General features: G+C 35.3%; 2 protein-coding genes and 1 pseudogene across 12 annotated transcripts in view; 2 read left to right on the top strand and 1 right to left on the bottom strand.

The window, feature by feature from the left end:
• PRKACB (protein kinase cAMP-activated catalytic subunit beta) overlaps positions 1-86690 on the bottom strand; it is a 104984-nt gene extending 18294 nt beyond the window's left edge. Inside the window, exons 1-9 of one of the 10 annotated variants that reach the window (XM_019715232.2) lie at positions 86357-86690; positions 19555-19578; positions 17969-17992; positions 13622-13683; positions 11351-11479; positions 6632-6730; positions 5519-5601; positions 2520-2646; positions 1503-1598 (exon numbers count right to left, since the gene is read on the bottom strand). In XM_019715232.2, the coding sequence (XP_019570791.1) occupies positions 1503-1598; positions 2520-2646; positions 5519-5601; positions 6632-6730; positions 11351-11479; positions 13622-13683; positions 17969-17992; positions 19555-19578; positions 86357-86402 (690 nt within the window). In that variant the 5' untranslated portion in view covers positions 86403-86690. Of the gene's footprint in view, positions 1-1502; positions 1599-2519; positions 2647-5518; positions 5602-6631; positions 6731-11350; positions 11480-13621; positions 13684-17968; positions 17993-19554; positions 19579-27263; positions 27597-27850; positions 28086-38504; positions 38779-86356 lie in introns of those variants that run through there. The other 9 variants (XM_019715234.2, XM_019715235.2, XM_019715233.2 and 6 more) reach the window with 9 other exon arrangements.
• A 29029-nt stretch (positions 86691-115719) lies between these two features.
• On the top strand, positions 115720-116315 carry LOC109436566 (nuclear factor erythroid 2-related factor 2; annotated as a pseudogene).
• Positions 116316-129926: 13611 nt separating this feature from the next.
• Positions 129927-250299, top strand: TTLL7 (tubulin tyrosine ligase like 7). 2 transcript variants are annotated; one of them, XM_074335041.1, is made up of 21 exons: positions 129927-130186; positions 173498-173706; positions 173920-174051; positions 176681-176802; positions 177782-177849; positions 182018-182176; positions 186397-186613; positions 191223-191387; positions 196355-196513; positions 201256-201350; positions 206655-206802; positions 206888-206961; positions 208128-208263; positions 213049-213135; positions 217283-217475; positions 221119-221324; positions 222354-222488; positions 224374-224454; positions 229417-229577; positions 236424-236597; positions 248110-250299. In XM_074335041.1, exons 2-21 carry the CDS (start codon positions 173682-173684, stop codon positions 248228-248230), a joined length of 2658 nt encoding a protein of 885 aa, XP_074191142.1. In that variant the 5' UTR covers positions 129927-130186; positions 173498-173681; the 3' UTR covers positions 248231-250299. The 2 variants fall into 2 exon arrangements, with proteins under 2 accessions (XP_074191142.1, XP_074191143.1); XM_074335042.1 differs by lacking the exon at positions 129927-130186 and having other exon boundaries at positions 173571-173706; positions 173928-174051; positions 248110-248376.
• Positions 250300-288358: the final 38059 nt, after the last annotated feature.

The following is a 288358-nucleotide window of genomic DNA, read 5'->3' as shown; positions in this document are numbered from 1 at the left end:
CTTTATGCACAAAGACATTTATCACAGTTATTTATAATAGGAAAAAAAGGGAAACAACCTGAATATTCAGCAATAGAAGAATGGCAAAGTATTTTGTGGTTACATTTGCAAGTAAGCCATTAGAGTGATGTTTGCATGCTTGTTACCATTGACGTGAAAACAGCTGACTATAAAACTGCACATTCATTATATCTCAACTATGATAACATGCGTAGAAAAAATATATTAAAGTGTTTTTTAAAAAAGGCTGGCTCTGGGTGGTGAGATGATAGTTGTTTTTGTTTTACTGTTTCTTTATATTTTTCTGTATTTTCCAAATTTTGTATAATGAACATTTATTATTTTTAAAATACATATACATTTTTTAAAGTTTTAGCACTTACTCTGTCATATTATTTAAGTGTAGTTAAAGAAGAAATGTGTTAACAGCAACGATATTTAGATTACAAAAGACTGAAAAGTTAAAGATTTAAATTATGAAAGATAATGAGAGAAAAACGGAAAGAAATCTTTCATTTTATTCTAACACTTCTATAGGTTAGCCAAATTTCCATTATTCAGAAGGTAGGTATTCAGTTTGTAAATATCGTGGCACATGTCTTATCCCTTCTCTTTCCTTGCTCCTGTTTGTGGCCACTTATTATTAATTTCTCCTTTCTAGCTTTCTCCAGTAAGGAATGGAGATGGAAAAGAAAACAGAAGTTAAACCATCCTTTTAGATACAATTACAAGTTTCTCTCACCACATTTTCACTGTTTAGAGAAGTAGAACTGTCTTCAATTAAGACTATAACTACCATGTTTCCCGAAAATAAGACCTAACCGGAAAATAAGCCCTAGCATGACTTTTCAGGATGCTCGTAATATAAAATAAGCCCTACTGTATTTCCCCGGAAATAAGACCGGGTCTTATATTAGTTTTTGCTCCAAAAGACACACTAGGGCTTATTTTATATTACGAGCATCCTGAAAAATCATGCTACAGCTTATTTTCCGGTTAGGTCTTATTTTCAGATAAACACGGTATTCAATTGCTGTAATATTCCTAATATTACACCAAAATTAAAAACAAAAACAACAAAAACAACTACATCACATACATTTCTTTCATGTAACTGGTAAAGTTGAAACAAAGGAGGAATGGACAACTAGTGCATATCATCTTTAGCTTTGCCTCTTGGTGTAACCCAGAGCAAGGCTTCTTAGGCGACCTGTTATTGGGAATAATTGTGAAAAGGTTATGCTTTGGGCTGGCTTCAAAACATGGATGTAGGTCAGATTTATTCACACTATTTCTCTTAGATTCAGAATTAAAACTGACAGGGTTTACTGAATTAGTAGTAGACTCTAAATAACTATTCTTTAGTAATTATACACAGATTTAAATTCATAATTTAGATTCAATAAAAATGTAACATTAGATTAATAAACTGTTTTCATAAAAGTCCACACCAATGCATGCCTTCTACTTCTACTTCTTCCGTAGTGACATTATAAATATACCTTGCTGAGGATTATTTCTGGAGCCAAATATTCCGGAGTGCCACATAAGGTCCAAGTTCTGCCTTTAACTCTTTTGGCAAACCCAAAGTCTGTGACCTATGAAAGACAAAAAATAGCTGTGAACATTTATTCTTTCACAGTAAATGTACTTCTTGTACTTAAGTTGAAAGTTTAAAAAAGGGTTAAAATTAAAACCAGAGAAAACAGTAAGTCAATATAATTGAGACTAATCCATGAGCGCCACTGTTCAGTGAACGCAGGTTAAAACAACACCTGCTTATATAACCTTTCTCTGACTCAAGCAAAGAAGCAAATGAACCCCAAAATAGTTTTAATAAAAATGAAGTAGTGCGAGAAGTATTTCTTTAGTCCAACAAGTCCTCTGCTGTTAATTACATCATCAGAAGTGCAAAAGCATCATGGAGAAAATCTCCTGATAATGTGTAAAAAGGGATGCTCCCACTCAGTTAGTAGCAGAAATGGAAAGAAAACACTGCCACCAGTCAGTCCAGTATTGGTACCCAGAGTTCCTTTGGCAACTGCATTGTAGTGATAAAGGCATGGACTCTGGGAACAGACTACCTGGGTTCCACTCCGGCTCTACCTGTGTGACCTTGCTGTGCCTTAGTTTCATCGGCCTTAAAATGAGGATATCCATTAGTACTTAAAACTTCATAGCGTTATCAGGATTAGAAGAGATGACACATATAAAACACTTGAAATAATGCCTGGCACTAAATGAGTACTCACAAATTTAGCTATTACTATTTCTTTATGCAGGGGGCTATGCTCAGTACACAGCTACAAATTGCAGAAGATATAAACAGGGTCTATCCTTGATGGGACTTTTTGTTCTCCGTAATAACAGCAGAACTACAAGCTCAGTTTAAACTATTAGGAAGAAGTAATTGTCTCCATCAAAGAAAAAAAAATCCAATATTAGTAGTTGTGAAATACATACAACTTCTTACCTAGTATTTTCTCAAATACATTATATATAAAGAGTTCAGGTCATACCTGGATATAACCTTGGTGGTCAATTAAGAGATTTTCAGGTTTAAGATCTCTGTAGATGAGGTCTAGTGAATGAAGGTACTCGAATGTCAGCACTATCTGAGCTGCATAGAACCGTGCATGGGGTTCACTACAAAGGAACAAAACATTGATTTCTGTAAAATGGGTTAACACATAGTAATTAGTAAATTATATAAAAAATTAACATGGGGTTAAGGTAGTTTGGGAGTAAAAAGTATTTTTTCTTTGAAACATATGTAATGAATCTTGTTAGTTTCCACATATTTATTTAATCTCTAAATTGTTTTCAAATCTTTGATATGCTTAGTGGGCAGCATATATTGAAGAAAAATATAACTCTCAAATTGTCAATATATTTTAAATTATTATTGGCCATAAAATACATTGATGCATGTACGATTATGCCCGACCCTGAGGATGATTGAAAAGCAAATGTGCCAATTAGATTGTCTATCAAGGCCATCGCTACTATAATAGGTTCCAGCTACATTTCTCATAAATTTCAAGTGCTTAAAGAATTTTACTACACAGAAGCTCTTTAACTGTAATAATCTGCAGATTAATGCCATTTTACCCAGACTATTCCTATTATAAAAATGATATATGCTCGTTATAGAAAAAATATCATAAAGTAGTAATGAAGAATGACACCCATAATCCCATTCAGAAAACATAAATACAATCCTGGTGTCTACATTTCCAAATCTTTTACTATGCATGTTTACACAGACACATAAACACAGGTATAATGTGTATATTCGTAAATATATACAGTTCTTGCAGGTGTAGATTAGATCAATTGATAGGTTAGTGTAGTTTTGATGCCACATTCTGAGCATTACTCCAAAAGGATGTACTGACTTTTTAGTTTGAGTTTCTATTTCATCTTCTAGTGTATACACTGAATTCTGCTAATCTGCCTGACAAATTGCAGTGACTTTCAGATTTGTGTCCTCAATGAAAAACCTTAACTATGAATAGAATTTCCCTCAAGATGGTTGGCACAAGTTTGATCTGGTAGCACCAGAAATAGAGATTCCAAAAAAAGATAATACTGGGGGTGCCAAAAAAATGTATTCATCTTTTGTTATCAGTATGTATTGAGCATTACAATTTTAATACAGTTTTTTCTTTTCTTAAAATATGTATACATTTTTTGGCACCTTCTGTATATGCTGCTCCTTTTGTTTGTCACTATTTCCTAGCTCCTAGCCTGATACACATCAGGTGCTCAGTAAATATTTATGGAATGAATAAACATGTAAAGAAAAATACATTTGGGGGACCATATTTTATAATGCTTTTTGAATTTTGGCCCCTCCCCAACACAAACAATCTACATCCTATGTCATAGCAAGGAATGAGGAGAACACTGTAAAGGGAGGTTGGAAAAACCATCCTGGTCATTTATCCCTAACACCTTGGAAACATTTGACTTGGGAGGTCCCCTCCTATTTTCTCCAGGCATCTGTAAATATAAGATGCACTTATTATCATATAAGTGAATATAAATTTATCATCATAAATATAAGATAAACTCAGAATCTTACATTTATTTTCCACACATTGGTGTTTGTTGGAGGAACACAAACGTTACATAGATCTATAATCAAATTGTTGAAAGGTGAAAACAAAGTACACTGCAGGATGATTTAATGCTATAGCAGCTTAAAGTCTAGACAGATGCTGTTTAAGTAAAGAATCATAACGAATCCATTGTTTCTGATTACAGCCATCCATGCTGAACAATAACTCAGTAGTCTCGCTGTTTCAAAGTTTCTAAGATGTGAGTTAGCAACCTTTCAAGTGTATATGTAGTATGTGTGAGAGGTTAGAAAAGACAGTGTCTCAGTGTGAATTATATCAATCAACTTGCTTTCCTCCTAATACCGAGTCAAATATTTAAGAAATAAAAGTGCAGTGAGTTGCAAATGAAAGAAGTTGTAATTACAGAAAATAGACAAAATATTTTTTGAAGGCAGGTATAGCTAAGGTTCTTCAGTGGAAAACTTTGAATTATTATAGGGCAATATGAGGATCCTGGGCCTGCTTGGACAAGGGATGGTAGGAGAAAGTACAACAAAAGGTAAAAGCAACTATTAAAGATAAACAAAGTTCCTTTGCATTAGAACAGTGCCTGACACGTATTAGGTGCCTTATACATATTAGGTCAACAAATGAATTTTGGCTTAGGCTCTAATATATCTCTAATGTTGGCCCATAACTGAATATAATCTCATGATAACCCAAGTCTCTCATCATTGTTTTATGAACCTAATTACCATATCATTCCTGTTTGAACTCATACTTATGTGTTAATTGAGCCAACATATAATTTAGTGAATGAAGCTGGACCTGCTCTGGTTTCAGCTTCATTCTATTAGTAATTATTAATGAACAGTAGTAGCTTATAAACTATTGCACACACGTAAAGATAACAGAATCTATAACCTATCTTAATAACTGCATGACTTTATTAGTAATAACCTAATTATGTACATATAAATTATGTATGTATTTTCAAACATCACCATAGAAACAACTTTAAAGAGCATTAAATTTGTGCAAAACAACCTTTTATAATCTCATCACTATGATACCATTATTGTCTTTTCTATATATTCCTTTTTTATCTTCATCTTTACACAAACCACTTCCCTGGAGTTGCATAATTAATATTTGTTCAATAAATACTGGTATGTTTAAATTCAACTAATTTTGGCATTTTCTTGAAATTCTTCAAATAATAGAGCTTCACAATATCTACCAATGGTAGAACATTAACATTGGTATCATGATGCTTTTATTTAATTTTTAAAACTCAATATGGTGTGATCTTATTAACATTTCCACGTAATTCTTCATTTAGCTAAAATATTACTAAATTCAATGACATAAATTTTTAGCATTGACAATAAATTAAAAATTTGGTTTAAAACAAAGCAAACAGTAAGATTTAAGGAGAGTAAAGCATTAGTTACCTGAACCTTCCAATTCTTCTTAGATGTGAAAACATTTCACCCCCAGGGACATATTCCATAACCATGTATAAATTAGAATTATCCTATGAAAATATAAAAAGGATAAATAAATCAAAATTATGAAACCAAGATTATTTCTTAAGAAAATTTAAGATAACGCCTTCTTCAGTTAGAAAAAGACAAATTTAAAAATCCATCTGACAGATTACTAACACTGGGAAAGAGAGAATAAATAGAAAATGCTCTAACTTTTCTGCACTGGGGCACTCACTTTTTCCCCTTAGAATTCTTGTTACAATTTAGTCTGGAACTTTTGCTGTTCCCCATTCCTACTCTTGCAGGGAACACTTAAGTCTTGAACAATTAAACACTGCAGCAATAATTTAATGCTACTGTGTATACAAAGTAATGACAATCTGAAAAAGTTAGTAAGAATATTTACAATTTATGTGCTAAATTAGGTCAGAGAGATGAATGATTTTTAACATCATCAGGAAGTCACAGGTCTTTATTTGATTTAAAGAATAAAGGAGGAAAAAGAAAAAAGATTAAAATGTTTCATATGAATTGATATTGCAGACAGATGCCAAGTATCATTCCAAAGAACTGAACAGCTGCCAAGTTAAAGAATAAATCTTGTGTGTATGTTTATGAGACAGTTGAGCAGAGGGCCAAAGACTGTTCTATCTTACGTACATGAAAAGACTAGAGCACAAATTACTAAGAGAAAGTAAATGGTGAGATAGTGGCAGAAAATGTTCAAAACAAAAATAAAGTATGTAGGTGTATTAATTTGTATGAATGTAAGAATTGCTTAATAAGATACTGCTATGGATTTTGATAAATTAAAATAATTGATTTCATAGTACAGCTCATGAAAAATTACACATTACCTTTAACAAATTCCCCAGGGAGAACCAAAACCTTTTCACATGTTACCTAAGTTTGTAAGTACAATAAGATTTAGTTATATAAAACCAAAATATTTTACTTTTTTTGTTTATTCATATTCTCCTAGTTTATCATCTGGCTTAGAATCATATTATAACTTTATATTTAAAAAACATGTATATGAGGTTGAAAATATTTTATTTGGATATTAGTAAAATTTACCTTAAAAGAATACTCCAGTCGAACAAGAAAAGGAAAATTCACTGCTTGTAATATTCTTTTCTCATTCAAAGTATGCTCTATTTGCTTCAGTTTAACAACCTGTAATTGAGAGATAAATATGTTAAATGTATTTGAATGGAATTTAAAAGTTACTATAATTTTACAAGAAAATATTAAACAAATGTTTTCCATATAATAATGAACTTCGGTAAACAAAATTGCTAGAGTTGGACAAGGATGATAGATTTATCAGATTTAAATGAAAAATCTAACAGAAGATTTAAAATGAGGTCTTAAGATGGTCAACTACGGTTTTTAATAAAGAAGCAAGAGCTAAGAAGAATTAGACTCATAATAAATTACTTAATAAATAATATGTGAAAATACTTAGTTCCTAATGACTTCTAGTTCACTAAGGAGCTGGCACAAATCACTGCAATAAACAGGTATTGATTTACATCTTCAGAGGATCAGTAATGAAATTAAAGATTGAGGAAAAGCCAATAATTGAAAAACAGTGGGTATAAACGAAACATTTGTTCACTTTATAATACATGAATAAATACAAGACAAATCCTAAAAATTCAATTTGCACAGCCACAAAAGAGGATACACAGAATATTGGCAAAAAACAGCTATGTTTATAATAAATAGGTCATTTGGGATTAATTGGGCTTCCTCTGGATTGTCTACTCAATCAGGTACATAGCAGGGGAAAGCAATTTATCCTGACTTCATGGAGACAGTTATTCTATCCCACGTTATTCTGTTTTTAATTTAAGAAAAGGTGACCTTAGGGAGACGTAAATAATCATATGTGTGTAAATCATTAGAAGGTGACATTCTTTCTTGATAAAGGCTTACTATCAATGTGGAGTAGTCATAGAACTGAAGAAGTTGAATATGAACAAGAAAGATAATTAAAGATACCATCCAATAATTAGTGTATAAAATTATAGTATAAAAATAATGTTGAGCAAAGAATAATTGACTTAAGAGTCAGAAGATCTGTGTTGTAATCTAGGTCTCCTATTCATATTTAATTAGTTTTGTGACTTTGGAGATGTTATTTCAACTCTTAGGATCTCAGTTGCTGTTGTTGTTTTTATCTGTAACATGAAATGGTTGACTCACTACTGTCCACATTCTAACTAGTTACAGAACTAATTAGTCCATACTTACCACAATACATTATATAACATTACCTGGAGAATTACTATTGGTTTGTGTTTGGTTTTTTTAAGGGATTATTTTCTTAGCAGTTTCTGGTTCACAGTAGAATTGAACAGAAGGTACAGAGATTTCCCATATAACTGCTTCCCCCACACATGCAAAATTTCCCCCATTATCAACATTCCCCACCAGAGTGGTACATTTGTTACAATCAATGAACCTATACAGACACATCATTGCTACGTGGAGTCCATAGTTTACATCAGGGTTCACTGTTGGTGCTGTACATTCTGTGGGTTGGGACACATGTATAATGACATGTAACCACCATTATAATACATACAGAGTAGTTACACTGCCTAAAAACCCTCTGTGCTCCACTTATTCATCCTTCGCTCCCCACTAACCCGAGGCAACCATTGATCTTTTCACTATCTCTATAGGTTTTTTCTTTTCCAGAATGTCATATAGTTCATACACTATGCCGCCTTTTCAGATTGGCTTCTTTCACAGAATGTGCATTTGCCTGCATGCTGCATAAAGTCTATTAGGAAGGATGGCGCATGAATATGTGAATAGCAATATATGAGCAACTGCCAAGTGAGGGTTATGATGTCATAAGTGTTCAGAGGAGAAAATGTTTACATTAGACCTAGTACATAATCTTTCTGAGTCCTAGATTCTTCATCAATAAAATGCTGATAATAATATAACAATAACACTACTTTACAAGTGACTGTGTGACATAATGCATGTCAAGTGACAACATAGTGCCTGGCACAAAGTAAAAGGTCAAAACTTGTCAATTATTATAATCTATTTTAAAAGGTGAGGGCTTAGCTGGGTCTTAATGATGGATAGATAACAAAGATTAGGAAAAGATGGAGGAGACAGTGCAGTCACGGTTAATATCCAGAACCATTACCTGAAGGGAGAAAATATACAAATGTAAATCTGAGTGCTAGATCCAGTCAGCTATAGCTTAGGACAGTGGTTCTCAAATTTTGGTAATGACGTACCGCTAAATAGCAGAGAAAAGTATCAAGTACCCCTGGGAGTTTAGTCCATGTTTTAGTTTCAAAATTCATATAATATTTATATTTACTTCTTAGTATTTCTGGTGGTTGAAATCTATTAAAAACACTTATAAATGTTTACTTACCAACTGCTCTTTTTCAGTCAAACCCTTGAAGAGTTATTAATAAGGAAGCAGGCCATATATTATCACATATACTCCCACCCCTCCCAGCATAGCACTACCTGTGTATAGTTCTGTGGGTCAAGTTCCAGAGAAGTGGAGTATAGAGGACGTGTAGGGGAATAGCGTGAGATAAGACTACAGTGGAGTTTGGGAGAAAATAATGAAGGGTTTGAAATAGGCTGCAGAGTTCTGACTTCATTTAATAATAAACATCAGGAAGCTGTTTGAATGAGTGAGATGATATGATAAGAAAACTTTGTTGGTAGTGAGGAAGGTAAATTAGTAGATGGTGAAAACTCTGGGGTTGTGGAAATTAAGATGTTATTGTGAAAGCCCAGTTAATGTTAGTGAGGGACCAACTGGTGGGTAGTAGGGAAGATCTTAGCGATAACAAATACATTTGAAAAGAAAAATTAACGAAGGAATATAGATGCAGAAATCAGACAACCGTAGGTCAAATTCCTGATTCATCTCACTAGCTGTTTGACTTTGAAACAACTACTTAAATAGAAAGGCTATTGGCTTAAAAGGGAGTTAATGTCATACAAAGTTGTGAAGATTCACTGATACAGTAAACATAAAGTGCTTAGCCATGCTTAACACATAATATGGAATAAAGAAATGTGATTTCCTTAATTTCTGTACTGATTTTCTTCCCCTCACCCCATAAACCCTAAGACAGAAGATGCAAAAAAGAGTTTATTGAAAGATTTGTGACTTTATTGACATAAAAGAAGGTTATTATGGAGTGTTATTTGATTACTTAGCTTTAGCAAATTAACATAAATAAACTTGAAAAAAAATCAGAATATAAAGTCTTTGTCCTAATTATGAAAAGATCCAGAACACTGCCATGGAGAAATGACTAAAAATAACAGCTATTACAGAAGGTAAGGGGGTTGGGGGGTGGGAGATGAGGGTAAGGGGGATCAAATAAATATATGGTAATGGAAAGAGAACTGACTCTGGGTGGTGAACATACAACGGGATTTATAGATGATGTAATACAGAATTGTACACCTGAAATCTATGTAATTTCACTAACAATTGTCACCCCAAGAAATTAAAATTAAAAAAAATAACAGCTATTATTCTGGGGAATACTCTTCCGTCATGATTTATCCCCAGGTAGCTTTCTCAGTAACTTACTTATTAACAAGTCACTGTCTTACCAAAAAAGGAATTAAAAAGTTCTTCCCTAAATATTTTAAAGTATAAAAATAGTTTTGTCTTTTGTTTTAAAGCAGAGCTTGGACTGGAACCTCAGACCAGTCTAATGCTGTGCTGTCCAAAATGGTAGCTGCTAGCCACATGTGGTTATTTAACACTGGAAATGTGGCGAACCCAAATGGAGATATACTGTAAGGGTAATATACACACCAGATTTCAAAGGTTTGGTGAGAAAAAAAGAACGTAAAATATCTCAGTAATTTTTATATTAATTACATACTGCAGTGATAATATTTTGGATACATTGGGCTAAATAGAATCTATTAACATTAATTTCAACTGTTTCTTTTTACTTTTTCAATATGAGGCTACTAGAAAATTTTAATTTACATATGTGTCTCATATTATATTTATTAGACAGCATTAGTCTAGCCACTATCTGTAACCCTGACTGTTTCCTCTACATTTTCTTACTATCTAAACCCAGTAAGCCAAATTATCATTCCTGGGAACATAGTATCTATAAGATAATATATCAAGACTTGCCATTTTTCTTTTATTTAATTATAAGTGATTACAAAGAAAATAGAAGCTTAATATTTAAAGCATGAGTAATTGATATATCCTGATTCTTTAGATATACCACTATGTGATAAATACTTAAAATTATTTTTAAATTTTTATTGATATAATTGACATATAACATTCTATTAGTATTAAATATATAACATAATGATTTGATATTTTGTATAGTATGTAGGTTTTCAAATTTTAAATCAATCATGTTAAACAAGAGAGCTTCTACTTAATTAAAATAAGTCATAAAGTAAAATCACTAAGTTTCTGTTACCTCAATCTAAGGATCAAGTGATTTATTCTTGCATTTTTCCACAAGGCCGAATGTAGTAGAGATACGTGTTCTTTACATGATGAATTCAATATTTTTTTAGAAACATACACATACCTGTTATATGTATAAATAATTATTGAAATAATGTACTTCTATATCCTAAAACTATAAAAATGGATCATATACTCATCAGAAAGCAAATTAAGTGCAACAATAAAATTATTTGAAGGTGTCAATGGTTAAGTCATTATATTGCATCTATTAAATAATCTAGCTGATGAAAGTGACGTTTACCCCTCAAGTAAATAACAACAAAAACACTAACCTTCTGTTTATCTAAGATCTTCATGGCATAATACTGTTCAGTGGCTTTATGTTTCACCAACATGACTCTTCCAAATGAACCTGTTCCAAGGGTTTTTTTTCTTTCAAAATCCTCCAGGCCGGCATTATTCTACAGGTACATGAAAAATAAAATAAACTTTAAAATGAGAAATTCTCGTAAGAAGACTACGTTAACTATAATAGATTTAATGATAATCAGAATACATAATTTAATTTATAACCATCCATTTAAAAACAATACAAAAGACTAGTGAGATTCCAAGTTATTGGTTCTATTTTTCCCTTTGAATAAGAAAGGATTTAATATTTGAGAAGAGAATTGTATTACCAAACAAAGCATAATAGTAATGGGAGGAAATAAGAACCACAGCTGAAATACCAATGGTCATATTCAAATATAAATTCCTAGTATTGGACTTCTAATAAATTAGTTTCATATTTTAATAATTACAAACTGACCAGAGGTACACTGACAAAAACAATCATGAAGGCCATATAGTCTTAGTGCACTTGGAAATAACAGTAATGAATACATAATCTGAGGGATCAGAGTCCTTTCACTAGAGTTACCTCTGAAGAAAGCACTGTGGAACTTAATTTCTATCTTTATATGAGCATATAGATCTAGGTAATAACAGAGCGAGAGATCCTAATGGCTTTCTCTTTCTGATGTTATAATAACCCAGTATTACCTAAAACAGTAATAAGGAAAGAAGAGTTCCTCATTCTCACAAAGATAACCAAGAGTCATTGTCCCAGAACAATAATCAGTCTCTTTTTTCTCCTTGAATAGATGCTTTGTTATGAGCAAACATCTTTGTTTGGCTTTGACTATAGCCTAGAAGCAAAGAATTGGAAGCATCAATCTACTGAATTTGCTGCTGCCACAACAAAACGAAAATTACTAGGAACAAATTATATGCTAAATAGCAATAAGGAGTAATTGCTGACCCATTTCTTTAATAGGTTTTCATTACAAAGATCTCCATGAAAATCTTAGAAAAAAATATTTCCAAGGGCCAGTCTATACAGTGTTTAGCTTGCGAAAAACGTGATGCAGAATGATTCTTGTATAAGAGAGGAATCTAGAGAGCTATCAAAGTCCATTGTAGTTGGATTTTGTCTCTATTACAAATCAAATCTTGCCTTTGAGAAATAGCTTATCTTCCTGTTGAATCATTACAGAGAGAGCAAGCGACTCTAAGTTTCTACTTACAACATTTGTTTTCATTATAATTTAATTTCAAATTTCAATAACTTTAAATGGCAATGAGATTCTATGGCAATGTAGAAAGAAGAAGTCCTTCTAATTCTGATTGAATTAATTATTTAACCTTATGAATTAATATTTAATTTTTGGTTATATCAACACAGATGGATTGAAATATTTAATATAGTTCCCAAATAAATAATGGAAACAAAATTCATTAATAGACCAAAGAACATCTCTTTTTGCTAGTCATTGCTTTTCATATAAATGTGTCATCATCCTCACCGCCATTAATGCTTTATGTTAGATAATGTCTAACTTTTTGTAATCAGTAGGGTGATTATATTTTAAATTATAGGTCATGCTCTAAATCTTGGTAATGATGGTATTTTCATAAAACAACATTTACTTAAATATTTTCTAGTGAGCAAATATTTGAAGCATAATAACTGTGCTAAGAGAAGGGTTTTCAAAATTTGACCTACTATTAAAGTTTGTTAATTATTTATAACTTCAAAAGGAGATTTTTATGGCAAGTATAGAGGACTCTTTTTATATAGAGTTTATAGATCTGTTAAGATCTAAAGCACTTAAATTATATACAACTTACTCCATCAAAATGTTTATGAAAGAATCCCTAGGTTTGGTATGTTATCAACAGCCAAGTATTTGTGATTAAGAATTTGAAACTGGCCAATAGGACCCCCATTTTCATAATTAATAAAAATAATATGCTAGCAAAGGCATAAATAAAAATTACTCTAATATTAGAAAATATGAAGAGTTTGTAGCAACTTGGAATTAGTATCAAAATTTATAACCAGGTATTATATTAAAAATTAGTTTCTTCTCCAATGTAGGCATACATAAAATTATTAATAAGTCAAAACATGTTATGACAAAAATTCCCACGTTAAGCTTATATTTATTAATGTTACTTGAAAGTTAAAGTTTCTGCAAATAGTAAATTATTTAGGCAAGAATCACAATTTTACTTAACATAGGATTTTTAAATCATATAAAAATTTGAATATTTCTTACCTGAGCAGGATTTTCCCATTTTTTTAAAAAGTCTTCTTTGGCTTTGGCTAGAAATTCTTTCACTAAAAATACATAAAAAAAAGTCTTGTAAGAATATTTGTATTATATATAAATATACTTGCTTTAAAAACAGACTTATGTCAACTATGGTTGCCATGAAATGTGTATTCACAACCCTGATACACTAGAAATCTATTCAGTTTCTCTAAACAGGAAGCAAACATTTTCTCAAATTTCTAAAAATCTCTCATATCTTTCTATATGGAGATCACTTTAATAATTTCAAATCTAATGATAAAAATACTGTTCCCGAAAACATACGTGAAAGTAATGTAAAAAAGTTAGAAATTAGTCTAGGACAAAATACTGACTGCAAATAAATCAGCAGTGATAATTTAAAGGGGCAACAGAGCTTTTAAACATAAGAACTGAAAACAGCTGGAGAATGAACTTTTGATTTGTAGAGTTTCAAAAATTATTGATTTTGATAAAGGGTTATTTTCATGTGTAAGGATTTATGTTATTAGATTTGTGTTCTCTCTACTAAAGGTGAGAGAGAAAAGAAAAACACAAACCACAAACTAAAACATAAAAATTATCCACAAAGATCTGAAAATAAAACAGAACTAAACATCACAAACAAACAGAAAAAAACCCATTAAAAATCTCATTCTAAATTTGGAGCAAAACCAAATGTCTAATTTCAAATGTACCCTGAAGTAAAGCAATTCAAAACCTGATGTTTATATAATAATAATAGCCACATTATTTTATAAAGCTGAGGTTTGCAGTTTTAGATTTGTTAAATGGTGAATCATTGAAAAAGATTCTTCTTTTTCATTGTTTTTCCACAAAGTTATTATCAATGATTTCTGTTTATAAACAACTTTGTTGATTAAAAACAAATGGACAAAAATTCCAAAGCGATAAAATGGCATTAACAGTATGTATTCTTGTTCCTATAGTTAGGGATGAGAGCAAAACCTAACTATACAAGAAATAATTATTTTAGTCTTTTTGTTCAGAAAGTTCTCAATATTTCTCTGATATCTGAATCTATAAATAAAGAAAAAAATAGCAGAAAATAGGATTTAAATAAGGTTCAAATAGTGAAAGGTTAGACAAACTGAACATGGAGTGGTACACTGGTATGTATTTCAGAAATACAAATGATGATGGTGGTGGTGGTGATGATGATGATAATGAAAAGACAAAAGTAGAAGTGAGGAACTGACAAATTCTTTAATGAGATCATTTACTATTGTGGTAATATTAAAGTGAGGCATTTTAAAACACACAGTATTATTTCGCCTTATACCCAGTTAAGTACTTTGGCAAAACACTGTTATGAACCAAAAAGGTTGTTGGCACTCTAAACTTTTTGAGATTTCAAAATAGTGATGACAGGCACCAATGGCAGACATTAGTTTTTAAGTCACATAAGAGTGTGCATTTCTGAAGACATTATTTTACTATTTTAAACTGTCATCTGTATTTTGCTGTTAAAATACCTATTTTAGAAAGTTTGAGAAAAATAATTTTTAAACTTAGAATTTTCCCATTGTATGAAAATCTCATCCACCAAAACAATGAATCAAATAATTGCACCTAATTATGCAAACATGGTCTAATTCCTCCCCAGGGTGGATTTGGGCGTAGAAAACTTTTACGTTTTCTTTGAGTTTAGGATGGTTTAAGTCATCTTACTTCTACAAGTTAGTGTACTAGATACAATTAAAGAAGAGTGGTTTTATAAGTAAGATCTTTTTTTTCATGGAGCAGACATATCTGCACATGGCACTGACTTGGAAATGACAGCTAAAAACAAATTTAAAATATAATTTATTGCTAAATGCAACTGTGTCTTTTAAGAAACAACTTGTGATTCCCAAAGTATACCTCTGATTTCTTTTGAAAAAAATATTTTATCTTCTATTTATAGAACTCACACATTTAGTTGCAGTATAAACTCTCCAGATGCCTGCCTGAGTAGAGATAATTTGGAGACAAGGAAGAGAATCAGAGAAATAAAAAGAAAACCTTCCTAACATCCTGTTTCAGCTTCTCCTGTCACTTTCTGCTAAGTGGATCTGGAGTTTAAGAAAACATAACTGGTCAAAGGAAGGACTGGCAGTATCTGCCAAAGATGGTTTGATAGAAAATTTCCATTACTTACTTGGTGAATAAGCTAGAGGAAAAATTTCAGGTGCTACTTAATTTTATTCACTAGCAAGATATTTAGGAAATTCTTTGAAATATTCTCTAGTCTCATCAATACTCTGAGTTTCCTGTCAAGTAGCACTGTAGAAAGTAAACAACATTTCTCATAAATGTCTTATATAACTATCAGAAATGGGTATGAATCAAAGATCTTAAATTTTGTGAATTGTTTCAATAAATAGATTCCTTTTTGGAGTAAAGAATAAGCATTAACTATAATGTGATTTAAAAGTTCTATGAAGAAAACTCTGTTCCTGAAGCACTTTTTGTCACATAAGTATATATATACACACATAAAATATCTAGTTCATAAGTACATTATTTAGATGCAAAGATGAACATAGTTAACTCTTTGTAAAAATATCAGTTAACCAAAATATGCATCTTATAAATATAGACAACAAAAATAAAATATTTCACAATATGCTGGATTATGAATAACTCTAAAACAATAGGCAATCCAGAACCATATGTATTTGTTTTGAATTTTATTATTTTTATACAGTGGTGAATTTAACTTTCTAAATGCTTTTCTCTGGTTATGTTTCAAGTTTATATCCACTGACATAAGGTGTTAGCAGCTAATTAATAAACTAAGTGGTGGGAGAGACAGCCAAACACTGCAGCACATTTAATCGAGTTCCCTATAAAGCATATGCTTAAAGTTCTGCATTTTTTTGTTTTCTTCTTGTGTTCTAATATATAAGCCATTTCTATAGTTAACTATTTAAACCACTGTGATATCCTGAAATAGCCAAAGGTTTTGGAGTTTGGCACATGTGAGCTAGAATCTTGGCTCTAACACTTCTTAGCTACATGTGATCATGGGTACCTATCTACAAAGGACCTAACAGTGATTAGTAACTCTCCTTAGGAAAAAATATCTCAAGGAAAGATTTTTCTGCAAATATATTTTGTTCTGTAGTGATCAATAAAGGGGCAAACCAGGTACTACAAAAATGAGGACACACCAAATATCAATTGAATTTCTTCTTAGGAGTATACATTGCAATTATATTTATGTTCCAAATAAATTTATTTCCTTTTCAGTTTGTATTATTTCAAGGGCCTATCACATTGTATTCTAAATAAATGAGCCTACCAAAGTAATCTCTACGTTCCCTCAGGGTTGGTCTGTAGGAAAGTTTACCCACATTTACAAGATGAAGAAAGAAGAAACAAAGTGACAGTTTTTAGGCATTTCCAGAAGGACATTAAAATAACAATTCTTATCACCCTTAAAATATGTTTGAATATATCGTGTTTATACATAGGACATAATTTAAATATTAGATTACAAAGTTCATTTTAAGCATTAGGAAAATTTATTAAAAATTCAAGTATGACACATCCTTATTCCATGATATGCAGATAATTCTACAATGAATAAGAATGCTTCATTAATTATATTTAGTAAATTTATTTATTAGGCATTTTTGGATTCTGTGTTGGATAAACTACATTACTACTTATTATGAAAACAGCATGTTGTTATTGTATGCCATTATCCAATTTTTTTAAAGAGGTTATCATTCATATTTGGTAAGAATTTAGAAATTATTAATATACAAATTACAACTACTTCAGATGTTGGGTTCTCCAGTCTCTTTGTAATGAGGTAAATGTCACCGCCATCTTCTACATCTCTTTGCAATAAAAACAAGATATTACTTAACTTTTACAATGGATATAAAAAAAAATAGAAGAGAAACAAACAGAAAATAAAACAAAATAGCATATAAACTTCCTAGGATAAATACCTAATTAAAATATTAGCTGCTTTATACAAAATTTACATCAGTATATTTTCTTTCACAAACCATTCATTAACTTAGTTTATCGAATTTAAGTGGTGTGTGTTAATCTACTGCTACCCTTTACAACTCTCACTGCTTCTTAGAGCTATATTTGTTGTTTCTAAAATATCACCCAAGAAATTGCAATATAAACCATTTCTATAGATAAAACTCAACATAAAACTAAACAATTTCCCTCAACTAAACTGTTTTTTTAACTCCGTCTACTTCATAAAAATATAATTTTATGAGGTGCACAACAACTTGCAAACAACCAAATAAAAAGTTTCAAAGGTAACATTTTTTTTTTAATTAAAAAGCAGTTGCCTACCAGATACTTCTGAAGAGGAGCAAGCTTGTATCCAAAAAATAAATTAAACAATGATTAAGTAACACTCATATAAAGAACAGAGTAGCATGAAATCATCTATATACATTTTCCCAGAATATTATAATACAGAAATAGAACAATGATGTAGAAACTCAATTATTTGACTGAACATACTCAGAGAGGACATTTTAAAATTAAATGGTAAAGAAATAAAATCAGTTATTGCTGTTTAGTCCCAAAATCAGTATAAACACTTTAACTCCTTATAGTAATAGTGCTAATAATATGAAGTAGCATATACTGAAACACACATCCTATAACTACTGCAATACCATCTCCGGACTTTTGTTATTTATTCTTAACTCTACTGTAGGAAAAGACACTCGGAATTATAACATTTTGTTAACTCTCTTCTGAAAGACATTAGTGTCTTTCAGGCATTTTACTTCCTTGGTGCTGGTTTAACAATTTTTTCAACATTTATTGAGCACTGTTCAGGGGTACCAGAAACTGAGCTAGACTCTGGGAACACTACAAACAATAAACACATCTCCACTAATAAGGAGATGAGAAACTAATGGGGAGATAGGTGAACCATAATACTGGAATGTGGCAAGGACTACAACTAAGGAAATTATAATGTGCTACGCAAGCTTGAAAGAGGCAATTCTTGGGTTGTAAAGCAAGGCATAGTAAATAACATTGGTGCTCAATCTTGAAGGACAGATAATAGTTGAGGAAGAAGACATTCTAGGCTGGGATGATCTTATATAAAAAGCAGGGAGGAAGCTGCATGACTTATCCAGGAAATGACATCTGACTTGTAATAGCTGCAGCACAGGGTGTAAATGGACAGCAGCAGTGGGAGGTGAAGTGTATAGGCAAGAAGGTGCCCAATCATGGAAGCAATTGTTTCCATGTCACTTGCTAAGGAAGAGGGGGGCCAGGTTAAGCAAGGAGGGATAACAGTGGGGGTTAGAGGCCCGAACATTTTAAACCTTAATGGCTATTATGTAGTGACTAAGGGAGGGGGCGATTCCTCTAAATGTTTCTATTAGGGAAAGAGCAAGTATTAGGCACTAAAGCAATTATATATTTCTTTGTAGTATCTTTTATTGTAATAATACATACTTTTTTACTGAACAGATTATAATCCCTGGGCCCCCCTAATCACTTTGTGATTAAATTATTTTCATCCTTTACCTTAATAGAAACATTATTTAAGAATTATTTAGTGTATATCAGGAAACACAAAACAAGGTGGAAACTGAGAAAAGTTATGTATGAAAATACCAAGTTCTATAAACAAATTACAGAACAGGACAATCCTTTCCAAAACCTCTGGAGAGTGTATGTCTAGCAAAGTGTAATAGTTGTCTTCTGCCACCCCTACTTTAAACACCCACCTCTTTAGAGCTCTACATTTGTTATTTCTAAGAATACCGCGCCCCCCACCCCACAGGCTATACTACAAATATTTTCAATAAACTAAATATAAAACATTTTAGTTACCACAAAATACCTCATAAAACCCAATTTATAGCAATCAAAATAACAGAATTATTCTGTAAAAAGTGGTTTCCTACCAGAAGCTTCTGATGAATTGCATGCTTGATCAAAAAGAATAAACAGATAAATAACATATAAAATAACAGACCCACAAGTTATCCATCTATATATGTTCATTAGTATATTTACACAGAGAAATAGAATAAAAAAATACTTGAGCATACAAATACAAGTGTTTTATATAAGGATCACAACAAATTTTTTGGATATATATATTATTTTTAATCAACAAAACCTTATTCTAAAAATGTGTTAATGAAACATTATATTCTGTCCCTTTAATGTGAAGAGCAATTGTGTTCACTTTGCTGAAGGGACACTTGATTTGCTTTACCACATTCAAACATGTTCATTCAAAGCAAATTCACTTAACCTTAAAAATAATAGTGGCTACAAAAACCAACTTTAATTATTGCAGTTGCGTTTGTGTAGTTCAGTGGATGGGACCATGCCTACTTTCATTTTTTAAGGTATCAATTAGTCGTACACAAAGTCACACATGAATGGGTGTTTGGAAATTAAAGACAGTAAAAGCTACATTTCCTATTGTGATATTTGTTTTCCTCTTCTTTCCTCTCCTTATGCTTTTTTATTAGTTAATTCTTTATCAAGTCTCAATTACAAGTGAACACTATAATTGACTAGCTTTCACTAAACTGTAAATAACTATTAAAACTTTTGGTGAAACATATATTTAAATGATCAAATTATAAAAATGATCAAATTAACTGCACTAGTATCTGTATGGACAGAGGGATACACCATGAACCCACATAGTGTACTAGTCACAACTAATCACATTACATGCTTTCTCTCCCAACTTGCTCTCTGTCTGGGAGGCTGTGGATTTTCTAGGCCATTCAAGCCATGTTTGATTGGAGATGTTCCCTATAGGATTTTGTAATAAAAACTTACACTAAATTTATAGTCATAAAACTAATGATCCAGGCAATCTTTGAAATGTATTTTACTTCCTTAATCGTTCACTGAGGCCTTTTCTCAGAGTAATATTACATTTACCATAATCATATGCTAAAGATTTTCCATTTGGTTCTAAATTTAAATATTCTTTCTTGCAGACAGTATAGAGCTAGGAGTGGATCCCCCGATGACACAGTATTCATATTTCAACTTAACTAGATAGTAATAAGTGGATCAATAAATGGTTATGCCAATTTATATTGCCACCATATCCTTGGGGATCCATATCCTCAAAAAAAATGTGTTCTATCACTTTCTAAATTTTGCTCATCTAATGGATAGTAAATCATATCTTCTTGTTAAAGATTAGGTAAATATCTCTTAGAATTCTATAATTTTCTCTCAAAGGTCTATTACCCTTTTATTAGATTTATCTACTAGGTTCTTTAAAACTTTGGTTGCTATTGTACAAGGGAGACTAAAAAAAATTACTGTTTGTGTTTGCTGCTGATGTATAACACATAGTTGATGTTTATATATTGATCTTATTATATCTGGCAATCTTGCCAGTTTCTGTTATTAACTCTAAAATGATACTGGTAGAGTCTCTTGAATGTTCTATGTACACAACCACATATCATCTGCAAATAATGACAATTTTGTTCCCTCCCATCTTTTTCTTGTCTTACTGTGCAGGTTATGGCTAATAGTGCAATGTTGTACAGAAATAGACAATTCTTAACTTCAGAGAAAATGTTTCTAATTTTCTTTTCCCATACTTTACTTGTAAGGCTATACCAGACTCAAATAAATTTAAGAATACTTCCTCTTTTTTAATTCTTTGGGAGATTTTGTACAAGATTAAAATGTTTGTTCTTTGAATATTTCCTAGGACTTGACTGTAAAATGGTCCAGTCCTCATTTTGTTAAGTTTGAGTAAGGATTTTAACTGATTAAATCTTAAATAGGTATAGTTCTAATCAATTATTTTAAAACTAACCTTTGGCTCTGATGTATCTTTATTCTCTATTTCACTGGTTTATGCTCATGCTGTGCTTTCTAACTTTATTTGAATATTTACATCATTAATGTCTTTCTCCTTTCCTACTATAAGCATTTAAAAATTTGTCTCTAAATCCACTTAAGGTACACCCCACAAGTTTTGATATATATTGAGTTTTAAATTTGTAAGTGAATTCTTGATCTGTGAGTCATCTGAATTTTTAAATCCCCAGATATAAAATGTATGTGTTTATTTAGTCTTTTATTGTTGATTAAATTGTTTTGTGGTCAGACACCATGGCTATATCAATTCTTCAAAATATTTTGAGTATGTTTAGTATTCTGTATTTCTGTGTATTCTTTTAATTACTGGATGAAAATTTTTTATGTATATCTATAAATCTTATATAATTTTTCCTTCTAAATGGGTCAATCTTGTGTTATATATTTTGAGGTTCTGTAGAGGTGCATACAATTTTTTCTCATATTTAATATGATTATTAATTTTAAATGGTAGCCTGTATGTGACAATTCTCCTCTCTGACATTTTTATAAGGATCTAATCCTGTTGTAGCTGTTGAATAGCATTTATAGGTGTGTGTGTGTGTGTGTGTTTTGATTTTGGATTGTGAACTCAAAGTTCAGTGGGGCTTTATATGAGCAACCTGCAGAGCTTGACTAGAGAGTATGTTTTGTGTTAGCACCTGCCTGGCATCCAGTGGATGTTACTAGCCTGGGACTGTTATAATAACGTGCTTCATCTTATTCATGATTCTTAGACCACACAATTAATACAGATGAAAACCTGAACTCTACTGGAGGAGAAGCAATTGATTACAAACTCTCAGGAGAGCCATCCCACACACATGCATGCATAGCGCTGTCCTGTCCTCTGGAACCCAAGCCAAGAGATAGAAGCTGCCTTATTTTCTCTCTTTGTTAGTGAAGAGGTTTTAATTTCTAATCTACTCTCTCACTGAAGTTATGATACTTTGAGGATCCTGGCTTTATATAGGAGTCTAAAAAAATCCCACATTGCGTGGATCAAATAAATTGTCTTCTGTCTCTGTAAAGCCATTTGAAACCAAAGTCCTTTGGTAACCAAGGTATGAAAGTCTCCTTGGGATAGTCAAAGTATGCTCCCTCCTACAGCTCTAGTTTTCATTCACCATATCACTTTTTTGCACACTGAGGGTTTCTATTATATTTCTGTAAGTTCAGGTATTCATTTAAAGGCATGCTCACTATATTTTATTCAGCATTTCTAGGTGCTGTTGTATCTTCATTAATTTTTGCTCTAGAAGGATATTCAAATCTCCAATTTTTGGATTTTTTTTCTGTGTAAGACTAGCTTTATGTTAAGTTGTAAGATGCAAAAAGACCTGGATATTTGTGAGATTCATTTTTTTAATTCTTGAAGTTCAAAACTTCCATCAAGATCTATTTAACTGATGGTGTCTTTTGTTAATCTTTGTCAAAACACAATGAGCTCTTTCAATCTACAGATTCAAATTTTTCTTCAACTGAGAGGTTTTCTTGAATCATATATATTTTTTATTATTACTTCTGTTCTGTTAGTCATTATCTGTTCTTTGGGAATGCTATTCATTCAATTTGTAGAGTTTTCTACTTTAACCTAATATAGTTTTAACCTCATAATTTCAATCCTGTCCATGTCCCCTACATTCTGGAGGTTTTTATCAAGCTAGTTCTTCATATCATTACTCTCCTGCAGTGATTATTTCGATCTTTACTGCTTCTAAGGCTTTATATTCTGCAAATTCCAGGTTTATTTTCTTATAACTTTCCCTTATCATATCATTATTGCTTTGTTTCTATTCCTGCCTTTTAACCAACTGTCTTTGCATTTTAGTCTCTTGTTTTATCTTATCTTTCATGTCGTGTTTCATAAATTCCATGTTCACTTGAAAATTTTAAGAATTCAACAAAGATGCTATGTATAATTTATTTTTAAACCCTCCACCACAAATATTTTCTAAACATAAGTTCACTCTCTTCCTCCTGAAGGCTACGATTTAATCCTTTAATGATGCACCATCTCTTTTATAGGCTCCATGTTGTTGCTTTTCTTGCTTATTCATTCATGAACAATGAGAAGCCTTTCAGAACTTTACAACGCCCCCAAATACGGTGGATCCTCTCACCTCTCACCTCTTATTTGGGTGTGTTGGAATCAAATTTTCAGATATTTAGTTGATACGTATTTACATTATCAGTTAAATAATCCAGTGACTTTCAGAAATGGGAATGAAGCCAGGACTATAAGGTTCCTTGCTAGTGGTGATACGCACCATATCAGGGAAGGGCCCTGTCACAGGGAAGAAGAAAAGCCACTTTTTCAATTTGGAATACCCTATCAAATTTTGGGTTGTTCCATTATAACTGTTTTAAATGAAAGTAATCAGCAGTAATGGATCTATCACTTCCCAGCAGTCAGTCTTTTTTATAGGCTTCATCCCTCCAAGTTAGTGAGGGTGAAACTACTGTTTATTTCTTTCCCATGAAGGAAAACTACTCAAAGTAAAACTGTGAGTTAAACTTTGGTGTCTGATCGTCAGTCTGATACTGCACATTTCTGGGCAAGTACCCTTCCTTAATTGCAGAACTAATACACTGTTTTCCCAGGGTTTTTTGTTGTTGTTTTTTGTTGTTTGGTTGTTGTTGTTGTTCTTTTATCTTCAATCAAGATCTAGAATGGACAATTTAGGTGCTTGTGCTTAAATCTGAAAATGTCCTGTAATTCATAAAGGTCAATGCCTTCTTCTTTGGAGATTTGCTTTCAACGACAGGTGGACAAATCAGAGTTCTCACCTGGGGATGTTGCTATAGTGATGCTATTTATGTTCTGATAAGCATATAAAATTACAAAAAATAAATAAAATGACTGCTATTTTTCATTGATAATGTAAGAAAAGTATTCAAATATGTAAAAAAAGGGGGATAATTTTTAGTCATACATTCTACAAGAATGTATGACTTCATTACTGTATTTAGGGCACTGGGGTAACTACTGGAAACACAGAGATGACCGCGGCATTTATTGACTTAAGGAGTTCAAAGGTTGGAGAAGGAAACTGCCATGCTGATATATAATTTCAATATAATACAAATAATTGTTATAGTTTATAAGCTTGCTTTGAGAGTACAGGGTAATCACCTGACTCTATAGAGTCAATGATGGAGGCACTAAAAGTATAGGTGGTTTTCAGAATTTTTATGGTAAGGTATAAATATAGAAAGGTACCGTGTTTCCCCGAAAATAAGACTGGGTCTTATATTGTTTTACTCCAAAAGATGCATTAGGGCTTATGTACAGAGATGTCATCCTGAAAAATCATGCTAGGGCTTATTTTCCGGTTAGGTCTTATTTTTCAGGGAAACAGGAGCAAGGAATAATATGTATGGATAGATCAGAACAATATGTATGGATAGATCAGAATTTTATGAGAGATGTAAATAAAGCCAGAAAGCTAAGTCATTGATCTTACATGACCTACTAAGGGGTTTGACGTTTACCTGAGAGATCACACCTGTAACTGAAAGGTTTCACGTTGGGTTAAGAAATAGGTATATTTGCTTTCTAAAAATGGCAGCATGAAAAATGATCTGGAGGGATACAAAACTAAAAGCTGAGACAAGTTTAAGAAGATACAGAATGTTTGACCTAAAAGCATTCCCAATGTCACAGAGACTGAAGAAAGCTGAGTGATTTCTGACACATTGCTGATGTAGAATCAATACAAATTAATGACTTGAGTGCATGTTTGGGGGTTACGAAACAAGTTAGGAATGACTACAAAGTTTCTGTTTTAAGTTCCTGCATGGGCAGTGGAATCATTAACAGAAATCCGAATCAATGAAAAAGGAGTAGATTTGGGATGGAAAGAGAGAATTCACTTTTGAAAGAAACATTCAGGTAACAACTAAAGATATGGGCATGGATGAGATCATTCAGAGAGAATGTAGTATTAAAAGAGGGCCAAAGACAGGTTCCTAGAGAAAACTAACATTTAATAGGCAGGCAGGAAAAAAGGAATAGCTTTTTAACCAGAAGAGTGCCACATTTACTTAAATACTACAAGTGAAGCTATAGACTAAAACATGAAGGTCTGGCATTTGCTTATTTTTACAAATAAAACACACTTCATTTGTAATTTCCACATGTCAAATGGCTAAGGCATTTAACCATTTATAGCAAGAGTAAAACTTGAACAATTCTGAAAATGTCAGAATACCTAGTTGTGGTTACTATGATTCCTATGGTAGAAAAGGCTGTAAGGGCCTGCCGATATGATCAAGTATATCAAATATTATCTGACTAATCCATAGATTTCTTGAAAGAAAAGTAAAGCAATAGAACACCAGTAACAATTTTCTTCAGCTAAATCGAACATATCCAATTGTAAAACGTCTAGAACACCACAGTGGTTACCTAAAGATTCTGTTATATACCCAACTTTCAAAGAGAAAACACACATTGGCTAGACTCAGAGAAATCTAATATTTTAAGTATGATTACCAGGTATTTCAGCTTTGATATCCATAGAAATTCTAAGGAATGGTAACATGTTGATTTGGTGATATCAGCCCAAACTTAAAACACAAAATCAGAAATATTCATTTGCTAACAGGAAAATAACAGGATAATAATAATAATTAATTCTTAATATCTTGCATGTAAAATTTGTATTGTAATGTCTAACATTCTCTAAGCAAGTATTTAACAGTGTACAAGAGGTTGATGCTATACTGCAGTAGGATAAAAAATATTTGATAATAATTAGGTGATCTTCAGTTATAGAAGAAAAGGTTCAGCTGTTTTGAATTCTATCATTATACAGCACAAATTTAACTCTCTCAGGTTCTGAATTCCAATTCCAAATCTTTTAAGTGTAAATTATAGACTATTATGTTACAAGAAAAAACATATAGTACTTCTTTTAAAAATCTGATTCAAAGGTTAACTTATAAATATCCTCTTTTTAAGTTAAGTTAAGCAAAAAGATAGTAATGAATTATGCTGTAAGCAAATATTTCTCACTCTAACAACAGGATATCTATTTTTAGCTGCAGTTTTGGCTTAAAGTGAATAGCTTTAACCCTGTGATAGAGTGCAGTATATACTATAGTATATTTTCTAAAAAAACATTTTTAGAATTTTTAAAAAATCATGTTATAAAAACAAAAAGAAAACTAATTATCACAAAAGTACTTATTCTAACAAATTATTTTCCCCAAAATATTTCTGAAAAATGTTAATAAAGCTTCCAAAACCAAAATGTACATATTTATTTCATCATTAAACCCCTATTTCTGAATGAGTTGTACATAAAAGCAACCAATATGTCAATTAAATTTTGGCAACATCTTATTCAAGATTAGCATCTTCATATAAAAAAAATCAGCTAACAAAAATTAATATTAGAATGACAAAGCTAAAAAGAAGAAAGTTTAATCACCTTCAGGATTAGATACAAAAAATTTCTCTCCTATCATGGTGGGTCTTTCACTACTAATTTATAACACAGTAACAACAGTATCTAATAAATGCAATAAATCAAACCTAAAGAAATTTAGGAACTGATTATTAACAGTAGTATTAGTTGTTCACAGTTCTTAATGTAAAAGCAAATTAATGCCTAAATGCAAAGCATCAACAGAAGATATAATTCACTGTAGTTCTGGCTGTACAACTGCTCCTTTAAAAAATAATATTTCCTCTTATAGTTAAATATTTCTAAAAATATAAAAATAGCTTCAGAGTCTCAGAGAGCATACTTACCACTCATGATGAAAACCAACCTTTCCAAAACATATTGCTCAAAACAACAATCCAACAGCAAAGGGAGTTATGCTAATCTCTAGAGGTAGAAGCCGATGGTGTAAACACATACACTGGAACATGCAGCACACAAAAAACGAAAAGAGCTTTCTTTTGTTTTAAAAAGGAAAGCCCCTAGAAGCAAAGCGTAACTGCCCAGCGTGAGATGTCACTAGTAAACATCAAATTAATGCCAAAGATGTGTATAACTAGATTTAATTTCTTCCAATCTAGTTATCCTAACCTCTTTCATATACCACTAGAACAACTCAAAATGGCAGGGAGAAAATGTTCGAACCAGGATGTATAAGATGTTCTCAATTATATCAGCATGAGTTGTTACCACGGCAACATTAGACCAGAATTATCGGTTCACTTGTAACCAAGGAGTAGCTTTTCTAAAGCTTTAATTAACCAAGGCAAATACAATACCTTTTTTTTTTTTAAAGCCACATGCTTTTAAAATTACCATATTTCTTAAGCACTTATCTACCGTTCTTACATCTTTCAAAGATATAAAAAAAATGCTGTTTTCTTCCAATACTCACACAATCCCATGTTGAACCTGGCAAGGAACAAACAGCAGAATGATTGCACCTAAACGTCTTTCAATTACACCAGCTCTTACTGCTAGCTGTGGACCTCACTGATATTAAAATGCTGTGTGCTGTTGCTAGTGACTATTGGCGATGAATCTTATTGCCCAGATCGCTGATAGCTTTCATTTTTCATGAGCCAGAAAGCTATACTGCAGCACAAATGTTAACCATTTAAACATTCTGTATTACGGAAGAGACAAAATATAGTACTTTATATATCTTTATTTTAAAGGATATCATAAAATAACTTATTTATAAACTTCCATTAAATTCAGCATTACAAACAGTGTCAGATGCCACTTAGGTGGTTTTCAAAAGAGGAGAACACACAAAAAAAGTTTCTGGCAATCATCACTGAAGTGTAAAATTCCTTACATCAAAGAAGATTAAGATGACAGATTGTATAGCAAGGTGGGCAGATGGCATGGCATGGTGAACAGAATATTCTGACTCCCAGAGACCCAAAAATTTGTACCAAAATGGTACAATATAGAATGATGCCTTGTTAAGTGGAACTTCAGCAAGTGAATATGCCATTTTAACAGTTGCCAGGTGAGACACGACTTCCAGTGACAAGGGAATAAGTAAGTCAGCAAATCTTCTCTCCAAGAAACAACTATGAGCTGGACAAAACTATCAACAACAGTTTCATGGCTTTAGAAATTTAACAAATTGAGAAGCATTTATTCATGAAAACCTGCTGAATTTTGCGTAAGAACAGGAGAGAGTGTGATGTTATTGGTTGGTGCTGCTCCAGTTCCCCCACAGCTGTCAGTGTCGTACTTCTATCAGGGCGGGGCTGGCCATGACAACCAACAGCTTTGCTGCCAGAGAGGGCTCACTTGATTTGAAGAGAAGGCCAAAGAATCCCAAACAAGTGATGTTGTCAATAAAAAAAGTAAACAGTAGGAAATGAACAGGGAAATGTCCATCTTTGCTAGTCTGAAGTGTGTCCTTGGTAGAGGTATACAGCAAACTGGTGGTATAGCAAGAAATTCAACATAGAAAATGGAAATTAGGGAGGCAGAGAGGGCCTAGATAAACTCCCCAAATATCTTTGGCTGACTAGGAAACTATCTGATAGGGGAGACCGAAGAGCACCCAGCAGAAAGTTAAAGCTGGTATAGACTTGAAAACTGTCTGAATATTGAATGCATTCCCCAACCCACAAACCACTCCATCAGCATAGATGGGCTCAAAGTGTGTAAACACAACTTTTGATTAATCACTGAGTAACAACAACACTATGCAGACACAGGGTAATCCCAAGCAGAGAATTCAGCAGCCAGACACCATGGGAACACAGTCCATAGATTAAGGGCAAGAAAGTTATTAAAAACAAAATAAAACATAAACAAAAAACAACCTTCAGGGAAGAAAAAAAAATCAGAATCCAGAACTCCTACAAAATTATTATTTTAAAAAGTCCATTTTTTCATAAAAAACATTATGTAATCCATAATGAGGAAAAAAGGCAGTCAATAGAAAATGTCACTGTATGGGCCCAGATATAGAATTTAGCAGGTAAAAGACTTCAAAAGAACTATGACACATACATCAAAAGAATAAAAGGAAATTGTGTTTAAAGAATTAAAGGAAAACATGATGGCAATGATATAACAAAGGCAATTTCAATATAAAAAGAGACACTATTAAAACATAAAAAATATAGACTTGGAAAAATACAACAACCAAAACTTAAAAACTCACTACACAGACCCAACAGCAGATTTGAGGACAAAAGACTGAATCAGCGAACTTGAAGATAGACCAATAGAAATCATCCAGTCTGAAGAATACAGAGAACAAAAGATAGGAGAAAGATGAATGGAGCTTCAGAAATCTGTAGGATATCAAGGTTACTAACACATACAAGTATGTAATGGGAATCACAGAAGGAGAAGATAGAGACAAAGGGCAAAGAAAATATATTTAAAGAAATAATGGCTGAAAATGCCAGTTTTAATGGAAAAGATTAACCTGCAGATCCAAGATGTTTAAGTTATTCCAAGTATAGTAAACACAAAGAGATCCATACCTAAACACATCATGTTCAAGTTGTTAAAAGACAAAGACAAGGAGAAAATCTTGAAAACAGCCAAAGAATAATGACTAATCATGTACGGGGGAAAGCAATACAATTAATCATAACTTCTTAACAGGAATAAGAGAGGCTAGAAGGCAGTGGAATGATATATTCAAAGTGCTAAAAGAAAACAGAAAAAAAAATAGTTTACAACAATTCTCTGTCTGCGAATGCTATCCTCCAAAAACTAAGGTGAAATATACAAATCCCAGATAAACAACAACAAAGGGTATTTGTTGCAAGCAGAAATACTTAAGGAAGTCCTTTCAGCTAAAAATAAATGACACTGGACAGTATTCAAATTGAGAGGAGGAAATGAAGAATACTGAAAATGGTAAACATATAAGTAAAAGCTACATAAGTACATATTTTTATGTTTTCGCTTAATTTCTTTAAAGGACTTAAAACTATAAGAAGCAATAATTAGAATACTGCATTGCTGAGTTTATAAAAACATACATGTAATATTTGTGAAAATAATAACATAAAACTGGAGTCAAAGTAGCTACATTTTACTAGAATTAAGTCAGTATTATTTTGAACTAGATTGTGAGAAGATAAAATGCATATTATAACACCGTAATCAACTATTAAGAAAATATCTTAAATATTTAGTATAAAAAATCAAAGAGGAATTAAAATGGCACCCTATAAATATTTGTTTAACAAAAAAGGAGGAGAGGAGTGAAAACAAAAAGTCTATAAGAGAAAACAAACAGCACAATGGAAGATGTCAATCCAACCATATCAATAATTACATTAATTGTGAATGAAATAAATATACATCAAAAAGCAGAAATTATCAGACTAGATAAAAAGGTAGGGTCCAACCATATGCTGTGTACAAGAGCCACACTTTAGATTTAAAGACATAAATAGGTGGAAATTAAAAAGAAAGAAAAAGACATACCATGTAAATAGTAACTATAAGAGAGCTGGAGTACCTATATCAATATCAGATAAAATACACTTTAATACAAAAGATATTACTAGACAAAAAAAAGGACATTTCATAACGATAAAAGGGCCAATACATCTGAAAGATTTAACAATTAGAAATGCATTGAACAAGAGTCCCCAAAATGCTAAAACAGAAATGACAGAATTTAAAGAAACAGATAATTTGACAATTATAGTTGAAGATTTCAATATTCCTCTCTCAATAATTCATGGAAAAACTAGACAGAAAATTAGCAAGGATACAGAAAACCTGAATAACACCATCAAAAGTGGACATTATAAAACACAGCACCTAATATCAGCAGAATAGACATTCTTTTCAAGCACACATAGAAATTCTCCATATTAACCATATGCTAAGCAATATAACAAATTTGAATTAACTTGAAATGATTAAAAGATCACTCAAGATATGTTCTCTGGTCACAGCAGAATTAAATTAAGAATCAATAACAGAGAGATATTTTGGAAATCCCCATATATTTGGATTTAAGTCACAAAGAAATCACAAGGGAAATAAGAAAATATTTTGAACTGAATGGAAAAAAACCTACAAGCAATCAACATTTATGAGTTATAAATAAAGCAGAGAGGAGAGGGAAATTCATAGCTTTCAACATCTGTATTAGAAAAGAAGAAAGCTCTCAAATCAATGATTTAAGCTTCCACCTTAAGAAATGCAAGAAAGAAGAGCAAAATAAACGAAAACCAAAAAGATCAGAGCAGAATTCAATGAAATAAAAAATAGAAAAACAACAGAAAAATAAATGAGACCAAAAGTCTTACTGATAAACATTTAACTAAACTGACCAAAAATTAAAACAAAGCATGACAAAATAAGATGAAACAGAGAAGATACTAATGACCAAATATAGGAATGAAAAGACGACATCACCACTGACACCAGAGAAATTAAAAAAAATTATAAGGGAACACTATAAATAACTTTAAGTCAATTATATAAAATAACTTAGATAAAATGGAGAAATTCATAGGAAAAAAAATTACCAAAACTAACTCAAAAAGAAATAGAAAATCTAAAAAGACCTATAAACAAATAAAATAATGAATTAGTAATGAAATTTTTTTTCCACAAAGAAAACTCAGGTGCCTATGGCTTCCCTGTGGAATTCTATAATACATTCAGGGATATAATGCCAATCCAAACAAACATTTTCAGGATATCGAAGAGGATGTAATGCTTCCCGTCTTATTCTATGAGGCCTGGTATCAAAGTTAGACAACAAAGATCAAAAGAAAATTACAGACCAATACACCATAGTGCAGAAGTCTTAAAACATTAGCAAACCTAATACAGCAATATATAAAAAGAATTATACATGATGCCCATGTAGAATTTATCCCGGCATGGCAAAGTTGGTTCAATACTGAAAAGCAATTAATGGAATATACCATATTAAAGAATAAAAAACAAAACTACATAGTCATCTGAATACATGTAGAAGCATCCCACAAAATCCAATACCTGTGATAAAACCGCAAATAAACTAGGACTAGAAGGGCACTTCCTCAAGCTGATGAAGGACGTGTGTGGGGGTAGTGGAAGTGCTCTATGGCTTACATCATGTGTTGTGGTGAAAGATGGGATGCTTTCCCCCTGAGACTGGGAATAAGGCAAGGAAGTCTGCACTCACCACTCCTAAGCAGCTTTGTATTGGAGGTTCTAACCAGTGCTATGAGGTTAGAAAAATATACTAAAGGCATAAAGACTGATAAGAAATAAATAAAGCTGTCTTTATTTGCAGACAATATGAGTCTATATGTAGAAAATTCTATGGACTCTACAAAGAAACTAGTAGAACTATTAAATAAGTTTAGCAGCATCATAGGATATAAGAGCAATATACAAAAATCAAAAACATACTAATACACTAGGAACAAACAATCCAAAAAATGAAATTAAGAAACAACTTCATTCACAATAGTATTAACAGAAATAATATACTTAGAAATCAATTTAACAAGACTTGTTCACTAAAAAATAGAAAACACTGCACAGAAATTAAAGAACATATAAATAAATGGACAGATATTTCATTTTCAAGATGACAATTTTCCACAAATTAATTTACAGATTCAATACAATCTCTATTAAAAAACTAGAAAGCTTTTCTTCAGAAACTGACAAGTTGATGCTAAAATTTATATAGAAATGCAAAGGACCTAGACAGTCAAAACAATTTTGGTAAAGAACAAAGTTGGAGGACTTACACTACTTGATTTTAAATTTTATTTTAAAGTTACGGTAACCAAGACAGTGTGGTATGTCATAAAGATACATACATTATATATATATATATATATATATATATATATATATATATATATATATATATATATATACACACACACACACACACATACATATATACACACACACACACACATACACACACACACACACACACACACACACACACACATATCATTGGGATAAGACTGAGAATTCAGAGGTGAACCCTTACATTTGTGGCCAATTGATTTTTGACAAAGGTGCCAAGACAATTCAATGGAGAAAGGAGGCTTTTCAACAAATGGTGCAGTAAAAACTGGATATCCATGTGGAAGAGGGTAAAAAAAGGAACTTCACTCCATACCTCACACCCTATACACAAAATTTAACTCAAAGAAATGATTTCTAGATGAAAGCATAGAATGAAAATCTTCACTACCTTGGGTTAGGCAAAGATTTCTTAAGATTTGGCACCAAAAGTGCAATCCATAAAGGAAAAAAAATTATACACTGGGCTTCATTAAAATTACAAACTTTTGCTCTTCAAGGACATCACTCAAGAAAATAAGACAATCACAGACTGGGAGAAAATATTTGCAAATTATGTATTTGGCAAAGAATTTGTGATCGGAATATATAAAGAACTTTTAAGACTTAATAATAAGAAGACAAAACCCTGAATTTTGAAAGTGGATAAAAGATTTGAAAATACATCTCTCCAAAGCAGATGTATGAAAGGCTTATAAGAACATGAAAATATGCTCAACATCATCAATCATTAGGGAAATACAAACTGAAAACCATAATGAAATACCAATTCATATACCCCAGAATAGCTATAATCAAAGAGACTTATGATACCAAGTATTAACAAGAAAGTGAAGAAACTGTAAGCCTCGTGGTGGAAAGTAAAATGGTAAAGCCATTTAAGAAAAAAAACAAAATTGGAAGTTAAAAAGATAAACATAAACTTACAATATGACCCAAAAATTCTATTCCTACATACAAACTCAAGAGATATGGAAGCATATATCCACCCAGTCTTGTATACAAATATTTATAGTAACATTATCCAAATAATCTCAAACTGAAAACAATGTTTATTAATTGATGAATTGATAAACAAAATGTGTTATATCCAAACAACATAGTATAATTCAGCAATAAAAAGGAACCAAGTATTGATATGTTCTGTAACATGGATGAATCTTGAAAATGTTATTCTAAGTGCAAGAAGCCAGAAAAAATAGATTACATTGTTGTATGATTCCATTTATATAAAATATCCAGAAAAGGAAATCTGTAGGAACAGGAAACAGACCAGAGTCTGTCCTAGGGTGAGGTGAAAGTGAGAATTTATTACAAAATGGTACAAAAGAACTTTTTGGGGTGATGGGAAATGTTCTAAAACTGAATTGTGGTTATGACTACAAAAGTCTGTAAATTTATTGTTAAACTGATTAGAAATTATACACTTACAATGAGTGAGTTTTATGGTATGTAAATTATACTTCAATAAAAAACAAAAAACGTTGCCAAAAGCTTCTCTAAGAATAGATAGTTGGCTTGAAGCAGATCTTAGCTGTGAGAAGAATCACTTCCGTGGACAATTTAATTACGTAAATGTAACACTGATAGGCATTCTTTAGTTTGGGGGACTGATCTAACAAAACTCTTGGAAACTTGATAAAGTCTGTTCCTTCTCAATACCCTGTGGTATTGAGATCAGATAGACTGCTTTTCCAGACAATATCTTACTATCTTTTAAGTAAATCCTATTTTCATATTTTCACATATTTATGTTATTATAATAACTTCCTCCTTCTGAGTCTCAAAATTCTATTCCTTCTTCAATATGAAGGTCCCATCTTCTCTTTAGTGTTAAATCCTACTTACACTAAACTCCCACAATAAGCTATTTATAGATTTTTAAGCAACCATTCACTATGCCTTCAATATTATGCTGTTTGTAGGTTTGCTCTTCCTACTTTTATTTTTGAGGGTAAGAATGAGATCTTATTTTCCCCTGAGATTTGTCTATTGACTAGTTTAGTAAATACTAAAAAAGTTTGCCAAATGAGTAAAAATTGATTATTATCAAGAAGCTTATGGAATAGTCGCAGATGGAAAAAGTAGATAAAAATATAATGCGAAAGTTCTTCTAGCTTAGAAGTTACAATGATATAGATTCAGTGGACTAAGAAATAACCATGGAAATGAATTGTCTAAAAGACTGAGTTTTGGAGAGATAAAACTGACTAGATAAAGTGGTTTGTTATAACCATTTTAGTTACCCAATTCTATATGAAGAAATCAATACACAAAATTGCTTATTTGTTCAATATAGTATTTAAATCTAAGATTCACTAAAATGGATTTGTATCTCCCGAGAAATAGCCTAGGACAGGAAAAGAGTTTGATGGTATTCACCTATTCAGTTTTTAAAATGTTGTAATTAGATATTCAGATGTATAAAGTCCAAGATTTAAAAGATTCAAAATTTCATCAAATTCTGCATTATATTACTTAATACATCATTTACGAACAAAAGAATATTAAAAGCTAGCTATAGTAAATTTGCTAGAAAGAGAACTCAATAAATGTTAATAATCCCATTTGTTTTGAATCAGAACAAAAAGCAGAATTTCTCCATGTTTTTTTTCTTTTGAACTTCATGTACTTACCATGTTTCCGCGAAAATAAGACCTAGCCAGACAATCAGCTCTTATGCATCTTTTGGAGCAAAAATTAATATAAGACCAGTATATTATATAAGACCCGGCATTATATTATGGTATGTTATGTTATGTTATATATTATATTATACCTGGTCTTATATTATATTGAAATAAGACTGGGCCTTATATTAATTTTTGCTCCAAAAGATGCATAAGAGCTAATTGTCCAGCTAGGTCTTAATTTCGGGGAAACACGGTGTATGTACATGGAATTAGCTGTTACATATTTATATTATCAAACATTTAGTAGTAAAAGATGAAACACATTTAAGTCACCTGGAAACCACTATGTGGCCTTTATTCTGCATTCTCCCTATATTTAATATCACTGGAGAAGAAAGAAACTTGAAGTAAAACTTGTTAAACTCATTTTTGCCTAAATTGGTAGTCTTTACTCAATAGTTCATGAACATAATTTTTAAAAAAATTACGTGTAGTTTCTCTGCTTAGTTGATTCATTAAAATCGCACTTTTGGAGCAAGCATATTTGGAGTATGTATTATCAGAAGATATAACATTCCTTTTGCTTGTAAAACAAGTCATGCAAGTAAGCTGGTTTAAGTAACTTTGAAGAATGTGGTTTGTATAAAACTTCATATGGTCAAAACTCCTTCCATAACTCATTCTAGAAATGAATAAAAATTGGTGTTTTCACCACAAAAATAAACCCTGGAACGTGCAATGATAGGATTCCTCTGTTTCTGTTACACCAGTGTTTTCTCCTCTGTCAACATATTCCATAATAGGAAACAAAAGCTCCAAGCTTACCATACTCATTATTACATATATAAAATTATTGGGTATATTTGATACTTTTGGGATATGAAAGAAAGAAGAGTGATAGAACACTTGATTAGTGAACATCAGCTACTATTTATTTCTTATATCATGCCTATTATTTGCAGAGTTACAAGGTTTGCACCTAATTTTACCTGTGTACAGTGATCCTATTTATTTTGTGACATCACAGTATCAGTCAGTTTTTTCCCAAAAGCAATCATGGCTCATGATATTATCTTCCATTGCTAGATTTAAAAATGTGTTTCAGAAAACATCACAGGCCCCATACATTTTGAAAATGGTGAGAGTATAGTTCAAACATAACTTTTAATTATTAAAAACCCATCATATTCATTCAAGATACATTTATTAAACACGCACTATTTGGAGGAACAGAAATTAGTGAAATAGATATTAGTTAAGTACTGTCCTCATTCTTCATTGAACTTTTAATTAAAAGATCCTTGAAATGCATAAACAGCATTTCCAAAAGGCCTTAGCAGATGACAATTTAACAGAACGGGGCAAATAGAATGAATATCAAACTTTTGTTGCATGGTAAATTTTAATAATGTACTATTATTTTCATACTCATTAGTTCATTAACTTAAAGATATTTGAGGTTCCTCATCTATCAACTTGCTATGAGTACATAAGAATTAATTATAAATAATAAAAACCTTTAGAGTAAAAAAAGCTATACAAGTATTTGTTCTTTACTTTCTCCCTAAAATAGTTTGAGGGTAAACTAATTCTATGGAGTGAAAAAAAAAATTTTCAAATAAGCTTCTATAGAAATATGAAGGTACTGTATAAACAAAGGAGTAAATTTTGTAAACAATTCTTGTTTTCATTTTTTTTAAGCTGAATTTTCTTCCTTAATTGCTATGGAATATATAAACAGAAAGAGGCAAAACCTATTGCTATTTGATGATCAAACACACCAAAAAGGGCAAGAATACTAAGGGTAATTCTATTGTCCCTTTAATCAGAGTGACAAAAATACCTCGGGGAAGATCCAAGGTGATATGTGGAATGGATGTACTGGTATTGTTTATATGTGAAATTTATCTTTTAAAATGCATGTCACCAAAAATGGTTACATATCACCATTTTGGCAAGGAGGCAGTAAGTCCAAACCTTTTAACAATACTGGAAAGAATGTGATGCATGGATAAACTTTTCCTCTCTTTAACCATAATTATAAGTAACATAAATATAATTATAAATGCTTTTGGTTTTTAAAATGTCATAAATACAAGATTTCACATAGACTAATCATACTATGCTTTTACATTAGAAATCCTGCTTGTAAAACTGAAATAAGTTTCACACATGCATTTAAAAATAAAAGTTGGCAAACAAAATAGAAATATAATTAATAATTCAAGAGTGTTTTTGCCCCTTTCAAATTTTAAGGCTTATGCATCCAAGAAATTTTTAAAAATAAACTGATTGTTGTTTGTAAAATTTAGACATTTCACTTTTATATAAGAAAAACAATAAAAAAAACAGTAACATACACTAGAAATGCTGTAAAAAATTGGTGGAAAAGTTTCCCACTGATAATCAACATAAATAGTTGTAGATAAAACATTAAACAAAGAACTACATGATTCGGCTCAACTTATCAAGTTTTTGTGGAATTTTTTCAACTTGATCTTGCAAAAATGTCCTTGTGCAAATCATAAAAAGACAAACAAAACATAGTTCTTTGTTTTATCCTCAAACTCCAATTAGTATTTTAACTTCTAGATATAACATACCATGAAAAAAAAAACTTACTTGATCTGTCCCATAACGCAGTATGTTCAGAGAAATGAAGGCTGTCATTTTCCAGAGCTGTTTTCTGATCATGTGCATTACCTTTTGAGTGTCTATGAAATAATCGGCTAGCAAAACCTTCCAATTTCTGAAGAGCAGTTGTACCTGTATACTGGTTACAGGATAGTTCTCTATAAGCTGCCATTCATGTGCATTTATACTTTACTTAAAGTAACTGAAAATATTTCCAGGAGGAGCTCAACAACTCCTTACACAGAAGCTAAGAGCTATGCATGTGTCAAACTTCCTGTTTGCAGGGTATTCAAACCACTACTGCTGTTCTGTTTCCTGTTAATATAAAACAGCACATTACTGAGCCTTTCTTAGCCAAACTCTTCATCTCAACTAGGGTGGGGATTTTAAAGACTTGAAATTTTGGCCTAAAAGGGTCTATGCTTAGCAGTGTTTTAATATTAATACACAGGTTAATGCTTTGTATATACATAATAGGCTAAAACATTTCTTTAAAAAAGGGAAATTAGTTAAATATGTATTACAACCCTATGCAAACAACTAAAGCCAAACCACTTTCCAAATATAGTATGTTAAACATGTTGTTTTTTTCTAAGAAATCAGCTAATATACATATTTTATGAATCTTTATAAGCAGTTAACTTTCCATCAAAAATTGGCATGGAATAAGTATTACAAAACTCTTGCAAAACAAATTTATAACACATACACTTTAAGAAAAAATCTGAACTAGCATTTAAAAAAAGAACTGAATGTTGCTAACTCATTGATTTTAGTTTACTATATACAGAAACTACAAAAAATTAGTATGTCAGTATTGCTTATCAAAATTATAATACACTGACAAGTGCCTATGAACAGTACATTTTAAAACATTTAAAATTTTTTTAGAAGTACAAAATATAAGATTTAAAATTATATAAAATCAGCCACAGCAAATTTCAACTGAGAGGAAAAAATTCCTTCTAGTTGACTGACATCTTAATTTCTAAACTTAACACTGAGAACTACAGCTTACCTGACCCGATTCAGGGCTCTCACTTAGAAATAGCTCCTTTGATTAAAAGTAAATAAAATTTGCCATTGTCCACTTGCAGGGAAAAGTAATCTGTGACATATAACAATGATTTTGAGTACTTGCCTTTTTACATTAATTAAAAATTGAGAAATTTGTGTGGTTTTCTCTTTGGAAACTAAATAAGGGAAAGAAAGAAAAACAAGGAAGAAAGGAAGGAAAGAAGGAAGGAAGGAAGGAAGGAAGGGAAGAAGGAAGGAAGGAAGGGAGGAAGGAGGGAGGGAAGGAGGAAGGAAGGGTCTTTTAAAATTTATTTTAAAAAAATCTTGGTCCAAGTTTCCTGCCATCCGCTTGACAAAAAGAATAGTAACAAAAATGTAATCAAATGGGGACATCACACACACACACACACACACACACACGCACACACAAAACACTGACTAATGAATTTTGCCAAATAACAGCTCAATTGTGTACACTGTTTTGTGTAATAAAATTAGTATCAATCTACACAAATAGGCAACTATATCTATAAGACTAAACTTCTTAAATTTGTAACTTTCTGTATAAATGTATATATAATAATAGATAAATTGTTTAACAGCTGACAGTGCTTTAACACAAAACAGACACTGAACAAGTCTGCAGTCTTTAATAAGCATCTACAGACCACAGACTTCGTATGGGTAGAAGTGGATAAAATTCTGGATTCTTTGATTTGCTCTCTTGAGAGAAACTCTATTCAACCTCAAGGTTTTCCACAAATGTCATCCCCTCTCACTGAAGTTTCCCACATACTTCCTAGAAAACTAAACTGCTCTCTCCTGTTTCCATTGATTTTATAATTTCATGTTAAAATTTGCTATTTATAAATGTATGCCTCAAATTGTGAATTACTTGAACTCCTAAATGCAATAGATGTATTAAACACTCAACGAATATTTGTAGAAGTATCCATTCATTTTTAACAAATTAAAGGTCTAAGCAGAATCATCAAACACTTGAAAATATTTTAATTGTATTTATGATCGGACCATAGTTGTTCAATATAAAAACAGTAATAGAAGCAAGGTCATTAAACTCCTTTTCTCTATATTCAGTCAGTTACTAAATTTTATTCAGGCTTTGAGTTCCATTTTTATCAGTGCAAATGTGAATTTCTAAAATAACTTATTTCCCTGCTTTCAAACACTCCTTTCAATCACTCATCTCTGACATATTAACTTCCCCAAAATATTATTCATGGTATTCCCTTACCAACTAATCCTAATATTTTATCGCAACCATATTCATATTTAACACAACACATTTAGCCAGACTTATATTAAATGTTGCTTGATTTTAGTGCAGATATTTCAGATTCCTAACTGGACACTAAGATTAATTTATGTTTTTAAAAAATGCATAAAACTTACAAAATTATTATTTTAAAAAAAAGTAGGCCTCACTGGATGAATACCTAGAATACTCTACATTTGAAATCTGAACACTTTTTTCCAATAAAACTGTCCCCATTTGTTATAAAGTCCTTATAGAAAGTAGAATATTTATTCCTGAGAGCAATATTTCTATATATGGTAATGTGACCAGGAAGCTGTTGCTATGTAACCATTTAGGCGATTTGATTTTTATTAAAAAGAACTCTACTGGCATCTACTGCCAGAAAGAAACAACTACAGCTTTAACTAAAACTGAATTCCCTCGTAATTAAAATTAAATCTTAAGAAGTATGTCGCTTATTATTTTTCCTGATGGTTTTTTCAGACCTTTAATTTGTACTAAGATGTTTAGTCATGTACCCAAAATTTGCTGTAATAGCATATCTTACAGTCTATTACTAGTTTAATTAAATAATGTATGATAGAGTGTAATCAGCTTTAGTTTATAGTCCTTATTCATTCTGCATTAATTTTAGAAATTATAACAATTTTCAGAGATGAAGCTCTTTCAATTGCCATAAGATACCATAAAATACTGGTTTATTTCTTAATTTTAATAATAGTAATGATAACTTACATTTACCAAGCACTTTATAACATATAAAATTATTTCCATTGGACCATCAGATCTTTACAAATGAAGAAAGAAGTATTTTATTTTATTATTTTTATTTTTAATTACTTTTATTAGTTTCAGGTGTACAAAACATGGTGCTTGGATATTTGTATACCTCACAAATAACACCACTAGGTCTATTACCCATCTGACTCTGTAAATAGTTATTAGAATATTATTGACTATATTCCATATGCTGTACTATATATCCCCATGACTAATTTTTTAAAATTATACTTGATATTCAGTATTATTTTATATTAGTTTCAGGTGTACAGTGTAGTGGTTAGAATATTTATATAATTTATGAACTGATGCACCCGATAAGTCTAGTACCCATCTGACAACATAGTTTTTACATTATTGACTACATTCCCCATACTGTACTTTACACCCCCAAGACTCTTCTGTAACTACCAATTTGTCCTTCTTAGTCCCTTGACCTATGTCACTTAGCTCCCCAAACCCCTCCATCTGGTAACCATGAGTTTGTTCCCTGGACCTGTGGGTCTGTTTCTGTTCTGTTTGTTCGTTTATTTTGTTAGATTCCACATATAAGTGAGATTATATGGTATTTGTCTTCTCAGTCAGATGTATTTCACTTAGTATAATACCCTCTAGATCCATCCATGTTGTTGCAAAAAAGATTTCATCCTTTTTTTATGGCATAGTAATAGTCACTGTATATATGTACCACATCTTCTATATCCAATCATCTAATGATGGGTGTTTTGGTTGTTTCCATTTCTTGGCTATTGTAAATTGTGCTGCAAGAACATAGAGGTACATATATCTTTTCAAATATGTGTTTGGGATTTCTTTTATTAAGATTTTTATTAAAATATAGCTAACATACAATGTATTTGTTTTAGGTGTACACCATAATTATGCAACATTTATATACCTAAAGAAGTGATCATGATAAGTCCAGCAACCATCTGACACCGTACCATGCTATCACAGTATTATTGACTGTATTCCCCATTCTGTACATTATATCCTCATGACTTGTTTTATACCTGGAGATTTGAACCTCTTATTCCCCTTTACCTTCCTCCCCTTTTTAATCTTTCAATTGCAGTTGACATTCATTATTATTTTATATTAACTTCAGGTGTACAGTATAGTGGTTAGACATTTGTATAATTGAAGAAATTAACCCTGACTAATCTAGTACCCACCCGGCACTACGTAGCTATTACCATATTATTGACTATATACCCTATGCTTTATTTTACATCCCAATGATTATTTTGTACTTATCAGTTTGTATTTCTTACTCTCTTTACCTTTTTTCACCCTGACCTCCAACCGTCCTCCCCTCTATCACTCCTACAAATCTAGTACCCACCTGAAACAATACAGTGATTACATTATTATTAACTATATTCCTTATGAAATAGCCTACATCCCCATGATTACTGTGTAACAACCAATTTGTACTTCTTAACCCCTTCATCTTTTTTCACCATATCCAACTCCCTCCCAACTACCACCTCAACAAATTTAGTACCAATTAGACACCATACGTAGTTATTACAACATTGACCCTATTCCTTATGCTATAATCTACATCCCCATGACTACTGGGTAACAACCAATTTGTACTTCTTAATCCCTTCCCTCTTTTCACTCATCCTCAAACCCCCTCACATCTTACAATCATTAAAATGTTCTCTGTATTTGAGTTTGTTTTGTTCTTTAGATTTCACATATAAGTGAAATCTCATTGCATCTGTTTTTCTCTGACAGTCCACTCAGCACAATTCCCTTCAGGTCCATCCATGTTGCCACAGATGGAAAGAACTAATTTCCTTCCATGGCTGAGCAATATTCCATTGTATATATGTACTACCTCCTCTTTATCCATCTTTCTATCGAGAGACACCCAGGCAGCCTCCACATCTTGGCCATTGTAAACAATCCTGCAATGAACATATGGATTCACATGTCCCCTCAAAGTAGCATTTGGGTTTCTTCAGATAAATACCCTGAAATGGGATTACTGGGTCCTGTCTCTTGTAATAGCCTTTGCTTTAAGTCTGTTTTGTCTAATATAAGCATTGCTGCCCTAGCTTTTTTGTTTTGTTCATTTCCATTTTCATGAAATAATCTTTCTCTTTACTTTCAGTCTCTGTGTCTTTCAATCTGAAGCGAGTTTCTTGTTGGCAGCATATGTAAGGGTCTTGTTTTCTTATCCATTTAGCTTTACTATGTATTTTGAGTGGAGCACTTAATCCATTTACATTGGAAATAACTGTTGATAGCTATGTAGCTATTGCCATTTTCTTATTCATAATTTTATTCCCCCAATCCACCCCATCTTAAAGAAGTCCCTCTAACATTCCCGGAATACTGATTTGGTGGTGATGAACTCCTTTAGCTTTTTCTTGTCTGGGAAGCTTTTTATCTGTCCTTTGATTCTAAATGATAGCTTTACTAGGTAGAGTAATCTTAGTGTAGATCCTTGCTTTTTATCACGTTCACTATTTTGTGCCAATCTTTTACGGCCTGCAAAGTTTCTGTTGAGAAATCAACTGAGTCTGATGGGAGCTCCCTTTTAAGTTACTAGTTGCCTTTCTCTTGCTGCTTTTAGGATTCTCTCTTTGTCTTTAAACTTTGCCATTTTAATTATTATGTATCTTGGTGTGGGCCTGTTTGAGTTGATCTTGTTTGGGACTCTCTGTGCTTCCTGGGCTTGTATGTCAATTTCCTTCACTAGGTTAGGAAAGTTTTCAGTCATTATTTCTTCAAATAAATTATCAATCCCTTGCTTTCTCTCTTCTCCTTCTGGTACCACTATGATGCGAATGTTGTTCGGCTTGATGTTGTCCCACAGGTCTTTTAAAACTATCCTCATTTTTTGGATTCTTACATCTTTTTGCTGTTCCAATTGGGTGTTTTCTGTTACCTTGTCTTCCAAATCGTTGATACGATCCTCTGTTTCACCTAGTCAGCTGGTGATTCCTTCTAATGAATTTTTCATTTCAGTTATTGTATTCACTTCTGACTGGTTCTTTTATATGGTTTCTATGTCCTTTTTTATGCTTGCTATCTCTCTGTTGAAGTTCTCACTAAGTTCCTTGAGCTTCCTTACAATCATTGTTTTGAACTCTGCATCTGGTAGGTTGCTTGCCTCCATTTTGTTTAGTTCTTTTGCTGGAGTTTTCTCCTGTTCTTTCATTTGGGATGTATTTGTATCCTCATTTTGGTTGCCTATTTGTTTCTATGTATTAGGTAGATCTGCTATGTCTCCCAATCTTGGCCAGGTGGCCTCATGTAGTAGGTGCCTTATGGGGCCCAGTGGCACAATCTCCCTGGTCACCTGCACCGGATTCTCCAGGAGTATCCCTTTCATGGGTTGTGTGTGCCCTCCTGTTATGGATGAGCCTTGGTAGCTATTGGCATGTCAGTGGGTGGGACTGACCCTAAAGCTGACTGGCTGTGGAGTTTTGCCACATCAACAGCTTATGGGCTGTTGTGCAGGAGGCTTACCTCACTGAATGGGATTTGCCCCACTGTGCTCTGGTGCCTGTTGAGACTGCCCTTTGGGTGTGCAGCTTGTTTGGCTAATTGGGTGGTGCTCTGCTGTGGTCTGAAGCTAACCTCCAAGTATGTTGGGTTCTGGGGCCTCTTGCGAGGAGCTCCAGTGCAAGCCCAGGTCACCCACTGCCTGTGACCAGCCAGGGGCTGCCTGGTAGGAGCAACAACTTGATCTGCAGTTGTTTACTGCCTGTGCTAACCCTGGAGGCACGTGGGAGTAGACACACTGTAAACTGAGATGTCTGACATCAGTACCTGGCCTGGGGTAGTCCACAAATTGCGAGGACATCCTAGACCTGCTGCTACCTGCTGACTCCATTAAGGCTCAGCCATTGATAAAGCCTTGCATGATATGCAAGTTGAGTGAGGCAGCCTCAGGGTGTCACTAGAGTGGGAGGAGTTGTGGTCACCAGGTTAATGTAAATTCTGGTTTGGTGCCAGTGCTGAGACTCAAGCTACTCAGCAAAAGTCTCAAAGCACACCAAGGCCAGTTGCAGCCCACCTGCTTTCTGTCAGACTCTGATAGTTTTTAAAGAAATAGTGCAATGTGGGTGGGGCTGGCTGCTCTTGGAGAAAGTGCTTCTGACATTGGGGGAGTTGGGTGGGACGGGGTCCCAGTGAGTCAGCAGGGCAGAGCAGCAGAACTCACCACACCAAACAGACTCAGATTTGGCCATAAGCATAGGGGAAGGGCTTAACATATTAAAGATGGCAGCCACCTGCTATCTGGAGGAGAGGAGGACCCTTCACGAGGAAAATGCCAACTGTCCTCCAACCCTTGTCACAATGCCACAAAACTCAGTCTGTCCCCTGTATGTCTCCAATACCCCCTGAGTTACTGTCCGTCTGCTGAAGCCCAAGGTGAGTGCCTAGGAGTAAAAGAGTTTGTGCGGGGTCCCTTTAAGGGACGTCTGGGTTTCCCACAGCCTTCAGTCCCATCTGAGTAGTCGGAATCCACACTATTTTTCACAGCCAGATATTATGGGGGCTCCTCTCTTCCCAGCACCAGAACACTGGGCTAGGGAGTCTGGTGCGGGGCTGGGGTCCCGCACTCCTCTGGGGGGAACCTCTGAGGCTGAGATATCCCTTCTGGTTCTCAACTGCCACACAGAGGGTTGAGGTTAGCCCATTTTGTGTTTCCACCCCTCCTATCAGTCTCGATGTGGCTTCTTCTTCATATCCTTATTTATAAAACTTCTGTTCAGCCAGATTTCAGATGGTTCTCCACATTGACTGTTCTATAATTTAGTTGTAATTTTAATTTGTTCATGGAAGGAAGCAGGCACAGTGTTTAGCTCCTCTGTCATCGTGGTTTTCCCTCTATTAGCCATTTTAAAGTGAGGAAACAAACATAAACATTATGTGAATTGCCCCAAATCTCCTAGGTCTTCTAGCTCTTAGATTAGGGCTCCTTTGTACTGCACAAAAAATACTACAAGAAGTAAAGATTTTGTTTTTAAATGAAGTATTTTTCAAACAAGAGTGAGGATGTAGCAATGGAAAGAAAGTAGGAGGTGAGATTGGTTTCTGAATATACCATCCAGAGTCTGAGAATCTGCTATAACTTTTGCATTCAGATCGTCACCTAATAGCCATGCAATTTCACTGTTCACATTTATGTTTACAATCATGTTGGGGCCAAACAGAACTATGTATTTTGTAGTTTGAAAGTTAAAGAAAAACATAAAACATATTTGATACATAAATGAGGTATTTGTTTCATGTGGAGGGCAAATGATATGACTATGACCCCTGTTATTCAACTAAAGCTTTTAGGGTAATAGTGTTGCCTTTTCCAAAAATGTTAAAAATGGATTCATATCTATTATGAATGGATTTAACTTTTTAAGACTGGCTTCTTTCATTTATCACAATGTAGCAATTGAGGTTCATCCATGTTGTGTATTTCAATAGTTCAGGCATTTTTATTGATGAATAATATTCCATTGTATGGATTTATCACAATTTATATATCCACTCACAATTGAGTTGCCTTTGTACCTTTATCAAAAACCAATTAACCATACTTGTGGGGATCCATTCTGGACTCTCTATTCTGTTTCACTGATCTATCTACGTGTCAGTTCTTTCATCAGTACCATACTGTATTGGTTACTGTAGCTTTCTATTGTTTTAAATATGATACTGTAAATCTCCCAAATCTTTGTTTTTCTAAATTGTTTTTGCTATTATAGTTCCTTTACCTTTCCATACAAAATCTAAAAGTTTGTCTATGTCTATAAAAATAATCTTGCTGGAACTTTATTGAAATTGTGTTTATTGGAAGAAATGACATCTTAACTATATTGTCTTTCAATCTATGATCATAGTATGTCTTTTCATTTATTTGGGTCTTTGATTTCATTCTTTGGGTCTTTATAGTTTTTAGCATACAGATCCTGTACATATTTTGTTAACTTACACCTAAGTATTTAATTTTTTAATTGAAGCTATTGTAAATGGTACTTTAAAATGTTTATAACTGTTCATTGCTAGTATATAGAAACATGACTAATCTTTATATATTAACCTTGTACACTGTAACACTGCTAAATTCACTTAGTTTTAGTAGTCTTTTTGTAGATTTTTGGGGATTTTCTATGAAGCAATCATGTCATCTTTGAACAGATGGTTTATTTCTTCCTTTATAATCTCTGCCTTTTCTCTACGTTTTTTTTTTTTTTTTTTTCCACACTGAACTGGGTAGGACTTCCAGTAATATGCTGAACAAGAGTGGTGAGAGTACCATATTTCCAATCTTACGAAGAAAGCATTAAGTTTTTCATCACTAATTATGTCAGCTGTAGACAGTTTTTGTAGATGCCCCTATTGAGATAAGGAAGTTTCCTTTTATTCCTAGTTAGCTGAGCATTTTTATTTTAGAGGGATGTTAAATTGTATCTAATGCTTTTTCAGCATCTGTTGATACGACTATATGGCTTCTTTCATCTGATAATATGGGGGATTACAGTTACTGATTAATTTTTAATTATTAAACTAGCCTGGAATTCCCAGGATAATTACCTGTTGGTCTTGGTGTAGTATTGTTTATATATTGCTGGATTCAATTTACTAACATTTCACTGAGGATTTTTGTGTGTATGTTTACAAGAGATGTTGTTCGCGTTTTATTTGCATGTACTGTCTGCATGATTTTGATGTTAGGTTAAATATAGCCTCATAAAATAAGTTGGGAAGTATTTTGTCTTCTGTTTTCTGGAAGAGAGTCAGAACTGGTATAATTTCCTCTTTAAATGTTTGGTAGAATTTGTCAGGAAAACTACCTAGGCCTTTGGAAGGCTACCAATACTATTTCAGTTCTTCAACAGATACAGTACTATTAAGTTATCCATTTCCTCTTCAATGAATATTGATAGCTTGTGTCTTTCAAGAAATTGTCTATTTTAACTAAGTTGTCAAGTTTATGTGAATAGAGTTCTTTCTCATATCCTCTTATTACCCTTTTGATATCTGTGGGATCTGTAGTTATATCCCCCTCCTTCATTCCTGATACTGGTAATTTATCTTCTCTTTTTTCTTGGTCATTCTGGCTAGAAGATTCTAAGTTTTACTTATTTTTTCAAAGAGCCACCTTTTGTTTTTATTAATATTTCTCTACTTTTTTTTCTGTTTTCATTCTATTGATTTCTGCTATTATCTTTTTTCCTTCCCCCTATTTTCCTTGGGTTTATTTTGCTCTTTTTCTAGTTTCATAATGTGGAATCTTAGGTCATTATATTAAGACTTTTCTTCTTTTCTAACATTTGAACACAACTCTATACATTTCCCTCTGAACAATGATTTTGTCCATCTGACAAATTTTGACATATCTGTATTTTCATTTTCATTCAGTTACAATATTTTCTAATTTCCCTTAAGAATTTATCTTTGACCATGGATTATTCAGAAGTGTGTTATTTAAATTTCCAAGTATCTGAGGGTTTCCCTGGTATCTTTTTGTTACTGATTCTAAGTTAATTCCATTATGATCAAAGAACACATTTTGTTTGATTATTAATTATTTTGAACTGTTATGGTTTGTCTTATTTACATTTGAAAAGAATGTCTTCTGTTGTCATTAACTGTACTACAAATGTCCATGAGGTCAATTTAGTGATGATGATGTTCACATCTTCTATACCCTTCTGGATTTTGTTTAATCGTTTAGTAGATTACTGACAGATGGTTATAGAAGTTTTCAACTGTAGATTTTTCTGTTTCTTTTCAGCTATGTCATTTTATGCTTCAGTATTTTGAATTTCTGTTATTAGGTTCATATACCTTTAGGATTGTTCTGTCTTCTCACTGAATTGACACATTCAGAATTATAAATGACTCTCTTAATCATGGCTAATTTTCCTTGTTCTGAAGTTGACTTTGTATGATATTGAGACAGCCATTACAGCTTTCACTTGATAGTGTTTGTATGATATATCTTCCCCTCCCCCCATTCTTTTGCTTTTAAACTCTTTAACAGTATATTTGAAGTTGATTTCTTGTACATAGCAGATAGCTGGGTCTTGTTTAGACCATTTATATTTAATATTGATATAACTGGACTTAGGTCTATATTTTGTTATTTCTTCTCTGTATTCCCCTACTTAAAAAAAAATAGTTTTAATGAATATAATTGATATACAATAAACTGAAAATTTTGAAGTGTAAAATTTGATGTTTTGATATGTAAATACAACTGTGAAATCATTACCACAGTCAAGATAATGAACATAACTATCACCCCCCAAATTTTTCTCAGGCCTCTTCATAATCTCTCCTTTTACCATTCCAAATCCCCAGGCAATTGATACTTGGATAATATGGATAATTTGCACTTTTAAGACTTTATTAAGTGGAACTCTTTTTGTTAAAATAAATGTTTTGTTTTAGAACAATTAGATTTACAGAAAAATTGCAATGATAGTACAAAGAATTGCCATATTCCCCAAACCCAGTTTCCGCTATTGTTAACACCTTATGCTAGTATGGTAAATTTGCTCACGCAACGAACCAAAATTGATACATTATTAACTAAATCCATAGTTTATCCAGATTTCCTTAGTTTGCCTAATATCCTTTTTCTGTTCTTGGATCCCATCCAGGATATAACACTGCATTTAGTACTCATGTTTCCTTAGGCTCTTCATGGCTATGTTGGTTTCTCAAACTTTCCTTGTTTTGATGACCTTGACAATTTTCAGGAGTATGTTGTAGACTGTCTCTCAACTGGTATTTCTGTGGTGTTTCTTTCATAATTAGCTGAGGTTATATGTTATTAAGAAAATGACAGAAGACTGCTTCTGCTAAACCCCCAAATTGTGATAAACTGTACTTGCATTTCAGTTCAAAATTTTAAAATTCCTCGAGACTTCTTCGACCCACGTGTTATTTAGCCAATTAATTTCCAAACATTGGGGAATTTTTCCAGATTACTTTGTTATCAATTTCTAATTTAATTCCATTGTAGTCTGTGAATACACTTTGCATGAGTTTTTTATTTTAACTTGTTAAGGTGGAGTTCATGGCTCAAAGTGTGATTTATCTTAGTGAATGTTCCATGTAAACTGGAGAAGAATGTACATTTTGCTGTTGTTGAATGGAATAGTTTATGAATGTTAATTAGATCAAGTTGTTTGATAGTATTGTTCAGGCCGTCTACATACTTACTGATTTTCTGCTTGCTTGATCTGTCAATTACTGAAAGAGGGGTGTTGAAGTCTTCAACTTATATATAATAGGGCATTTGTCTATTTTTCCTTTCAGTATGTCAGCTTTTGCCTCATGTGCTTTGATACTTTAAGTGCATGCTTTGATATTTTGTTAAGTACATATGTTTAGGATTATTACGACTTCTTGCTAGAATCGACTATCAAATCATCATGTAATGTCTTTTTTATCCTTCATAATTTTCATTGTCCTGAAATCTGCTTCATGTAAAATTAATATAGCTACTCTAGCTTCCCTTTGGTTAGTTGATAGCATGGTATATCTTTCGCCATTCCTTTCCTTTTTACCTGATTCTATTTAATGTTTTTACACACAACACATAGCTGTGCGTGTGTGTGTGTGTGTGTGTGTGTGTGTGTGTATGACCATATACATAGATGGTCTTGTTTTTTTGTTTGTTTGCTTTGTTTTGTTTTTAATCCACTCTGACAATCTCTGTCTTTTAGCTGGCATATTTATATAATTTACATTTAAAGTGACTATTGACATAGATTAATATTCACAATGTTTGTAAATGTTTTCTACTTATTTTCCCTTTTCCCCTACTTTTCTGCCTCTTCTGATTTTAATTGACATTTGATATGATTCTATTTACTCTCCTCCCTTAACATATAAATTATATACTTTTTGAAGAAATATTTTAGTGGTTGTCCTAGTGTTTTCAATATATATTTTTAATTGATCTAAGTCTATATTTAATTAGCACTATAGTGCTTCACTTGTAATGCGGGTACCTTACTTATTTTTATTAGTTTTAGGTATACAAAACAATGTAATAGTTATACATTTAATGCTGGAATCTTATAACAGATTATTCCCAAATTCTTTCTATCCCTGACACTGCTGACATTCATCTCATTTACCATATTTCATTAGCACCTAGTATACATTATCACTATTATTACTTTAAATAGTTATATTTTAGATCAATGATGAATAAGGAAAAATATTCTATTGCATCTTCTTTTTTCTTATTTAATGCTTTCCTTTCTTTATGTTCATCCATATATCTAATGTGTATTTTCGTTCTCTCTGAAAAGTTTCTTTTATTATTTCTTGCAGGTCTGCTGTCAATAAATACCCTTAGTTTTTGTCTGAGAGTCTTTATTTGTTCTTCACTTTTGAAATATAATTTCACTGGATGTAGAATTATAGGTTAGTGGGTTTGTTCTTTTCAACATTTAAATATTTTACTCCACTTTCTTCCTGCTTGCACGGTGATGAGAAGTCTGCCATAATTCTTATTCTGTTCCTCTAAAGGTTTTTTCCATCCCCTGCTCCCTCTGACTTTTTTCAAGATTTTCTTAGTTTTTGATTTTCCTCAGTTTGAATATGATGTGCCTAGGTTGTTTGTGTTTTGTTTTTCTTTTTTTTTTTTTAACTCATTTTGTTTGGTACTTTCTAACCTCCCTGGGCCTGTTTCGTTGTCTGTCATTAATTTGTCATTTAACATTCTCTATTGTTATTCAAATATTTTTTCTGCTCCTTTTGGTATTCAAATTATGCATATGTTACACATTTTGAAATTGTTCCTTAGTTCTTGGATATTCTGGGTTTTTCCCCCCACAGTCTCTTTTCTCTTTGCATTTCAGTTTAGGCAGTTCCTATTGATCTGTCTTCAATCTCACTGATTTCTTTCCTCAGCTGTGTCCATTCTATTGATGAGCCCATCAAAAGTACATTCATTTCTATTACAGTGTCTTTTACTTCAACAATTCCTTTTGATTCTTTCTTAGAATTTCGCTCTGCTTACATTACTCACGTATTCTTGCACCTTGCCTACTTTTTCCATTAGAGTCCTTAACATATTAATCATAGTTACTTTAAATTCCCTGACAATTCAAACATTTATAATATCTGAGTCTGGTTCTGATGCTTGCTTTGTTTCTTCAAACTGTTATTTCTTGTCTTTAGGCATGCCTTCTAATTTTTTTTTGAAAGTTCACCATGTAACTTTGAGCAATAGGAATAGAGGTAAATAGGCATTACTGTGAATTTGTTGATTTGGCCAGGAGGTGGGCTGTGTTTAATGTTTGCAACAGATGTCAGAAGCTTCAAGTTCCTCTGGTATCCTTGTTCTGTCTCCGGGCTTCCCTCAGTACTCTTCCTTAGAGAGATCCTTGCCTTCCAGCTGTTTCAGCTATAATCTATTGTTATTACTGGAACCTATTACATAGTTGCATATTTGCAGTTTTAATTTTTGTTTTTGGTGTGGGTACGAGGGTAAGGTGTGGGAAGGTAAAAGCATTCTATAATTTTAAGATTAAATCTCAAGTTTTTACTTGGCTTATTTATCTGGGCTGTGACCTTCATGGGTATTTTCCCAGTGGCATAGCTTTTTTCCCACCTGAGATAGGAAGGCTAAAAGGGGCTGGAGTAGGAAGGATGCTCTGCCTAAACTAAGATAGGGCTCTGGAAAATCTTTTCCCCCAAAGAGTAGACAATTGTAGAATACTCTAGGTATATTTCACAATAATTACCCTTCCCTCCTCTTGTGAGAGTCACAAGGGAACCTATATTGGGATATTCATCTTGAGAGCCTGATGGGGTTCCTGAAGATAAAACCCATGAAAGTATGGGGGCCTCCCTAAAAATGTTGCTCCCAAGAGTTTCACACTTTCATGCAAGTCCATACCTAGGATCCAGAAATCTGTAAAAATTATCATTTAAATGTTCTTACCAATTTATGGCTCCAGTGGATTGTGCTCTAGGTAAGTAGATCTCTACTATGACTCTGGATTTGCCTGTCTTTCCAGATTTTAGGTTGGTAGATGCTTTTGTAAGACGAGGAGTAATGGTTTCTAGGTTTATTTTATGTCAGAATTGAAACCAGAAGTCTCTTTCCTGTTTTTTATTCCTGTTTCCCATTTCCTGCCTTTTTGTGGATTATTTGAATATCTGTATATTTGTATAGTTGGGTTTTATTTTTTGTTGGTGTTATTCTAGAGATTATAACATACATACTTCACTAACTTGCTTGATAAATATCCAGGAACAAAAGATATAGGGGAAAAAATGTTGAAAGTTGTATTATCTTGGCTAATTATCCATTTAATCACTGACTAATGATAGGAATGTTAATATTGAACAAAACTGAGAGTACTTTCTTTGTAATTTATTTTTTATTGAGGTAACTGGTTAATAAAATTATATAAATTTCAGGTGTGTGTTATAGTTCAATAACTGTATACTCTATTATATTCTTACCACCAAAAGTCTAGTTTCCATCCATTACCACATATTTGACCCCTCGACCCATTTCCCCCTCCCTCCACCTATCTTCCCCTTCGGTAACCACCATTCTGTCATCTGTATCTATGAGTTCTTGTTGTGTTGTGTTTGTTCATGTTAGTCTTTTGCTTTATATTCCATATATAAGTGAAACTATAAGGTTTTTGTCCTTTTCTTTGAATATTGATATATGAAGACTTACTACTGCTTGCCATTTTATCTTTTGTTTTTATTGCTCTGTAACTTGTTTCTTTTCCCTGTGTTTCTGTTTGCTATTTTAGTTGGTGGTTCTTTATGATATTTTTCTGTTTCCTCTTTATTTTTGTTTTGTTTCTCAGCTCTAGATGTTTGCTTTGTGGCTACCATGAGGTTTGTATAAAATGTCTCATAGATAAAATAGTCATTTTTCTTCTGATAGCATCTTATCTTTACTTGCCTATACAAGTTGTTTTTCCTTCTCTCCTTTTATGTTTTTGTTGTCACAAATTATCCCTTTTAGGTTGTGTGTTCATTATCAGATTGAAGGAGCTATAGTTTTCAACGCTTTTTCCCCCTTTAACCTTTATCTTACAATTGTTTAACACCCTATTCTGAGATCAAGTTGCATTTTCCGTTTTTGTTTGTTTCCTAAGCAAAGTTTTGTGTACTTTTATCTTTTTTATTTCAGGTAGAAAGCTCCTTTCAACATTTCTTGTAATAAAATTCTTTCGTAGTAAAGTCCATTAGCTTTTGTCTGGGAAACCCGTATTTCTCCTTCATATCTAAGTGGTAACTTTGCTAAAAAGTTCTTGGCTGGTAGTTTCTACCTTTCAATATTTTGAATATATCATTCCATTCTCTCCTGGCCTGTAGAGTTTCTGCTGAGAAATCTGATCACCTGATGGGGTTTCCTTTATAGATTACTATCTTTTTTTTCCTGGCTGCCTTGAGAATTCTTTATCATTAACTTCTGACAGTTAACATAATGTGCGTCGGAAAAGGTCTTTTTGCACTGAGATAATTAGGTGTTCTGTTAGCTTCTTCTACATGTACTCGTATGTCCATCTCCTTCCTCAGATTTAGTGAGTTCGTGTCAATTATTTCTTTGGATAGGCTCTCTGTTCCCTTCCCCTTCTGTTCTCTTTCTGGGATACCCATTATCCTTATATTGCACTTATTAATGGAGTCAGATACTTCTCATCCAGTTCACTGTTTTTGTTTGTTTGTTTGTTTGTTTTTTAAATCTTACTTCTCTCTCCTCTTCCACCTGAATGTTTTCTAATTTCCTATCTTCAAGCTCACTAATTCTCTCTTCTATATGGTCTGCTCTTGTTTCCAATGCTTTCTAATGCATCCTTCATCTCATTTACTGAGTCCTTCAGTTCCAGAATTTCTGTTTGGTTTTCTATAGTTTCAATCTCTTCAGTAAAGTACTCCTTTTGTTCATTAATTTTATTCTTGAGCTTATTGGACTGCTTTTCTGAGTTTTCTTCTATCTCACTGAGTTTCTTTATAACTGCTTTTTTGAATTCTCTATCATTTAGATCACAATCTTCCATGACTTTGAGTTTGGTTTCTGGAGAACTATTTCTTTTTCCCCCGTGTTACCTTGGTTGTTCATGCTGCTTGATGGGTTGTTTCTCTGCTGGTACATTTGCAGTAGTGAGCACTTTTCTTATTTAGGTACCATTTTGATTTTAACAGTTCAGAAGGTTGATAATTGCAGTGTTTTGTTTTCCAGTAGATGGTGCTATAGTGCAAGGTTTTGTTTTCTCTTACTCTGGGGTCATGGGGAGAGGGGGCACCACTATGGTTTGGGAGTCACTGCCTGGGTGACCAGGACAGTGGGTTCCCCTGCTATGTCTGGGTTGTCTAGTGTCAAAGTACAACCGCAGTGGTGGGAGAATGTGACAAGTGGGAGCGAAGCCGGGTTCATAAGCCAGCTATGCTGCTAGTGGTTCCCTATGGCTGCTGATGCAGCTGTGCTGTGGCTGGGGTGCCGTAGATGTTTCTCCTGTAGTCTGGCTTTCTTCCAGTGATGTGACCACTATGTCAATCAGGGGAGGGAGACAGATTCTTAGGTGCTGATGCTGCTGCTTCCCCTTCCCCTCCACTGGGCTGTGGTATGGGACTCCTCCACCACTAGCACATTCACTAGGGTTGCTGGCTTATCTGTCGCAACTAGGGAACCAAGGCAGTGTGAACCATCCCTGTCCTTCTCTCCTCCTGCTCCCCTATGAATTGCAACACTCCCTTTCCAGATGCACTGTTGTGTGGATCCCTCTGGCATCCTGGTATGTTGTAGGGTTATAGATGACCAACTAATTTGTAGATTTAAGGGGAGACACAGAGGGGTTGTTTCCTTTTGCCTAAGGCTGACATCACTCCAATATTATTTTCTTAAAACAGTTCTGAATAGATGATTTGATGAGAATATTGTAGATGGGAAGAACTGTGGAAACTGGGATTCAAACTAGTTACTTCTGTGACTTAACTAGCTCCTTGCACACTGAGTATTTTAAAGAACTTAGGATTTATTATGTTTACTAATAGATGAGTTTATGACACTTTTTAAGTAATCAGTTACCTCTATAATTCTTAGTTTCCACTTCTGCAAAACAAGGTCATTAATACCTCTCCTGACTATATTACTGATTTTAGGTGTGACTCAAATAATATGACATATGTGAAATTGCTTTATAAACTGTAAATATTATAGAAATGCAGACTGTATTACATTAATAAATCTGATTAATTACTATATGGCTATTATGTATTTAAATCAGATTAAAGAAAATCAAAGTATACTTCAGTATCATATTTTAAAAGTCTAAACAGTGGAAGCATCCAAACATCTAAATTGTTCAAATAAGATTTTTAAAATCTGCTCTGTTGCAGTATTTGAGTGTGTCTATGAGAAAGTGATGGGTATGCCATAATAGTCAATTTGCACACAAATTGCACATGCAATTTGGACATAACACTATAGATCTGAATGGACAGTTCCAGTGACATCTAGGCAAATTTCTCCTAAAATATGAAAGGTGTCAGTTCTCTGTGTCCAATACTGTATAATACAACTTGTATGCCAAAACACTTTTTAAAACTGTGCTTTTTAGCAGGAAGGTACCTATATTATAGAATAATTTTAATGAAAAATAGTTTAGATTCTGAACAGTCTTGGTAAAGTAGTTTTTGCATAATGCAAAATTTTGCAAATCAGTTGTCTAATGGGAATAAAAAATTCCCATTCAACATATATTTATCTTTAATATATAATTTTATGATATAAGAATAGAATATATTAAATTTTATTCAAAACCTAAAATGTATTCACTGAAAGTACTTTTAAAACAAACTGGCAAATCTCCAGAGAGGAAAATAGTCAATACAGACAATTAAATGTGTTATTAAAATAACTTTTCAAAAGTCAGACTCCAACAGGGAACAAAAACTAAATTTGGTGTGTATAGTTATCAAACATAAGAAAAACAAAAAGAAATAAAACCACAATACTCTCATTTATATTATAATCAGACACAGTAAACTAGTTCAGTAATATATGGGGAATAAACATTTATGGGAAATGATTGATTGTTCTGAACTCATGCAACTTACCTAATTAAATGCAACTATTAGTAATATTAGCATGTAACGTAACTTTACTCTTTTCTGGATAGGTAGTTTTTGTTTGTTTGTTTTTTAATAATGATACAGTTGAATATACCTCCTGCAGAGTTTCATAGGACAGCATTTTTGTTTTCAGTTTTTATTCTTCCTCCCAGCAAATAAAAGCTTTAGAATACTTAGTTGTATTTCTTATATGTATTTTTAAGGAATAGGAGAAAATTAGCTAAGGATATGTTTAAACCACTGATGCACCTGTTTTCAATTTTTGATAGATCACTATTTTCTAACTGTTAAACATAGCCGTTTATTCTACTCTTTGGTTTTTCTCCTTTACATATCTTCATCTCATGTACATATGTACACATTCTATATTATAGTTCAGGTAACATATACAGTGGAATTTATTCCATTTCTTTACATTCACTCAAATAGGACATACTGGTCATGTCTTGCACCAGTGAGATTTTACCAGTGAATATTTCATTCCTTGGAAGAATGGCATATATTTCCAGAAATGAATTAGCTTTATTATCTTTTCAGAAAATTTTCTGTTGTTAGTGTAATGTGCTCATTTAGAGGCTTGAGTTAAGTAAGTTCCAAAGAACTTAACATATTCCAACGTGCATTTTTACTTAATTAACAAAGAAATAGAGAACATACAACCATCCACAAATATGTACTGAGAATCTGTAATGTTCAAGCATTGATTTACAGAGAATGTAAAATAATTATGTAAACATAATTACCCAAGAAATTTATAAGTTAAGTATAAATTTAAAAATTTATAAGTAAAATCTAGTAATATTTACCGTATGTAACTCAAGATTTATATGACAAAATTAAATACATAACTGTAGAATAGAGGCAATTTTTTCTATATACGTTTGTGGCTTGAGATAACCAAATAACCCCTCTGATACACTAACCCAAACACGTTAGTGAATACTTGTCACTATACCAAAAAATTCCAAATACTTGATCTATATGGACGACATCACAGGAGGTATAAAATCAAAATTTGACCATTTCAGAATGTCAACATCCTTGACTATTAGTATTTCTTAGGGGACTTTAAGGGACTAAAGGGATTTTAAAGTACCAAAAGACCATAGAGAGAAGAAAGGGGAGTTCAGTGTATATTAGATATTGAGGAAAATGAAATTAAATATGTAAAAATTGAGGAGGGTTTTGGAGGATAGGTACAATTTAGATAGACCAGAAGATGTAACAAGGGCAATTCAAGAAGATAAAACTGTATGAATGGAGGCTTGTAGGTAAAAATAAATATGACGTGCTCTATTCTCCCCATTCACTCTTCCTTCTCAGATTAAGAAATAGGAAGAAGGAAATAAGAGAAGATATGACAGAAAGTAACTTGTAGGGAGAGGGCTACTTTATATAGGGTGGTCTACAAATATCTGAGAAATGTGACTTTTCTTTTGAGTTGCCAAGACCTGAAACATAAAAAGGAACAAGTCAGGGACTAATGGAAGAAGAATGTACCAGGCAGAAGGAATAATGAATTAAAGACTCTGAGAGAGGAAGGAGGCAGAAACAATATGACTGCTGGGCAGAGAATGGATTGGGAAATGGTCTGCATAGGTTGAGGGTAAGAGTGGAAGCAGGGAAAACAGTTGAGACTACTGCACCAGACCAGGCAAGAGATGGTGGCCACTTGAACTGAGATTGTGGTGGGAGAGAGAAAAATGGAAATCTTTCATATATATTTTGGAGAAACAGGAAGATTTGCTGATATATTTAATCTAGAGAATGAACAAAAAGAAGTTATCAAAAATAATACCTATGTTTTTGGCTTGAACATCTGGGTAAATAATGATATCAATTGAGGGAAGGGGGAAGAAAGAAGAGGTCGGAAGCATGTTGTCATAAAGGCCTATTTATCAGACGTCAAAAGGGAGATTTCTAAAAGAGCGTTGGATATGAGTCTGGAATACATCACTACATTCTAAATTTTATTTTAATCATATGCATATCTGTTATCAACTGTTTTACATTTCTTGTCCAAGAGAAGAAAGAATGGCTTAAATTTATTTTGACTATTAAATGAATCCTCCTCTCAACGGTGACTGAGTCTGATATGAAAACCACAGGTCACAGTCTGTGACTTCCTTTTCTTTCCAAACTCCCACTGTCTTAGTTCGACTCTCATCATATTTGTCATATTAGTAAAACACAATCGTATTTCTAAAACACAATCCTATGCCATTCCAAAGAATGACTTCCAAATGACTTCCCCTGGCCTACAAAGTCCAAACCCTCCGCAGTCATCATGGGCCTTTGCCAACCTTAAACAAGCCTCCATTTAGCACCATTTCACCAATTTATAACTCAATAATAATACAAACTTAACTGCCATTTTTTTAGTACAACGTGCTCGTTATTAACTCTATGCCTTTTTACATACACTTCCCGCTTTGGTTCAAAACCATACTTGAAAGTTAGACAATGTATTCGTGATCGGCAGAATGTCCCCTGCCCCCATTTGTTCCGCCTATTCCCTGGAACCTGTAAATATGCTATAATACACAGCTAAAAGGATTTTACAGATATAATTAAGGTTACTAATTAATGACCTTAAAATAGATTCTTGTGGATTATCTAGGTGTGCCCAATCTAATCACATTAGCTCTTCAAAACAGGGAACTTTCTCCAGGTTGAAGCAGAAGAGATCCAGGGCAAAAGTTCTCAGTTTCCAAGCATGAAAAAGATTCAGTACCCATGGCTGGTTCTGAGATACTACAGCCCCCGTGCAAGGACCAGTGAGAGGCCTCCAGGAGCTTAGGGCAGCCCCCAGATGACAGCCAGTAAGGAAACAGAGACCTCAGTCCTATAACCACAACAAAATGGATTCTGCCATAAATATGAATGATGTTGGAAGTAGATTCTTCCACAGAAACTACAGGTAAGAGCCGGTCAGAATTCTGACCTGCAGAATATGTGACAATAAAGGGGTGCTGTTTTAAACCACTAAATTTATGGTAGTTTGTTATGGAAGTAATAGAAAAATAATACAAGTCTTAAACATAAGATGACAGGGGTGGGAAAAGTGGCACTATTTTCAGAGTACTAAAGTTTATGAAATATGAAATTTCTAATCATGGTTGGCCAATGCACACTCTCTCTGTAGCTCTTATAGCCCTTTATGTAAATAACAACTTTCTCATTGAATTATTTATTGACTCACTAGCCAAGATTATGGCCAGGCAGCACAATGTTGAAATCTCCATGGAGGGACTTTCTAAATATCTGAAACAGATGTCAAGAAGATGGAACATATCCCTTCCACTCCCACGGCCACTACACAAATGGAGTCACTCCTTTCACTCACATAAGAATCCTCACCAGTGCAGATAAGGGCAAGCTCCAGGCCTCAGGTATCTGACTGCCAGAATGGTAGGTCTAGTTCCACAGAACAGGGAGGTGAACACAGGGGGCTATAGGCTCAGATAGCAACATTGCAAGTGCCCACCGAGAAAAGTACAGTTGACCATTATCATGACGGAAGCCTGGTCTTCCCCACTAAAATACAAATGCTTGAAAACCTCATTCTTCAAATGCTGTCTGACAAAGCATTCTGGGTATGAAAGGCAATACCCAGAAAGGTTGATATGAAAGGTTGTTTCCTCAAAACAACCTACCTTGAAGATGAGTGTTATTATCTCATTTTTCCAGAGGCCAGAGGCACAGAGAGGTAAAATATGTTGTAAAAGGTCACAAAATTGTAATATTCTATATTCTATTTTAATTCCTTCTGCCTACCTCCCCCAAGAAGTATATCATACCTGTTTGAAATGAATTACATTTTCAAGTTTTAAGCTTTTACCAAAATCTTTTTCCAATAAATGAAAATACACTGAAGAGTCACAAAACCAAGGACACAAGGTACTAAGATTTCACTAACATACATATGGTTTCTCCTTTTATTTTAGAGCTCTAAAAAGTGATTGTTGAACCCAACATTAGTTTCTCTGTAAGAACTCAGCAGTGATTTCAGTAACTTTCATTTCTATATTACTCTCCAAATAATGTACATATCGTGACTGTAATAGCTAAAAAACATGATATAGTTTTAATATCAAGTAATATCTGAAAAAACTGTAGTATTGTGGAAAAGCCAAATGTAGTGATAACTACGTAACTGTTGGACGAAACAGCCCCACACATTATCAATGTGGTATCCTATTCAATAAACACTAACACATTTTAGAACTAAGAAATAAATATGAGCCCAAGGTACTAACAATACATGATAGATTAAACTGACCCCATTTGAAATCTCCCAGGCTTAAAAATAAATGATCTGGTGTCAGCCACGACAGGGACAGTTAGATACTTAGTTCATACCAGCGTAAGATATGGAGTGAGCCAGAAGGTGGCAGAATGGGTCCATTTAGGCTTCACATACAAATCCAGAAATATCTATTATCATTACCTTAGGTTTCATAAGTACACAAAAACTCCCACAATTTTACATCCATACACAAATAAGAATTTTATGCACTAGAGATATGCAAGAGCATTATTTCATATGTACAAATGAAATTATAAATGGCTATTAGCCATTTTTAAGTTTTGTTGAGATATAATTTATATGCCATAAAATTAACCAGTTTTAAGTGTACAATTCAATGTAATTTTTTAAAGTAAATGTACAGAATTATGGGATTACCACCACTACTTAATTTTAGGACATTTCCCATCACCCCAAAAGGAACCTCATGCCCATGTGCAGTCCCTCTCGATTCCCACCACTAGCCTTGGCAAACACTGCTCTACTTTCCGTCTCTACAGATATTCTTTTTCATATAAGTGAAATGCAACATGTGGTCTTTTGTGTCTCACTTCTTCCACTTAGCATAAAGTTTTTGAGATTCATCCATGTCATAGCATGTATCAATACTTTGTTATTTTTTATTGTTGAAAGGTATTCCGTTGTATGGATATGCACATTCTGTTTAACCAGTTGAGTTGTTTCCATTTTATGGCTATTGTGAATAATGCTGCTCTGAACATACCAAGTACAAGTTGTTGTATGGACATATATTTTTATTTTTCTTGGATAAATTTCTAGGACTAGAACTGCTGAGTACAATAATTTAATGCTTCACAATTTGAGAAATTACCAAAATGTTTCCAAAGTGGCTGCACCATTTTACATTTCCACCAGCAATGTATGAGTTCAAATTTCTTCACATCCTCGCCAACACCTGTGTTTTGTTTTTTTTTTAATACGTAATTGTTTTTGTACATGTTAAATGTTTCTATTCAGAAGATACCTAAAATTTCTTGGGAAGTCTTGGGTCACAGTTTATATCCATTTTCAGTTTTAATAGATACAACCAAATCATCTCAGGGGTGACTATCCCAATTTACACTCAATATGCTTGCCATACATGATATTATGTGACGTTCATCTTTGCTAACCTGGTGAATGTAAAAAGACATTTCATATTAAATCACAGTTCATTGATTACTAATGAAATAAAATACATTTTCATATGTCAATTGATCATCTGAATTTCATCTTTAGTAATTTATCTATTCATATTTTTTTACTATATTTTTCTTTCCTTCTCATTTATCTTTGTTCACCTATAAAATATCTTTTTATTCTGGATATTAATCCCATCAATTTTATACTTCCTGTCAATCTCTTTTCTTAAGGAATTTGGAGCACTGTCTTTTCAGAGTTCTGTGTAAAAACATTTGTCCAAACTACCAATTAGAGTTTTATGAGCCTTCATTCCTATGCGTAAAAGCTTAACTATCCATCTTGAGATTACTTTTCATTGGTTTCCTAGGAGCCCTATGAAACATGCATACAAGTACGACCTCTAGCTGCCTCTCTTGGGAGGACATGTGAACTAGGCTCCCCTTTAAGGATATGTACCAGTCAGGTTCTTGGTTGTAAAGCAGTAAAACAAAAACTGATGTTAGTTAATTTAAGCGGAAAAGGAATTTATTAGATGGGTAAATTATAAAATGGTTAGGAAGACTGGAGAACCAGGTTAAGGCAGAACCAAAGGAGGCAAGCCACAGTTGAGAAGCAATCCACTTAGGACAGTGTCTGTTGTAAAATGGACACTCACTTCCAACGCTGATAACAATGTCACCAATGGATATTTATTCCTACACCAATATAGTCTCAATTCTACAAAATAATCTCCATTTGATGTTGTGTCTTTGAGCCCAGTTCACAAGACCTACTTGCAATATTAGTTTCTCATCAAGACATTGCTTCTAATAAAGCAAGTAAACCCAGTGCATAAAATTGAAGTACGTAGTTGCAGTTATCTCCAGGGACATAATTAGTCTTCTCTACTACCCAGAGAGTATTTTGATGGCTATATTCCCAATCTTATATTAGGAATAAATACAAAATCAAAATTATAAGCACCAGTTAGCACATCATTCTATAGGGTCAATAATATTTAGATATATCTAAGTTGTTATGGTTATATTTAAAAGAAGTATCTCTGAAAAGCATTTCAGATCTATCCTCTTTTGCCTATCAAGAAACTATTCATTTATTTATTATTTCCTGAAGGCCTAATATGTGCCAAGCACAGTACTATATGCTAGATTTCAATGAAGAGGAAAAACAGATATTATAATTCAGTGGGAAAGACTACTATTAAAAAAAGCAGCACGATTCTATGAAAACATGTAAGAGGAGACCTTAATCTAGTGTGGGGAGATCAGAGAGCAATTTCCTGAAGACGTAATGATTGACATGAAATGTAAAGGATATCATGAAGGGTTAATTAGACAAAGGGAGAAGAGATAAAGAGATTTCCAGACAGTAAACATTATGGATACAGGACTTATAAAAGAAAAGTATGGGGTGAATTTGAAAAATTATACCTTAAAAAGAAGCACACTTACCAAGTAAAATATGATAAAGAAATTGCTAATTATGTATGTATACTATTTATATTCCAGGTTAATTCCTTTGAGATGTTTCTATAATAATGAAATAATGGAAGAAGAGATCATGTACAGTATATCTTCTATACTAATAGAAAATATTACTATAGATAACCCCAAGCAGGAAACAGCAAAATCCTTTTTAGCTTTGAATTAACCCAATATATTTTTCCCATTGTAAACTGATTTGTTTTGCTCAAACTGAAAAAAAAAAAAAAAAAAAGTTAATTTGTGCTATCTTAGTAAACATTAGCTAGCAGTACAGAATGAACCATTTTGTATTTGGGGCACACTTCTGAATACCACAACTTTGGGTGTTCAAGTCAGCAACAATTCCAATGCAATCATAGTAATAGCAATATTTTATTGTGTCTTAGAAAGTACTATAAAGAGTAATAGGAAGGAAATCAAAGATAAAAGGGCCAAATCATGACAGGCTATATATGCCATGCTAAGAATAATTCTATTCTATATGCAATGGAGCACAATAAAAACATTTTAAGCAGGAAGTAATTAGATCAGATTTGAGAGACGGTTAAGAAAATTGAAGGTAGAGAGACTGGCTATGCAAGCTTGGAAAGAAATTATAAAGACACGAACTTGGAAAGAAATGATAAAGACACGAACTAAGCTAGAAGCACTAACATTAAAAATGAGGGCACAAATCATTGATAAGACCCAATCACCAATGAGAGGTAGGGATAAGGAAAATGAAAAAATCTAGGATGACTCCCAGATTTCTGGCTTCTATGTCTAGAAAGTTCTTCATTTTCACCAAAAAAGGGGTTGCAGATTTAGGGAAAAAACAATTTCCTCAATTTTACTTTCAAAAGAACACATCCAGTATAAGTTAGATATGGCTGAAGAACAGAAGAGAGGAATGTGTTGGTACAAAGATGAGAAACACAGGAATAGGAAGTAGTGGCAGCTGAAGTAAATGAGTGGATGCCTCACTTGGGAAGAGTCGGAAAGCTCTATTATAAATAAAAAAGCTCATAAACAAAAACAACTCTAGGATCACTGATGACACTTGCCAGAACAGGTAGGGATAAAAATCAAAGAGAATTTGACGTGTAAACAGAAAAGTAAGAAAGTGGAAGCTGTGAAATTAGCCTATTAATTGAGAAGTTTGGTTTTGAAGGGAATTTGAGAAAAAGAAAATGATAGCATAGATTACGTTTACGTTTTCATATTATTTTCCAAATGGAAAAAATTTGAATATACATATAATGTGTGTATATATGTATACACACATTATATACCTTTTCCTCAAAAATAAGACCTAACCAGACAATCAGCTCTAATGAGTCTTTTGGAGGAAAAATTAATATAAGACCCGGTATTATTATATTATATATATTATATTATATTATATTATATTATATTATATTATATTATATTATATTATATTAATTATATTATAGACCGGGTCTTATATTATAGTAAAATAAGACCGGGTTTATATTAATTTTTGCTCCAATAGACATATTAGAGCTGATTGTATGACTAGGTCTTATTTTCGGGGAAACACGGTATATATACATGAGGTCTGACAATTAAGTTCAGGAACATGTTGCAATGATGTTGCTAATCTTTCCTGATATCAAAGGGATTATTCATTATGAATTTGTACCAGCTGGACAAAGAGTTAACCAAATTTACTTCTTGGAAGTGCTGAAAAGGCTGCATGAAAAAGTCAGGCGACCTTTACTTTTAACCCAGAATTCATGGCTCTTGCATCACGACAATGCACCAGCTCACAAGGCACTGTCTGTGAGGGAGTTTTTAGCCAGTAAACAAATCACTGTATTGGAGCAGATATTTCCAATCACTCCTACTCACCTGATCTGGCCCCCAAGACTTCTTTCTTTACCCGAAGACAAAGGAAATATTGAAAGGAAGACATTTTGAAGACCTTCAGGACATCAAGGGTAATATGACAACAGCTCTGATAGCCATTCCAGAAAAGGAATTCCAAAATTTCTTTGAAGGGTGGACTAGGCGCTGGCATCAGTGCATAGCTTCCCAAGGGGAGTGCTTTGAAGGTGACCATAGTGATTCAGCAATGAGGTATGCAGCACTTTTTCTAGGATGAATTCGTGAACTTAATTGTCAGAAGACAGTAGAATGGAAGAATTGAAAATATGAATAGACCTTTAAAAGCATGATATCAAAGACAAAAACTGTAAAATAAAAATTTGATTTCATAACAACAAATTTTTGCAAAATTTAAAGATAAATAGGAAAAGTTTGTAACCTATATAGCCAGGAAAGGGTTAATAATGGTAACAAATAAAGGCATTCACAAATATTTCAACAGAAATATAAGCACAGAATGAGAACAAGTTATTTATTAAAAATACAAAATTACCAATAAACATAATGTTAACTTTGCTGGAAATAAAATTAAATTTAAAATATGATATGCTGTCTTTTGCCAATAACTAACGTTATAAAAGTTATAACTCATTCTTGTAATGTTTCAGTGAAATGGACACTTGTGTTATTTGTACAATTATGTGCATGGGAAATGTGTATGAGAAATCTTAAAAAATAAATCAACAAGAATATTAATCTCAACACAATATTTTTTCAAAAAAAGAATGAAAACAAAAATGCCCAACGATAGCAGCTGCCTTTTAAAAAAAGATAACATATATCTATACAATGGAACACTATGTAGTTATAAAAAAAATGTTGTAACATCCACGAAAATGACTAAAGCAAAAAAGGAAGGAAAAACCAAAAGTTGGTGAGAATGTGGAACATGCGAACTCTTATACAGGGCTGGTAATAATGCAAATAGGCATAACCCCTTTAGAAAAGTATTTGGCCATATTTATTAAAGTTGAATGTCCACAACTAGGTATACTCTCAGTAGGAATGCATATGTATATTCACCAAAATACATGTACCAGAATGTTTATGGCAGCACCACTGATAATACCCCCAAATGGAAAATGATCACATCCCAACAACAGAATCGATAAACTGTAATATAGTCAAACAATAGAATACTAGAGAAAATGGACAATTCCCAACTACACTCAACAATACGGATGAATTCTACAAACTATCAGGCAAAATAAAGCAGACACAAAAGAGCACATACTGTATGATTTCATTTATAAAACAGGCAAAACTAGTCAATGCTATTGGGAACAGAGAGAATGGTTACTACTGAAGTCGAGTTAAAAAATCAGTTCTTACGTATTATTTTAATAAATTTAACATACTGGATGTTAATGTAAAAAGAATGATCCCACAGAATAATATTTGACTATATGTAAAAATTCAAACATAAAAATGGAAAAAAAAATCAAAGTATAAGTCAGTGTGTTAATATGGATGGCAGGTTAGAATAACGATCAAAAGTACAGACTCTAAATTCAAGACTCCCTGGATTTGAACCCCAGTTATGTGAGCTTGGGCAAATTACTTAACTGCTTCAGTTTCTTCACCTGCAAATGGGATTCATAAAAGTACAGACCTCACTGGGTTATGAAGTAGATTAAATAAACCAGAGTAAGCATTTATAATAGTGTCTGGCACATAGTAATAAGCACTATACTATCATCATTATAATATCATTTTTGTTAAAACTCACCCACAGTATTTTTTAAAGGGCTACATCTTAGTCCCATCTTATCCACGGGGGATAAGTGCCAAGACCCCCAGTGGCTGCCTGAAACCATGGATAGTACCGAACCCTATATGTACTAAGGTTTCTCCTATACACACATACATTTTTATTTAAAGGAAGCATTTTCCGGCTTATCCAAATTGCCAGCATCACTACCCTTGTGCTTTGGAACCATTATTAAATAAAATAAGGGTTACTTGAACACAAGCACTGTGATATGGAAACAGTTTGGTAACTGAAATGGCTACTAAGTGACTAACGGGCAGGGAGCATATGCAGTGTGGACACAGAGAACAAAGGGATGATTCATGACCCTGGAGGGACGGAGCTGGACAGCGTGGAGATTTCATCACACTACTCAGAACGGTGCATGATTTAAAACTCATAAATTGTTTGTTTCTAGAATTTTCCATTTAATATTGTTGGAATGCAGTTGACCATGGGTAACTGAAACCATGGAATGCAAAACTGCAGATAAGGGGGGACTACTGTATTGAAGAAAAAATGCTACTAACAGTGGTTGTCTTTGAAGGGTGGAATTCGGCTTGAGATTTTTTTTTCTTTTTCTAATACATAAGTAATGATAAGTGGAAATTTTCTTTCACTCTTAATAGTTATAGGAAAATTCATTTGTTGCAAAAAAATGCTTTGATAAACTCACTCTAGGTTAAAAAAAAAAAGCCAAGTGTCAGTACCTCAATGTTAGATTCTGTTAGGTTCTCTGTGAAAGGGAGAAGTTTCTCTGCATATTAAGGAAATGGGAAGGAACTGGATGTTCCAGAAGAAAATATCCAGAAGGGAGAAGTGACCAGGGTAGAATTCTGTTCTAGTGAATAGTCCAGAAAGACCTCTAATCAATAGTGCAATCAAAAGGAACTTTGAGAAAAACTTTAACACCTCATGAAGACTAAGTTGTTTTACCTTTTGGTATATTACATAAATCACTCTGAATTTCTTTTAAGAAATTTTCAGTCAGTTGTACTTTGTTAATTAAATGCTTTCATGTGAGGGATTTTTCTTACAAAATGCTCAGAGAAGGTCCCACTTGAGATTTCTTTAAATAGTGCCCAGCTGTATGTCACATGCTAACCATAACTGGGCAACTATTATAGGCAAGTTGCTAGGGAATAAACCTGTATTATATGAAAAACCTACAGGTGCAGACAGGTTTGTTAATGATGGAAAAGGGGTTCCAGAGGATCCTCTGGAAATAACGGGGACGTAGGCAGGTAAAAATATGAATGAAGACAATGGTTCTTCCTATCTCTGTGAAATTGGGCAGGTGACAGAATTTTTCTGTATTTCAGCTCCTTCATTTGTGGTTCACTTGTCTATTGCTATGTAACAAATACCAAAACTTACTGTTAAAACAATAACTGTATTTTGCTCACAATTCTGTGGTTCAAGAATTTAGACAAAGTACAGTAGGAATTGCTCATCTCTGTCTGCAGGAGTGAGGGCCGAGCTGGGTGGCACAAGCAGCTGGAGGATGGCTGGAATAGCCCGACTGCAGCACATATCTGGCATCTCAGGTCCCCCTGTTGGCTGAGTCACTCACTCATCTGGCTTCAGTTGAAGGCTGGGCTGACTGACTAAAAAGGCCTAGGAAAGCTTCATTCACTTGTCTAGTGCCAAGTGCTGCTATTTCATGCAGCCAATCTCTCTCACTCTTGCTCTCTTGTCTGATTTTTTTCTTTCCAAATGGCCAGTTGGGCTTCTAACAGCATGCTAGAATAGTCAAACTTCTTACATAGCATTGGCTTCTACGAGAGCAGAGGCTCTCAGCCCTCTCAAAAGCATAAGCCTGGTATTGATCCAGAATCACATCCACTGTATTTTATTGGTTAAACAATCACGAACCCAGCCCAGATTCAAAGAGGTAAATAAATCAACTATGCCTCTGAATGAAAAGAGTAGTTAAAAACTTTGGAGCCTTCTCTGCTCTACCAGTCTACTCTCTGGCCACATATGATTTACACTCCTCTATTTTCAAAATACTTGTATACTCAATCCCTCCCAAGACTCCCAAAATTCTCATCCCATTATAATATTGGCTCAAAGTCCAAGACCGAATCTAAATCAGGTGCAGATGTAAATGGGGATCCTCAGATCCAGTTTCTTGGATGCAGCTCCTCGGCTACGATTCTTTTGATTTGAAGACCAGTGAACTAAGATTAAGTTATCTACACAACACACACCCAATATACAGTGGTGAAGCAAGAAGAGGAGAACTGCAATGGGAGAAATTCAAAACGGGAGAAAACAACAGGCACATAATAGTCATAGGTCAATAGCAATTCTGAAATCCAGTTGGGAACAAGTCACCAGTTCCTTGATTAGCCCCGGGAGTGGTTCTCCAAGTCTCTTAGCTTGACTTCCTGGCCCCTTGACTGCATCTCTGAGTCAGTCTTCATTTTCCGTAAGAAATGGCCTCTATTTAGAACTGAATAGCTTCTCAGCCTGCTTCCTTCCATAGGAGGTTGAAGGCACAGAGGGTTTGTGTTTTTTTTTCATTACAAACTCTCTGCCCCTTTCAATCTAAGTGATACAATTCCTTTTAAAGCTCTGTGGGTTTCTTATTATCAAATTATAATCAACTCCAATAGACAAAAGCCACATTCACATTTTTTTCTGAGAAACCGTTCTCTATCCTGGGCCTCATGTAAGCCTGCTATGGGACAATGTCCTTATTTCTGGAAACCCAAACTGTCTAATTGAGAGGGTCTGTGAGGCACACACTTAAGATTTTTATAAGCCTTTTAGTCTAGTTGAAGGTCTATGACATATTACTTTAAATTTTCTATGTCTTAATAATGGATTTTACAGCATTTTACATTTTATTTATCACAAGAGGATAAAAAGGTAGACACAAATAAGTATTCTATCTATCTATCTATCTATCAGAGAATTCTCTTTCATTAAACAATTATCTCATCAATTTTATAGGCTTATTTAATAAATTTCTGATAGAAACCCATGCTCAATTCCTGTTAGAATTTCAGTGAATTTGGAAAGAGATTCTGTAGTGTGTAACTCCCTTGCCACGTAAAAAGTGCTAAATTTTATGTTCACAGTAACTAGTCTCAGCATAGGTTTTCTGGTTTCATCATTTCTGTACTTTTTATGTTTTATTTTTAAAGATTTTATTGAGGAAGGGGAACAGGACTTTATTGGGGAACAGTGTACACTTCTGGGACTTTTTGCCAAGTCAAGTTTTTGTCCTTTCAATCTTAGTTATGGAGGGCGCAGCTCAGCTCCAGGTCCACTTGCCATTGTTAGTTGCAGGGGGCACAGCCCACCATCCCTTGCGGTAGTCGAACCAGCAACCTTGTGGTTGAGCGGACGCTCTCCAACGAACTGAGCCATCCGGGAGCTCAGTGGCAGCTCAGCTCAAGGTGCCGTGTTCAATCTTAGTTGTAGGGGGCGAAGCCCACCGTCCTTTGCGTGACTCAAGGAGTTGAACTGGCAACCTTGTGGTTGACAGCCCTCTGGCCCATGTGGGGGAATCGAACCGGCAGCCTTCGGAGTTAGGAGCATGGAGCTCTAACCGCCTGAGCCACCGGGGTGGCCCTGTACTTTTTATTTTGAGGCTTGTGCTTATTTTAAATTTTTTACTTTACATGCAATATGGTTTATGTATCTTCTGGGGTGGGGGAGTGGAGTTGAGGTAGTAGGAGTGATCAATAAATAAATGAAGGTTGAAAATAAAATAGAAGTTTCCATTCCTGGCTTGGGGAAAAAAACACTCCCCCACCCCCACCCCATCCCACATCTTAGGGGTTAAAAAAAAAGTTGTCTGTGATGATCAGTTTTATGTGCCAACTTGGCTAGTGTATGGTCTCCAGTTATTCAAACACTAATGTAGGTTTTGCTATGAAGGTATTTTGTAGATGTGATTAAAGTTCATAATCAGTTTACTTCAAGTAGAGAATCTGGGTGGGTCTGATGCAATCAGTTGAAAGGCCTTACAAGCATAACTGAAGCTTCCCTAAAGAAATTCAGCCTGGGAACTGTAGCTTCAGCCCGTGCCCCAGAGTTCCTGCTTGCCCTTCCTAATGGCCTGCCCTGTGAATTTTGGACGTGTCTAACCAGACCCCACAAATTGATGTCTGTTCCTTGCACTATATCTCTTAATATATATCCTACTGATGCTGTTTCTCTGGTGCAACCCTGACTGATATACTGCCTTATAGGATAATGAGTTTACCATCACTGGAAAGATTATTATGAAAGAGATGCATAAATGAAAAAAAACATTTACAAGTTTTTAGAAAAGTAGCCAATATGGCATGCGGTTAAGAACACAGACTTTAGAATCAAACCGCCTAGGTTCAAATCCCTGCTTTACTGCTTACTAACCATATGGCTTTGGACAAGTTACTTAACCTCTCTGTGCCTATTTTTCCCTTGTATAAAAAAAAAGCAATCATAGTTTCTACCGCAAAAGGTTATGAAGTTAAAAGAGGTATTATACGTGTAGTACTGACAGCAGTGCCCGGCACATAGGCTAAGTAATATTCTAAAAAGGTGACAAGTATGTAGACAAATCTTCTAAGGGCCCTTTGGCTTCTAGGCCAGCTTCAAATTCCAAATTTTTAAAAGAAAATTACCATCAGCATTTTAGGGGAGCAGTATAACATAGTGATTATGAAGGCCTAGAATCAGATCAACTAAGCTACATCACACAAAGCTCTGCCAATTAACTACCTGTGTGACCTTTTTTCACTATTCTAAGCCTTAGCTTTCTTACTAGAAAAAATGATGACAATAATAATATCTATTACATAGGGTTATTGTGAGAGAGATATACACTGTTTTATGTAATTTTTAAAAGTTTTAAAGGATAACTCTAAAATTTCTCCCTGAATTCTTCCATCTTTTTATTCTGGGTGATCCTGAGGTTATAAATATAAATCTTCTCCTTATAATCTAACATTATTCCAGTACATTAATTTACTGTTTCTAGTTGTCCATTGACTGGAACTTCACACTCAATAAAAAAATGTGCCCAATCTATATAAACAGTGGTTAAGGATTTACCTTAAAACATTATAGTTACTACATATTGATCATCTAGGTCCAAGAGAAACACATCATACACAATTTCTAAGTCTCACAACTCAGCATTCTCTCGCCATTTTGCAGATCATTGGCTACACACCATTAGATAAAAACTGATGCCATTTAAATACATTTAACATACTGTCTTTTTATCTGAAAATTACATTGTTAAAATCAAAATTTTAAGTACTTCGCTAAGATTTTTAATAAAAGTTTTAAACAGGCATTATAACATGTACATATTTCTTATATTTAACACCACGCATAAAATTGGGCCACTTGTAGTTCATTTAATATATATGTCCATTTAATATCTATATATTCTAATCTTTCTAATTTAATATCTATATTCATTTGATATGTATATCCCCACCTTACCCTACCTTAGACACTCACTTCAAAAATAGTACCCTAGACCCATTTCATTCTATCCTGTCTCTGATCACCACCTATCTTTCTTTTTAGCTCACTCCCTTTAGTACCGCTGGACCAGCTGTATCTTCAGACCTTACCAAGACCTCCAATCAGTTTTACTATACTTCATACCCTAATTCCTTTTTACTCCTTAAAAAGCATAAATTCAAAGGTCAAGCATTATAATCACCTCCTTGCATACACTTTCAGTCAGTTGCCCCTCTCATTTTAACATTTTTTTTATGTTTTTATGTTGTTACACACTGAAGTACTTATAGGCAGACCATAACTTTCAAACAAGTTGTATTCTAAAAGTTGAACTGCATTAAGTGTAGGTTATGTTCTCTGCATGATGAATGTAAGTAGCTATAACATAGGAAGGAAAAAAAAGAATACTTTCTCCTTTTTAAAGAAATCCTGGCCTCAGGCTTTACCACACATTTAAATTAATTACCTGCCTGGCAACCAAAGGCAACTGAAATGGCCACATTCACAGGCCAGTTCACTTTAGTAGGTGAGAGATGAAAAAGGGGGAAGGAAGAGACTGTAGAGTCAAAACTCAAAACTGAAAGTTCAAGATAATGGGGTTCACATTTGTATCACAAATGACAAGAAGACAGGTTAACATAAAAGAGAAGAACACACAATAGCATAAGGTTCCTAGGAAAGCAGGAGGGGATGGGGTCCAAAGTAATGGTAGACGGACTGGCCTTGCAGAGAAAGATGTAGAATGTGGTGGATTTTAAAACATGTCAAAAACTTTGAACTTCCATCAAAGGGTGGAATCTAATTCATCTTCTTTCAAATATGGACTCACCTAAATGACTCACTTCTAATGAACAGAATGCAGGAGAAGTGACACTGCTCGTCGGCTGAGACTAGGTCTTGAAAGGTGATACAACTTCCACCTGGCTCTGTCCTTTCCTCTCCCTTAGCACTCAGCCACCATGCTATAAGAAAGCACAAGCCACACATCGAGGCCATGTGCCAGTGTCCCACGTAAAGTTCCCACTATCCACACATAGCACAACAGGAGACACATGAATGATCAAGTCTCCAGGTGGTTCTAGGCCTCAGCCTTTGAGCTGAGCTAGTTGTTGTTGAACAGAACAGAGATGAGATGTCCTTGTATACAGCCTCTGCCCAAATTGCACCTTCCTAAGCAAAACAAATATTACCACTGTTTTAAGCCACTAAATGTAGGAGTGATGTGTGATGTAACAATAGATAAATGGAACAAATAATCTCTATTGTAAGAGAATAACAAGATGAGCTAAGTTAAAATACAAAATATGTGGATGTTTGACAAAGAAGTTGAAGGGTTCTTATCTGATATATTTTTGTTTTCTTTGTGAAATATGAGGCATAATCATCACTGAGAATGAGAGATAATGGGGAGTTCAGAATTATAAAGAGAAGAGAATGAAATAGAAATTGTGAAGAATGGGAGACAGACTGAATCGGATAAATGTGGTAGAATTGTCAGGTCATGTTGCCAGCCCATCTGAGGCTGACTTCATAGCGCCCTTCTATGTGGCTTTCTCCAGCAGTGCTTAGCTCTGGGCTGAAAGCACTGAGAAATCAGATAGTTGAGTTTATCAGTTATATTTTTGTCAGAAAGATGTGATAAAAAGACAAAAGTGTAAAGGATTTTGGGAACTGTGTAATCTAAACTGGTTAAGAAGGAAAATAAAGGGAGAGGGCTGATGGATGAATAGATGAGAGGATCTGACGCCGAATGATCAAAATGGGAATATTTAAAAAAGGAGAAAAGGAGAGGACATTGTAATCAGAGAATGGCATGCCTTCATTGATGATTCTTGAGCAGTTAACAAAGACGGCAAGGTTCTTCGTCAGACTGTTTATCTGCACTGACATAGAAAGAAGGGGACAGAAGATAACGTGGTTGAGGAACTGAGACGCACTGGTAATGGATGGGTCATCCACATAGAATTTGAAGCCACCTGTGATGAATACAGGGCTCACAGTGTAGAGAAAGACTGAGCCAGGTGCTCCAGTTTTTGGTGAATAAAGAGAAGTACGCAATCGATTGGTAAATGACAGCAACAGAATGGGGAACGTCCCGCTGAATGGTACAGCCTTGTCTTGGTCTGGTCAGGCTGATATAACAAAATACCACAGACTGCATGGCTTATAAACAACCGAAAGGTATTTCTCACAGTTCTGAAGAGTGGAAGTTTAAGATCACGGGATTAGCGGACATGGTGTCTGGTGAAAGCCCACCTTCTCACTGACAGTCATCTTCTCACTGTACCTCACATGGTGGGAGGGGCAGGGAACTCATTCAGGCCTCTTTTATATGGACACTAATCCCATTCCTGAGGGCTCTGCCCTAATCATGACCTAATCACCTCTCAAAGGTCTCCTTTGTAATACTATCACCTTGAGGGTTAGGGTTTCAACCTACGAATTTTGGGGAGACACAAATATTCAGACCATAGCAGGCCTCAAAAGAGCAGGAATTTTTCAAGAGGTTGGTAGCATAATAGTTTCCCTAATCCAATGTCTTCCTACCTGAAGCCTGAGATCAGTCTCTCCCTACCAATTAAAAGTGATATAATTTTGATATACAAATGTCGAATAAATGATGTGCTAAGAAGAGAGGAAAAGAGGTATCCTCTTACCAACTAAATCAACTACTGTACCCAAATAGTCAATATATTACAGAGAAATTACCTGCCAACTGAGGGGGAAGAGGAGTAAACATTTCTAAAATAGGCTTGAATTTTTTATATCATTTAACTATCCATGATTTCAGCTTCCACTATGAGCCAGGAATTATGCCAAATTCTAGAGATTAAAACACTAAACAAGATAGATATTGTCAAATATGTTAATGCATCAGTCATCATTGTGAATTCTCAATTAGTGCGTATTTCTTTTTAAAAGAGTCCCAAATTTGATTCAGAAACTCATCTGCAAAGCTATAGAGCATTCCTGAATCTAATTTACATTACAACCAAAAAGTAAAAAACCAAACTATTACTATAGGAAACATTCTATACTACACCTCTTACAAAGTTCTCATTTACTTATCTAAATCTTCCACTAGACTATGAGCTACATAATGACAACTCTTTATCTCCCACTGCCCAGAATTTTAAAAAAATAAATGAATGAATTATAACAGATTAAAATATAAAATGTTAAGCTATACCTCCACATCAGGGGCGAGAATTTATCATTTGCATTACAGTAACAAACCACAATATTATCAAGAAAAAGATTTATTGGTTAATATTGATGATTCTTTTGGTAGCTGTAAAATCTGAAGGGGTGACAAAACCTAAAAAAAGTAAAAGAGCATTAAGTTTTTCTAGCAATTGCTAAAGATACTATCTGAATTTATAAGTACAAATATTTTTACCTTTAATACAAATGATTGCAAAATCAGTTAAATACATTTATTTTCTAAGCCTAGTTTATCAAGGTTTGACTGTACTTCCTTTTATTTGCTCTACAACCAGCTTTTATAAAAGTTTTGAGATTAGCCCATGGATTCTAGTTTTTCAAATTTAAGGGAACAATGCTATATTTTCTGTCTTGATACTACTTGATGTATACACTTCAATCATGCAGCTCTAATCTTTCTAAATTGAAGAGTTTTGTTGATTTTTTTTTAGTTTATCCTCATACGATAGATCTTCCATTCTTACTTCTATTACCTGCCCTTGATCTTAACTTTCTCTGGATCTGCCATATACAAAATATCACAACTACACATAGTGTGCTAGGGGTTTCACATTAAAAGTAGACCACAGCCTCATTATCAGTCCCTTAACCACGTTGTCTCCTATCCCCTTCTTGTCATGTCATTTCAGACAGACATTCTTACCAAGAGCCTTGCCGTATTTGTTAACTGCTCAAGAATCATTTATTTCCAATACACTCTCCTGTTGACCAACATTCAGATAGTCCCTTTATCTGTAGTAGAACATGAGAACATGACAGTATCTTCAAAGATCAATACAGTGATTCATAAATTCGTTTTTCAGGTCAAAATGCAGAGACTATCATTCTTTAGGTACAGATAAAACATTTCCTTAGATAATTACCTTATATTTGCTCACATTGGGACTCATTTCTACCTACATTATTTTGTGAGAACCTTCTATAATTTATGCCCGAGTCTTGCTCCTTTTCAAATCTATATTCTTTCATTTCATAAATACTCATATATTGGAATCACTTGATTATAAAGGTGGAAGAGACCACAGACTCATTATCAAATCCATCTTTCTCAATTTCACAGCATAGCTTGGAGATATTAAAACACGTGTCCAAAGTGAAGTAACAGAATGTATTAGGAAACAGAATTTAGATTTTTCTTACTCTAAGTTCATGTTCTTTTTATTAAATTATATCTTAACTTATTAATATCTATTTTTAAACACTCCAGCGGAAGAAAACTGATATTTATTCAATACATGTTAGTATTATATTTTACATGTTCTTTCCACTATACCACATGACTATAAAGCTCAATAGGTTACAGGATGCATACTTGAATTATGATTGTAATATTTTACCTGACTTTAAATTATTTTGTGTCTTTAAAAGTTATAATGTTCTCATCAGTGCATTTAGTAGGTATAGTTCCTAATTTATAGATATTATAAATATTGTCAGATATTATAGTTCTATAGTTTCTAAACATCTGTCCTTAAAAGGAGGAACAAAATGAGGATGAAATGTGGAAAAGACCCGTTGACCATCCAAGATCATTCCTGCCCCCACCCCTCTTGGCCAGGAGAATAAAAGACCATCCACATATAAAACAACCAGATAAAATTTCTCAGAAATGTCACAGGTACCCCAAGTTTAATATGCCCCCCCAAATCTGCTCTTCCGCTTGTATTTATTTCTGACTCCATTATTGGCATCACAACCCATCCACGAAACGCAGAAGGTAAAAACTTGGGAGTCGTTCCCAATTCCTCCTTTTCCTCATTCCCCACATGCTATCAGTAAAGTACAGTCTGCTCAGTTTTCCAAATTTCTCACATTTCAGATCCTTTCCTGCATCCCTACCTCTAGCACTTTGATTCATAACCTCAAAGCCCCTCATGAGGGAGTCTTCTAATTGATCTTCCTGCCTCCACTCCACTTGTTCCATGGTGACTCACCTTCACATTACCACCAAAGTCACCTCTCTAAAACCCAAATTGTATCTCTCCCTTATTTCAAAGTCTGTAACAGCTCTCTAATGTTTATAGGGTAAAATACACTCTTTCTTTTATATTATATGGCCTCTATCCATATCTTCAGTCTCATCTTTTATTATACAGTCTTCTCTCTTCCCTATAACTAACCCCATCTTCTATCATTTAGCCATAATGGACAACTTATTTCCTTTTCCTGAATATGCCATGTTGTTTCACACCTTTGCATCTTTGCTCACTCTGTGCCACCTCTACCCAGAACCCCTTTCCCCTGTAATCCTGCTGTTGAACATTTACCATTTCCAGTGCTCACTTCAGAGCTTACCTCCTCTTTGAATCTCACCTTCCCACCCCAATGTAAATGACCATACTTTCCATTGGTTCCCCCACTGAACTTCCATGAAAATATTTGTAAGTTTTTTGTTTTCTGGTTTGTTTGTTTTTTGCCATTAATTTGTTAACATGTCTGTCTCCCTCTTCTGGAAAACAGACACTCTGGAGCAGGTACTGTGTCCTGTTTAATCTTTAGTTTCAAAGTCTTGCTTAGAGTCAGTCGTTTAGAAGCTCAAGTATGTGGAGGAATGAATGAACAAATAAAGAAAAGAACCATATAGGATACTCTTGAAGGAATATATTTTTAATTAAGATAAAATGCTCAAAATTATATGGTACTGACCTGGGTATATTTATCACCCATAAATTCCACATTTTTTTATTTAACACAATTTTTTTCATTAAAAACTTAAAATTTACTTCCCCCGAGGAAATCTGGTCACATAGATGTACTAATATTTATTATCACCTAGATATAGAGAGAATTTTTTGTAAATTATATTAGGTTCGTGCAAAAGTAATTGCAGTTTTTGCAATTATTTTTAACCTTTTAAACCGCAATTACTTTTGCACCAACCTAATAATTGTTTTATTAATTTAATGGCATATCAAAATGATTTATGGTCAACTCCTGACTATCTGACAGGATCTTAACAGCTATCCTGGCTTATGTGGGATCTTTACACGTGCTGCTTCTGCCACTCAGCCATGGCTCACTTTTCTAAGCTGCTCTCATGTCTCTAATTATCCTGCTGCTGAAAATGAAAAGCAACAATCTGTCTTTATCTAAGTGGAGAACACTGACCAGGAGAATAAGAAAAATGGTTCCTGAACATGAGATAATTTTATAAAGTAGATAATATGCACAAATGAATCACAGAATCACAAAACTGGATGACATAACATGTCTTTATCATCTAAATAGTGTTTCTGTTTGTCTTGACTTTCTTTTTTTCCTTTTTCTTATTTTTTAACCCTAGGAAGACTATTCCTAAGTAGTTCTGTCAGTCCACTGAATTGGAACAAATATCTCAAATATCAGCTACTGATTTTCCTTTAAAATAAAAGTCTGTAATTAAAGATATGAGTAAGATATGAGATCACTAAATTTGCTTCTAATCAATATTTAAATCTATAAAAATTTTCAATAAGAATATATTCACTGAGATTCAGTATTAAAAGCTACAAAATTTTAATTCTAGTAGCACCTAATAAATTAACTTTGTAGTTAACTTTACAGATTACATACAAATTCCCAAACTATAATCATCTATTCACTAAGTTTACAAACGCTTATTCAGAGAAAATGCTGAAGAAATAAGTTAATTCTTAGCTGGAAAAGATAAATCCAGCATTTTGTTGATCTACACACATTTGTGAGGATCCACAAATTCCCAAGATGTTGGGAAGATGAATTGGAATTTTTATGGAAAGACAGCTAGTATGTTCTACATCCGTGCTGTCCAACATACCAAGTACTCATAGCCACACGTGTGTTAAAACTTCAGTTCCTCAGTTGCCCTGGTCACATTTCCAGTGCTCGACGGCCACATGCAGCTAGTGTGAACCACATTAGACACCGCAGGTAGGAACAGCTCCATCACGGCAGAAAGGATGATTGCACAGTGCTATTCTACACCATGGCTAAAACGCTAATTTCTAAATACTTTAAAAATGTCAATACAAGTTCAAATAGTAATTTTTTGGTTGGCATACATTTACGGATGAGAAGACATAATTAAATACAAATAGTAACAAAGACTTTAAGATATAAAATTAACTTTATATGGCTTAATTTGAAATTATACCATATTGAATCTGAAAAGTAATTTAATATGGTTTTTTAAATATTAAAAATTCAAAGTAATTTAATCCCTCTTCCTCTTTGTACAGATGAGAAAACTGAATCCAGAGAAAGGTACAATAAAAAAATGAGTCTCACTGAAGATATTTAATATATCCAAATAAAGTCACTACTGAAAACAACCAACATTTTCTATAATTCATAATAAACTAAAATGAAGTAAAGTATAAGCTATGTGTCTTAGAATCAGCTTTTCCACTGGATACAGAAGCTGTTTAGCACAGTGGTTAGGATTTCAGGTTCTGGGGTTAGGCTGCCTTGGTTCAAATGTTGCTTCTTGACTTACCAACTATGTAACCTCAGGCAAGTCATCTCGGCTCTCTGAGCCTCCATTTCCTCAACCATATAGTGGAGAAATAACTCAGCTACTCATAGGGTTGAAAAGATTAAGTGAAATAATTCATGCAAAGCACATAGGGAACCTAGCACATAGTAAGCCTTCAAAAAACGTAGTTGTTATGAAACTCCCATTTTGGTTGAACCTAGTCTCCTGGTGACTTTCTTTGATTAATTTCTATTCACCTTAAGTTCTTAAGACAGAGAGATACTCTGGGAAACATTCAAAGATCGTTACATAAACCCTAGGTTACATGGTGGCTCTACTACTTGCAGTCATGAGAGAATCTGCATCCAAAACACTTCACCCACAGGCCTTAACACCTTTGCCATGAGAGTGTAATAATACAAAGCTCCACAGGCAACCTGTGGGGTCTACATTTTTTTTAATGAAATAAATAAAACTCCTCCCAGGTTAAAATAAGTGGCATGTGTTTTTCTTGTTGGTGACTGTGGCTAATTAAACAGTGAGAGATGGATAAGTAAAACAGTTTTGAATGACAAAAATTTAAAACTTCTCAGAGAATTATATACTCATAACTTCTAAAACTTTATGCTTTTGTGTGTTAGCTGAAGTTTAAATAACTACATTTAAATTTTAAAATGCATATTTTTAGAGTAATTTTTTAAAAATACACAAAACAAGTATGTAATGGTAAGTTATTCTTTCATTAAGTTTTAAGACATATCAATACAAATTCCTAGTTCACTATAGTACAATAGGTACCTAACTTAACGCTGTCTCCAGAAACTGTGGAAATGAGAATGGAATCTCCCTAGCTTACAAGTCTTACCCCAGAAAGTGTTTAATTTTAAGAGCAGAGGAATAGGTTTCAATAGAGTACAACATAAGCACCAGATGGTCAAAGCCAACCAGGATCCTTCTCAAATATCTTTATGCGCAGCTTCATTCTTCTGGAATATTTTTAGAACTAAATTCCAGGGTCACCTGTATAAGACATGGTCCAAAACAAACCTCAAATCTCAACCAACCTGATATTTTTAAATCAGCTTTTCAAATCATTTTCCTATTGGTAGTTTTTAGAATTCTAACTTCACTTTCCACAATGTTAGCACTAGTACTGTATTTCGCTTTCCAGTTAACTTTTATATGTATATTTTCTCTCTTACACTAAATAGTAAATTCCTTGAGTTTTTATTCACAGGGTCTTCAACTGAAACTAATACACTTGGTAGACATTTTGAAAATATATGTATTAATTGATTATTTAGTGATACAGAATGGAGTCAGGGCACCAGAATCTATTTCTTACTGTGATATCACTATTAGTATGATCTCAACTCCAGCTTCTTCAGAGATCAGGCTCTTTGGCTTTGAAGTGTAATCATTCCAGCGATTACTTACATTTCTAAAACTTTATGCTTTATGTGTCTATCTGCTGAAGTTTAAATAATTACATTCAAATTGTGAAAAGCATATATTTTCAAGAGTAATTTTTAAAAAAAATACACAGAACAGTTAGATATATAATAGTAAAGCTGTTCTTTCATTAAGTTTTAAGATAGTCAATAACATTTCTTTGTTCACTACAGAACAGCAGCAGCAGTGCCTGATAACATTGCTCCAAATAAAAATTACAAACTGACCAACATGTGACATTTCAAATAACTGTCCCCATGAGACATTATTTGCTATGTTTTTTTTTTTCACCACTTTCAAGATTTATTCAAACTACCATAATGACCTTCAGTTTCCATTAATAAACTTACATAAAAAGTTGGCAAACATCCTTAAGAAGTAGGCTGTCACTAACAAAGCTTAGGAAGGAATTTATTCACAGGAATAATTTAAGTATATTTAGATAAACATTTAAAGCTTCCACTCTGTTTTCTATAAATATTCCAAGGTTATCCCATAAATATGAGCTTCAAATTAATACTGTCTAGGGGAGAATTGGTTTGGTAACTTAATAAGAAACAACAGAAATACAGTAGTTCCCCCTTAGCCATGGCAGATACATTCTCAAGACCCCCGATAGATGCCCAAAACCATGTATACTACTGAGCCCTACATATACTATTTTTTTCCTATGTACCGTGTTTTCCCAAAAATAAGACTGAGCAGGACAATCAGCTCTAATGCGTCTTCTGGAGCAAAAATTAATATAAGACCCCGTCTTATGTTATAATATATTATAGTAAAATAAGACTGGGTCTTGTATTAATTTTTGCTCCAAAAGACGCATTAGAACTGATTGTCCAGCTAGGTCTTATTTTTGGGAAACATGGTATACATACCTACGATAAAGTTTAATTGATAAAGTAGACATACAGTAAGAGATTAACAATAGTCACTAATAATGAAATCGAACACTTATAACAATATACTGTAATAAAAGTTTTGTGAATGTAGTCTCTCTCTGTCAAAATATCTTATTGTACCATACACACCCTTCTCTTCTTGTGATGATGTGAGACGATACAATGCTTATGTGAAGAGATGCAGTGAGGTGAGTGACACAGGCATTGGGGCATAGTGCTAGGCTACTATAACGGTTATTTGAACACAAGCACTGTGATACCATTGACAGTAGACCTGATAACCAAGATGGCAACTAAGTGACCAATGGGCAGGTAATGAATACACTGGACAAAGGAATAGTTCATGTCCTGGGTGGGATAAAGTGAGATGGCACGAAATTTCATCATAGTACTCAGAACGGCACAAATTTCAAACTTATGAATTGTTTATTTCTGGAATTTTCCATTTAATATTTTCAGAATGTGACTGACCAGGGTAACTGAAACCACAGAAAGCAAAATTATGGATAAGGGGGAAGTACTGTAGATCACAGCTGAGTCTATTATCATTATTAAAAATATAAACACTGTATAGGCCAGCACTTGCTAATAAAAATCACTGATATGATTCAATTACTAAGCACACTTTTTGTAATACAAGTGACACATGTTTTAGCTTAAATTAATATAGCTTTAAATTAAAAGGGAAAATAACGCATCAGGCACAAATAATTCTTTTCACTTTCTATATTCTTTATACTTTCTATACATTTAGTTACTACATTTGTGCAATTTTAAAAAACAAAGATAACAAAGTTCTACCTCTACATTGGTTTTTTTAAATCTCCATATCACATAATAAGGTGTTTCTTGATGATTTGCATGATAGTACATCCAACTTTTCTGGAACTCCTGAAAATTAACACCAAAACCTTACTTGTGAAACATAAAGCATTTAATCTGATCTCACTACTCATATTAAACAAAATGAATGACTAAATCTTTCCAAATCAATTCTGCTTTAATACAGAAAAAGAGTTATTTCCTTCATGCTAAATTACAAAATTGGCCTAAAACATGTTACAAACATAGAAGCATTTAGAGATACTATTTACACAAACTAGAAAAAATCTTCAGAGATTCCCTCAAGTGTGCTGTGATGTAATTTACTCATGGTGCTATAACAAATACCATTTGTTACTTGGTCAGTCTGAATTTTAAAATCTGAAATGAATCTGACAAAGGCAAACCATTTATTTATTTTTTTATACAACAATCCTGATACATATATAAAGGGCAACCAAAGTTTTGCCACCCCAAAATGTGCCTTTTGGGATATTGATTCTAAACTGGTTACTAAGAAACAAAAGACTCAGAAAAAAGATCTTTGGCCCTCCGGCTTTATCTGCCTAAAGGTATTCAGATAGAAAAACCTGCTTAAAGGAAGGAAGCATCATAATATAAACTAAATGTGACAGACAGGGAGAAAAGCCTGTTTCTTAGACTTCCCTCTCTGCCCTGTTGTTTCTGGGTGGCCCAGCAGGAATTTGTTTACCACCTTTGCTTTTTTTTTTTATCTACCTGTAAGTAACCTACTTTTCCTTTGAAATCCCAGACCTCTGCCCCTTTCTCTTTTATCCAAAATGGCATATAAACCTCAACTGCCCAATGCATCTTTAGGTCTCTCATCTTATGGCACCCCCAAATGTAGATCCATAACAAATTTTGGAGATTTTCTCCTGTTACTCTGTCTCATGTGAATTTATTAGCAGTTAGAACTCAGAAATTGGGAGGAAAACTTTTTTTCACCCCCACTAAATATATAGATGGATGGATGATGGATGGATGGATATTCGTATAGCCCTGTTTTGTGTAAAGTGTGCTGTGCCTGCACTTTCAGCTCTCAGAAGAAATCCACCGTTTTCTGTAAGCTCTTCAACTCCGAGTGACTTTTAAGTTTTACAGAGATTGTAGCAGATTCTTGAAACTCTTAAGAAAAGGCAAGTCTGCCTTGTTTTCTTTCTCTAATGGATAAAGTTGCTGTTGAGTCTTATCGTACTTTCCATTCCTGATCTGAAGAGGGAGGATCTCTAAAACATAGTTGCCCACTCAGGATTAACCTCACCTGCGGGGAGCTAGACTAGCAGCCTTCACCTTGTGATAAGGTTTGGTTGCAACCGTGATGGAGGGAAAAGAGCCAATTCTGCCCACAGCACTACCTGTAGCTCCCAAAGAAGTGGCTGGGGGGTGGGGAGGGGGGGGAGGAGGGAGCAGAAAGGGTTGGGATGGTACAAGGGACTTCTTTATCCCGACCATATTTGGGGAAGTGTTTCAGAATGTGTGAGTCCCCCTCGCTCTAGTGAGACAGGGACTCGCGAGGACCGCACTTTTCCCTCCTCTCTCCATCCGGCCCTTCGCGCTCAGCCCTCAGACCGGAGCTGGGGGCAGGGAGGTGGAGGAGGAAGGCAGCTGGTCCCCAGGGCCCCGTCCAGCAGCAGCTCCCTGCGGCTGCTGCGAGGCCTGGACCATGCCCGCAGCCTTAGGGCACCGACCCGGAGGGAAGCTCGGTGCCCCGCCCCGGCCCCCCCTGCGGGGCCCAGGACCCGGCCCTTGACTCACCGCTCTCCATCTCGCTGCCTTTCTTGGCGGTCGCCGCGTTCCCCATGACTGGGCGATGGAAAGAGGGGGTCAGGGAGGGAAATCGGGGCTGGGGCCGTCCCCGCCGCTCCACAGGCTGAGGCAACTCCCGCTTCTGCACCGGTCAGAGCGGTGAGTGTTCCCGGTGCTGATGCCCAGAGTACCGGCGGGAAGACGGGGCCGACTCTGAGTGCGGGGCTTCAGCGAACTCCTCCGGCCGGGCGGCAGCCGCGGCGGCGAGCAGACACTCCCCCTTCCCCGGCCCCGCCCTCCCCACGCGCCCCCGCGCGCCCCGCCAGGGTCCGGGTCCCTCTCCGCCGGCGGGCGCGCGCACCGGAAGTGACGTACAGGCCCGGGCCTCGGAGGGCCGACCGTGGGGGATCGGCCTGGGGAAGGTGGACCCGGGTGGCCCGGACAAGCCAGTCCGCAGCCCGCAGAGCCGGATGTTGTCGCCGGGGTTGGTGTTCGGAGGCCCGTCTCCGAGATGTGGGTGGCGACGGGAGAACCGTTAGCTCTGAACAACGCGTAGCCTGGCGTCGCCAGAGTCCTGGAGCGGAGCCGCCCAAGGCCAGGCAGGGGTTCGGGTAGCTTCGTGCCCTTCGTCGCGGCGGCTGCTCGCTCGCAGGCTGCCTTCTACACACAGCCCGTGCTGCAGAGAACCGCACCGTCAGGTAGATCACTTGGCGAGGGGACATCCCCCGTTCTCGCCTCTGGGCCATTAGGACTGGTCAGCATCAGCCGCGGAAATAACCCCGTCCCTACGGTGATCAGGATCCTCTCGTCACCTTGCAGATTCAGGTATTCGCCGAGCTCACCACGTTGTCCTCCGGGTTCTTCGGCAACAGCCACAAGCCCTTCGATGTTTTCCGTGCAGCCTTAGCTCGCGGTGGTTTGGAGGGATTGGTCTCGCAGGTTTTGTCAGACATCTCTGGCGGAGATGAAGGAAAATGCTATTTCTGCAGGATGTCTATTGTGTTGCATGGTTTGTAGCTTTCTGTGTCGATATCAAAATAAATGCATTCCCAATTGGTAGTTGCGTTTTTATTAATATACATCTTAGAGCACTTAAATTTGCGAATAGCTGTACGTATTGGGTTATTTATGTGGCATTCTAGTGTTTGTTGTTGTTGCATGTTCCTTTGAACTTTGCGCTGTATTTATTCCAAATTTAGTGTAGAAAGATTTCAACTTCCCGAGTGGTAGGGGCCACATAAATTTATTTTGTATCCCCAAGGCAGTACATGTCTAATGGATACCTGTTGACTTGAAAGTAAGCCAAGGAAATTTCTCAGAATTTAAAAAATATATATCTTTCATTACTGATAAAAATGGAGTGGCAATGTAGAAGTTTGTCAGTAAGCTTTTCCTGCCATTTCTTATTACCAGTTCTGTTAAATCATTTTAACAGACATTTATATCACGTGCTGTATTCCAAGTTCGATACTCACTTGATCCTCAAGAACCCTATAAAACATGTTGATTTAATATCATTGTTTTACTTAAGAGCAAACTGAGGCACAGAGAATTTAGGCATCTTACCCAAAGTTACGTAGCTGTTATCTGGGGATAGCAGGATTTGAACCTAGGTAGTGGGGTTCCACAGTCTGACCTTTTGTCTATCGTGTTGCTCAAAAGCCTGTGGATGTGGTGGTAAACTTCTTTATCCTTATCTGAAATCCCATTGACTTGAAAAGATACATGCACAATAAGTTTACTTCTTGAAGAAATTTATTATATTTTTTTCTAGGTTTCTATTAAATCCAAATAATATGAAAGTAATAGAAGAAAGGATTTGGACTAGATATTATGAGATTTTGTGTTAGCATGCAACAGTGTTGCAACACTGAGGCACTCCTCCTTTCAATCACATTTAGTTTTGTTTTGTGGATGTGACAATTTGCCCTGCATATATATAGAAAGTTCAGTAAATAGCATTAGGCCAGATACCGTGTTTCCCCGAAAATAAGACCTAGCCAGACCATCAGCTCTAATGTGTCTTTTGGAGCAAAAATTAATATAAGACCCAGTCTTATTTTACTGTAATATAAGACTGGGTATAATGTAATGTAATATAATACCAGTCTTATATTAATTTTTGCTTCAAAAGACGCATTAGAGCTGATGGTCCGGCTAGGTCTTATTTTCGGGGAAACATGGTATATACCAAATTAAAGACAACTTTTTGATATACTTTGTTCTAGATGGTATCATAATAGGATCCTGGAATACTCATACTTTACATATTTGGGTGAGTTTTAAAATGTATGCCTTTTTAGAGCCAGCTTTAATAATAAAATAGTGGTTATATGCATAATTTGTCCCTTAACATAATTTTGAATTCTAGGTGTCTAATAAGAGAGCAGCCATCTGTTTAGTAAATCATTAATTTGCAAAGGAGACAATGATTACAGAGTTAGATACGTAATAACTACATCTTGGAAAATCAATAAGCAAAATATTCAGCTTTACAAAATTTTTCCCTTTCTCAATTTAACTTTATCGTTGGTTAAGAAAGTAAATTGTTAATCAAGAAGAAGTTGATCAACCATTGGAAATATTTTGCTTTTTTCTTATGCTATTATTTGTTACGTTAGTTTATCACTGCTGCTCTGATAAAAATATTTTAAAGAGTATAGTTTCATAAATAGTTTTTAGTTAACATTCACATTTAGTTGTAATTATATAAAAGTTCCTTTTCCATTATTAGAAAAAAGTTCTCTATAGGAATTATTTTTTTATGTAGCATCTAAAAGACTGTTTCAAGTTTTTTTTTGTTTGTTTTACATTATAGAAGAGGCAGACATTTCATTAACTGTCTAGTTATGCCTGAATGATTGCAGATTGGAGCTTGCATGAAGCAATTGCTATCCTTTGCCACTAATAACTTTGCTATAACCTAGACATGTACAAAGATAGAACTATACCTTTTTTCCCTAGGAAAGCAGGTGCAGTAAAAAGAGTGTCATACAGAGAAAAGACTTTGAGTCCCCTTCCATGCAATATTTTACCTAATAACATGCAGCACTATTTAGCAGGGGAAAACTGTACCCGTGGTAGTTTCTTTGGAAATAATCATCCTTATATTTTTCAGTACTTTATAAACGTATTTTCACATGCCATTTTTTTATCTGATCCCCACAACAAACTACATAAACAAAACAACATTACATTAGCTCCATTTTACAAATGAATAAAACAAGAAATTCAAAGAAGTGAAGTAACAAAGCCAAGGTCACTCAAATGGTAAGTGGCAGAGCACTAGATTATATGCCACCTCTGTGATACCAGTGTAATCTCAATTCTCCTTAAGAGTAGGTTCTATTATCCCCATTTTGCAGATGAGAAAACTAGGGTTTAAGAACAGCCTCTCCTTCTTCTAGAGTCAGCTCTTCACTCGAGCTAGAAAGTGGGAAAAAAGTAAATTATTATTTATTTGTAGTTTTTACTTGTATTATCAACTTGATTTCCAAGTCCTTTTAAAGTAAAGCACCCTCAAAAAACCTCTGTATGTCAGAAATACTTGGTTTTCATTTACCATCACTAGGACAGATAAGCTGGGATTGAAAATTATTGGTAAATGTGACCAGGTGATTTTGTTTTTATGTTGTAATATACATCAAATAAGTACAAGTGAGAATTTATTTAACAATCATAAGATGATTTTGAATGACAACTAGTAAGTTACATACTCTAATATTTCATTACTGTACTGTATTGCATGCCCTAAACCAAATAATACCACATTAAATATTAGACAAAGGGCAGAATAATACTTCTGAAATGAAGTAATTTTATAGGTAATAAATTACAAATATGATAATTGTTCAAATCATTCTAGAACAATACAAAGTTTTCTTATTGGGCATAATTCTGATCCCTTTGTTCAATAACAAATATTACCTGAAGTTCGATATTCATCTTTTTGGGTATTCCTTTACAGATGAGGAGACTAAAATAGTTGACCGTGGTTCAGTAATCTGCTCAAAGTCAACAAAAACGAGCAATTCTACCAGAGCAGAATTGTAGCGTATCCCTTACATAGTGACTGGAATACAAACTGAAAACATTAAGGGAAAAAAAGGCAAAATATTGGAGGGAGAACAAAACCAACATTTTTTTCCTTTCTTAGTATGTAATACACTTTCTGAGAAAAGGTATATGTCTGTTTTGGATATTCTGATTTTATTAGTGTGTTTTATCAAAACTATGGCTGACTTTCTGCTATTTCAGTTTTGTGCTATGCATTCTTTGACAGTAATTGTAGATCAAAAATAACACCCAAATTTACAAAACATTTGCTTGTTCATGAAATCAAACAGATAGGGCAAGAGCTTTCATGAAAACTCTGCTTTGATAATTGAATTTCATCTCTGACCAAGGTGTATCTGGCCCACTAAATTAAAATTATTTTCATGTTAATGATAGTGAAAAACCAGAGTGGTTAGAAAGGGTTTGAGCTTTGTAGTAAAAAAAAATCTGAGTGCATGTTATGGTATGGTTACTATGTCAGATCTTCACATAAATTATGCAATTTCCTTTGGCCCTAGTTTTCCAAGATGTGAAGTTATATGGATTAAATTAAACCACCTATGAAAAGCACCTGGGATAATTTTTGTTATATAATAGGCAATAAATGTAACCCTGTGCCCCAACCCCAATAATATTCAGTGTTTTCTTGTATTTATGTTTCAACAACAATCATTGAACAATCATTGAACATGTAATCATTTGATTACAACAAATTTAATGAATTCCTACTATGTGCAAAGCATGATGGAGGTACAAAGATGAATAAAATCTATTCTCTGCCCTCAAGAAGTTTTTGTGTAAGGCAAGATGGACATGTAAGTAAGTAATTATGTAAAATAAAATTCACTTTGTATTATAGTATAAATATAAACAAATCACTGAGGAAACGTAAAGGGAAGTGCTAAATCATTAACCATATAGAGAATTTACATTAGATTTTGTGGTTAAATGGGTGGGGAATATCCTTGAGAATTAAGAAGAGGATGAGCGGAGGCTTGCATGACAATTTTCCAAAGATCATACCAGTTTAGATGTTATGGAAAGATGGTATGAGAGTTGCAAACTTCCCACTGGAAACTAAGCTGTTATCACTATATCTACTGTATCCAGAGTGATGTCTAGAAAAAAAGTAGGTGCTCAATAAATATTTGTTGCATGAGTAAATAAGTGAATGGTAGTTTCAGACTAGATCATGTTAATGTAAAGGAAATGGTAACGTGCCGTTTAAAAAATATGGACTTTGTTCGCTATGCAATAGAGAACCATTGAAGATATTTAAAGAAAGGAGTAATATAATCCCACATTTTATTTAAGCTAACTTTGATAGCAGTGTGATTCATGTAATGGATGAACAGATTGGCAGCAAGCAGACCTGTAAGGTAGCTGTTGTGTTAGAAGAATAACGTGAAGTTATTTAGTATTAATAGTACAGCAGCAGTGGAAGAGAAAAGAAAGGAAGCATGTGAGACATTTGAATATAAGATCAATAGGATTTCTTAACTATTAGGGTTCTTCAGCATAATACAAATGTTAGATGCCCAATTCAAAATGGCTTAAGAAAAAATAAGCAGAATTTATAGGGTCGAAGAACTGGAAAGTCGAGAATGGATATGACATTATGCTTAGATAGATCCAAGAGTTCAAGGCAATATACCTTCACCTATCCCCCATAATTCCATTTATACATTGTTCTGGCAGACAGCCTCTCTCCACGTGACAGATTTACGAGTATATACTCCCACTTAGCGACTTAAAGCAGTGCCTTCTTTCCCAATATCCATATATTACAAATATATGTATTGGTTCTGTAGGGGTCACAAGAGCATTCCTATGAAGACAGGAAGCTGGCTATTGTGATTGACATGGAATAAGAGAAGTGCAATTTTGTAGAAATTTTCATGCAGGGTAGACAAAAAAGAATAGATGCTCAATACAGTGAAAATAATCAATTTTCCATCCTGGATGAATCGATAACCTTGGGAATGAAGGAGAGGAAATTAGCTTCTTAATTAATGAGAGATTTGTGGCTTGGGTCATACAGAGTTTGAGCGGATAGTGTGACATCTATATGGGGATGATGAATGGGCAAATGTAGAGTTAGATCAATACGGGAGTTGTGAATACAGTATAAAGATGAGAGTCAAAGCCACAGCTCTAAATGAAATCTCACAAAGAGAAAAATGCAAAGAAAAGGCAGCTAACAATGGACAGTTATAGAACAGAAGAAAGGAGTCCTAAAAGAAACCTGGAGTGGTCAGACAAGTTGAAAGAGAACCAGGAAATGCAATCACAGAGATCAAGAAAGAAAGAGGAGTATCAATTTGATTGATTGCATGCTAGAAATTAACTCTAGCTAATATAAGCAAAACAAATTTACTGGCAGAATATATAGATGCTTGTGGAAAGGAAAAGAATGCTGAAGAACCAGGCTTGGCACACTCAGGAATCAGGAAGCTCCAAAAAGTGAAAATAGTGGTTGCTGCATGACATTTCCCATGAACTAGCCAATGGAACAACAACAGCATTCATAATATTTTCAGTCTTGTTTCTTATCCCACAATTCAGTTTCTAAGGAGAGAACTCAATTGGCCTACCTTGGTTTAAGTTTCTACTTCTTATCCAGTAGAAGGCAACTGATGAGCAGTTTCATGAGACTCATTAATCAAGAAGCAGAAATTTCCCAGTACGAAAAAAAGATGAGAAAAGTCAAACACTCAATAAAACAACAGTATTCACTACAGAGGATTTATTTAACAGTGTTAATAAAGACTAGTATTTCTCCACAGTGAGCTGTAATGGACTACCCCTCTCCCCTCCAAAACATGTGGTGGACTTTGTCATAAAATCATAGATTTTTGTTGTTGTTAAATCTTCCAGAATATTATGTTACCTGATGCGGTGGAATAATGAGTTTAGCAAGATTATGTGATACCAGGTCATTTTAAAATAAATTGTATTTTTGTATTTTAGTAAGAAACAATTAGAAATTGAAATTTTAAAAATACAATTTACAATAGCATAAAATATATGAAGTACTTAAGAATAAATCTGACAAAAGACGTGCAAGACCTATAAACTGAAACCTATAAAACATTTCTATAAGAAGTTAATGAAGAACTAAATAAATGTAGAGATACACTGTGTTCATAGATCAGAACATTAAGTTTTGTTAAGATGTCAATTTCCCTTAAATTCCTCTATAGAGTCAATACAATCCCAAGCAAAATAGTAGCAGGTTTTTTTTCTTCTAAAATTGACAAACTGATCTTAAAATCCATATGGAAATGCAGAGGCCTTGGAATAGATAACACAACTTTGAAAAAGAAGAACCAAATTGGGAGACTTTATACTACTTGACTGAAAGATTTATTATAAAACTACAGTATATCAAGGTTCTCCAGAGAAACAGAACTAATAGGATATAGATATAGATATCATATATATAGATATAGATATAGATATAGATATAGATATAGATATAGATATATCTATAGATATATGAGGAGATTTATTATAGGAATTGTCTCACACAGTTGTGGAGGCTGAGAAGTCCCACAATAGCTGTCAGTGAGCTGGAGAAACCAGGGAAGCTGGTGGTATAATTCAGTCTGAGTCTGAAGGCCTGAGAACCAAGAGAGCCAATGTGGTATAAGGCCCAGAGCTCCAAGGCCCAAAAACCAGGAGCTTTGTCATCTGAAAGCAGGAGAAAAACGGATGTCCCAACTCAAGAAAAGAGAATTCACCCTTCCTCCACCTTTTTGTTCTATTCCAGCCCTCTACAGATTGGATGGTGCCCACCCACACTGGTGAGCGTAAGCAGATATTCTTTATTCAGTCCACTTGTTCAAATGCTAATCTCTTCTGGAAACACCCTAACAGGCATCCCTTAGCCCAATAAAATTGAAACATAAAATCAAGTATCATAAACAGTAATCAACAGAATGTGCTGTTAGTATACAGATACACAAGTAGATCAGTGGGACAGAATAGAGAATCCAGAAAGAGAACTATACATATATTTTCAACTGATAATTTTGACGAAGGTGCAAAAAGGTAAAATTATGTATTCAGTGAAGAAAGGTAGTCTTTAAACAAATGGTTCTGCACCACTTAGATATCTGTATTAAAAAAGAACTTTAATCCATGTCTCACTATATAGAAAAATTAACTCAAAATGTGTCATATACATAAATGTAAACAAAACAGCATTTTCTTGTTAGATTTTGTTACTAATTTCTAGTATTGTTGCATTGCTGTCACAGTACATCCTCTATTATTTCACTCTCTGAATTTGTTTAGATGGACTTTATGGCCAGTTATATCAAATTTTCTACATGTTACAAGTCTGCCTTAAAAGAACTCTTCCATAATAAGTAAGACATCAGTTCCATGGCAGTGTCTCCTACTGTCTGCCCTAAGTTATTAAGCTCCCTCATTCATGGATTCCTCATTGCCTTAGTAATAAAGTATCCTCGGAGCTCTTCCAGGAAATTGAGTCATGTGGTGGGTTCTCCAGTCTCACATTAAATATCTGTTCAAAATTCTCTCACCTGGAGCCTTCTGAGTTTGTCTTATTCCAAAGCATTTTTAGTATCCCTACCTTAATGTAGGCGTCATCATGTCCAAGCTCAACATGCCATCTCAACCCATATTAGGACTGACTGGCTTTAGGAATGCTTGCCAGAAGATTGACTTACAAGGCATACGAGGATATTCCCCATGTAAATAAAATTTCTTCTACCCAGTCTTATAGTTCCCCACCTCTACGATCACCAATCTACTGCCACAGGTGCTGCCTTAGTTCCTGCAAGTACTTTTTAACCAGGACCTGAAATCCCTTTTGTGTATAAGGTGCAGTCAATTCTTGTTGTGTGAGGTAGTTATGTTCTATAAAGTCACGGAACCATTACTCCTAGGGTAGATACAGGGTTAGATTCCTGCTAGCCTTGGTTCACAACATTTTCCTTAACTGATCAATACACAATCTTGTTTTATGTGTGTTGCTATTTAAAGACACCTTATATAATATATATGGTTCATTCATTAATATTGTGTAACTCATAACTGAATGAAGCTAATCAAACACACACATTGTCTCCATAAGGCACATCACAGCTTCTTGTACTCAGGAACACCAGACAGCATTTCAGAGTTATCTTTGGGTGTCCTTTGAAATAGTAACATCACCAAGATAAATAACAATGTGAACAACATGGCGCTAGATAGACTGGAAAAAGAACACTCATATAAAGTACATATGAGCTGAAACAAGAAGGCAGAATGTATGTAGCCTTGCTCAGCCTCACCTGGGTATCTGTACGATAAGCCGCCCCAGTTTTATGCAGCTATGCATATGTCATGCGGGGCAGCCCGCGGGATCTCTGGTCCCGCTCCCCACATAAGAACGCAGGACATGGTGAGGCCAAAAAGGAACACCCACGGAGCCATAGGTAGGGGAGTCATACCACTATAGTCTCACTGGAGGCTGGATTCATACAATGTGCGACTTGCTGTCCGCTTTCTGCCAAACAACCGACTCTCTCCTCGACTTCCCTCGACTCGACTCCCCAATGTAGCTGCGACAGTTATATTAGTGGCCAATGGCTCAAGGGCCACAGCTGACGGCCAACTAGCCACAGCTGATGGCCATCTACTACCCGAGCCAGCACCTTTCCACATGAGGCCGAGAGCCTAGAAACTGCTCTGTGGGGCTCTATTCCCATAGCATATGACTACAAATACCCATGAAATTGCTGTGGGTATTGATTTGGGGGTCACAAATAAATTTTAGCAAGTAGGTGGATTCACAAATATAGGGTCCATGAATAATCAGGACAGACTGTATTTCCTTCTCAAGCAGGGACTACGCCTCCCTGTTCAAGGCGATTAGAAGTAGAAAAGCTAGATTTTGAAGATGACAAACATTACCTTTGAGGCACACGTCTCAGGTGAGGTTCTTGCAAGATTTTTAGCTAAGGGGAGACAGCTGTCTTCTAACAAGGTGCAGGGATCTGTTCTGTTCAGAGTATCCTGGTGATATTAGTTTCAGACTTGCCTATGGGTCTTAGGATTCCATCCTCTTCCTGTTAAGGCCATCTTAGACATTCCATCTTTATCACAGCACTGACATTCTTACAAACAGATCTTGAGTCTAGTTTTTTAATAGGAGATCAGGATCACCTTAAACACTACTAGTAAGTCACAAAAATATGGATTATTAGATGAATAACTGAAGCTTGTTTGTTTCTCTTCAAGGCTTCTAAAAGAGTTAACAAAAGTCAGTCAAGTTGATCGCAACTCCACAATCCTTATAATTGCTATTGTTCCCATTCCTTTCAAATCCCATAGCTATCCTAGAACCCAGTGTTTATCTTTCATCTTCACCCATCCCAATTCTAATTCACCACTGATAAGAGAATAGCCAACAAAATTCTAAAATGAAAAGCAATAAGAAGTAACTACCTTTCATTATCAGCTGTTAAAATATATTTTAAAGATAAGGTGGAGTGTTGTTGGCGTCATGATGTTATAGGACATCCCTCATTTTTATCCCCCCACGACAACAAATGTTTTGGTGTCCATCCACTAATAAAAATGCCTTTGTGGGGACTGTGGGATCCAGCACCATTCTCCAAGTGACCCAGAAGGAGTCTTTCCCACCTGTGCATCAGATAATAGGTAGACAGACCTCAGTCCTGGCTTTGGACACTGAACTGGCTTTTGTCCATGAACCAGCTCCAGCTACTCTTGAACTCTCTCCAAGAAGCTGATTTGGACAATCACTTAAGGACAAGTGAGCCTTTGTTGAAGACCAGGTTTCTGGAAGAGAATACCCAGCACTCCATTAGAGCAAAAAATGTGTAAGTTTGAACACATTGGAGTGAGTAAGAGGAACAGTTTGACTTTATCTTATCTCTCAAGGCAGCACAGGTTAGGGCCAAGAGAGCTCTTCCTAGGCCCATGATTTCTCCTGTGGGGTAAGGGGAAATATAGGCCCAGCTATATTGGCGGTGCCAAAGAGGCTCATTTCTCTCTTGTCCCATCCAGAGTACTAAGTGGAAAGCTCTATGACTGAGAAGTGGAATGAGTTGGAAAGCAGCACATACCCTGTTTCTCTGAAAATAAGACCGAGTTAGAGAATCAGCTCTAATGCATCTTTTGGAGCAAAAATTAATATAAGACCTGGTATTATATTATATTATATTATATTATATTATATTATATTATATTATATTATATTACACCTGGTCTTATAGTAAAATAAGACTGGATCTTATATTAATTTTTGCTCTAAAAGACTCATTATAGCTGATTGTCCATCTAGGTCTTATTTTGGGGGAAACATGGTAGAAACTTTGGAGGGCAAACAAGGATCCTACTAACTGCTTAGGGGACCCCATCAAGAAGCCCATCCGTGAACTTGTGGGAAAGCCCCACTGGTGGATCTCCCCATTTGGCCCATGGACAACCCTAGCGCCTTGTGTGCCTCACCCACAAACACACCCACTTGGTGGCCAGCACTTTGCATGTGCTGCCAAAGGCGACACACCTGAATGAAGATTCATTCAAGTGACAGCAAGCTTTAGAAGATGACAGGTGAACATGCATAGAAATCAGGCCCAACTCTGCAGAACAGCGAGAGACCACAAACTTGAGCTATACTACCACCTTTAGAAAAACAGAAGAGAGGCTGTCTGCACTTAGCCTGGTGCTTGTAGCACCTAAGAAGGGCATACAAGCTTAAGGATTCTGCCACAAGAGGGGGCAAGAAGCATGGAGCAACTATATCCATAGAAGATCTGAGAAAGACAGACTCCTAGCAGGGCTGATGGAAAGTACTTTTCTCCCTGAAGAAAGTTAGTAAAGATTGAATGAGGTGCTGATACTTCAAATGCAAAACTCCAATGGACATGAAAAATCAAGTAAACATGACACCATCAAAGGACCACAATCTTTCAGTAGCCAAATCCAAACCCAAAGACATGGAGAGCTACAATTTACCTAATAAAGAAATCAAAATAGCTCTCTAAAGGAAACTCAATGAACCACAAGAAAATACAGAAAGACAATTCAACAGAATCAGGAAAACAATACACGAACAAAAGGTGAAGTTTAACAAAGAGGTAGAAATCATACAAAAAACCCCAAACAAATTCTGGAGATGAAGAACTCAATGAATGAACAGGAAAAAATGCAATAGAGAGCACCAACAACAGACTTGATAAAGGAAAGAACTGGTGAGATTGAAGACAGGAACTTAGAATTATCCAGTCAGGAGAACAAAGAAAAAAGAATGAAAAAGAGTGAAGAAAGCCTACCTGATCTATAGGATACCATCAAAAGGGCTAATTTGTGAATCATTGGAGTTCCAGGAGGAGAATAGAAGGGGGCAGAAAACTTGTTTAAAGAAAGAATGCTGAGAACTTCCCAAATCTGAGGAAAGATTTGAATATCCAAATTTATGAAGCTTATATATAAGTAACAACAAAAAAATCAATTTAAAGAAATCCTTTCCAAGATACATTATTATAAAAGTGTCAAAAATCAAAGACAAAGAGAGAATCTTGAGAGCAGCAAGAGAAAAAGAAAACCTTGTAACTTACAAGGGAACCCACGTTAAGACCTTCAGCAGATTTCTCTGCAGAAACTTTACATGCTAGAAGAGTGTGGGATAATATATATTCAAAATGCTGGAAGAAAAAAACTGTCAACCATGAATGCTTTACCTGGCTAACCCAGCCTTCAGAAATAATGGATAAAGACTTTCCCAGACAAATGAAATCTGAGTGAATTCCGTACTACTAGACCTGCCTTACAAGAAATACTAAAAGGAGTTCTTCAAGCTAAAATGAAAGGATGCTAATTAGTAACATGAAAACATTTGGAAATATATGGTACACTGCTAAAGATAAGTATATAACCAAATTCAGAATACTTCAATACCATACTATAGTGGTGTATTAACTCAAGTACCCAGTGGATGCCTGAAACCATGGATAATACTGAGCCCTATATATGCTGTTTTTTCCCCATATGTACAAACCTATGATAAAATCATATTTTAGGCTTAGTAAGAGATTAATAATAACTAATAATAAAATAGAACAATTATAACAATATGTGAAGGAAGTCTCTGAAAATATTGTATTGTACTCATCTTTTCACTTAAAGGAAGCACTTTACGGCTTCTCTTTGGCATATCCGAATTACCAGCATCACTATTCTTGCATTTTGGGGCCATTATTAAATAAAATAAGAGTTACTTGAACACAAACACTGTGATACCGCAACAGGAAAGGAATGATTCACTTCCTGAGTGGGACGGAGATTACATCACATTATTCGGAACAGCATGCAATTTAAAACTTATGAATTGTTTATCTCTGGAATTTTCCATTTCATATTTTCCAACCATGGTTGACAATGGGTAATCTACTACAAATAAAAGGCGACTACTGTACAGCTAGAGTTTTAGTAGATATTATATCAAGAAATAACTTGTCATAATAAGAAAATTGATAATACTGTTCAATACAAAATTTATCTTACATTCCAAATAAGATAGGTTAAGTGACCTTTCTTTCTGGTCTAAATCATTGGCTAGGTCAAAGTTTTATATTTATTTACCATGGCTCAGAATTTGAAGGACTCTTCTCAAAAATGTCTTCTTTAACTTAAGCCAGGTCACTACAGTAAAGGCAAGAAATTTCTAAGCATATTATGTCACTTTCTTGCTTAATTACTTTTAGTGATTTCTCACTGTTTATAAACTCCAAACTCCATAATCTTCAGTTCAGCTGCACAGGAATTAGTCTTTGGTGCTCCACGGAGAAGATTCAAGAATGATGTTTTGAAACGGCCGGGGGCCATCATTATATACCAGGTACTTTCAGTGCAGAGAGCAACCTGATTGAAGATTCAATAAGCAGAACTACCTGAGACTGGAGTGCAAAACATGGGCTAGAATATAGAAGCTAAGTTGGGTGGTGTTAAATTCTAGAGGAAATATATGGCTTTTATTAGGACTTTTAGTTGGATTGGTCTGATATTTAGAGACTATTTTATAGACTCTAGAAAGGGAAATATGATTGAAAAATTCTCCTTTCGGAGTGTGGTTCACACTATACTGTGCAGGTTAGGTTGCCCCAGCAACTGTACTATCTCTTTAAGGTTTCCAATTTAATAAAGTAAATCGGAAACACTAGAAATTATTTGTGGTTGATTTAATTGCACATATCTATTCCTTTTATACTGCAGTTCTGATGAAAATGAGAAGGCATATATATATATAGTCTCAGCAAGAAAACTCACAGAATATGATGGTGAACAATCAATATAATGTCTTCCTGGATCCATGCCCTTGTGTCCTTTTTAAACATTTTCTCTGAAGCTTTAAAATAAGAATCAAGATTGATTTTTCACTCTTCTTGAGGTGTGTGTGTGTGTGTGTGTGTGTGTGTGAGAAAGAGAGAGAGAGAGAGAGAGAGATACTAAATTTTAAGAACAATTACAAGGGCAAGAAAGGTTTTATTTTTTGGCCTTGGTTAGCCTAGGTTCTGGTTAGGAAAAATGCATTTGAAACTGTCATTGCAATATTATATTAGCTAATAATATGACAACTTGCATTTTTTGTAATACTCTTAAATGCTATGATATAATAATGAAAAAATAGTTTCACTGGAAGTAAAATTGCTATATTCCTGGGGCTTAACAAGGTCAGGAGTTCTCTTCAATTAAAGACATGAAATATTTATCAGAAAGAAGATCCAGAGGGAGTTTTGTGATGGCTTCAAAACATTAGTTCTGATTTCTGAACTCTAAGCTTATTATTCTTTTTTATTTTAGAAAAATAAATTAACAAAGTAATTGAGTTAAATAGTTTATCTTGTTCTTCTAAAAATCAAAAAGTATCATTTTTTTCTTTAGGGACTAAAAATTTGGCCCAGATAGTTGTGAAAAACAGAAAAATATCTCTGGGCTTCAAATAAGAGGATCTGAATAAATCCCAAATTCACGACTAACCCTCACTTCCCTCATCAATAAAATTGCTGAAATTAGTGCCGACTTCGTGGTATTGCTGTGAAGATCAAAATGGGATGAATCATGCAAAGTACTTAGCACAGTATATGATACAAATTAAACGTTAAATAAAAATGTTAGTTACTTCTTGCCAGCGTTGTTGCCACATCTTTTGTACCAGACAGCGTGCATTCAGAGAAGAAAAACTTCTATGAGATATATAGAATAAGAAGTTTGTTGTATGAGTTAGACCTTACACAAACGTAGAAGCTAGTCAAGAAGTCTATGCCAGACTTTGTGGCCTTTGTGCTCGGTATGGGGCCTGAAGTCACTGTAGGTTATCTGGCTTGGCAGGTGAAGAGAGCTGATGAAAACTGGGAGAGAGCAAGAACAAACTAGAACTTGCAATGATGAATGGAAGCCTGGAGAACAAATGATTTCATGAGGACGGCTGGAACCTCAGTGGTGTGAGGGACCTGCTAAAGAAGCTGGTGTTCTTTGCCATGGAGTTTCACATATCTATTGCCCAGGACACTCAGAAGAGTTGTGGGGAGAGCTGGAGAAGCTGCAGGCCCTGTGGTATCCCACACCAACCAGGTTAACTAGAATATCAGCAGCAAGTATGAGCTGCCACACTGCCCAGCACTGTACACTCAACTTCAGAACACAAACATAGCAGCATTAACATGTTTTCCACCATACTAATTTTGAACAAATTTCTCTTGGAGCCAACGCCAACCTGAGACTACACAGGACAGGGGATTACGAGAAACGTAGATTCAGCGTAGCTAAGCTGAAACAGTAAAAAGCCACCATAGTTCATCTCCTGTCAACTTGACATCTGTACACACTTCTTTATACTTCATGGTCAAGTAAAGATGGGAGCAAAATCATGCTTCTACCTAACATGCAGATATCTCTATCCCAAATCATGCAAACCCTCTCTCCAAAGAAAATACAAATTCTCCTTACACATTTTGGATCATGTCCATTCCTCTTCAAGCTGAATCAAACACATTGTGGGTATCCTCTAACTTAAATTCTGAGATATTAGCCTATTATTAATACATTTATGTTAGATAATAGGAGACTAGGAGAGGGTGAACGATTGGTTAAAATATACACAAACATTCACATCAATATAATGAAGAAGTATTCAAAATTATTAGTGTTTGTTTCTACAACTGGTTATAAGTTATAGTTGTATCTATAAATCACCTTTTGTACCCATTTGTCTTGTTCAACAAGTACCTTGGCTGGTCATGATTCCTTCTTTGGTGGGTGATTCCAACTTTCATTCCTGAAGGGTCTGGTCATTAGCAGCCTTGCCTTTATTGGGTTGTAGTTTTCCATTGACTTATTTAAAACAGCTTTGTTGAGGTATAATTTGCATGCCATAGGTTTCACTCATTTTCTGTGTATGATTCAAGTTTAGATAATTTCCATCATCCCAAAGAGATTCCTCACGTCCCTTTGGAAACAAACGCTATTCCCACCCTTAGAGCCAGGCAACGACTAATCTACTTTCTGACTCTATAGATTTTCCTTTTCTGGACACTTCATATAAACAAAATGATAAAATATGTGATGTTTTGCATCTGGCTTTTGAAAAGTGGCATAATGCTTTTCAGAGCCATCCATGTTGTAGTGAATGTCATTAGTTCTTTCCTTTGACTTTAACTTATATCACAGTACATGAAAGTATTAAGAGTTGCTCTCCTGTGATGTTCTGAATTCCAGACATTCTTCCTTGCCCCATTGTAGAGTAACAACACAGTGTCCCCTTCATAGTCAAATCAATCACCCCAGTAATTCATTTAACTCTCTTTGTTGATTTACTTGCAAAACAAACCCCAAGCAGGCAGGAGACAATCTCAACTTCTAGTTTAGTGGAACTATTCCTGTGCCCCTTGATGGAAATATGCTACCACTGGGAACTAAGAACACTAGACCAGCAGAGCCCAAAGTCATGGACACTAGAAGCAATAATTTTCATAGAGGATCACAAAGGAAAACGCCTGTGTCAAATGGGAAAATATGCAACGCTATATATATATATTTGTCAAAATATCCTCCATTTTTTGAGCCATGTAGAAAAGTTAGCAAAAGCTCTACAATTAAAAACCATGACTATATATGTAGCTCCAATTTGCCGAGTCTGTTTGCATGCCGTTGTCAACTCTGATAAATTCACCTGGTAGAGGTGTAATGGCCGCATGGGCCCAGGAGCTCTGAGTTGATTGGAAAGCACTGTTCCCTTTGCACAATAACAGAGTCACAAGGCAAACAAAGATGTTACTTAAAATTTTTGTGTATTATTTGTGATTTTTGCATTAATTTTGATTTTTAAAAAATATTACATCAAAATATTTATCTTGACTACTAAATTTTTTGGCACTGCCTTAAATTTTGCACCCTAGATGAGTGTTTCACTCATCTCATCCTAATTCTGGACCTGATTAGAGGTAATATTGAGGGGAAACATTTCCATTTCAACTAATTGAGACCTATAAATTCTTAGAAATGAGAAAGACAGCCTCATTTAATGGGTCACTGATTTCGAACATATACTGCATCCTGTAGGACATTGCCTCGGGCTTGCAAGGTGTTGTTATCTAGCTGATGCTTTTAACTGAATCTTCAAAGGACTATTCCACCATTCTATCAGGCCAGCTACTTCAGGGTGATGGAGTACATGGTAAAACCAGTGAGTTCCATGTGGCCCATTGCCGCCCTTTACTTGCTATAAAATGAGCTCAATTGTGAGAAGTTCTATTGTATGAAATATGACAGTGGTGGCTGTGGCAGAAGCATTGTAGGCAGAGAAGGCAAATCCACATCCAGAGTGAGTGTCTATTACAGTGAGAACAAAATGCTCCATCTCCCATGATGGAAACAAGTAATATAATCAATCAGGAGGTTCTCTGATCCCTCTGGGGACTGGTCCCATTTTGGGGCTCAGTGTTGGTTTCTGCTGTTGGTAGGTTACTTAGCGAGATCAGCCTTAGTGATTAGAAGTTCATGTTGATAAGCAAATACGTAATCTCCATTCCTGCTGCCTTGGCTAGTTTGTCATGATTGCATTGTGTAAGGATGATGTGGCTAGGGAATGAGGTTGACTGATGGCCACAGAATTGGTCATCATGTCCACTTGATTATGAAAAGCTTTTCCCGCTAAGCTTGTTCTTCGATGAACACTTAACCTGGGACCAAATATCTTGACTTTCAGAGACATCTATCCACGTACCTCTTCTCCAGAGATCCTTGTCTTCAGTTCTCCAGTTGTGTTCCTACCAATTCTCTGACCTTCCAGCCAAACCATTAGCCACTTTCCATGATTTCCACTTCTGGTATTCCAGGAAAAATGAACAACCAGATACACTGGTTAAAGTTCTGCCCACTGGAAGGATTCCCCTTCAAGTCCACCCAATGTGAGGCTACAGTTCTGCAGTTGTCCCCTGTCTACTTTTGTCTAGTGTCAGCATATCATACAGAACCACATGTAAATCAAACTCCTTTTTCCCTAAGTAAACTGACTATGGAACACCCCATAAGAGGAAGGAAGAACTATAGCAGGAAGAAGAGCCATGGGTTTATGGGTTACTGGCTCATGCAACTCAGTTGTACTTTAAGGACCTTCTCAAGATCAGTCTCATATATACCATATATATCACTTCGACTTTATGACAGAGTGCTATTGTGCACGCCCAACATTATGACTTGGTGGATTAGACAACACTCAGTTCACGACAGGCAGCTGAGTTAGTATATTACTTTATGGACTCTGGTAAGTCAGTATTCCATCTCTGCTAGGGCCCAGTAACAAACCAGATGTTGTTTCTTGGAAGAAGCATAGTTATACGCCAAGAGTGGCATAACGTTGCTCCAAAATCTTAAATGTCTGCCCTGTAATTCATTTATAGGTACCTGTCAAAAACTCCATGCGGTAGCCCTGTCCACTACATACACTTTAAGCACCATCACCTCTGCTGTGTCAGATGAGCTAAGTGGCAGAGCAGATTGCATGGCAGCCTGACATATTCGAGTCTTCATTTCTTCTGCACCCCACTCAAAATTGGCAACTTTTCCAATTACACAGTTAAAAAGTCAGAATAGCATACCCAGATGAGTATATGTATTACCATTCAAATCCAAAGAAGCCCACTGTTATACTCCTTTATTAGTAGTGAGGGGACCAGATTCACCTTGGAAGGGAGAGCTTAATACGTCCCAGGCCATTGAAACCCTAGCAATTCATTGAAGAATCGGCCTCTGAATTTTGGGGAATTTATTTCCCATCACTTGACATTCATTCATCTGACCAAAATGTCTACAAGGATTTCTGCTTTCTGCATACCAGGCCAATCATCATGATATCATGAATGAAATGGACCACAGCAATGTCCTATGGAAAGCAGAGGCAATTAAGGTCCCTGAGGGCTAGGTGTTGGCCTTGGCTGAAGAGTTGCTATAACCTTCAGGTAGGAGCATGAAGGTATATTGCTGGCCCTACTACCTGAAAAGAAACTGTTTCTGATGGTTTTACTAACAGGTTTAGGGAATAAAAGCCTATGCTCGTTTAAAAACTTGCATACAAGATACACAAGTTTTATACTAGCAAAAAAAAAAAAAAAAAACTTTACATGCAACAGGAGCTTCAAATGAAGTTCACACCTGATTAAATTTAGAATAACCTTGTGTCATTTTCTAAGGTACATCTGTCTTCTGCATGTGTCATGTCATTCCTATGCTTAAAAAGCTTCAATGTCTCCCCAAGCCTGCAGGACAAAATCTGAAATCCTTAGCCTCACATATAAGAAACGCCTCATGTTATTTTTTTCATGTTTTCTGTCAAGAGTTTTAAGGCTTTTTTTCTTATTTAGTGAATTGACTCTATTTTGAATATATTTTTGCATGTGGGGTAGGTAAATATATAATTTTTTTTCATGTGAGTAGCAAATTTTTTCAATATTTATTGAATAGTCTATCATTTCACCAATAACTTGTTATTCCACCCTTGCCACATACCAAAATTTCATTGGTGCATCTGTTTCTGAGTTTTTCATTTGGTTCCATATATCTGTACTTTAATACCTATAATTTTATTAAAAGTCTTGATGACTGGCAGCATGTGTTCTATTTGCTTTTTAATCTTTTACTTTTCTATCCAATTTATAATCAGCTTGCTAAATTCTGTTGAAATGCTTGTTGGAATTAGATTGCAATTTCACTGTATTTACAGATTGAATTGGAGGATAACTGATATTTTCAAAATATTGAATCTGTCTATCCATGAGCGTGGTATCTTTCTTTATGTATTTGGTCCTTAAGTTTTATAACTTTCGCCATAAAAACTTGCACAATTTTTGTTATATTTTTCCTGGTACTACATGGGTTTTATTGCTACTATATAAAATTTTAGGAGTATTACACAGGAGTATAAGAAAATTTCTATTATTTATTGATAAACTTTAAATGTTTAAAATCACAGTCTAAGTTGTAAGTTCACTAAAAAGTTGAAAAAAATTTATTTTATGCAGTATGTTTATGTGTTTAAAGCAGATACTTGGTGTATCTTCCACATCAGGTCAGTTTATCATATTTACCACATTTCTATTATTTGGGAATTCTTTTTCTTTTCTTGAAATTATTTTCTTTGCTCCTAAATTCACCATCCACTGGCCTAGGATTCATTGCCTCAGTTGCAAGGAAAATAATGTTCTACACAAAGAAGTTTATAGAAATGTTAAGTGGAATTTGTTATACACTCAGCAGGCATCACAGTCTGAAACTAAAGAGCTTTTGATTAGCAAGGGCTAGGCCTTCAGAGGAAAGTTATTTTGTTTTGATTTCTAAAAAGATTTGGCTTGGATTATCAAGCCAGAGCCTACAGGACTAGAGCAAAAATATTATAAAAAATAAATGTTGAGTAGGGCATAATACAGACTATGACATTAGTTCCTCACACGAAGCACAGAAAATAACTGATAAAGAGTCAGTGTATCTACAAGAGAGTCATTACAGCAGGATGCAAGGGAACCTAACAGCAGAAGGTAGACCATCCAAAACAGGAGACCAGATGGAGGGTTTAGCTGAGTTTCAAAGAATCAGCAAGCCTGTGAGAGCCAAGATGATGCCTGGAGTAATTATCCAGTCCTACTTATTCTCAGACATCAAACAATAAGCTACATCATTGGTGGGGGAGGCAAGGAAGAACCAGAGGGCATCAAGAGAACCAGACACCCCTCTTCCACTATTATGATAATGGCTAACATTTATTGAGCATTTGCTATGTACTAGAACCTGTTCTAAGCATTCACATGTTATATTTAATTTAAGTCTAATGACCTATGCTATTGGTAATGTGATTATCTCTATTTTAAAGATGATGCAATGAGGTACAGAAAATTTAAGGTCACGTGGCTAGAATTTGATAGAATCAGAATCTTATTTTTTGTATCCAGACACTACTGAAGGGAGAAATGTGAGGAGAAAATCCTTAAGAGGGATGAAAAGCTAGATGGGGGTTTGAATTTGAAACTGACTGATTTTACATCCTGAAGAAAATTACTCCATGTAGTCAGGCTTCTCCAGAGAAACAGAGCATGTATGTGCATGCACACACACACACACACACACACACACACACTTCATTATTTATTTATTTATTTATTTATTTATTTATTATAAAAAAATTGGATTATGCAATTATGAAAGCTGAGACGTTCTGCTGTCTTCAAGTTGGAGACACAGGAAAGCAGGTGGTGTAGATCCAGCCTGAGTCCAAAGGCCTGAAAACCAAGAGTCAATGATATAAATCCCAGTCCAAAGGCAGGAAAAGATGGATGTTGTAGTTCATACAGTCAGGTATAGAGAGCAAATTCTCTCTTACCCTGCCTTTTGTTCTATGTGCTTCCAACAGATTGGATGGGGCCCACCCACACTGGGGAGGGCAATCTGGTTTACTCAGTCTACCAATTCAAATGTTAATCTTATCTATATACACCCTCACAGACACAAGAAGAAATAATGTTTTACCAGTTATCTGGGCATCCTTAACCCGGTCAAGTTGAGACATAAAATTAACCATCACAAGTTTACTCCTTTCCAACTTGACACCTATACACATAGCCTTAAACTATAATCTCCAAAGACAACATAAAGTCATAATTCCACCTACCATGATATAGCTATCCTACATACTGAAAATGCACTGACCCAGAAAGACGTCAAGTCCATGAGTGACATTTACTCTTCTCCTCAATATTCCATGACTTAAATACTATTACGTCATATTAACAATACTTAAACATTATGATAATAAGTCTATACATCTTATGTCACTTGATAAGAGAATAAGAGAGCAAGGAATATAAAGATATTTGCTTAACATATATATTAATACACTATTATTTATAACAAAATAAGGAGGAATACTCATTATAGCCCTCATTTCTTTAACTAGTCACATGGTTGTAGCTGTTATTTATACCTAACTTTTCCCACTACCCATTCTGTATTCTCTTGTCTTCCGAAAGCAGCTCAGCTGGCTATAGTTCTTTACCTGGTAAAATGACCCAAAGCTTCTTTCCTGAAGATTTGGTCCATTATTCCTGCCTGGATTGGATTCTTGTAGTTTTCCATTGACCTTAATTGCAGGACAGGGCAATACTAAAAGACATCCTAAGGTATCTCTTGTATCCAGAAGTACTATTCCTTACTTCCACTGTGGAGTTGAAGTCCAATTTCCCCTTGGTACTCAGGATCAGTCACCTCAGCCAGCACAGTAACTCCCTTCTTTGCCTGTTATTTCAGAGGCATGAGGAGCTACAGTGGCCTACAAAAAATTTAAGCTACAGTCTTAACTTTCAGTTCAATAGAATCATTGTTGTGTCTCCTGGTAGAAGCATTACGCCCATTGGAATTAAGATCTCTAGGCCAGCAGAGCATAAGGTTATGAGTACAGGAAGTGACAACTTTGGCTAGTGAGTCACTAAGGGTAATAGTGAGTCATGCCATTCTCATTTTCATCCCCTGATTCCTGGGCCAGTGAATCCTAGATAAGGGAGAAACAGCACCACATATTGGATAAATATATACAGCCTTCTGGAGAACCTTGCCCCAGCCTGTAAAGTATTGCCACCTAGCCAGCACCATAACTGAATTTTTAAAATGCCATTTCACTGTACTATCAAACCAGCTGCTTCAGGGGTGGGGAACACGGTAAGACCTGTAAATTCCATGAGCCCGGGCCCATGGCTGTCCTTCTTCTGCTGTGGAGTTCCTTGATCAGAAGCAACGCTGTGTGGAATATCATTGCTGACGGATAAGGCACTTTGTACATCCACAGATGGTAGATTTGGGGGAGCATTGAGGGCAAGGGAGGCAAATCTGTATCCAGAGTAAGTGTCTATTTCAGTATGAACAAAATGCTACCCTTTCCAGGATGGAAGTGGTTCAATGTAATCAATCTGCCTCCAGGTGGCTGACTGAGCACCCTGGGGAATAGTGCCATATTGGGAGCTGGTGTTAGTCTCTGCTGTTAGCAGATGTAGCTCTCAGCAGCGGTGGTAGCTTGGTGAGCCTTGGTAAGTGGAAGCCTGTGTTGCTGAGCTTATGCATAACCGTCATTTCTGCTACTGTGGTCACTTTGCTCATGAGCCTATTCGGTGATGACAGGGGTGGCTGGGGAAAGAGACTGATAGCCACAATATAATGATGTTCACTTGATTTTTAAAATCCTCCTCTCTGAGCATTTACATGGGGCACAAATACACAAATATCTCTGCGTTTTTAGCCCATTCAGAGAGGTCTATCTACAGATCTCTTCCCCAAATTTCCTTTTCACCAATTTTCCATATCCCTGACCATCCAGCCAAACCATTGGCCAGAGCCCATGAATCAGTATATAACCCCGTATTTGGTTATTTCTCCTTCCAAACAAAGTGAAGAACCAGGTGCACTGCCCAAAATTTGGCCCGGGGGAGGATTGTCCTTCAGCACTGCCCTTCAGGTATGTGCCAGAGATGGGGCTGTAGTGCTGCAGCAGCTTTTGGGTGGTGTGCATATTGTGCAGAACCATCTGTAAACCAGGCCTGAGTTGTCTCTTCTTCCATCGACTAATGACAGGGAACTGGACATGAGGCCACAGGTACAGACTGTAAGAGAGAACAGTGTAGCAGGAGTAGGGCTCATGGGCATTTGGGCTACTTCATGTTATTTGTGCCTTGAGGGTCTGTATAGGCCCAATCACATATATACTACTCCCATTTGATTATGGGTTCTATCAGCACCAAATTTTATGGCTTGGTATGTCCAATAACACCCAGTTCATGAAGGGCAGTTCAGGTCACCTAGTAACTTGAGGGCCCATGGTTAAATGTTCAGTGTCTATTAAAGCCTAGTACCAGCCCAAGAGCTATTTCTCAAAAGGAGAGTGGCTAACAGTGGAGAATAGCAGGGCTTTATTACAAAGTTTTAAGGACCTGTGCTTTGATTCACCTATAGGGACCTATCTGCCAAAGGCTCCAAACAGCATTCCTATCTATCACTAACACTTTCAGCACCACTGACCCTTCAGGATCATATGGCCCAGATGGCAGAGCAGCTCATACAGCTGACTGGACCTGTCGCAGAGTCTTGTCCTGTTCTGGGCCCCTCTCCAACCGAATAGCTTTTCAGGCCACTCAGTAAAGGGGCCAGAGTAACACAGCCAGGTGAGAACTGTTGCCTTCAAAATTCAGAGTCCTACTACCGTGTTTCCCCGAAAATAAGACCTAACCAGAAAATAAGCCCTAGCATGATTTTTCAGGATGACATCCCCTGAACATAAGCCCTAATGCATCTTTTGGAGCAAAAATTAATATAAGACCCAGTCTTAGTTTCAGGGAAACACAGTAGGTATGTGACTCTCTTTTGGTTGTAGTAGCAGCTAGATGCAACCACTTACTCTTTACTTTAGAAGGGATATCCTGGCTTGCCCTATACTGTTGAACCTCTAGAAATTTCACTGAAGCAGAAGGACCCTGCGTTTTTGTTGGACTTATTTCCCACTGTCTGGCACACAAATATCTTACCAACAAGTCTAGAGCAGTAGCTACTTATTGTTCACTAGGTTCAATTAGCAAAATGTCCCCAGTGTAATGGACTAGTGTGATATCATGTGGAAGGGAAGGGCAACCAAGATCCCTGTCAACTCAATTATAACACAGGGTGGAGAGTTGATATACCCAGGAGGTAGGACAGTGAAGGTGTATTGCTGGTCTTGACAGCTGAAAGCAAACTGCGTCTGATGGGCCTTATTGATAGGGATGGAGAAAAAGGCATTTTCAGATGAATAGCTGCATGTCAGGTACCAGGGGATGTATTAATTTGCGTTCTCCCTGTTTCTTCACATGGCTTTCCCTGTATTTCAGTGATGAGGAATTTAAATCATGACCTATAAAAAACATTTGGCTAGAAACATTTGAATGATCTGGAAAGAATTAGCCTAGAGGAGAGCAGACAAAGGAAGAGGAGAGAGAAGCATAGGGTCACAGAGTAGAATTAAAACCACAGGCTATACGAAGTTAAGGGAAAACAAATTCCACTAAACGTAAGGAGGAATTTTCTAACACATAAGGCTGTCTCAAAATGAAATAGACTAACTTGGAAAGAAACGAGTTTCTAACCACTAGAGCTGTTTAAGCATAAGTTTGTCAGGGATATTATATAGAATATCCAAGTGCCATACAGGAAATCAGGCCAAATGACATTAAGGTCCCTCGCAATCCTGAGACATTTGATAGTCATTGTCCCCACTTTGAATTTTGAAGATATGCAGTAAGAGTCTACCATGGTGCATATGGAAACCAACCAAAGATGCTTAAATGATTATGGATGAGAACATGTAAATAATCCACATGGTGGAGTATGGAGCCAGAAAATATCAAAGCCCCAGTTGTAACAGTCCACTTTTGCTAGATATGCCGCAGTTACAAACAATCCAAAAATCTTGGTGCCTTCCTACAACAAAGGTTTCTTTCTTACTCTTATTACATACTAGCTGAAGATTGACTAAAATTCTGAACCACATCCCCTTATCTTGGTGTCTATGCTGAGAAAGAAGTCTGTCTCTAGACATAGATGGAACTGTGAAACCACATGAAGGCTCTGAAAACGGCTTAGAATTGGCATCGCCATTTCCACTTCATTTCATTGGTCACAGCAAGACATCAAAAGGGCAGGAAGGATAGCCCTGAAAGCGAGGAAATATTTTGACTATATTTGAGCATACTATATCAAGTCATGTAGTCATGGTTTGAAATTTAACAATTCCACGCAGTGAAATAAATGACTTCTAGGGAGTAAGAAAAATCTTTTTATATGTAGCATTTATTTTAGAAATGCATTTTCTTAACAAAAGACAGAGCAATCTGAAAAACTACTACCTACTTCACTACAGAAAGAGGAAATGAATCTCCCCATCATTCACAACAGGTTTATTTGCACAGTTGCAGGAAAAAGGGATATCGTTATAGTTCTTCGTTGCCTGTGAAGAAACATATAGGGATATAAATATCCATGGCTCCTTAAATATAGTTGATAAAGGCTTTGTGCTTTAAAAGTAGAATTTTGAATAATTAATCACAAAGAAAGAGACTTCTCTGTAAGTTCATGCTCAGAACTGCTTGGATGGTGGGAGTTTTGACCCTGTTTCATGTGGGGACTGTGCAGCTGGGGGACTGAGGAGCTGGTGGTAGAATTGACCAGAGTGAAAGAGATAAGAAGAGGGAAGATTTCCAAGGCTCTTTCATTTCAAACTAAGAGCATATCACACTAAGAGTCTAGACTGACTGTGAAGGCTATGGAGAATTAATGAAGACTTTTAAGCAAGGAAGAGGCAAAATTGGTTATATTCATATTATTAAAACAAAACCACTCAGACAACAACATGGAGGATGGATTGGAAATGGGGCAGAATTTGAGGCAGGACTATTAGAATTAATGTTAGCTAGAAGTGAACGGTCCTGAACCTAGGCTAGGAGCAGTAGTAATAGAAAAGTAAGAACAAATGGAAAACTATTATAGAAATAAAAAGAATAGGCCTTGGTGACTGATTGGATGAGAAGTCTGAATGAGAAGGAGAACTCCAATGATGACCACATTTTGGGCTTGGTGCAGCTGGGCAAGTATTGTGAAATAGTTTAGAAATGCTGATTCAAGTATTAGTTGCTACATGCTAAATTTGTAACCTTGAGCAAGTTATTTTATCTTCTTGAGTCTCCATTTCCTCATCCATAAAATTGAGCTGATAATGATATTTTCATCATATTGTGAGAAGTTACATACTATTACCAGTGTCAGATTCAGAGATCCTCTAACGCACTTTAGAGATTGGGGACATGTTAAAATAGGCCAATCGGCCATCCAGACCACTATCTTATTAATACTGTGTTGCCGGAATGCACAGGCCACATGGAGAACAGAGCATTAATGTCTCTAGTCTTGCTGCAAAATGGATATACTATACTTAAAAATGCTTATACAAGAAAGTTAAACACCTTTTCTTTCATGTTGCCACTGTGTCAATTCTGGTTTGCCTCACATATGTTAATCTTGCATGACTTTTTTTCTCTCTCTAGTTCCTTACCAGATGTCTTTGAACATGAGCATTCACCCACCTCCAGGTTTAGTAGATGAAGTACTCAGAATTAGTATAGATCTTACACATTCACTAGGGAGAAATGGTGACACATTTTGGGATTAAATGGTTTGTTTAATAGAAAAGGAAATTGCATACAAAGCAGGCAGTAAAATTTAAAATTTTGGATCAACTATGACTGTAAACCCCAATACTTTAGTGGGGAATCAAGCATTGATATCAGTCTCCCAGCTGTCGCCAGGAATCCTGCAATTGGTAATGTAGTCCTGCGTTGCACCAGAAATTTCTAGTTTGCAGACTAGCAAGCAATCTCTTGTTTATCAGAGACGTCAAAGATGGAGCTTCATAAAACTTTCCTGGGCTTTTGCTCCCATCCTTCCTCACCAAATGGGAGGAGGAGAAGGGAAGAAAGAAAGGACTGGGGAAGGAGCAAGGAGCAAGACCTTTCCTGGGGAGCTCTAGCATGTGTTCCATAGCCCAGCACGCTGATATTGGACTAGCAGCCATGCAATTGCTGCTATCCCAGTGAGATGCGGATTTGATTGACATAATTTGTATCAAAATATAAATCTATGGTAAGTCATGACACGTATAATTTTAACAGTTATAAAAGAATATGAGTTGGCAAAACAGAAGAAACTTAAAAAGGAATGACAAAAACAACCCCATGAGGGGCAAGAGAAAGGTTTTTTTTGGCTCAGTTACGACTAGATACCGAGTTTCCCCGAAAATAAGACCAGATCTTATATTAATTTTTGCTCCGAAAGACACATTAGGGCTTATGTTCAGGGGATGTCCTCCTGAAAAATCATGCTAGGGCTTATTTTCTGGTTAGGTCTTATTTTCGGGGAAACACGGTAAGAGAAGGTTGTATTCCTCCCAAGTCAAAGAGCAGCATACTCTCCCAGCTGCTCCCACACCTCTGCGGGCAGATGTTCCAATTTGTAAGACAATGAGGTGTCTGCAGCTGTGTTTCCATCCCTTTTTCATGATGCTTCTAGCTTCCTTGACAGAGTATTCTCCATTACTCCAAATCAGGCTCAATTGCCTGAAGCTTCTGTGTTTCTATCAGCCTTGGCTTATACAGTGTAATGTACGGTGATAGGATAGGATCAGACAGGATAATTATAATCATACAGCAGAATATGATTATGTTTGGGAGGAGGTATGAGTTGCTCCAAAATTAGTGTCTTAACGTTTGAAATGACAAGCTGGATCACACCAGCAATGCTCCTAGTCCAGAATCTACACTCATGAGAAATTGACAACAGTTACCATTTCTATACATCAATCTCTTCATTGGAAAAAGAAGTAGGTAACTATAACCTAAATTTTCTGGATTTTGAGGATTCCTTTGCTAGCATCCTCCCCACGAAAACCCCAATCACCTGACAGACAACTCTTTAAATTAAATAATAATAAATTTGAATTTGTTATAAAAAGTGATAATAAAGTAAAAAGTAATGTGGTGATTAATTTATTCTCTCTTCAGTTCAGTACGAAGAATAGCATCCCCTTCTTAGCTACTTTCAGCCAATCTCTTTCTAAAATGCTAAATTATATTGACATTGATATCATTAGTAATATTGCTATTTCTGATCTATCACTTTATAAAGTTTGCAGCCAAAACTACCACCCAAACTAGTGCAATTTGATGATTCTGACGCTTGGCATTTCATTGAACACAAGTCAGAGCGTCGCATGGCATGACAAGAACACTCAGGGGAATCCTCCATCTATGGAGACACACCACATGGCTTCAGTGAATCCGAAATGGAATAGACAGACAGAGGCCCTGGAAAGACCACCAGGGTGGTCCTCAGACACAGCAATCAAATCTTCTGGGGACTTACAGCATCTCATCTCATGATCTTGGGGCAAAGCACTCTAGTTAGTGATGTTGGAATGTAAACGCATGAAAAAAAGAATTGCCTGTAAATCCTGTCATAATAAACCCACTCACAAAAGATAAACATTCAAGCTTCCTGTAATCTCATTTCACAAGAGATGAGCTAAGGGCAAAAGCTCTCCATATCCCTTTCCCTGTAGAATAAATCATTAATCTCCCCATTAATTACTTCAATAAAAGGATGTCAAAGGAGCAATTCAACAAGACTCAACTTGCATTAATTTGAGATATACATATATATTGGAGGGGTAAAGATAAAGTGGTGGCTCGGAATTAGAAAAGAAAACTGGAAAATGCAGTAGAACGAGCAAGATCTGAATCACTGCAAAGATGAATTTTAAAATTTGCTCATGAACAAGGGAAAAAAGACAAGAGCTTCTATCTACTAAAAATCTTATGTCTTGAGGCCTTCAGTTATGATACACCATGGAGATGGAAAACTTTATTCTCCTAGTTAACACTCACTTCAGCAAACCGGAGATGACAATGTATCGTTTGTTCCCCAAAGTAGGAAGCTAGCCAGACATTAAGAAAAACTAGAATTGGGAGGATTTTGCCTTTTCTGAACTAGTTTTGTTTGTATTGTTATAATAAAGCTCCTACTGTGAGGTGCAATGCAGAATCAGGCACCTGGGATTTGCTTTAATCAAGTATGGTAAGTGGCAGACACAAATGGTTGCTATGAAGGAAGTTTACACTTACAGATCCCTAGAGAGAGAAGACACAGCAAACCCCGCAGGGCCAAATGGGTAATGCCAAGGTTGGTCAGGAGGCAAAGGGAGAGGGGGATATGAAGGCAAGAACCTTTATTGTGGTTTCTGGAGGAAGGAACAGGTGAGGCAGAGTAAGAAGGTTTAGGATTAGATCGTTTGAATAATTTCAGCAATCTGTGGAACATAGATGCTAGTTGTCTGATACCTGGTCCTGAGGTCATTAGGGCAGGTTAATAGTGTCCCTGAGTGTGAGAGCCCATTAGAGGAAGTGGTTGAAGGTGTGGGCTCTGGATTGGTCGGCTGCATATGAAAGACATACTGGTACCATATTTCCCTGAAAATAAAACTGGGTCTTATATTAAGTTTTGCTCCAAAAGATGCATTAGGGCGTATGTTCAGGGGATGTCCTCCTGAAAAATCATGCTCGGGCTTATATTCCGGTTAGATCTTACTTTTGGGGAAACATGGTAGGTAAATTGCTTGCTATCTCTAGGAATTAGCTGTTCCTAGGGAAATCCTTCCAGGTTCAGCGAGGCCCCAGATGCCAAAGCATCAGAATACAGAAGCTAGAAAACATGGTTATTACACAGAAATTACACGTTATTTTACACGTGGTTATAACACGTGGTTATTACACGTCACACTTCATAACTGACTCTGAAAAAAAAAATACAGCCAAAACTTCATATTGAAAATATACAAAACTCTGAAAAACGTTGAAGTTCTCATCAGTATGTAGAAGCCATAGTTTCATTTTTACTGCCAATTTACTTTCTTTAGTACTATTTGGAGTAGTTCCCATATAAGTGTAAATACTGCAAAAGTTTTTATTTATGCTTTTCTTATTTCTTTTATTACATTCACAAATTTATATAATGGTACGTTTTCTGGCTAAATGCAAATTATAACTGCTATGTACTTAAAAAATATATACTATATGAACAGAAAATGGCATTTTTTATATTAAATTGTTTAACTTTGGCAAAACAAACAAACAAATAAAAAACAATAAAAAAAACCCTCAAAAACCTGACACAAGTAAAAAAAAAAAATCATGACTGTTTATTTTTAAAAGATCATATTTCCAGGTCTTAAGGTGACTGTTCAAATATGGCTCAGAAATAAATGTCATTCTGTCAGGAATATACAACCTCTCATACAATCAGATGTGTCTAGGGATAATAAAGCAGTCTCCTTTGTTGGGTCCTCCTCTTCTTCTAGACCTCTTAAGTTTGGAAGGCCTTAGGCTCAGTCCTTGGACCTTTTCTGCTTCTGTCAGTATCCACTCTCTTAGTACTCTCAGGTAGACTCATAGCTTTCAATCTCATCTATATGTTTGTAACTCCCAATTTTATTTCTCAAGGCCAGAAATCTCTTCCAAATTCCAAACGCATACATCTAACTTTCTACTTCACTGCTCCACTTAGATATTTATAAACATCTCAAGCTTAACACATCTGAAAATGGAACTTGTTATTGCCTCTCCAATCCTCCGCCCCACACTACTACCAAACTTTTGACTCCAATATGCTTCCACAGATCAGTTAATGCATCGCCATTCCTTATTTTCAATTAGTCAGGATGAATAGGGCTTCTTGACTCCTCTCTTCCTCTCATATCCACATTCAATCCATAAGCAAATCCTTCTGGAGAGTCCTGTCCAGCTTTCACAGCTCATTTTTTTTTTTTTTTCCTGTTGCAAGTTTGGGAGTCTGACAGTTGTTCCAAATGTCAAATAGTTAAAAGTTGATTTAGTCAGAGTTCATAGCCTTTTTGGCAATATAATTTCCTCACAAATATAGATGGGGCTCATGATCTATTTCTCTGCTGAAATTCCTCCTCAGGTTATGTATGTTCTCCAACTTTTACATTTGATCTTTTAAAATATTAATTATAATTATTTTAAAGATTCTGTCTGATAGTTGCATCATCTGGGTCATTTACGAGTCTATTTCTGTTGATTATTTTATCTTCTCTCAGTAGGTTGTTTTATTCTTGCTTTTTGTTCTCAATTTTATATTGACTACTGGACATGACATATAGGATAGGAAAGACTAAGGTACATAGTGTTTGTTCCTGGATATGGCATCTCTTCTTCTGTGGGACCATTCATGTGGATTTGAGTCAATATAGTCAGGAATTGAGCTGGGTTTGGGTATCATTTTTGCTTTTGTTATCTTCACTGTACTATAGGCTTCAAATTCTTTCAGCAGTTGAACTCCTTGGGTTTGGGGAGGGAGACAGAGTGCTAAAGGGTTTCTCTCATTGTTTCTGCTCCTCCCTCAGCTTTCAGACTGCCCACAATCTTGCCCTTCCCCCAATAATAGAATGCTGTTGTGGGGGGATTCTCTGTTGTCCTGTTCCAGTCTCATTCTTTGGCAGGCCAACACAACTGGGCCTTGGAGGCGAAGCTTTCTCAATATGTCTACACATCCTACCAGTGGCATTGGTCTTGTGCAGGAGTTTCTTGCCTTTCCCTAAGTGGCAGTTTTTCCTCCTCTCCTCCAGAAACTTCTACTCCTTCCTTAAATGTAATCAATCTTTGCCTCTACCCTGTAGGCAAGAGGGTTTGCCTACCCTCCCCACAATGATTGAAGGCTTTTGCTTAAATGGAGAGAAGAAAACAGGGAAGTAAATAAAGCCTTGTGTCCATCCTCTAACAGCTTCCCATTACTTCCTCACACCTGCATTAGTGAGGTGGCTCTCAGATCTCCTGCCTTGTCCCCAGTCTTTCTGTGAGTACCCTGTGTAGGGCCATGAGAAAAAGCTGGAGGGTGAGAGCAATTTCCCATCGTTTTGGGGATGTTCAACTATCCTACACTGATGCATCATCCCACATGTGTCTTTAATTTTTTTTTTTAACGTTAGCTCCTTTTTTTTTTTTTACCCACTTACGTTGTGGCCACAGGTTTTCCCTACTCTGTCATGGGTCAAAAAGTTCATCAGTTCCATCTCTTTTTGAAAGAGCATGTCTCTCTTTGGAATTCAGATCACTCAGTTGCTTTGTGATCTCAGCTCTCTGAAATGATCCAGGAAAGTTATGATTTTGTAGATTAATTACCTCTTTTCTCATTATTAGTTTTAGTGTGATAATCTTTATAACTTTATACATTCTAAGTGGAAGCTGAAGTATTATATTCTTCAGTTTTAAGTAGTAGAAATTAATTCTGGCTAATTTAAGCAGAAGAAAAACATATTAATACTGGGGAATTAACAAAATCCACAGGAAAGGTAAAAAACCAAGTTCAAATTAGACAAGAACCAGGGCAACTCCAATGGTCCATGCAAAAAGGACAACTTATCCATCTTGTTAGGGTATGTTTACTGGAAAGAATGAATTCCAACTGTCCTAGATTCTCAAGATTCAAAGTGTTGGGAGAATTTCAGATTGTTCATTTTAGTCCTCATGCTTATCTCTTGGTTTTATGAAGACACTGTGGTTATACAAATAGAAGATAAGAATGCACCAAAGTAAGGGTTATATCACTGGAAAAGGATGAATGGATTCTGGGAGGGCAAGAAAAACAATTTTCCACTATGCCTATAGATGTTGTTGATTTACTGATTACAATTGCTATAATCAAGATTTCATTCATTTGTTTGCTCAACACACATTTATTGGTTATTTGTTCTGTGCAAGGCAATGCTTTTGTTGGAATTACAGGCAAATAACCACAAAATAAGAAATGCTTTATGAATTAAATTATTAATTTTGTGACATGTTTAACTCTGTTTTGGTTGCTTCCATGTTTTTGGTTTTATTCTTGAATATTTAGATAACCATAAGCATCTAAAATGCTAATCTATTTTGTTCTGGCAGTGAGTTATAAGGGAAGAGTAGACAATAAAACTAGGGAACCTATTTTTACTCACTAAAAACGCAAAAATCGTCATGTGAATTATTATATGATACTTAAGAAAAGAGATAGAATAGCCTTTGGAAGATAAATGCTCTGTCTAGTATCAAAAATACTTTTGAAATCTTTGTACAATTAGATGAATTACAATAATTTTTATGCATATTTTGAGAGTTTTATGGGATCTGTTAGTCTTGGCAGTGACTTAAGACAAATAAGCAAGGTCAGAGGCAATACATAAATATGTTTGATAGAATTATTTCTTGTGAGTCAGATTTTTATTCCTTGTTCTTCTACGGAAATTACTCTTCTTGCAATCTGAGAGTGGGTGAAATGGCTTGCAAGTTTAATTTTGCATTATTTGCTTGGCAAATGAAATGGGTATCCCTAAGAAATTGGCCTGGTTAATAAAATGTTCTAAGTCTGGGATACTTGCGTCCACAAATGGTATCGAATATACTATTAATAACTTCTCTTCCTTAATGAGGCAATAGAGTGGAACGGTAAGGACGAGAGCTCAAGAATCAGGAAGACCTAGATTTAGACAAACTTGGATTTAAGTCTCACTCTGGCAATTTCTAGCTTTGCAACACGGGAAATTATTTACTACCTTTAAATTTTCAGTTTCGTCATGTATAAGACGGGAATAATATGATCTCTTCATAGTATTTATATAAGAATTAAATGAAGTATTTAGTGTAGTGCATTTACTTACAAAAATGTCAATAAAAAAATAACTATTATTATTAGCTCTCTTACCATAATAATCTACCAGGCTCGTCACCTCTCTGGATCGTGTAGGTTGAATTATTTACATTTTTTTTTTCTGGAGATCAACTTGATAAACTTGAAATCCTGTTATTAAAATATTGATTTACCATAATTATCAATCAGAAATGTTATAGTCTCTCTTAAAATTACCTGATGTACAAGATATAATTATGAAAAGGAAGGTATCTGTCATTGGGAGGAACAAACAGAAAACCTTAAGCCACACCCTTGACAGAGTGAATAAATGGGGTTGGATTGGATAGGAACGACCATGTTCCTTCTGTAAAACACATCACTCATGTGTGGGAACCTCGCACAAGACTGAAGATAACTCTTTGTGCTTGTGGACCTGACAAGTTTGTGGTCCCTCAAATCCAATTATAAAATCAAAAAGCCATAATCAGTAGGACAAATATTTGAGGGTTTTTATTTTTTAATCTGCTTTGTTGACTATTTATTTTGAACCATTTCTTCCTTAAGTGACAGAGGAATGACACTGTGGGTTATAAGCTGGATGAACTAGACTTTAGTCCTTGCACCTGTCTTTAATTTCTTATGTGACTCTAGCAGATGGTCCTATGACTCAGTTTCCTTTTCTGTCAAACTGATAAGAAAATTATTTCCTTAAACTTCAGCATCTGTTGGAAAACGGAAACACAGTAATTATAGCAATTACTATTCCTACTGTCTTTCCCCATATTTTCTAGTTTTTCCCCCCACCTACTTGTGACGTACCCTGGAATTCCACTCTGCATGTTCCTCAGTTATTTCAGGGAGAGAAATGGGGATGGTAGAGAGTTGCCTGAGAATTTAGGATGCCCAGTTATCATAAAGAATTTGCCATTTTCCTTCCCTTTTGTTTGAGCTTCTAAAAATCAGAGTCTGTTGCTGCCTCTGGTGCCACTTTTACCCAGTTTGCTGGTATTTCTGATGCTTGTGGTAAGTTAGTGTCCTCTGGTTCCAGCTGAAATTAGGAAAACAAATAAACAGCAACAAACCCCACGTTAAACAAAACTAAACACATCTTTGTCATGAAGGTCCCAAATGTTACTGTTTTGTGTGTTCAATGTCTTCCTGAGTTTCCAGTAAAACAGGTTTAACTTTTTCTTGAGGCCTCACATTCCTAGGACTTGAACCTGAGAGCTGGGCTAGAGGACAATGTGAGCAAAAGATATCAAACTGTACTCAAATTCTGCACAGAAGTATGGTTACTGAGACAAGCTTGTGTGCTTGACTTTTTCTTTTTTTTTTTTTTGCCTTAGGAGGAATTCGTTTTTACCAGGAAAATCTTCAGTTCCTCATTGGATATATTCTTGGCAGACATTAGTTTTCCAGACAAGGCCTAACCAAGCTTCAAAGCATGGACTACCTAGGCTCAGACAGGAACCCCTAGCTTCATTGTCCTTTATGTGTCCTTTTTATAATATGAAAATAGGTGTTAAGACATGTGATAATAACTAAAACAGACAGTGTGTCTCTATGCAGGTGGAGCCTGCAAAATGGATAGATAACTCAGATCAGATACCCACTTCTCCTGTGTCAACATCTCAGTCTCACCTAAGAACTCCAGAACCATCATCCAGTTCCAGGGAAAATGAGGACAGATCTGGAATTGACTGAGGTGAAATCTTTACTAACTAATGAAGTGAGAGACTTAAATGAAAGTTAAGTTATAGAAAAATGCAGTTTAGGCCTAAGGGAGATTTTAGTCATATGTTACCATGAACACAGCTCCCTTTTCCTTTATCCTCAGCTGTAAGCTATCTGCCTCTCAAAAGCCTAATGGCTGCTAGCTTTTTCATGGGCAGCTGATAGAAGTGAGGTCTCAGGCTCTGATGGGGTTCTAGCACAGGGAAATTAGTTCAGTGCTGTTTCCCTTATGGGATGGGCAAAAAACATCATCAGGGAACTAGTGAGGACTAAAAGCAGTAGATTTGGGCAATGCTGGGAGGTCAGAGATCTGTGGATCTCCAGACAGAAGACAATGTTGGCTCAGATCTTCTTGCCCTCACAACTCTAAGAAAGAGCTACACAGAAAGACGGATCTCCCTGTTCCCTAGGCTATGGAAGTACCAGGAGACCTGAGAGCAGCAGCAGGGTCTGGCAGACTCTGCTTTAAATTACAGGCGACGGTAAGTAGAGATAGCTTCATATTTCATGGTCTGTGAGATTCCTGGTCATTTAGCATCTGAGCACCAGTGAGCTGATATAGGAAAATAACCCAGGCAATAGCTAAGAGAAGAGCAGTCATCAGAACAAACATGCCACTGATAGAGTGCAGCTGTAGGAGACAGTGACATTTTGAATTGAGATTTAAGACCAGCATAAAAAACATTTTTCCTGAAATTGAAAACATAGCTTCCAAAATAAAATAAAAAAGAAATCAAGAGAAGAATTGAAGAAGATAGTCTCTATTGAAATCTGAACCAGTGGTCTGAAAAATCAAGTGCTAAGAAATATCTTAAAGCATAAGGAAACAAAAAATGAACCTGAGAAGGAAATGGAAGTCAGGTCCAAGGGACGTAATTTGTATGAAATTTCAAAGGGAAGAGAAAGAACAAATGTAAGTTAAACTATAATTCAAACAATCAGAAAAAAATTCCTTACTTTAATACCTAAGTCTGATAAAACTCCTGAATGCTAAGGATATAAAGGAAAATACCACAAGTTTCCAAGCATTTATGAACAAATTATCTACAAAGGAAAAGATATCAGACTTGCATCAGACTTCTTATTTGCAACAATGAAAGCTGGAAGCAAGAATGAAGTTCTATTCACAGATTACTTTCAGAATAGAACCACAACCAAATAATTCAATACCTGGACAAGATATCATTTACCCCTTAGCACGAAAGAAAGATATTTGAAAATATATGAGAAAAAGTTTACTACTTATTTACTTCATCAGAGAAAATCCACAAGAAAAGGCTTTAACCAAGTAACACATAGACGAGGATAGAAATCTCAAGATGGAAAAAGATGAGGAGAGAAGTATAACTGAACTGTAGGAAAGAAAGAATGTGGAAAGAGGAAAGTATTCCAAAAAGCTTGTCTTATTCAACTGGAAGAGGAGAAACGGGAAATATAAGATCTTGGTAAGGAAAATAATAGTATCTTGCATTTATATTATAGTCCAGTGATAATACTTGAGAGCAAGGGAAAGGAAGATAACCATTAATGAAAAGAAAAAGAAAAAAACAGTAGAACTTGCAAATAAACAAGGGTGAATGAGTGAAATTTGATGAGATTGGCAAACATAAGATAAAGGTAAAGGGGAAAACAGCATGGAATGATGCATGAGTAAAAATAAAATGGAAAGAATAATGTCAAGTATATCAGGCATTATGTAAAAACATGATTTGACAAACATTCTCTTATTAAAAAAGACTTAGATTTATTTTTTTTAAAGAGCAGATTTTTGCTCTCTGCAAAATACACAGTTAAAATACAGTAAAATAAAAGAACAACCAAAGGAAAAAAAAACTCAACAAAACAAAACAATGAAATTGCATAGAAACACAGCAAGAGGGACAATATTAATAGCAAATAATGTAGAACAGAATGTTAAAAGCTCTAAATAGGATAAGGACAGACATTGTGAACTGGTTAAAAGCACTGTTTTTAGTAAACTAAATAAGAAACTAAATGCACAAACAATACTTTTAGGACTAGAAGGGGACATTTTATTTAAATTAAAAAAAGAAAAGGAATGGAAAGTTCCAGTCAAGATGGTGGAGCAGGTAATTGCTGTGCTCACGTCATCCCAGGACCACATTAGAGTTACTACTAAACTGCAGAACAACCATCATTGAGAACCTCCTGAAGTCTAACTGAACAGAAGACCTATAACTAAGGACATATACTTTATGCTAAAACAATAGGGACCAGTAAATCTGAACTCAGAAGAAAATACATTGCCCTTAATTATGAATTCAGGAAGAACAAGAACAACAAAAACAAAAGAAAAGAAACTTTGAAAAGAAAATTAAGTGATAAGTGTTGAAATTATTAAAATAGATAAAATAGCAGAAAAGAACAATGAATTCAAAGATTGATTCTTTAAAAGACCAATAAAACAGATAAGTATACTGTGAGACTGACTGATGAGGACAGGAGAATGAAATCAAAATTAGACAAGATTAATCATGTGAATGTAGGAAAATGATTAAAAGAATTCTAAATAAATATTAAAGGCAACTCTGGAAAGTACCTTAAAAAAAAAAAAAACCTACAAGAAACAAATGCTTTCCTAGAAAATACATATACATTATCACAAATGACACAGACTTAGTGAAAACTTGAATAGACCAATTATTATAGCAGAGATTGGAGAAGTGATTAATGATCTCCTATTGAAAAAGGCAGAAGGCAGATTGATTCACAGTTGAATTTTTAATCTAACCATTAAAAAATAGAAAATTTCAATATTATTTAAACCATTGTGGGTCTTAGAAAAAGATAGAAATTTCTTGAGTTAGTTTTACGAAGCCAGAATACCTCAAATACGGAAGCCAAAGAAGGAATGCAACAACAACAACAATTAAAAGTGCAGGCCAATTTCACCTATGACTGTAAATGCCAAATGTTTAAATAATATATTAGAGGATATTGTAGAGAAGTGAATCAAAAGAATAATATGCCATGACAAAACAGGCTGTATGAGAGGAATGAAAGGGCGGTTCAATTCCAGGAAGTCTATCTACATATTGATTACATTAAAAATTAAAGGGAAAATAACCTGACCATTATCAATAGTAGTAAAAAGACATCAGATAAAGGTCAAGCAACCAATCCAAGGGAAGCTCAAAGCAAAATAGGAACAGAAGGAAATTACTTATATAATAAAGAAAAACCTACCAACAAACATTATCTTAAACAGCAAAAATTAAATCTTTCCCTTAAAACCAGGACTCAGACAAGCAACACTATAATCATATTATTTGTGATTCTAGCAAATGTAAATATAATAACTGATATAAATAATGGAAAAAGAGGTCAAGTTCCTGATGCCAGTGATATGTTTTCTTAGAAAACCTAAGAAACTCTCATGAAAAAAACAAGTAATAAGAAAATTTGTTGTATTGGATGAATACAAAATGAATTACAGAAATACAAGTCTCTCTCTATTCAGGCAAAAGCACCAGAAAATGGAATGGAAAGAACATTTCATTCAAAAGACAAATGATAGAAAATAATTTGGTATATATTCATCAGAAAGGTGCAGAACATATATGAATAAAATTATAAAAACATACCTGACAAGAGAATTACAAGACAAACTATGAACAAACGGAAAAGTCTGTTATCATCTTGGGTGGAATGTTACTATTATAAATGGCAATTTTTCAAAAATTAATGCATACATTTAATTCTGTCCTAATTAGACTCTTAATATCACTGCCGAAATAAGGTTTAACAATCATCCTAAATTTAACAATTATCTCCCCTCCCCCCAGTCTCCCTCATTATGACAGAAAATCCTCAGCTGTGTCTCCCAGGTGCTCAGAAACAATTCCACTCATGTTCTACTGCTCTACACTCTTTGTCAAGTTATCTTGACCCGGTATTGGTCACCAGTGTCCTTTATGAGAATAGGCCTTTGCTGGGCAGAGCCCTTCTGTATTGGTGGCAAAGCTGCACAGAGGTCTGTGGCATACTGGGTGAGAGAATGGCCCGCTCTCCAACTCTGTGCTCTACTTTGTCACCAGGGCCCAAAGTAATATTTCTTAGATCCTAAATACCACAAAGTCATTTGTGAAAAGGATTTCTCAGTTTCTGGCTCTTTCTTACCCAAAGGGCTCAAAACCACTGGAAAACTTTGTGGGAGAGCAGGGAATATAGGCACCACAGCACTCCCTCCATTGCTTTTGACAGTTTTTCAAGGCCACTGGCACAAAATTTCCCTTTCCTTCATTCAGAAACATACGCTCCAGTAATGTCAACTTATACATATAGACAGATGGCTAGAGATGTCACCAGTCCATCAAGTTTATAACTGATAAGGTTCTAAATCACAATTTGGTCTCAGGTGGACCACCTAAGACCTCATCCTCTTTTTTTTTCCCAAGTCAAGTTGTTGTCCTTTCAATCTCAGTTGTGGAAGGTGCTATTCAGCTTCAAGTTGTTGTTCTTCCAGTCTTAGTTGTGGAGGGCACAGCTCAGCTCCAGGTCCAGTTGCCTTTGCTAGTTGCAGGGGGCGCAGCCCACCATCCCTTGCGGGAGTCGAACTGGCAACCTTGTGGTTGAGAGGACACGCTCCAACCAACAACTAAGCCATCCGGGAGGCAGCTCAGCTCAAGGTGCCGTGTTCAATTTTAGTTGCAGGGGGGCGCTGCCCACCACCCCTTGCGGGAGTCGAGGGATTGAACTGGCAACCTTGTGGTTGAGAGCCCACTGGCCCACGTGGAAATCAAACCGGCAGCCTTCGGAGTTAGGAGCATGGAGCTCCAACCACCTGAGCCACCGGGCCGGCCCCTCATCCTCTTTTTTTATATCCCTGTCAAACAGACAGAAAATACTAATCGCAAAGGTATCTTGTCTCCTCCAGTTCTGTTCCTTCATTGTCTCTTTTTTAAAAGGAAATAACTGTGCATGGAGAGAAGAATCACACATTTCTGAAGCTGAGGCCCTCCTGGCCCCAAGTCGCAGCTGCCTGGCTTCACTGGGCATCAAGTGCCCAGGCTCATCAGCAACATGGAGCTCTGGGGATTTCTGCCGGGATGGTACTGATGTGTGAGTATTTATTTAAGAAGGTAACATAATAACAATGACACAACATAAGGTAACAATTTCATTTTATTCCTTATTTCTCAAAAAGCTTCCTTAAGATGATGTGAGATTTAAGGCCCTGTTACTTCTCTAAACTCTGCTAAGGTATATGACATTAGGTCCATTTAAAAACTCTGAAATTGGAAGAGTAATAGTAGAAAATATATTATAGTAATAATAGTTTAAGTGTAGTATGAAGTGCAATATAGTGTAAATGATAGTGAAAAACGATGAACAAATAGGTAATGAAGAGTTCCTCCTCACCCTCAAATGACTCTAACAGTACATTTCTGACATTGATGTTGCTAAGCTAATTCTGGGGGAAGTTCCAGCATCTTCTTTCTGATCCCTATTCTTAACCTAAGGGTGGTGATGTCCATCTTAGATACTTAAGGATCCCTTTCTCCACCATGAAACCTAGTTTTCACAAAGGGAGTTTAAACAAAAAGGAAGGCTAAACATTCAAGAAATACTCAAGTGCCAATCATGGACGTGATAAGGCTTAGGTGTATGTTTTCCAGAGGCTTTCTAGATGAAAGACACTTGTCAAAAACTCCAGGTTGCATTGCCTACTGGGCCACTCATAATCTGAGATGTGAATCCACTACAAATCTCTGAGACCAGTTTCTTTCTCTCTAAAAAATAAATAAATAAATAAATAAAGCAACAATAAACAATATTACCAATTTCACAGGAGGTTTTAAAACAATAAATAAAGGAATAAAACTGGAAATACTCTCAGTACAGTGTTTACTCCATAGTAGGTGCTCAGTTTATGTTAAAATTATATTAATTTACTCAAAAGAGCACTAAACCTGTATGGAGAGAAAATGACTTTTAAAGGAGAAATTTCATATTGTTTGGGAGGCATTTGGAGGTTTTTTTGTTGTTTTGTTTTTCCGCTCTTAAATTACATGCCCTTTTTTTCACCCGTTCTATAATGAAAACTATACATTTGTCTCCATCTCCATCATGGTCTGAAATTAACCTGTGTCGCCTGGGCCGGGGACCACAAAAGTGCTTTCACAAATATCTAAGGGATGATAGCGTGGGAACTTCTCTCCAGGTGTATAAAGTTCATTTCATGTGAGGACACGATTCCATCCCCATTCCCAAGACACTAATCTGTGAAATGGTGAAACAATGAACGTCAAATATTTTTCAATTTCTTTGATAATCTTTTATAGATCTGTATGTTAAAATGGTTTCCTAAATCTACATTTTCCAAACTACTGTGGTTCAGCGTTTTCAGAGCTGTAACGCTGTGATTCCAAATTGTCTCTCATTTCCCGGTATCTACCAAGGATGGGGACCACTTGATTTTATTTTCTAACTTTCAAGCTGGCCTTGGATACCCTTTTATTCTTTACTCCACAAAGATGCTGGTATAAAACATCTGAGGAGTCCCTTCAAGGACTCAGGGAGCCCCGCTGATATGTGGTAAGACGTGCACCATGAACTGGCGCCATAGGGCTCCACGATGGAACAGGAGGTGGCACGAAGCCAGGGCGCAGGCCAGCACCCTTTAGCATCTCCTTAGGCAGGGACACCGCCCAGGCGACACCGCCCAGGCGCTCCAGTTGCTAAGTCTTCTGTTTGCCGCGTTCTAAAGGAGCTTCGAGCCGGACCATGGCAAACCGGGAGGGGGGGTGCCTGGAAAAGCCAAAGGACTGTCTTCAGTCAACAGCCAGAAAAAGCAGTTGCTCCTCAACTGGTACCCGCTGTCCCCAAGCGCTGCCAGAGCAGAGGGTGCTCAGGATTCCCCTGGTCCTTGGTTCCTCCCAACTGTCGTCGCCCCGACGCGGGCTCTGCCCCAGCTCCGCTCCGCACGTCGCGCACCCCCGGTCGCAGCCCGCGAATGGTCTAGCCCGTCGGTAGCCGCCACCCCCTTAGGCAGCGACAGCTGCTCCAGCTGCTGGGGGTCGAGCGCCAGAGCCTAAGCGTTGGCTGCTGCGGGCGGTGGGTGGGCGGAGGGGAGCACCGGACCACCGGCTCAGGCTGCGACCGGGGGCGGCCTCCCGCGGGAAACCGGGACGCGCGGGAGCCGCGGAGACACCGCTTTCAGCGGGGAGGCGAGGACCCGGCTGGGCTTGTCTCACTCGGGTGAGTACCTGCTGCCCTGATCCTCCCCGAGTCCCTCTCACGTCCCCACGTCCTCGAGGTCTCGGCCCCCACCCGGGACGGTCACTGCTCTGCGGACTCTGTGCCCCGCGGGAGCATCAGTACGGGGAGCTGCTGCTGTTAGTGCTAATGATTCAGCATCATTCGTGCCCCAGAGGTTTGGGCAGAGTGGGGGAGGGAAGGGGACGAGGTCAATTACTGCGCTCTCACTTCAGTTTCTAGGCTCCAGGTGAACCCCCCTGCGGGTGGGATCTGGTGGCGTGAACAGGGAGGCTCCCTACTGGCTTGTTCTGAAATTCCGTCCTTTTCCCACAGCCTGGTACAAACCTCCGTGAGTGTGCAGTGCAGTCTTCACAAAGTGTGTCAGATTAGTGTCTTTTTCACACATGTGAGTGAAGTCTAGGGCCGTTGTCCATACCTGTGTTTCTCTACGTTTTGCCCTATTGGCTGTCTAATTCATGCCATCATCCACTTAATTTTACATTGCATAGCATTCCCCCATGTATGAGAAAGATGCTGTATCAAAGTTGTTGTGTATTCAGAACATGTGGGTTTTGATTGGTCCTGACATAGGAGGAAAAGATTTAAGGTAGGGAAATAACACTTTCAGAGCCTAGGCATATATGTGGAAGGTGAGGAGCAGGGAAGTTAAATAATGTGCTCAAGGTCACAGAACAGGAATCTGAATACAAGTCTCCCTGACCCTAAAGCCCATGGACATTTCACTGTATTAAGAAGTTTTTTTTTAATCTAAGTGTACATATATATAGTCTATTAAACATAGAATTAATTTTCATAGGAGTAATCTCAAGCAACAGCAACAACAACCTATAAACTTCCTGTATGTGGAATTATTGTTCTTTTAGTATTAAAGTAAGAGCATGCTTTGAATTATGTGAAAACAACAACAGCAACATATTTTCCAAGAAAGCATACGCCAAAAGATAATACTATCTAGACAACACTGCATAGGAGAGCCAGGTCATAACAGGAGATGTCCAACACATTTTTGGCAGTGATACATTGTGGATGCTCAAGTGTTGGACAAATCAGGAAAGTTAAAAAAAAATCTGGATATCTTTTTCTTTTTTAAACTTTAGGAAAACAATTGCAGTAAAAACAGTTATCTAGTTCATGGGGTGTGTGACTGAACTGTTTTTATGGGGTTGTCACTCCATTATAAGGTGACAGATAAACCGAGACTGATAATTGTTTGATTCATTACAGTTCTGTGATTTGGCATAGCAGATGATTAATTCAATTTTACAGACTAAGGAACTGAAATACAGAAAAGGTTTAAGATCACATACTTGTAAGTGGTAGAATCTGGATAAGCATTGACGCTTAAAAAAAGTATGTGTGTTGTAGCAAAATGTAGTTCTGTAGAGTGGGAAACTGAATTGATTTGTTTTTGCCCTGCCCTTCAGAGTCAACAATTATATGGACCTTGTGTGCTCCTTTTGCGAAAATAATGGAAGCGAACTCTTGTTAATGTCTCAGGAGGCAGGTTGCTATAGTACAAATTGCACATTGTCTCTAAGTACTGGAATAGTATTTGATGGCAGACAGGGATATAGTCATCTTAGCTCATGGTTTCTAAGTTACTGAACCATTTGCAGTGGAGAATTCTTCTTCTGTAAGTTAATGGAGATATTGACAGACTAAAGCCCACTGCCTAAATCAAGCCGTAAAATGTAGGCACACATTTATGTTTGTTGTTCAGACAATACCGTGAGAGAAGTAGGGTCTTGTGATGAGTCTTAAGTTTGATTCTGAGGAAGTCATTTCTTTTTGTTTTTCACATGACTGAATCTTGGTGGGGCATCTTGCAGTCCAATCTGTTTAATCTCAAGGGGGACGGCAGAACTGGTATGAACGAGTAGGCAAAAAGACAACACCATTGCTATTTTTCTCTTTTTAAAAGAAAGTGCATGTCCTAGGGATGGAAGGTTAGTAGGAACATTTTAAAACAGGCAACACATTTTATTTAGATAACATCACTGAGAGTGTGTATTTAATACCAAGTTGGCTTTAGATCTCTCTCTCTCTCTCTCTCTCTTTCTCTCTCTCTCTCTCTCTCTCACTGTATTTGTTCAGTGAGTACTGTCTATGGACCATCTAAATTCTCGACTTCAAGGAACTTAAGTCTAGCTGGGGAGATACTTACTTACACATGAATAATTAACAAAATAATTAGAATTGGCCTAATACCAGAAAAAGGTGGTGCAAACTTAAGTGCTATCTCAATGCCTTAAGAAGAAGGAAAAATTGTGGAGGCTGGGGTCATCAGAGGTTCAGGAAAGTAGTCATGGATGGAAGTGAATTAAATAACAGAGATGGGAAGGATTTCGGTAGGCAAAAAGAAAGCCTGACAAAGAGGTTCATCTGAGAAGTACACATACACTGTTTGGATACATGGTGGCAAATTACAAAGAACCTTGAATATCAGGCAGTGAAATCTGTTCCTTATCTGGTAATCATAGGGAACTAGTGTAGGTTTCTAAGTAGGCCAAGTTTCTCTTTGGCTCCTTTTGCTCATATTCTCCATATTACTTGCTCGAAGTGCTCTTCCAGAAAATGGAATATATCCTGAATACTGATATTAAAAGGACTAGTTTTCAACTAAACCGAGAAAAAGTTTTTATGCAAGTAAAACTTTTTCCAAGAAGTTTGCCTTTTTAAAAGCTTTCCCTCTCCATTATAGAATTATGAACAATTTGGAAATTATAAAACTATAAAAAGGAAAAAAATCCTTACTAAAGTCAGCCATGATTAATATTTTGATGTGTTTTCTTACACTGTTTTTCATGCATAATTTTAATCATGTTCTGTATATTACCTTTTACATATTTTTACTTTAAATTTTATAAAATTAATTTTCACTTACACTTGGACAGTGAACATTTAAAATGCCTACATAATTTTTACAATGGTTTGATCTACCATAATTTCCCAATCATTGCTCATTCTCATTCTATTATTATTGATAGTAGTAAATGAAACTGTGAAAAACATGTTTACTCACAAGCTCTTTTCTGTATCTTAAAATGAGTTCCTTAGAATAGAGTCTCAGAAATAAAATTTCTGGGTTAACAGGTATGAGTTCTTAGTTTGATTTTTTTTTTCTTGAGACATAATTGACAAATAACATATTAGTTTCAGGTGTGAAATCGAGCGAGTCAAAAGAGACTATGTACCCACCCATGTGTGCCGTGAGTCTCGGAGAACTACTGACACCAGGGCTTTGCAGTGGAAAAAGATTGGCTATTTTATTATGAATGGAGCCATCCAGGAGACCGGGAAGCTAATGCTTACAAGCCCAAACTCCTGGATGATTTACAGACAAAAGATTTTATAGAACAAAAATCATGACTAATCATAAATAAGGGGCTCAGTGTCCTGGGCTATACTGATTGGTCACTTCTTATACAATCTTCAGCAATATGATTTATTCAGCTCCTGGCGGCAGCCTGTCCTGGTCCTACGTGACTATGGCCAGGTGGAGAGAGAGGTCTGTAAGACATCTTGGGATTGTGAGTCAGTGACCTTATCTTAAGGGCAGAAAGAAAAGAACAGCGCTATATGTTTAACGCTTAACAGGTTACATTCTTCTGTTATCTTAAGCAGAGTACACTTTCTAAGCTTGCTTTAGAGGCAGGCCTACAGGCCCTAGGACATGACTACATTCCAGTGAAGCTGTGATTCTTAAGGGCTAATTTAATGAAGTTAACTATTAATAAAAGCTAAATTCTAATATACCTGGTCTGTTATGATTTGCTGTTGGTTTCAGGTATACAACATAATTATTCTATACTTGTATATATTGCAAAATGATCACCACAATAAGTCTAGTTAACATTCGTCACCACACATGCTCTGTTTCCCTGAAAATAAAACCTAGCCGGACAATCAGCTTTAATGCATCTTTTGGAGCAAAAATTAATATAAGACCCAGTATTATATTATATTACATTACATTATATTACCTTACATTGTATTATATAAGACCTGGTCTTATGTTATAGTAAAATAAGACCGGGTCTTATATTAATTTTTGCTCCAAAAGACGCATTAGAGCTGATTGTCTGGCTAGGTCTTATTTTCGAGGAAACACGGTAGTTGTAAAATAGATTTTTCTTGTGATGCTTAGTTTGACTATTTTATGCCAGTTTTGACACTCTGCTCGATTCTGTATGTTCTCTTTGGAACATTTACATATTAAGCATAGGATGGTTGCATACTAATAATACTCAATCTAGTTTACTCTTTCAGGCCCCCTCTTCTGTTGAGGAAAAAGACTCCCTAAGACTGAGAAAAAGACTGGGAGAAAGGCAGGCAATTGGGGCCACTGAGGAGAGAAGATGTAAATAAAGTTGGAGAACAGGTTTGGTGAGTGAGCAAGAGTTTACAGTCAGAGAAGGGACATGCTTGCTAGACTACTTTCTGGTCCTAATCTTGTATTTGGACCCTTCCTTCTTTCAATATCTGTTTCTTGCAAACTTCAGCTTCTTCCGTTCTCCTGCATCAGATTCCCAGGTCTCCAGCGTCAGTATCCTGTCAGTGCAACACATATGAACTCAGTCTTGCCCGCTAATTTGGAGAATCCGCATAGGTGAGGACAGGCATTCCAGACCTCCCAGTTCTCAACAGAGGTCCTGGTTACAAGGTACAAGAATGTGTGACGGATGGTGAAGACTCCCCTCCCACACCCCATGTGTGTGACTGGAGAGGTCCTTTGAGAACAGCAGTCTCTGGAGACACGTAACATTCCCAATGTCCCCTCCAGGCATTTAGATACTCCCCTCTCCTTATTCACAATATCCTCCATCCGAGGAAATTCCTCTCATGGAGGAGAGAGACTGTGCCTCAGTTTCCCCCACCAGTTGTAGGGACACATGGTTCTATCTCCTCAGACAAGCATATTGGCCAGGTCCCTGACAGGCTTCCCCAGCATCTCACCTGAGCTTCCTCCTGGTCCAGCCCCCACCCTCCTTGGAAAGCCATTGAGGCAGAGAGGCCATTCACTCTCTGAGGACTGCTGGAAGGGGAGTCGGGATATGAACATGTCTTGAGGTCATGAGTAGGGAGTAGAGAGACAGGCTCTTATATGATGTAGTCCTGGGAAAACTGAAAGGAAACAATAGAAACTGAAGCATCGCATGACAAACAGATAAGAGGCCCCCCCCTCCCCCCTTTTCAGGACCTGACAGATAATTTCTGGTGGAAGCTGGACACTGAGGTAGGCAGAGTATTTTGGACAGAATTTGTCCTGTGCTTAGTTGGGCCTATTAGTTAAAGCAGTTTGCTTAATTCAGCTTTTAGAAGGTGGTCAATCTATTTCTATTCCTCTTAGGCATTATATGTCAAAATTGAACTGGGCTTAACCAGTGGTTTCTCTAGGGTTAAGTTAAAATTGAAAACTTTGTATAGGCTTGCCTATTGATTCTCCGCTATCTCTTATTTCCATTAGTTCCCATTTGACATTTATCTGCTAACATACTCCTGCCCAAGATACATATCATAGTGGACAAAGCCAAGGTGTTGGGATTGTTTAGGCTTTGGGAATGTGATAAATACATATTTCCCTTTTTTCTTTCACTTTTTATTTGCAAGCAAGTGCTTGGCCTCTGTGTCTTTGACTACTTTGAAGGTTTGGAGTTAAGTGTCATGTGATCACTGGGGGTCTTTGGGGCTGAGAACTCTTTCATTTTGAAATTGATGATGTCCTTGGGCCACTGGGTGAACTGAATTATCCGCATTGCTTGACTTTTCTAAATTGGTTATGGCACCCAAGCTTTCAGACTTCTGTGTTCTTTTTGTTTCCCTGCCTTGTGAAATGGAACATTATGTTTCTCAAAGGACTATTTTGAACATTTCTCTCTTTTACCCACTACTTGGCAAAGTCTGAACTGGTGCCACATCTAATTTAATAAGATGTTTGTAGCTTGTTTTTATAAAAATTCTCCTCTCTTTATTAGTGTATTTGCAGTGAAGTTGACTTTCTTAAGTAAATTGAGCATTTGTAGGTTTGGAAGATGGATCAGTAGTGATCCAGGCAGCAGCTTCAAGCTTATTTCAAAGCTCTTGGTTGATTAGAATTTTGGAGCGGCTTAGGTATACCTCTCATTTAAGGTACTAAATCTTTCTTCTTTTTTTTTGTAAGAGAAGTGGTGTCACTTAAAATTTATTTGTGTAAAATCTGCTTTAATTGATGTTCTCATACTAGGTTTGATTGACTTTGTAATATGAATGGTCATACACAGGGAGATTGGTAGGAAGAGTTAGCAACTGTCTATTTGCTTTGGATCATTGCATTTGATAGGAAATGTAATTTTGTTACCACCACTATCATTTAAAATCCTTTTCTTCAAGGTACTTGATAAATAAAATCTGTAACGATGTGTGACATTCATAGTGATTGCTGAAAAATCAGGACAATAATTTTAGCACACGTCTCAGTTTATATTTAGAATCAGTCAGTCTGCAGTTACCCAGCAAATATGTGGTAGCTGCTCTGTGGAGAGGAAAGAGTAATTGAACACTTGCCATAATCAGTTTTATGTACATGAAACCAGATGGGGGCATTTTCATTTAGCTTTAGGTTTGATCACGTCCAAGATGGTCATATTTAGTTACTTAGCACTCCTCAATCTAGAATGCTAAAGATTGGCAGATATTTCCTCCATTTTAATACTGAAAAATCAAGCCGGAGAGAGAGGGGGGAAAAAAGAAAACAGGCAAAATTTACATGAAGGATCGTAGTAGGATTAGAAACTGGTCTATAGAAACTACACCTCTTAGAAACTAATTTTGACACTAGAAGCTGGTATTTACTGTTTTATGTAAACAAGAGGGTAATCTTTATTAACTTATTGGATAGTTTTGATGGTTTGACTTATTTTAGGATATTTGAGGAAAAAACTAACTTGTCAAATTTACTGAATACTTTTTCCTAATCTCTGACATCTACTTTTAGTCCACATTTGCTTCATCCTTCGTCAACATACACATATTTCAACACATTATTTTTGAGAAATTGAAACAGGATATTTCTGGAACTTGCTACTAAACGAAATAGACATATTAAATATTAAGGAAAATTTAAAGGGAGGAACCCTGGCTTCTTAAAATCAAACAGACGCTATATTTGTGGAAAAGCTTTTTCACTTGTCAAAAATCAATGCCAAATGAGCATTTCGGGCAGAAAGTAAAGTTTGCTGCTACATATGCACAATTACAACTTTTTCTTCTAGTTAATATTTTGTAGTACTGGTTATTTTTTTGTATAATTTTTTATTGTGTTAAAAGACACATAACACGAAATTATAATGTTAACCATTTTTAAGGGTACAGTTCAGTAGTGTTAAATATATACACATTGTTGTGAAGCAGACCTATAGAACATTCAGATTTTGCAAATCTGAAATATTTCATTTTCTTTGGAGCGAACTGTAAATGATACTGCATTTTAAATTTCTGTTTCCATTTCTTTGTTTTCATATAGAAATGTAATTAGTTTCTGTGTTGATCTTGTATCTTGAAACCTTACTGAATTCACATTTTGGATCTAGGATTACAGCGCCTTGGAGTTTTTGGTGTTTTTTTTTTTTTTTTCTTCATAGACAGTCACGAGATTTTTTTCTGTTTTATGCATAAACAGTAATGTCTTCTGCAAATTGAGACAGTTTTATTTCTTTGTTTTCAATGCATATGCTTTCAATTTATTCTCTTCGCCTTGTTGCAACAGCAAGAACTTTTAGTATTATGTCAAATAAGAACAGTGAGAGTAGATAGCCTTGCCTTGATCCGAGTCGTAGAGGAAAATTACTCGGTGTTTTACTATTAAGTATGATGCTAGCTGTAGGTTTTTTGTCGATGTTCTTTGTTAAGTTGAGGAGGTTCCCTCTCTATTCCTAGCACACTGAGACTTTTTATCCTGAATAGATGTCAAATTACATCAAATGCTTTTTCTCTATCAATTGATATGGACATATGATTTTTTTTTTTAAAGATTTTATTGGGGAAGGGGAACAGGACTTTGTTGGGGAACACTGTGTACTTCCAGGCATTTTTGTCCAAGTCAAGTTGTTGTCCTTTCAATCTCAGTTGTGGAGGGCACAGCTCAGCTCCAGGTCCAGTTGCAGTTGCAGGGGGCACAGCCCACCATCTCTTGCGGGACCGGCAACCTTGTGGTTAAGAGGATGCGCTCCAACCAACTGAGCCATCTGGGACCTCAGTGGCAGCTCAGCTCAAGGTGCCATGTTCAATCTTAGTTGCAGGGGGCGCTGCCCACCATCCCTTGTGGGACTCAAGGAATTGAACTGGCAACCTTGTGGTTGAGAGCCCGCGCTCCAATCAACTGAGCCATCCGGGAGGCAGCTCAGCTCAAGGTGCCGTGTTCAACCTTAGTTGCAGGGGGCAGAGCCCACCATCCCTTGGGGGACTCGAGGAGTTGAACTGGCAACCTTGTGGTTGAGAGCCCACTGGCCCATGTGGGAATCGAACCGACAGCCTTTGAACCGGCAGCCTTTGAAGCCGGCCCCTGGACATATGATTTTTTATTAGCCTGTTGTGCATTGATTAATTTTTGAACAGCAACAACATTGTTCCTCTTAGGCAACTGGTTTGTTTTTCTCATGGATGAGCTTTTCCATTAAGCATTAAACTTTCTGTGTTTCCCTCTTTGCCTGGAAGATAGAAAACTCGGTATTAAATGTGGGACCAGCCCTAATAGACATACAGGATTTCAGAACATGGGTTTTGTAAGCTAATGTCTCCCCTAGCTCACATCATCTTTTTTTTTTTCTTACTGATATTCTCAGATTATTTTTCATCTCATTTTAGCTATTTAACAAAATCTTCTGAAAACTCACCAAGGTGTACATTTTACCATGTATGTAAATTATACCTCGATAAAGTACTGGGGAAAAGTACAAAAGAAAAGCCATCGTTAATAATCAAAATCAAAGGACAGTAATTAAAAGATTTCCTGTACTCTCTTAGAGTCAAATCCTGACCAATCGTTCTGCATTACTTCATCCTTGGATAAGTCATCACTGAGTTAATAATATTATTCTATGTATTATAATTTATAACTTAAAATATAGTTATGGGTCTATAGACATAGAACCCAGAGTGAAATTTCTGTTATAGTTTCATTTAAAGTGGCTTCAGTATAGTGTAATGTAAAATGTCCTCAACATCCTTACAGTGAAATTCAACAGACCTTGTTTGGCTGTTTTTCATAGTGTTCTTCAATATCGGCCCATGGTGTGACTCTGTGTCCTTGGGGGAAATAACCTCTGAAGATTTTGATTATTTTCTTCTCTAGCATCAGAATAATATTTGCCTTGAGAGCAGATTATAGTATGTGCTCAATAAATGATTCTTCTTCTTCTTAAAGCAGTTCTGTTCAGGTGGTTGTTACCAGCATCGTGGGGTGACCCAGGTGTATAGCTCTCTGATGACCTGGAGTGATCCCGGGAGGGATGTTACAGTATCTCAATGACACTCTGCTATCTTTTATGTCGCAATTCTTTCATACATATTTTTCATACCTGAGATTTATGAAGGGCAATTTGTTTAAGATTTTATTTCCTGGAAATTACCTGCTATTACTTGTTTTCAGTTAGGTAAAGAATCCTATGATTTGAGAGTCTGCTGGGCTGAGTGATAGGAGGACTTTATCAAATATATGTATCAAAGAGAGGGCCAGGGCACCTCTGCACTACAGTGGGCTGAAGAAATGACCTAGACATGCTTTAAATCTTCCCCCAAATCAATTTTGCGTTTGTTCAAATACACAGAAGAGTGGGTGATGGAAGTTTCAAACTTATGGCATGAAATGTAGCTCCAAGTGCCCATTTCAGCTAGTGCAGTATTATGTACAAATAAAAGAGATGGAGCTACCACTTCCACCTCTGTTACCAGACCAATATATTTTTTCTAGAGTGTGTTTTAAACTATCTGTTAAGTCTCTATCAAGGGAAACTTAAAAAAAAAAAAAATGTTGGGGTTTGGTAAAATCTCACTGTCAAAGTTGAAATAGGCCCAGGATGTTTTTGAACAGAAGAGTAAAATTAGTTTGTAGTCATTCTGAGCATTCTGAGCCTACTAAGGTTTGCTGCCTTAGTAGTCTCCTCCAGTCAGCTGCCAGAACCATGTAATGGGTGTTTGATTTTTTTTTTTGTTTTTGTTAATTTTTTTTAATTAAAGTTTATTGGGGTGACAATTGTTAGTAAAGTTACATAGATTTCAGGTGTACAATTCTGTATTACATCATCTATAAATCCCATTGTGTGTTCACCACCCAGAGTCAGTTCTCCTTCCATCACCACATATTTGATCCCCTTTACCCTCATCTACCACCCCCTTTCCCCCTCACCCTCTGGTAACCACTAAACTATTGTCTGTGTCTATGAGTTTTTGTTTCTCATCTGTTTGTCTTGTTCTTTTGTTGTTTTTGGTTTATATACCACATATCAGTGAAATCATATGGTTCTCTGCTTTTTCTGTCTGACTTATTTTGCTTAGCATTATAATCTCAAGATCCGTCCATGTTGTTCCAAATGGGGTGTTTGAGTTTTAAAAAAATCTCTTGAGTCTTCGTTAGAGTAGAATTTTCTTTCATTAGTAATCCCTTGAGAATTTGCCTTAAGCACGTCCTACAATCTGCACACATTTTTCACATCATTAAAAGCCTCTGGGGCTATCCATGGAGGACTAACTGAGGCTGTCTGTGGTATCTGATAGCAGGCTACTGAAGCTAGTGTATGGTTTCATTTCTGTTTTGAGGGCTCACAAAAGAAAGAACCCAGACGTTTCCTATCCAAACTAATTCAATGAGGTCATGCTCTTAGGTTTGAAGTAAATTAGGTACTTTTAATATGTGTTAAACTAATGAATGAATTAGAGTCAAATTTATATCCTAGCCCCCAGAAGTGTCTTGAAATAATATGCAACTAATTTGATAATAACATAGCCAAATACCTTTCGTATCAGAAATTTCCATTTTCATCGCTGCCAGATTAGAGTTTCCAGGTTTAAGTGAATGCTCATTTATTTATAATATATAAATTTTATCATATAATTATTAATTATTAATTATTAATATACATTATTATATTGTGTGTTATAATAATATGTAAACTATAATTCATAGTTACATCTCCTTCTCCAAATACCAGAACACCTCTTGCTTTATTGGAACGCCGTCTGGTATAATTTTGACTTAAACTGATCCTTTAAAAATGAATTATAAAATGAGTTACAAAAATCAGTCATGAAGCTATTTAAATTTTAAATACTAGATTTTTGCCACCTAATTTATTAGTCTTGCTTCCATAGTTGAGATTAGTAATTTCTCATAGGAAAACTAGACGAGTGTTTGATTTTTGGCAAAGAGCATTTCTTTCTCTATAATATGTAGAATCTTCGGTGTGCCATTCTAGAGGGTGATTGAGTCGTCTTCCTTTCTTTCTCTCTGTCTTTCTTCCTATGACTGTCACTTATGTTTCATTTGAGTTTGGGATAGGCTTCTGGTATAGGGTCCCTTTGTTAGGCTGTATCCTCTAATTGTGGGTACTTGTTTGTGAGGAGCCAGCTAAACGGATTGGGAATATGAGGGAAAAAAGCCTCTCTGGTTCCTCAGGTCCCCTGGGTACATCTGTGACTCCATCTCCCTTCCTGACTGGAGCCTCCATCCTTTTTCCCTGATGGTCCACGTCAGCAGCTGCCTCAGATTCTGTAATAGGTGAAGGGTTGTTATTTTAACTCTGTGATGTTTAGTTATGTATGTGCTAGGTGAGATAGATGTTATGTAAAACCCAATGGACTAAAATGAGGAAAATAGGAAATACTTTGTTTGGTTATAGGCTACCTGGAGGGATTATCTTCAAAGTACAAACTATTCAGCATAGTATAGGTGAAATAGTCACAGAGGCCTTGTTAATGGAATTAAATGAACAAGGAAGACATTGCTGTCTTCTAAAAAATACCTAAATTGTCCAGTTTTGGGACCACAGTATGGCTTTGCAAATTATTACTGGCACTGTCCCCCGCTGGTTCTTTTTCTGGACTAAAAGAACCACGTTTAAATTGAAATTCATCTGGAGCAAACTGAGTTTTGTCTATTCCAGTCCTTCTGACTGTGCTCCAAGAGGAACTATTTGGCACATGACCAGTTTTTTTCCCTCTTTGGACATCCTCAGTGCTGTAGATGCTGCAGCCTGTTTTTCCCGAGATGAATCAGCAATGCCGTCTGCCAGTCCGCTCCAGCTACGGTTGGCTCTTGGCTCTGACAGTTGGGCCGGTAGTGGTCAGTGAGACTGCATAAATAGAAGATAATAAAGTCATTTAATATGAGCCCAAAACTTGAAACCAAAAAATGGTATGCGATTTTGACATTTTAAGATTGTATAAGTTTGTAACTAGGAAATTTGAAGGTTCACGTTGCAGAAGTGAAGACTGGCAGAATTTTTCACATGGATTCCCGAAATAGATTTTTATGGAGCATGATCTCTGGCATGCTTTCAATTTTAATTCTCATTCCTGTGCTATTACAGTTTAAAATTGCTTTCTTCTAAGGCTAAATAATTTTAGTTCTATTTCAAATTTATATATCAGTAAGTAACTGATACTTACTATATAATATCTGTTAAAGGTGTTACTTAGATTACTGTGATAATATTGGACTTTTGTCTGGTTAGGGATATAAGATTAAAACCGTATATTTGTAGATATACGTATACGTATGTGTATATAATATATATTTTTAAAAGACTTTTTTAGTCCCAGTAGTTCAGTAAAGTTAAGAAATGGGAAAGACATGATAAAATGCCTTTATTTATGAATATAGACGATGAAAAGAGTTTGATGGTGTTGAGATCAAGAGAATAAATGGTTACTTCTTCCCTTTTGACTGGTGTTTTAGCAAAAATGTTTTTTTTTTCCCCATTAGCATTCATAAAATGGAAACTAACCACAATTTATTTAGTGTATTTTATTTGGTAAGTGTTCAACAAATATATTTAGTTAAAAGCTAGTATGGGAACAGGAATAGGAAGAGTCAATTTAGTATTAAAATAGAAAGACTAGGCTCGTATAACCAATCAGTGTAGGCTAATCCAGAGAGCTACTTTCAAAGTTTATTTTCCCTCTCCTTTGATGTAATCTTTGGCAAAGCAGAGCATCATTCAGACCTGGTGTAGAGAAAGTAGATATTAAAGTAACTCTAATGGTATTTGTGATCATTCAGAAAAGTGGAAAATGTGATTCATTCTTAATTTAGATTTTGTATCACTAAAATTTCGTGAGTAAAATAATGGAGAGCTGCTGTATCCAATTAAAAAATTTAATTTCCACCATGTATCAGGCTCTGTGTTTGGTTCACATTGCTCAGAGAGACACTGCCCATTCTAATAAAGAACTTTAAAGTAGATGCTTTAAAAATACAATCCAATGTGGTAGACACTGTAATAGTGGTGATGCACGCGAAGGACAGTTAATTCTGCCGAGGAGGTAGAAGGAAAGACCGGACGGCTCAGCTGAGCTTGAAAGCTGGGTAGAGACAGAAAACGTCACAGGATTAGAGAAAAACACAAGTAAGTGTGTGCAAATTAGAATATGAATGACATTTTCAGGGTTGTCTTTTTAATCTCATGCTTTTATCTCTAGTTAGAATATGTTTCAGACATATTTGGTTGTAACTCATGGTAAGAAATATGATTTATTTCTTGTCATAGTATATACACACACACACAGGAATAAAACTTTCAAATCTCAATGCTTAACAGTTAATACTTTTCCTACTACATGCAATGCCTCCTGGCACTATTATTATTTTCATCTAATTTATTCTATCATTTCATGTAAAAATGTTTATTCAGTCTCACTAACTTGATTTCGTTACCCTACTAGGTCATGGTCTGTATTTAAAAAGAAAACAAACAAAAACCTGTACTAGAGCTCAGGATTCGCAGTGAAGTCCCTTTCATAACCAATGTGCATATTTGCAAAGAAACTGTTTGTCTCTTAGCAGGGTTTCAAGATTATAACAAACATACTGATCACTCTAGCATATTTGCAGTTCAGAAGGCAACATGGTATATAGTGTGCAAAGGTTTTGAGAGTTGGACAGACTTGTCCAAGTCTTTGACAAGTTACTGAATCTGAATCTGTTTGCTCATCTGTAAAATAGACTTACTAAAACAATCTATTCGGACTAAATGAAATAACACATCTACTTAAACAGTGGTTCTCAAACTTGGCTGTACATTTAAATCACATGGGAGCTTTAACAAATTTATGTGTTTAGGCTGCATCCCATACTAATTAAATTGGAATGCTTGGGGCTGGGGACCCAGGCGTTTCTTTTTTCTTTTCTCTTTTTTTTTTTCCTTTCTGAAACTTTATACTCCTTAAATGCCAAATCTCTATATCCCTCACTCCAGCCCCTGGCAACCACCATTCCTCTCTCTGTTTCTACTTGTTTAAATATTTTAGATTCCTCATAATTGTATCATGCAATATTTTCTTATATGACTGGCTTATTTCATTTACTATAATGTCCTTAAAGTTCATCCCTATTGTCACATATGGCAGAATTTCCTTCTTTTATTTAAAGCTGAATAACATTCCATTGTATGTATACACCACATTTTCTTCATCAAGTCATCTATCGATGGACATTTAGATTTACACATCTTGGCTATTGTGGATAATGCTGCAATGAACATGCAAATATCTCTTTGTAATCCTGATTTCAATTGTTTGGGTAAATACCCAGAAGTGGGATTGCTGGATCATGGGGTAGTTCTCTTTTTAATTTTTTGAGGAACCTCTGTGGTGTTTTTCATAGGGGCTGCACCATTTTATGTTCCGACCAACAGTATGCAAGGATTTCAATTTCTCCTCATCCTCACTAACACTTATCTTTTTCTTTTATATAGTAGCAATTCTAAGTGATATCTCATTGTGTTTTTGATTTGTATTTCTCTGATAACTAGTGATATTCAGCATCTTTTCATATACCTGTTGGTCATTTGCAAGCCCTCTTTGGAGAAATATCTATTCAAGTTTTTTTGCCCATTTTTACACTGGTTTATTTGTTTTCTTGTTATTGAATTGAAGGAGTTCCTTATATATTTTGGATATTAACTCTTTGTCATATATACGGTTTGCAAATATTTTCCCCCACTCTGTAGGTTGTCTTTTCACTCTTTTGATTGTTTCATTTGCTCTGCAGAAGCTTTTTAGTTTGATGTAGTCTCACTTGTCTATCTTTACTTTTGTTGCCTCCGCTTTTGGTGTCATATCTAAGAAATCATTGCTAACACCACTCTCATGAAGCATCTCCCTTATATTTTCTTCTAGGAGTTTTATACTTTCAGGTCTTACTTTAAGTCTTCAATCCATTTTGAGTTGATTCTTTTGCATGTGATATAAGATAAGAATATCTTTTATTCTTTTGCATGTGGATATCCAGTTTTCCCAGCACCACTTGTTGAAGAGACTGTCCTTTTCCCATTGCTATTCCTGGGACCCTTGTGGAAGATCAGTTGACCATATTTACTTTGATTTATTTCTGGGCTGTCTCTTGTTCTAGTGGTCTATATGTCTATCCTTTTGCCAATATTATACTATTTTAATTACTGTAACTTAGTAGTATATTTTGAAATCATGAAGTGTGATGCGTTCAGCTTTCTTCTTTTTTAAAAATTGTTGGACTTTTTGGGGACCTTTGTAGTTCCATATGAATTTCGGAATTTTCTTTTCTATTTTTGTAAAAAATACCTTTGGGGTTTTGATAGGGGTTGCACTGAATATGTAAATCATTTTGGGTAGTATGGACAGTTTAACAATATTAAGTCTTTCAATCCATGAACATGGGATGTCTTTCCATTTATTTGTGTCTTCTTTAGTTTCTTTTATCAATGTTAATATTTTTTTAGTATACAAGTTTCTCACGTCCTTAGTTAAATGTATTCCTAGATATTTTACAGGCATCAGTATTTTTAAACTCCTTTGGTGCAGTCTGTGTTGAAACACCTGCTTGTAAAGCCTGTAGAACAATGTGTGGAACATCATAGGCATTTGATACATGTCTGATTCCTTTGATTAATAATATCAACAGTAATGTATAGCCAACTCTTTTGTGGTGCTTACTATGTTTTAAGCATTTTGCTAAATAAATACTTTTCATGTCATTCAGAAAATACTGTGCTTTGTTTTTATTATTATTCTGTCAAATGATAGAATAACACGACTGAGATGAAAAGGGCGAACACTGCTTATGAGAGAGGAAAATGGCTACATTTAATCATTAGGAGGTTAGTTACCATTGTAATTATTTCAGTGAATTAGAGGAATTGGCTTTCATTGAACAGCCTCACGAATATAGTTTGAAAACTTTAAAAAAAATTTTGGATTCTGTTTTATACCTTAAACAATGACTTTACAGGGCAGGTCTTAACAGATCACGTTGACACAGATAAATACCTCAAACACATACAATTCTAATTGCAGCAGAAATATATTGATGTTATGTGCTAGATTGTATCTGGTATATATTTTCTAGATAGTGCAAAACGTGAGCCTTAACCTACAAATGCTTCTGCCATATTATCATTCACTTGACATCCAAATCTGTTAGGCTTAAGTTCATGATGACAAGAACATTTTTATTAACAATGTCTACATTTTTTCCTATATTAAATAGATATATTTAGTAGTTTTCTGGTATGCTTTTTGCTATTGTTGTTTGTTTTGATTTTGGTCTTGGAAAGCTTATTTATTATAATTATTTTTCAGTATGAGTTTTCCAGAATAATTGCTTTAACAAGAACATCCAAATGAATGACTTATTTCAAATATATAATTTATTAGTTTTCTTCCCATTTAATTAAGAATTTACTCATTCTTGTTAAAATATTTAGTTTCTAATAACAGCTTCTATAACGGGACTGAGAAAGCATTCTTTTTCCATCGAGGTATGTTTTCCTTATACTTAGTACATGTTTGAAATGAACATTTTCCCCGTGTCAAGAAAATGGTTTCTTAAATTGCTACATCAACTTAGATGAAATGCATGCTTATCTTACTTTTTCCTTCGTGCATTTTCTTTCAACCTATTTAATTATTAAAATAATTGTAGGATAACTTTACTTTTAAATTCAAATGAGTTAATAGAGGTTAAGGCTCTTAGAATAGAACCTTAATACATGTTTCTCATTGTCCACTGCTGTGACTTACAAAAATGCCTAACGCAAACGTATATTATGGTAGAGTTAGGTATTTGCAAAAGAAATGAAAGAATTTTAAGTTTTGTGACTGGATAAGAGTTTGTATTTCTGCCTGTCAGTGCACCTAAAAATGAAATTCTTGATATGCCAAGTGGCATTGTATGTTCAAAATTGAAATTAGATATTTAACATTGAAGTGTCTGATTTTAGAAGGAAAAATGAGCTTTCTGAGGTGTTACAGATAACTTAGTTTAAAAAGCTTTTATTAAGGATGTTAAGAAAATTGAAGAATCGGGAGCCTAAAGAAGTGCTTAATCCTTTTTTAGCCTTTCTAGACACAAGGTTACATTCACTCAATAACAATAGAACTATTTTTTGGGGGGGAAGTATTAGTAGAGAATGGAGGAATATTTTCTGAATGTAGATTTTAAATGGATTATTTGTTTCCAAAGCATTCCAATATGATAAAACCCATTCTGGGAATAATCCACTTGGATTAGATTCTGCAATTTGTGGGAAGTATCTAAACTATTGAGTTGAATCTTATGAAGACTGATAATGTGTTGTCAGTATGATTATTTGCCATGTGGTCTCATTCTGCTGTATTCATTCTCAAATTATTTCCTTTGGCATTATAAAATTGTAAGAGTCTTGTGATTGAAAAATTAAATGTAGAATGTGTCACACAGATAGGTTTTAGGACAGCATTGTCAGAGGCTGTGTGATTTACTTAGGTTAATGACTAAGCATATTTTGTAGAGGCTAATGAAATCATACGTTCCTATGTGACTGAAAACACTGGCTTGACTTTGCTAGGAAGGAAAATTTAACTCTCAATCCTCTTTCTTTTGCTTTTCTCCTTTATTCTATATCTTCCTTCTTTCTTCCATTTCCTTGTGAAAAATTAAATCCCTCCTTTTGACAGACTTCCATATAAAATATGTTATACGATGCATTTTTTTTCCAGTCTAGATTTCTTTTCATTAAAGTGATTGAGATGTGTTAAAATGATGTTAATTAAAACCAAGTCAGGGCATTGTTGGTCCTTAGCATGTAACTATGTGTTGTTTAAGGCACTGTGCTATGTCATCCCATCAACTTTATTGGCTTTTTAAGATACTGCTCATAGAGAGGTTACTGTAGAGGTCAGTCATGGTTGGAGCGATTTGGTAAATCTGAATGTGGATAGCAATACAGAGCCAAATTTGGGGGTTGGCTGCAGGGAAGTAAAGACATCAAGTTTTAAAAAAGCAATGAAGTTGGTGTTGGACCTGGGTTCTAGCTTTAGCTGGTACTTAATGTGGCCTTAGACACGTCAACAAACTTCTTAAATCTCAGTGTCTTCATTCGTCAAATGAAAAAGCAGTCCTATTAAATTGACCGTATAGTGTTACTAAGAGTAAAAGAATTTAGAGTGTGAATGCCAAAGTAAAATTGCTCTTTGTGTGAGTGGTGGGATACTGGTCTCACCAATTACAGCAATGTAACTTCATCTGTTCATCTGTAAAACGGGAATGATGATGTTGACAATGTCCTAGGGGTTTTTGTAAACATTATATGAAATAATCTCCATAAAGCATTTAACATCGTATTTGTCACAGGGCAAATATTCATTCACTCATTCCACAAGTATTTGTCAAGTGCCTACCATGTCCCAGGTGCTTTTCTAGGTGCTTTTGGGATACACCCGTGAGCATAACCAAACATAGTCCCTGTTCTTTGCAAATTTATAGGCCAGTGAGAGAGATAAATTTCATTAAAAAGGTATAATTACTATGATGTGAAAGAAAGGTACCCAAGCTTTGAGGGCACTGTCAGAGAAGGTGGACTTTAACTAGACAAAAGCCAGGGAGAGAAGAGGGGGGACTCCAGTCAGAAAGCATAGCATGTATAAAGTCTGTGGAGTGGGAATATACAGTGTGAGGTTTCGACACAGACAGTGAAAGGGAAGGTGGCTCAGAATCAGGCTGGAAACACAGGCACGCTCATAGGCATTTGTATGTATTCGGGGTCCCATCAGAGAAGCAGAACCACTAAGAGTGATGTGGGATAAGATATTTATTACCATAGGGATTAGAAGAAGTCTACAGAGGGCTTGTATCTCTCTCTGCATCTGGTGGTAGCTCAGCAGGGTTGGCAATCAGAAAGCACAACTGGACATGCACTAGAACCCACTAGGACAAATTGGGACCCACAAGAGCACGCTGGAGCCTGTGTCTGACTCTTGCCCCCTCCAGTCTTGATGGCGTCGGTGACTTCCAGGAAGAGCCGGCATTTTTTGTCACAGAACTGCACAAGTCCATGGCCCAGGGAGGTTAGATGGCCAGGATCCTGGGAGGCTGAAGAAGATCTGGCAGGAGCTGGAGGCTCAGGTGCTGCCTTGTGCAACGAGGGGAGCAAGCAGACTAGCGTCAACACGTACAGGCCGCGACAGTACATGGCCCCTATGCTGACCATCAGAGCGTAAGAGCCACAGCTTTCCTTCTGCCTTCAAAGTTGCGTGCAGACTTCTGTTGTGGCCAACTCTAACCTGAAACCATGCAGGGACGCGATTTCTAGGAAAGATCGTTAGCTAAATTGACTAGCACCCCAGGTTGTTTCTGGCCATGAGCGGGCTTTTGGATTTCATCAGATGAGCATTTAAAAGCCATCAAAGGGGTTTAAGCCAATGAGGGTGGTGGGGGCAAGGGAAACAGGAGAGTAACAGGAGAACATTTGTGATCAGATTTGCATTTGGGAATCTGCATTGTAGAAAATGGATGGCAGGGGACTAAGCGTGGATATCAGTAGATCTATTAGGAATCTAGTGCAGTGGCCCAAATGAGAGATTAATGGTGGCTGGGGCTAGATGTGGAGGTGAAGGGGATAGAAACAAGTGGATGGGGTCCAGAAATATTCAAAGATGAAGGAAAAAGAACTTGGGGATGGAATTGCTAGGGGTTGGGGGACAGGAAGATGCCGAGATTATGAGTTTGCTTTGGCTGTTTTGAGTTTGCAGTTGTATTGAGAATATCCAGATGGAAATGTTCAGTAGCAGTATGCTATTAATATTAGTTATTGATATAGTGGTAGGAGCATTCGTAGTAGCGTAGTAGTTGTTAATATTGTTATAATATCGTTGACTTACTTTCTGGATGCCTGAAACATTTCTGGTTTATTTGTGAATACTCAGGGCACTGCTCGTTCCCTGGCATAGAATAGGATTAATTTTTTATATATCCTTCTCTTACGTTTCCTATATGTTGGCATAATCACACATTTTCTACTCTTTTTCTAGGGCTAACCCCTCTACTTTTGTTCATTTTGATCTCCTTCTGTCTCCTAGAGGACCATCATTAAGGGGTCAGTAGACTTTTCTGTATAAAGTCAGATGGTTTCTATTGCAACGTTTCAATCCTACCTTTTTAGGACAAAAGCAGCCCTAGACAATACATAAACAAATGGAAGGTAGCTATATTCTATTAAATCTTTATTTACAAAACAGGCAGTGGCTTGGATTTGGCCTGTGGGCTGTAGTTGGACTCTTGTGCCTAGTGAACTAGGTATTTCATTTCTTTTATTTTTAGTTGTTTTTAATCCACTGGCTCTCAAATATATTCCAGTTTTTTCTAGCATATCCCTCCCACACCCCATCCTTGCCATCAAAAAACCTTTTGTTTAGTTCTTCTTTCCTCTAAGCTACGATGCCATCGTTCTTTTCACATTACTTCTTGAAGGTCATGTCTTCCTGCTTTTATCTAGTAAACCCTTAATAATCTGACTTTACCTGTTGCTGTCTCAAAAATAATTATAACCTCCACTCTTCTAAGTAAGATGACTGCTTCTTGATCTTTTTCTTTTTTGATCTTTCCTTCTGTAGTATTTATAGGATCGCTTGTACTATAACTTTTAAATACTATACCATGGTCTCCCTTTGACGTCAGGGACCCTGGAGTCGCCTCCTTCTATGTCTGATGGTTATATGTCACTACCTTTTAAAAAACTGAGGCAACACGCACACAAATGTCTATAACACATATAATGTAAATGGAACAAATCTTAAGGGTACAGCTTGATGGATTTTTAAGTGTGCATACTTGTGTAGGCATCGCCCAGATCGAGATACGGAACATTTCCAGCATCCCAGAAGGTTCCCTCATGACTGTTCTCAATCAATTACTCCCGATCCTGCTAAGAGGTAGCCTTTATTCTGACTTCTAATACTTCAGATTTAGTTTTTCCTGTTCTGGAACATCATATAAATGAAATCATACGTAATATATGGGCATACTCTTTTGTGCCAAGCTTTTCTCACTCATCATTATGCTGTGGTTGTGGTAGCGTAGCTGTAGTTCATTCTTTTTTTATTGTTGTGTAGTTTTCCATGGTATGAATATAGTACAATTTATTCATTCTGCTTTTAGTTGGTATTCACTGTTAGTTGTTTCTGGTTTTGGGCTCTCATTACTGAAACCATGTGAACATTCTTGTAAAAGTCTTTTGGTAGCCTTATGGCTTTATTGGAATTGTTGAAGTTTTGAGATAGAAAATACCACTGTTTGAAATGTCTAAAGGAAAAGCTTTCAAAGTATGGATCTGGAGTTTTTATGGAGAGTTAGGAACTAGAGGTAGACAGTCTAAGTCCCTTTTTCCCATCATCCCCTCCACCACCTTTTTTTTTTTTTTGGGTCTGCCTCCTACCTTTTACTTTTAGAGTGGGTAGGGCTGTTTATGAGTTTTTACAGGGCAGGGGGACTGGAGAGGGCAGTTTAAGAGATAACAGGCATCAAAACTTTAACAGCAAGGACTTAACCAAGGACTGTCTGCCAAGAACTCGAAGGTAAATGAATGGGCTCTAATAAAATTGCAGGGTCCAGAAAAAGCTTTCAAGGATGGGGTACAGAAAAAAAGAGCCTAGAAAACTCAAGCAAGTTAAGTGAAGTTGACAGAGAATGAAGGGTTTCATCAGTGTGGCTTTGAGGCGTATTCTGTAGATGTGAACCACACATGACTTTATCAGTTCCATCAAAATCGCTTCAAAAAAACACACACACAAAAAACACAACAATCTAAGTAAATATAGATACCTGCTCTGCAAATACAAGTAAACAATATAAGCAAGTATAGTGTACTTGCTGTGCGATATCAAATCTCCTCTCATCGCCCACCAAAACAGATTGCCATTCCCAAATCCTTCATGTAAAAAATGGATTTCTGGCTTTGAGTCACTGCTGATATTTTAACTTGGTTTTTATATGATAGCTGGGGATGACAGGTGGTCTGTTGGTTGAATTTAAAGACCATGTTTGGAATGGAGCCATCATCAGGTAAGTGATAATTGAAATCTCGGACACAAATAACATAATTTAGGGATAGCTGTTGAGTAGATGCCCTCAGTGTCCTCCCCATATCCCTGACACCTTACCACTTCTTATGTTCTCCCTACTTCCAGCTGCCTACCAGTGTCTGCTTTTCTTTTTCCAAGGGCTTTCAAGGACTTTTCTGGAAGCCATGGGATTAGAGGCCTCTTGCCTTTCCAGGCCCACTTACCCCCATTTAATCTCCCCCCACCCCAGGAGCTCTGGAAGTGCTATGGAATTAATACCCACCCCACACCTACAGCAGCTCTCAACCAGTGATTGATCCCTGGCTTGGTTCATTCTGAAGCCCTTGTGTTTAACACTGGTTCCCAGAGTTTCCTAGTGGATGAAGCTCCAGCTGCCCCAGTGTAGCTGCCTTTACAACACACCCTTAATTGGCTGCCTTCCCTTCCTTGTCTACTTCCCTGCTCCCCTACCAGTGTTTTCTGCATTTCCCAAAATAAACCACTTGTATTTGAATCCTCATATTAGACTTTGTTTCTGAGGAATCCAAATCTAAGACAGATCTCTTGGATAATACCTGCAACTATAAAACGGAGAGGGGAAGGACGGCATTTTTTTTTTTTTTTTCTTGGTTAGCAAATATTTTAATTTTCAACTGCTTCCTGAAATTTCTATTTGGATGTGCAGTTGATAATCTGAAACCTGACCAAACTGAAATCAGAACTTAAAATTGAACAGTGTTCCTACATTGATTAGGAACAGAAGATTTTTCAGATTTTATCTGTGTGCTTTCTTTCTGTTCATATCTAAAGGGAAATTTTTTTATAAATGAATTCAATTTGCACTGGTGTTTCTAATTTCCTCTGATTTGGGGTGCGAATAGCACCTCACACAAATATAACTTGTACTGTAACTTCACCACTAGCTATTTTTATTTGATGATCTAAGACTTGGCTTGAATTCCTGGAATCTGGGATTGATTAATTTACATTTTGATTTACTCTAGAAGTTTTCACCTCAGAGGTAGGTTAGCAAATATTACAAGAACCAGAATAAACACAAAATGTGGTCATTCAAAATCAAAATCCTGTGTAATGCTTAGGAATCAGTTTCTTTTGGAAGTAGCCAATTTTATAGATTATTGTAAGAGGTTTTTGTTAATATTGTATAGTGAAATTCTTTCTGGCATATGATTCATAATTGATGGTTTTCATAATTTTGCTTTAAAATATTCTGAAGTTTCAAAAAACAAATGCAATATGACATATAAAGCCGATGGATAGTGAAGATAATAACCCAATGGAGGTATATTTATTTAGGCTTAATAAATTAAAGCAAGTCTTCTGCAATTTTATGATTCATTCATTCATGGTAAAATGAATGATATTATTTAATTTATTGTGAATCATTCATAGTCTTGCTCAAATAATTATGTGCTTCCCACCCCAGTAAAAATTCTTCATTCTTCAGTTTTGAAGACCACACAATAACCCATTGTTTGACTATATCATAATTTGCTTAATTTCTTTATTAAATACATTTCAGTTATTTTCAGTTACAGGTATAAATAGTGGCTTGATGTACATTCCTGTTCACAAATATGCCTCACTATTTTGGATGACTTTATTAGGATTGATTTCTAGAAGTGGAGTTACCAAGTCAAGAGCATAAACACGTTTACATAGTTTAGGCTTTTGCTATACTTTCTATTAATAATTGCTTTCTAGAATATTTTCTTTAGTGAGAGAAAAAAAATTTCGGCTACCTTAAAATAAATAGACAAATAAATTGTTTTGTTTGATTTCAGTTGTAGGGATTTTAATTTACTGTGCTCAGTCTTTTAATGTTAATAATAATAAAGTCAGTGGGTTGTTCTTAAAATGATGATTTATGTATATAAAAGTGATATATTTAATTTTGTCTTATGTGAGATACTATTTGTAAATAACATTTCAAATTTAACAATGTAACTGTGACTCGAGTCAGTATAATCAGAGAATGGACTGCAAACTTTAACCATTGTCTGTCATGACTAGCTTGTTTTAATATATTTACGTCCTCTCTCTAAACCTAAATATTTCATTTATCAAATTATTCTATTACCTACATGGTCATTTCATTAAAAGTAAAACTAAGAAAAGTATGTAATCAGGAAAATACTGATGCTAAATATCATCAAATTGCTGTTCTTGATACATTTTTAAGAATATCTATGTTTACTTTGAGAAAATAATTGTAAACAATAAAATGAAATTGAAAAGTTTTTACAGCAATTACTTAAAATTATTACTTTGAGAAATTTTTATGGAGTGCCTACTGTTCTCAGAATATATGCAGGTGTTTCTGTATTCAAGAGGAAAGTACTCTAGTATATATTTTTGTTGTTTCCCATTATGAATGAGCAAGCATGTTCTCATTCCGAGAATAAAGATTTTATATAGAAATAAACGTCTGTTTATCTTTAACTCATTCTTGTCATAAAGGATACATTGTATAAAAATAAGTAAGATACAAAATTAAATAAAGGATAGACAGGAAGACTTTCTCTATACAACTTGAATGTTCATTATTAATTCTCACTGCAGTTTACACCTCCTTGGGTGAAGGAAAATTCCACTTGACAGTTTTATAGATTGAGACTATGAAGTTCTTATCCTCTTAGTGGGTGGGTGAGGAGCGGAGTAATGAGTAAGGAGGGCAGAGAAAATGGCAGGCAACTTCATTTTGGGATTAGGTGTGATGGAGGTAGGTGCTCATGACTCTAGTGTTTTTGTTTGTTTGTTTTTGGTCCAATAGTGGTATAGCCAGGATCAAAACCCCAGGCAACCGCGGTGATATTGGCCTTCCTTGGTTATTTCCCACTAAGTTTGTGCGCTTGGTTATGTCCCACTAAGTTTGTGCACTACCCATGGGCATAGTGCTTTTCCACACTTTGCTTCAAATAGGTCAGTTCCTACAGGAGCCAGGCTGCTGCTTTTCATGCCGTGCCCAGTCCTGGATGAACTACTGCACTGACGGAGCTGGAGGGTGGTGGTGTATGAGGACGGCTCCAGGAGAAAATGCTGCTCCCACTGTTCTTACTCCAAGTTTAGTACTTTTTCTTAAATAACAGCTTCTCCATTTCTTGTATGCCTTTGATCATTTTCCAGAGTCCTGAAATGGTTGTTTTTGACAATTTTGTGCAGTTTTGTCATTCTTTTTTTTTTTTTTTTTGAGGAGAATTACTGAGCCTCCTCATTCCACTATTTTGGAAGTTCTGCATTCTGGGTCCAATTTTAATTGGCGTGTTGAAAGTTACATATATTTGAGTGAAGCCTGAATAGAAAACCTATACAGATCATGAATGACCTAAATTGTGGTTGTTGTTATTTTTTTCTTTTCTGGGCCCAAAGATTTTAGAATTTTAGACAGAGCAAGAAGGAGTCTTAATTCTACTTTTTCTCAGATTAGTAATTGGAAACATAGTGCCTTGTGCAGTTATCACACAGGTTGCTCGTGTCAGAATTGGATCACGCACGTGTCAGTCATTGCCGCCCCTCCCCCTGTGCAGCTGCCGGTACTGATGCCCTTTCTCTGCAGGCTCAGCCCTTTGCCATGGAGCTAATCCCGCCCGGGTCAAACAGCACACACAGGTTCTCAGCCCTGCTCAAGAGTGAGATCTGATGGAGTTGAGCTGCTTTGAACCAGAAACTTGGGATGGGGTCTAGCAATCTTACTCAAGCCCTTCAGGGCATTCTGATACAGGAGATTCAAGTTTGAGCACTGCTGTCATAGAGTAAAAGCTCAAAAGGTGGTTGAAATTGTCGTTAGTTCTACACACTGGAAATTTTGTTGGCCAATATGCAGCTATTTTTCATCACAGTTACGATCACATTCATTGTAAGACACATCATTGGTTTATTTACTTGGGGGAAAAAAAAGAAACCCTCTGCAATTTCAACTATGAAACGATACTTTCTTAGTATTATAATTTTATTTTATACATGCTGGAAGAGCCTTTTAAAGGTAATATTAAAATTATCTTTGCTTCATGTGTTCGAAAAAGGGAAAATATAAGTAAAATAAATCGATCAAGGCATTCCTTAAACTTCTTCTCATTCAAAGACAGGCACACTTGAACCTCTTCTTTATTCATTGTCCATGTTTCTGCATACTCGGTGTCATCAAGAGTTGGTGATGCAACATTTCTTAAAAGAGTGTTCCATTATCATTTCTGGGTTTTTCTCTCATCCTCTGATACTGATTCTGCACATTTTGATGTGTATGCACAAGCAATGATAACTATATCAGGACAGCTTCCTGGCTGATGGTGATTACAAGATGCAGCACAATTTTAGATGCTTTTGAATATTATACAAAACAAAACAAAACAGTATGGCTTTGAATCAAAGAAAAATTGTGGTACTTAAGCAATAGTCTATGTTTGTCTACTCATTTCCTCACTTCTACTCTAGAGATTAATCTTATAGATTATCCTTTGTACAACTGTCCTCATCTATTCTTTTTATAATAATCTAGCATCCTTAGTTTAGGCCTTGGTTATATTTAGGTTGGTAGATACATCTTTTCCTCCAGAACTTTCTTTCCTTATAGAGTATTTGAAATCATATTTTTAATCTCATGAAGCGTAGCTGACCCTATGGAATAATGAAAGTATTAGTTAGCATTCTCTAAAGAAACTTAACCAATAGTATATATATGAAGAGAGGGATGGAGAGAGAGAGAGAGAGAGGCTAAACGAATGAATGTGAATGAATTGGCCTATGTAATTATGGAGGCTGGTAAATCCAAAGTCTGCAGGGTAGGTTGGCAGGCTGGAGACCCAGGGAAGACTTGATTTTGCAGCTCATGTCCAAAGACCGTCTTGGGCTGAATTCCCTTTTTCTTGGGGGACCTCAGTCTATTTTTTCTTAAGGACTTCAACTGATTAGCTGAGGCACACCCACATTTTGAAAACGCCAAGTGCTGTGGAGAATGCAGAATATATACACTGTAGAGAAACTTACATTCTAGTTGTTTAAAAAAGGCATTCAAGGGACTATTTAATCAAATAACAGCAGAAAACAATAATGTAGGTAGAGATAGTATTTAAAATTGCATACCAAGTGTATATTGCTGTTGTAAGGTTCATCTTTCCATGTTCTTAATGAAAGCAAATTTATTTTTCTTTAATAAATTGACCAGGAAGATATAAATGAAGCTTAGTGTAATAATCAGTTAGTCTAAGTTCCAGCAATGTGCCACAGTCACCAAAGCCAGTTCTGGACAGAAAGAGATGACAATTTTGCAGTACATTGATTAAAATTGTTCTAAAGAATGCACAATTTTTCCTAGTAAGGCTTGTATATATGAATAATTTTGAATGCTAGATAAGACTGAAAAATAGTCAATCCAAATCTCATGAGGCACAACTGAAAGTCAGCTGTGTTGATGTAGTATAACTACTTTGTAAAACTGAGGTGCATGTGGATATATGATTACATATCATTTTGTAGATATTTAGGGTCAACTTTCATTCCTGAGTATATTTATAGTTGATATAATCAGTGTGCCAGTATGTTTTGGTTAAATTCTTGTCTTTTAGGTAGTTTGGGATCTGCTAAATCACTTCTCTGAAATAAAAATGTGTGTATGGAAGACAAGATACATTTTATTTCTCTCTCACTGGAGCACCTAATAAAATGATGAGCATTAAAAATGTCTCTTGCCTTAAATAGAAATATAATGAAATAGTAAAGGGGTAATTAAACTTTTAAGCAGGTTTGTGATACATCCTTATAATATTTGTTTACTGTGTGAGAAGAGAAGATAGAGGTCAAGAGAAGAAAGAAAAAACAAATTTGTCCTGTTTGAGAGTGCAGTATCTGTGGCTATCATATTACTGTGCGCTAGTTAACTTCAGGCGCCAATTCTATTCTGCATTCCATTATTGTTTGTTAGAATGAAGGACAAAAATAGTTGTTTTCCTCTGCATTTCTAAAAAAGGACTGTTTTTCACAGCAAAGATTGTGGTGCCGGGTAGATACAGTATTTTTAAAGGTCTGGAATGAGTTTGGGGAAAGAATCTTATTTTAAAATGAGCTAAACTTATTAAAATACCGTTGAATTTAATTAGTTTTGTTAATAGTGGGCCTGTTAAATAAAGACTCTTAGTACTTTATTTTTTTCCCAAAGGTTGATCACCTAAGTTCACTTTACACCTACTTTAATGACCTAGAAACAAAATAGCCTTATGATTCTTTCCTTCCTGAAGATCTTGTGGTCATATGCTCAGCTTATAGAGGTGTTCAGAGCATTACACTGTGTTTCCCCAAAAATAAGACCGGGTATTATATTAATTTTTGCTCCAAAATACGCATTAGGGCTTATGTACAGGAGATGTCATCCTGAAAAATCATGCTAGGGCTTATTTTCCGGTTAGGTCTTATTTTGGGGGAAACATGGTACAATCTGGGCCTGTGCCTTTTCCTTTTTCTATATGGATTTTCTAAACTTTGCATGACTCTCAGACCATGGCTGAATTTTACTGGGATTTAGTTTAATGTAGAAGACTTTGATAAATTTAGAAGAATATGGTAAATTTACCTGATTCTAGAAATTAATATAATTGAAAATTTCTTATTTTAGGTTTAAAAACCTCCTACTGAAGAACTATAACCCTCTGATATTGTAGCTCAGTAATTTAGTTCCTATGTTCCGAGCTCTGTATTTAAGATTGAAGTCTATGTAAATTAAAAGAAAATTTTAAAGTGGCTGCCTAGGAGTCACTTGTTTCATGGAGGAAACATGCAAGGAAACCTCTTCTTACTTCACTTGAGTTATGTATGGCATTTTATGCCAGGACATTTTGAAGTAATTTTCTTTACTTAAAAACAAAATTAAAAATGGAGCCTAAGTTCTTTATTATTTGTATTGGTTAGGAACCTGGTTCAAGCAAAAAAAAAAAGCAATTTTCTTTGTTTACGTTATGGAACGGTTCAGGAATCTGTGATCTTTCTATCTTTCTGCCTCCTTTATGTTGACTTCATCAAGATGGGGCTAGCAATGCAGGTATGTATCCTCTCAAGATTCGAATCCAGCTCAAAAGAGACACTGTTTCTTTAAGAGTCTGAATATGAGTTCTGGGCTTGACTCTCGCTTGTCCTAGTTGTATACTGTGTTCATCTTTGAACCTGTTCTGTGTAAGGGGAATGGGATTCTGCAGTCGTTTTAGATCTAAGCCATTTGCCCAGCCTTGGAGCTGGGATAGGCATCAGCTCTGTCCAAAGCAGTGGAATGAGAGCAGGGAGAGTAGTGCTGCACCAGAGAAAATTCAGGTTCCTCTTCACAGGAAATGGGTGAATGGAGGCCATGGCAAAAATGATTAATGTCTATAAAGTCATCGTGATGGTGACTTTGCATTTAGGCTGGTGTATCTTTTTCAAAAACCAAAGCAGTAATTTCTTGGAGTACCATGTCCATGAGAAAGCACAATTTGCTGTTGGTAACAGAAACTTAAAAAACAGCAGTTTTATAAGATGTAGGTTTATTTTCTTTCTTTTTAAAAAAATTTTTTTTGTAATTAAAATTTATTGGGGTGACAATTATTAGTAAAAATATATAGATTTCAGGTGTATAATTCTGTATTACATCATCTATGTATCATATTGTGTTTTCACCACCCAGAGTCAGTTCTCTTTCCATTACCATAGATTTGATCCCCCTTACCCTCATCTACCAGCCCCCTCCCCCCTTACCCTTTGGTAACCACTAAACTATTGTCTGTGTCTATGAGTTTTTGTTTCTTCATTTGTTTGTCTTGTTCTTTTGTTGTTTTCAGTTTTATATACCACATATCAGTGAAATCATACCATGTTTTCCCGAAAATAAGACCTAGCCGGACAATCAGCTCTACTGCGTCTTTTGGACCAAAAATTAATATAAGACCCGGTATATTATATTTATTATATTGTATTGTATTGTATTGTATTGTATTGTATTGTATTGTATTGTATTATATTGTATTATATTGTATTATATTAAAGACTGGGTCTTATGTTATAGTAAAATAAGACTGGGTCTTATATTAATTTTTGCTCCAAAAGACTCAGTAGAGCTGATTGTCTGGCTAGGTCTTATTTTCGGGGAAACATGGTATGACCCAGCAATCCCTCTCATGGGTATCTACCCAAAAGCTCTGAAAACATTATCCATAATGATATATGTGTTCCTATGTTCATTGCAGCTTTATTTATGGTGGCCAAGACATGCAAACAACCAGTGTCCTTTGGTAGATGAATGGATAAAGAAGATGTGGTACATATATACAATGGAATACTATTCTACCATAAGAAATGATGAAATAGTACCATTTGCGACAACATGGATGGATGTTGAGATTATTATGTTAAGCAAAATAAATCAGACAGAAAAAGTCAAGAACCATATGATTTCACTGATATGTGGTTTATTTTTTCTGGAGGTAGGCAGTCCAAGACGGATGTAGCATTTCCATGACAAAACCAATGTAATTTTGAACTATTGCAGCTCTTGCAATCACATTTGCAGTGTCCACCAATTTTCACCCTCCCTTTTAAGGTGTTTTACTAGAAAGTCCTGCTCCACAACTTCCAATTCCACATCATTGGCCAGAACTTGGTAACATGGCCATATATACCTGTAAGGAAATCTGTGAAATGTAGTAGTTTAGATAGGCACAATGCCACCCCTGACAATATCCCAATGGGTGTCTTGTTAGAAAGGAAGAACTAGTGGATGGCTATTAGGTAGGTAGCTAATAGTCTTTCGACATGTATTAACTTATTAACTGGTATGAATGACACAGGAGGTTTATTCAACAACCCAATGAATTTTATACATTTAAGATTTAAAACTCATTTTAGAAGTAGATGGGACTATAAACAGTGGAACTAATATATATCCTAAAATTGGTAACAAGGTGTCTGTTGAATGAACATCAAACACAGAGTTCAAGGAAGAGTTGACGATGATGCTGTTTTATCCATCACTTGGATGTTTGGCTATGTAGTGACGCCTTGACCAAGATAAGGAACAGAAGAGAAGCGCTAGCTTTTCAGCAGAAGTTAAAGAGTTAAGTTTTGGACATTTAAAGCTATAAATGCTGGCATCGGATGACATTCCGGTGATGTCATTTGTTCACCAGCTGCACATTTTGATATCTATTGTGTATTTTCTGGCAGAGAACAGAGAACTGGATATTTTAGAAATTCTCTGCTTCCTTCAGTTCCTCTCTTTCACCTTGTGATGTAGGTTACTAAAAGTTAAGGAGAGTTGGGTCCAAAAGACCTTCAATTCCAACTTTACATTAGAACAGAGAAGTCTTTGTATAGTCAAGCATACACATAGATTGGGTGTTTTGAGGATGTGAAATTCAACTGTCTTAGATTTGCTACAGTTCTTTGTTAGGGTGAAGGAATGAGAGGAGACACATGGATTTACAAAAGGGAGTGATATATTCAAAAGTTAATTGATAACGTGATATGTTATTCCTAGGGAGTGCGAGACTTCTTTTTTAGACTATTGGAGAATTATGTAGAACTGCAATATTGTTTTCTAGGAGAAATGTACTCAAAGGGCCTTTTAACTCTACTTAAGTTAGCATTTGGTGGTTATAATGTGAAATGACCTTGTCTTCTGTCACTTCAGTAACTGAATTATATAGCTATTCTTGCTTTGAACTGCATTTAGTTCAACATTTATTGAGCGAGATTTTTGCCTTTTTTATTATCCTAAATACTGGAAATACAGCTATTAATATGGGAAAACTGCCTTCAAGGTATGCTGTGTTATTATTACCTATTTATCAGTTCCTATTTTTTCATGTCATACTAGCCTAAATTCCAAAGGCAAGATATTCCACAGGGATTAGTGGAAATTGTGTATGGATGCTATGACTTAACCATTATCATTGAACAAATCCTAATCAGGCTAAGGCAATTTGAGAAATAAATAAGCATCACATTAGTGGGAGCTACTGTTGCTCAAGGTCAATATCAATTGTTACTAGAATGAAGAAACAGTTCTGTTTATTCTTACATAATGTCACACCTGGCTCCCTGTCAGGTTTTTAGAAGTGGCTGATCAAATGTTTGTTTTTTTTGTTAGGTCTAGAACACATTACAGATCTAGCTTTTGAGAATATACGCAGTCTGAGAAAGAGAAACAAATGTTTCTATGTTCGGGGAGTAAGTAGCTTCTCTAAAACCCTTTTAATTTGTACACACAATGAGTGGTGCCAATGTATTATTGTTATGACAGTTGTTTGGGTGATGTCATTTGTTCACCAGTCAGGCAGCTGGGCATTTTAGACTCTGTCATTTCTTGGCAGAGATCATAGAAATAGGAGCAGTTATTCTTTGGAAAGGATCTTTCTGTATTTAAAAAGCATTTTATTTATAAAATAGAGGTTTTCCTCATCTCCAGTGAATCACTAATTCTTGTCCTATTTTCTGTTTTGTCCCCATCTATCCTTTTCTGCATATATAAATCTGAAATCATCTTACCCCTTAAAGTGGCTCTTCTTTCTGCAGGTCTTCTCTTGGTAAATGGTGCCGTCTTCACCCAGTTCTCCTAAGCTAGAAATCTACAAGTCATTTGAGATTACTTTTTCCTTCTTGATCACCAAGTTCAGTTGCCATTTTGTAGTAGCAGTTTTCTTTCTCGCTGTGTCTGTTCTTCTACCCGTCAGACTCTTGCCCTCTCTCTCCTGGACTTTTGCAACACTCTCTAAGACTCCCTGTTCTTCACTCCTGCCCCTCCCCCATCCAGCCCCCATAATAACTGCTAGTGTAATCTATCAGAAAGAAATTTGGATAATGTGACTCCGCTGGAAGTCCTTCAGTGACCTCACATTGCTTATCAAGGTGAGGATCAGACCTGAGTTTCCAACAGTGTGACTTAGAACATGATACTTCTAAGGAGACATACAGTGGTTCAAACAAAAGTATTTTGACTGTTTCATGCCTACCTATTATTTCAAAAAGGTAAAAGATGAGAGAGGTCTATTCATTCTTTATATTAAGAATTACATCTTCAGTATGTACCCGCACACAGGTGCTCACTCTCTGTAGAACAGGACTGGCTATTGCACCTTCCCCCTTTCTCTCAAGAGGGATTGGACTTGGTGTTTATCATTCCCATGTATGAAGTTCTTTATGCTTTTATTTCATATGTATTAATTCCTAAAATCTATATGTATATCTCAATGTATATCATATATTATAGTTTTACATTATTTACCATTTTATGTAAATGATATATACTACTGTATGTATTCCCCAATACATTTTGATCTGCATTGTTTGTGTGATTTATCATGTACCGTGTTTCCCTGAAAATAAAACCTAGCCGGACAATCAGCTTTAATGCATCTTTTGGAGCAAAAATTAATATAAGACCAGGTCTTATTTTACTATAATATAAGACCGGGTATAATATAATATAATTTAATATAATATAATATAATTTAATATAATATAATACTGGGTATAATATAATATAATATAATATAATATAATATAATATAATATAATATAATATAATACCGGGTCTTATATTAAGTTTTGCTCCAAAAGACGCATTAGAGCTGATTGTCCAGCTACGTCATTTTTTTGAGGAAACACGGTAGTTCTAGTTCATTTATTTTCACGTGTGTGTAGCACATTCATTGTATGAGTATACCATAATGTTTTTATCCTCTTGATGATGTTCATTTTTACACCTCCCATTTTTCAGCCATTCATACATAATGTTTTCAGATGAAGCTTCCATGCTCCTGGCCCAATACTTGGGAGTAGAGGGTATATTAGTAATTTCTGTGGTTGCTGTTAATCATACAAGGTGTGATAAAAAGACATGGTAAATGTTTAAATAAAAAAAACTTATTACAGTAAAAGACACATTGCCATTAATCCCCCTCACAATACTCCCCCTCAGTTCAAGCACACTTATGCCATCATTCTTGCCACTTTCTGAAGCAGTTCTGGACCTCCTTTTTTGTGAGTGTCTTTGCTTCATCCTCCATCATGACAACACTCCATGTCACACACGTCGCTTCTAGTACGGCAATTTCTGTCACACAACACTACGGTGTGTCCTCATCCACCTTATTCACCTGTCTAGCACCGTGTGACTTCTGGCTCATCCCCAAAGCCAAAATGACCATGAAAAGTAAACATTTTCTATCTATTCAGTTCATCGAGGCAGCCATGATGGCAAAACTAAAGACAGTCACGAGAGAGGACTTCCAGAACTGCTTCGGAAAGTGGCAAGAACTATGGGATACGTGTGTTTGAAGAGAGGGGGAGTATTTTGAGAGGGATGAATGGCAATGCATCTTTTACTGTAATAATTTTTTTTTATTTAAACATTCACCATATCTTTTGATCACATCTTTTATGTTCAATGCTTCTGGTAGATTGCTTATCTTGAAAATGAATGTCTTATTACTCGGCCATAAAGAAGAATGAAACCTTACCATTTGCAATGATATGGATGGACCTAGAGAACATTATGCTAAGTGAAATAAGTCAGACGGAAAAAGACAAATACCATATGATCTCATATGTAGGATCTAAAGATTAGAGTAAATGAACAGGCTTACCAGAAACAGTCTCAGAGATATAGAAAAAAAAACTGAGGGTTGCTAGGTGGGAGGGGTTAGAGATGGGGGAGAGTGTGAGAGGATTAGAAAGCACAGTCGTAACCACAAGATTGTCCTTGCAATACGAAAGACAGTTTAGGGAGTATAATCAGTAATGTTGTAAAGATTTTGTAGGGTGTCAGATGGTCACTTGTCCTACTGGGGAGACCACTTCATGGACAGCGTAGGTGCTTGACTGCTGCAGTGTACGCCTGAAGCTGAAGCTGTATAATGATGGGTGTCGACTCTGATTTTACACACACACACACACACACACACACACACACACACACACACACACACACTGTATTCATGGGATGGGGAGTGCAGCGCAGGGAATGGGGTCAGTGGAACTGTGGCGGCTGTGTGTGATTTCGGAGGGGTGGTAGATTGGGGGAGGAAGGTTATCACTTTGTGAGGGTGTAAATATCTACCTATTACATTGTTTTGTATACCTGAAACTACTAATAAAAAAACAATAAGGAAAATGAATGTCTTAGTTGCTCAGTATTGGTAGCTGGTTTGGGCTGAAGCAAGGGGTATAATCTCTTTCTAGGTTAGCAAAACCTCACCTCACTCAGCAGGGCAGTCTGCAGCAGCAAATGAGATCCTTTGTAGCAGATTTCTTCCTTTCCAGCTGCTCAGAGCCTCTTGGCAAATGCTTTCTCCTCCACTTGTTGCTTGACCAGGTGCTGTCTAAGCCATCCACATGGCTCTGCTTCAAAAGGCCAGGGAGGAGGGAAAGGTCACCCACTTTCTTGGAGTTTGCACATGCCACTGACCCTTGGCCTTCTTGTCCAGTGGTTCTCAAACTTTAGCCTGTGTCAGAATCACATGGAGCGCTTGTCAGTTCTGAAAGTCCTCTTTCGTGAGTGTCTTTACTTCATCCTCCATCATGACAACGCTGGGCCTCACCCCCAGTTTCTGAGGCAGAAGATCTGGGGTTGGACCTGAGAATATTAATTTCTAATATGTTTGGTGATGATGCTTCTGCTGTTCCTGGGATGATGCTTTGAGAATCTCCTTTAGGCCAACATTTCTCAACCCATTAAATTAAATTTAAATTAAGTTTAAATTTAATTAATTACTTTTTTGACTTATTGAACCTCTTTAATATGAAGATATAATTTCACATCACCTAAATGAATTTCAAAATAATTTTATAATTTTTACATGTTATAAAGAAGGACTTTAAGTTAACATATTTGCATCAGCGTATTACACGTTGAGGTGTAGAACCTCACTACCCAAAGTGTGAGCTGTGGACCAAAATACCTTGAAACTTATTAGAAATGCAGCCTCTCAGGTCCCACCTCAGACCTGATGAATCAGAATCTGAAGTTTGACAGTTTCCCCAGGTGATTATTATGCTCATAAAAGTTTAAGAAGCAGCTGGCCTAGGGCTCATATGAAATCCAATCCTAGTAATATTCAAAACAAATAAAAATACTTCAGATTTTAATGTTCAAAAAGTGGCGCATGTCATTCCCTTTCATTTTCTGACTTTCTTGTAGGAAAAAGTATCTTTCTTTGAAAAGAAACATAATATATCAAATTTGATTTGGGGACTATGTGCTGAAATTTAGTGACGTGTTATAGGACAAAAATGGAAGAAATCGTATTCATGGTTGGAGATATTACTAATTGCACATGAAAAATCAACTGTCTTATTTTAATAATTTTCATGAAATAATAGATTTCTGACTGCTACTTGCAATAGCTTCTCTATAAATAACACATTATGTATATGGAGAGTGTTTCCCCCCAAAGTAAAAGCTTAATTGGATATTGGGTATAATTTTTGCTATATTTATTATTTTTTTGATTTTTTTGGAAGTAGTAGAAACATCTTTCATCAGATAATTACAGTTTAGGAATTCAGAGATGATTGTCTTGAGGCAAAATTGCCGAAATCTTATCATTTAAAAATGTTCTTATAACGTGTTTTAATATCATTGTTCATTATATCTCTTTTCTTTAAATAACTGTCAATGGGAATAATAACAAGATAACCTTTTAGGGTTGTGAAGGTCAGAGTTTTATATGTAAGAACCTAGAACAGTGCCTGGCACATGGTATGTTTTACAAAGTGACTGCGTCCTCCTCCTCTTGTTGTCTTCGTCCTCTTCCTCACCATCGTATTACAGTCCACAGCCACTCAGGATAGAGAAGTTTAATATCTAGTGTGTAAAGCCAATGGGTAGAGTCTCAGCTATTTTTTTCCAGGCAGGGAGAATACTATAAATGGAGAGAGACCTAGAATGTAGTGTCTAGGCATTGGGGTAGCTAGGTTCAAATAGGGAGTAATAAAGGTTGGAGCCTGCCATGGTTGTCAGTGTTACTTTTTTCCTACTGGTCACTTGATGTGATTGCACTTCCTAACTCATTGGCTAGGATCATGTGGCTTTAGGCCACTGAATTACGAGCAGAAATTTTATGTGTCATTAGTTGTCTGTGTGAGATCTTCCAAAACTTTCTTTACACCTGGCACGGTGATAGTTAGGATGATGGCTGCTCTGACAGCTTGGGTTCCTGCGTGACTCTGATGTGTGAGCACCCCTGCCAGGCTTCGGTTGGTGTGTAGCATGATCAAGAAGTAGACCTTAGTTGTTTAAAGCTCCTGGGATTGGGGGGTTGTTTATTATTAGAGCCTATATTGACTAATAAAGAGTTTTTTCTGATGGGTTTTGAGAATTGAAAAATACAATAGGATACTAAGTGTGGAAGTGGGGTGAGGGTGAGCTAGATGCCAAAAACTGTGACACTAGAGGCTTACTAAAGAGAGTCATCAAATCTAATGTCAGTACTGGGGACACGAAGTGGAGGGGTTGGGATCTTCCTCCCCACCCCTCTGCCCCATTCAGAAGAGTAACACACTATCAAAAGTATGTAAAACGAGTTATATACATTGTAAGACATGTTTGTTATTATCCTTGTCAGTGTGAGAATAGTAATTTTAAACTCAATGTAGAAAATAAATACAGTGCCTAGGAAAAGCAGGATTTAAGAGAAAGAACTATGTTGGAGGGTTTAAACATTGTTTAGTACCACGGAAAGTTGTATGTTTCCCCACTCCCTCCCCATCACACGTTCACATTTACACATTCTTACATGCCCATATATATGTGCACATATGCATGATATTTTAACAACTCCAGTTGTGATAACAAGTCATTCCCCTCCTTGAAATATCACCTTCCCAATGAGACCCGTCTGGGTACAATATTTAACATTGCAGTCCTTCTTCTTCCTTTCCCTCCACGTGCGATGTCTGTCCCCGCAGTCCCAAAGTACTTAGCATTTTCTTTAGTTTACTTATTTCATATGTTGACTGTTATTGTTTGTCTCTTCCCCTACTAGAATTCAAGTGCCACAAAAAAAAAGACATTTTTTGTACATTTTGTTCATTGAGAACAGGGCTGATACATAACAGTATTTGTTGAATTGCAGTATGTTTATGAAGGAGAAACAGGAAGACAGTCTGAATAGGGAGAGCTGCCTAGGTGTTCCAAGAAGAGAGATGAAATCTGATGCAACTTTGGGATCTCAACCATATTTTAAACAACAGTTTGATTCTCTTGCTCTCATTCTGTAGCTTATAAAATAGTTCAAGTCAAGCAGAATTAAGCTTCTTTGTGAAATCTTCAATATGTCATGTTTAAAGACTTGAGTTTTGAAGGTGGCAGAAAAGGTAGGAAGGAACATGGCTTTAGAGAAAAACCATTTCATTGTCGCCTGATAGCTGTAACTTTGGGTAAGTTACTTAACCACAGAGTCTTAAATTTTCCCATCTGTAAAACTGGAATAAAATCAGGGCATTTGTTAGGTGGACTAAATACAGAGATATCTGAAAGTGCTTAACACACAATAGGTACTGGCTTACATTGGTTTTCTTTTCCTTCCCCTCCTCACCATAAAACAGCTTTTATTACATTTTTAACATTATTTTACATGTTTCCAATTTAGCCTTAATTCTAGTTCCCATTGACCTTTTGATAAATTATTTTAGTAATCTATAGTGAGATAAAATTTTACAAATGTTAGGTTGGTGCAAAAGTAATTGCAGTTTTTGCAATTATTTTTAACCTTTTAAGCCACAATAACTTTTGCACCAACCTAATATGTGCAAAGAGAACCATATACAGAATTCACCAGAGCATGGATTTTTGGTGATTGTTGGGGAAGGTCTGACTTTCTGTCGTGTTACTGACTCAAAAGATGTTTTGTTTTCTCGTCATCAAAAATATCAACAATGCTATCTTCATTGGTTGGCATTATAGGCTTTCGGGCTGGAAAGAACCAATTCCCTCCTGTTCCATATTAAGAAATTAAGTTATGTATCTGATAAGTGGTATAAGTATAAGAATTCAAATTGAATTCTTGTTCAGTGTTCTTTTTACCATATTATGCTTTTGTCTAAATGAAATTATTTTCATCTAAATGAAATATACAATTTAAAGGGTTTTGTTATTAACATGATAATGTTGACGTGAATGTTTATCACATATGTTTAACATTTTGAATAGGCAGTTCATGCCCAGGGCACTAAAGGGTGTACATAAAAGTAAGTGTCCTTTAGCTCCGCCCCCAGCCACAACCGGCCACCACTTCTCTGTGCGTATATTCCATATATTCTTCTATCATTTTACCCAAATGTAAACTTTTATGTACTTTGATCTTTTTTCACTTAAAATTGTAAAAGTAATATATTGTAAATGATATGTATTTGCTTCTCATATCTCCATTAACATCGCTCCTTACTTCCAGCTGCTGTTAATTAATTAAGTGGTTTTTCAATTCATGAACAAGTGCTTACTGAGCACTGTGTCAGGCACTGTTCTAGGCTCTGTGAGCGGAGGCATGAACATGATAGAAGAAAACCACTGTCTTCATGGAGCTTACCTTTTTTTGGTTTTGTGGTTGGTGATATGATAGGGGTACAAAGAACAGTCTCTATAATAGACCCGAAGAGGTAAATAAGATGAATTTATTCAGACATGATCCGAGGAAGCTTTAAGGAAAAAGTGGAAATTTATCTGGATTTCAAGTGATGGGTGGAACTGGGGAAGAAAGCGTACTCTAGCACAAGTGTATTGGAATTATATTTTTGTTGTTTCAGGCTTGTGTATCTATTATTTTGCATAGTAGCACTTGAAGTTCTACATTCTAGGTTACCATTTGCCTGAAATTTTGGAATGGCCTCTTTGTTTGCAAAATAAAATTGTTTCTTTCTCTTAGCAATCAATATCTGCATATCTCCTAATTCTTTTACTCAATTTGTTTAGTTGAACTAGGGGGTAGGATTTTTATAGATGATTCGACCTATTTTTATAGTTACAAGAGTTTTCTTCTTTGATTTACTTTTTTCTTATGATTTTAAATGTGTTATATTCTAATTAACTATTATTTGCTTCAGTGCCATTATGTGCTTACAGCAGAGGTTGTCAACCTGGGCTGCACACTAGAATTATTTGGAGAGCTTTAAAAATACTGATACTGCGGCCCTACCTATGTCTGAGGTGTGGCCTGGGCACCAGGAGTTTCAGGAGCTCTTCAGGTGATTCAACTTTGCAGCCAAGCTTCAGAAATCATTGGCTTTCAGTACTTCAGAAGTAACTGAAACATGCTTTCGGCTTTTGGAAAGTAGGTAACCATGGCTAATCTGAGTGTTGTGATCAATCTCAAATCTCTTGCTTAGAATAAAGTGAAATGATTAGAATTGGGATGGCAGGCTCAAGTCCTTGACTTTGTTAAAGCACTTCTATTGTTCACCAAACCATACATGGAATTAAATAAAGCGTATATATGGATAGACTAATTTTAAGCCTTCAAATTCCTATGTAGATAGAGGGAGGGGAAACAGTTCTTGTTTTGATCTCTGTACAACTCAAAGTCATTTGGCTCATTATTTAAGTCAGAAATTAACAAGTTTGTTTTTAGAGCCTATAACAATTACTAATTTGTTGTTAGTATAGTTAGGCAAACATTGTTCTCAGACTCTTGTTGACTTTGTTACCTACTTTCAATGTAATAAGTACTCTGTTACCATAAGAGGATCTTTGTTTACTCCAGTAACAAGATGTTGGTCAAGGATTTGTAAACTCAAACAGTTACCTCCCTGAGGTATCAGAGAGCTTCCAGAAATAAATCAAGTTGAACTTTAGACTATTCTTTTCTTTTATTCTGAAAAAATCTAGTCTATTTCCAGCTTGGAATTGGGAGCTGAGATCAGGTCAGGGATGTTTACTGTGATTTCACTGTTTGGTTTGAAGTATTCTGAATTCCCTGAATGCACCCATATCTTGCATTATGTACAGAAATAGGATAGCAAACTCATTTTACATCTAATATAGCATATTAGCATGATGTCTAAAAATAGCGGGGCTTAGTGAATAGGTGAATAATGTAATCAGAATTGGGTTCAAATCCTAGGCTTTCTATTTATAAACTGTGTTACCTTGATTTATTTAACTTATTAGCCTTAGTTTCCATATCTGAAAAATTGGGGGAAATGATACCTAAGTTCTAGATTTGTTAATGAGGTGAAATATTTTAGATTCTTAACACGTACCTGCCCACAGTTGGTCTGTAATAAATAATAGTTTCGTAGTTTTAAGACTGAATTATTCTAGGAATTATTCTAGTAAAAATGATACCTGGGAACAAATTAAGCTATAAATTTTCTTTAGTAATGAGTCTAATTAATAATGACTATTTGGGGTGATGTTTATAAGTCATAGTTTATGTAGCTGAATTTCTGAATTTCTAATAAACCTGATAATATCTTGACATCATACCTTTGTTTATCATGGTAGGTTTTCTGCTTTTTCATTATGTTTAGAGACATATTACAAGAACTAAAAGATTCTTACAGTATGAAGGGAGAAATTAGAACGTTGTTAGTATAGACTGGGCAGTATAGTATATAGTACGGGCATAAATTCCTAGGTTCATACAGATACAATGAAAGTACAGATGAAGTGTAATATAGGCCATATTGAAGTGTAGCCAAATCAAATGAATTCATTCATTAAAAAATATTTGTTGCATTCCTTTGTGTGCCCACATAAGCTCATCATAGCAATGACTCCTCCCATTTTCTGCCTTTCAAAATTGCTGTCATTTTTAAAGGCACAGTTCAAATGTCTGTTTTATAGTGTACCTACCCCTCTTCCCCATCGCACACACACCATTAAAAGGAATCACTGTTTTCTGCACTCTGTCAGCATGTGACTTTTACCCTGGCACTTATTTCACCGTTCCGTTTTAAAAACATTTAAGCTTATGGCATTGTTTTGGAGGTTATATGGGTTACCACTGCCTTTGACATCAGAGACATGTTAATTGAATCTCCACTTTGTCACTTAACTTTCTTTGTAAAGAATTTCTCCTTTCTGTGATCTAAAAATTTACTTACCTGTAAGATGGGATAAAAGCTTCTAATTCATAGTTTTATTGAAAGATTAAGTAGTAAAAGTAGCCTAAGATAGTAAGTGTTCGATAAACAATAGTGAATATTGTTATTGTTTGTGTGTGGCATGTTATTTATTGTATGTAAATGTGATATGTGACTTAAATAAAACCTCCTCCTCTAGACTGCACACATTTAGGGAATCATCTCTTGGCATTTTGTATAAGGTTTAATACATTAACAAATGTTTGTTGATTAAATACATTAAATACAATAACACTATCTTCACTTTTATGATTTTACTCATATGTGGGATATAAAACTGAAACAAATGAATAAGACAAACAAACAAAAACTCATAGACATAGACAATAGTGTAGGGGTTACCAGAGGGTAAGGGGGAAGAGGGGCTCTAGAAGAAAGAAAAGGGGGTCAAATATATGGTGATGGAAAGAGAACTGACTCTGGGTGGTGAGCACATAATGTGATATATAGGTGATGTATTGTAGAAATGTACACTTGAAACCTATATAATTTTACTAACCAATGCCACCCCAATAAATCTAATAAAAATTAATAAAAAATAAGATGCTATTCTTATCACAAAAAAAGAGTTGTATTGGCATATATCAATACTTTGTTATAAAAGTTTCTTTTCTAAATGACTTTGTTTTGAAGTCTGTACAGGTATCTTCTTATCCCATAACGTCAGTGCCCTGAAATCCGAGTATTCCACGAAGGTAATATGATAGGAACTTTCAGTGGTTTGGAGCTGTATCCTACTTGGACTGATGTGGGCCTTCCAGATTTCCTGAGCGCTTGGTACAGAGCACACACTGCTTGCTAATCGACTCAGGCAATAATGCCATCTCTGCCTCAAGAAAGAGGTAAGCAGATCAACTTAATCACATTATAAAACATAGATGTATTATATATCATCATTGCTAATGTTTATAAGAATTAAAAATTAATTGGGGACTCTTAAAAAAGAACTAGAACTTGTAAATTTACCTTTTTTTTGGGGGGGGGCATTTGTGTTCTCAGGTATGGAATTTTTGTTATTTCAATGATGTTTGGTTGGTTTACATTTTTTTTTAAAGTTATTCAGGGACCCTCTCCCCTGGATCTGAATACAGAATTGCCTTATCAAAGCACAATGAAAAGGAAAGTCAGAAAGAAGAAAAAGAAGGGAATAATTACAGCAAATGTTGCTGGGACGAAGTTTGAAATTGGTAGGTCTCCTCAGAATCATGAGATTTTTCATACATGTTGGAAAAACTAGATTGATGTTGAAAACAATGTAGAAATTCAGAGAGATATAATTTTTTATATGATGGGTTTTAAATGCTTTCTATAAAATTTTGCTTTTTATGAGATATTTAACATATCAACAATCAAATTGAACATCAAAGTAAACTAAAAGCTTTAGTTATTAATGGGGATGATTTTGACTAAACTTAATTTTAAATTCAAGTATAAAATAATAAGAACATTAAACAAATTAAAATGTTCGTGTAAAATTTGAGGTTTTTATTAAACAGTGAGAACCTGACTTAAAGAGTAGAGTAAAAATATATTTTTCTCTATGTTTAAAAAATTATTTTGATGATGCTATTACTTTTTATTAATGAAAGTCTAGTTTTTATATGTAAACAATATTTATAATATAAAGAACAGATAAGAATTGTTTTAAATTAAGATACTTTGACCAGCATTGTGCAACTCATTATGAATATCATAAGTACTCAAATAATATTCCTCTTGTATTAATAATTTTGCATTAAAAGAGTTGAAGAAAGTCATAATCATAGGAACCTCAAGGATGTTAGTTATTCTTAGCCTTATTAATCTTTGAGAATCTCATTTCCATGTATAGTAGCTCACCAAAGTTTATCAGCAACCAATGGACTATTTCATTGGAATTGAATATTCCCCCAATATTCTATTCCAATGGGGGTTCCTCAGAAGAAAAGACTTGAAGCAAGTTGGTGTGAAAGGGTGAGACGTGAGCTGTTCAGGGTTTATTTACAGCATATTTTCTAGGGTGAGAAAACAAGAGTAAGGTGACCATTGTAAAAGTGATTGATGGATGGTGTTAACTTACCCCCTCAACCTACTTTTAAGGTTCAAAGGAACCTTGGTTTAAAGGAGAGTGTGTAAGTGCCATTTCCTCTCACTTTCCCAGGAAGTATTCAGAGAGGCAAAGTTGCATTATTCTTCATACTGATTCCGGTTCCATTTCCCTCATCAAGGTCTTCCCAGTGATTTCTGAGAGGCCCTGAACAATATCTCTCGTGCTCTCAGGTACAGGTACAGGTCTGCTCATGTACCTCATCATTGTTTTATGCTTGTGAGCCGGTTAAAGGAGCCTCCCGGGCTGCGTCACTGTTGCCCTGGCCTCCCCTGTGAGCTCCGGGTGGCACAGCAGCTCCTGAGCCGTCAGGACGCTAAAGCTGCCTGGTGCTCTGTGGCAGAGGAGAGAGAAACAGCCCTTTCTCCAACTCTTGTCACCTGGGCCTTCAGAACAACCCCAAGTTTTACTGAGCTTCTCCTGGAAAACAGCAACTTCAGCTCAACAGCCCCTCCCCCGACCTCATCCGCCTCCAAGCACTGTTCTCCTCTTTCATACCTGTGTTCTAGACAGGATTACATAAAAAGTCCTTTCTTTGTCCTCAGCCAAAAAAACAATCAAGAGTTCCTAGGACTTGAGACCCAACAGGTGTCTGCGCCTCTGTTTCATGCTTGAGCCAGATAAATTCAGTCCACTATTCCCCTTTTCTTTTTAAATTTTACCTCTCAATTACAGTCGACATTGAATATTATTTTATACTAGTTTCAGGTATACAGCATAGTGGTTAGACATTTATATAATTTACAAAGTGAACCCCTGGTAAATCTAGTACCCACCTGGCACCATACACAGTCATTACGGTATTACTGATTATATTCCTTATGCTGTACTTTACATCCCCGTGACTATTTTGTAACTACCAATTTGTCATTTGATCCCTTTTTTTTTTCCATTTCTCCTCATATTTCGGGTACCAGTAAAACTAATACGTTTCAAAATAAAATACTGAAGCATTGCTATATAGTCACGCCATTCTATTAGACTTAGAATTCTTTTGGAACCCAAAATTTGTTCTAAGTATTCTGCTTATCTTTATTCTAGATAAGAATAAACTTGACATTTATTGGAAGAAAAATGTCAGTGTTTTAAGTGGTATCTAAATCAGAGAGGAATATATATAGTTTGTACTGAAAAACAAGCTTTTCTCCGAGCATACATTTTTTTCAGTAGGGTCAGAGGGTTTTTAACAAATAGGAGGGCCAGTTTCAAAATCTCTGCAGTGAATTCTGCTTTATTATTTCCGGTCCTGAGTCAACCTAACTGACTTGGTTTTAACTGATATAAATAATTTGAAATTGGGAAGTGGAAAGTATAGAGTAGGTCTAATGATCAGAGGATATTTTTACCTTTTCCCTTTTGTATTTAGCCTAAGGTTACAAAAAAGCCATCAAAGTACATTTTCCTGACTAGAGGTATTGTCTCAGCTGTGTGTATGTTTTTCTTGTGTCATGAATAATCACTAACCTCTTTAGCAGTTTTATGTACCTGTTAAATCTCAGACCATTGAAACTAAGGATTTTGAGTGCAACATGAAAACAGTCCTCAGTTACTGTTGAGCATAATTTGGCCCTTGATAAATTGTGACTAAAAATAAGGTTTTGCAGTAACTAATGGCTATTTTGCCAATAAAGTACTTTGAGCTAAAATTTATATATAGCTAAGAATGTTTCCCCAATGAATATGTTTCAGAAGTATTTTACTTGTGGTTTAACTTAACCTTTTACTTGCAGTTCGTTTAGTAATAGATGAAATGGGATTTATGAAAACTCCAGATGAGGATGAAACAAGTAACCTAATATGGTGTGATTCTGCAGTTCAGCAGGAGAAGATTGCAGAGCTGCAAAATTACCAGGTGGCTATTAATCATGACCAATTGTTGCTCATTAGCAAAGTTATATGAATTCCCTTATTATTTTCTTTAGATAGGGTTCTTAATCTGTTGACCTGTTAAATTTCAGTCCTAACTGACCTGAATAGCCTGTTTTGTTGCTGTCCAGTTGTGCTGATTCTATGAACCCTGCGTCCTTTCAAGTTTAACTTTTAACCTCTTTCCATATTTAAAGAAGGCGGGGGTTGGGGGGTGGGAGATGAGGGTAAGGGGGATCGAATATATGGTGATGGAAGGAGAACTGACTCTGGGTGATGAACACACAATGGGATTTATAGATGATGTAATACAGAATTGTACACCTGAAATCTATGTAATTTTACTAACAATTGTCACCCCAATAAATTTAATAAAATAAAATTTTAAAAAAAAGAATAATTAAAAAAAAAAAAAGAAGGAATGATAGAAGAAAACTCTTTTAGGCTGGTGCTTTGCATTGTACTTAAAGATGAGTGATGGAGAATAGGCTGCATAGAGAGATCAGGATGTGGAAATATCTTGTAGTGTTGGCTGCGTGTAATCTGGCTTCATTCTGTTAGTATAAAAAGTAATACAAAATTTACTGTAGGGAACAAAAGAGTCCATTTTCACCAATTTTTCTACAATGCATATCTGTATGAATATAGTAAATTTAGAATACCAAAAGTAATTTTGACCTTAAATTATCACTTATTCAACACAGAAAATTATAACTTTAATATCTGTATAAACACCTTTTGCTGATTTCTTTAAAATTTTGCAATTTTATTCTCTGATTTCCATAGACTCTTTAATTCATTGTAGGTCATTTAATTTAAGTATTTTACATTAAATATTTATTTGTACAAGTCAGTTTATTGAAACATGAAAACTCATATTTTAATGGATGTAACTGTATTCTAGTATAAATGAATATATTCAGTAAGTCAATGAGAATATTAATGTTTACCTTTTTATTTTCCAGAGGATCAACCATTTTCCAGGAATGGGGGAGATCTGTAGGAAGGATTTCTTAGCAAGAAATATGACCAAGTAATCTTCATTTTCTTGTAATCGAGAAGACTTGTTCGAAATTTACGTTTTAAGTATTACAGTGCTAACTTTCACAAGGCTACATTGATTTGAAATGATGTTTTGATGGAAGAGATAGAATTTTAGAGCTAGCAGGGTCTTAAAAGTTCTCGGGTTCTATTTCTCCACTCTGCAGAAGAGGTAACTGAGAATCAGAGGAATGAATATCTTGTACAAAGTCAAATAAATGTTAATAGCGGAGCTGGAGCAGAATCTTGGTTTCCAGAACTCAGGGTTCTTTTTACTTTTTATTCAATATCTACTTACTTATTTTCAGTTAAACTTTATAGGAACTACTCTTGTATTATATGCCGTGTGTGCATGTGTGTATTCATACACTGGTTATTGAGCATATAGTATGTCCTAGGAACTGTAGTAGATGCCTGAGTGCACACACATACACATAGACACGTATTTATGTGCTCACCCAGGGATACTCATGCAGATATATTTATCTCTGAGACTACTATGTAGTGTAACAACCTACTTTCATGGGAAAAACTGTTCACGGTTACTTATTATACCAAATGAGCTGTAGAATTTTTATGCAGTTTATGTTTCTGTTGATTAGATTTTTTTGTTTAAGAAAGTTAAGTGATAAATTGAGAAAAATTTTTGAAAAGAAATCTCTTTTACAGAGAAAGGTTGGTAAACTTGTATGTGTGATTAAAGAAATATTCGTATGTATCCATGTGAAAGTTTGTACATCTATTTACTCAACAGATATTTTTTGCATGTCTATTTTATAGCCTAGAGACTGCTAACTTTGAAGTAAACAGCATAAATAAAGCCTACTTCCTGCCTAGAACTCACATTTGAGTAAGGGAGAAAGACTGATACATACAATACAGCTGGTTGTGCCACATTAGAGTAGTCAGTGTATGGTGGTGACAAAGATGGTGGGAGATATTAGTTTTGGGAGGACAGGGAAGGCTTTCTGGAGAAATTAAGTATAAGATGGACATTGAAAAATGTATAGGATTTCACCTTTGAGAAGAAGGCAAGGAGATGGAAGGCAAAGACAACAGTGGGATAAATATATGGAGACTTAAACCAATATGATATGTTTGGGGAATTTTAGGCAGTTCCTGTGTTTGCATAGGTGTTGGGAGGCTTAACTGGAGATGATGCCAGAGATAATACAAAGGCCAGGCTATGCATGACATGATATTATGTTTTATCTAATCATTGATTCTTTCATTTCTTTAACTACTTAAGAAACATTTTTGTTTATACTGAAATAAATGAGTTATTTAATGGGTTTAAGCAGAGAAATATGTTTTAGATGATCTTGGTGGCAGTGTAGATAATGGATTCAATGAAAGTTGGACTAACGGGAGAAAGTCCTGGAGGAGATGAATGTCAACATGCGGTGAGCAATAGTGAACATCTAAAAAACCAAAGGAGAGAGAGAGTGGGAATGGGGAAGAGAATATAAACCTGAAAAACACGAAGGAGATAGAATTGATAGGACTTCAAAACTGCTATGAAGTGAGAATTAAAGAGAAGGAGGAGAGAAGTCTCCAAGACGACTCCTAGGTTTCTGGCTAGGAGTAGGATATTGTGTAGGTGTTATGATCGATTCACATAAAGATTACAGGAAGACTGGATTTCGGAGGAGATAGAATTACCTCTGTAAAATTTTAGACACGTGTTTCATTTAAGGCATGTATTTTCACTTAACACATATTTATTAAATATCTGTTATGTGCCAGGCACTGTGCTACGTTTGGGCACATGAGTTGATCAAAAGCCGATTCATGGCTTTTACAACTTTGGTTTGCAACTGTGTGATAAGTATTATAAAATCGAGGCACATGGTGTTAAATCAGTCCACAGTGAAGTCTACTCTGAGGAAGTGAATGGAAGCTGAAATATAGATGATGAGTAGGAGTTTGCTGGTGATGATGGTAAGTTCCAACCTTTTGGGCAGGAAGAATAGCATGGGCTGAGGTCATGTGGTAGGAGAAAGCGTGAATAGTCAAGGTATTGAAATAAAGCTAAGTGTAGCTGGAGCACAGAGATACTGGTGGGGAATGGGGGAGAGATTAGCTGAAGGTGATTTTTAGGCATTTAGGTCTTTGTTCTAAATGCCATAAGAGACGAAAGGGAGATGAAGTTGGTAATATGACCAGATTTGCATTTTGAAAAGATCATCTGGCTGCTTTGTAGATAACAGAAGTCTGTATGGATGGGAGAGTCAACAGGCTGTGGCAAATATGCAATTTCTCATTCTGTAGAACCCTTGGAATTCTCCTTATGGACAAAATAATCTTCTAATAGAAAAACAGTTGACCTAGTTAACATACCAATACAGTTAACTAAATCATATGTTTAATATAATTTAGTAAATCCATGATAGAGCAATGAGCAGAAATTATCCCCGATTCCTAAATTCCTAAGCAAGATCACATTTCTCTTTTGAAGGTTTAGATTTTTACATTCAATGATTTGTGCTAGATGGACTAAAGTATTAAATGGAACAAAGTATTTCTCTTGAATATATGTGGGCTTAATTTTTCCCCAAATATATATGTAAAAGGATGTTATTCATAAATACTACACGGTCAGTTTTAAAATACACAGGGTACCAAAAACATGTATATACATTTTAAGAAAGGAAAACTGTATTAAAATTGTAATACTCAATATATACCAATAACAAAAGATGAATACAAGTTAAATTTGACTTCTGCAATTACAAGAGTGCTCAAAGTGGTTACCATCAGCGTCCAGACACTTCTGATTATGGTGAACTATTGCTTGAGCAACGTTGACCAAAGTGTCCACTTGTACACATATTTTTGGCACCCTCGGTATATTATTCCATATACCGTGGGTATAAAAATATACTCTTAGTATATTTTTAACAATGTTGTTAAAAATATAATGAATATATTTAAAGGTGCTGGAAACAGAAACAAAGACATTAGCATTGTCATTATGTTTCCTTTAGATGTGTGTGTGTGTGTGTGTGTGTGTTTCAAACTAGTCAATGTTATCGTATTTTGTACTGAGATTATTTAGCTTGTTGACTTATTGTGGATTTGAAAGATGGATTTGATAATTATTTCCCTTTTCATAATGGAATTATAACTTCCTACAGAGTTCAAGAGCACTTGAAATATGATAACCATATGAACCTCCAGTTGTGGAGGCCAAGTGGCTTATGTATTCCATACTCTAGTCTTACAATTTAGGCCCTACCTCTGTGTATACTATATACTATGATTCCATTTTAGTTTTTTCTAATTTCATTTGGGAACACTATCTGCTTAGCTATAAAAGACTTGCATACATTTATTTAAAAGGATGTTTTTTTGAAAGAGATTTTCTTTAATAGATAATATTTTAAAATGTTTCTTCAAATTCATTTTTATTGGAAATCATTATATACAAAATGGTTAACATTTGGATTCATCAAAAGTAAACATTTTATGCCTACTATTATCTGTCAGTTATGTATGTATGTATGAAGCGTGATTTATAGCAAATATAAATATTAGGACATCCACTGTAGTCATAAAATTACATGTACAGGCATATACAGTTCATATAAACAAAACCTCTACTGACTCAAGGCTTCACATAATGTTCTCAGAAAAGTAGTTAAACTCCAAAAAACACTGGCATAAAAGGCCATCAAAACTCCCTGTGCTTGACCAGGGGACTCAAATCCATCTTTAAAGAAGCAATCTGAATGACACCTGGCTGTGAAGCGTTTCCTACTGCCCACCCCCATCCCTGAGGCAGAGTTAAAGACTCTTTGCACACGTTATCTTGCCTTAGAAGCCTTTATTGACCTATCAGTTCCTTAGGGCAGAGACCATATTTATTTATCTCAATATCCTCATTGCTTAGCACATAGTATATACTCAAATAAATGTTTGATCTAATATTATATGTAAGTTAATACATTGGATAGATAATTGTGTCAATTTTTTTCACTGATGTATCTATCCCTAGGTTAAGTGCCTAGCACATAGTAGACGTTTAATAGACATTTGCTGAATGAATAAATGAAGAAATAGAGGGATTTAAATCCTTATAATAAATGTCAGTAGCACAGAGAAAGGAAATTTACGGAAGTTTGAGTAGAAATTACTTTTATATTATCTCTAATTTACAGAATGATCAAGTCCCGGCCTCTGGATTATACCTTTGTTCCTCGCACATGGATCTTCCCTGCAGAATATACACAATTCCAGAACTATATGAAAGAATTGAAGAAAAAAAGAAAGCAGAAAACTTTTATAGTAAAACCAGCTAATGGTGCAATGGGTCATGGGTAGGTATTTTTCACCTGGACTATATAAAAAAAATTTGAGGGGAAAAGAATAAATGTGAGCATTCACTCATAGTTGAGTACTAATAGAAAAAAAAAAAGGTTTCTAATTATTGCTGTTTTTTGGAACAAAATGTTTAATGAGTTCTTTTACCCTGTCACACAGGCTTCAGTAATTCAGTTTAAAAATTAAATCAACAGGTTGTAAGACTTTAATAGAAGACAACAAAATAAAGATGTTTTTCAATTTTTTATACATAAAATATGTCTTTATAATAATTTTAGAATAAGCATGGAAAGTAAAATTCAGTTGATACAATAGAGCTAAATTGAAGAAAAGAATAGAAAGGAAATTACTCTTTTCATTGAAATCTTAAAGCAAAATGTGTATTTTTGCTTTACAAATAAGTTTTTTTCTTTATGTAGCCATGGGAATTGGATTGAAAATAAGTAAAACAAATTAAGCTAAAGTACCAAGAACTAGACATGCTAGCTGAGAATAAATTATATAAGTTATATTCCTGTTTCCTTTTGCTTTTTTATGTTAGTTTTCTGTAATGTACTTTTTAAAAGAAAATGTGGCTCTAGCTGCTTTTAATAAAAAACACATGAGTCATTTTAATCTTTTGTTTTAAATGCTATGGGGGAAAAATATTTGGAAATGTAGCTGCCAGGTAAATTATTATTCCAAATTTCTCTTTAACTTTTAATCATAATTTAATAATTTAATCAGACATTATTTTAAACTGTGGTTTAGTAATTTTAAAGATAAAGTTATAGTATTAATGGGAATTTAAATTGTTTAATGTAAAGTTGGTTTGCTGTATGTTAGTATCAAAGGTAATTTTTTTGGGGAGGAATAATTGAAGTTCACATTTTTCTCATTTTAATGTTAAAAATAATGTTGAATGTAAAATATATATAATATATACATATATATATACATACATATATTTACATTTAACATTAAAACATTATAAGTATTACTATGATTTTGCAACAGTATAAAAAATAGCTGAAAAAGCATACTGCGCCAGGGTTTATCTCATATAATGCAGTAGTAGATAGTTAAAGGGTTCCTCTCATCTATGCAGTATATCGTTTCTTTGCTGATCTTTTTTTTTTTTTTTCTTTGCTGATCTTATGTTTGGTTGTTTTATCCATTATTGAAAGTGGGATATTGAAGACCAACTACTATTATTGAACTCTCTATTTCTTCTTTGAATTCTGTCAGTTTTTGATTCATATATTTTGGAGCTCTGTTGCTAAGTGTATATAATTTTTATAATTATTATGTCTTCTTGATGCATTGACTTTTTCAAGTAATTGTATACTGTTCTTCTTTGTCTTCAATAATAATTTTTTATCTTGAAGTTTGTTTTGTCAGATCCCAGTATGATCACTCCAGTTCTCTTTTGGGTTACTGTTTGCATGAGATATCTTTTCCATTTATTCATTTTCAACGTATTTCAGTCTTAGAATGTAAAGTGAATCTTTTGTAGACAGACTGTAGTTGGACCATTTTTTTTTTTTTTTGAATACGTTTGCCAAATCTTGTCTTTTAATAGGGGAGGTATTCCATTTGAACTAATGTAATTATTGGTAAGGAAAGATTTACTTCTGCCATTTTGCTATTTGTTTTCTATATGTCATATAGTTTTGCTTCCTCAATTCCTACATTTCTGCCCTCTTGAGTATTGAATAATTTTCCAGTTTATCAATTTAATTTCCTTGTCATTTTTTTACTATACATTCTTGAGTCAGTTTTTTTTTTAATGGTTGTTCTGAGATTACAGTTAACATCTCAATTTATACCAGTATTGTTTGGATTAAAATCAATTGAGTTCCAGTAGTAAACAAAACAAAACAGAACAACTTTGCTCCCCTATATAGCTATGCCCCCCTTTATTGTCACAAGTTACATTTGTATACATGTGTGCCTGTTAACATAGATTTATTATTATTGTTTTATGCAGTTGTTTTTAAAATAATATAGGAATAATGAAGAGCTACAAACCTAAACTACACTAATAGTAACTTTTTTATTTACCCATGTAGTCACCTTTATGTGTGTTCTATAATTCTTAGTGTGGATATTATTGCTGTCTAATGTCAGTTTGTTACAGCAGGAAGGATTCTCTTTAGGATTTCTCATAGGCCAGGTATACTAGCAACAAATGCCTTTAGTTTTTGTGTATTTGGGCATGTCTTAATTTCCCCTTTAGTTTTGAATAGTTTTGCCAGATATAGAATTCTTGGTTAACAGGTTTTGTGTTTTTTCCCCCTCTTTTTCTGTCGGCTCTTTGATGATGTTATTTCACTGTCTTCTGGCCTCCATTGTTTCTGATGAGAAGTCAGCTGTTTATCTTATTGAGGATTCCTTGGGTATGATGAGTAACTTCAGTCTTGCACTTTCAAGATTCTTTGTTTGTCTTGGCTTTTGATAGTTTGATTATATGTTTTAGTGTGGATCTCTTTGATTTATCCTACTTGGGTTTCATTGAGCTTCTTGGATATGTAGGTTAATATTTTTCATCAAATTGAAAGTTTTCAGCCATTGATTCTTCAAATATTCTTTCTGCCCATTTCTCTCATTCCTTTCCATTTGGGACTCCCATTATGTGTGTGTTGGTATTCTTTGTGGTATCTCACAGGACTCTTAAACTTTGATAATTTTTCTTCATTATTTTATCTTTCTGTTCCTCAGACTAGTTAATCTCAATTCACCTGTCTTCCAAGTTTTCTAATTATTTTTTTGCCTTCTTAAATCTTCTGTTTAGCCCCTCTAATGAATTTTTTGTTTCAGTTGTACTTTTTAACTTCAGAAGTTCTGTATGAGTTCTTCTTCCCTCCTCTCTTTAAAAAAGTCATTTCCATTTCTATTGATATTCTCTATTTGGTGAGATAGTATTCTTATGGTTTCATTCAATTCTTTGTACGTGGTTTCCTTTAGCTCTTTGAAAAAATTAAATAGTTGATTTACATAGTTGAGTCTCTGGTAAGCCTTATGTCTGGGTTTCCTCAGGACCAGTCTCTATTACTTGGTAATTTTCCTGTGTATGGGCCATACTTTTGTTCTGCTTTGTACAACTCATAATTTTTTGTTGAAAATTGGACATTTTAAATATTATAATGTAGAAACTCTGGAAATCAGCTTCTCCCACGCATACAGGTATTGTTTTGTTGTCATTATTGCTGCTTGTGGTAGTTGTTGTTTATTTGTTTAATGCGCTTTCTGAAATAATTTTGTAAAGTCTGTATTCTTTGTTGTGTATGGCCACTGAAATTCCTATTCTGTTAGGCTAGTGGTCAGCTAGTAATTGGACAGAGATTTTCTTAAACACTTGGAACCAAAAAAATAAATTGCTCAATCCTTGCAGATAGTGTGTGTGTGTTGGAGCATTCCTTCAGCACTCAATTAGGCAGTTCACAACTCTGCCTTAGCCTCCACTTCCTGCTTGTGCCAGAGGTAAGATCTTAGGGCCTTTTCAGGTCTTTCCTGTGCATGCACCTAGCCCTGGGCATGTTCATAACCTTCTAGATTCCTAGAAATATGTCAGATTTTCAAAGCCCTGTTCCTCAAAGATTCTCATTCCTCAGTGTTTCTTCCCATTTTTTTTAGTTAGTCTGTTGTTTTCCCCCAAATGTTATTTGTTGCCTTAGGCAGCAGGGACTAATACATTTGTCTTTATATGTATGTTTTCCACAATTGCCTCCCCAAGTATTTGCCTCAGCACTAGGAGGATTCCTAGTTGGGCAGGTTAGAAGCTTGTCCTTTGACGTCCTCCAGTGAGCCAATGGACAGGTTAAAATAAAAAACACAATGACCATTATAAGAATAAGGTCTGTCCTGCTCCCTCTAGAACCAGCCGCTGTACTGGCAACATGGGCTGTTGTTCAAGGCCATTGCTGACCTGGGTTTTGGGGGATCGGACCAGAGTAAGGTGAAATACCACAGTGCTTTTCTACACCGATTCAGCTTTTATTTATTTTTTCTTTATTACCTGATCCCTGGCTGTTACAAGCTTTTGGTTAGTTTTCTGTATTCCAAAATAATTGATTCTGACAAAATATTTTTGTGTGTGGCTATTTATGGCTTTTGCGGAGGAACAGACTTTGGTGTTACTTATGCCATCATTTGCCTCTTGAGTAGTAACTATAACTTTGTAAACATTATGACTCCATATCAAATTATTCTTTTAATTTTTTTTCTTTAAACTTAGGATTTCTTTGATAAGAAATGGTGACAAACTTCCATCTCAGGATCATTTGATTGTTCAAGAATACATCGACAAGCCTTTCCTAATGGAAGGTTACAAGTTTGATTTACGAATTTATATTCTGGTAACATCGTGTGATCCACTGAAGATATTTCTCTACCATGATGGACTTGTGCGAATGGGAACAGAGAAGTATATTCCACCTAATGAGTCCAATTTGGTAAGTGATACCTGGCAAAATCTATGATTTTATTCATTTGTTCAATATGTACTTTTAAAAGCACCCATTGTGTATATAGATTATATGAATGAGAGTCCCTTTTCTCAGGTTTTTATAATCTAGAAGAATTGTATACACAAAGAAGACTACTTCTAATTTATAGACAGCTTTGTGAAAATTACAAAAAAAAAAAAATGTTTCTGCTGCAGGAAAGCTATTTAGGGAAAAGTACCACCTTTGGGTGCTGTGAGCACAAGAATGGATTTCAAAGCACACATATGTATGTGTGGCCTTGCATAGAAATAACATGTGCATATGCAGTAGCTTTGTATTGAAATGAATTCAAAGCACATATATGCATGCAGTGGTCTTGGGTAGAAATGATTTCTGTAGAAATATAAGCAAAAAAGTGATAAGCCATTGGGAAGTACAGATAAAGTGTTACGGAGTTGAGAATTGGGATAATTTGTGCTCAGCTCCTCACAGAAGAGGTGGTATTTGAGTAGGCTTTATATAAGGGTACAACTTAAACATGTACAATGTGGGAGAAAGTATATGAAAGAGAGAAAGCAAGACTTATCAGAAAAGAGAGTTATTTACTTTTGTTGAAATAGAAAGACGATTGTAAATTTAAATTGACAAAATGCAAAGTAGAGCCATAAATGGGCTCTTTCAGTGTGATTCTTAAGTCTATTAAGTGGAGCTTTTTGTAGATATTTTTCCATTAAGTTTTCCTTTGTGTAGCCATAACATATTGATGAAAGTCATAAGTGTAATTTAGAGTTGATGAAGGACAAACTAATTATCATAATTTATCATGAAAGTCTTAGACTGTATAGTTTGTGAAAGAAACTGTAATTTATTATCTGTATTTATTAATTTATTATTAAGTAAACTTAAAAGTTTAGCTAACTTCTAGCCCTGTTTTTGGATCTACTAGCAAAAATTACAATTGTTACAGTATTGTTTCCATTTTGTCAAAGGCCTGGTTATTGTTCTCCAGTGTTATACACATAGTTAACAATATTAAGAGTGGTTACCATTTTCAAAATTAAATAATGACTTACCATAAATTTTGCTATATTTAATGAACTGAAAAATGTTGTAAACCTGGCAAAGGAAGAATAAGGGAACTGTCCAAGTTTTTGCAGGAAAGGAAGATAAAGGAAAGAATCATCCCTTTAAAGGTCATAAGGTGTCATATATCCAGTCACCAAGTAATGTGTGAACTCTAGTGCATTCTAGACATTGTGCTGGTTTTGGAAAAAAACAGTAACCAAGACAGATACGGTGCTTGATCTCACAAAAGCAACAGTCTAGTGGGCAGGCAGAAAATAAAACTAGCAATTAAAATTCCTGATAGTAAGTGTAATGGTCAAAGAAAGTGAGGGTGCTGTGGCAGTGCACAGCAGGACATCTAACCCAGTTGGAGATGAAGGTTAGAGAGGGAGTTTGTACAGTGAAATCTGAATAATGAGGGGTTAGCCAGGTTGGGGGTCGGGTGGGGTGGGATGCAACTCGGGCAGAAGAATAGCCCAGAGGTAAAAGGGAGTGTGGAATGTCTAGAGAAAGCAGACGCGTTCAGTATGGCTACAGCACAGACTGAGAAGAGATGGGTATTCTGATATGAGGAGGGAGAGTCCCGGAGGCTAGATCTTTCAGGGCTTGTAGACCATGTGTAGGGTTTTGGAATTTAACCTAAGAAGAAGGGAAGCATGAAAAGATTTTAAAGAAGGGAAAGAAGGAATGAGATTTGCATCTTCAGAAGGTCATCTGGTCTACAGCGTGGGGAATGTGAGATGGGAGTGAAGATGCCTGGGAGAGCCTGGAGTGAGGGAGACAGGCTGTATTTGAGTGTAACCACATGTGAGAGGAAAGATGACTTAATTTGAAGGAGTAGTAGTAGGGCTGGACTAGGAATAAGAACACAGATTTAAGATGTATTGATGATAACCTGGATAACGTTGATATAATATACTGACACTTTGGATTTATAGAATGAGGGAAAAGGAGAGAGGAACTAAGGATAAAACTAAAAAATATTGGCATGGGCACTTGTGTGGATGGGATATTTTCAGTGTGATAGGGAATACAGGGGCTATTAAAAGTTCTGCAGAAAGCTGATGTGTTTGGTTTGATATGCCTGTATGACCTCCACATGGATCGATACTATAAGCATTTGGATATGTAGTATCGGCCTGAAGTTCAGATGAGAGAGCTGAGCAACAGGCATAATTTGCGTTTGTCAGCACATAGATTATACTTAAATTATCGGAGTGGATAAGAATGGATTATATACATGTGAGCAGATAGTCATGTTTTGAGAAGAAAGAGTGAGAGAAGAGATAGGAAAGGTTAAGACTTGGAGTCTCATTTAGATGATAAAGTGATTTATTCCAATATCTTAAGTTACATGTATGTGATTTGCTTAGGAAATCAAAAAGAAAGATTGGGAGGCAGGAAATATGGCTTCTAGTTTTCACTTTGCCTAGTGCTCTTGAATCATGTAATGTTCTGGCTTTGGTTTTTACATGTATGAAAAGCAGTGTTCTCCTATATAAACATAAGTGTTCCTCACCAACTCTAAAATTTCATGATCAAATTCCTAGCTTAAGATATGAAAAAATAAAAAAAGTGAAATACAAAATTTTATCTAAAGTGAGATCACTTATGTAAAAAGGTAAGTTTAAGGAAAAAGTCTGGAAAAAATGAACCAAGATGCTCTCATTGGTTGTTTTTGGATGGCAGACTGCTGCATATTTTTTTCCCTTCTTTCTCTTTCCAAGTTTTTAAATAGTGAGCATGTATTTTGTAATGAGCTGTGTATTTTTATAAGAGATAATTACTGATAAACTACATATAAGGGGATCATAAGAGAGTATTTCAGACATTGTAATATAATTAACATTTATTTATTGCTACCAGTGTTGCAGTCATCAATCGTGGAAAAGTTTAGTATATCCCAATTCATTATGTTTAGCCTGTATAGTTAAAAATAGGGTGGAGAATAGTTGATCCTTTTCATCCCTTGCAGGTTGCTATTTGGTTCATAGCCGCTGTCACTTCTCCTAAGGCAAACGTCCACCTGGCAATGGACTGTTTAGAAGGAGATTTCTGTCAAGGTAGATGTGAAACTGTGGAAGTTTCAGTCCTACTTTAAAGATAACATTTTAGGAAAAATGCGTGTGATAGGGAATACATGGGTTAGGATAGCTAGAGTTTTCATTACTGCTATTATTATTTATTTTAGGAAATTCTTGCCAAATGCAGAGATCCTCAAAAAATTACTTTCCAACCTTTTATAAGTTAAAAAAGTGATTTTTATTTTGGAAACTAAGAAATGTTATATTTTGATTATTTTTTTAATGAAGTATTTAAAATTAGACAAGCATAAGGTTTATGCTCTTTCTTTGAAATATTACTTAATTTAATTTTTCTGAGTTTCGTGTGTCTGTCTTGTTCACCTTTGTATCCACAGTGCCCAGAACAAGTTCCTGCCGATAGGAGATAGTGATGGCTCCTTAAACATTGCTTAATTAATGAAAAAATAAATTCTTAATTAGGGTGGGCACATGGATTAGCAAACAACATGTATCTCAAATGAGGAGTTCCGCATATTTGCTTTAAAGATTTTAAAACTGTAGACCTAAGTAACTGCAGTGAAAATAAAATATGTGAATATACTTGCTTGTTAACAAACCAGTATATTCATCGTGTGCATGAAGTATACGAGTATATTCGTGGTGATGCAACATTGCTGTCTAAAGTAATCCCTGGATGTAGGATCAGGAGCGTACGATTTACAGACTTGATGAATGTTTATGCTAGATTGATAAGGAGCTATTCGACGTGTATTCATTGACAATTATGGGAAGTTTTAAATTTGGGATTCATTTTCAAGTTTGAGGAGAACAGTATCAACAAACATAAGGCTATAAAGAGACTAAGACATAAAAGTCCCAATTTGGAGCACTCTAAATGTAATGTTAATCATTCAGACTCTGGACAGTCTGGTGTGGTTGTTTCTGTTTGCTGACTGAGTTCCCTCTTTCTTGTTAACGTGTTAAAGTGGCCTCCTCGCCAGCATAGGAGGCCAGAGGCTGTTTGGTAGTCCTTGCCTCTTGGCTTATGCCACTTACTTGAGCTTTCATTTTTTTTATTCTTCTTTGAAAATACAGAGAATGCTGTCTCCGAAAATTCCTTTCCCAAAACAAATTTGAGTAAAAACTGTAAGTGACCTAAAACATTAAAAACAAACAAATGGACAAAAACAAAAGAGCATTTTTCTTACTTAGCAATATGTAGTTTCACATTTTCATTTAATTACTCTCTATATTCTTTTTATTTTAATACTTTTTATGATAGATACAGTATTTTGAATAATTTATAAAGTAATTCTTTAGGTAACTACATTCACAATCTTTTTAAGGGAAATGTGGCATCCTAATTAATTTGAAAAGTATCTAAGTAATGATGAGATGGTCAATCAGTATATTTTAAACTTTAAAATCGTCTTTCATCTTTGCATGCTTTTTTTTTTTTCCTCTATGAAACCTCATGATTCTAGAGTCTCATAGGTGATAACAACTTTGGTTCTTATTTGTTGCAGACCCAGCTCTACATGCATCTGACAAACTACTCTGTGAACAAGCACAATGAACATTTTGAAAGGGATGAAACTGAAAACAAAGGCAGCAAACGTTCCATCAAATGGTTTACAGAATTCCTACAAGCAAATCAGCATGACGTTGCTAAGTTTTGGAGTGACATTTCAGTAAGATTATATCATTCCACAATTATATTCTTCCCTTATATTGCTTTAAAGGATCATCAAGCATTTTAAATAAAAAGCAGATTACATTAGATTGAACAGATAGAGTGTTTTCGTAAAAGAAGTAAAATTTGTGGTGGACCTGGATAGATAAGTAGTGTTTTCACTTCTAGGGATGGGAAAGAGGGAATTCTAGGTGGAAACAAGAGCATGAGTAAAGGTGTGCAGGTATGAGAGTAGTGGTCCAGGTTGGCACATATATATAGTATTTGTGGGAAATTCATGGGTACTTATGGCTAGAAAGGTATGTGGAGGCCAAATTTTAGGTCTGAAATCCAGGCTTACCTTGGCATGCAGTAAGGATTCATTCCTTCCAGTTTTTAAGGTAGGAGAGTAACAGGGCCCAAGATTATGAATTTAAAAGATAAATCTGAAAAAGCATGTAGGATGGGTTAGAATGAAGACCAAAAAGTAAGTAGAGCAGGGCACTTGGGAGTGATGTAAGTGGAAAGAAAGGCCTGAATTCAACCACAAAAAAGAGGTGAAAATGAGGTAAACATTGGAATTAACTGAATGTCCAGAATGAGGGGGAAGTGTTCAGAGATTCCTCTGCAGGTTTAAGGAGGATTTACAGGGAGAATAGCTGTGGCATTTTTGAAACACAATAGGGAGGAATTTATTTTGAGAAGAAGATGTGGAGCTTAGTTTTGCATATGAAGGAAAATAATTCTGTTTACTTAATTGTTTGTTCATTCATTCAGTAAACACTGTTAACCCTTCATATAAACCTATCTCTGGCTTATAATTTGAAGATTTTTAAGACACAGCTCCAATCCTCAAAAAACTTAAGAGTTTGGTAGGAAAAACCCTCACATAAACTTGTTAATGAAATGCAATGTAGGAAGTACAACAACAGAGGCATTCATTGAATTCTGTGGGGATGTAGGAGAAGACCACACCTAGTAGCTTAGGTGGGAACCAATAGGAGAGGGGCTTCCTGGAGGCAGTGACACCTGAACATGTGAAAGTCCATGAGGCGATGATGATGAGTTCTACCTGAGCTATGCTGAACCTGAAATGCTATCTCAGGTAGAAAGATCAAGCAGGCAGTTAAAAACATATGTTTGGTGTGCAATTGATATTTAAAGCCATGGCAGCTGTGGATGAAACTCCAAATGGTAAAGGTAAAGAGCATAAACGAGGCGGATGTGAGAAGATAACTTTGGTGAAACAGACCCTTTATTCATCCAAGCAGATATCAAAAAGAAGAGTGTGTATGTTGAAAGTACTTAATATGATTAGGGCTATGTAATTTGATTTGGATTTCCTTGGGGGACGAATAATATATAATTTAATGACTCTATCATGGAAAATGGACATGAAAGTTCGTAGTTGGTTGACTTTGGTTCTCATGAGAAAATCAGAAAAATCGGCGTCATTATATTTTCCTTTTGTTGATTGTTTTGTTGGTGGATTTGTTTTTTATGCCTTAATTTTTATATCACGGAATGTAAATCCAAAGGTTCTTGAACGAGTATCAGGCAAGTAAAGCGTGAACTGGTCTGGATAGGAGCAAGTAGGGTGTGCTGGGGCTGTGGTAATTTGAAGAGCGTAAGAGGTCAGAAGGGCATAGACACCACTCGGCACTGGCCTGTTCTTGCCACATAGTATTTTGTGCCCAGTGTGGTTCATTCTTCTAACTTGTCAAAAGAAGCCATAAATCTCCTGATTTATAAATATTGGCAACACATTCAACATTTTAAAAAATGTACGCGCTCCATGAAAAATGTTTGTTATCTGTATTTGGTTAGCTGTCTACCAACTTAACGTTCTATTACATCTTCCTGAGAGACTGAAATACATCCAAACAAGAATTTGATTACAATAATTCTGTGTTTATTTATATTTGTATTTATTTTAGCAAGGCCAATTTTGTGGAAATTCCAAAACACGTTCTAATAATGACAGATTTATTATCATTGTGGGTCAGAAGCATCAGAGTGGGGAAATTTATTATTTTTAGACTGTAGCTTATTGATGGAAGCTCATAGACGATATTACCTGGATGATTTAATGAATGGGTCATTTAGCTCGTTGAGACCGATGAAGTTTTATATACCCTCTGATGTTCTTTTTCCTTGGCTAAATTTTCACTTCCATATGGGTTTGGTTCATCAGTGAAGTCTTTGTGAAAAGGTGGAAGCTGTTGGGCTGCCGTGGTGAAGAATATATAGAGAGAAATAATTAGTCAGAAAAAATGATCATCATTAGCTTTATATACATTGGTTTTACGTGGTTCTTTCCCCACGGAATTGAATTAGTAGAAGATATAGAAGTAACACTAATACTACTAAGAGGATGTGGAAATTACCTTTTCTGTTGGAGCCTAAAGTATTATTTTCAGATGTGATCTAATACGGACAATGTGAGCCCATGAAACTCTGACAATTTCATGCTGTCTGCTATAAATGGCTGACTGTAGCATCATTCTTGCCTACATTAGTTAGAATGTATATTAATAATCTATAAATAAACGGGTAGTTAACACTTAGTAAATTAACTTTTCAAAGTACATTTCTTATAAGTGTCTTGTCAAATCTGTATTAATGTATTTTTACTAATTTGTGTTTATTAAGAATTACATATACCAGGGGTGCCAAAAAACGTATACAAGTGGACACTTTGGTCAACGTTGCTCAAGCAGTAGTTCGCCATAATCAGAAGTGTCTGGACACTGATGGTAACCACTTTGAGCTCCTCTTGTAAACGCAGAAGTCAAATGTGACTTGTATTCATCTTTTGTTATCGGTATATACTGAATATTTCAATTTTAATAGTTTTTTCCTTTCTTAAAATGGGTATATATTTTTTGGCACCCTCTATTCTTTATAAAGATACCTGTTTAAGGTGAATCAATGGAATAATATATTATGAAAAGAGAATGACAGGAGGAGGTGGAGAAGGCAATCATGTAGTACATTTTTATCTTAATGTCATAGGTTACAAATTTCATGAATTTAACTTAAGATTTTTTTCGATGACCTCTTTTTTTGGAGGGGGAGGGGAATTTCTCTAAAAAGTAGCTGTCTATATCTGAAAACTAACATTCCATACCTTCTATGAAGCACAAAGATGCATGCTTTTGTACTAGTCGAGAATCAAGAGAAAATCAGACCATGGAAATTAAAATGATTGTAGTCATTCATAAAACCATCCTTCCTGAATGCTTTGTATATACTTTAGGTACAAATCTACAATTCATATTTCAAAGTAATGTCACTATGTTGGAAATTCTCAAAAGCATTAGTGGATTTTGATATGCGTTTGGTTATATCACTCTTGATTTTTACATATGCATGCAATCTTGCCTTTACATTGCTAACAGTGTGTTTCTTTTATGTAGGAAAAAAACACAGGTTGGTAATCAGGGTCTATTAATTCATATTCACTTTTTTCCCTCCTGGATGTCTTACTTCATACAGACATTTACTAGACGAGGTCTTAACTTTTTTTTGTACTCTCCAGAGGTTTCAGTAATATCTCCAAAGATTTATATGAAATGGCTTTTTTCCTTTCATCTTTATATACTTTAGTCTTACCATTAATTTGTTATTTTGAATGCAGTTTTCTGAGAACAACCTCTCATGGCATCTCTTACACTTTTTCCCAAATATCATCTGGTTTGGGATTCTGGCTAACAGTGAGGTTAATTTCTGTCTTCCATATTTTTCTCCGTATAATAAATATTGCTCTCACCAGGTAGTGGAAAGTTTATATGTGACCTGATATACGAAATGGACTTCTAGAGGAATGACAAAATGACTATAACAATAATAGTCAAGTTGCTAACACTTATTGAAGGTTTACTTGATTCTAGGTGCTATACTAAGAGTGTTTCATGAAGTCACATTTTGTTTTTACACCAGTCTTTTGCAGCAGGTATTATCGCTTATTGCTAGTCTACCTTTGGGAAAAATGAGACTCACAAAGTTTAAGCAACATGGCTGTGGTTGCAATTCCTGCAAGTAGCAAAGCCAGGAATAAACCCAGGCAGTCTGACTTTAGAGCCAAGTTCTTAACTGCCGTGCTATGTTGCCACTGGCTCTACAAAGGCAGTTAAAAAGCAATATATTCTAAGCAAAAACCAGTGAGACAGCTTTTCAACAATCCATAGCTTGTTCTCAAACTCAATAAAATAACTTTTTGCTTTACTAGCATTAGTAATTCACCCTACTAGTATTATGTGTCCTCACAGAAAATGAGGATAGCTAGTTCTTTAGTTGATTGTTCTTTCATCTCAGATAAACCTTATGAACTACAAAATCATCACTGCACAAAGAAACTCAACTCTCCTAGCCCTTTCACCGTTTGTCTAAGTGGAGGTTCTATAAATGTTGTGAAATTCTCATTGGAATTTTCTTGCGTGCCACTCCTAAACCGTTCTGTCTGGCTTCTGAGAAAACTAGCCTATGATCCTACCCTTACTTATTTAATAAATACAAACCACATGTATCAATTTTGATTTACTTATTTGTTCACAGATGTTTTTGAGCATCTACTAAATGCCAGGCACCGTTGTTGGCCCGGGGAGTGGGGTTGTAAATGAGACAGACAAGGACCCTGCTGGAACAAAACTAGATCAGCCGGTTCTATGCTGTCTAGTGATGCAGTAACGAATGATGGGTGGGTGACTGCCTTTGACTCTGGAGTCAGAGAAGGCCCCTCGAATATCAGGGAGCCAGACATAGGAATATCAGGGGAAGAGTGTTCTAAGAAGAGGGGCCCAGAGAAGGTGAGCGTGGCTGAAGCAAAGTGGGCAGGGGAAGAGTTGGATGAAATGAAGTGAGAGCTGGGCAGAAACTTGGCCACAATGTAAGTCTAGACTTTATTTCCACAGATGTAAATGAAATAACAAACAAATCAGGCATTTTCACCTTTTTAAAAAAACTTTTTAATCACTCTACTTATAGGAGTTGGTTGTTAAGACTCTGATTGTAGCAGAGCCTCATGTGCTGCATGCATATCGGATGTGCAGACCTGGGCAACCCCCAGGAAGTGAAAGTGTGTGCTTCGAAGTCCTGGGATTTGATATTTTGTTGGACAGAAAACTGAAACCATGGCTTCTCGAGGTAAGACATTTCTTTAAGAAGAAAGAGAAATTATCACTGGTCTTCTGTATTTAAACAAATGCTCTTTAAATGTAAACTTGGCAGAGTCGTTTCATTAACTGAGCAGAAAGAAGCCTGAGTAGAGTGTGTTTGATATTACTTTTCCCAAATTGGTATTGAATTATAGACCGGGGATTTTGAATCTATGTGTGGACCTGTTTTTACTAATTTGTTATCTACGTATTTTCTCAGCTTTACAGCTTCTACCACTTCGTGGCTTCTGCAGGTTGTCTTTTCTCTCTCTGTGGGTACCTGGGGGTCAGGATCATAGCCTCCCCATCTTCAGTGTGTCTCCCCTTCAAACCCTCCAAGAGAGAGAGGCTCCAATATTTCATTAATCAGTATTCAATGCCTAACACCCCAGGGAGCATGAATTCCTATGGCCCTATTATATGCCTGGGGCTCCCCCCTCCTGTCCACCTGTCAGCTGTGTGCCTTTGGGTGTCCTGCCCGTCCCTGATATAGGCAGAGTTAGCATTATTTTACTTTTATTTATTAAAGGTCACTTAACTTGTGGAAAAATATAGATTCATATAAAAAACAAGTAAAAATGATCTCTGTTCAAGATTTTTATACCTTTCCTCCTAGTCATATTTTTGTTTATATTATACCCAGAAGAAACCTTAAAAGTCATGTGCTCCAGTAGTGCCTCATTCAGCAATTCCTTCGATGCTCCCTGACCTGGGGCCGTAGAATACATGGCCATGAAATAGTGTGTTCAGGAAACTTTATCAGGAAAATAGCACATACATAAACACTTAGTGTTTACTAGCTTAGTTACATTTTAAGGAACATATTGCATAGAAAGCAAAATCAACACCTGCCTTTCATTTTAGGTTGCCTCAATCTTTTGTTAATGATTTAGAAGTTGGCTGTTAATATCTGTAATATCAAGGCTTGCAAAAGCAAATTGAATGAGTAATAGGTGAGATGAAAGCATTCAAAATACATTTTTAAGGAAATAACACTTTTCCAATTTGAGGGCCAATGGTTTTGTGTGATTTTTCAATCTATGAGCAAATATTGTGTATAATATTTCCAATCAAATACAGTTCTGTCAGGTGTTCAAATTTTGCTTCTACTTGGGTACTAGAAATAAGATAAACATGAGGAATTTTACTTATCTTTTGCTTCCTCCATTCCACGGATAGGAAAGCACTTGACTTCACTATGGGCCCTTCACCTTACTAATGCCTGCCATTTTCTTCTTTAGGTTGACTATTTTGTCTGCAGTCATCCCTTCCTGTTCTTAGCTGTATTTTTTTTCTCCTACCCCTGCCACGTGTCTTTTATTCTTGATGGGGTGGGGAAAAAGTGAAGGCACATGCATGAAGATGGAACTGAGAGGATAACAGGGAATAATGACTTTATAGATATTTAATTACCTGTTTTAAAAAAGCATTTGCCTAACAGGAGCTTTGCCTTACCTTGGTAAATCAGAATTGACTGAATGGTTGAATTCTTTATTTTTTTAAAGGCTCAAGATGCCATTGTTTGCACTCATGTTTCTTCATACTCTATTGTCTCCATCATTTCCAGATCAATAAGAACCATTTTAAAAACTCCACAATAACCAATAACTATTAGCATCGTTTGCGTTAACATATTTTTATTTTTTATTCATTCTTTCATAATTTCAGGATCAACCAGAACCATTAAAAAAAATGAAAAAATAACTCCACAATAACCAAAAGCTGTGGATCATGACCATTTGTTATATTAAAACATTTAAAAGAATCTTATTTATATCATGCTTCTTTTTCTTCCAGCTGCATTATTGTGGTTCTAATGTTGTTAAAAACCTTTTGGCGCCATCAAGTGGAATAAGGTAGAAGGTGCTTCTGAGACTGTGATAATTTAGGTCACTGGAATAATTGCTAGCAATAGTTTGTAATCGCAAATTGCAGAAATTTTCAAGCGTAGAAAATATTTTTTTAGGGAAAAATGTGGAAATTTGGTGGAGTATGAATTTATGGCTAATACTTTAAGTATCCTCTATTAATTTCAATAAATCATTGTGCCAGGTGGTAGAGTTGTAAGAAGAATGAGACAGAATACTTGTCCTGGTCTTGTGGGGACTTTTATATGTATTTTATTATAATATTATAGTAGTAACTATAAGTAGCGACCAGGGAACCAGCACAAACAATAGAGTGATTAATCTCTCTGTTTACATGTGTGTATTTGGAGTTAAAAAAAAAAAATATTTGCAGAAGAATGAACACCTGCGCAGGATGTTTAAGGCTGTAGAAGGTGGGGTAGAGGCTGGGGGCTGGGAGAGATGGGGTGGGGTGGGGGGGAGTTACTGGGCAGAGGGAATAGCACTAATTTAAGAGCACAGAATCTATTATGGATACTTTGATATGTGCATGAAATGATTGTGTTTGTTTTGGTAATACAACTATGGTTCGGATGACTAATAAGTAGTATATTAATTTAATTTGCTTTTCAGTAATTCTCATTTTTGCATGTGTTTACAAGCTGCTGAGCTTTAAGACTGTAATGTCTGCTAGGTTTTGCCTGTTTTAGGTTGGGATAGGAAATGAGAACTAAAGCCGACAACATTACAGAGTAGATTTTTGGCCTAATTTTCAGAGCTTAACAGCTTTTTGTTATTGTGTCATCCATTTGTGGTTCTTCTTTTGTTTTTTTCTTTACCTTTCTCATAAAATGTAAAAAGAAAATCCAAAATGTTAACTGAAAAAAGCTTTTCTCCCTTTTCACATACTAGTTTAATTGTGTGGGTATGTTTTGTCATAGACCAATTTCTTTTATATGATAGTAGGGGGAAGAATCTGAAATAGGTAAGAGAGAAGGGTCTGAGATTGTGTTGTACAAAGACCTTGTTACCATCCTGGCGGAGGGATATGCCTGGCAGAGTTCCAGACGCAATCTTGGAGTGGAACACCTAAGGAATTTTGTACAGATAGGAACATTTCAGTGAACCACTTAATCGTCAGTTCTTAAATGTCTGGTTTATTTTATAATCCTGTTACATGTAGTAGCTGAACTATCATTGATTGTATTACAAATTCCAGAGATTTGAGTCAGTATGGGATAGTTGAAACTCTTTTTTAATATATAAAATACATTACTGTATCCTTTCTCTGCACTTGTAAGAGGAAACACTTCGAGCTTTGAAGTAGCAGGTTAATGAACTCCCTTTCTCAAATATACCTCGGTGTTTTTACAATTACCAAGCTACTGCCTTCCTTTTGAGACCACATCACACAGGCAGGAATATGTTCATTTTCTAAATCAGAAATCAGAAAATGAATAATACCGTATGGCATATCTCCATAAAAAATACAATTTGGCATGGCATAAAAAGACTTCATGCATCCATCAAAGTGATGGCATGGAAGATTCTCATGATGTATTGTTAAGAGAAAAGCTTGAGTTTTAGAATAGAATAATTAATACGGACATGTATTCGGAAGGTAAAATGAATATTATAAATATGTGTCCCTAGCGAATATCTAGAATGCCATTTCTCAAATGGTTAACAATACACTAGGTAGTCAGATTACAGGTGATGTTTATGTTGTTTTTTTAGCTTCTATTTACTGATTTTTCTGCAGTGATCCTGTACCACATTTCTAATGAGAGTCATTTATATTCCTGGATGATTTAAGTATAATGTGGCATTTCCATTCAGCTTTCAGTTGTAAAATGTATACCATCAATTATCTTGTGTCATGTGGTGATGGATTTGTATAAGACGACCCTCTTCTATGACTAGTAGCATACGTGTTTTTTGAGATAGCCTGTGGGGTTAGTTGGTGGTCATGAAGCTAAGCTGCATTTTTGAACTCAGCAGTGTTCTAACCAACTGACATAAGTAATTTTCTTAAACACCTCCTATTCCACTTATATTTTCATAACAACAACAAAGCTCAGGAACAACAAAGACAAAAGCAAAACTGCAGCTCTTGAAGTGGTGGTATATTGTCTAATGGATTTCAGGTACAAAGTTACTTCTTATTTTTCATCTTAATGAAATCCTGGCAATGATGTCAGGAAAGTAGAACAAACACAAATGGCTCATTTATTCCCGAGAGTCCTTATACAGTTAGAAAAGCTCATAGAGGTTAGTTTGCAGCTACCCTTAATGGTATCTTCTGAGTAATGTAGTCAATGCCTTTGGAAATGGACGCTGATGATTTCTTGTTTGATCCAGGTAGAAAGCAACAAAGTTTATTTTTTAGGTAGCAATAGATGAGATTATCCAGAAGATCTGAAGCAGTGAAAACAGGGCACTGATAGTTTCTATATGCTAAGTACATAAGATACATGCATATAATTATTACTATACTGGTCACATGCATATTAATTTTTGTTACATTATTATACAGGATGAATCACTTTTATGTCTCAAAACTTGAAACTTAGAGTGCCTGGGGTAATGGGTCGGACAGAGTGGAGAGGAGGGAGAGGGCAGACATGCTGACTGAAGACCCTGAGCCCAGGCAGCAGGGGGAAGGGAGTGGTGATAAGTCAGTTCCCATGCAGTGCCTTCACTTAGGGTGGTGGGGAAGGCAGCTGTGGCCATGGTAACTGGGCTGTCTTCCATGGAAAACTCTGAGATTTATCGTAGAGTACTTCTACTGGTTGGGGATTCCACATCAGATTAACAAATATGTATTGAATATTTATTGGCCTACCAACATTTGGCTACTCATTGTTTTTTTTGTAAATTTTAGATCAATCGAGCTCCAAGCTTTGGAACTGATCAGAAAATAGACTATGATGTAAAAAGGGGAGTGCTGCTAAATGCACTGAAGCTACTAAACATCAGGTAAAGTATTGCCTCCATCTTTGGGATTTTTTTCCCACCACATTTAACATAGAATGATCATTTGTACTTAGGATTGACATGTAATCTTTTGTATTTTTTACTTTGAATTTCTTGATCCCATTCTTCAAACCCATTTAGTTTTTTGCTTTTTAAATACCTTTTCCTCATTTCTAGTGCAGTTTTTCTTTCTGTCCATTTAATGCTCTGAACCTATAGTAAATATGGTTAAATTACAGTGTTGATATAATTATTTAATATAGAGTATGAGGTTGAATTGGAGAATGCCTTAGGAAACCCCCTGGATTCTCTTTCTCACCTTACAAGAAGAAACTAAAGCAGAGAGGTCATTCAGAAAGTAAAAACAAAACCACGTAGATTTCCTCCTTTCTGTCCAGAGGTCTTCGCATTATATCCTGCTACCTGGGTAAACAAAAAAGAAAGGCAGTTGGTAATTGAGGATTAACTTTCCCATTGAAACGCATACACAGGATTTCCTTCCTTTTTAAGGCCAAATGATATTCTATTGTATATATATGCACCACATTTTCTATGTCCATTCATCTATCGATGAACGTTAGGTTGCTTCCACGTCTTGGCTATTGTGAATAATGCTGCAATGAACAGGGGAGTGGAATATCTCCTTGCATCCTAATTTGAACTCCTTTGGATATATACCCAGAAGCGGGATGCTGCTTGCAGTGTGCATAATAATGGATGGCAAATATACAAAATGCTGTTATGTGGGAAAGCTTTTGGCTCATTATAAAATAAATCTGTTAGAAGTTTAAACTGGTCATGAAGTAGTGAGTTGTCTGCCATTATAAGTATTCAAAAAGCATTTAGGGTATTGGATTAAAGGACCTCTGAGGTCATATAAGATCAGTGATTTTATGATTTCAGTGGATTGTAATTGTCATTTCAAGAAGTCTAGAAAAACTGTCTGATGCTTCCAAGTATTTACTTATTTTAAATGTTTCCAAGCATCTAGCTGATGCCTGATTGAGAAGTGCCTTTATATGGAAAGCATCATTAAAAAAGAGCTCGACATACAAACTTGTTTAGAAATTTTCATAATGGCTCCTTTTGCCTGATCAAAGAATGATTTGCCTAAATTCTACTGATATTTGAATTATTTCAATTATGTTAAAAGAAATGAATAGAAAGGAAAGAGATGTAGAATGGGAATTTTTTGTTTATTTAGCTAATACAAGTACATCAAGTATTTTAAATTATTTAAGCAATAAGCCTATACTTTTTTTTTTTTTTTGCATTTAGTGTTATTGTGCAGGTAGGCCTTGTATTTTTTTTTTTTTTTTTTTGGGCATGTCTTTTGAATTTGCCAATGATGGTACAAAAATCAGGACCTTATCTACAGATGTTTTTGGTCATCTTAAAAATGAGATATATACATTTAAACTGAGTAGTTTCCAGACTTAAAACTAAGGGAGAATTGGAGTTCATCTTTATTATTTTTGTTAGTGTTGTTCCACTAAGGAAATTTGGCACAATTCTTAGCATTTAGAGCACATGCAAATGAAGTTTAGGTTGCAGATGCCTCTTTTCTCTCCAACCAGATGGAGAACTCCATGGGCATATGTGTTAGGTTTGTGTTTCACTGTTTCTGGGTATGGGATGGGCACATCATGAGAACATAAGCAGGATCAAAGAACACTAGGAAAATTCTTGCCTGTTTATTAAATATTATTGAGTAATTGTCATATGAATTACTTTAATTTTGGATAGGATAAATTGTTCCATGATTCTAAAAATTCCTATTTATATTTAATTTACTCAAACTATTGCAATGTTTGTTTTTTCATTTGTGTTATCTTTCTACTCAAGAACCTAAATGGATTTCTATTGCCTATACTTAGTCTTAAGCTCCTTTCATAATATGACTTAACCTTAGCTTTTCTATCTTAATTTGCTATTTCTCTCCAACTCAAACTGTTTTAGTTAAGCTGATAATCTCATTATTTTTCTCATATATCTGGCCCATTCTCACTGATAATTTCTTTTATTCCTTACCCTAATGCCTTTCCTTTACTGCCTGTCACTCAAATCCTGTCTCTTCTTATGATATTTTCCTTTTAGCCCAAGTTAATCTTTTCTTTCTTTGAACTCCAAGAGGAATTATAGTTTGTATAATACATGGCTTATCACTTTGTTTACTCTCTTATGCTCCGTGCTGTTTTACTTGGACTTGGCTGATTTTTCTTTTTGATTTGATTCAAGCTTCTTGAAGTCAAGGAGTGTATACGTTGGTATTCTACCCAATTTTTAATACAATGCTTTACGTATAGTATGGCTCCGTATATACCTCAAAGTTCATTTTGTTAATATATACTTTTCGTCTCAAGAAAACCCAAAAAGAGTGTAGATTGCTAAGGGTATTCCATCACAACCCCTGGGAATACAGAGCCTTGTATCGAGGGGTCAGAATTGATCTCCTTTGTATTTAGATGGCACAATATAATTTGAGTTCAAATTCAAATAATTTTCTGAAATATTAAGATTGGTGTCTTCAGAGACAAGAGAGCACAAATGGAGCTATGTGCAGAACAGGTAAAAGAATAATAAGTAAAAATAATAACAAATAGTAAAATAGTAATATGTAAAACAAATTTTTTGATAATAAAAAGAAAATCCAGTTGTATAGTGGGAGTATTCATGGGTTGATAAGAAGAATCTTTTCTTCTCCATAAATATTATACAGAATCCTTAAAATAGAGTCTAGAAAAGATAGTCATAGTCCCATGAATTCTGTGGGTCTGAAATACTCTATTTGTTGATTAGATTAGATTACCTGGCCCTTATTTAGAACTACTTCATTGACTACAGGTATATGGTGTTTGTAGCATTTAACACTACCCTGCCGTTGGAACTCTATTGTCACTGGCTGCCTTTGCGTTCTCTGAGTTCACTTAACTTTGAGTATTCCTCTGTCTTCTCCTATGATTTTACTTAGTTTCTTGCCCCTATGTGTCATTGTTCACTGTGTTCTTGCCCCAGTCCTCTTATCTTCTGTTTCAGTCTCATCCATTTTTGTGGCATCGTTTGTGAGTCAGATACTGGAGTCCCAAATCTGTACCTGTGTGTAGTGAGGTGTGTATCGGAGCTCCTGTCGATAGTTCTGTCCCACTCTGGAGCTCCAGTCTTGTATTTGCAGCTCTCTGCTGACCATGTACAATGGGTGCTTCTGGGCTAATAGGGGCTCAGTAAATACATAGTGAGAGTGACCTGGCCAATGAGGAAGTAATTAAATGAATGAAAGGATAAATGTCCTGATGACACTTTAAATTCAATATGACCAAACTTGAATTATCCTCTCCTTCAGTCATATTCCTCTTGTTGGGTTTCTCTCTTTTTTCTAAGGATATGAGTTACCTCCAACCCACAAAGGCTAAATCTAGTCAGATATTTAATGTACATTCTTAGCCTGTGTTGTACTAGAAGCTAGAGATACAAAAATGAGTAAAATTTCCTCTCTTTCAGTAGCTCAGTTATTAAGAGGGACACTATATGCTCATAGAAAAGTACATACAATTATAATCACTCAAACCGGGTTCAGTCCTTCTTTGCTTTGTGAGTTAATGGCAGAACCATCCACATAAGTGTCCAGGCTAGAAAGCTGGGAGTTATCTTTAACTCCTTCTTTTATTATGAATCAACTGAATCCTGTCAATGTATGACTGACTAACACTTAAATTTTTAGTCTCTCCAAGTTTAAGGACTTCTCATTTCTCTCCTGGATTATTTTACTGGTTTCTTTTCTTCTTCTAGCACTAACCTCCACCCCATTTTGCAGCTTCCACTCTGTTGCTCTGCAAATCATTCAACAAATGTTTACTGAGTGTCCCCCACCATTGCAGCAGGTGCGGGGAATTCAATATCTACAATGATGCCTAGATTTCTGGCTTGGATCACTTTTTTGACAATACATCATTTATTTACATAAAATTTTTAAGTGAGAAACAGGTTCAAAGTGATGGAGGAAGGTAGAAAGAGAGACAGTTTGGTTTTAAACATGCTAATTTGGAGGTACTTTGAGTCCCAGGCGAGTGGTTAAATGGGAAAATTGATATCCAGGGCCCCAGAAGATAGAGATATCTTTTGACTGGCATCCATGTACAGATTGCCCTTGAATCTAATGGATGAGAGCGCACGGTTGGAGTGTATATATTGAAAAGTAAAGAGGGGTATGGGCAGAGCCCTGAGAGATGCCAGCTTTGAAGAGATATTTATGAACTCTGATATTCTCATCACATTGTTACCATACTATCAGATAAACTTGAGACATTGCATCGAGGCATTTCGATCTTTAGATTACATATAAGACCGTGATTGATCTGGCCCTTGAATCTCTCGCCCATCTGATCACTTTTTGTTCTTTTCCCTGCCATGGAGTTAATTTTTCTAATAATGCTTGTGTGGTGCTGTTTCACATCTTTATGGTTGTGCATGTATTCTCATTTAAATGTACATTTAGCTTTGTCCCTCCGGTGAATGTCATCTCATTTTTAAAATTTTGGTAAAATATACTTAACATAAAATTTACTACCTTAACCGTTTCTAGGGGTGCGATTCAGTGGCATTAAGTACATATACATAGTCGTGCAACCATCACCATCATCATTCTGCAGAACTTTTTTCATTGTGCAAAACTGAAACTGTACTCATTGAACAATTCTCTACTGATTGCACCAACTGCATGGTAGGGAAGACAGAGGAAAGAAGTTCAGAGGAAATCTACCTCACAGCAGGGTTTTTCCTATGAAAGTCAGACAGCTGTAACTAACTTTTTGTGATTGGGCAAAAATGAGGACTATGCAGATGTTTTCAAATAAATAATGATGGTTAGGCTAGGATTTCAGTCAGAATTGAAGATACACTAAAGAGTGGACAGTGTAAGTGCGAATTCTTAAATATAAATGGAATTGGTTGGAGTAGGAGAAAGGAACCAACATTTATTAAGGGCTTATTAATGTTACCACAAGTTAATCTTTTTAAGGACTGTAGGAGGGAAACACTGTTATTATTTAATAGACTCAGCAGGTAATTAACCCTAGATTGTACAGCTAGTAGCTAGTAAGTTGCTAAACTGTTTCCATTTTATCCTGTTACCTTCAGAACTTCTATTTACTATATTTGATAAACTATTAGATGAATATAATGTATGTGAATTTATAATTTAATAAACATTGATTCCTAGCCTCTCTGTCTCCTGTTCTGCTATTTCTCCTCACAAGGTAAGAGCAGAGCTTATTTGAATTCTAGAATATGGTCTTGTGTTTTATATTTTAGAACCAGTGATAAAAGGAGAAACTTGGCCAAACAAAAAGCTGAGGCTCAAAGGAGGCTTTATGGTCAAAATTCAATAAAAAGGCTCTTACCAGGCTCCTCAGACTGGGAACAGCAGAGACATCAGTTGGAGAGGCGGAAAGAAGAGTTGGTATGAAAATTTTGACAACACACATGCAATTTGAGTTGCATAATTCATTATTCAGATTTTATTTGTAAAATTTCTTCATTTCTAGAAAGAGAGACTCGCTCAAGTACGAAAGCAGATCTCTAAAGAAGAACATGAAAATCGACATATGGGGAATTATAGGTAACTGCTTCCTTTTTTTATAGACTGTAGAAGTGAAGTGTCAAAACAATTAGTCGATATTTTTTAACTTCTTAGGCTTCTTTTAGGCACCGTTTATTTCACTCTGCAAAAGTGCTTTCCATTGAATATCTTTCCAGAGTGAAAACATCGTCAACAAGTAGGTGGTTTAGACTTGGGAGAGCTGCTAGCCAGTCTCAAGGGTGGTTGTGTGAGGTCTTTTAAACCTAATATTATCCTGTGACCTCATTTTATAATGTGGTATTTTAGTAATGTGGTGTTCTTTCTGTCAGTTCAAGGTGGTTGCTGTACTTTGTTTTAAACTCAGATGTGTCAGGAATCAGGCAAATACTGAAAAATGTTTGTAGTAGTAGGTCTGAGACAATAGGAAGAGTGTGGCCTGTACTGAACTGAACCCCCCCCCGCCCCCCCGACACACACACACACACACACACACACACACACACACACACACAGTATCAGCTTTGACAGGATAAAAGGGGACTCCTTAAGCTCCTCTTGTTCATAGAAAGACTGCCTCTTCTCCCAAGCTTTGACATTAGCTCAGCAGAATTAGGAGGATTAGGGGCCACAGAGCTTCTTGCGTTCATGGTAAGACAGTCCTTCCTCGCCTTAACACCATCAGCAACAGTGATGAGAACACATTTCCTATTACCCTGCCTCTACCCAATTCTCTCTACCAGAGGGGCAGATTCCTCCACCCCCAGAAAAGATTATCAGGATTAATCTCTGCATTCTTGTGTACCTCAGTAACCACACTAAATCCTAGACTTCCGAGTTAGCCCGTATCACCTAAACTGTCTCCCCTAAAGTTCTGTATTTCTCCAATATGCACAATTGCAATTATTTCCCAACCTCCTCCCTCCAACCAAACCCTTATACTACATCTTCTGGAACTGCATGTTCAATAATAATTCTCTAGATAAACTTTAATTTGCATGTATGACACGTGAAAACTTATGAACTTTTCTATTCGTGTTTATTTCTAGCACGTAGTAAAGTTACTGGCCGAGTAGGTGGTCAAAGATTATCTATGGAGTTGACCTTAACTCTTACACTATAATAGCTTTTTTCGAACAAGTTGTTTTATCTGATTTTATTGTAGACTAATTTTTTTAAACAAGTTGGTTTATCTGATTATATTGTAGACGAATTTATCCTCCTGAAGATAAAACACTACTTGAAAAGTATGAAAATTTGTTGGCTGCTGCCTTTCAGACCTTCCTTTCAGGAAGAGCAGCTTCATTCCAGCGAGAACTGAACAATCCTTTGAAAAGGATGAAGGTAAATAAATAAGTGTTTATAAAGAGAAAAATGAATTAAGGGAAAAAATACGTCTTTAAAAACAACCTGCCTTAGTCCCACTTATAAAAATATTTTACTTTTAAGATGCACATCCCTTCTGTTTTAGCAGTTGGTAACATTTTGTAACCAACCAAGTGATTTCAAAAATAAGATGTTGTCTAACAGGACAAATTATTCAGTAGAGAATGTTGATACTATGTTGCAACATCAATTAATTGTAATAAGCATGTCTTATAACAGATATATGTATATGTAACTGAACAAAAAAAAATCCATCGAACTTACCAAGTGGTTGGTTATGCTGTCATTATTTGTGTTGTAACTAACATTATACAGTATTTGTTTTTTCCTGATAGTGCATAGACCTGGCATATTAGAAGTAATGAAAACACACACACACATGCACACACACACACAGCAATCAGTTACCTTATAAAAGGTCTATCAGTTATCTATTGCAGCATAATAAACCACTTCATTTATTTGTTCATTGTTCTACAGTCTTGGCTAGGCTCACTTGAGTGGTTTGTCTGCTTGTCTTGATTGGAGTGAATATTTATCTGAAAGGTCAGCTGAGGCTGGCAATCCAAGACAGCTTCAATTTACATGTCTGGTGCCTCAGTTGAGATAGCTGGAACATCTGGGGAGTTAGCTGGGTGGCTCTTACTCTCTACTGTATTTCCCTGAAAATAAGACTGGGTCTTGTATTAATATTTGCTCCAAAAGACTCATTAGGGCATCTTTTCAGGGATGTCTTATTTTTTCATGTACAATAATCTACATTTATTCAAATACTGTCATGTCATCTTCTTCTGGAACATCGTCATAACATACTAAATGCGTCTGTCTGGCTGACAATCTTAACTGGGGCTTGTTTTCAGGGAAACACGGTATGTGTTCTTCTCTCAGTAGGATAGCTAGATCTCTTAATATGGTAGCTCGGGGTTCCAAAAGGGAGAATTTCAAGAGGACACGCCCAGTGTGCAAGCGCTAATCATGCCTCTGCTTGCATTGTGCTTACTAATGTCCCCTTGGGCAAATAACTTTTGTGGACCTGTTAAAATTGTTTGTACTTTACATTACTTGTCACCTCTTTACAGTGATATACCCCCAGTATCCTATTACACTGAGTGATTCAAAAGTCATGATAAATATGGTCTTTTCACTCAGATCTGCAACAGGTTATAAGGCACTTTCAAACTGTCTAGACCTAAGAGATGGAAGCAGAAAGAACATAGTATATACCCCTATGCTCTTTTCTTCCAAATTTCCCTTTTGACGTTTAGAAGTTTGTTGTTTAAGTGCTATATGTTAAAATTTTGTACTTTTATTTTTGTTAGGGATTTCTAGTTTAGTTGATTGGTGTTAGAAAGCATATTCTGATTGCAAACTAGTAAAATGAATTGAGAATTGCTTTATCTCTCAATATAGTACTTATTTTAGTGAATGTTATAAGTCTACATGGAAATAATGTGTATAGTACAGGTGTTAGTTATAGAGATTTACATGTCATTTAAGTAAATTTGGCTAGTATTGTTCAAATATTCTGAATCTTTTTTATTTTATTTTGTTTTATTTTTTTTGACCTGCTGGATATAGCAGTTACTGAGAGAGATTTGTTTAAACTTCCAACTGTGATTGTGGATTTAATTCTATCAATTTTTGTTTCATATACTTTGAAGTTATGAAGGTGTCTTCTTAATGAATTCACCTTTTCTATTTCATGCTTATGAAATGTTTCTCTTTCTCTTGGGTAGTACTTACTGTCTTAAAGTTTACTCTGTATGATTAATATAGCCACCCTAGTTTCTTACACTTACTGTTTGAATGTCATATTTTATCCATCCATCCATTTATTTTCAAGTCATCTATGTTCTTATATTTATATTTCTGGCAAATAGCATATAGCTGGGTCATATTGTTTTAAAATCCAGTCTTTTAATCATTTTACACAATTGCTGGTATAGTTGGGTTTATGTCTGCCCCCTGCTCTTTTTTCTCTATTTATCCCTGTGTTTATTATTCTTTTTTGTTTGTTTGTTTTCGCTCCCTTTCTTTATTGTTTTGGACACATAGACACATCAATTGAATCAATAGGATGAGATATTTTTGCAAACCATATATAGAATAATGAATTAATAGCCAAATATGTAAAGAATTCACACAACTCAATGACAGCAACAAAAAACACATCTGATTAAAAAGTGGGCAGAGGAAGTAAATAGACATTTTTCCAAAGAAGACATCCAAATGGCCAACAGGTATATGAAAAGAGGCTCTACATCACTGATCATCAGGGAAGTGCAAATCAAAACCACAATGAGACATCACTTTACACTTGTTAGGATGGCTATTATCAAAAAGACGAGTGACGAGTATTGGAAAGGTTGTGGGAGAAAGGGAACCCTTGTACATTCATGGTGGAATGTAAATTGGTTCAGCCACTGTGGAAAACAACCACCTAGGTGCCTGTCAATGGAAAAATGGATATAAATGATTTGCTATATGCATACAATGGAATATTGTTTTGTGATGAGAAGGAAGGAAATCCTGTCATTTGCGACAACATGGATGGATCTTGAGGACATCGTGCTAAGTGAGACAAATCAGAGAAAGACAAATACTGTATAATGTTACTTACATGTGGAATTTAAAAAAGCCAAACTCTTAAAAACAGAGGAAAATCATGGTTGCCACAGGCTGGGTAGCTGAGTGGGGTAATAAGAGATGTTATCTAAGGTTCCAAACTTGCCACTAGTAGTAAATAAGTCCCAGAGATCTAGTGCACAGATACTGAATATAGACAATGATGTTGTATTATAATCATTAAACTTGCTAAGAGACTAGATTTTAATTATTCTAACCTCAAAAAAGAAATAATAATTATAGAACTTGATAATTATTGATAGAGGAGCGAACTATCCCTACAATGACAATTGTACTACGCTACGAGTATATAAATGTATCAAATCATTATGTTGTACGCCTTACACAATGTTATATGTCAAATATGTTTCAATCAAAAAATATAGTAAGAAATGTTGAACTGGGCCCAGGCTGAGTTACAGTTATTTAGTTTGCCTCTGGTTTCAAATGCCTTGGGGGTGAAATCTAGTCAGTGTATGTTGCAGGCCTCCTTCTCTCTTGGTATTTAAGAACTGGATGATTACAGAGAATTATTTCTGGCTTTGCAATCCATGCCTCCATCCTCCACTATTTTCTACTCACTCAAATTGCTATCAGAGAGACCGAGGTGAACAGAACCAGCTCTGTGGGGCTCCTCTAGATGTCACACTAGCTCACATGACCGTATGACCATAGAAAACTCCGTTGGAGTCTCTTTATCTCAGCAGAATCTCTGCCTGTTCTAGACCTGATCTTTGCCCAGTCTTTGTCCTGACTTGACAAATGACCCCAATGTAGAAAGTGGGCCACTCATCTCTGCCAACCTAGGAATAACTTTTCCCTCTTTGGTATTTAGTTCCCTTATAATACATTTATCCACAGCTTTCTGATGTCTTAAAAATACGATTATTTAGTTTACCTGTCTTTTTCTAGCTGTTATGATGAAAGTATTGTCTATTATGACCTCCTTTCTCCTAAACAGAAGCAGAAGTCCATGGGTTTCTTTTGCACTATTTTGTGCCTTAGAATTCATTGTAGGGTTATTATTTAATCAAACTTTGTAACAAGAGTCTTTTGGTATTTTAATAGCTAAACTTTCCTACATAGGTATGATGAGTAATTTATAAATTTCCATTGCACAGTGAGATTTCTAGTTGTATTTTAATATCTAAGCTTACCTACATTGATATGAAGAGTAACTTATTTTATAAATTTCCATTGCACAATGGGGTTTCTAGTTTCTTCAGAAAACTTTTTGAAGAGGCACTGAAATGTGAATCATGTAAGTCCAGGTGCAGTGTTTTTATTGGTTGAATAAACAGCTCAATGAAACATTTGATTCTTTCATTATAGCTATTACACTCCTACTGCTCTGGTTTGCTCAACATTCACTAGGAAGTTATGTATTTATAACTTTTCCCTTTGATTTCAAAATGACTCTCGAAGAGGATAAAAGACGGTATTAAGCCTCTAGAATGAAAACTTTACATATGGTTATGAAGATACTCTTGTGCAGTCATTAAAGTTTTGAAAGTGTTTTATTAAATTGTGCCCATTAACCAAATACTAATATTAGATTGTTAACTATTAGGCCAATCATCAGTTTTATGTCTGAAGTTGTAATATTATTTTGCACTAATCAATATAGAAATGATTTATAAAGTTGTGGTCTGGAAAATTAGAGTGATTTTTAGAAATTTTAAAGTGTCTCCAACAGGCTCATTATTGACTTATTTTACTCTAAGATTTTAATAGTGTGGAAGACTATAAGGATAAATTTGTTTATGATAATACAGAATAGATTTCAGCTATGTATTATTTGCATTGTCAGATTTTAGTGAAAATTTCTTCAAGAAAGTTTGTCATGACCCTTTATTACTCATTTGTTCTGAGCAATCTTCATTAAATACAGAGGATGTCAAACAAATGTATACACATTTTAAGAAAGGAAAAAAACTGTATCAAAATTATAATAACATATACTGATAACAAAGGATGAATACAAGTCATGTATACATTTTTTTTGGCACCCCCAGTAGTTTTAGGAATCCTTGTACACTATGTTTATGGAGATTGATGAATTCGGAAAACTTCTGGAGTCCATTAATTATCACAATTTTAACGAAATACCTTTTTCAGGAGGAAGATATTTTGGATCTTCTGGAACAATGTGAAATTGATGATGAAAAGTTGATGGGCAAAACTGCCAAGCCTCGAGGACCAAAGGTGCAGTACCTCTGCTGTTCTTAGTATCCAAGTCGATGTGGCTGAGGAGCATTGTTTTTCCCTTTCTGTTTCTCACTGCAGGAATGACTGATGCCATTTTCAGGGAACTGTATGGACTATGTGTCCAGTACAGATAGAGTAGGGCAGATGATCTCATCTCACACACTTCCAAGTTTTGTTGTGTTCGTTTCCTTCATTTACTGGATTCTTTTTCTAAAGCTAGTGAAATCTTGATGAGTCAGGGCCTAGAGGGAACTAGAACTAATACCCTTATTCTGTCCTCAGTATTAAGTTTTGCTCATATCTCTAGACATATGATTATCAGAGAAGTATTATAGATAAGGCAAATCGTGACTCTAGACATCCTCATCGTTAGCTGACCCACCAACACTGAAATTGTGTAAGATAAAGTCGGTAGAGTTTCTAGGGTAAATAGAAAGCTGTCATGCAGGCAAAAACGGCATGTGTTTGCTTTACCTTTATCTGCTCTGTGATTATGACATCCATGTGTTCTTCTGTTATGTGTCAAAGTCCTTGCTAGTAGAGTCGGGAAAAGTTGAATTTGTAAAATCTTGGAAACTTTTTTCATTCTGGTCTTTTTTACTTTATGTTTCAACAATATTAACTATCTCTATATCCTTATACACATCATGCTCTGTTGTCCTGTCATGCTCTTTCCATGCCTCTGGAATGCCTGCTAATTTTTAAAAAATCATTTATTCGGTGCTTGATCAATTAGAGACCCCCTCCTAATCCAGGTGAACCATTGCTGCCTTTGTGAAATCTTCCCCACTCCCTCAGTTAAACTTAGTTATTCCTTCCCCTGCTTCTCCTGCTGTACCACAAATAACACTTTTATAGAATAGTTGTGACAAATAATTGCTTGCGTTTTTGTTCTAGTATGAGCTTGTAAGTTCCTTGAGGGCAGGAAGTATATTTTCACCTTTACAACTTGAGCACCTCGTACTGCATCTGGCACTTAATGGGTTCTCAAACACCATTGTTAAATCTGTTGAATGTGTCCACAAAGACCTCCCTGGCTAATGGAAGAGCAGATAGGCAAACCAGAAGCTAGGGTATATGGTGGCAAGTACTATAATAAAGGGAGTGAAAAGTGCTACAGCAGCATAGAGAAGAAAGGGATTGGTGGACTGCGGATAGCTTCACAAATGCCGTTTGAACCAGGTCTTGAAGAATGAGTCGTGCTATAAATATTTAAGATTGGTGGAAAGAGGTAAAGGGGTAGAAGGAAGGAACATTAAAGGCAATCACATGAGGCACGACACTACACAGGGTGTGAGAGAAGCACGAAGACACAAGTGGAAATTCTCAGAGAGTAGAATGGTACATGATGAACATGATGGAGACCAGAGACTTTGGATATCAGTCAGACACTGTTCTTTTGAATTATATCCTCTCTATTGAAGAATTGTGGAAGACGTCATTGATAATTCCTTTGGAACAAACATATTTTAGAGTATCTGTAAAACTGAATACCTTCGTGAGTCTGCTTCATGTTGGGAAACACTGGGAAGTTTCTGAGTTTTGAAATTCAAGTTTCTGAATTATTGAAATTCAGCAAATTGTACGTGAGACAATTAGGGGGCACAATATTCATGGCAGAATGGCAACTGCAAAAGCCCTGAAATGGCCTTCTGTGCATTCTGTTTTCCTTTGCTACATCAAATAAGACTTATCATCCAAGCCAAAATGTAACCTACCGGAGGGCAGAATTCACATTGTGTGTTGTTTTCCAACCCCTTTTTTTCCAGGCAAGTAGTAGGAATTAACAGTTATTTGTTGAAATGAACCGAATTGGTTAGTTCCTGTAGTTATTAATACCAGCAATATTTCAAAGTGGTTGAAAGCTGCATAATAAGTCTGAAGTAAAAGTGTTTAAAATTTGATTAACTTTATTTACATTGAAGGTCTGGAGTGAGCCAAACTTCAAAGCAGACTTTCTTTTTTAGAGGGATGCTATCACATGCCAGACATTGATTTTCAGTGTCTTTACTGGTAGAAGAATAATTGAAGATAATCAAGATTAAATGAGATTTGTACTAGAAGAAAAAAATAAGTTTTCAATTATTTGAGAATCTAAGAGATATTAGCTATAAAAATAATAAATACCACAAAAAGTGTTATCATTGTCCTTTTATTCAGCTGAGTAGTAGGTACATGGGTATCTGTTTTATTATTCTTTACACCATTTATATATTTTTAAATTTATGACCCAGTTAATAATAAAATTGAACATAAATGTAAGTGGTATGGTTTGCATCATAACTCAATGCCAGTTTACAAATTCCGTTTTGTAGTTAAGGCATTGTTTAGAGTTTATGCTGCTGTGACTTATTAATTATTGCCTGAACAGTGTATTGGTCAAAAAGTCCCAAACGTATCTATGGCACAAAGGTTCAGCTATCCGTTTCCCCTTGTGATTCTTTATAGGGTCGAATAACTCATTATGTAGTCAAACTCCCTAAGCAAAATAAAAGCTGTTTGCCTACATGAAGGAAGGCACTGCTTGCAAGCCTGATTGTGCCAGTGTTTCTTTTGGGTACGCTAGACTTCTGAAGAAACATCCTTCTTCTAGAATTCGTATTCCCCAAGACTGTTGAAATGTTTGATGATTGTGTTACTGGTAAACGTTTTTATGCATATCCCTTTGAACATTGTTAGTGCTCAGTAAATACTAGACTCTCCAAAGGAGAATATACATTTAAACACAAGTTGGCACCTTAGTGTATTAAGCTAGTTCCCTGGCTTTGGTTATTTTTCATCCTTTGCAAAGGCAGTAACGTTAAGAAGATCACACTTTGGCTTACTGTGTATTCCAGGCACTTCATGAAATGCTATTCCTCTCTTTACCTTTCATCCTACACTGTAAAATGAGAGGATATATACCTTATTTCAGTGAAATCCCATGGTCACCAAGGAGTTCATTATGGTGTATGCTAACATCAAGACATTTTCGTTTGATTTAACAGAGAATAAGAAACATGTATACAACTGCGGGAACTTTTCCCAGCAGGAATAAGGGGCATGTGGTGTGTGTAATAAATAGTCTCTTAAAATGACTAAGTTACAAAACTGTCTTGTTCTTGCTTGTGCATATTCTTTCTGAAGTGAAGCTGTCTCACTTATCTTTTATTCTTTCAGCTGGTATCATTGGAAACACTTTGGAAGGTTTGAAGACAAGGGATTCTAATGGAAATATTGGAACATAATTGCATAGCATTTGAATCTTTACAGATTTACCCTTCTGCATGGCACCAATCCTCTTAAAAAAATTCGCACCATACTGATTTTTACATTATATCACTTTTTTTTTTTAACGTAGCATGGGCAATAAAAAGCTATGCTATCCTATTATGGCCAGACCCTATGTGTCATAGTTAGGAATCTTCTGAGAAAAGATGTGTAAGTTGTTCATAACCAATTTGGCGAGTGGATAATTTTTTTATTTGTAAAAAATGTTCACAGCAAATTAGACATGTGAGGAATACCTTACTTCTTTTTGTACATTATTTGAGTAAATAGGCTCATAGGCTTCTACTTTAAAATGTGGCCTTTCTGTACCTACAGTGGTTTATCTTATCGTGGTTTATCTGGTTGTTGCTTTCTTGTTCTTTTTGCTTCTCTTGCCCCTCCTTCCCCTCCTTTGCTCCCCTTCCCTCTCTCTCACAAGCATGCATACATATTTACTGAGTGACTGAACATTAATGATACAACAAAGGTACATATCTGAGTCTTGATGAGTAATGAGTAATCTCTCTTGTATGGAATGAAGAAAAAAACCGATTTATGTTTCTGATTTTTATATTTTTATCTCAAATAATTTTCATTTATTTTGTTATTCTTTGTTTGCTTGTTTGTGATACACTGGTCCTTTATTCGAATTGTGTAGAAACAGCATTTTCCTCGTTGTGACTGAACTATATCATTTAAACAAGACTGTTTTGCAAAAACAGAACTATTAGTGAATTGCACTGTAGGCTAATGGCAGCACTGTAGGCATAGCACTTTGGGGGATTTTTAGTGAGAAGCAGCAAGCGTAAGTGGGAAACTGAAAATAGTAACTAATCATGTTAATAAGCCTTTTTATTTGAATTGTGACAAAATAACACCTTTCTCTCTATTTTAGCCTCTGTGTTCCATGCCCGAGAGTACTGAGATAATGAAAAGACAGAAGTACTGCAGTAGTGACAGCAGTTACGATCATAGTAGCAGCTCTTCAGAATCAGATGAAAATGAAAAAGAAGAGTACCAAAATAAGAAACGAGAAAAACAAGTTACTTGTAAACAGTCCGATCACTACAAATTAATGCAACAATCCAGTAAGTTAATTTCTTCTCATTTAGTTGTTGTATGAAGACTTATGGAACTGAAATTATGGAACTCAATAAAAGGACCTTGGGCCAGATGAACCCTTGTCATGTGTGAGGATATCTGGACTCTATCCCACTTCCTGCCCTAACCATCCTGCCATCCCTTTTAGGGTCTGCAAGTAGAAAACAAAAGGGTTGAAAGAAGGGTCGCTATAGTCCATTCTTCTATTTTTCATAGTTTTTGTTAAGTCCTAGATTTTTGCATGGATTTATAAAATTTGCCTCGTGGCTGATCTGCTGATTGCATTCTTTTTAAAGCTAATATATTCTCTCATTCCATTTCCTGCTTTCCCTAACTCTGTCACTCATTTTGTTGTGTATTATCTACATTTTAAAATGTGTGTATCCAGGCATTTGACTTGAATGTGTGTGTTAGCCACACAATTATGACATAGTTTTGTTTCCTTCCATTTTCATCATAGGTAAGCACTTAAGTCAGAACTTCTGGTATACAGGAAGTATGCAGAAGAGTAACCTACCAGCTTCTCTCTCTCCTTCCTTTTCTGCTTCCTTTTGTTCTGCTCCTTTATTTCTTTTCACCTTTTCTTTCTTTTCCATTCTCTTGTCTTTTATTCCTTCTTCAATCCCTAATGTTCACTCCTGTTTTCATGATTCTTCTTTCATTCTCAAATGTCCAGTGTGGGGTCGCTGTTTGCCCAGGCTCAGTTGGATACCCCTTCCTGATGCTGCCTCCAACGCAAGACTTCCTCTTAACTACTGTCTCTCATATCTCTGCCTTATCCTTCATTACCCTAGGGCTCCCCTAGAGGGACTGGTTCAATGGTGCATAAACACAATTGTGAGTCTGTTGATCTCCAGCAATCGTTTAATATGTTAGCTTCCATGATAATGTGTATATTTAAACCTGACCTTCCACACGAATGGCAAAATGCATGAGGAATACAGAACTAACAAAGATTTTAGTGGTCTTTTATTTACTTGCAACTTATTCCATAAAGATACCCGCTAATGTTCCTGTCTTTGAGGGTTCGTGTGTTTGAAGGGAAATAATGTAGTATTATGTTCCATTTCATTTGTTTCATTGTTTACTCATTTAAGATATGTTTACTGAGCACCAGTTCCAGAGTTTGTAAGCTATTTTATCAGTTATTTCCTTTTTTCTTAAAGACACCTTAAGTACTCTGTGTAAGTGTGACTGTTTCTCTTTTGGAAGCTGGGTTTGTTCTGCTAAGATTTTGTCCATTTTTTAACCCCTATTAGCTAATATGTGCATCCATAACAGCATGAACTAACAGAGGATAAAGGGTAGGGCTGAAAAAAATTGCTCGGGTCCCCATAGCTCTGAGATTATTCTTCGTTTGGAAATCAATAGGTTAATAAATTGAGATTGGACAAATGGTATATAAGAAAAATGTCTTTAAGTGTGAATTATCATTTTTATGTTAGTCGAATTTAATTAATATCTTTTTCCTTATTACTATATTTTATTTTTATAGTCATTAGTAATTGCAACAAGGATTTCACTTTGTTTTATATTCTCTCTTTAATCTTACAATAAGGAATATCATAGCCACAAACCCTCCTTGAGTTTTCTGTCCAAAGTGATGCCAATGACAGAGGACAAAATCCAGATTATGTGTAACACTTTCTGTTAGTTAACTTAGGAAATTCTAACTTGTTATAGTTTCAAATAATATATTTTGGTTTGATATAAGGTAGTCATATACAAAACTATAAAATATTTTTTCACATAATTTGTATATGCAAGTCAAAACCATTTTTTTAAAGAATTTCTTTCTTTTTTCAACTTTTTTTGTTGGGGAATATTGGGGAACAGTGTGTTTCTCCAGGGCCCATCAGCTCCAAGTCGTTGTCCTTCAGTCTAGTTGTGGAGGGTGCAACTCACTGGCCCATGTGGGAATTGAACCGGCAACCCTTTTGTTCACACTCTAGCCAACTGAACCATCTGGCCGCTCCCATTTCCTGTTAATCTACCTAAATATCATTGGCATGTCTAGGTACTTATTTATTGTCTGAAATTCCGGTGTATGCAGGGGAAAAATGTGATTCTTTGGTGATTCAAGAGAAAGGATATTTTCCTTCTATATGTATGATCAGATTATACATGTCTCAACCATCACCTTAAGCCCTGAAAGAGGGCAGGGCTCAGGAGTAAGTTGTAGTACATGCTTTTGGGTACTTTCTTAGTGGAAGACTGACCAGTGGTATGTATGTTCCCCACACAGCCCTTGTCGAGAAACACTATAATTTAAATAATAGTGTGATTTTCAGGTTCAGAAGAAAGTTCCTAGTTGGAACAAATGGAAATTATTTAAAACATTTTGTATAGCTTGAATGAGTATACTTTTTTATACTCTTTAGAACCAAATGAGGAGTATTGGGCTTATTATCTATACAAAATATCCTTTAGAAATACGTCCTAAATATATGGTTTATGTCCATTGCCTTTATAAAGGTTTAAATTTTTTTCAACAGCTAATGAAGAGAAGTATTTGGGTATTCAACCTGCCTTCATGTGAGTTTTATTAAATTACTTAATTAATGTGGATTGATATATTCCCCAAGCAAAGAGAGAATATAGAACAGAGGATATATAAAATATGTGAGCTAAGAAAGATATAAATGTTGATAATATTGATTGATATTCTATTTCCCTTTGTCAGGAATCAAAATTTACCTGGACTAGTTGGTTCTCTCTTTTAAATATTCTCAATATACATTTGAGAAGTTATTCTATGGTTTTCTCTACTTGTTTGTTCTTATAACAAGCCTTTAAATCCAGACATTTTTTTCTTCACTTAAACCATTTACTATGGAATTTAAATCTAGTGTTTTTATTCTTCTCTCCTGTGAATAAGAAGACTGTATATGTCTAGTTCCTCTCTCTTGTAATAACCAATTATATATTTAAACTCCATTGAGGTGATCTTTGTTTTCCTTCTCTTTTATTTTTTCTCATGGGCTCAAAATTCTATAACTCATCTATTTATCCTGCCCATTCTCTAGACTCTTTTCGATTCCTCCCTATGAGTCTTGCCGTAAAATACTCTGTACACAAATTCTAATAAATGACCAGTCCAATCCCAGGCTATGGATAGTATGGTTTTATATAATCCAGGGATAATGGATAGAGAGAGAACACTGGCATTAGATAGGTCAGGATTTAAACCTGAGCTTGGCTACTTTCTTGTCATGTGACCTTGACAAAGTTCTTTCTCTGAGCCTCCAAGTGATGGAGGTTCCTCCTTCAGAGATTTCTGTGAAGATTAGCATAAAAGTGTAGCACCTAGTAGGATGCCTGGTTTATAGAAGATGCTACGTAAGTGTTTTTCTATCTTGTCTTTTATGTCATGTTTCAAGAACAGAACATTAAAGTACTGTTTAAGTATTGTTCTCATGATAGCCATTCGTCATACATGACAGGGGTTCTGCACCAAGTTCACTGTTTAAATTGAAGAATTAACTCCAAACTCATGTTTTCATGCCTATGCTTTGACATTTATTGCCACACTGCTACTCTGTGGTCTGATTATTCGTTTCTATAGATGAAATACAGTGGGAAACTTTCAATAAGGGCTGCTATATTATCCCTCTTCTCCATCATGAATAGGCTCCATAAGGCGTTCATTCAGTTGCCCTCGGTCAATCTCTTCTCAGTCACCTTCCAGTGTGGACATCCGCCCCTTTACTGCTCAACAAATGATATCAGCATCCCGGCCAACGTCAGGGTCTCGGTCACATTCCTTAAACCGTGGTTCCTCCTACACAAGGCATCTGCCTCATAGTAATGATGCCAGCTCTACTAACTCTCAGATGGTAAGTCATCTACCTTGCTCCTTTGAGATTATAGGAAGCACTGCACTCAGGATTAGGAGGCAAAGGAATCAGCTGGAAGGAGGACAGAATGAACCTCAGATCCTTTCTATCATGCAACTCATGGTCTCCTGGGGTTTGGATTAGTCAATCTATCCTAGTCTGTAACTTAGTCCAAACTCTTAAAAGGCAGACTTAAGTATATCACAAAACTTGAAGATGGACACTGAGAATAGCACTTTATTATTCATGGAGTAGGATAATTTTTGTTAAAAATCATCTGAGTAAATATATGATTTTGCAGTGTCTTGTGCAGTATATCTGTAAATCTGGGGAAATTTTGTTGTATGAAAGTTTTTCCTTAATGGGACTATTAATTAATAGGTTAAAAAGTAAGCCATTGATAAATTATCCTTAGGACACTGAAGGACAACATTGTTTATGTTTTCTGTATATTAAATTTACATATAGTATTCCCTTAGTATGAATCCAAGATTCAGTATTGAACAAGTCAGTGAATTTATTTTGCAACCAGACTTACTTGTAGATGCTCAAATAGATAGCTTCAAGTACCTTCACATAGACCAGGGATTTATTTAATTTGTTTATTTAATGTAGATGATGTTTCCCAGTCAAAGAGTGAAAAATATAAAGTGAATCAATTTCGCTTGGTGACAATGTGTGTTGTTTTTTGTTGTTGTTTTTTTTTCCTAATCAAGAATTGCCTAAGGTATATAGCAAATGAAACTTTTGATCAGGAAGTCTTTTTTAAACACTTATATTTTTATTTTAGTATTTTGAGCTAAATAAAATACGACTGTGTGGACGTTTGAAAGACACTCTTGGAAAACCACACCCATTTAATCCTAAGAATTTAATTCTAAGAATAAGTGTAAACAATTGTTTTCTTCCTTTTTCACTGTTTTTTTTCCAATTAAAAATGTATCATTTTTACCTAGAAATATCTTTCAGATTGTAGTGGCACAATGAAATAAGACCCCCTCCAAATATCTGTATTCTTTCAAATTTAAGAGTGAGTCTTTGCGGCAACTGAGAACAAAAGAACAAGAAGACTATCTAACAAGTCAGACCTTATTTGTTCTCAAGGACATGAAGATCCGGTTTCCGGGAAAATCAGATGCAGACTCATTACTTCTGGTGGAAGATGTGAGTATTTGATGTATATAAAACTCCAAGGAGCTCATACCTTTTTATTCTCAGAATATTAAGATTTATTTCCTGATGACATTATTCTGACAATAAACTTAACTGATGTTCTTTTCAACCTCCACAAGCTTTAGAAAATACAGCGATTATTTAATTATGATTCATGAGCAGTGAGGTCACATTTATAATCAGCAATACAAAATATCTTTCAGTGTATAGTCCTATTTTAATGATGCAACTGTTACATAAAGTGAAAATAACTTATGTTAAATAATTCTTGGCTTAACAATTAAAGAAATATCAAGTTAAACCTGCTTCTATAAAGATTTAGAAAGATCTAATATAGAATGAAATGCAATGAAAAGAAGTGGGGCCATAGGCATAAAATGTCAAGAATATTTGAATATGACACTCTGAATGGTTTTGGTCAAATTTTGAAATGGCTTATGTTGTGTGTATTTTTCTTGTTACACACACCACCCAGTGGAACATTCTAAAATGGCAGAGTCCTAAAATTCACATTAAAGTAAATGACTTCTTTTAATTTAGAAAGAAGGTGCAGCCATTTAAATGTTTTTGGTGAAGGAACATTTTTTCATTCAAAGTTCTATTAATATTTCTTCATTCAAACATTCTTTTCAAATTGTCATTCTTAGGCAATTCCTTAGTAATAGAACTGTGTTCTGGTTTCCACACACACACACACACACACACACACACACACACACACACACACACACACACACACATTTTTTTAATTTTTCTAGAGAAGAAAGCACCATCTAGTGGCCAGTTATAGGATAAAAACCACAGCTTTGCACTCAGCTTTTTCACTTTTTATGATTACTTTTGTCTAAAGCAACTGTCTAGAAACAAACACCAAACAAATAATAAAATGACTTTCTTAGTTTAAAAAAATCAATAATGGCATTTCTATTTTGTAATCATGATATAGTTGTAACCATAGCCCCCACAATTATGCATTGTGTTGTTACATATTTTTTAAAAAGCGAAAATGGCATATTCTTTGCAAATGGGCTATTATTTGTTACATCAGGGGAAGAGGAAGAAAAATGAATGTTAGTTGTAAAGCATTATGATAAATATGCTTTTATTTACATGTGGTCTTATTCAAATTATTTTCTAAGCATAGCCAATGACTTCGTACCAGACATGTTACTTATACTTTTTATTTATATCTATATTAGTTTTATAGCACCTTTTTGAATCAAGTAGAGGAAAAATTAGATAATCAGAGAGTTGAACTAATATTTGTTGCTAATGTTTTTGTTCTATAAAGAACATATATAGGCTTATATAATTAATAAAATATAATTAATAACTATATCAGACATTAGGTTGTTTATGATGTGTTCACTATGTGCAGCAAATATTTTAATCTGTTTGCTATAGTATGTATTAGTAGAATATATATTCATAAAATTTGCAGGTTTGCACAAAAAACAAAACAAAGGGATAATAGAATCGTAATTATATACATAGGCCATCTTCTAATGTATTATTACTAGATATTCTGTTGTTGTGGGTGATGTGGTACAGCTTTTGGAATTAAAATGGAAAATCTAAGTTTTGGGTTTCTTTCCAAATCTTACGTGCCTGAAGACATTTGACTTTCATTCATTAGAGATTGTATGTTCTTTACAGCAAGAAGAGAAAACTTTGGATTCAGATGGCTTCTTTACCTTATGTTAGAAATCTTTGCCTATGTCGTTATATGAAAGTAGAAATTCTTTATTTCAAGTAATGTAATGCTTTCATTTCACAAATTCACTGATAAAATTGGTTTCAACCAAATTTATTTACTTTTTGTTACTTTTGAGGAAAATTCTAGATTAAATTTCTTAATGTTTCTTCCTCACAACAGATCATTGATAACTGGAAATATCATAAAACAAAAGTGGCTTCATATTGGCTCATAAAATTGGACTCTGTAAAACAGCGAAAAGTGAGTAATGCCCCCAAAACAAGTTTGCCCTTTTGGACTATGTATTAAGCTAGGATCATTAAACCACATTCATAGTCAACTATATACATGTTCATTTGTTTATACATTTGTTCAACAGACATTTATTGCATACCTGTTATGTTTTTAGGCATTGGTTTAAGTTCTGAGGATAAAAAAGTGAATTGAAAAAAACAGCATGATCTCACAGAGCTTACAAAAACTTGAATGGAGCAGGTTCAAGAATGAAAGGTAGAGAGGAAAAAAAACACAGTTAGAACAGACATTTTTTCAAGGAATGTTGCTGTATAGAGGAAAGTGAAATGTGGTGGTCGCTGGAGTCTGCCCCCGTATGCCTTCAATGCCCCCGAATCACAGTCTCTCCACTGGATCCTAGAGTGAGTGCCTGTTATTGAGTTGGTCTGTGTGTGGTCCCTTTAAGAGGATGTCTGGGTTTCCTGCAGCCTTCTGTCCCACCTGGATGGTCAGAATCACCACTGTTTTTCACAGCCAGATGTTGTAGGGGCTCCTCTTCCTGGCACCAGTACTCTGGGCTGGGGAGTCTGGTGTGGAGCTGGTGTCCGTCAGTCCTTTGGGAGGAACCTCTGTGGCCGAGATACCCTTCCTGATTCTCAATGGCCACATGGAGGTTTGTGGCCAGCCCATTTCATGTCTCCATTCCTCCTCCATTCCTCCTACCATGGCTTCTTTTTTATATTCTCAATTATAACACTTCCGTTCAGCTAGACTTTACATGGTTCTCCAGGTTGACTGTTCTACAATTTAGTTGTAATTTTAATGTGTCCATGGAAGGAAGCCCACACAGTGTTTATCTACTCTGCCGTCTTGGATCTCTCTCTCAGCTAACTGCACTCTTAGAAGCAGGTTAATTCAAAAGGCATGTCTCTATGGCTGCCACAAAGACTGTGTGGGATGTTATTTAATTTGACAAACATGTATTGGTTGCCAGTTGTTTACAAGAACTATGATAGGCACTTTTGGAGATTTGGAGAGTTTTTTCTTCATTCATTTATTTATTTGCTCATGCAACCATGCATCGAACAATATTAATGGAGGTATTACCATGTCCTAAGCACCATTTTAGGTGTGGAATGCACCAAACCTATTTAAATCTCTTAATTCCATTTAGAGATCACTGTTGAAATGATCTATTCCATGGTCAAAGAATTTACTGGTTGCTCATTAGAATGTTGTAAAGCTCTAAGATTATAATGCCATGCACACAAACTCTTCCATGTACCTCATTTCAAATTTTCCTTAATGGCTGTAAAACTTAAAGGTCATGGATATAGGAATTAAATACTGAAAGAACCCTCCCGAGGTGAAAATGGAAATAGCTAATCTTATTTAATGTCATGTTGTGGTAACTCCACACTTGAATAATTTAACTTTCTGCCAAGAATGCAGTTGCTTTATATTGTTTATATGGATATATATGAAGTATGAAAATATTACAGTGTTGGTGGTTTGTGAAAAATGCCAAATTTGATGAAAATTTGTTCCTCTGATATGATGTCTAGGCATAAACTAAGATTGGATGATGACGAGAAAGAAGTAGTGACATTACGGTTGTACTATATTTGCATGTATTTTAAAGGTTCTAAGAGATCCTTGTTTGTCAAGTATTTTTTTTCTCTAAACAGCCATTTCTTTTTACTACCCACTATGGTTGCTTCTGCATGTTTTTTGACGTTATTGTTTTCCACCTCTTTTTCATTTGGACTGACATACCGTGTTTCTCCGAAAATAAGACCTAGCCAGACCATCAGCTCTAGTGTGTCTTTTGGAGCAAAAATTAATATAAGACCCGGTCTTATGCTGTACAAAGCTGATCGTTTTGCGTCAGCAAAGATGCCTTTACCTTGTAGCCATGGCTGCTGCATGCATCATTAGTACAGCATGTAGTAATTTTAATGTTATTTCTAAACCTCCCTCACCTCGTGCCATTATTTTAATTTAAGACCAACTGTTCAGCCATATGGAGCAGTTCGTCATTCAGCTTCTGTGTTCTTATAAAATACAAATTTGTCTGTGTGCTATATTTCATATTGTAAAAACAAATCTTTTTATTTTATTAATGTTTTCGTTGACTGAATCTCCCATTTATTCTTTTCCCTTGAAGAGTTTAATGTGGAATTGGGATGCTTTTAAAAGTCACAATGTCAGGAAGTGTATACCTATATCCTATAGGTTTGTCTCACTTGAATCCACAGGTAAACACAAAGACACCCTGCTGACCGTTTGTTTTAGTGTTTCACAAATTACTTATCTTCCATCCATTTTGTTCCAACCTTAAAGCACCCAGAAACCCAAAATAGCAATACAAATAAAACTGGCACTAATTTATTTCATCCCAGTCTGTTTTTTGACTGCCTGCTCTACTTTCCTAACATTTTTCAGTGGGTGTTTTCTTAAAGGTGCAGTCATTGTCTGCCCATCTGTATAGCCTTTAAACAAACTAGTCCCTCCCTACTCCCTGGCCCTGATGGAAGGGGCGCCTGAGCAGCCTTGTTTATGCCCAGTGACCCCACCAACCTTCCCAAGTATTACTTGACTAGAGGTGAATTTGAATCTAAGAATAGACAATTTGATTCTCTTCTGGAGTTTTGCTGCTGGCACCTAGACAGATCAAATTACTTACGAGGTGTTGAGTAATGGTTAAGAGCTGTCTATACATCAGCGCGTAATCTTGGCTAAGTTACTTGTCTACTCTATGCCTGAGTTTTCTCATCCGTAAAATGACATCCAAAATGTCATAATTAATTAATTGATGACAGTCTTCATTAATTAAACAGGAAATTAAAATAAAGTCAGATATTACTATTAGGGAAGTACTGGGCATTAAGGGGTCAACCATACAATAGTTTTGTGGCAGATAAAAATCTTCCTGAAGAAGTGATGTTGAGGTAAGATACAGAAATTCACCAGGTGAAGAGATAGGAGAAGACTGTTCCAAGCAGAGGAAAGCTAGGTGAAGGCCCAGAGGAGAGATGAGGGATTTGAGTTCTTGCCCCCTTCGTTTGCATGTCCTCATGCCCTCCAAATTACAGGTCTCCCAAACCCACTCCTCTCCCCATGACTAGAGCTTCCCTCCTTGGGTGGGGGTTGGGAGGTGGAAGGTTATGGGGTGGAGAGGGCAGAGATGTGGGATTCCTTTAAAAATGAAGGCAAAGAGAAGCAAAGAAGAATATATGTTCCCAGTGGGATCCTCTGGAAAAGAAGGAGCAAGCTCCTGGGATGCCCAGACCATGCTAGTCTCACCAGTCTGGGAAATCACTCCTCAGGCAGAGATGCTTGCTGGGGCCTAAGAGTCCTGAAGATTTATCCTCCATTCGCGTATGAGAGGAAACATTAGGAGTGGAGCAGAAGCATTCCCCACCCCTAACTCCCTGGCCTCTTTCTGAAGTTGCTGCTTTTAGTCATGGAACCTCTAGAATTCTGTCTAGAATTAGTAGTCCTCATTTCATGATGCTGTCTCATTAGAGTGTCCATATATGGCCTGCTTTTATTTAGTGTCTCTAGTGTCATTATACCATATGTGAACCCAGTACCCAAAACAAAAGATAGGCTCTTGGCAATAACCTGTTATCTAACCAATGGACTCCCCTCTATCTCCTTGGCTTCCATGTCTCAGGTAGCCATTTTCCTGAATTCATGATTTACCAGTCCCTTCCTTTGTTTCTTTATGTATTATTATATCTATGTGTATTCCCCATAAAGATTTTTAAAATTTAGTGTTTCCTTTCTATTTGTGTTATTAAAAGTGTCATACTGTATGTAATCCCTGGTATGTGTTTTTTTAACTTACCATTATATTACTAAGATGTGCTGTGTTGTTGTCTGTTGTATTTCATTTACTTTGAGTACTTTATAATATTCCAAGGGAATGAGTATACCACTCTTTATTTATTCACTGTGTCCTTGATAAAGCATAGGGTTGCTTCCAGCTATTTAGAATTATAAACAACTATTTGAACATTGTTATACATGCCTGTTGTTTTTAACCTATGAGAGAGTTTCTAGGTCACAGGATATGTGAATTTTCAACTTTAGGAGATAATGTCAAGCTATTTTCTAGAGTGACTGCAATAATTTGTACTCCCACCAACAATGCCTAAGAGACACTGTAGATCCCTGTTTCTCTAGCACTTAGTATTGTCAGACTTTAAATTTTTGTCAATTAAATGGACATAGAATGATATTTTATTATAGTCTTAATTTTTATTCTTTATGTTTATTGGGAATATTTATTTCCTCTTTTGTGAAATTCCTGTTCATGTATTTTTGTTCATTTTTTTCTATTATTGGTGTTTATAGTAACAATTTATTAGACATTCATTATATATCCCTGATACTAATCTTTTGTTGGATGTATATGTTTTGAAAATATATTTTCTCAGTTTGTAATTTGATCTTTTATTTTCTTTAAGGTATCTCTTGATGGCCAGAGTTCTTATTTTAATATAATCAAAATCTATCAATCTTTTATGGTTCCGTACTTTTTTGATGGCTTAAGTAATTTTTTTTTAACCCAAGATTTAAAAGATACCCATCAATACTTTCCACCTAGATATTTAATGGTTTATTTTTTAAACTTAAGATCTTAATCACTCTATAGTTAATTTTTATTAATCGAGTGAAGTGAATATTCTTTTTTCATAAAGACTACTATTTTTAAAATCCCATTTGTTGATATATATTTAATTTTAATTTTAAATTTAATCTCTTCTTACTACAGTCTGACTTGCCACCTTTGTCATATAGCAAAGTTTAATGAATGCATGGATTTATTTCTGAACTTTTTTATTTTGTACTTTTATTCTGTTAGTGAGTGAATCAGTAAGCACATGTATGAGTGTGTATTCATTTTAAAATTATTTTCGTCTTTGTATTTTAGACACACACATACACCTAGATTTTGAAATACTTTGGTTTTCCCACTAGGTTTTGGACATAGTAAAAACAAGTATTCGTACAATTCTTCCACGCATCTGGAAGGTACCTGATGTCGAGGAACTAAATTTATATAGGATTTTTAACCGGGTTTTTAATCGCCTACTCTGGAGTCATGGCCAAGGACTATGGAACTGTTTCTGTGATTCAGGGTAAGTTCTAAGTTATCTTTTATTATTGTCCTTTTAAATATTTTACTGTTAGTTATAGAGGTAGCTCAATAAAATGGGTGAATTTCTTTAATAATCTCTTAACACGTTGCGTACGGATCACGAGAATCTTCGTTTTTTTCTGAGCCATGCGTTAAGGACGGATAACGAGAATTCTCGTTTTTACTGTTGACTCTTTTTAGTTTGCACATTTTATTGAATTATTTATGTTTCGTTAATAACAAAGGAAGCTGCTTTCTGCAGTATCACACCAGGAGGGATTACTAACATCGTAGGTGAGTGAATCCTAAAAAATTCCATAGAAAAATAATAAATGACATAGAAGCATTTACGCTTTAAAGAGAAGAGTGCATTTTAAAGTAGTTTCTTTTAAAAACCTGCCGGAACAGAGGGGTATGAGGGATTTAAACCCCGCCATACGCAACGTGTTAAAATATGGAATTTTTACTATGTGTAATTTTTAACTATAATTTATAGCAGTTAATTTAGAATCAGATGGTGATTATGAACACAACACCACCCAACTAATTTGAATTCAGTGGAGAGAAGGTAATCTTAATTAATGAAAAGTGTCAATATCCAAGGTTCTTCATCTGTTGCCTTTAGGTAGCCGAATTCCAAAATTATGGCTGTATTCCTGCTCCTCTGCAGCATTTGAGTCCTGCCAAAGTTATTGTGACTCATTATCATTTTAGCCTCAAGGTATATAAAGTCAAACATTCCACACCTTCCTTTTATTCAGAAATGGCTTCTCTTTTGGACTTGTCTTAATCCCATTGTTATTTTCCCAATCATAGAAGTTTAATATCTCAGGGACATTTATATCTTACTTTGCGTTCATTATCTTTATTAGGTTATTTGCTAAATCCTGTTAGTTTTTCTGTCACATTCCCACTGTGGCTACTCTAGATTGTTTTTCATTGTTCTTAACAATTATCAAGTACTTACTGCTGTGTTAAATACTTTTGGAGATATAAAGTTGAATCTGACATAGATCCTGCCCTCAAGAAACTTAAAAAATGGTAATAGCTAACACGGTACAAGTTACTTGGGCCAGGCATTGTTCTAAACACTTTACATGTATTAAGTGGTTCAATCCTCATAACATCACTTTGAAGCAGATTCCCTGATTATCTCCATTTTATAGACAAGGAAACCGAGGCACTGATAGGTGCTAAGCTCCTAGTAAACTGGGATTTGAACTCAGGGAGCCTGGCCCCAGACTTCATGCTCTTAACCAATAATCTCTGCTGTCTCTGGTAGACAAAATAAGAGATATATAAAAGCAATGATTATAAAAGAGACAGATATAAAGTATTGTAGGATTTCAGAAAGATGGAGTCTTTTTGGTAGAAGGGCTAAGTGAAATTAATAGATTTCTAGATATTTTTGCCCCTAGTTTTTGTTGCCCTTAACCATCCTATTGTCAGCATCGTTTCCTAAAATCTCTAGTGATTTCCCTCATTTATCATTAAAATATAGAGTTCTTATCTAGAGATACAAGACTCTCTAATGTGCTGGTTCTTTCTTTTTTCTACAGTCGTCTCTCTCATTACTCTCCTACTTGAACTGTGTTCCAGAAAAAACAAACTCATCATTTTTCAAATATCTTAAAATGTGCACTTTTCTTTCTCTGAGCTGTTGACGTCACTGAATATCTGATTGGGCTGCTTCTAAACTCCATTCCTCCAATTCCCCCTTGCATTATTTAAACCCTATATAAAGACCCAAACTACGTACATTTTTTGTAAAACTTTAGCAGATTATTGTAGCCCGAAATGATCTCTGAATGTCCTCCATTTCAATAGTCTAGTCATCTAGAACTGAATCATTTATACCATTTGCAGACTTATTCTCACCACCATAATTTTCCTCAGCTGCCATTCTCCAACAGGGAGAATTCATATGGTACTCTGAGTTGTGATGAAATCTGAGAATAATCTTGGCTTTAATTTATTTCTACAGAGACTTAAGTGAAACATTTGAACTGTACTCCATGGACCCTTAGTTGATGTAGAAGTTCTCTCAATGTGAACTCGTAATTGGAATTTTCTTCTTCTGTTTGTTGATCCATTAGTTGGAATGCCACATATGAATCCCAGCTACTCTCCACCATTGAAGGCAGTGAGATAGTCTGCTACTGAAATTGGTGCTGATGGCTTTGAGTCCATAAGATAATCTCTAATGGCAGACCTTAAAGATGCTCATTAAGTGGTGGTTCTTTGCCTCTAAGGATCCTCTTTCTTGAGCTATTTTGGTTATATAACTCCAACTAGTTATAAAATCTTCAGAATCCTTTTCTCCTGTTCCTGGCACAATGCTCCCTCCCCTCAACTGTCTCTCATAGTATCTATCACTGCTAGTAATGATGATGAGAGTAACATTTATTCAAGGCTTACTAAGTGGCTGGCACTGTTTTACATATTAAATATTAATTTTTACATTTTTTCAATTACAGTTGACATTCAATATTATATTAGTTCCAGGTGTACAGCATAGTGGTTAGACATTTATATAACTTACGAGGTGATCCCTCCGATAAGTCTAGTACCCACCTGACACTATACATAGTTATCACATATGTGTTAAATATTCTTATAATCACCACTACAATATTTTGAGTAATCTGTTATTATTCTCATTGTGTAGATAAGGAAATTGAAGCATAAAGACAGTATATAACGTGCCCAAGTTCTCTTAGTAACTAGGTGAGCCTGGATTTAAACCCAGTTTGTCTGAGTCAAGAGCCCAAGCTCGTAACTCCACTTATCTGTGCCTCAGTTTCCTTGTCTATAAAGTGGAGATAATCAGAGAATCTGCTTCAAAGTGATATTATGAGGATTGAACCACTTAATACATGTAAAGTGTTTAGAACAATGCTTGGCCCAAATAAGTTGTATTGAGTCCCCTTAAAGCAGCATTGCCAGTGGTTGCCAAGCTTGCTTTATTGCAAGTCCATAGCATGAGCCAAATCCCCAGCCAACTGGACCTGGGCTGGTGGAGTGGGAGTAGCTTTCAGTCCAATTTGATTTCCACTTGCTATCCATTTCTTTAAAAACTTGATGGTTTGTAGAGGTGAGTTTAATACTAGATTTTTGTTTTGTAGCTTTGCAAATAAGTTCCTTAGGCTTCCTCAATTTAATGAGGTTACATGGTATTGTGTGTGTGTTATTCTCAGTTTGAACTCAGAATAGTTCTCCTTATCTTTGGATCATGTCTAGTCAATGTACACTCCTTTAATTTTGGCTCAACAGCCTAGTAGTCAAGGTAAAAATCTACTCTTAGCTCTGTTACAAAGGAAAGATTTTAATGAAAGGTACAGCTATCTTTCACAGTTCGGTATGAAATCTTGGAAAAATATAATCCAAATAACTCTGGGTCACCTTGATTCCTGTGTTTACCTGTCAGTACCACTAACTAAGTAAATAAACCATTGCCTGTCCACATGCAGAAATATCAAAAAATGTTGTAGGTATTTGTGGCAGGTTTCTCTAGAATTTGCCCAGTGGTTTTACTGCTGCATCACATATAAAACCTCCTTATCTCTCTCTCTTGTTCTTCCAGGCTGCTGAAGTCCATGCTCAGACACCCTTTTATTTATTTTTTAATCACATGCAGCCCCCTGGTGTTATGATGCCCCACATTCTGGTATTCCATCCAGGGGAATAGCTCTTGGAATAATCCACATGTTTTACTGGGAAAGGGGAAGTCTAGGTGCTGTGGGACTCAAACCAGGCCTGAGAGCTCAGGAAATGTGGCCAAGGGAAGGAACATGTCAGCTGAGATTTGCAGGAAGAGGAAGAACAGGAATTTGCCGATAGAGAGGAGGATGCAGCGGCTAGTGTGGGAGAAGGAATGCTTTGTTTGGAAACGCTCTCGCCACTCCAAACCCTAATGCGTAAACTCCAAAGAAGAAAATCTGGGGGCAGGAAGACATTGTTAAGAATATTCTAAGGCAGTCTGTTTCTAGGTTGAGTTATATGCCTACTTGAAAACGTATGCGTAACGTGTGGACTATTTAAAATGATGTGAATCTTATTATTCGCATATCATTTTCATTTCGATGTGTTGTTAGTACTTTTCAGCTCATTAATCTTTCTGTTGCTGATTATCCAGTTGGTATAGTCCAGATTTTTTTTTTTTTTTACCTTCCCTTCTCCCTTCTTGCACTTAACTTTGGGCCACTCAGTTCTCTATTTGGACTTTACCAGAGAAGAAGAAATGAATCAGTTTCACTTTTTAGATAACTGCTTTATTAAGCATTTTGATGAGAAAGGAGGTGAAAATTATTGGATTTACTGGATTATATAAAGCTTTTCAAGTCTTGGGATTTCATTAATAACTTCCCTTTGTTGCCAGAGGTATTCAGTATTCTGTATCTTATTGTTACGTTACTAAAAAAAAAAGAAGAAATGTAATTTAAAGTCATTTCCTTTTATGTTTCTTTGAGGATTAGGGAGTGCCAGAAAGAACTTTTTAACCATTTAATTTTCCTTTTTGAACTCATGGATTTTGGCCCTTTCATGTCCTTGGAATTTAGATTCAGAAAACAGACAGATACGACCCTGGGTTCTTTGATAAAGGCACTCGTATTTTGAATTATGTCTACATCCTTTCACCTTCTTAAAAAGTGTGTGTTGGTATTGAAAATTGTGATACTGTAGTGTCCCAGAGGCATTTCACATTTACTCAGCTATGCCAGGCGGTGGGTAGGAAGTGGGGGACTCAGTATGAAAGGTACGTTTCCTCTGTGCATGGGGTTTGCCATTAGCTTAGTACCAAATGAAGCAAGTTCTATTTATTTTCTTTTTTCTTTATGAGGGGTTCTGGTGTGTTGACAAATGTAGATAATAGAATACAATGCGGTCTTTGGCTAGTGGTGGTGAACATACCCACCAAAAAATAGGTAAAGGACCTTGATTCATATGTTTATGTTGAATATTTAAGGAAGAATGGGAAGCCAAAGCTGCTCATGTTATAACTCACATATTACTCAGAATGTTCCATCAAATTAGAGTGTTATAGAAGAAGCTGTTTTATCTTCCATTTTATTTGTTCTTACTTCTATATTCCAAGTCAGAGAAAGAAAAATTGCCATGATGTGAGTGACCTGATACTGCATCTAATCAAATGGCTCCAAAGGATCAAAATTATAAATATATACAAATTGAAAAGGGAGGGTGGTGATTGAGCTAGACTTTTCTAGAAATACCCAGAATCCCAATGGAGAGAAAAGTGCAAGGCAGACAGAACACAGGATGTTTTTCTGTGTGTATTTGTATTTATATGAAATTTTTATTTCTTTGGGCCCAGACATGTAGGGCCTGCTAGATTAAGACATATTAATTATAAATATATTCCATAATTAATTGATGTTCTCCAATATTTTTTGATCAAATTAGGTAAATTGGATATATATACATATATATGTATCTATAGAGAGATATGTATATATGTATATATGTACACCTATATATAGATATATATACATATAAATATATATAAATGTATATATTATATCTAGTTTTTCTTATATTTAGTAATAAGTTAAATTTTAATTTTAGAGTTAATTTAACAAGCATATTACTGGCATACTACTATTTAGTTCTGAACATATCAGAACATGGAAGAAAATTTATTCCTTTTAATCTACTCATTTGAATCTTATTCCTTTTAAGAAAACTCATCATTCACTGATGACATGCTATCTTTTGGGGACCACATTTCTCCTGAAAAAATAAACAGTAGCCTTTCTATGAAAAAATACCTTTTGGAGTTTCTAAAGCATTTTTTAAAATTCCAAAGAGATCAAATATCTACAGAAGATTGAAAATAGAGTCTTTGAATTTCCCATTGGGAAGTACATTTCTTCAGAAAAATATTTTCTTTAATATTTTTTTCTTTCTGAAAATCTACTCTTTTCTCTCTCTGAGGGTTAAGAGAATTGGTTTATGTAAAATGAGACTTGAATCATTACCAAGTCTCAAACCAAACTTTCCCCTTGAGAATTGAAAAAAGTTTCATTTACGCTAAGGAAATAAGTCTCTCTTGCTCTCTCTCCCTCGCTTTCCCTCTCTTCTCTCTCTTTTGGTGGTGATGGTGGGGTGATGAGGTATTTCCTGATTTGGGCCATGACAGTAAACTTAGGAATTGTAAAACACACACAGTTGAAATTTACCAACAACATGTGCTCTACTGCGTGGTTTAGTATAAGCTAAGAGCACTAAAGGAGGGAGGACACCACCTCGGGATTGCAGTAGGGTAGTACAGGTTCAGATAACATTACTTCTAGGGTACAGAACCTGTGCTCTAGGCATATCATAGACATAATTACACCTGAAAGTGTTTTGAAAGGGGTGGTTATGATCGAGGAATTAACCTGAATTCTCCTAGTGCAAAGAGGTGACAAATTAATTTGCAACAACTTTTTAATATGTTTATGGGATTATTATTAATGTAAAGGTAAATATAGCTTCCTAGAAACCTAAATTCCTAGAATACCTAATCTTTGAGAAATTAGCTCAGTATATTACAAATGCTTTAATATAGAGTAACTCAAGTTTTTAGGAGGTGTTGGGAAACCATCCTATTAGCTACCCATAGTGGGCAGCAGTAAAGTCTTTAAAGACAAAGCCTATGAATTCTATATTGTGTTGTTTAATACAAAGACTAATTTCAAAATATGTATTTATTTTATATCTTTCAACTATCTCTAGTCACTTCAAATGTATGAGCTCGTTTCGATTATTTCTTATTGCTTGGTATGTGATATAGCTGGTTGCCATTTTGAACAGCCTCATGAGGTCATGTCTGTTTCCATGCCAACAGATCCTCATGGGAGAGTATTTTCAATAAAAGCCCGGAGGTGGTGACTCCTTTGCAGCTCCAATGTTGTCAGCGCCTGGTGGAGCTTTGTAAACAGTGCCTGCTAGTGGTTTACAAATATGCAACTGACACAAGAGGATCACTCTCAGGCATGGGTACTGATTGGGGTAATTCCAGGTACTTGTTTACATTTCCTAGAATCTGTGAGTTTCATATGATGTAATGCCACAATGCAGTTTGAAATCGGAAGTCTCTTTTTGCTTATATGTCTAGAGAAAAAGCTAAAGGCTGAAAATTCATATGTACTATTATCTACAAAATACTTTTCATTTGCAATCTTTATCTTTAAAAGACCAAACAAACCTAAAGGTGACAGAAATAACTAACCTACATGAAAATGAGATTATTTGGTTTACATACTTTTGCTTTCAAAAGTCAAGTAAGAGCAATAAAAAATGCTAATAAATTTGTTTTCTTTCCCCAGTAGGGGTATTTAAACATCCTTCAGCCTAACAGTTGAGAAAATGCCTTTAGTTTATTTTTTATTGTTCAGTATGCTCCTTCTACTCCCTTCATCACCAAACATATCAGTGGGAGGTAAATTTTGTTAAGTCCTATTTAAAAATTGAATTTTTATAAATATTGTCCAGTGAAACTAGGTAGTTTTCCAAAAGCATGAAAAATAATATAGTTTTTAAGTTGCAAAAATATACAGAGTAAAAAAGAAGTACATTTTAGCACTTCTCAAGACAATCATAGTTTCCATTAGAAATTAAGATGAATATGTGACTTTATTTTCAGTATGTGTAAGTTGTAGTATTACTCAGGATAGAAGAGAGTAAACAATGACTTTGAAAAAACTAAGTGATTGTGAAAAGATGATAAGATTCAACTAACAGTTAAATATGTGTAGACAGTGGAGAGAATGAAACCACCATAGCTTGGGTTTTCTTTTTGAAACACCTTGAAATTGGTCTGTTTATTAAAAAGATCACGGGAAGTTTGAAAAAGCCAACTTTCAACAAAACTAACCTGAAACAGCAGAATGGCTTCTAATTATTTTTCACAAAAAATATTGAGAGATGTATTTTTAATCTCTGCTCGTCCTGGATTCTGTTTTTATACTCTTGCGATACCTTTAAGCTATTTTAACTCTGCCTCTGCAAACAGAAACTGATTGATCACAACAATGGTAGAGGTAAAGTTAGCTGTTTCTTTTTAAAATATGTAACTATGTAACTAGGTAAAATATGTACATATGAAAGCTATATTCTACAGTTTTAATGGTTTGAAGCAAATTATTGAAATAAAACTTACATTACTTTCATTAATATTTCCATATGATTTAAAAGAATGACGGGTATCTTTAAGACATTACAACACATAAATGAAGAGGCTTTTTTTTAAGGAGTGATGCTCTGGGCATGATCAGGAAAACCTTAAATTCCAGTCTAGGAAGGATGGTTTTAAACTCTTCAATGTCGTTCTTGCAATTCCAGATTTCATAACCATTTCTTGTGGAGGGAAATCTTATTAATTTTGTGAGTGGGCAAAATAGGCTGAGTCTTCCTGGTTACGCTGGAAGAAGAAGTTACACCTTACAGTTACTTCAGGCCATTTTATTTTATTCGTATCTGGTGGTCAGAAGAGAGATTCCTGACCCTATAATCTTGAGTTTTGGACTTATGATTAACCCTAGTATGGTGATTTATAAGCATTTAGGTGGGGGGTTGGGAGGTTGTCAGTTAACACACCCTTTATTCCTGCCCAAGTTCAAAACCATTTGATAGAGAAATATAGGCATCAGATGATGCTTCATTACTAAGAAAAGCTACATTGAGGGACGTGGTGAAGATGTGAGAATTAAATGTACCCATTCAGTTAAAGGAAAAGCTGGATCAAGCCAAACCTTCCACTAGCACTACCTCATAAAGTCTAATTCTGTTAGTGTTGGTAGGAGAGCAAGTAAGAATGCATCCTGTCTGCAGGTAGGTTCATCCAAAAAAGAGAAAGGGGCTGTGCTAAGCATGCCAGTTTCTTTCTTTTAAACCGGCAAAGCACATAACTCACTTCTGGTGAGATGCCAGAAAGTTTCCACTGGTGGAAGTTCTTCTACATAGGAACACAAGGAAGAGAGAGAAATAAACATGTTCTCCTAATATCTAGCTATTAAAACCCAAGTCAATGTCACATTTATTTAAATATGTGGGAAAAGTGTCTTTATCTTCTTTCCCTTGTAAATTAGGAATCTATAGCATTTTACTTTATATGTAGAAGTCACTTAATTTGTAGAAGTCACTTATTAATATATTGATAAATTTCATTTATGAAGTATACTTAATAAAATATAAATTATATATAAATACCTATAAATAGTCCTAATATAAATAATTTATGCAGTATACCTAAATACTTTATGAGGAGATACATATTTGGCTAATGTATCTGTAAAATTAAGAGAGAAGAAAATAGCACTAATGACATCAGTCAGGTTTATGACCATGTTTGTCTTGATCAAAGACCTACAGGATATTTCTTAAGAGGCTTTAAAGAGTATAGGGCACCTATTACATGGAAGGAAGTGGCCTTCAACCTTGCAATCTCAGGAAAACAATAATTTATAGGCACACCAAGTGAAAAGCTATTTCTCAGAGGTGGACTTGTAACTAAGCAACTAGAACTGATATATAAAGCCAAATGGTCAAATATATATATATGGTACTAGAGTTCTTGAGAGCAGCTCAGTATTTCACTGTTACTAGACTTGGGAAGCTTTGGGATCTCCAAACACTTTCTAGACTCAGCATCTCTGTGTTTTTATCTTTCATGTGCTGAGCTTCCACACAGTCTCATATCATGGAGTGGGGGTGGGGGTTCCATGGCTAAAAATACTTTTAAAAACAACTGAGTTAGAACTTCTGCCTTTGGTAATAGAGCACGAGGTATTTGGACAAATCATTCCTCTGGTGACAACTAGAAAAGCTGAACAAAACACCAAAACATTCTGATGCTTGAAGACATCAGAGAATGTTAACCAGGTTACTTGTTAATGAGTACTTGTTAGTACCGAGTAGTGCTTTTTGACAGACTCATGGGCCTAAGGGAAAAAGTAGGCGTCCAGGGTCTGCAAATGTGGGGGCCATGGTAAATACCCTAGATTCCTAGGAGTAAAAATGTTCCCAATATTTTGCAAAGTAAAATTTGACAGAATTACAGGGAAAAACAGCAGACATGTCTACAATCACAGAGGGAGATTTTAATATATTAAATTTTTTTTCCTCAAACATAGAACATTTTAATAATATGATTAACAGATTTAACTGTTGTATGTAAATCCAATAACCTCAGAATACAATACAGCAAGCACACCAGGAACTTTTACAAAAATTAACCATATAGTGGAATATTAAAACATAGTTCAACAAATTTGAGAAAATTTAACTCAGACCAGGTATTTTTTTTCTGACCACATCATTAAGCTGGAAAACAGTAACAAAATATAACCAGAAAATTCATACTTTTGACAGAGAAAATACACTTTTAAATAACCTTTGACTCAAAGAAGAAATCATAGTAGACATAAGAAAATATTCTGAACTGAATGATCATGAAAATATTACAAATAAAAACTTGCAGTGTGTAGCAAAATCATTATTATAGGGATATTTATAGACTTAAATGAATATATTAGGAAAGAGAAAAGAGAAAAATTAAATGAGCTAAGCTGCCATCTTGACAAGTAACAAAATGACATTAAAATAAACCCAAATAATACAGAAAAAGGAAATAAAAATGAGAGCAAAAGTTAATAATACAGTTGTACCTTGACTTATGGGGTTACGTCCTGATAAACCCATAGTAAGCTGACAATACTGTAAGCCGAAAATACACTTAATACACCTAACCTACCAAACATGATAGCTTAGCCTAGCCTACCTTAAACGTGCTCAGAACACTAAACGTTAACCTATAGTTGGGCAATTATTTTGAGTTTCATTTCAAGAGTAGTCGCCTTCACCTCTTCTCACCAGAAGCACACAGATGGGCATTTTGTAGACATGATGGGATGTGAAAACACAAAACACAATATCCAACAAATGCTGGCAATACAGTACACTGTAGAGTATCGGTTGTTTACCCGTGTGGTCATGTGGCTGATGGGGAGCTACAGCTCGCTGCTACTGCCCAGAATCACAAGAGAGTGTCATACAGCATGTCACTAGCTTGGGAAAAGACCAAAATTCAAAATTTAAAGTACGGTTTCTACTGAATGCATGTCACTTTTACACCATCATAAAGTCGAACAATCGTTAAGTTCAACTCATAAGTCAGGGACTGTCTGTATAATGCAACAAACAGAATAAAAAATATCAACATGGCCAAAAGTGTGTTTTTGAAAAGACTAATAAAATTGATAAATAACTAGTGATCAAGATAAATTGATAAATAACTGATCAAGAATATAAAAGACAGAAGTTAATATCTAGAACAAAACTAGAGACATTACTACAGATCTTATAAACATTAAATATTTTATAAGAAAATATGAACAATTTGATGGTGATAAATTTGGTAATTTAGATTAAGTTAACAAATTCCTGGAAAAACACACATTACCAAAAGTGACATAAGACAGTATAGAAAGTCCTTAATAGTCTTAACTATTAAAGAAATTGAATGAATAATTAAAAGTCCTCCCACAAAGAACACTCCAGATTCATATGTCTTCATCATCCAATTCCATTAACCCCACTCAGAGAACAGAAGAGGAGGGAACTTTCTCCAACTTGTTTTATGAGGCTTCCATACCTTTGATACTACAACCTGACCAGGACATTATGGCAAAGGATAATGACAGTTCAATCTCACTCCTGAATATAGATGCAAAAATCTTAAATAAGATATTAACAAAATGAACCCAATGACTTTAAATAGTATAATGTATCATGACCAACTTCTGCTTATTGCATCAATTTACGGGTGCAGTAACATTAACAAGTGATCGATGTCATTAACAGAATAAAAGATCATTTCAAAAGATACAGATAAATTACTTGATAGAATTCAATTCACATTCATGCTTTAAAAAATGCTTAGCAAGCTAGAAGCAAAAGAGAAATTCCTTAATCTACTAAAGGATAACTGCAAAATATCTACAACAAACATACCTAATTGGTGAAATGTTGAAGCCTTTCCATTTGAGACAAAACTGCCTGTGACTACCATTTTTATTTAGCATTGTACTGGAGGTCCTGGCTGGTTCAATGAGGCAAGCAAAAAAAATAAAAGCCATTAGATTTGAGAGAAATAACTAAAACTCATTACTAGTGGATATGACTAAATTCATGGAAATCTAAATAAATCTACAGAAAAATTATTAAGTAAATTACACAATTTTGATGAAATCGAGGTCAGGATAAGGACATCAATTGTATTTTTTCTATATCAACAACAGCTAAAATATGAAATTTAGATATGATATCATTTTTAATTGCATCAAAGCATAGCTAATACTTAGGAATAAATGTACCAAAATTGTGTAAGACCTTTATGCAGGAAAATGTAAAAATTGAAAGATATACCTTATTCATCATTGGAACCAATATTATTAACATGTCAATTGCTCTTAATCAGTATGTCTATAAATGCAATGTTATCCTAATATAAAAACAAAAATTTCTTGGGGGGTGTGCAGTATTTGACCAAAATTATTGTTACATTTATATAGAAAAGCAAGGGGCCAAGATTAGCTAAGAAACCCTTGAAATAGAACAATAAAATGGTAGGATTTATGAACTACAGTATACTAAGTTTATAATAAAGCTAAAGTAATTTAAGACAGTGTAATATTACTAAAAGGATAGGTAGACCAATGAAACAATTCAGAAAGGTCATAAATAGACCCAGGCATATAGAGAGACATGATTTATGATAAAAAGGGGTACACATAATTTATGACAGGTGGGAAAAGGAAGTTTGGTTAAACAAATGGTGCTAGGACAATTAGATTTCCAAATAATTTTTTAAAAAAGAAAAAAAAGAAAGAAAGAAACTTGAGTTTATCCGCACTGTATGTAAAAATAATGTAAATGAATTGAGTATACAGACATGAAACGCAAAACTAAAGGTTTCAGAAGTTAATATATGGTAATATTTTTATGACCTTGAGGTATGCAAAGATTACAAAAAATAGGACCAAGGAGCAGATCGTAAATAAAAAGATGAATTTTACTATATTAAAGTTAAGAACATACATTCATGCATCAGAAGACCCCATAAGAAGGTGAAAAAACAAGCCTCAGAGTGGAAGAAAATATTTGCAATCCATATAAGCTAGAAAAGATTCTTATACAGACGAGACAAGAACTCCTCCAAATTTCTCAGAAAAAGACAAAACCTTCTATGGAAAAATGGGGAATATAATTGAAGAGGCTGTTCACAAGAATTTAAAAACAACAACAACAACAAACAGACCAATAACCAATTGGAAAAATATTTAAGCTAACCATTAAGGAGATGCAAAACTGCAAAAACACTGTGTACTCAGAGTTGATGGGAATATAGGGAATATAGAGAGAATAATGGGAACTCTGACACTGCTGGTGATAGTGAAAATGGGTACCTCTAAAAATAGTTTGGCATTACATATCAAAGTCTACGCTTTCTATATCTATTCTGTTACCAGTAATTCTGAGTAGAAATGTCTGCACATGTGCACTAAGCCATTGTTAGAATGATCATAATAGCGTTTACTTATAATAGCTGAAATTGGAAACAACCCAAATATCTATTCATGGAAGAATGGACATCTTTTGTAACATCCACACGATGAAATATTATACAGCATTGAAAATGACCAAACTGCACGTACACATAACAACATGCATGAGCCTCAAACATAAAGTTGAGCAAAAGAAGCCAGACCCAAAGGAATACATATTTCATTTCATTTATTCTAAAATAAAAAAAACAGGCAAAACTAAATTATGATGTTTATGGAATGTGTGCTTGGGTAAACAAGGAAGGAATTACCATGGAAGTCTGGATAGTGGGTAACTTTGTGGGGAGGGAGGGTGCTGTAATACAGGGCTCTGGGGTGCTAGGTGAGTTTAGTTATACTGGGTAGCAGTTATACAAACAATCACGTCATGACATTCATTAAATTGGACACGTAGGTGTTATGCACTTTTTGAATTTGGGCTATACTTCACAATTAAAAAGCTTTAAAAATTGAGTTAAATATGTGGTACCATTATGGCCTGAGGCTAATATAGCTTGATACGTCTATCTCAGAACAGGGATGGTCTTGCTAGTGAGCCCAATGTTCATAACACATAAATAATATTTTACCATGTGCACTATTTCATTGGCTCTGTACTCTGAACCAGGCATAGCAGAAACTACTGGACTCTCCGTGGATCAGAAAACATGGCCAAAGAGGCTAAATGGCTTACCCAAATCCACATTGCTAGCATATGGCAGAGGTAGGCATTGAAACTAGGATTCCCCCACCCAAAAAAAAAAAAAAAAATGTCAAGGTTAAAAATACAGGACGATGCACACCCACTAGGGTGGCTATTATTAAAAAAATGCAAAATAGCAAGTGTTGGTGAGGATATTGAGAATTAGAACCCTTGTGCTTCGCTGGTTCAGAATGTAAAATGGTGTGGCTGCTATGGAAAGCAGTTTGGCAGTTCCTCAAAAAGTGAAACATAGAATTACCATATGCCCCAGCAATTCCATTCCTAGGTATCTACCCCAAAGAATTGAAAACAAGGACAATAGCAACATTGTTCACAATACCCAAAGGTGAAACAACCCAAGTGTCCATCAACAGATGAATGGATAAATAAAATGTGGAATGTACGTAGAGCGGAATATTCAGCTTATATAAAAAGCAATGGAATTCTGATGCATGCTATAAACAGGGATGAACCTTGAAAACATGCTAAGTGAAATAAACCAGACACAAAGGGCCAAATATAGTATGATTCTACCTATCTGAGGTATGTAGAATAGACAAATTCATAGAGACAGAAATTAGAATAGAGGTTACTAGGAACTGGGAGAAGGAGGAAATGGGAATCAGTATTTAATGGGTACAGAGTTTCTGTTTCGGATCATCTAAAAGTTCTGGAACTAGATAGTGGTGATGGTTTCACAACCATTGCAAATGCACTTAATACACTGAATGGTACATTTAAATAGTAAAACTAGGAAGTTTAATGTTATGTACATTTACTACATTAAAAAAAATCAACAAAAAACACAGGACAGATATTGTGATGAACTTTGTTTACCTTGTGTTCCCCAAATGAGGAAGCTGACTTTATTCTGGTCTTACTCGAGGAAAATCTCAGAAGGTGATTTAGCTTAAGTTTTCAAGGCTAATTCCCTAACAGTCTTGGAATGCTTCATGTTTTAGAGATCCTCCATGGTCAGCAATAAGTTGGTACATGACAGACCAACCAATTCTTCAGCAAGCAGGAATTAGATAAATGCATTATTTCATGTCTATACGCTGGATATGTGAAGATATGTAGAACTAGCCTCAGAGATGAGTTAGGGTATGTGTGTGAAGCAAATAAGGTAGTGTGAGGTATTTCCCCTTGCTATAAATTAGCTACAAGTTAGCTATTTTTGTAATCGAGAGTAAGCTGGAATAAAAATAAAGCTGTAAAGTTTTCATATTTTGTGCTGCTTTAACACAAATTCTTTAGATATAGTCTATAAATCCACTTCCTACAGATATTCTTTCTGCTAAAAAAAATCAAATTTATTATTTAACTTCGTTGCAGAGAACATTTCAAAAATAATCTTTGATATTTAGCTAGTGTGGGATTTCCCAAGAGATACTAAAGGAGATATTAAGGCAAATAATCCACTGAGTTTCCCTGTAATACTTTAAAATATCCCACAGCACTTGCTTTAGGGAAGCAAAGTATTTCTTCCAGTGTGATTTCATATGCTTTTCTGTGTTCATACTGAACCGCTTTTTTTTTTTCAAGTCTTAAAAATAGCTTCGTTTTTAGCTATTTCTGATTCTATTTAAAAAGTTTAGGTTTGTGGATATATAATATTTTTCTACTTTCTAGGTTCTATTTCATATTTCTGAAAAACATGAGTGTAATTGTACCCATTAGTTTTAAAACTGGGATTCATACAGAGAAATGACAATATATTGTAAGTTGCTAGGAGCACTGAAGCTAGAGCCAGCCCACTTGGATTTGAATCGTGGCTCGGCCACTTCCTAGCTGTGTGACTGTGGGCAAAGCCATTTCACCCCCGTATGCTTTAGTGTGTTCATCTATAAAATAGAACCTACAATAATATCTACCGTGTAGAATCGTTATGAGAACTGAGTTAATATTGTAAAGCAATTGGAGTAGAGCTGGGCACATAGATAACACTATTTAAATATTAAATAGTGTTAAATAAAATAGTAAAGTTAGCTGTGACTCAGACTTTGTTTTTATTTTTTCATCTGTGAAATGGAGAGATGTGTAACTCAAAAGGATATGTGAATGTTATTGAAACGTTAATAGTGACTATTGCTTGGAAATTCTTCAAAAGAAAGTTGGTAGAAGTTACTGTTTACTATGATAATTATCAAAGTAATCAGAATGCATTTTCAATGGAAGGTAAAATAACTCTTAACTAATAAAAAAAAGTAGGTTATGATCAAACTCCTTATTTATTTTTTTGCACCTTTGCCCTAGCTATAAAGGGTAGCTTTTTTAATGGCAGAAAATAATAGATTAATCATCATGACTCCACTAGATCTTGACATAATAATTAATCCATATAAATTACCTGAGTGATATTAAGAAAATAATTTGTATAATCTGTGATGTGAGAAATCAATTGTTTCATTATTTATTGCCCATTGTGCAATTTTGCTTTAATTTGGTTTGTTGTATGTTATTTTACGGCTCTATTAACAATGATTTGAGCTATTTTTTATAGTTTGTGATATTAGGTAATAGATTAAGGGGATATTATTAGATAATTTATGATAAAATGATGCTTATGAATATTATGGATAATTCTGCCATCTAAATGCTGCATACAATTTGATCATGAATCTTCTACAAAATTTATATCAACCATAAATATAATTTTCCATTGACATAGAGGTATAGTAGTTATCAACATTATTTAATATAGACTAGGTAGCTGATAGTACCCTTGGCCCTGAATTTCTTAATATATTCATGGAAGTATACTGTTGCTGGAAGATTCTAATGTCAAGTGAAGAAAATAATATAAATGATTTGATGCTCTGCCATTGTTTCAAGACAATTGCTAATTACAAATTTGTTTCTGTTGCTACTTCTGCTCTTGGAAATTCCTCATACATGTCTTTGTCTTGACTTTATAGCATGTCCTTCTCATTACCAGGACTTAGACTTTTAATAGTAATGTTTATTTGCATTTGCTCATGTGGATTTCCTAGATCATTTCTCTCTAGACATATAGATTGAGATGGCCTAATGCTAATCAAAGTTTTTCCAGAGGAAAAGAGAGTTTACAGGTGCACATTTTTATTTGCAATTATTATTATTTTTTGAATTATTACTTGCAATTCTTAATCTCAAATCTCTGAAAACTGAAAAAAAGTAACCGATGTATTGGCAAATCTGACTTGAATTGACATGAAGTTATTTATAGTCTTTATCTGATTTATTGTGAACGTTTATACATTTTGCTATAGCAATATTAATGTTTTGTTTACAGGGTGCTGTCCCAAGGCCCTGATGGAGATGTTACATATAGCTTATATACTTTATTGTCCTAAAATCTGGAAAATTTGTGTATTTAGAAACAGAAACACATTTGTCAGCAAGGGTTGCGTATGACCTGTAATTGTGATTGTTTTTGGTTTTCTGTAATCACATGCACTGTTGTCTAAGACTGTTAGATTTATAATCTAGTTATGAATAGTAATCTTTAACTTTTTCTTTAAGATTACCCATAATCATAGTACATCGATGACGTATTAAATTATAATTAGTGGTTCCAACAGCCTTGAATAAAACACTTACTGGTAATGTGGCTAGCCACATTCTCATGCCATATGTTTTTAAAAAATATTTGATTAGCTTTTTCTGTCAAATAATATTTGACACACATTATTTACAAAGATTAATGATGAATTCCAAATTAACATGAGCTACATAAACAGTTTTACAGCATGTAAGTACAATGGCTCTTTATGGGATGTCTTGGGATACTAAAATCATATGTTGCTTCTATGTTCAGCTTTTTGGGTGAGGCTTTATGACCCTTTCCCACTCCCCCACCTCAATCTGGGAGAGGAAATCTTTTTATATGGATTGCATTTTTCTTTAATTAAAATTTATTGGGGTGACTGGGTAAAGAAGATGTGTATATATACACAATGGAATACTACTCTATCATGAAAAAGATGAAATAGTGCCATTTGCGACAACATGGATGGATCTTGAGATTATTATGCTAAGCAAGTGAAATAAGTCACACAGAAAAAATCAAGAACAATATAATTTCACTGATATGTGGGATATAAAACTGAAAGCAACAAATGATTACATTGTTTTTATAGTATCATTCCTCATGAAGGATATATAAATTATTAGCCACATAATATGCTAGTAATGGATGTTAATACTAATTTGCTTGTAAAAGTCTAATTGTTTATTATTTTTAGGTATTTACTACCAGGGAGTACACAATTCTTCATGAGAACACCAACCTACAACTTGAAATACAATGCACCTGGAATGACTCGCTCCAATGTTTTGTTTACACCCCGATATGGCCATTTATGAAACAGAAGGGAAGCTCGCCATGGGTTATGCATAATAGCAATTAATTTCCCCCCTAATTTAAACATGCAAAGAAAGTGACCATTAAGTGCTGTTTTATGTATATATGACATATATATGTGTGAAAATATATACACACATGCACTCAACATGTATATTTATTATAATATATGAAAGAAGAATTAGTAGAAAACTGGATATAAGACTTAACCCTTCTGGAAATGTAATAAACCATGTTAATATTGTTTACACAAATATGAATGTCTAGAATTTGCTAGGTTTATAATTAATACCTTCCTACTAGAAATGTTATTTTTGCTGCAGAGTATATAAAACAGAATTGATCTGAAGATCCCATTACAGTGTTAAATTATTTTCTAGATACATCTTTTGACTTGAAAAAGCATTAATAGTATAATGCCGTATGAATTTCTCTTATGTATAGAAGCCATTTAAAATGAAAGAAAAATTAGAAGCCTGATGTTGCTGGATGATAGCATTAAGTATAAAACGGGTTTAGCATTACTGTAGCACACTGTAAAGTACTATAAAAATCCCAACCTGATTCTTCAATATTTTTATTCCTCATTTTGGAACTATAGCTACTTATTGTAACGTACATTTTCAGTAAGGATCTAGTAAGATCATATTATGGTCTAAAATGGAAGACAATCCAGTTGGTTAACAATAAAACATAAACTAGCTTTTCTTTTTCTTTTCACCGTGAGTCACATAAAGAAACAAAAAATGATGATATGACAAAATCTTTTCAAATAATTTTTGTATCTGATATCACTCACTTGTATTTGGAAAGTATATCTCCATGGGTACTTATGGTCAAATACAATTTATTCTGTTTCTCAGAAGTAGAAGAGTTGACACTTCAAACTCATTTCAGTGTTACAGGATAATGTGTCACAGTTATTTTGTAAGTTTTTCGATGTTGAGACCAATTTATATTGCAAAGGCTAATATAGAGTCTCGCATTGCACCATAGAAAACGATCTAAATTATTGCAAATAGGAGATTTTGATTACTAGGTATTATTAGTCATGATGCACTCTTGACAATTTTTTAAATCAAAATACAGTGTGAAGTTCCTTTTTGTTCAAAGTTATTATGCATAAGTTTCATAGCAGTTCACTTCCTTTTCTTGCTTACAGTTTCAAAAACAGTGAGTGAGCTTTCAGTTTTCCATGAAAATATTAACATCACTATCATTGACATGGAAATCCTTAGAAATTGCAATAATCACCTTTTAGAAGTTTGTTTAAACTTCTCCCAAAAGATTTATTTTCTCACAGATGATAATTATTTTAATTATTTACAAAATTCATGAATGTTTTATCTCCTTTCATTGTATGAAAAGCTATTTCCAGTAAATCAAGAAATGGCCCCAAAGCAGAAGAACTGAGAGAGGCAAACTGGCCTGGTTTAATTAACAAGCTGGATAATTGGCAACCCAAAGTTGTAAGTTAGATATACTTTGCTTTTAAAGCCATATTCTGAGACTGTCTTAGGCTAAAATAGGTTATTACCTAAATTATTGATAGCTACTTGGTTCTTTATGACTTACTTAACATCCAAATCCCAATTGATAATTTTTCTTGCTAGATGTATCCCAAAGAAGAATTTATTGTCTTTGTGGCAAAAGAGAGAGAAAAAAAAAGTCAGGATGAAGTAAATTATGGTGTAACTTAGTGTTTATGACTCCATTTTGTGAATTCTTAAGTATGTTATAGATTTTTTAGAATAAATAATACAAACACTGGGATATTACAAAATCATTATAAGAATAATCAGTAAGTAGGCATTTTCATGGAGTATTTTCAGTCATTTTTCTTTTAAATTCAGAGTTTGTCCATGAACGAGACACAATTTCAAGTGTCTGGTGTGTGATATCAACAGTTTGTTGGCCACTCACATGCATTAGTTTAAATAAAAATGGTTATTTAATTTGCTAGAGAGGGTGGTTTGGAACTTCTGTCCTTAGTTATGCAAGAGTAAAATTTTTTTTTAAGACAAAAAGAAGAATGTCCAACATGTAGATGAGCCCTCTCCCCCAGGAAAAACAAACAAACAAACAAAAAAAAAACCACACAAAATATTTTTAAATCCAAGAGTAAATTTAAATGTATGAAACTGCCCAACTAATTGATTAAAAAATTTTATTTCTCTAGCTACTTGTCTGCCTTTTCTTGAGCACTAGAATTTTATTGCCCACATTTGCCTATTTATACTGATCTAGTTTGATATGATGGAGTTTGTGAATAAAGCCATGTGCTCGTTATTTATATATACTATATATAGTCTATGGTTGCTGTAGTGCTTTTCCCTAATGAGAAAGTAAGAAGAGAAGATGCGGTGATAAAGCATGGAAGTTTCTAGACGCCATAGAAATGTTATACAGGTATTAAATATTCCTTAGTTTTTATTATAGATTTTTTTATTCATGGAGTTAAAACATATCAGTATAAGTGATAGTACGGGTCTGACTCTTTCTTCTAGGAGAGAAAATAACTTTATCTGAAAAACTCCAGATGCTATTCAAGCTTATGAAGAGTTTTTAATATGGAATTTGGTTTACTTATGATGAAAGCATATTTTCATTCTGTTATAAAAAAAGTCCTTGATCATTCTGTAAATCTAAGATTGGCATGCTTCCTAGAAATGTGTATGATTGGAATGATTTCCAGAATTACATAAAAGCAACCTTTTTGTTTGAAATCATTATCTATGAACATAGTATGAGATTGCAGATTCATTTTCACTCTAATAATCCAGCATTGTAGACTAGTTGCCATTTGTAATCTGTTGAAGGAAATACTGTGATTCTTACTATGATTATTTTTACTAGCAACACATTTAATTTTACTAGCATTTCACTTACCTTGTATGTAGAAAAATGAAGTTACAATAGGCTCAAATGTGGAAATGGCAATAGTAAGCTCTGCATAGAATGTAGTTGGATAGCCCTGGTTGTCTATAAAATGCAAAGGTCTATACTAATTTTTTGTAGGTCTAAATACACAGAAGGTTTCTACGAATTCCTCCTCCCTAAAACCTAAAATGAACCAAACTCAAACAAAAACCCCAACCTTCTTTTCATCTAACATTTATACATAGCTAGATTTCAGTGGCTTCTAGACATCAAGGAAAATATTTTATCCTAATTCACTTTTTAATTTGGAAAGTATATGATTATAGAATTTTATCTAACTGGAAATTTTAGATGTTTTAATATAAATTAATCCAAATACTTTCTTTAACATACCAAAGCCATTTTGTTTAAAAATTCTTGTTAAATCTAAACATACATATCACTTGACCTTTTCAAAAGTACCAAAAAATTTATAGTTGCTTAAATGCTATTATTTCTAGTTTTCTATAAAGCACCAATTCATTCTTAAATGTATATTCTTTTAAAAATAGTAGCAAATATCTCTGGAAGAATGACAGAAAATAATTTTCTGTTCTATTCTCTATTGCTGATTTACATTTTGAGTCTTAGTTAACTGGATTCTAAGGGTTAAACAATGAAAAGTGTAACTACAATTAGTGTGTTTCAGTGACTTAGTGATTTTTCAAGATTGCTTTCCTCTTTAAATTGAGAAATTTAACTTTTCAAAGACTGAATTAGTTATCTAAATATTTTGGGTGAATATTACTTATGAATAAATTAAAGTTATAGAAATATATTCATGATCAAAATTTTATTCCTTACACTTCCCTTCCTTCCTCCTTTCTTTCCTTCCTCCCTCCCTCCTTCCCTCCTTCCCTTCCTTTTCTTCTTTTTTAAAACTTTAGGTTCTTTTTGAAGTTTTGACCTTTGCATGCACAAAGTGGAAAAAAAAAGAAATCTTGCCTTATTTTTGCCTCAGCAACAACAAAAGTTAGATAGTGTGTCATTGGATCTAGTTCAGTTGGTCTGCTGAGATTTTTAAAAATCAGGTTGAAGTCTCTATGCCTAAAAAGCATTGTGTGGATTCATATGAACTGAGGTGTATGGCTACAAATAACAGTCTTGCAACCAAAAATTGGTATATAGAAACTTATTGCACTTTTTGAGATTGCTGCCCTTTTTCTTGGTGTTTTTATTTTTCCTTTTTTCCTTTGCCTTGTCCTAAAGGGGCATATGGTATAGTGAAGGAAAATTATTCAGGTAACACATTCTGCATTAACTGGGCTGTATTATCTAAGAACATCAATCTTTTATTTTATCCCCACTTACTAACTTGAAATCTACTGGTAAAATTGTCATTCCATATACTAATATTTTCTAAATTAGTAAGAAGACTTACCTTACAAAAATCATCAGATAATGCTGATATTTCTCTTTCAAAGGCTAACAGCGACAGTTCTTGGTCTTGAGGTGGTTCATACAATAACTACTGTACTTGCTACAAGCATCGAATATTAATCGATTTGCTGAAGATTCTGGGTTTGAAGATTAGCTTGAAAGCAATACTTTTGCTACCATGAATCATGGCTCAAATGATCCCGATGTGCTTTACCACCTGTATATGAATGCAAATGTTGTTACAGAAAATATGCTTGAAATGTCAACACAATGTGTAATTAGTATGACATTGTCATGCTTTAGCATGTGATATCTGTATGGTGAAGTTATTTCAATTACTCAGATATGTTACTATAATAAAGGATGTTTAACATAAAAAAGCTACAATATGTCATCAAATGGTTATTTCTGTTTTACACGCGCACACACACACACACAAACACACAGTTTTTAGTAGTAAAAAGAGCTTGGCTCTCAGTTAAGCATTCAGGGGGATGAAATGTATTTTCACAGTAATTTTCTGCTATACAGACAGCAATAGCACTGGGGGGATAACATTACCTGCTATTAGAGTCGGGTCAAGTAAACAAAATGGGTGTAAATTTCTCTCTCAGTGTAGCTGGAAGATACGCTTTTCTAAACTTTAGAATTGACATTTTTATATCTTTTTAGCATAATTGATTACAACAGTATTACTCATCTGAACAGAATTATGTCAGCCTCTCAGCTATGAAGTTCATTTTTTTCAGGAATTTATAATTTTATCTTTGTTAAAACATCATACTAAACCTCAGTGAGAAGCATATTCCAGTCTTATTGCCGTTCATACCATTGTTCTTTAAGATGATTATATATGAAGGAATTAGAAATTTAGTAAGGAAACACTTTGGATAAAAATCCTATTGTGTGGTAGGAGCATTAATGCATGTGTGCCTTCCTTTTTGGAATTGACAGCCAAATGGTATAAATGTTGACTTTTAAATATGTATCTTTAAATGTGTTGTTTTTATGAAGTTAAAGTATTGTATGAAAGCTTAAAAAGTTGAATTTTTGAATCTTTTTCAGTGACAGATAAAGATTGGTATCTCCCTATTTCATCAAATAATTTGTAACATATATATGTGTGTGTGTATATATATCTATGTAGATATACATAAATTTCATTCAATTAAATGACAGAATCTTTAAATTATAAAATAAATCCTCCCCAAATAATTTCAACTGCCAGAAAACTTCATATAGTCCATGAAAACAAAATTAACATTTAGCTCTTTTGTAGAAAGTAAGATTATAGATCTTTAATTTGGAGACAGTTATCTCTTAATGATTATTCATGTATGTATAGAATATGGTGACAACAATGCCCCATGGTGAAGTAAATTTGGAAAACTTGAGGTGTAAAAATTGGAGTGTGTTTCTCTACTTTCAGGACCTCTCCGAGACTTTAGTATCTTAACATGCATAGAGTCTCCAGCAAGGGGCTAGAATGTGCATCAGTTCCTAAACTAATTTCACTGTGGCACCTTTTATTGAAATGCGTCTCCCAGGGCTAGTCTTTATTGACCAAATTTTGGAAACCATCAAATTAAAACAATTCATTTACTAATAAAGTGGTCAAGGCACTTACTTAATCATTTATCAAATATATACCAATGGTATAATTACGAACACTGACAAATCTAGTGCAAGAATTTACTTGCACTTGTCACTTGAGAATTTGATCATTTCCAGAGGAATATTTGAGCCAGAGTTTCAACAGGGAATGTCTTGGCCCAGGAATGATGCCCACAGATAAATAACCTTAATGGTAAACACGAGCTACGTGAGACAGTGGTAACATATGTGATGTGCAAAGTAATATATATTGTTTAAGAATGTGGTCCAAGCCCTTATGAAAAGATATGAATGATTTATTGTGTCTAACATGATAAAAATTTGTCTTTAATGAAAGTCTAACATCACCCATCAGCAGATGATAAGAGCTTTGTATAGCACACAACATATCTAGAAATACTACTGGCCATCTGAAAGTATTTTGTCATACAAACAAAAAGGCCTGTTTGTGGCTGACAAGCTTCCTTCAAAGCTGGAAATTATTAAAAGTTTGTTGTATTGTTTGTGAGCGATAGTTTATTGAGTCAAACTTTTTTTCTGTACCTAAGTTTTTCTTAAGCGGTATATTATATACTTTTGAAGTCATAGAAAGTTTTGTCACACTCAGTTCTGTTTTGTCCCATGTGAAGTATTGCCAAATTAATCTCCTTTAGAAGAGATAGTAGATACACTACTATTTAGTATATTTAGGGAATTATTTACTGAGTGGTACTGTAGTGGCCTAAACTAAACTACGGTATTTCCTATAGTTATCAAAAATACTGAAATTTGGCTTAGAAAGCAGTGTCTAATTTGTACAGAAATGGCACCATTTTGATAACTAGAGCAAGGCAGTCTTCAGTATTTGATATAATAATAGAAACATACGGTGAAAATAAGCAAATTCCGTATCTTGTACTAAGAACAGGTGTAAGTGGACATAAACCCTTTAAGTAGTAATTGACACTATTGTGACAAAAACTTTCAAGGATAATGAAAAAACTATATAAATTTATCTGAGCTCTGTTCCATTATACTGTTACTAGTGTTAGAATAAGATAACTTTTAGAAGGTCAAGAAACATAATAAATTTTTTTTAAACCTGCAGTATGCTGGTTAGCAGTAAAAACATTTATATATCTGCATGTTTATAGTATCTCTGATTTAGGGGAAAATATATGACACAATGTATGTGAAAAATCTAGAGTATATAAGCCATTCTAGAGTATATAAATCTTTATACAATCTAAGAAAATACCATTCAGCATTTTACCTCATTTTCATTAAAATGATGAAAATGTGAATTCAGAAAATTATTTAGTCCGTAGGCTAAAAATAGATCATCAAAATCTAATATCATTTTAGCTCTAGTTCGTATTTGTTCAGTAAGTGTTCTACATCGTAATGTGAAAAGTACAAACAAACAACTCAAATCTGGGGAAGAAATTGGAAGTATTTTTTAAAATAAACAAATTTAGCTAATTCCATTATGTTTTTGACTCTTCGCAAACTGAAGCAATAGACTTGTTGCCATGACACATTTACTGAAAAAATATATGTGTGTGTGTGTGTGTGTGTGTGTGTGTGTGTGTGTGTATAAAGAAATGAACAAGCAAAACTCATAGATACAGAGAACAAACTGATGGTTGCCAAATGGTAGGGGGTTAGGGGGAAGGGTGAAAAAGTTGAAGGGATTAAGAAGTACAAATTGCCAGTTACAAAATAGTCACAGGGATGTAAAATACAGCATAGGTGATATAGTCAATAATATTATATATGGTGTCAGGTGGGTACTAGACTTATTGAAGGGATTACTTCTTAAGTTATATAAATGTCTTACTACTATGCTATACAACTGAAAGTAACATAATGTTGAATGTGAATTATAATTGAAAAAAATAAAACCACAGTGAGATAGTACTAAACACCCAATAGAATGGCTAAAATTAAAAAGAAAAATAATCCTCAAAAATAAATTAATAATAGACTCCATAGCACCATAACACCTTGCCAAGTAATCCCAAGGCTTTGGGAAAATAAAATGAAGTTTTTTACAAAGATTGGAGTCTCCATTATTTTCCTTATTGTCTTCCATCTATTTTATTGTTTGCTTTCCTACGGTAATAGAAAATACGATGGACTAGGAAGCAGGTGGTGTAGGTTCTGATCCTAGTTCTGCTATGAATTACGTCTGTGGGACAGGGTCTTTGTTTCCTAAAAATAAGGATCAACTTTGTCTACATGAGAGTTTTGTTGTGAGAAAAATAGGAATCAATAGTTTCTGTAATATTGTGATTTCCTCATATATAACAATATCTCAGATGATCAGAAGACTCTACTTTGTGACTCTAAGTCTGGTCAGGTATCATTCATTGGGCTTCAGGTTCTGTAAGAATGGCACTAAGGAAACATATCACCAGATGTTCATCTATTTCAACAAAAACTTTGTGTACACTAAATTCAGTCTCAAGATCACAAAGTAAGTTAAAGTTTATTCACATAGCTAGGAATTTTAGATAAAATGAAATAAAACTCCTAGATTTTGTTATTCTCAATAAAGAAAGATGGCGGTTAAAAGAGTGGCCTCAGATGCCAGATGTCGTAGGTTTCAATCTCCAGTGCCTCAGGGGAAAATGACTCTTAGCCTCAGTTTCTTCATGTAGGTCTCGCCCTGTATTGTTGTGAGGAAATTAATTGGTATGTTCTATGTGAAGTTCTGAGCCTGGCAAGTACTTCCAAATAAATGTTTATTGTTCTTATTTTTATTTCCACACAATGCCTTTCTCCACCATCCTCAGAGAAACACAACCCTCAATACATTTTAGGACTGAGTGCTTCCAAAGCCAATATGGCATTCTGGGGCATCCTCCAGTTCCTCCCATCACACATTTTCTGGTCTTGCTGTCTATCTCATGCCTCTTGTAACATGTCGATTTTGAGCAAGAGGACAATGCAGTGGTTGAATCCAAAAAGTTCTAACCATTGAAATCTTTGAATAGACATTGAGTAGAAGGGACCATTTTGCAATATATAAAGAACAGTCTTTTAAGTATTTGTTCTTAAAAAAATGCTAAGTATAAACATCATAGAGTTACCATCCACATGCCTTTTCTGAAACAAGAAGGTATCGAGAAAAATCATAATAAAAGCTTTTAATTGGTTACTTCTAGTTTTGCTCAACATGGCTTGATGAATGTTGTTTGCACCCCACTCCCCCACCCCCTCAAAAAAACCCCACTAGGACTACTACCTGCCAAGTACTGCTAAACTCTGCTCTGGTGTATAAAGAATTCATATTCTAGGTGGAGAGATACATAATCACTACTAGATAATACTAATGCAGACAAATGGTACAATGGAATGATGGGGGGTTTGTGAGAGGATAGCAGAAATCGAGTATCCTGTGTAGAAAAACGGGAGAGTGTCACAAGAGAGCAGTTGAGTTGGGTCTTAATATGTGAGCAAGATTTCCACAGCAAGTAAGTGGGTTCCAGACACACGGGATATTAGAGGTGAGAGGGCTTAACTCAGGGAACAGTAAAGTCCAGCATGGCTCAACATGGATTGGGGTGTTGAAGGCATGAAAATGTAAGTTGGGACCAAATTGCAAAAGTTTTAGATGCAATGCTTAAGAGTTTGGATTTTTCCCTTTACACAGGGGAATCAATGAACATTTTCAATATGGGTGATGAGGAGTTGGAGGCCTGCATTTTATGGTGTTGGCCTCATGGAGGAGGGAGGAAGACTGGCCTTGGAGTGGTTCGTGGCCACAAGGAAAGTAGTTAGGACACTGACTGGTGTGCAGAGAGGTTAGGATGAAGGCCTAAATTTAGGTTGGGTGGAGATAATCCAGATTCAGGAGACATATCTGAGGAAGAATCCTTCAGACTTTTAAACCTATTTTGTATGAGGAATGAAGGGGATAACTCAAGGAATTGTCTAAAACTTTTTAAATTGTTATGAAAATTTTTATTTAGTATAAAAATGGTCGTGTTGTTCCTTTCAAGGCTGCTTTCCTTGCCTATGGCATGTAATTTCATTTTGACAAATATGTACTGAGTATTGGCTGTGTGTTAAGAACAGAGCTAGATACCAGAGAAATGAATTAGTAATAAAATAACATCCTCACTTCCCACAATCTCAAATTCTAGTACAGGAAAACATCATCTAAACAAATAATTATAATAAAATGTACCAAGGCTAAATAACAGAGGTATATGTAAGGAATTCTATAAAATGTTCTATTACTGTTAACATTGAACACCTCTATATAAGGTGAGGGCTTAGCTGTGGTTCCCAGACGGAATGACCCTTAGGGGCATCATGAGCACCATGTATAATGAATAATTTGCTTAACAGAAAGCAGAATTGTGTCTCTAATATTGTAGACTATAAATAGGAGCATAGAGTAGAAAGAGACAAAGAACAGGTTAAGATAAACTTTTTCTCTACAAAGAACTGAATTTTCTATAGTTTTATATTTAATCCAAATGATGAGAGGTGTGTAATAGCTGGTAAGAGCCTGGACTCAAGAGCTAAATTGTCAAGGTTTAAATCCAAGTTCCACCACTTGCTAATGGTATAACCTTGGGTAATTCCTTGATTAATTCCTTAATTAATTCCTTAATACCTTGTTTCCCATTGTCCTTATCTGTAAAATGGGGATAATAATGATAGTACTGATACAGTGGTTATGAAGATTGATTTGTGCATTTTTGAAGTCATGGTGAGATGAAGTCTCATTTTCATTCCTTATCAGAGAACCTTCAGAATAACTGTACAGCAGGTCAGGTGGTTTTCTTTTTTTAAAGCTTTTATTTAAAATACAGCTAACATACAATATTACATTAGTTTCAAGGGCACACAATAATTGTTCAACACTTCTATACCCAAAGAAGTGATCACTATGATAAGTCCAGCAACAATCTGACACTGCAGTGTTGTATCACAATGCTAGTGACTATATTCCCTATGATGAACATTATAGTCCCATGATTGCTTGTTTCACGCCTGGAAATTTGAACCTCTCATTTCCCTTTACCATTTCTCCCCATTTAAAATTTTTCAATTACAGTTGATTTTCAATGTTATTTTATATTAATTTCAGGTGTACAGCATAGAGGTTAGACATTTATATAATTTAAGGAGCGATCCCCTATCTGGCTTAGTACCCACCTGACACCATACATAGTTATTATCATATCAGTGACTATATTCCCTATGCCTTATTTTACATCTCCATGATTGTTTGGTAACTACCAATTTGTGCTTAATCCCTTCACCTTTTTTACTCTATTCCCAACCCCCTCCCTTCTATCACCCTAACAAATCTAGTACCCATCTGACACCATACATAGTTATTACAATATTATTGACTGTATTCCTTATGCTATACCCTACATACATCCCCATAACTACTTTGTAACAACCAATTTATGCTTCTTAATCCCTTTCCCTTTATTCATCCACATCCCCAACCCCACTCCCATCTGGCGACCATCAAAATGTTTTCTGTAACTATGAATTTTTTTTGTTAGTTTGTTTTGTTCTTTAGATTCCATATGTAAGCAAAATCACATTGCATCTGTCCTTCTCTGTCTGACACTCCATTCAGCACAGTACCTTCCAGGTCCATCCATGATGGCTCAGATGGCAAGAATCCATTCCCTTCCATGGCTGAGCAATATTCTACTGTATGTATGTACCAACTCCTCTTTATCCATTCTTCCATTGATGCCAAGATACCTCCACATCTTGGCTATTGTAAACAACACTGCAATGAACATATGGATGCACATGTCCCCCTCAAAGTAGAGTTTTGGGTTTCTTCAGATAACATACCCCAAAGTGGGATTACAGGGTCTTTATTTGTATCTTGTTATAGCTTTTGTTTTAAAGTCTGTTTTGTCTGGTATAAGTATTGCTATCTCAGCTTTTTTGTTTATTTTATTTGTTTTCATTTTCATGAAATAACTTTTTTTCATCCCTTTACTTTCAGTCTGTGTGTGTCTTTCAATCTGAAGTGAGTCTCTTGTTGGCATCATATGTGTTTTGTTTTCTTATCTATTCAACCCACCTATGTCTTTTGATTAGAACAGTTAATCCATTTATGTTGAGAGTAATTGTTGATTGATATGTAGCTATTGCCACTTTATTATTTTTAATTTTGATCTTCTTTTTTTTTTTTTTTTTTTGGTCTTAAATAAGTCCCTCAAGATTCCTTGTAATACTGGTTTGATGATAATGAACTCCTTTAGCTTTTTCTTATCTGGGAACTTCTGTATCTGTCCTTCAATTTTAAATGATAGTCTTGCTGGGTAGAGTAATCTTGGTTGTAGATACTGGCTTTTCATCACAATGAATATTTTGTGCCAATCCCTTCTGGCCTACAAAGTTTTTGTTGAGGAATCACCTGACAATCTTATGGGAGCTCCCTTATAAGTTACTAGTTGCCTTTCTCTTGCTGCTTTTAGGATTCTCTCTCTGTCTTTCACCTTTGCCATTCTAATTATAATATGTCTTGGTGTGGACCTATTTGGGTTCATCTTATTTGGGACTCTGTGCTTCCTGGGCTTATATGTCTATTTTCTTTACCAGGTTAGGAAAGTTTTCAATCATTATTTCTTCAAACAGGTTCTCAATTCCTTGTTTCTATCTTCTTCTGATATGAATGTTGTTATGCTTGATATTGTCCCAGAGGTCTCTGAAACTATCCTCATTTTTTTTTTTTTTTTGGATTTTTTAAATTTTATTTTGCTATTCCAATTGAGTGTTTTGTGCTACCTGGTCTTCTAAATCATTGATTTGATCATCTACTTTGTCTAGTCAGCTGGTGATTCTTTCTAGTGTATTCTTCATTTCAGTTATTGAATTCACTTCTGACTGGTTCTTTTTTTATGGTTTCTATGTCCTTTTTAATACTTGCTATCTCTTTGTTGAAGTTCTCACTAAGTTTCTTGAGCAACCTTATAATCATTTTTTTTAACTCTGTCTCTGGTAGGTTGTTTGTCTCCATTTTGGTTATTTCTTTTTCTGGTTTTTTTTTTCCTGTTCTTTCATTTGGGATACATTTCTTTGTTTCCTCATTTTGGCTGCCTCTCTATTTCTATATATTAGGTAGATGTGCTATGTCTCTCAGTCTTGGCCAGGGCGCCTTATGTAGTACGTGCCCTTTGGGACCCTGGCACAGTCTCCTGGTCACCTGCTTCAGGTGCTACAGGAGTATCCCTTTGGTGGGTTGTGTGTGCTCTCCTATTGTAATTGAGCCTTGATTGCTATTGGTACATCAGTGTTTGGGAGTGACCCTTAGACTGATTGGCTGTGGGGTTTGGCCATGTCCACACCTTATAGGTTGCTGTGCATCAGGCTTATCCCACTAAGTGGGATTCACCCTAGCAAGCTCTGGTGCCTGTTGAGACTGCCCTTTGTGTATGCCATGTGTGGGGCTAATTGGGTGGTGCTCTGAAGCCAAACTCCAAGTATGTTGGTTCTGGGCCTTTTGGGAGGGTCTCCAGTGCATGCACAGGTCACCTACTCTATCTGTGACTTGCTGGGGACTACCTGTAGCAGCTACAAAGTGATTCGTGGTTGTTTACCTGTGCTAAAGTCAGAGACATGTGGGAGAGGCCACGCTGCAAACCGAGGACGGTGTCCACCAGTACTTGGCCTGGGGTGGCTCTGCAAAAAGCTAGAACACTCCAATGACTGTTGTCACCTGCCAGCTCCCCAAAGGTTCAGCCACTGATAAAGCGTTATGTGGTACACGAATCGGGTGAAGCAAGGTCTAAGGGAGTCACTAGAATGGGAAGAGTTGTGGTCACTGGGTTAATGTAAATTCTGGTTTGGTGCCACTGCTGAACCTGAAACTACTCAGCAAAAGTCTCAGAGCACCAAGACCAGTTGGTGCCTGCATGGAGCCTGTGGACTCTGATAGTCTTCATAGAAATAATTCAGTGTCAGTGGGGTTGGCTGCTTGTTGAGAAAGTACCTCCAGCATTGGGAGAATTGGGTAGGGCGGGGTCTCAGTGAGTCAACACGGTGGAGCTGTGGAGTTCACCAGGCCAATCAGACTCAGTTTTGGCCTGTGGGGGCGGGCTCAACACAGGAAATAGGGCGCCCACCACCTGGCTGCACAGGAGAAGGTCCTCACACAAGGAAAATGCTGACTGTCCTCCAGTCTTCCCTCCAACACCTCAGTCGCCCCTCTATATGTCTCCAATGCCTCGTGAATCACTCTTCTTCCACTGGAGCCCAAGGTAAGTGCCTGTAAGTGAGTGGGGCTGTGTGTGGGCCCTTTAAGAGGCTGTCTGGGTTTCTTCCAGCCTTGAATTTCACACATATGGTGGGAATCCCCATTGCTTTTCACAGCCAGATATTGTGGGAGCTCCTCTTCTTGGTACCAGTACTGTGGGCTGGTGACAGTGGTGTGGGCCTGGGGTCCTTCGCTCTTTTGTGGGGAACCTCTGCAGCTGAGATATCCCTCCTGGTTCTCAACTGCCATACAGTTGAGAGATTTGAGGCCAGCCCGTTGTGTATTCCTGCCTCTTTTACCGGTCTCGACGTGGCTTCTTTATATCTTTAGTTATAAAATTTCTGTTCAGCCAGTCTTTAGCTGTTTCTCTAGGTTGATTCTTCTATAATTTAGTTGCAATTTTAATGTGTTCATGGAAGGAAGCCTGCACAGTGTTTATCTACTCTGCCATTTTGGATTTTCTCTGGAGGTCAGGTTTCTATTTTATTAAATAAAAACCTTATTGACTTGGTACTGTTTTTAAAACGTTATTTTTATTATATAGTTTTTACAATAGGTTCTGATTATAGGTTGTATTTAAAACTGATTCTCATATCTCTTCAAGTTAAAAGATTTGTAATGTTGAAAATTGCATTCTCATTGATTGTTCTTTGCAGTGTGATAATTCTGGCTATTTACTGATATGATGATCTTCCTGGCCTCTGAGCAATATTAGAAACAGTCTCATACCACTTTGTATTCTGAGGTTTTCATAATAAGAGAGAACTCTTGCTGCCTTAAGCATTATATCTCCTTTCACATCTTTTCATCTAAATATATACTTTTGTTATTAGTTTTCATTATGAGGAAATACATGGGAAAATTAATTTAAAAGGCTCTGTGTTTGTCCTTGATGTTTGGTACTGTTTATCAATTGCTCAGTTGTGCTGTCACTGTTAGTGACATTGTTTGAGTTATTTAACTGAACTATCACTCAGTCTCTTTCTATTATTTATATGTGATCATTAATAAATATTATATGTTTTTCAATAAAATAGTTACCTTGAGGTATAACATCTTCACGTTGATCCTGGAGGCATAAGCAGAACTGGAATAATAATCAATCAAACTTTCCCTTGATAATCCTCCCCACACAGTGAGCTGTACCTAATGCAAACCTAAACTACCAGACCATGCATTATGAGTTCATTTCAGGGCCTTTGACATACGTGAACTGCAGAAAACTGGGACGCTTTATAAGTTGTTTTCATATCTTCTAGATGTGAGGTCCTGCTTTAAGGTTTTAAATACCATAACAGTTTTTTCCTGAGGTTATTTCTGTAAACTTATGGGCAAGTCTTCCAAGAGAAGGGAAGACTGAAAAGTCCCGGAGGCTTGTATTCCAAAGGTGATTGTAACTCAATGAACACACGGGCGGGGGCGGGGGGCTTGGCTTCTGGAACATCATTTTCAAGTTTTGGTCAAACTTGCTTACATCTTTTAATCATCATTCATGATTAAACATCCACTTTATTCAGTCTCATATTTAAAATACTAAAGCACACAAAACATTCACTTTGAGTATGGTAGTTTGATTAGTTAAAAATTTCCCCAAAATTACTGAGCTCTATTTGCATAAAGAACTGGTTAAAACTTAGGCTGGAGTGTCTGAAAAGATTCTTGATTTGGAGGAGAGAAAACAAAGAAATGCTAATTGTGAACAATTTTTATTCTGACCATAAAATTCTATATATTGTTTGATTTATAAGTAGATTAAAGAGAGTGGGAATGATACACTTTTGTTTAAAGATACTACATTAATTTCAGTCGTATTTTCACTTATATAAAGTTTATTATATAATAACTTCCCATGAGAAGTCCTTTATTCAGTATTTATATATTTGTCACAATTATAAAAATTTGTTTTATATATATGTGTGTATATATATATGTATATATATATATATATATATTTATATGTATATCAGTTCACTGATCATGGGAAAGGTCTTATTTTTGCCATGCTCTGTGGCATTTCTAGTGGTGTGCTGGTAAATGTTTAGCAACCAGTCCCCCAAACACATACCCATACACACACACACAGTGTGTGTGCTCAGCAAGCAGAACAAAACCCTGATTTATAGAGTCTGCCAAATTCTGTAGGGTAAATACTCCCATCATTACAGATTCAGCTATCAAAATTATGTCACTGAGCAAGGAGTTGGGAAGTTATGTGCATAATCAGCGCTAGCAAGCTGCTACCAATTAGCCCCAGCAAACTACTGGTTCTGATTTTAAAATTGGTAATCACACAAGTTTTTTTATTTTTTTTAAACATTTGGACTTTTATTACTACTTATGTGTATTCAGTTAATTTTCTCTTCAGATAGATTGTAATTTGTTTCTGCAAAAATGTAAAGGGGTAGAGCACTTAGGAGACTGTAAATATTTTCACCTTCTTTCAGTGAATCAGGTTTCAAAACTGAATTCTTTATGTAGTTAGTGCCCTCTTATTCATTTTCTTTGGTACTTTGTTTATCATAAAACAAAATTTCCTGGGAGTCCATAAATGAAAACATTTGAATGTGTGCTCCAACTGGCTTTTAATTCACATCAATTTAGAAATTCAGAATTATTTAAAGTAGCTCTAGCTGTTCTAAGGTTAGCAATTAGCACTTTAATTTGTGCAAATGGCACTGAAAATGCTGTATCAAAACAGACTTTCTTTTAACAAGAAAATCTTTAAAAAAAAAAAAAGTTAAAAAACCTGTAGCAATCAATTTGAACAGTACTACTTTTTCACCAAGAGAGAGCAACATAACCACACTTTACAAGAAATACATATAAGTGGCCATTTTACATTGTAAGTGATAGTGTTATGTCCATGCTTTACTTAGGAACCTATTACTTTACCTGCCTCTGGACTTGATGGATGAGGTACAGTGATTAGTGAGGGTTATGGCAATTGATGATGCATTCTATAGAGATAATATTTTTGTCTTCAGATACTTTTTATGCACAATATGTTTCTTCTTTAGGATTTCACTTGTCATCTATGTTTATGGGTTTCTGAATACTGACATTGTTTTTTGTGTCAAAAATAGCTTTCAATAGGATACATTTTCTTCATCTGGTATAATGAGGTTAAGTACAATTGCAAGAGTTTTAAATGTGTGAGTAGTGGAATTTTAATTTTTATATTGTTTAAAAATAATTAAGATACATAATATCCAACTTTAGAGAACTGGTATGTCTGGAAATATTCTTTAGGAAGATTTTAGTATTATTAAACATCATAGCAACTCTCAATATCAACAATTGACACTTGACCATAAAATGGAAGTATGAAGATTTCACTAATAAATTTTGAACTTTTAAAGAATTAATTATGATTAACTTTAATTAGAAATTTTGCTGGATTTTGTGACTTAATGTCTTGCCTTTATTTTAGGGTCACTATTTCCTCTCAAGGTTTTCATACTTCAGTAAAATATAATGTCTTTAGGTTGCAGTAACTAAATATTAAACTTATATTGCTTCCATATAACAGCAGGAATACCTGCAAAACATATCAGTTAAAACTCGATAAGGCCAAATCTTAAAAATGCCAGTGACAAATGATTTATTATACTTATTAAACTCATGTTTTATGGATCTTTAGATACTTGTCAACCTCTGGGGGAGCATTTACCAGGGCAAGGGAATAAAAAGGGGGAAAAAAAAAAGGTCATGGCTACAAATAAATGCATTAGTTCTGTGCTTTTAGGAAAGTTATTTTCATGTGATGTCAAATTCAAGAAAATTCAGAAAAAAATTTAAAGTACATCTAAAGCCTTATTTTTAAAAGATTTATTTTTAGACGTCTTTATAGGAAGAAGCTTGTGGATTAAAAAAATTCTGTGTAAATATTTGCACGGTTTCTGTAGCTTGCTGTTAGGGATGTTGACAGGCGTGTTCGGAATGTTAATGCCACAAAGAGGCATTGCCTTGGGTCATTGTACCCTTGAGGTCTGGTTCTACTCTTGTCCTTTCATACCTAGTTTTCAGAAAACAGTAATTATATCTAAAACCCTGGGTCTAATTCTAAACTCGTCAAAGTTACTTCAGAATGTAACAAATATAACAAACTTTATTCAATGAGCTACCTACTTTTATAAAAAGAATTATCCCTAGATATGTGTGTGTGTGTGTGTGTGTGTGTGTGTGTATGTATGTTTGTATTTATAACTGCAATATCCCAATTTAAAAAATGCAACTTAGAAATTGTTCTACACATGTAAAAATATTTCACTTTAGGATTCCTTTACACAGAAAGCTCACCTAAAGGATTTAAAATGAAAATTTAATGGTAAAAATCTTGACTTACAGTCTTTAAACGACCCATCAGTCAATTGATCAAGCAACCAAACAGGTATTTACTGAGCACATACTATGTTCCAGGAACTCCTATAAGTACTAGAGATCTAGTGGTAAAATATCTCTGCCAGTGGAAGAATATTCCACTGAAGTTTAAAGGTCCCGGAATAGTACAAGATGGTGTGTTTAAGGAACATGTCAGCATGGCTGGCCTGGATTGGGTCGGGGAGGATGGTACAGATAAGGATGGAAAGGAAGGAGCTATTCACACAGCACTTTCGTGACCATAGTGTGGAGTCTGGATTTTAATTTCAGTGGAAAGTCACTGAAGGTTTTAAGCAGAGGATTGATGTGTAGCCATACCTTTTAAGAAAGATAGTTCTTACTCCTATATGGAAAATAGATTGTAGGGTAGCAAGAGTGAATGTAAGATGGTCAGTTGGAGGCTAATAACATTGTCCAAGAGATGATGGTAGCTTTGATTAGGGTGGAAAAGAGGAAACGAAGGTGGAGGTTTAGAATATATTTGGGAGGTAGAACAGATGGACTTGACGGTGTTGGGCATCAGTAAAGGGAAAGAATCAAGGATGTTTTTAGGTGTTTTTGACGTGAGCATCTGCATGTGTGATGCTGCTGTTTATTGATGTGGGGAGAAACAGGTTTGTAAGGGGTTGGAGAATACAGAATTCAGTTTGGACATGTTCAATTTGATGCTCAAGTGGAGGTGTTGGGAAGGTTGTTGTATATTAAAATATCTATTGTCTCCGTTTTCAAATGAGAGAAGTGAGGCACGGAGAGGTTAAGCAACTAACCCCAAATCACCTGGCTTAGTTTAGTTAGTGGAACTGGTATTAGAATCCAGGAAGCCTAGCTCCCAAGTCTGTACTTTTAGCCCCTCCTCTGTCCGTCTGACCTTCAGGATTGCTGATGTTTAACACTGTTGAGATGAGGTATGAAAGAGAAGGTACATAGAGAGTAGAAAGATGGAGAGTAGAAAGACGCACAGTGAGTACTCTTGCATTAGAGGTGGTGAAGGAGATGAGAATGTAGCAAGGGAGACTGAAATAGAGCAGCCCCTAAGGTCTGAGGAAAACCAGGGGTATGATGGGTCATAGGAGGCAAGAGGAGAAATTATTTCAAGGTAGTTGAAAGCCGCCGAGACATTGAGTAAGATGAGAAGAGAGGTAGACTGGTGAACATGGGGCTGTTTCTGATCTTCACAAGAACAGTTTCAATAGAGCAAGGGGTAAGGGAGCCAGTTTAAAATAGGTTGAACATACAGAGGGTGTCAAAAAAAAATGTATACACATTTTAAGAAAGGAAAATTGTATTAAAATTATAATACTCAATATATACCTATAACAAAAGATGAATACAGTCATGTTTGACTTGTGCAATTACAAGAGGTGCTCAAGTGGTTACCATTAGCGTCCAGACACTTCTGATTGTGGTGAACTACTGTTTGAGCAACGTTGACCAAAATGTCAACTTGTATACATTTTTTGGCACCCCTGGTATTATAGGAAGCACAATTACTGACATGGAACTGAGAAAGCATCTCATGTTTTTATATATGTGTAATATGTACAGTGAATTGTATTCTGTTGTGAGACAGTAGAGTGGAGAGGAGCATGGATTCTAGAGTCAGACCTGAGTATTACTCCTAAATCTAATTGTAGTTTTGTCATCTTACAACTTTTACATAACCTCTCTGAGCCTCTCTGCTTATTTGTAACATTTGCTTCATGCAATTCTTGGCAGAAGCTCTGCTGTTTACCTGCTGGCTTTTCCTTTTGTAAAATGCTATTCCCTTTATCTGAAATCTGTCAAAATCTCTATTTGCCCCTATCGTCCTCACTATTAACAACCTGCTCTTTATGTTAAGGCTTATATGTATCTCTAAATTTGCCTCGAAACTTTTTTGTGTGATTATTCATATTTTTTCTCTTATTAAATCCTGTGTTAATTAGTTAAAACAAATGTCCTGTCTTTTCATTTTGTATCTCTAAACACCTATCAGATTTTGAGACACAGAAAATGTATTCTGAAAATTTCGACTGAATTCCTTCAGTCCCACTATGCGAGATGAGCATGAAGTCAGCAAGGATGATTGTGGAGGTAAGCAGAGGGCGGGGAACGTCTGAACTGCACAGATGCTCTAGGTAGCAGTGTAAGTGGCACAATCAATTTTTAGTTTCAAGTCCAAATGCAGGCATGTGAGAAAAGAGCTTTAAAATTCTCCCATCACACGACATAGACAGAAGGCAGCTGTCAGAACAAAGGACCGCAGGTCACTGCAGAGAGAACTCAGACGCGTTGTGGAGCTTCAGCAATCTACAGCCACGGCTGGGAGTTCATAAAGTAGATTGGAGGGAGGCGAAGTTTTCAGGAAAAACCAGCTGACAATATATTCACTCAGCACTTCGAGATAGGACTTTAGGCTAAGGCTTAATAATACAGAGTCCCAAAATAAGAATGAATAAGGTGAATAATCTGACTGGTTTTAGCTTATTGGAGTCTCATAAAGTAGGGTGCAATTAATATACTTGTAAAACGTGATTTAATTTTGTACTGGGGAGGTAATTATATAGGGGTATGAAATAAAGTAAAATGGCGATTGATCCAGGTTTGTTCATATGTTATTTTTCAGGCATTACAGATTTTTTCCTTCATACTCATAATCTGCCCATTTCCTGATTTCCTTTAAGGGTATTTTTTTTTCCCTCTCAAATCACTTTATCCTGGCCCACATACTATGAACATAAAAGAAATCGGGTCAAGCCTAATGAAAATCATAGAGTGAAACTTTTGCTATCAGACAATGAGCAGAAATGAAAAAATGAATGTAATCATCCCTCTATTATTTATGGGTTTTATTATTACTGTAGCTCATAAGAATCTGTTTTGGGATAAAATCTAAGAATCTGTTTTGGGGAAAACCTTGAAGCTGTCAGCTTAGAAGGTAGAGAACTTGCTTTCCATCAAGTTCTGCTGACATGTAAAAGGAGAAAATCTTACAAGGGCTACATAAATAATAGAGAAAAAATTTAAGTGTAAAACAATTAAGATTTAAGACCAGGGAACATAAAAATCTAACAAATATAACAAATAAAATACACTTCTACTTAAATTATGAAGAAAAAAGGAATGTGAAAAAATTTGAAGTGGAGGGAGAGAACCAGAAAAAGAAATATAGACTTCTGGCATTCACATGAAGAGCTACAAAGAGAGGGAGAGAGCATCAGATTTCCCCTCAAACACAGTGACACAAGTATGAATGCAAAGTTTAACATGCACATCCCATTTATGTAGATAAATTGAATAGAAAAAAAAGACAACACCTTATAAATACACTAAATAAAAGAGATTACGACTCCCTAAAGGCAAGGTTTATTTCTCATTTATCTTTGTGTCTTCAGCTTCTAGCACACCAATGTAGAGTCTTAGTAAATGTTTGTTGAAATGTTGAAAAAAAAGAGAAAACAATTTTTTGTTGAATAATATCTCATCTTGTAGCCTACAAAAGTACTTTGTAACTATAGGCATGAATAGAATATAAAAACTGCAGTCACTCCTCAAGGACTATAAGAGATTAACTGAATATTGAAGGTTTTCCACCTATGCTTTAGTCTATTGAATTGGACAGCAATGGAAAGGAGTTGTGACTTGGAATTGTTGAGGTCAGCATTTTGATAGTTTCTGAAGTAATCAATACAAATACATTTCAAAAGACCTTCTGGAAAATTTCTCTAAGGCTGAATGAAATACTTGCTTGTAAATATCTAGAGAAGTGTGGAATGCACAGTGATGTTTTCTATGACATGGTGAATTTTAGGTATTTAAATTTGGAAACTGTATATTACCAAATTCAGTATATAGGGGCTCTAAATTCTTATGTTGATTTGACTCTGGAATTCCTCACAGCCATAAAATGTCTACATATTCTCTGTCTTCTTATTTATTTATGTATTTATTTTTGATAAGGCAAGGAAACTCTCTGACATAACTTATAGGTTCTAGTAAAGAATAAAGTATTCTTTTTATACTGCTCTTAATATATGAAACCGAAGGGGAAATTGGTTTGAAGCCCAGCAGCCCAGGAAAGCCCATTTTCCCACATGTTCAAGTTGAGGAAGGGGGTTTGATAGATACTTTGAATAACTTGTTGCAAGTAAGATGGAAACTTGTCTTGCTTTATTCTGCCTTTTCCAAATTGTCAGGTGTAACTTTTGTTGTTAGTATGCTTTTCTCTAGTAATTTTAGATGTTATCCAAAGAGAAATAACCTATGTGTGGTGTAGCCTGGGGGGCTGCAAGAGGCATTGGGTGAGTAATCACTCAGTACAACCAGAGTATAGGAGCTGGGGGCTGCTGGCCTCTCTTCCCACAATGATACTACTACCCTAAGAAAGACTGCAGGACATGTGTTGGGGACTTTCAAGTGTCTGGAGCTTCTAGACAGTCATTCAGTGGATGCAGATTGTCCACAAAGGATGATTCACCTGGGGCTGAACATGTAAGCACGATCACCAGGTGATCAGTAGACTGCTCAGGTAGTAAGTTCCCCATGAATGGTAATAGAAAGCACAGCTGATGGAATGTCTCAGCGCAAGTGATGTGCAGTGGTCCATTGGATGCTCTTAGAATGGACGTAGCACACTGAGATGGCTTTTTATGCCTCCATAGTGCTGGAACATGTGGCTTTTGTTCTGGCAAAGCCTGGGCAGTTTCTGGGTGCACTGTTTTCCCTCCAGACTCAGGCCCCCATCCTGGTTCTCATTGACCTCTCCCCTAGCCACATTCTCCGTCATTATCGTCTTCCCTCTTCCAGCCCTCTGAAATCTTTATCTCCTCTGGAGTGCAGTAACCCAGCTCTCTTGTGCTCGTTCTAATTAGTGTTTATGGCATAAACTTTATGTCCAGAGCTCCTTCAGTGCTTTGCCTTTTTATTCCTTGCCCAATTCCCCAAACTGCGCTTTTTGAGTTAAAAAAACAAAAACAAAACAAAACTTTTTTTCTTGAAAAATAACCTGGTTCTTGCAAGGAAAAGCTGTAGCTTTCACACTTTGTCTCTGTTATCAGTTTCACAAATCTACTTTAAAAATAAAACACTGAGCATTGACTGTTTCTTTTCTGTCTCTCCTTTCATTCCTCTTCTAACAAGGCTGATCTGGAGACAAAGAAGGCTATTCATTATTGAGTGATGGGTTTATCAAGATTTTGTGGGGCTTATAGACCCACCTGTGCAGGGAAAAGGGGAGGTATTAAGGCAAGCCTCTGCTCCCATCACTTCATGTCATGCAAATATGAATTTTCTATAAAGTAAGTACGTGTTGGAGGTAACCAGACTCCAGCTGCTTTGATAGGACTGTGTGTGTGTGTGTGTGTGTGTGTGTGTGTGTGTGTGTGTGTGTGGAGAGAGCCGGGGAGAAACTTTGAATGAGATGTGAAATTAAAGTTTCCAATTTAACGGAACCTATTACTACTTGGAAGTGAGTCATAATTACTGAAATAAGACTGACTTTTTGCTGTTGTTTTTGAAAATGACCGGAAAGTTATACAAGGTGCCTGAAATGCCATTAAGGTATGGGAAAGGGGAATCTAACATGTTGCATGGCAATGGTAGGAAGAAAATACAGCTGCTTCCTGTTTGTAATCATTATGTTCAGCCCTTTTAATAAACTGGTTACACATCTATTGATTCTTATGTAGTCATACAGTGACTAATAGAAACCAACACTGCATCTCAACTGCTTGAGAGCTACTCATAGGCAGAGCATGGAGAGGTTCAGATTTCCCAGCCTACAGACAGGGGTGGATGAGCCAATCTGTATGTCTAATGGGTCTATGCCTGGAACCCAGAACTCTTTCTCCTTATGCTCCTCAAGCCCCAGGCTAAATTTGTCAACATTCTCCTTCTAACCTTCTTCTCATCTTATGTTTTCCAATTTCTTTTGGCAAGATCATCCTCACCATCACCTAAGCTTGAACTTGCTTTTGACACCTCTCTTAGCTTTACCGTTCACATTTAAAAGGCCACAAGCCTATAAATCTACCTCTGCAACAATTCTGAAAACACCCCTGGTTAAAGCTTTCATTACTTCTCATTGAGCCATTAATTAATTTATTCACACATGTTGGAGGGCTCCATGCTAATGATAAAGCACATAGCTAGACAGGAAATGCTTCTTATTCTCTGTGCCCTTGTGGTTTGGAGAGTGATGGACTTTAAAGCCGTTATAATGCAATGTGATGAGTGTGATAGTGGATATATGGTGAAGGTGCTATGAAAGCCTGGTGAAAGGAATAGCTAAATGCTTAGTCAAATGGAAAAGACTCGCCAGGGGAGGGACATTTGAACTGATGCTAAATGCAGAGAAGTGAAAATGAAGGGGGAAAAAAAATCAGCCAGCAGGAAGCCATCATGCAAAGGGAGACCATTTGCAAAGGCAGAGAGACAATGGGAACTGCAAGTAGTTCTTTACAATAAATTCCTAGGAGCAAAATGCTAAATGTCATTAGTATTTTTGCTGGGAGAGATGGGGAACACAGAGCATTCCAACAGAGGCTTTAGGAAATGTTGGGAATGTGCGTGTGTATGTGTGTGTGGGGGCTCGCGCGCCCTCATTTGTGCTGGAAGCAGATAATGCAGGAAAGGTAAGTCAGGCCAGCTTTTGCTAACCTGATATACCATGTCCTTTTAAAATTGGCAATGTGGAGCCCTAAGTGGTTTTGAAATAGGGCAGTGAGGAGCATGCGTACCTTTTAGAAAAACATGATTCTAGCAGTAATGAGAAAGTGAGGCAGGTAGCTATTGCAACCTCCAGGACCTAGGGCAGGGGGAGTGAATAGGAAATGAAGACACAAATTGAATGAGAAGACTGAAGGCAGCCAGTGGCTCCACCTGCTGCTGGCTGAGGTCCTGAATCACCTGTGGAGAAGTATAGCTGTATGGATTCAAAGGCTGTACCCCAGAGCCCCTCAGTCAGAATCTACCAAGCCTGACAATTAACCCAATTTGTGAACTATAGTACTAACTGGTTTGCCTTTGCCTTCTCTCCCACGTCCTTTTACACATAGCTATGATCCAGCCTAACCATTTAGGCTGTAGTAGGTCCTGTGAGCTACTACCAACAACCATGAGTGCTTCTTTGCCCGTGTACATGTACCACAACATTTTTCTGGAATGTTCTGCTTCCTACTTCCCTGTTTGCCTAATATCTACGCATCCTTGGAGGACCACTTCAATTGAAATCATATAAAACTCTCCCACATCTTCTCCCTCACATGACCCTGCCCTGCCTTCCCTGGAGTTTAAGACAATAATCTTGTCCAGAGCGGGCCCTTCTCTCAAACTCCAGAATAACTTACCTATAACACACTTATGAAACCATCACCTTCTACTTTGTAATATAGTTACATATGAATTTATCTTTTCTCTTCTCTCAGGCGGTGAACTCCTTATAAAAGGAATTCTGTCTGGCACATAGTAGGTGTTCAGTAAGTAATCTTTACCAACTCATGATTAAAGAATAGTAAGAAGTTTTTTTTTTCCTTTTTAATAGAGGAAGATAAAACAACTTTAAAAGATACAAAACATAGTATTTTAATTAAATCTTTGGTATATTTGCACAATCGAGCAATATATTTTCTGACATTAAGGTCCAAATATATCAATCATATTCATTCCTTTATTTTAAATAGGGATTAAGTCCTTTTCAAAGGAAAACTGTAATCCTTCAATAGTAAAATTTACAGAAATGACTCCCATAATTCTGTTCTAAATGGGAGGGAAAATCTCAGAAAAAGAAATGTTATCGGGTAATAACACCCATGTTATTGTGACCTGTTAAAGCTTTTCAGGGAGCCCATACTAGATAGCTTTGCTATTTTTCCAGTGGACATCTTTATTCCCCCCCCCTCCCCATATAGTAAGTTGCTTGCTTAGGGTTTCCTGGAATGTTAAATTATTTCTAGCAAATTACAAGCAATATGGATGAAAGAACATGTAGTATTTCATTTTTGCCTCATTATGCTTTAGATTTGGGAGCTCCAGTTTTGTAAATGATAGCTACGACATATCAGTCCATCTTTACACATGCTCATGCTTGAATGCGTCCTGCTTCTCCTCCCACATGGAACAGTGTCAATCATGATGAACAGCTGTTATTCAGCTACATCCTGTGTCTACAGAAAAGCACCCATAAGTATTTGTTATGAAATAATGTATAAGACTGCAGGAAAACACAAGAGAATTGGTCTCGGCTTTTAAAATAAGCCAACAAACAAACAAACAAACAAACCCCTTTGGCATATTTTTAGGTAGAGTGAGGTAGGAGGTATTCTCTTTTCTCAAGGCTCCAAGTTTCTCGCATTGTTCCTGCTGCACCCCCTGCCTGACCGAGGCATTTGCCATCATCTTCCTGTACCTCAGTTTCTTCGTTTGTAAGTAACTTCTTACAGTTGACAGCATTTTGTGAGGAACAACAAATAAAAATGCATTGAAAGTGCTTTGCAAGGCTACCGTACTCTGTAAATGCTTAATGATAATAATATACAGTAGGGCATCTTCTCTTGAAAACAGCAGGAGCGTTTCCTTACATAATGACCTGACAGATGGGTTATGGTATCTAATCCCCTTAAACCCCCAAAGCTCTTTGATAGTAGATGTTGTAAAAGGCCAGATTAGAGCGCATGCTGCTCTTTTATTGAGCCCTTTCTTTCTGTATCTATGCCATATTCAATTGCTTCCTTCTCTAAGTACGGTGCATGTTAACCTACTACCTGCAGGAACAATTAGGAGCAAAACTAGAGACTAAAGGACAGTGCACTCCAGTAGGAAAAATGAGTTAATGCTTGTTGTCTCCAATATTAAAAATCCACTTTGGCCTTTACATGTGGCTTTTATCGAAAGTTCCTGCCCTCTTAATTCCTGACTATTAATCTCAAGCTGTGGGTATTTGTCGATGTTGAACATAAACTGTGTGTGTGTGTGTGTGTGTGTGTGTGTGTGTGTATGATAGTCGTGTATGTGGTGAGAATGAAGCTTTAGTGATATTAATTCTAAACCAGTGAGGCTTACAGAAATCACAGGCAGTTTAGGATATTTGTAACATTTATGGAAGAGTGGGAGCTTTCAATTAGTTCAAAATGAGGAAAGGATGATTAGGAGTTATTCTACTGTAACCTTAATTCAGCTCTTGAACTTGGATTAGACCAAGATATTTTTACATTTCCTCTTTATGCTGTGCTTGTCTTTTGAGAATAGCTATTAAAGTTATCAGTGTCTAAAACCTTTTGTCAGAATCCCTTAACCAAATACATCATCCTTTCTTAGTTACAAAGTTTGCTTTCTTTGCATGCTGGAAGAAGTATAAATTGTTGTGAAATCAGCCATGATGTGTAATCTGTATAATAAAGAAAATAAAGAGAAGCAGCAGCCAATATTATTATTCTTTTCTTTTTTTCTTTTTTTGGCAACTGAGTATATGCCAGCTCTGCAATAAACACTTTAATTACACGATCTCTTTTAATTTGGGCTATTTAAGGAAACCAGGATTGTTTCAAAGGTTTGTCCAAAGACCATCTGAAGACCACCTCCACTTACATGCTGGAGCCTCCCTGTCACACCTTCTCAAGAACCTCACTTCTACATGTGTGTCCTTTTTCCTGTATCTTCATACACTCCCTCTTTTCTGAATCATGGTACAGATATGCTGACATGTCACCTGACTTTTAAAACAACCTTACTTTGACTTCGCATTCCCTTCATGCTCCATTTTTCTGAATCTCTTTATAGCAGAATTTAGCTAAAGAGTTATCCCTGCATATTATCTCCACTTTCTCTTTTCCTATTCTCTCTCATTCTGTTTCTCTCTCCTCTTTAACATCTCATACAGACACACACACACACACACACACACACACACACACACACACACACACACACACATCTGAATATTCCCCAGCCTCAAAGGCAATCACTGCTCTGATTTTTCATACCTAGATTTGCTGTTTCTGGATTTCATGTCAATGAAATAATAAAGTATGTATTTAGCTTTTTTTGCTCAACATAATGTTTCTGAGAGTCATCCAAATGTTGCTTTTATCAATAATCCATTCTTTTTGTTATTGCTGAATAGTAACTCATTGTATGAATATGCCATTTGATAAAATATGTTCTCTTGATAGATATTTGCATTGTTTCCATTTGGGGGCTATTATGAATACAGCTACTCTGAACATTCTTGTACAAGTATTTTTGTTTGGCATCTATTTTTAGTTCTCTTGGATAAATATCTAGGAGAAAAACTGCTAGGTAACAGGGTAGATTTAGCTGTGTAAGAAACTGCTAGTTTTGAAAGTGGTTGTCTCATTTTTATGCTTCTGCCAGAAGTGTATGAGAGTTCCAGTAGCTGCCTCTTCTCACCAACATATGATGTTGTCAGTATTTTAATTTTAGCCATCCTCATGTGGGTGAAGTTGTACCACAGTCTGGTTTAAATTTGCATTTCCCTGATGAGCACTTTGCATGTGCTTATTGGCCATTTATAAATCTCTTTTTGTAAGTTGTTTGTTCAAGTCTTTTTGCCCATTTTAAAAAATCTAGTTGCTTTTGTTTTTATTATTGACTGTAGTAGTTCCTTTTATATTCTGTGTACAAATCCTTTGTGAGATGTATGTATTGCCTGCCTTTTCATTTGCTTAAATGGTATATTTTGTTAAGACCAGGTCCTTAATGTTCTGATTCTTTATGATTAGTGTGTTTTTTGTGTGTCCTATTTAAGAAATCTTTGTGTACCACAAGGTGATGAAAATGTACTTTTATATTTTCTTCTCCAAATTTTATAGACTTAGCTTTTATATTTAGGTCCATTACCCGTCTCAAATTAATTATTGTGTATTGAGTGAAATAGGAGTTGAAGTTCATTTATATTTTTGTAAGGATGTCCTATTGTTTCAGTGCCATTTGTTGAAAAGATTTTCCTTTACCCATTGAATAGTCTTTGTACTTTGGTCAAAAATTTCTTGATCACATATGTACCTTCACATATTTTTTTCAAAGCTTTGTTATGCCTATCTTTACCCTAGTGCCACACACACCTCGCTTAATTACTGCAACTTTATATTAAAGTCTTGAAATCAAGTAATGTTATCAATCCAGCTTTATTTTGATTAAAAGGTGTTTGTTTTTTTTTTTGCTGTTGTCTGGCTGTTGTAAGTCCTTTATATTATCATATAAATTTGAACATATATATGAGGTCTGAACTTAATTGTCAGACCTCCTATGTCAATTTTTCCAAAATGCTTTTGGTGTTTTGATTGGGATTACATTGAATCTAAACACCAATTTGGGTAAAATTAACATCGTAACATTATTGAGTCTTCCACTCTATGAACGTGGTTTATCTCTGTATATTTATTTAGGATTTCTTTGTTATTTCTCGAATGGTTTGAATTTTCAATATACATGTCTTGTATTTTTGTTGTTAAGTGTATTGCTAAGTGTTATAAATTTTGGTGCCTTTTAAACAGAAAACTTTTACTTTCCAATTTTTTTTTTATTTTTTTTTTGCTGCTAAGATGCAGAAATATAATTGCTTTTGTTTATTACCTTGTATTCTGATTCATCCTTCATGTTTCTGCCTGACAGGTGAGTACCTGGAAGTCTTTCCTTTCTTACATAATATGGCTCCTCAATTTCTGGTGTTTGGTTCCTCTGTGGTTCTTTTTATCCTGAGTATTTTGATTGGTTTTATAATACTGTGGTTTTTGTAGTTTGTCTGATCTGCCTTGTTTTGCTTGTTAGGATGACAGTGATGAACTCTTGCAACTTTCTATATCTAAACCAGAAATGGAATGGTCCTTAATATCGTTTTAATATCTGTAAGATCTGGGATAGTATCCCCTCTTTTTGTGTCTACTGTCTTAATATCTTGTTCAGTCCACTAGAAGTTTATCAATTACTTTTATTTTTTCAAACAACTATCTTTTGATTTTGTTTATTTTCTCAGTTTTCTATCTCATTGATTTCTGCTCTGACATTTATTTCCTTCTCTCTATTTATCTTGGTTTTTATTTGCACTTTGTTTCTTAGCATCTTAAGGTAGAACCTTAGATCACTAGTTGTATAACATTTTTCCTTTCTAATATATGTATTTAAACTTATACATTGCCCTCTAAGCACTGCTTTAGTTACATCATACAAATTTTGATGTTTTATTTTTATCACCACTTAATTAAAATCTGTTTTAATTGGATTAAACCAGTGATTTATTTTTGGCCCATGGGTTATTTAGACATTTGTTTGTTAATTTAAAAAATATTTTGGTGTTTTTCAGATCTCTTTCTTTTATTGATTTTTCATTTACTTCTATTCTGCTCAGATAACATACTCTATAAAATTTTAGTCTGCAGTTTTTAGCTATTTTTAAAAACAAATGTCAATTACATCGACTTTACTATTATTCTGACAGATATTTTACTCTGGTCGTTACATCAATTGCTGAGAGAGGGATGTTAAAAAACCTGACTATGATTATGGATTTGTCTATTTATCCTTTTTAGTTTGGTCAGTTTTTGCTTCAGGTATTTTGAAGTTCATTAAGATAGTTATAAGTGCATCACATCACAAAATCAATAGAGTGAAAAAGCAATCAATGGAAGAGAAGAAAATATCTGCAAATAATATATCTGATAAGGGATTAATACCTAGAATATATGAAGAATTTCTACAACTCCACAATAAAAAATAAACAACCCAAACTAAAAATGGACAAAGGAATTGAATAAACGTTTCTTCAAAGATGATATACAAATGGCCAATAAGCACATGAAAAGATGTTTAGAGAAATGTAAAAGAAATCCACAAGGACATACTATTTCACACCCGTTAGGTAGTTATTATCAATAAAACAGAAAATAACAATGTTGATGAGACTGTGGATAAATTTTAATACTTGTGCATTGCTGGTGGGAATGTAACGTGGTGTAGTCACTGTGAAAATCAGTATGGCTGTTTCTCAAAAGATTAAAACTAGAATTACCATATAATTTAGCAATTCCACTTCTGGGTATATACCCAGAAGAACTGAAAGCAAAGAATTGAGCAGATATTTGTACACTCATGTTCGTAGCAGCCAGAATGTGGAAACAATCTGAAAGTCCATTAATAGATGAATGGATAAACAATATGTGGTGTATACATAAAATGAAATACACTTTATTCAGCCTTAAAAAGAAATAAAATTCTGACATATGCTACAACATGAATAAAACTTGAATACATTTTGCTAAGTGAAATAAGCCAGACACAAAAGGACAAATATTGTAGAATTCCACTTAATGAGGTACCTAGAGTAATCAACTTCATAGAGAGAGAAAATAGAATGATGGTGGGCCGGGAGTGGAGCCAGGGGAAAATGGGAAGTTATTGTTTAATGGGTATAGAGTTTCAGTTGGGGAAGATGAAAAGTTTTGGAGATGGACGGTGGTCATGGTTGTACAATAATGTGAATGTACTTAATGACACTGAACTGTACACCTGAAAGTGGTTAAATGGTATATTCTGTGTTATACATATTTTACCACATTAAAAAAAGATTGTTATGGCTTTATGATGAGTTTACCCTTTTAGTATTATAAAATGTCCCTCTTTATACCTGGTAATACTTCTTGTCTTAAAGTCTGTTCTGTCTAACATTAATATAGCCATACTAAGTTTCTTATGGTTAGTGACTATATGATATATTGCTTGACATTCTATTACTTCCAATATTTCAGGATTGTTATATTTTAAGATTATCGTAGACAGCTGTTTTTTATACATAGCATATAGTTTTAAACCAGACTGACAATCTCTGATTTTTAATTGGTTTAGACCATATGTATTTAATGTAATTATTGATATGGTTGGTTTACATCTTCCATCTTGTTATTTGTTTTCTATTTGCCCCATCTGTTTACTTTTCTTCTTATTTTTTTTCCTGTATTCCTTTTCTGTTTTTTAATATTCCATTTATTTCACTCACCACCCAACTATGGTCACTCTGTTCACTGCAGTGAACAAGCCAAACACAGTTCTTCCTCCAGGTTTTGCCTTTATTATTCCCTCTGTTTATTAAATTCTTCCCTATAGATCCTTACACCTCACTCCCTCACTTCCTGTCTCCTCCACTGTGACCTTGAGAAGCCTTTATTCATCACCCTTATTCATTATCCCTCTGACCTTGCCTTATTTTTCATTATAGCACATTTCACCACATGACAGTATATTTACACTTGTTTGCTAGTTTTGTTTCTGCTCAGAGTAGAATGTAAGCGCCAAAGAATAGACTTTTGTCCTTTGTTTTGTTCATGAATGTATCATCTGCATTTAGAATACTACCTGGTAAATAGAAAGCTTCCAGAAACATTTTTGGAATAAATAGATTAAAAGGACATGTACAAAAGATTGAAACAAGAATATTTAATCATAGTGATTAAAAGGGAGTGTACTAGACCTATAATAATAGTGTCAGCCAGATTAAAACATAGCATATTGAGGTTTGATTTAATTGTTAAAGACTGATGGTATGAGATTGAAAGAAAAAAAAAAGAAAACAGAACTCCTCAATTGTTTTTGTTTCTTCTACGTTATCTGTCAGGGAAACTATTTTTAAAACGAAATGTGATGAAACTGAAATTATACAAGGAAAATAAAGCCAAGGAGACAAAGATATTTTAAGAAAACCTAGATATCCAAATGATGTTGAGCCTTTTAGCACTGATAACTTATACTCTAAACGTCATTTTTCCCATGACATCGGTCATGCTAGGAACCCAAAGACTGGCTGAATAGGAGCTAAGGAAACTAAGCAGAATATTTAAGAACTCACAGAAGAGTTTCTACCATCTGTGGTGAAGTCAGGCAGACATCTAAGTCCCCTAAATATAAGAGAAGATATCAGATTCTAATTCCAGCCAGGACTCTGGTCATGCAAGGAGGCACTCTGAGGTAGCAGAGCAGGGCATGGCAACGGTGTGTAACTGGTAAGTCATATTGTTGTATAAAGTCAGTAACAGAAACATCAGAAGCAGGATCCAGTATTTGGCTGACAATAAAGAGAAGAGCTCAGTACTCCAAGCCTAGTGATTAGTGCCGAGCCTCAGTTCTAGTTAGAAGTTGGGTACATGGGTAGTCAGGTATATACTGCGTAGCACAGAGTCCAACATAACTTACTCCTTTAGTTATTACAAGATCACAGGGTGTGACAGTTACAGACACAATTCGCTACTTGGGAGGGATAGGACTTTGCTGTTATCAGCTCAGGGTCGATTCAAGGCTAATACTATCTGTAACTGGATATTATTTCTGGCACATCTAGGGCAGAGAACTTCCTGAGAAATTGTGGAGGGATCAGAAGACTAGAAACAGATAAATGTCATTTTGGTTTTTCAAAAATTGGGACAGTTTACCAAACACAAGACATGTTCCTTGTCCATATTGCCCCAGCTCTAAGACCATCTTAATATTCTGATGACTGGCCTCTGGTTCCTTCTTGTCCCAAAGACTGAACTCTCTAGTCTTCCAATTATTTGTCCTTTTAATAAATTCTTTTTATTACTTTAGTCAAAGTTGTTTTTTATTGCTTTCACCCAAAAAGCCCTAAGTGATACAAGACTGATATATAAAGCCTGAACGTTTAATCTATTAATTTACAAAAGTACTGAACATTTGCTGGAGAGGTGTAGTCTTTTCCTATAGAAAAGTTCCCTAAGAAGCTAGGATAGTAGAGTATTTTTCTTTTCTTTCTTTCTTTCTTTCTTTCTTTCTTTCTTTCTTTCTTTCTTTCTTTCATTCATTGATATTGATTGGAGTGATAATGGTTACTAAAATTACATAGTTTTCAAGTGTACAATTCTGTAATACATCACCTATATATCACACTGTGTGTTACCAGAGGGTTAAGGGGGAGGAGGGTGGTAGATGAGGGTCAATGGGGTCAAATACATGGTGATGGAAGGAGAACTGACTCTTTAACACACAGTAGAATATTTCTTGATGGGCATAGAATTGGAATAAGGAAAACTATACGTGTATGATTAAGATCTTTAATTATATGATCTTACAGTTGTAGTGTTCTCCTCAATATAGATAGACCTGTCAAATTACTATATACATGTTGACCTGATAGGACATCCTGTCTCACAACAGTGTTTGATGAGCACCACCTGTGCATTCCTCCTGTGACTCTTCTTTTTCTTTGCTTTGAAATGGTAGATCCATTTTGAATGTACCAATGTTTTCAATTAGGTTACTGGCAACTGCTATGTCATATAGGCCTCAGATCCCATCCATTTAAGTAAACTTTGTATTCATTCCCCTACTTTGAGAAGAATAACTTTATTTCCATCTTTGAGAATTATCAGAGAGTCCATGAATTTTCTTTTTATTTCACACCTATACCTGAATTTCCCAGGTCACCTAAGATCACGCACGGATTTGTCTTCATTTTGACATGTTTCAGCACATTTTACTACCATGTAATCCTCAAATCCTTAGCCCACATGTGAAGCTTCATGGAGACAGGACTTTCTTTGGGTATATCCACTTAGCATTTGACTTTGAACTGAAGTACACTCAGGGCAAAGTTAAAAGTTGGGCAAGAGAATAAGAAGAAAAGCCATAGACTGGGAACAAATATTTGCTAGAGACACGTCTGACAGAAGACTGCTATCCAAAATATACCAATAACTCCTAAAACTTGACAATTAGAAAATAAGCTACTAGATTGAAAAATGGGTCAAAGACCTTAATGGGCCAGGCATCTCACCAAAGAAGATATACTGCAAATAACATATTGCATGAAGTAGATTGCGAATAAACATATCAAAAGATTGTCCACATTGTATGCCATCGGAGAAATGTAAATAACAACAACGAGATACCACTACAAACTTGTTAGAATGGCCAAAATCTGGAACACTGACAACAGAAAATGCAAGGATGTGGAGCAGCAGGAACTCTCATTGATTGTTGCTAGGAACGCATCACTGTGCATCCACTTAGAACAGTTTGACATAATTACAAACTTGGGCACTTTAAACTGCAGCTATAAATGTAATATATTCAGTTTTCTTTTTAAGCACTTCAGGTACTTGACCCGATAAGTTTATGTCTCTAATGAGCAAAACTGTCTTGAGAATTTAAGTAAGTCATTTCAGCCTAATAAATTATTAAACTTATAGATATAATAAATCTAGTTCTCTTAAACATTCTAATTCTGTTCACAAACTTAGTCAAAAATCTTACACCTTCAACTTGAAATCATAAGTCAATTATAAATTTTAAATTGAAATCACAAGGCTAATCTGTCAGCGTCTATAATATACCAATTCTAAATCATTACAAACACTTTAAATACTGAATATATACAGATTGTCCCAATGATTAAATACCTATCCTTGAACTTGACACAAACGTATTAATACTTCATCATCTTTGTAATTAATACTAAACCATCCTGGATTTGGAAAGACAATCACTAAGGGAATAGTTTTTTCATCTCCGATGTGGAATCTGAGGCTTTGCATGTTCAGGGTTATTCTTTTGATCTCAAATATGGACACCTGGAGACTTTTTAGTAGTTTCTATGAAAACAAGGACTTCAAGGTCTGTCCTTCAGATGAGGTTAGTTTTGCAACTCCTATCTCCTGGGTTCAAGATATGTTTTTTTGCTATTTGCTTCTGCTTATTTGGTTAGGTGCCAGTCTGTAACAACCCAACAGGGATACAACTGTTAACACTTTGCTCTTTATTTTCTGCATTTCCTGATTAAATTCTAGATGCTTTCCATATTTTTCCTGCCTCTCTGGGCTGCAATAGTCATGGATATTTTAATGACATCTTATTGGAATTTTCATATTTCTCATACTTGTCTGATCTACACTTAACCATAAAAACATGCTAATGACAGATACATTTTTTTTTGGAACTATATTATAAATTGGAAACTAATTTTAGTAAATTCTTGATCAAAGATGAGTAGAGAAAAATCATAGAAGACTCCTTTAATCTTTCTGTGTCTCAATTAATAAATTTTTCTTTTCAATTAGTTTGTGAGTCAAACTTTAAGAAATAGATATCTTCCAAGAGGCTTTTTCAGATATGCCAAAAGCACAAGCAACAAGAAATCGTAGATAAATTATAGATTTTATTAAAATTAAAAACTTTTGTGTGTCAGAGGAAACTATCAAGGAAATGAAAATACAACTTGCACAATTGAAGGAAATATTTGCAAAATACGCATATGTCAGATAGGGCCTAGTATCTGGAATACATAAAGACCTCTTATAACTCCACATCAAAAAGACAAAAACCTAATTTAAAATGGGCAAAGAAATTTAATAGACATTTCTCTGAAGATGAAATGCAAATGTCCAACAAGCACGTGAAAAGACACTCAACATCATTAATATTAGTGAAATGTAAATCAAAACCAAAATGAGTTACTACTTCCTACCCACTAGGATGGCTAGGATTAACAAAAATATGGAAAATAGCAAGTGTTGACAAGGCTGTGGAGAAATTGGACTTATTGTACTTTGCTAGTGAGAATGTAAAATGGTGCAGTCACTATGGAAAACAGTTTGGCAGTTCCTCAAAAAAGTTCAATATAGAATTACCATGTGACATAGAAATTCTGCTCCTAGATATCTACGTAAAAGAAATGAAAATAGATATTGAAACAAAAACTTGAACATGAATGTTTATGGCAGCACTGTTCACAATAACTGAAAAACGGAAACAACCCAAAGTTCATATACTGATGAATAGATGAATAAAATGTGGTAAATCCATACAATGGAGTATTGTTTACTTGTAAAAAGGAATAAAGTGCTGATCTATGCTGCAACATGGATGAGCCTTGAAAGCATTATGCCAAGTGGAAGAAGCCAGACACAGAGGTAACATATGGTGTGATGCTATTTATATGAAATATCCAGAATAGGTAAATCCACAGGGACAGAAAACAAGTGGTTGGTTTTCAAGGGCTGGGGGAGTAGGGGATCGGGAGTGACTGCTTAACGGCTATGTGGTTTCCTCGTGGGTTCTAAAAATGCTTTTGAAGTAGGTAGAGGTGATGGTTGCACAACATTTTAAATGTATTAAATGACACTGAAATTATACACATTAAAATCATAAATTCTATGTTACATGAATTTTACTTCCATTTAAAAAATTACCAAAAAAAGACTTTTTCAACAAATTCCCTGTTTTTTTCCCTCCACTAAGTGTGATATTAAGAATCATATTATCACCTGCATTCTTTCTCATAACTTTTCTGGTGAAATTTGGCCACAAATATGGAGGCTTTCTCATCTGTGTAAGGAGTGAACAATGTTCCATGGACACATTCTGATCCCAGCTATCTAGGAGCAAAGTGGCCTGACTTCCTCTTATACATGAGATGATTGACAACGATGACATCGATTATAAAATTTCTTTGTCATCTGGGCCACCAAGAAACCAGCATCCTCTAATCCTTAATAGTAATTTTACTAAGCACCAAGATATGTTACTCAGGACTGAGATTGGTAAAAATTTTGAAAATATTTCATATGTGACCCTTCCTTCTCCCCCATTTGTTGTTTTAATATCTGTAAATTATCTTTTATAAATGAAATGGATCCATTTTTATGATATCATGCTGTAAAAACACATATTATAAAAACTTACAACACATTTAATTTTAAGAACAAGCTTATGAGATAAATAGTAGTATTATTCTCATTTTATAGAGAGGAGATTGAGAGACAGAGAAATGAATTGGTCAAGAATACTTAGCTAGTAGGTGGTGGAACTAGCCTTCAAACCCAGTCTTACTCCAAAGCCTGGGCATTTAAACTAATGCTTTTCTTTTCTACTTGTCCAAGAATCAGTTTATCAACCCGATCATGTTCTAGATGAAGGAAGATATGGCGAGTGTAGTTTGTGCTCACCAAATACCCATGTGTTTCCCTACACCGCCAGCCTTTTTCCCAGTTGCGCTGAAGCCATGTGACTAATTTTGGTCTGTTAACTGTTGGTAGAAATGATCCGTATCACTTCTAATCCAAGACAGTTAAAAGCAAGGGTGAAGTCTCTATGCTCTTTCTTGCCCATCTTCAAGGCTGGAAAGGAAGAACTTTGAGCCATCTCTGAATATGCAAGGTGAAAACAGTCTGGATCCCTGAGTCACTGTTAGAGGAAAGTTATCCCAACTCCACCCCACCCCTCAAAAAAAGGCTGCCAGACCCACATCAGACTTTGACACGAGTGAGAAATACACCTTTATTATGTTAAGCCCTGAGTTATTTTGTTACCAAAGTATATCTTAGTCTCTTCTGACTGAGGATTGTCATATGACAAATGGCACAAAGTCTTGACCCATGGGACAGAATTTTCCCAAGGGCCTCCTGGTGTCTCCTTATTGATTGTTATGGGTTGAATTGTATCTCCTTCCCAAACTGATATGTTGAAGTCCTAAGCCCAAGTACCTTGGAATGACCTTACTTGGAAATAGGTTCATGACAGATGTAATTAATGAAGATGAGGTCATTAGCATGGACCCTAATCCAGTATGACTGATATGCTTATAGAAAGGAGAAATTTGGACACACAAATATTCATCCAGGAAGAATGCCATGTGAAGATGAAGGCAGAGCTCTACCAGCACAGGAATGCCAAAGAGTGCCCGCAAACCCCCAGAAGGTAGACGAGAGGCCTGGAACCGATTCCTCCTCACCACTGTCAGAAGGAACTGACTCTGCCAACACCTGGATCTCAGACTTCTAGGCTCCAGAACTGTAGACAACTAACTTGAAGCCAGCCAGTCCACGGCAGCCCGAGCAAACTAATACAGTGATGCATGTATGCTGCATCTGAGTGGGATGGCAGTTGTAACGCAGTTACCCCTGGGCAGACTGATCAGCACGCAGCCATTGCACACTCGCTGCTGTGATTCTCCACTAACTGTTAAGAACTACCACCAGCCTCTTAAGAATCCTTTGGGACACTGGATAAAATGTCTCAAATGAAGTAATAATTCTTTTGTTTGCAAAGAATATCCCTTTATAAACAAGCATAGAACTGATCATAGGGTGAAAAACATGTTCAGTGATAGGAAGTATATTACAAATACATAGTATAGACAGAACTTGAGGCCCAACATGATAATTTTGTTATCAGAAATTGAAATTTCTCACTAATAAATTCTTTACCCTGTGAGAAAGGGGAGCCGCGAATGGGAGTGCTCGTTAACACCTGGGAGCTTGTTCAGACACTGATAGCAGACTCGATCTTCCTGGGCCAGGCAGACATAGAGCCCCATATGGAATCCTCTTTCTTTCTTTCTGCCTCTGGATTCTAGCTACTCCCTGGCCTCTCTGAGCTACTCTCTCTGCATCGTAAGTGAAATACCTGAGGTTGGGTCAGAAAGAAGGATGCCTCCCTTGTTTTGGCAACCTGAGCTTGCAAAAGGAATAAACCTTCTCAAATTCCAATCTCAGAAAGGAAATACTCTGGTACAAGCAGCATCCTTATAACAGGTCCATACAATACAAGAAAAACCCTGACATATCTATGTGGACCACAAAATTCCCTGAGGAACATTTTTTTTATCCGAACAAAC

This window comes from Rhinolophus sinicus, linkage group LG06, assembly GCF_036562045.2.
Source record: "Rhinolophus sinicus isolate RSC01 linkage group LG06, ASM3656204v1, whole genome shotgun sequence".
Lineage (NCBI taxonomy): Eukaryota > Metazoa > Chordata > Mammalia > Chiroptera > Rhinolophidae > Rhinolophus > Rhinolophus sinicus.
Note: the sequence above shows the minus strand (reverse complement) of the source record. Positions and strands in the feature narration are given on the sequence as shown.

Excerpts from the sequence above, each read along its gene's own strand:
- TTLL7 (XM_074335041.1), top strand. The coding sequence starts at position 173,682 with ATGCCATCTCTGCCTCAAGAAAGAG. Across the intron at positions 182,177-186,396 it reads AATGGTGCAATGGGTCATGG|GATTTCTTTGATAAGAAATG; the intron begins GTAGGTATTTTT and ends CTTTAAACTTAG. Across the intron at positions 222,489-224,373 it reads CATTACTTCTGGTGGAAGAT|ATCATTGATAACTGGAAATA; the intron begins GTGAGTATTTGA and ends TCCTCACAACAG.